General features: G+C 40.9%; 11 protein-coding genes across 14 annotated transcripts; 6 read left to right on the top strand and 5 right to left on the bottom strand.

Annotated features, from left to right (window-relative positions):
- The first annotated feature begins 89,235 nt into the window (after positions 1-89,235).
- cxcl14 (chemokine (C-X-C motif) ligand 14) lies at positions 89,236-98,493 on the top strand. Its single transcript, XM_079167171.1, has 4 exons — positions 89,236-89,679; positions 91,243-91,348; positions 95,240-95,353; positions 96,389-98,493. The coding sequence occupies exons 1-4, from the start codon at positions 89,616-89,618 to the stop codon at positions 96,402-96,404; spliced, it is 300 nt and encodes a 99-aa protein (XP_079023297.1). The 5' UTR covers positions 89,236-89,615; the 3' UTR covers positions 96,405-98,493.
- A 2,138-nt stretch (positions 98,494-100,631) lies between these two features.
- Positions 100,632-164,104, top strand: fam13b (family with sequence similarity 13 member B). Its single transcript, XM_079167342.1, is given in 25 exon segments — positions 100,632-100,824; positions 115,770-115,917; positions 118,109-118,321; positions 123,015-123,227; positions 124,318-124,495; positions 124,731-124,875; positions 132,640-132,767; positions 145,488-145,532; positions 149,213-149,299; positions 149,797-149,944; positions 151,558-151,655; positions 152,395-152,452; positions 152,646-152,775; positions 153,393-153,464; positions 154,671-154,944; positions 155,059-155,200; positions 155,535-155,616; positions 156,469-156,559; positions 156,561-156,655; positions 157,380-157,594; positions 157,730-157,813; positions 157,955-158,050; positions 158,310-158,719; positions 159,038-159,139; positions 159,707-164,104. Coding segments are annotated over 23 exon segments (3,183 nt in total). The 5' UTR covers positions 100,632-100,824; positions 115,770-115,917; positions 118,109-118,155; the 3' UTR covers positions 159,831-164,104.
- Positions 164,105-172,972: 8,868 nt separating this feature from the next.
- LOC306702099 (E3 ubiquitin-protein ligase TRIM21-like) lies at positions 172,973-175,554 on the bottom strand. Its single transcript, XM_079167607.1, has 2 exons — positions 175,462-175,554; positions 172,973-174,958 (listed from the first exon to the last, which is right to left on the bottom strand). Exon 2 carries the CDS (start codon positions 174,945-174,947, stop codon positions 173,304-173,306), a length of 1,644 nt encoding a protein of 547 aa, XP_079023733.1. The 5' UTR covers positions 174,948-174,958; positions 175,462-175,554; the 3' UTR covers positions 172,973-173,303.
- Positions 175,555-176,406: 852 nt separating this feature from the next.
- Positions 176,407-187,748, bottom strand: klhl3 (kelch-like family member 3). The gene is made up of 15 exons (XM_079168050.1): positions 187,707-187,748; positions 185,863-185,997; positions 185,494-185,600; positions 185,297-185,418; positions 183,042-183,204; positions 182,688-182,797; positions 181,137-181,253; positions 180,860-181,009; positions 180,611-180,728; positions 180,167-180,364; positions 179,921-180,022; positions 179,686-179,814; positions 179,220-179,360; positions 178,769-178,912; positions 176,407-178,674 (listed from the first exon to the last, which is right to left on the bottom strand). The coding sequence occupies exons 1-15, from the start codon at positions 187,724-187,726 to the stop codon at positions 178,646-178,648; spliced, it is 1,785 nt and encodes a 594-aa protein (XP_079024176.1). The 5' UTR covers positions 187,727-187,748; the 3' UTR covers positions 176,407-178,645.
- Positions 187,749-190,364: 2,616 nt separating this feature from the next.
- On the bottom strand, positions 190,365-196,311 carry LOC306702370 (heterogeneous nuclear ribonucleoprotein A0-like). Its single transcript, XM_079167962.1, has 2 exons — positions 196,211-196,311; positions 190,365-192,543 (listed from the first exon to the last, which is right to left on the bottom strand). Exon 2 carries the CDS (start codon positions 192,325-192,327, stop codon positions 191,389-191,391), a length of 939 nt encoding a protein of 312 aa, XP_079024088.1. The 5' UTR covers positions 192,328-192,543; positions 196,211-196,311; the 3' UTR covers positions 190,365-191,388.
- LOC306702371 (heterogeneous nuclear ribonucleoprotein A0-like) lies at positions 194,521-198,804 on the bottom strand. 3 transcript variants are annotated; one of them, XR_013767265.1, is made up of 3 exons: positions 197,710-198,804; positions 196,211-196,325; positions 194,521-194,629 (listed from the first exon to the last, which is right to left on the bottom strand). XR_013767265.1 is itself a non-coding variant. In XM_079167963.1 (1 exon), exon 1 carries the CDS (start codon positions 198,768-198,770, stop codon positions 197,835-197,837), a length of 936 nt encoding a protein of 311 aa, XP_079024089.1. In that variant the 5' UTR covers positions 198,771-198,804; the 3' UTR covers positions 197,081-197,834. The 3 variants fall into 3 exon arrangements, 1 of the variants encoding a protein (XP_079024089.1); XR_013767266.1 differs by having other exon boundaries at positions 194,524-195,235; XM_079167963.1 differs by lacking the exons at positions 194,521-194,629; positions 196,211-196,325 and having other exon boundaries at positions 197,081-198,804.
- Positions 198,805-200,240: 1,436 nt separating this feature from the next.
- On the bottom strand, positions 200,241-209,805 carry maea (macrophage erythroblast attacher, E3 ubiquitin ligase). Its single transcript, XM_079167931.1, has 9 exons — positions 209,704-209,805; positions 206,013-206,195; positions 204,861-205,064; positions 204,478-204,600; positions 203,994-204,070; positions 203,776-203,884; positions 202,668-202,801; positions 202,201-202,396; positions 200,241-202,097 (listed from the first exon to the last, which is right to left on the bottom strand). The coding sequence occupies exons 1-9, from the start codon at positions 209,770-209,772 to the stop codon at positions 202,002-202,004; spliced, it is 1,191 nt and encodes a 396-aa protein (XP_079024057.1). The 5' UTR covers positions 209,773-209,805; the 3' UTR covers positions 200,241-202,001.
- Positions 209,806-216,702: 6,897 nt separating this feature from the next.
- On the top strand, positions 216,703-237,254 carry ctbp1 (C-terminal binding protein 1). Of its 2 annotated transcripts, none has more exons than XM_079167433.1 (11): positions 216,703-216,926; positions 225,914-226,068; positions 227,735-227,879; positions 229,361-229,464; positions 229,876-229,978; positions 230,842-230,966; positions 231,636-231,725; positions 232,223-232,353; positions 233,021-233,148; positions 233,473-233,587; positions 234,350-237,254. In XM_079167433.1, exons 1-11 carry the CDS (start codon positions 216,887-216,889, stop codon positions 234,543-234,545), a joined length of 1,332 nt encoding a protein of 443 aa, XP_079023559.1. In that variant the 5' UTR covers positions 216,703-216,886; the 3' UTR covers positions 234,546-237,254. The 2 variants fall into 2 exon arrangements, with proteins under 2 accessions (XP_079023559.1, XP_079023560.1); XM_079167434.1 differs by having other exon boundaries at positions 233,473-233,620; positions 234,350-234,486.
- Positions 237,255-258,203: 20,949 nt separating this feature from the next.
- On the top strand, positions 258,204-265,413 carry spon2b (spondin 2b, extracellular matrix protein). Its single transcript, XM_079167261.1, has 6 exons — positions 258,204-258,303; positions 259,482-259,751; positions 260,032-260,255; positions 261,573-261,764; positions 261,890-262,076; positions 264,593-265,413. Exons 2-6 carry the CDS (start codon positions 259,517-259,519, stop codon positions 264,769-264,771), a joined length of 1,017 nt encoding a protein of 338 aa, XP_079023387.1. The 5' UTR covers positions 258,204-258,303; positions 259,482-259,516; the 3' UTR covers positions 264,772-265,413.
- A 1,615-nt stretch (positions 265,414-267,028) lies between these two features.
- Positions 267,029-270,728, top strand: LOC306701845 (transmembrane emp24 domain-containing protein 11). The gene is made up of 5 exons (XM_079167265.1): positions 267,029-267,312; positions 268,630-268,721; positions 269,457-269,582; positions 269,725-269,871; positions 270,141-270,728. The coding sequence occupies exons 1-5, from the start codon at positions 267,183-267,185 to the stop codon at positions 270,288-270,290; spliced, it is 645 nt and encodes a 214-aa protein (XP_079023391.1). The 5' UTR covers positions 267,029-267,182; the 3' UTR covers positions 270,291-270,728.
- A 693-nt stretch (positions 270,729-271,421) lies between these two features.
- rnf212 (ring finger protein 212) lies at positions 271,422-276,930 on the top strand (the record flags this gene model as incomplete). The annotated part of the gene is made up of 12 exons (XM_079167842.1): positions 271,422-271,530; positions 272,128-272,189; positions 272,311-272,385; positions 272,537-272,593; positions 272,735-272,793; positions 272,884-272,943; positions 273,636-273,700; positions 274,289-274,349; positions 275,367-275,409; positions 275,565-275,619; positions 276,567-276,636; positions 276,786-276,930. The coding sequence occupies 12 exons, from the start codon at positions 271,422-271,424 to the stop codon at positions 276,928-276,930; spliced, it is 861 nt and encodes a 286-aa protein (XP_079023968.1).
- Between the last annotated feature and the right edge of the window lie 11,428 nt (positions 276,931-288,358).

The raw sequence follows: 288,358 nt of genomic DNA, 5'->3' as shown, positions 1-288,358 counted from the left end.
GAGATATTCTCTAACATACAACAATGTGGGGGCTTCATTTCCACGCAGTTCATCAGCAGCATTATGACTCCAGAGCAGATATTAGACTAAAAACATTCTCCCTACCTCTCCCTTAATGAATGGCGTGCATCATCCATGTCAGGGAATGTTATTAATCATGGGGTTATATTATCTACATCTACAAGGCTGGTTATTAAAAAAAAGGTTCTGATGAAAGCAGTTTTGTTCGAGATGATCACCAGTTTATATTCAAATTCTTACATATCATCCCACGGCAGGTGAGACAACAGAAAAACAATGTCCAGATTCGAATGACTGGAGACTGTGTCATCGCAGCACTGTGTTCAATTACTGTGCTCATATTGCGTGGCTAATTGCTGTGCTGGCAAAAAGAAAGAACGAAAGTGTTTCAACAGGAACTGAAAGATAAAAACAAGACCTGCTGGAAATCTGGTTTTGATAATACTCATACAGACTTCTGTTGTGGTTGGTGGTGTATTTTGTGGATTAAAGAGGTTGCTGTTATTGGTCTTTTTTTCCCCCCTGTATTTTTCTTTTATTGTGAAAGGTTGCCTCGTGTGTGCTTTTGCTTTTTAGGCCTCTTTAACGCCTCTTAGAAGGGGATGAAGAAAGGGAACTATCAGAAGCATATACCAACACGGATTTTCACTGACACTTGTGTACCCTTTCTGCTATCTAAGCTTTCCCTTTCAGTTTCAATTGGACATAAATCCTACACGTGAGCATAAGAAATGGGTTAAGTCCTGTATCTATGGTCAAACCCTATTCAGAGGGGATTTTGGTTGCAGGCAAAGCACTGACTTACACATGTGTAAGGGAGAGAAACTGAGCGAGAGAGCGATAGACAGACTGCATGATTGAGAAAAAAGAGAGGGAGAGGGAAACTTTTTTTTTTTTTTTCACTTTGGTCCTCAATTGGTTCTGCTGCTTGTTGCCTAGTAACCGCAATCCCCTTTGAACGGCACTCTTCCTTGCTCAAAATATCACCAAAGATATATTCACATTCTGTCTACCAGACACTCTTATCGACAATGGGACAATAACGTCCGTTTTGGAGAGACAATGCATGCAAGACCTTCTGTTTTTTTTTTTGTATTACTTTTTTTTTCTTTCCTGGAAGATGGCCGTGTTGTTCCCAGCTAAGCTCGCTGAGCAGCCTTTGTGCAGGATGGAAGATAATGACTGCTGGTAGTTTGCTGGTACATGTTGCATGTAATCACTATAGCGTTTGGTGACACATTGTTGGCAGGACCTGGTTGTGTTTAAAAACTCACTTCAAGCAGTAAGATATAGTAAATATCGGACGCTAATCAGCTGGTTACGGACAAATCGGTTATTCCACTCACTCTGCCGTTCATTATAAAATAGGAACTAATTTACCCTCAAGCCATTTGAGAGAATAGGGTAGCAAGAGAAGTAAATGAACTCTGGAGAATGGTATATGAAATTACATACATATATTTTATTTCTAGTTTAACTATATGAACACTGCCTAACAACAAGCTCTCATACATTGTCGGAGAGGTTATCGTGTTTTGTCGGTATGTTCTTAAAAAGGAAGTTCTCAGTTTGTCTCTTCAATTGAAATACAAGGAGAGTATGCTGTATGTCAAATCATGATGTAAGAGAATAATTTCCACTGCTTTTGGATTATACCAGTGAGGGAACTTTAACAACTTAACCTCTCATTAAATGTTCGAGAGGATACCAGCTTGTAATGCATACAGTTTTTCACATAGTCCTGTTCACGCGTTCTAGTGTAAACACAGAAAATGTGTAGTCAGATCCCCGACTGGTAATTAGGCATGTAACAGCAAATGTGCAGCCTGAAAAAGCTGCAGTAAGGCTACAGCCACCCTGACCATTTGGATCAACGGATGAAAAAAAATGTACTAACAGTGCTGACTCACATCCACCACCTGTAGTTTTGTGAAACTTCCTCACATGCCATCACATTTGTGCCCTGAAAAATAAAAACAAAAATGCTGTAATGGGTATTGATTGTAATTGGGTCAGAGACTCAACACGCATATACAGCCTACATTACACTATTGATTTGGCTGAATGCGCAAAGCACAATGGCCCATTGGTTTATAGTCAGAGAAAGAAAGGCAAAAATATAACACTGCATAGATCAATACAAGTTTAAATTCTGTCCGTTATTGCATTTCTGGCCGTTAATGAGGTTTTCGATACATAATTATTGCATTAAAACAGGTGGGTAAGTTATATTTCACTGTTATGTTGCTGAACACGTTAATTTACTATTTGTCTTTAAAAAGCCATTACATTATACTGACAGCAGGTCATCATATATTGCAATTTTAATAATGATACATAGGCTGCTACAAAAAAATAATTTAAGAAAATAACATCCTCAGTAGTTGTGCAAATAAGCATCATTCAAGTTTATATAAAATAAATAAATAATGTTCAATAATAATAGAGCAAGTTTTAATCAAATAAACGATAAGTAAAACAACAAATGAATGAAGTAGTAAGGATTGTCCGGAGCACTCACGCAACATTTATTTTTGCGGTTAGCGTTTACGAATCGATGTAAAAGTTCAATTCTATCACAAAGCCATTTATGGGAGTGTTTTAGTTTTTACAAATATAGTTGTAATGTCTTTCTCCACCCATTTCCAATGAACATCCAGATTATTAAAAAAGAAATTCCTGTTTATCTGTATACTGAAATACCTAGTTTGGCCTGAGATTACATGAGTAATTAATATTAATATATACTCTGTAACGCTATACATTAGTTATGCATTGTATTACAGTCATCTTTTTTTATTTTTCTATTCGTGTGTGCGCGTGTCCATCCTGCAGTCATGTCGAATCTACCGTAACGGGAAGGAACTCGTGAAGTTGATTAAAGCTAAACATCTCAAGTAGCTGATGTCTTGTACAAGTCCTTTGTCACTACAAGAATACCCATAACTGTTGGCATGAACGAGAGTGATTCGCAGTTTGGCCTCATGCTAAGCAAATACTAGAGTAGTTAAAGAATAGTTAAAAATTAGCAACGTCTTTCCTGTTGAACAACAACAACAACCCGACTGCTAACGTTTCCAGTGTTGCGAAGGAGAACTGCGACTGCTCGTTTTCTTGGAATAAGGATCGTCTGCGCCACGAAGGAAAGGATAAAGACCTTCAAATAGTGTGAGTTAAAACCACTGTCTCTGTGTGTATCTTACTGTAATGGCTTTATTTAATGCCTGAGTCCCCTGCAGTGTGTCTCTGTGCTTTTTTTTATGGAGTTCATAAGTATAACGTTGCTAAAGTGCCTGGTTTGCCCTTTGCATTGAAGTTGTTTTTACTGCAGTATACTGAGGTGCACAGGCTGCTGAGTTTTTGGCATTTGACAGTTACGTCACAGTCAGCTGTGAGATTCCAGTTGGTGATTAAAAGTTGTGTAATTAAGCTGTGCGGTATGATGCATAATTAGCTTTAATGAGGAAGTTAAGTGCAGATATAGAAGGTATTTTTCTGTGTGCCAAACATAAAGTCTAAAGTAGGTAAGGATATGCAAGTCATGTATTTGGTGCGTTTTGGTGTGTGAACATTGACTTCCATTAATACATGAATTCATGTTGGGTAGTCTTTTGATCAATATTGTTTTGTTTTTCACTTTTGTATGCATGGGATAGTTCTGATAGTCTCTGATGTGAATGCAATCACGTTGTTTATAAAATGACACAACACCTTATTTACTTTATTAAATGTACTAACCATGTCTGGTGTGTGTATTCTTTATGCCGGGTTCACACTGGACACGGAAGCACCGAGATTAAAAAAAAAAGCAGTTCAAGTTGCTAATTATTGAATTCTCTCAAAATAGACACGATCATGCAAAACGTTTACTCGCTGCCCACATAGTTGGGTCCTTCCTGCACAGTGCACTCAGTTAAATTATTCTGCACACAGTTCAATAATTCTGTACCAAAACTCGAACAAAGATCATGTCAAATGGGGTGCTTTGAAACAAACGCTAATGAAATCGTTTTTTTGTTTTTGTTTTTCAAATGAGTTTTCTCGCTGTGAAAACGTTTGGCGAATCCTCATTTAGGCACTGAGCAATACTGCTGGTGAAGAAGTAAAACTACACTGCGCTGCTGAATATGTGACAGTTTGCCACCCAAAAGCTTGCAACAAAAGTTGGGCTTTTGATGGAGAGTCTGCTTTTTGCTGGCAGTAACCAGTTGGATACTGTTTTGCAGATTCAATCCACTAACCTGTCAGGGGTATAAATTGCCGGTGGAAATGTTGTGAGTGTCGACAGGGGCCTGGAGTGTGAGCAGATCAGACATAAATGTGATTGGGAACTTGATCAAAAGCAGCAGAGATCCAGTCTGGAAAGGAAGCACTCCTCATTGGCATTACTTGGTGCTGAATAGCAGAAAAGGTGATTTCCTTCATAGTTTACCCATGGGTTTGAAGGATTCACAGCCTGATAGAAACCTGTGTTAGGAGGCCTCCTGTTTATTCAATGTCTCCGATAAAGATGATTGTGAGACAGAGAGAACTAAACCGAGTCAAGACCATTTATTTCTCCGTTAATAAATCTATACACACCATGGAAAGCAAAAATAGTTATTTTTGTTCAGCAACTCATTAAAACATGCTTGAGGCTGTGTGATTGTATCACATGTTTTTGAGGGGAGGAGTATGAGTGTTTCATGCTCAGAAATAGGCCATCCAAGTAAAGTTATTCAATCGGATGATGACTTCATTGTAAAATACAAACACTTCCCACACTTCTGAGAGAAGAAATGGTTTCATTTTCACACAATTAAGATTTGAAATTGTACATCTGATACCCTCTTAGTGGCAGTCATTTTACAGTTACTGCCCGACCAAAGAGAAGAAGAACGCAGCTCTTTCGACAAAACTCCCTGCTCTGCTATTTTTAAGAGGATAGTTTATAAAAGACTGTCACTAATTGTATTACTGTCGTGATTTTCAACACTATCTATGGAAATCAAAAGTACACCTTTTACATTTTGAGCATTCAGATAATGTGATGATGCAAGGTCTTTATTGTTTTTTAAGTGAACCAAATGCACAAAGCATTGCAGGCATTTTTTTTAAGAGACACAAACATTCTATTCTACAACTTCATATATATTCAAATTTGTTTTAATATGCTGTAAAAGAGAGAGAAAAAGAATGCCGTGTTTATCTATTGGCGGTGAAAACCTTCTATTAGCTCCTTTGTCATTTCTGATGGGACATCACAGCTATGAGAGAAAGGTTGCAGTTTCCGTAGATGTCCCAATCCATTCAAATGTATTGACCGACCCACGCAAGTGTAGTTAATAAATATGCATAAAACACTCTGTCTGTCTGACTGTAAGCATCAGGAACTCTGCATGTAATTAAAGCTAACATTCACAACGCATTTTAGTTTTTACTTTGTCAGTTAAGTTACTGAAATGGTCTAAAATGGAATCTCACTCATGAGTAACACTCACACTAAAGTGTTTCTACAGAGACAATAATGTGTTTTTCCAGGACCCTTTTGTCATTTCTTTTTTTTATAACGGTAAATATAGGGTTTAGGTTACAACAAAAGAAAAGCACTCTGCTTGGATTTCAGTGTATTACCTCAAAGTCGGCATCAGTACATTAAGCACGGCATAAAAACTGTCCATATTGACTGACACGTGTCATAACCATTAAAACGGTTTAGTTTCATTAAAAACGACGAAACTAAAAGCTTCAAGATGAATTTCAGTTTTTCAGGACATCAAAACATAAGGGTGAGTAAATGTAACATAAAACTGTAGTTTATTTTCCATTGAATTATCCCCATATTTCCTTGCTGTAGAGCTATTGGTTGTGAAGACCAAGGCGGGCTATTTATTGATAGTTTTATGTTTGTAATACTTAGGCCAATGAAGGTGGAAAATTGCATTTTTACAAAATGTCAAGCTGTCTGGAGCAGGTGAAAGTATTACATCACAGTGTTTAGCAATCCCTTGCATACATGCCAATGCTGGATTATTTTCCAATGACTCAGTCAACATTTCCCTAACCTACCTGATGGGGTGGACAATTCACTGAGTGAGTGGGCACTTGATGGAGCAGATAGGATTGGATGCTGGCAACATGTGTGTCTGAAGGAGGAGTTGCCCTTGTGCCCCAAGTGGGATAATAATCAGTATCGCTACTCTGTTGTAGGATATTATTAACTGAGCATACACTTCAAGTCAAGCAGGTTACTCTGCCACTGTAATTTGTGGAGTCAAGAGTCCAGCGACCTTTGTAACTTTAGTTAACTGAGAGCGACCAGAGCAGAGAAGATGCATGAGTCGCGTCTCGGAAAAGATTTAACTGAGCCGTCAAAAGGTTGCTGAGTTTTGCTTCGTGGAGGCGGGGGGGGGGGGGGGGGTCTCAGTGGGTGTTGTGCATGTTATGACAGTCCAAGGTTTGTCATATCTTGAAAAATTTAGTTGTTTACATCAGACACGGCATACAGAGGACATGGCACCATCAAGACAGATGGCCTTCATTTTTCCACACGTTCCCTCTCATCTCCCTAATAGAACAGGCGCAGGCTGTCAGGAGCGATGTCGAGGAGGCTTTCATTTACATCCTGGATAAGGATCAATAACGTCTCTATTTAAAAATCAATCACTTCTTGTCAGCGAGGCTGAGTTGTGTGATTGAGGTGTGTTACAATTTATTGTGTTTTTCAGTTAAATGCAAATATGTAATGTATGTCAAATGGAGCGACATAGGGAAGGTTTTGTCTTGAGATTTTAACATTACGTTGGTGATTGTGTGGTGAACTAAATATATTTTGGGCAAAATACAAATAGTTTGGCTAAAATGAACCAACTAGAAGCTCCGTACGGATCAAATTTGAGGTAATGAACAGTTATTAACCTTTAGCATACTGGGAGCTTTTTGGCTGTGGATTTGAAATGGTCACCAGAGTCTATCAGACAGAGTCCCATCCCCGTATCTGTCAGGGGCGCACAGTCACGCGGTGCATCCTGGGAATAATAAGCCGACATCTCTTCATAACATTGAGGCCCGGGCTGCCTGTCGAAGCAACAGAAATCTGTCCGCCTCACAGCAGCAAGAGGAGGGAGGTGGACGTGGTTAGTGCTTGCTGGGCAAGAAGAGTAGGTGGACGCTCGATAAACTGAGCTGAGGTCACCATCAATCTCTCACCCAAAGGGAGATGATGCTTAGGAGTCCTCTGGATGAGGATGATGAATGGTAGCTACTGGAGGAGAGGAAGCTGCTATAATATTTGGCATTGTCTGGGGCGCTGTGTAGCTCCATGTTGGAGACAAGTTTCAGTATGTTCCCAAGCCAGCAGGCAGAAAATCCTCAATTTCCACTCTGCTGTTTATGCAGATTGTTTTTATGTTTTAACTGTGTATCACGGCACGAAAAGAAAAGAAATGTAGGTAATGTTTTTTAGTGCAAATAATATTACGTAATCTGCCCTTGAACATATTCAGGGTTAAACTCTCCTTTTCATATCATGATATCGTGGTTTTGATGTTCATTAAATAGAATAAATCTATACAAAAATACAGTACAAAAGCTGGATTGACTGTCACTCAAAGATGAGCCATCTATTACGAGCGGGTGGGAGGGAAGCGAGGAAGCCATCCCTCTGCATTTTGTAGGGAGACGTCTTGAGAGGAGTCACAGTGAGATTGAGAAAAATGACCCTTCATTTTTGATGGCAATGAGAGACAGGGAGAGCTGACAGTTATCCAAACAGCTTTCTGTGCAGATCCGTGGCTCAGAATCAGTCACGCAGTGAGGAAGGTCTACTTGCAGTACAGTGACCCCTGCGAACAGGGCCCCCAGAAAAGAGGCTGTCAAAGAAAGAGACACTACACTTTCATGATGTCTGACTGCCTCCGAGTGTCAAGTGCTCTCTGCATGCAAGCATGCAATTTCATCTTTCTCCAATAACTGAAAATACGTCCCTGCATTGATTTTGGTATCACTGTGGTAGCAGCTGCTGGTTCCTTTGATTTGAATACATTCACATGATGAGACACTGATTCTTGGGGGAAGGACATTTACATTTGGTCCCACTAGTGCCACAAAATCCAATATCAGTACAACATTGGCATGCATGACGTCTCAAGTGCACCAATACAAAGAAACATTTAAGTCTGTGTTGTCAGAAAAAATTAATTTAGCATCTCCCTTGTACATGTATTGTGTGACGGACCGTATTGCAAAGCAATGAAAAACACTGCAACACCTTTGTAACACTGATATTAAATGCTATTGAATCTATTGAATACTATTGAGGAAACAACTTCACAACTGTCACTAACCTCGAATTGAGTCAGATTCTGCAGCCTCTAATATGACGTGTTATCTACAGTAACAATTTCCCATCACTTAGAGAGCATAAAGTTATGCTTCTTTTTGTAAATATACTTGCTTTTGTATCATACCCTTCGTGTTGTTGACTTTATGACTCTTTATGTGCTATATATGCTACTGTTATGCTGAATTTAAGATGATCCCCTCGTAAATTGAAGCTATTCAGTAAAAGGTACATAATCTCGCTTTCAGCTCATCGATGTGATTGGGTGATGACTTGACAAAGTTTCATTCTTTGGAAAAAAGCAGGTCTACCAAGCCTGCCTGATAAACCAGATGAGCTTTTTTGCCCCAAATCACGAATTTGTATCAGAGGGCATCATAATCTGTTCAGCATGTGACTCCTTTATCCTGGCAAGGCCAGGCCACTTTGTTTCACATTTCATGACAAGTAAAGCAATGTTCTTCATGTGAAATTGCATCAAGACACAAGTAAGAATATAATTATTAGCATATATAAAAATCTCAGAATAACAAAAACAATGTTTTTGCCTCATCCTTGTAACAACACAGACATTCCTACTGATCATGTGCTTTTTATAAATAGATTTCAGTTTTTGACCTATGAAATAACCTTTCTTGAAAATGTTATTTATTCATTTTAACGTACATGCAATTATCAACTAATGGTGATGTGGCTTTTTCAATGCTCCAAAAGATTAATATCCAAACATTTTCATAATCCTAATACTTTTTCAAGACCGTCACTTGTTTCCTTGTCTTAAAAGCAAAGAGACAGCTCTCTTATTCTAGGTCTCCACCTGTCCCGTACGTGGAAAAACGTACGGGAAAAAAAAACGTGGATAGATTATCTAAAACCTCTTCAAGTGCTCTTGTACACCAGCACAAGATGAGTTAACCCCACAAAATAGGAGTGCAGCCCATGAAATGTACAAAACTCGACCAATCACAGCTTTATTCTCACTTCTGAATGCTGTTAAGAGGATTCAATGCAGAAAGTGCCCATAAAGGTCAAGCCTATAATTACACTCCTTTTACCTAAGTGGAGAGCATGTCACAAATCCAATCATCGCCTGAATGTGGGACACCCAATCTCCCAGTGAAAATGAGTTGGTTTCAGATAGGCTTTTGCATTATTGCACTTACATCATCCACAGTGACGGACGCACGAAACCCCTCCACTAACCAGTGTCTCAGTCTAAACATTATTGATGGGTCTTTCTTTAGGTTGCTTATCTGCAGAGTTCAAATAAGTGGGTCGAATAATGATGTGTGCCTTGGTAAATGTATTCCACCTTACATCATGTGACACTTTACTGTGTAGTATAATCGAGACAAACTTGTTTTCATCTCCCAGCTCAAATTTTAAACTGGAATGATCTTGTCTAGCTGGATTTTCAGTGTATTTCCAACTGCAAACTTCATCCTCTGTATTGTCACCTCTGGGAAAATGGGTAGACTAAATGCTTTTTTAAATAATGTGACTGGAATTTCTCCCCTGATAGGAAAGAAATCTGGTGGCAAATATTTGTGTTGTTGCCATTGATTTTCAGTGGGATGCCGTGGTGGTCAAATGATTGGCTGGCATGTGGGATTGGCAGCAAAGTGTTTTCTCAACATTCAGTCCTAGGGGGAATGCCTTTCTCAGTCAACAAGTCAAACATCTTCCAACCTCTCCAAACAATAATCATCCCGTGGGACACCCAGCAGCATCCTGTAAAAAGGAAATGTGTTCGTGTGTCTTCCTTTATGGCAAAATATTGCTCAAAAATACATTTTCCACACAGCACAACATCGTTTCAGATACACACCCACACAATGGTGGCACACAGATGTCAATGGACTGTAGTTTCGATGAAACAACATAATCCCAGCGTGCACTTTTGAGGCAGTAGCGGACAGCATAACAGCATTTCATATTGATTCAGAATGGAAAGTTTAGCTGTCAGGTAAATGAAATGGGTCAGACAAATTGGAGGCAAAGCTGGAATAGCACAAATGTCAGCATAGTTTGAGGGTCAGTTTTTTCTCTCTGTTATTACCTCAGTGCACATTCACTTGATGAGAACATAAGGATTGTTTTCCTCTTGAAAATGTACGTTTTACAAAATTTAAACGATAAGCAGAAGTGGAGACCAAAGCAAAATGTGGTGGTGCCAAACTGGAAGCGTCTCTCTAATATAACTACTAATGATTATACTTACTTTGTGGCACGTAATGTTGAGAATGCAGAGATTATTGCAGAAGAAATAGGAAAGATAGAAAAAAGGCTGAACTCAAAGTCAAATGGAGGTTGACTGCAAAGGGGGGGAGGGGGGGTGAGGATTTGGAATGTCTTTCTTCTTATATAAGTCACAAATACATACATCTGCTGTACCGTATGTCTGCACGTTGTCTTTGTATGAGGTTGTGATGTTGAAATACCGCTGAGAGTGTGCCATGGCTCCATTCTGGTGACAATTGCAGAGAAACACCTTTCTCGTGAAAATCTGCCTGCTTGCTGTGCCAGAAGGGCAGCATGTGTGAGGTTGTGAACTTCAGGGACCGCTGTAAAGACCCCCTGAATTGTTGTAAAAAAAAGTCTCCCCTTGTTAATTGAGTGTTGTGAAGAACCAAAGCAATAATGAAGGATTACTGAGTGCTTACACTTGGGTGTTGGAAGCCATGTTAAAAATGCAATGCCGACTAGTTGGCTGTTTGATGCCAAAAACAAAATCACAGTCTGTTCTTATTCTTAGGTCGTGATTAATTTGTGGTGGTGCGGGTTTTGTGCTGCGTGTTAATTAATGCAAAATAAGCAGGACTATTGAATTTATGAATAATATCATCACAAAGGGAGAGATGGTCGTGCAATTATTCAGCTTTAATTCTTACTTAGCTTGTATAAGTTTGTTAAATATGAATATTTTTGAATGCAAGTCCAAACCTGAATGTTTTCTGAATCTCCTGCAGATTGGTTTCATCCCAACAAAATCAAATCTACACACTAATGCGGTGCAATAAATTCATTACTCCGCTCTAAAACATTTTGCTGTTCCTGAAGTTATTTTTGTCGGCTTAATGTCTCCTAAAGCTAGTGTGTCATGTTGATAGCTTGAGGGAAGAATGTGGACAAATCTCAAATGACTCACTTCATTTCAGGCCTAAAGTTGTCCCTTTCAATTTGAATCATGGCTGCTTTTTGTGAGGTGAGGCCATTCTGAATGGCAAGAGAACTAAAAGCCAGTTTGTTTATGTTTTGTGGTCAGGGGAGGGGGGGTTGCTGAGCAGCAAAACTAACCTTTCCCGCGAGTACATTTTGTGGCATCCCAGAGGCTAGTCTCTCAGATTAGCACAATGGGGATTATCCTGCCCAGCCTGTGTTTATCCTTCCACTGGCTGACGGAGGCAATGCAGCTGCACCCAGTACAAGGAGGTGTGGGTGGAAGCAGGAAACTTAGCTGAGCAGATTCACCGTGGCCTTACACCAAGGACCAAAAACCTGCTGACAAATAATGATTTAATGACGGTGCCAAACAACTAGGATTTATTGCAGTTTGCAAAATATAAAAACCTGTAAATACTGTTAATTTAAAAAATAGATAACCCCCTAAAATCTGTAAAAACAACTTTGTGGGGCGTTTGGACAGAGAATGGTTTCAACATTGATCAAACAATCCAACTCAAAAGTAAACATCCACTACTAGTACTACCATCATCCTGTGCAACCTGCTGACCTGCATCCTCCCGGGCTCGTGGGCAGCGGTGTTTACAGTGTTTTAGCCATGAGACGTGCACCATGACTGTAACAACACCACACTCTAACCTACTTTACATTCACAAGTAGTGCGCAGGTCTGTGTAGGACACCACCAGCATGTTGCTAAAAGTTCCAAGTGAATTCGACATCCAGGGTCCATCCCTGTACTTTTTTCCATTCCAGCAGTGGAGTGACAGGCTTTTACATTATACATGCAGCCCGGCTGTACAAGGAGAATAAAGAAGCAACTGCGTGAAATGATAGCTTTCAATTTGTTTGCTGACAAGTGGTCTTGCTGTATGTTTTCGAGAGCGGTATGTATCGCTCGTGTTTTCATAGCATATGTTTCACAGCCTTTGCTCCAGAGTCAATGTTTGATCTTTGTGCCCTTGCATTAGTGCGATGTGAGTCAGTGTGTGTACTCGGTGTACTGTGTTACTCAATATGTGTCAGTATTCAAACGCCAGATGACAGTATGTCACAAATATCACCGAGACATTTCATGTGCATGGCAATTACAGTGAGTCTGATTCTGGGGAATGATATGTTGAGTGAATGGAGGGTTAAATCTTGCGGTAATTGTAGCCTCAATTGAAATGGGAATGTATTGTTCTTGTCTGCAAAGATGACTGCTGTACCTCCTGGAGTATATTTAAGAGGTGTCAAACAGTCCCTTCTGCTTCCAGGACACTTTGTTGACACGGAAAATAATAGCTTTGGACGGCTTAATTAAAATGCCAAAGGCTTTTATTTGTAATGTGCTGCAGTCAAAAGTCCATGACAACATGCCCTTCTCTGTCATTTAATGTTTGTAAGTAGTGCAGGTGATGCAAGTTGTTTCACTGCCACTTTGTCTGCTTTCCTATTACTAGTATATCCACGTAGATTTTTTTTTAATATGTAGTATTATGTAGTACTACTGCACGTATAGTATAACGATTATGTTTTTACAGCTACTACTTTAGTAATACTACTTTTACAGCGACTCTTTCTATTTTCGGAAATCATATGAATTTTCTTTTAAGCTCGGTCTCAGCACAGGCCTGCGCGTTTTGTTTTTGTGAACATGCGTTTGAAAATGTGTAAAATAAAAGTAGGCACTTCGCATAACACCAACAGTTATTTTTATTTTTTTATAATGTATACTAGATAGGCCAATAAATACCCACTACAAATCCTCAAGACCAAAGTCAAGAAAAAAAACAACACCATTTACCGGATAACATAAACCTTGCTATATGCTACCGTTGGGTTAATCTTTTCTTATCACTGGTATGCAGGTAGGGAATTGTTTAATTACATTTGTATGCTAATGAAAATACACAGTTGAGCTTTTCAAAGGTTGCTTTCGGTCTACACTGTAGGGCATAGGGGTTGTTGACATGCAATTAATGCTTTAATAACATGAGACAACTGAAAGTGCCTGTTATTTAGTTAATAAGAATAAATTAGTATTGTAGCTTCTAACCGTACTGCCTAAACATTTGATTTGGCATGTATACATTATGTGCATTGACTAGATGTTTGACTCTCATAGTCAGTTTAAGCTCATTGCAGCACAAACATTGAAATAACTCAAAGCAAAAAAAAACATTACACCCGCCTATCTGCAGCAATATAGATGTACATCTTAGTTTATAGTGTTGTTGTCATTGGTATCACTTGTATTGCAAGTAGTGATTAATCGTGCCAGTAGTAGCAGTAGTATTTTCATGAAATTCCAATCCCAAAACTACAACTTTCAGCCACTGCTACTGCTTATGGATTCGTATTCTGACAAAATAAAGATGAGCAGTGGCAGTCAGTTGAGTATGCATAATGTTGAGCTGTGAGTCACTCACACCAAGGCTGAATCCCATTGTGTGGACTCTGGACTACAGGGTTGAACGCTTACGAACTCGGATGACACATTTTTTGAGATCTGAAGGCTGCAAGTCCACAAGAGGCTAAGTGTCTGGGTTAGGAGAGAATGTGCCAGTCGTTGTGAATCATAAAGAGAAGCAAATGTGATCTCAGCCACCCACAAGTAAATAGTACATGCTCTGTCTGTCGGACGGTAAAAAGACTATTATTCTAGATAAACATTCAGTTGAAAAATGTTCAGGTATATTATTGTGGACATAAAGTGAGCATGTCCTATAACAAGTGTTTTGTTCAGTTAGGCACACACAGTATAACACCTCCAGGACGCTTATCGTGAATCATCGCTTCCCAGAACCACCCCCATCTACTGCATGCCTGCTCTTGTTCCTGGAATTATATACATAAAACCATTCAGGTTGGATGATAAACACTGAATAGTGTTACTGCATAGTATAGTACAACTCTGGTAATGTCAGGGCTGAGTAGGCATTCAAAGGTGTTGTATTAGCTGCTATGGAAAGGGCCATTTTGCTATTTAATATACGAGGAACAGCAGCAATCTCTCATTTATCTTCCACAACTCCGAAAGATGGAAGTGATCAGTGAGTCATCTTACTGAGTTTAGCCCAGAAACTCAATTCTGCATTGGATTTGTATTAATTTACCAATCATACTCTCGACACATGAAGCTGAATAAAACCATGCTACGTATGATCCTTTAACACAATAGATCCCACAGCAGTGGGAACAGCAGTTCAGTGTGCCAATTAATAAGCTTGCCCTTCAACAGAAGGACCCAGCTGAAAACACTGCTAGAAGCCATATTGAAGGTCTCCACCTCTTGGGAAACGATGGCAGAGCAGCTCTTACAATGTAGCCTGCAGTTAAACTGAATGAATACAGTCGACTATGGTTGATGCCTGTGCTATTTTTACTGGGTCATTTCACTTCTGATGATTTAGTTTTACATTAGTGAACTAACTATTCAGATAAAAGATGATTCTAGTCTGTCATGCTGCTTTGGTGCGGATATGAAGCTAAAGGACCTCAAACTGAAGCTATTGCCAGGAGCTGTATTCGAACGTGTGTGCCTACATCACATCTGTCTTAGTTTGAGCCCTGCGTCCTGGGTTTTCTTGCCTGGCTGTTACTTGTTAAAACCTTTATTTGTCCTCAGCTTGAGAACCTTCGTGACGATGCCATCTGTGGTTGCTAGGGAGATTTAGGACGCAGCTGCAGAGTCTCAGCTCATGACTTGCAGTGATGCCAGTGTAATTTTGATGCTGCCATCTTAGCTTCGACTCCAACTCCAACACCTAATTTACTCGTAAAAAAAATGCCATTTCCGCCGACAGTGCAGCGCAAGCAGACGGCTCTCTTTCTTTTAAAAAGTAAAGTCCTTTGAAAATGTAATCCTTGTTTTTATGCTACCATTGGCAGAAATATTTCATGATATAATTATAGACACATATTGTATTGATTGATAATACCGCTTACAAATAAGAATAACCGTTTGGTCTATTGAAAATGCCAATTTCCCTGAGCCCAAGTTTCCCTCTTTAAATGTCATTGTGTCTGATTAAGAGTGCAAAACCCAAATACATTCATCATCAGAGAACAGCTAGGATGTCCTCATATTTGAGAAATTGGAACCTGCAAATGTTTGGCATGTTTGCTTCAAGAAGTAGAAAAATAGTTGCTGTTTGAGTTTCTTTGGATGGACTTATTGAATAATCCGCAAATTGTTTTAGCTCTACTCCACAACACTTGACTGTATAGATAAGATAGCCCCACAATAATTAATTGCTGCTACTGTGTCAGCGGGCAAACAATTACATTTGCCCTCCTCCATCCTCACACAATAAACACAAGTGATGGCACAGCATTCAGTCTGACAGGCCTTTCAATTGGCCTTCAGTTAAGTTATTTGACTAATAAAAGTATGATCTCTTGTCTTACATTTAGGTTGACATCACAACGTGGATTTAGTCGATCAATCTATGCAACGAGTCTCTCACAAGTGAGTGAGTGTGTTTGTCTAGCGTCAACTTCCATTAAATACTGATTGTGTAGTGTTTGTATGGTACATTGCACATCTTGCTGTCCTGTTTATGATAATAGTCTATTGACAGGAACATCATGGTTGTTATTCTTCAGGCCTTCCCCCTCTGTGAAAGGAGACGTTAGCCGTTATCTCTGTGGGAATGGTCAGGATAAAGGTCACAAGGTCACAATTTGACCGTTGATCACAGCTGATCAGCTGTCAGTCGGCTTTAACAGCTGGATTAATTATTTGCGTCTGTACGTTTTGAAATTCTAATAAATTAAGAAAGTTGTTTATGGTCCTTTTTGTTGTTCAGTCTACAATAAACATATATTTAAACCAGATCAGAAAACTAACCAAATATGAACTAGAGTTTAATCATGTGATCTGTCTTCACTCTGGTATGAAACTCCAGTGATATTTAGAAAAATCAGATCAGTCCGATCTGCTGCAGCGTCCAATCACATAACTGATGAACAATAAGGAGGCGTGTCGGCCGTTAAAACACTCCCTGGAAGGCTGTTTTCGTGCGCCCTCGCTCATGGCTACTCGGAGATCTCTCCTCGCTCCTCCTCGCTAAATAAGAGCTTTTGGACGGCCGTCAATATGGCGGAGCAGAACAACTTCCGGTTCAAGCGAGGAGCGAGGAAATGACAAATAAGAGACTTGGGATGCACCCATTGATGCTTGGGATGATTAGGATTGTTCAACACGTAATGATTGCACTTAATAACACACGAACATGATGGATGGTAAACTCTAAATGAGTTCAGTCCTTCACTCCTCGCTTCTCTCTCACTCTTTCTCACTGTCACTCACATCACAGTCATCACCTTGCCAGTCACCTCCCTCAGAGACATTCAAGTTTGATGGTTTAAATCAGACAAAAAGGAAATTACTATCATGGGACTTTCTGATTGATGGCACTAGCTATCTGTCAGTACACCGCAGGGCGTGGAGCAAAGGGTTCAGCTTGTTATTTGCAACACAAATTTAGCACTAAACATAGTTGGCAGTTTGGCGCAGTGTCATCTACATACGTCTTACGCCGCTTAATTCTGTATGAGCACGTCAAGTGATTTTGTATGAGTGTCACGCTTGTCTTCGTCCTTTGTGCTCTGTAATACATCACCACATGGCTATCATCTGAGCACACAGAGGAGCGCTGGTCAGCCGATCTGAAGGAATGGAGACGTAGTATTTATGTCCTGAATGACGGGAAAATACATTGAACTAGTTGAATACTGGAAGAACCGTATCGTAGTTGTAACATGATATGATATACAGACATTTTGAAGAGCCTTTGTTAGGGACTGCAACCAAAATACCCACTTCTAATTTGTCACTACAGGTAGGAAATTATTTTTGCGTGTGGGTTCAAATGTTAGCATAATTACGTGAAAAGTAGTGAAGATATGTTCAATTAATTGTTGCTACTGATTATTTGTCCATAAGTAAGTAAGCAATTATAAAAGGGCAGGCAATCTAAATGTCACCAATAAAAAATTGACTCTACCTTTTGTATTCTCTATGGAGCTGTTGGAGGAGAAAAGACTATTTGGTTTTTATAATGATTGCAGAATCATTTGACCATAGCAAACAAACAAAAAAGAGTTCTTGTACTTGAACATTTTTGGGAATGGTCGACCGATATGGGTTGTTTAATGGCTGATGCAGATATTTAGTAGGACTGTCAACAAATATTTAAAATTTTAATACATATTCAAATAGTGGAAAAAAGCAGCACTACTGAGGCTGAATGCTCAATGCAAAGCACGGTTAGATTCACACATAGTACATTTCATCAATTCAAAACGTAGTGTAACGTCAGGTCAAATAATTCAACAACAACCGTAATGATGGCCGAGAACTCGGCTGCATACTGAATGACACCGAGTCTTAACAGCAAGCGATACGTAAACAAAAAACCATGCTCCTATCAGCTGTGCGCGTCAGTTTGGAGACGTAACTACTTAAAAGATGGGTTAGTAGTATGACTGTGTCAAGAAAAACAACATGGCTATGGTCGAAAACCAAAATAACAAAGGGCATCTAAACGGGAGTCCACAAACCAATGGCTGACGTCACGATGATGAGGTCTACATACACAGTCTAGGGTTATAGCTGTGAACGTAGCAGTGCAGAGTGTGCACAGTTTATTCGTGAATACATGTTACAACTCCTCAAGACCCAAGCAAAGTTCCCGTGTCTTGCTTGCCACCTGCTGGTTTAAGTGAAGCGTGTTAGCCCCGAAGGTAGCCACAACTTTGGCCCAGGCTCACAGAAGGTGGGCTGACGTTTTAAGGTGGATATTATTATTACAGCTGATCCACCTTAAAAGTCAGCCCACCTTGATAGCCCATTGTCTAGTTGTGAGTCAACCTTTTCTGTTTCTCTCTGCTACCACCGCAGAAGCCTCGGGAACAGAAAATGATCAGCACCTGTTTCATATCTTTGCACCATAGTTTTAATACTACTGTTAAACCTGTACTATTCTATTTCATCTTATTTTAATCTTCTATTTTTACCTAATAATAATCATTTTAAATGCAGTTCATGTGTTTCTATTCATATTGCCTGTTTTTTCTTTTTTTATATCTTGTCTTAATGCCTTTATGTCTCGCATAAAGCACTTTGAATTGGCTTGTTGTTGAAAGGTGCTCCACAAATAATGTCTCGCCTTGCCTTGGCTTGTCTGTGGGGGATTTTAGCGAAGGGAGAGAGAGGTGCACCTCCAGCTCAAAGTCTTGGCTTGGCGACAACTGATTCGGTATTTGTCTGCAAACTGAGTCGGCAGGAACTTGCCATGCATTTGCTTCAGGAGACATCACAGTGCATCACAGCACCCAGCTCCTGAATTTAAGTCAGCATCTCCTTCTCTCTCTCCTCCACTCTCTCTCTCTCTCTCTCTCTCTCTCTCCTTGTGTCTGTGCTTCTGGTGTGAGGCGGCATGCTGACTTGCACCCGAAAAGGTCTTTGGCAAGTGTGTGAACAGAAAATTGTGCCCAAACCTTTGACCAAAGTCTCCCTAAACAGTGGGGTTCTGCCTGCAACCATGAATAACACAGGATATATATTTGCGGCACTCCTGAACCTCATCACCTTGCTGTCCTGCATTGGAATACAGCTTGGAAATGCAACAGTGCCCCCACTTGGTTGACAGAGGGACCACACCCACAACAGACTAGTCATTCTTGTGGGCACGAGTTAAAAGGGGCTTGATATTTGGCAGGGGTTGAATTCAGGAGCGAAGTGGCAGGAGATGCTTGAGGTGATTTGTGGGGATTTCAGACGGCTGGGAAGAGGTTGACAGTGTTGCAGGGTCTGCAGAACGGTGAGCGTTGTGGCTAACAAGGCGTAGAGGGGGCCTCCTTTGGAAAGAGAGCTATCCCGGAGGTAAGAGGGGACTGCTGACACTGTGGAAATTAATTCCAGCTTGAAATACCTGTGGACCTGTGTGTGTGGTGGACACGTGAACAAGAATCTGACACACTTACATTGCTTTAGATCTCTTTTAACAGGCTGTCCTGTTGGTCTTTTCAGGTCAAGTGATATACTGTAGATCTTGGGTGGCCAAGCTGTGGCCCAAAGGCCAACAGTGGACTACTGTTTTTTTTTTTTTTTTAAATGGGCATGCGGTGAATTTCTGTAAATAAAATACAATATGGCAGGAGCATATTTCTAATAAATTGCACTGAATGTCAATTGCATATCCACTAAACATTAGATTTAGGGAAATATTATTTGTCTTCTTGGCGAAGAAAGTATTATTTTACCATCTCTGCCTGCTGTGTTTGTTACATCTCAGTATAAAACGTACAGATTTACACATTACAATTACATTTGCGTTGTAATCCTTTAAGACGGCCCTTAAAGGCAATGAGAAGTGTCGGCACCAGAGATTTATTTTGCTGGTGCTATGGGGGTTGCTGGGGTTGCTGGAGTTTTTAGTGAGGGTGCTCTGAATCTTAAATTTTCCCATTAATGTGCCAGTCGCCACAGTTTACAGCATTCACGACACACATGCACACAAATGCAGTACTTGCTCACAAGCAGCAAAGCAACAGGCACAACATTTAAGCCTCAGATTCTGAGATCACAAACTGGTGCTGTTGTTTTCTTACACCTCGACTAATGAATGAACAGTGTTCCGTTCCATAGAGCTAAAGTTTTATGAATGAGCATCACAGCCGTGACGTTCAACGTGAGAGTGTGAGGGAGAGACTAACGGCTCTATCTACGCGCCACCCTCCCAAAGTACCCCGTCAGAAGCTCAAGTGCCTGCAAACAACTCTCACAAACTCACTCAATGAAGGCATTAAAAATTCAGAATAGAAACCACAGAAATGTCTTGGGAGTGCGATGGTTATCCAAGGCGTAGCTATGGCAACCCCAGGTCCCTACCTGGTGCAGGGCGACTGAAACGAACATAGGTAAGACTTAAAAGTGATTCATAGATATACCATCATATTATGGACTGTGTTAGAGTTTAAAAGTATTGAATCGATGTAAATTGAAGGGCAGCAGATACAGCAATAAACTCCAATGAACGCCTGTAGTGTCAAACAATAAGCTGTTTAGTAGTATTGCGTCGTTATTTTTTAGAGCTGAACAATTAATAAAAATTTGATTGAAATTGCAGTATGGCCTCCTGCCATTTTGAAATCGCAGAAGGCGCAATAAAAAGAAGACTTCTGATTGGTGCAGATCCCCGCAAAAATCACACCGTCATCATTTTTTCAATGAAAATGAGAATAAGGATGTAAAAAAATATCACTCCCTCTAATAATGCAAATCATATAACATTATTTTCAAAACTGTTTATTTTGAATGAATCTTCTTTGGCACATGGGGCTTTCAGGTCTTCTCGCAGTGTAACTGCTTGAAAACTACACATCCACTATTGTTCGGCCCGTGATTCCTTTTGTATTTCTCTGTATATGGCCCACGGTGAAAACAGCTTGGCCACCCTTGCTGTAGGTGCTGCACTAAATTGGAAGCAAACTCCACAAACCTCTACAAGCTAGTCAGATATAGCTGTGAACGCATGCACAAACAAATCTGAAAACGTGACATCTGACATCATCTCCTCTGCATGTCAGTACAGATACAAATGTCTTTGAGATGCTTTGGTGGTGGTCATGGTAATTTATTTATTTCTGCAGTGTTAATTATCATAGTTTCATGCAACGGCAATGATAATGAACAAGACTTGTTTCCTCTGTGTGTGTGTGTGTGTGCGTGTGTGTGTGTGTGTGACATTTGAAGGATGACTAAGCTACAGGGCAGCTCATTCGGTGAATAGGAGACGTCTTTCTCCTCTAACCATTTGACTCATTTCCTTCTACATTTAGATTTGGGCAGTAGGCAACATGAATAGCATTAATTTTGAATGAGCGTTGATGGTAAATTCTGATGTCCCAACAGTGACTGCAAGCAAAACGAGCTGCGGTGAAAGTTCAAAATTATTCCAGCTGTCTCTCGTGCTTCATCACGGACTCTCACATGGAAAGCAGATGTGTCACAGTTAACAGTGCATCTTGTGTTTTTTTCTACCACAGCAGAGTTTATTTTATTCTCAAAATATATATATATATTTTTTTATTTCCCAAGGTGAGTTCGAAATATCCTTTGAAAAGAATCCATGATTGTAAAACACTGTATTACTAACAGGGTAAACAGCCAGACATGTTTGGCAGACTAGATGTAACTGATACCAGCAAATGTCTTTAGATTTTGATGCAGGGGGCGGGCGGCCCACTTACCTTTACTGTTTGGTTTATTTATTTATTTCACATCAGTAGTTGAAGAGAAGAGAGCGAGGCACAGGCGATAAAAAGCTCTGACAAAAGCTTTGATCCGGAGGTTAAGCCGTACTCTGACGAGATACAAGTTTCTAATCCATTTTTAAACGTAAACGTAAATACCACAAGCACAGCTTCTTCTAATTCATATGTGTCAACCATATCTAGGACTTCCATTGGTGAGGAATTATTCATGTTGATTACCACACTGCAACAATACTCCAATACACATATAAGTATTATTTGAGCAACGTACAAAGTATCAAAAGTAGAAGAAATTGATTTTTTTTAGTAACTATAGCTGTCAATGAAATATAGGCAAGTAAAAAGGACAATATTGGCCTCTGAATCAAAGTGCAGTCAGTACTGTATAACGAGGCATGAAACACTAAATCACCGCAAGTTTGCACTTAAACATGTATTTAGTTACATTCCACCACCGAGGGCCAAAACTCATAATCACTTTCACTGGAGATACATTTTTAGATTTGTTCTTTTTTAATAAATAGTTGATTGGCCTGAAGCCACAAGGATGTCTTCAAATTGCTTTTTTTAACCAAATGCTAAAACCCAAAGATGTAAAACAAAGAAAAGCAGCACATTGAAAAAAGTTGGAATCAGCAAATGTTTGGAATTTTTGCCTCATAAATAGATGATTGAAAAATAGTATTTCTCTAAAAATGTTGCCAACTGTCATAATTTGTCTGGCAGCTTATCGCTCACAGACATTTGTTTGAATGCTGCATATTGATTTGAGTTGTCAGTCATGTGATCAAAGTTTGTTGTTAATCAACTGCTGGACAGGAAGTGTTGCTCATTCTTTGTACGTGATGAATAAAGTTAACCTGATTCTCATGCAGAGAGGGTGTAAGATAATAAAATGCTCTGAACCGGAAGACAAATCTGTATGCTGGACACGTCTGTTAGGACCCTCCAAAAAAATAACTGTAGGAAGGAGCGTATAATGCACATCCAGAGTCATTGAGATCCTGGACCACATGTATAGTTAAGTAGATGGACAGTTTGTTTGCTGCCAATCAAATCTGTGCTTTAATACGTTTCGTGAATGTCTGTTTATTTCTTGTTGCCTCTATAACCGAGGGAAGAAGCAGAAAATGGAATAAATAATAGAACAATACCGGACATAAACAAAGTCCTATTAATAATATACTACTTAGCATAAAATCTTTGGCACAGTAAACAACGATGTCCCCTGAAGATTGTGCGACCTCCAAAGTTCAACATCACCAATGAGGTGTCAGTCTAAATATGTTTTGAATGTTTCCTGTATACGATTTGACAGATAGGAAACAAACAACAGCCCCCGGGAGAAACTACCCATGTGAGCGCCTTGCTGTGCAGCTACACATGCAAAAGACACTCACTCATTCTCTCTCTCCCTCCCACTCTCACACACACACACACACACACACTTGCCTAATCACACAGACACGCAATTCCCATGTGATTGTCAACAGAGATGGTTTCATTCTCAATCATTTCAGACGAACATCTCTTTATCTGTTTCTCTCAGTGTCTGTCTTCCTTCCTGTCTTTCTCCCACTCATCCTGCCACCCGAATGACCCCCACACACCCCACCCCCCTACTTCTTGCTGGTGTTTGGTGTTCCTCTGCTAAGCCTTTAGACACTCAGCCCTCTTCTCCCTTTGATAATCTTACACCGTGTCTTCCTCGCCTCCTATTCCCCCTCCGGCGCTGGGTTGCTGCCTGGTCCAGCTGGCTCCTGACAGACCGAATGACTGACTGATGGGTTCGTTTATGAGCATACTGCGGCAATCTCCCTCCCTAATTTGACAGGAAATGATCTTTGCTGATGTTAAATGAATGATGACGTTTGATACAAAGCCAAAAATGATGACTAAACCCATGAAATAGTGACTAAACAAACAATCATACAAAGTTTTATTCAAAATGTTTTCTGGTTTAAAAAAAAAATAAGGGGATTTAAAGTCATATTTCAAGAGAAAGATGAAGCCTTAATCAAACAAATGCTGCTTATGTGGAGAGCAATGCCTGGAGCTTCACCATAGAGGATACAGCAGCAGATTCCCAGAAACGGCCTCCAGCCCTGGAGAGTTACTGCAGCGTTAGCAGCATGTAGCACTCGCTGGTTCGTACTCTTGTTTGTGAGACAGAAGTTGAACTGCAGCCCAGAACGGCGCCAGATAAAGCAACTCTGCTGCTGAGGCAAGACCCGCTGCAGAGTTGAATGTTCGAGGCGAACGACTGACTGCTGCACTGATGAGAGGAACTGGGTTGTACATTTTTAATAAGATGCCGGTAGCTCCATGTTTTGGTTCACAAAGGCAGCTGGAGGGACCATCTCTTAAGGTGTAGCACACAAGGAGCCCCATGCTGAAGTTGTTCAAACAGCTACAATATCTAAGAGACCTTAGAGTTGGGTTGAAACGTATGAAGAGGAAAGCTGCACACACTCGGGAAGCAATCAACTCTCTAAACTCTAACTGCAGGTTTTTGAGTTCAAATCACAGTCCTGTTTAAATTGTCCAGCGTGAGTAAACTTTTGACCTTTCCGTATTTAAATTGCAAAAATTCTGGAGGAATTCCTCGCCGCGTTCAGCTTTTTAATTGAAATCCCCACATCTGCCCACCAACCAGCGCCTGAAGTCCAGCTGTACAGCTGATCTGAGCTATGAGGCAGATGGGGTACAAGCCTGATTTCAAAGCTTTTTGGCAAGCAGGGAAGAAAAGGCTGGGTTCAGCAACAAATTGCAGCAATTAGGCCTGCGAGAGAAGCAATCAACAGTTATATAGACAAGGGAAAAAATGCTAACTTCACTACCTGGTGAAAACAAAAGGTGTGGATAATCCAGTGCTTTTAATTTCTTTTGGGACGTAAGTGATTCTCAGTGAAATAAAACGTCAGAAAGAGGCAGCTGGATGGCTTCTGCAAACAGTAGCTGTGAAGTAACTGTTTCATCATTCCAATACATGGCTTCATTGATTTACTCTTTTCTTTTGCAGTATCTGTTTATCACGGAGCCGTAATCCTTCCGCACTCCCTGTGGGGATATATTCATGAGATAGCCTTTTTTTTTGTCTTCACACAAAACTTTTAGCTATGCAAGCTATGAGCTCTGACACTTAGTGCATTTCAAAAATATATTTTTCTGAAAACAAAGTATTATTTTCTTCAGAGAGTGATCAAAGCATGTTTAGTCTGTCGGAATGAATCGCAACGGAATGATGAAACTGGCTGCAAATAAACACAAGGCACATTTGAGATCACATTTTGCTTATAGTGCACATTATGCTTGTGAATTCAAATCCTGCGTAGCTGAGGGAGCTTGTGGTTAAATTAAGTCGCCAAAGGCCCCCCAATTATCAGGCTTGTGTTGCATCTGCAATGCACCACATCCATAAATGCAGCAGTCACCCTCTTCACTTTAACAACCCTGCTGTCAGTTCAAAGTCTATGGAAAAACATCAATGTATGAAAAATTTAAAGGACAATCAATAATCTAGTTGCCGTACCTTTCTGAGACACAACAGCACAGGAGGCTAAATTGGTCGACCGGGGATGTATGATGAACCATTTTCAAACTCAATTGGACTTTAGTGGCCATCAGAAAAAGCTCTTAGTCCGCACCAGGTAACAGTTAGCCGCCCTCCCCAGCAATATTAGATGTCATTCAGTGGGCTGCCGTGGGGACAGCAATTACCCTTGTGCTAATGTCCATCCCCACTGCCCACTGGCTCCATGATTTCTGCAACTGGCTCCGGCTGGCCACTCTGTTTACAGTGGAGACCTCATCAGACACAGATCCTCCAGATTAGATCAGAACTCTGACCTGCACGTCTGAACAGGCTCAGCCTCCGGCTAATGGCCACAGCTGGCTGGAGATGGGGTGTACACAAACACATACGTAGAAGCACCTACGTGTGCAGATGCACACCTACAGGACCTGCATGCAAATCGTCAACGGCAATTACATCTGATTTTGAAGGCACACACAGACGTGGATCTGTGTGATTGTTCCGTCCTTAAAATATCAGGAAATAGTATCGATAGCAAGTAAACAAAGCAAATAGTTACTGATATTAAATGTATGTACTATCATAGAAGCTGAGGAGCGATCCAGCAAATATTCATACCCATTAAAAATATAAAATCCAATATAGCTCCATCACGGAGTTTGTCTATGAGCGCTGATGAGTTTATTTTTCAGCTGTCTGCTCAGTACAAATCCTGGTTTGTTCTTTATTCTTTAATGACCAAATTGAAAGGACCCACATCGACTGATAAATCTCTCTAATATCAGCACCGGCATTAAAAGTCCCTCATAAGTCGGACTCTCATGTATATTTGCATAGCTAAGAATTGATGCGTTGTTTGCAGAGGAACTAAAAGATCCTCATGTGCAACTAATTGATGTTCATTTTGTTACATACAAACAAACATGCCGTGTGGGTGCACTCTGCATCACATATGCAGGGGACGCTGGGGAAATCAGCTTCTATAGCTTGTTGTGATGAGACGGAGGCTTATAGGCTAAACACTTCTTTGCCAGCCAGCGCTCATAGAGTGTATAGCTTAATGCATCCCGAGCACAAGGAAGCGGCAGATGGGAGAGACACAGAGGATAATTGCACTGTTTCTTCAGAGACAATAGAATCCATTTTTATTCACGCTATCAGTGCGTGAAGTTCACATATCCGCGTGTGACTAAGGATATTACCCTGCTTCCTTGACTTGTTGCTTCCCTGTTCCTGAGCTTCACACATGTAGCTGCCATTCAAGCTTTTTAAATCTGAGCCCCAGTCACAGGGGTCCCTGCCTGAGTCAAGAATGAGACCCCAATTTCACCTGCAGCGAGTGGCTGACTTAGAGCTGTCTCCTTTGTTCAGAACTGACAGTACATTCGTCTGCTTTCAACGCTCTATAGGAGGCTGTGTGTGGCTCTCTTGTGCCCACATGAAAGGATAAAAGAAAGTGTGCCTCAGTTTGCTTTGTATATGAATCTTCGTCAGAAAAGGATTGGGATTACTTCACAGCAGGGGGCCGGACCTCATTCATCTCCCCCAGGCGCTTCTAAAGCTACAAATATCGAGATGCTGCGGTAGAATTGCTTCATTATAAGAAAAGAAAGTAGCAGGTGTTTGAAACTTTTTAAATTGACCCAGTAAAGTGTTATGGTGAAATTGCTAAAACGGAGAGATCTACTGTTAACGTGAACGTTGTCTGCACAGGCATGAAATATACATTCAGCTACATAAAGATGTGCAATGCAGATTTTAATTTGCATTCCGTGTTTAAAGATTAATCGGCATGTTGTCGGAGAAGAATGTAAATGCAATGGCTGCACCTGAAGAGCATGATGACGACAGTGAGCAGCGGTGTACAATGGGCCAGTTATGCATGAGTAGGTGACAGGAAATGGAGGTATTTAAAGAATGTGATTCAGAGTGAAGCTGGCACGAAATGCTGTGTCAGTTTTTCTCTCCGCTGCCTTGGGATTGAATAAAGCAGGGCACATATATTTCTGCAACAGTTTTACCTTTGAGGTCGGTTTATGTAGTGTAGAAGCCTCAGCAGTGGCACCGGGTTACATAACATGGAGAAGTAGAAGACTAAATGTAGTCGTTAGTGGCTGGCTGAGGGGGGGGATTATGGTTGTTGAGGAATGAACAGTGGCTCAGTTCTATTTACTTTCTTATCATAACAGTGTGAACTGCACAAATTAACACGGAATACCATCTTTTCCATTGTGATTTGGACCACTTTGACTCTCAAATCGTCTTGATGGTCTTTGATGAACTGGGGAAGCGATGGTGTTCTCCCAGCTCTTAACAGTTATTGCTGGCGTGGCCTCAAGGAAGGTAATAAACCTCCATTTGCTCGACCGGATCGGCTGAGTGACCATCAGAATTAGGACTAAGGGAGCGACAACTATGTGACTGAGCTGAGCGGCTCCTGAAGTCTGGGAACTGTATGTGTAATAAAGTAGGAAAGTGTTTTGGCCGTCCAGAGGTTAGGGAGTAAGAGTCCTGTTCGTTTTCTGAAGAGATGGGCCTCCTGCTAGGTAGGGCTGGGTGATGACAATTGATCATCTTTCAATGGAATTGTATTGTGTTGACATTGTTTTGTTACTTTGTTATGTTGTCCATTCTGTACACATGACATCTATCACATTTCTGTCTGAAGGGCTCTCTCTCCTGGGAGAGAGAGCCCTCCTCCTGGTGCTCTTCCTAAGGTTCCTTCCTTTTTTTCCTCCCTGTTAAATGAGTTTTTTGGGGGGAGTTTTTCCTGTACCGATGTGAGGGGCCCGGGAAAGAGGATGTTGTATTTGTACACACTATACAGAGTACATTAAATTGAATTGCATATATCAAGATATAATGATTCACAATTACGTTGTCTAAAATGATAATAACAAACATACTAACTCAAATTTGTCAGAAAATCTGTATTGATCAAACTGTTTTCTTAATTTGATTGTTATTGTGTGTATGCATGTTAACATAGTCTGTATATAGTTGGAAATATTCATTCATTTATTTTCTCTTTGATTTCACCTGAAACTGTAATGCTCATTTCACCATAAAGTTCTAAATTAAATGATAAAATACTTCATGATAGTATTTAATTCACACAGAAGTATACAAAGATAGTCTAAGAATGTTGGTATGAAACACGGCTTTTGATAGGCTCCTCTCCATAGTAACGTATAATAGCATAATAGGTATTGTTTTGAAACACAATTGAAAAAATAATAAATGGGAATTCACAATGGTGGAAATACTTCCCAAAACCAACAGCCCAACATACCTTTTTTATGTGAATGTAAAACTTTAGTTGAGTAAACCTAGTAAACCATATGTTCCCCATGCTGATGAAATTCCTCAAGTTGTTGTTATGAAAGTTATTTACAGAGGTGAGGATTGATGCTATACTGTGCTGTACTGTTCTCCGACTTCCATTTATATTTCAGAGGCAATTAAGCTAATGATCTTGTGCATATACGCAGAGAAAAGGATGAGACTACCCTCCATATACCTGCACATACAGTCTGTTTGTGATTCCATCCCCATTTATTAGTCATCAGCCACTACTGCATTACAGAGAGTGTTTCTCCGCTTCTCCATACACCTGTGCGTCGGCTAAATGATCGCTCTATTCGCTTCATTTCCCCTGTTGCGTATATCTTTGAGCTGGAAACCACAGGTGCCCTTTCAAGCAATCCATTTCCCAGTCCCGTTTTTGCATTCATGCATAATGCATGACAAAATGGCATCTCTAGGAGAGGGTCCGACGAGAGAGAGAGCACTATTTTTAGTATGCACCTGGCATCGGTGCCGCCCATCCTGATGCCTCAGGTTCAATTACAAAAGGTTTGGTGAAGGGCTGAGGATGGATGTGTAAAACTCTTCCCAGACTGTTCTCTGCGCTTTCTGTTCCCCAGAGTTGACAGAGTTTCCTCGCAATGCAATCAGGCAAATGGAAATATGAACACGCTTTTGAACAAAACATCAGTCAGTCAAGGCAGCAGTGTGAGAAGATGCTGGAAAAAACATTGCTACTGCGCCACACAACAAAGGAAGAAGAGACACAAAAAAATACAGATGAGAGGAAATTGAACTATTTTTCATTTTGATATATCTTCTGTCTGTTTGTCTGTCTGTCTGTCTGTCTGTCTGTCTCTCTGTGCGTGTTCTCCCTGACACACTGTTCAGATCATGTTAAAATCAATTACATTCGTCTCACTGGGCTTTGCAGGCATGACAAGATCATATTGACAAATTGAACTATAAAAATAAACGTGGAAATGTTAATGCTGATTTCCACACATTCAGGTTGCAGTTTATAGATTGTATGACAAATGTAATATAGAAACTCTATAAGTCAACCTTACCAAACAGTGAATTTCATCTCTCCGCGTTACTATCTCTGTATCCATCCATTTTTGTTGCACTCTGTATTATTCCAATAAGCACACGACATTTCCTTGAGACGTAGCGGGAGGCAAATTTATCCCACTTTCAGTTTTGGGGACACGAGTTGTGTCTGAAAGAAGTGGGACACCTTCCCCTTGAATGACGTTATCTGGAGCAGAGTCCATTCTGCCTACCTGGTCTGCAGGGCACAGATTTCTCTCCCATTTCGTGGCAGACAGATACAACTTACTGATAAAGTTTAATGTTACCTGTAATTAAATCGAGATTGAACGCATATTACAGGATTTTGTTTCGTCATACCGTATTCCCAAGCGGTCCCGGAATTACTTGGTGCATAAATGTAGATGCCGCCGCCTGTGTGTGTGTGTGATGACGGTAAGTCTATTGCAGTATGAGGGGGACAGACTGAGATTGCTATCTCCATGATGAATTGCCAAGTGCAGCTGTTTTAAAATACTATTAGGACATAGTCCCCAGCTTGCTACAGGGTACTCGCTAATGTATTGCTTCTCTTGGGACTGAGTTTGTGTCTGCTCTAGTTTAAAAGTTTGCTACGATTGCACCTACAAAACAAGAGAGCAGGGTTTCTTTGTGTGTGTGTGTGTGTGTGTGTGTGTGTGTGTGTGTGTGTGTGTGTGTGTGTGTAGTTGTGTAGGAGGAAGAGGCACAGCAGGAAAGCTTGCGTTCACTGCTACAAAATACAAGCGGTCACACTCACTGTGCCGCGTCTTCGGCTTCCCTTGTTTTGGAAGAACAGTTTGGTTATGCAATTAAAGCATATCAATTGATAGAACAACAAAACAACAGTCCCAGTTTAATTCCTGCCTAATGACATTTCTGCTAAGCCGACCCCTGCCTCTAGAGGTGTAGTACAGGGAAAAAAAACTCATTAACTTTTTTTTTGTGTGTCCCTCATTATTTTTTTACCCACCCTTATCTGCTGAATGATTTTTTTCTTTTTTTTTTTTAAAGTAATCATACCAACAGGAGCAATGTAACCCACACAAAACCCAGCAGGGATGTCCACCCCGAGAGATGCAACGGTCCAGTTTTTCTACTCATAAGTGCCGAAAGAATTACAGGAGACGGGGCTATGAACGGTAATCGCATTTCATGTTGGAGTGAGGACGACCCTTAATACACTCACAAGTCTCTATGGACCCTGTTGTTTATGTATGTGTTTACTTTGTTGTGTTTCCTCCATCTTGAGGCCAATAACTCAGCCATGACATACATGATTTATGCTTGGCATTTTCTGAAAATGTTGGTTTCAGCATGGTCCAAGTATTGATTACTAGGTATTGACTGAAGACCAAGGTGTCAGATTCAGTTGGGGAAACATGAGCACGCTTTTATAATGCAATTTTGTTTTTGGCTCATTAAACTGATCTTCAGTCCTCTCTGCTTCTGATTCTATTATCATCTGACAGGAACATACAAGTATTTTAATCTTATGTACAATTTATCTATGAAGTTCATTTTCAGAGTCTGGATAAAGTCCTGTTCTGTAACTGAAAAGCATTAAACGTATGGCTTAGATCTTAAGCGGTTCGCTTTGTCTGAGAAGAAAAGTGCCATTTTTCATGTGATTTAACAGCCCGCCTCAAAGTCTTGTCATTCAGTTTCCTGCTCTTAATTGTTGTTTATGCATTTAGCTTCTGTAATGCAATTTGACCTCCCTTCTTTCACCTGTATAAATTTGTGTTTTAGCCGCCTTTCATCCTGGGGTTTTACCATTTATATGTGTGAACAGATAAACTTCTAAACCAAGCAATGGTATTTCTGTCTGAGGCTTACAAGCTTAATCCACATTTTGGGGAGAAAAAGGCTGTAAGCCAAATATTATTACAATACCTAAATGCCACGGTACAGCCGGCTTCTGAAATAAGTACTTTTCAGAACAAGCTGGCAAATGCTAAAAATCCACAGTCCACGGGGACCATGGCAAAAATCCACATGGTGTAATTGAATGAATATTGTTCTTATCCAAACAATGCTGCATACACAGACGTCACCTCTAGCCTCAGGGCTCCCTGCTCGACTGCTGACAGACGCAACTGCTGTTGAGAGAAATGCAATTTTATTTATCATAATTGTATTTGGACGTAGACTTTCAATAGCTGCCAAAATTCCATCAAGTACATTTTATATTGAGCAGCAGGTACACCTTTTTCATTTTGGATAGTTGCCATGGGTTTATTAAAACTCTAAATAGATAATGAACTCTATCTGGTTATCATGTTTTTCAGTATTCTAGATACGTTATTTATCTGTTTGTGTGCTTGGCTGCGTCCGTGTGTGTGTGTGTGTGTGTGTGCGATACTTTTAAGTATCCTGATTCAGTTTTTTATTGACTGGGGTGTTCTCAGGAGACGTGCTTGCCGGAGCCCTCAGTGCATTCGTGTTAATCCCTGGGAAAGATGACATCAAATGGAAGCAGAGCACAGGATTATGGGGGATGATGTGGAGCATCATCATCTGCCACTGACGACCGGATGGACAGAACGGGATCCTCCAAAGGTGAGCGCAAACAAACCCCCCAAAAATACAATGGAGTGGAATGAAGGGGAAGAAAAAAATGGCAACCGGCGTATGAATGAATCATTACAAGACACTGAAAAGCTTCGCCACTGCCAAACCAAACCGACTGGTGCATTCATTCCAATCAGAGCAACATGAGCAACTAAAGGGGGGGGGGGGAGTTTTCCCACAGCAGCCAGTCGCTACAGTCTAATTCAAACAGTTCTAACTCCACCACCTCTGTTTAATCCTGGAGCCCGCCAGGTATCATCTTCTTTAATGGTTTAATAATGGTAATATGATACCTTGTTACTTTGTCTTTCATTGCTCTTGTTTAGCTAATTCCAGTATGATGTTATTTATTCTTATTCTTATTTTTACTTCTCTATTTATCTCTGTCTTTTTGTGGCTGCACTTGAAATTCCCCTCCTGGGATCAATAAAGGCTTACCTATTCTTATACGATCGCTGATAAAGGTATCTCAAACCCTACTCAAGTTTGATTTCTAGGTTCCATAAATAAAGAGATTTTGGAACGGTTAATGGATGTACCATATTTTTGGGTCGTTATTCCCTCTGGCATTGCCGTCCAGACTGAAAAAGATGGAGGAAAGATGTCTTTGATCAAGACAGCAAACCTCTTACCAGCTCCAGGTAGACTATCCTCTTACAGGAGTAAATAACACCCAATGCTCACATTGTTTCATTTGTTTATCCTTTTACACACTTACAGGAGCTTAATCGGTACACTGGATCACAACAACCCACAGAGCATTATCACCCGACTCTGCAGTTTCCTCCAGTCTGACAGTGTCTTTCTGCTCATTGTTTGGATTTTACAGCCAAAACATCTTTCCATCAAGAAAAGCCTTCAGTTCTTTAATCTTCTTTCGATGAAGAAATATTATCCAGTTCTGATATAAATGATGCTATTGCAGCATCTACGCTAACCTCTTCAGGAGCCGCCGTCGTTCTTTTGGTCCGTGCTCTGGCTCACCAAACACAAACGCATCACTTGAAGGCTAACATGAAGGATTTTTGTGCGATACGTGATCCCGCGATTCTCCCATTTCCACATGAAATGTACGAGAATCCAGCTGCCGTGCAAGGAAACCCCGTCAGTACCCAGGAGGCAAACTGGCACCTCTCACGCTACCAGTCCGCACTCCGTACTCGGCCCATTTGGGGACATTTATCAGCCTGGATGGTGTTATGGGCTTTTAATGGACAGTGTGACATGAAAAGGTTTGAAGCGATGATGTCTCCTTCATAGGACCCTGAACTGTCTGTCTGAGGAGAGGAACTGACACTCCCCTATATGAGTTCAATCTGACATTTTTTTGTTGTTGTTGAAAAATAGCAGGGATGTTGACAGACAGTCAGAAAGTAATAGTACAAATATATAACCTTTGTATCGAGCAGGCCTCCACAGTGTAAACAATACATATATAAATAATCTGTGTCCTGAGCTCATCACAGCAACTATAACCTGGAAGCCATTAATAAAACCCCATTAAAGTCGATCTAACGAGCAGAAGTACTTGTGTTGTTAAATATTTGTCTTGTTCTTTTCTCTAATTACACATTAATGGGCCCATGCTGACTTCATTTGTCGCAGCGTGAGCGAGCAGTAAATAATGGCTCTTTAGAGGTAGTTCTCAGCAGAATCGCCTAATGTAGAAAGGGCCGATTGATCTCACCGTGAGTTATTCAGCTCACAGTGAGAAAAACCTGCGCGTGTCAGCTCGCCGTTGGACTTGCAGATGGAGGTCTTTATTTCAGTGTTTCGTAGTAATCGGTCATAACTGCCACGTCAAAACGCTTGCTAAACCAATAATATCATAAATATCTTTTGCACTTCTCCAACACTGCTGTGCGTTCCCCCTCTCTCTAATTAATCGGGCCACATATTTTGTCCGTTCATTCTTCATAGGACAAGGATGTGTTTCTGAGCTAACGTCACTTAGTTGTAAGACGGGTTGGCTTGAACATTACCGCTTCCTCTTTGTTACATGTAGCCACTTTAATAGAATTCATACATGTAATCATTTATTTATATGTTAATGCTGTTTGGATGATTTCAACTGTTTATACTTCTGATTTATGCAATCACGGACAAAATGAAAACAGAAATATTGTTAAGTTTATTGGAAATGATTGTGATTTTCACTCAGGACAAGTGACTTTTGTAACTGGACAAGTGAATGGTAAATGTACATGTCCAAAGGACACTTGCCTTAAAAAGTTAATGTCGAGAATGTGAGTGCACATCCCTGTCTCTCGCTCGCCGAACAATCTTAACGGCAGATATAAGTGTAACCATCCTTGAGTGCCCTGGATTCGTATTACTGTTAGGAACACTTGAAATCTAATGTCCCTTATTAATCATATCTCACCTCACTGTCAGTGTGACCTGGTAATTAAGGAGATGTTCCTCCAGGAGAATTGGGTTCAGGCCACTGTGACAGCAACCCGCTGAAGAGTCCTTTTTTGCAAATGATGTCAGGTTCTATGCTGACATCACAGTCTGAACCCTAAATGAGAAGGCTGTGTCTGCTTTGAGGATTAATAAAATATCAGTGTAGCATATCAAAAACACACAATTCATTCACAAGGGTGATGATTTCAAAATATAATCACACTGAGCATAATTTGGGTAATCAATTAATCGTCATTAATCTTCATGTAACAAGCAAAACAGCTAAAAGTTATTTTAGTTCAGCCTTTGAAATGTGAATTGATGTGCTTTTCACTGTTTTATATCACTATAAATTGAAATTGATGCCCATTAAGTAACAAGAAATATAGCACACCATTGGCAAAGACATTTTTGGAGTAATTTAAAAACTGTGTCAGCATTACATACTTACATCTTGGCCACAAATTAATTAAGGCAGACTTGACTGGGCTTTTTTGGGGGAAAGAAGGGGGGGCTTAAAGACACAGGCGCAAAAATGGACCGTTACAGACAAAGAGTGAATATAAGTGTATTCAGGCAGACATAATGGGAAAAAAATCATGTTTTGTTTTTTTTAAACATGTAAGCTTGTAAACTTGTTCCAGTAAAAACTTGAAAAAAGGCATAGTTTCCCTCCTTTAAATAGGTTAAGTTACTTTGTCAACGAAAACAAAGTGAGATCTTGGTAGAGGGTTTTTTTTAAACTCCATTTTAAGGCTCATATTTTTTCATCAACAATATCACGTGTTGACATCGTCACGGTTGGTGTTTAATGACATTTTGCCCCCTTGTCATCATCTCTTCTTAGTTGTAAAAAAAAAAGGTCATTGACAAAAATATTTAGGAAAGATGCAAGTTTCAGTCCTGGTTGTCTTCTAATTGAACCGCCATTTGTAATGGCTTTAGACACCTACCAGGTAAGTGGCTGCCTAAAGATATGCTGTACTCTACCAGTAAATCAGTTCTTTTGATTTTTGGTTAACTGAAGCAGCATTTTTCCCTATATTTCTTACACCATTTGACAGAAGTAACTTGTTTCCAAGGGCTACTACCTACTTACTACCAATGGACAAATGTCATGCTGGTTGTTTTAATCTAAAACAATACAATTTGTGGATAAGCAGTTAGCCACCATGAGCAGTAAAGTGGAGCCGTTTGTTAAAAAGGAGACCGATGAAGGTTGCTGAGGTCAATGACAACACTTGGCTGCGTCCCGCTAATTATTTTCCAGAATGTTCATTAGCTTGGGAAGAGACTTGTGGGTACGGCTGTCCTCTCAACCTACTTTACAGTCCCTCACAGGAGCCACGCTCATCCAAAAACTGTGTAGCTCTGGCCTCTACCCAAGAATGCAACACAGTTGGAGAGCAGAGAGAGAGAGAGAGGGAGGGAGGGAGGCTGTGGCGGCATCTCTCCCGTGCATGTGAGTTAGAGATGAGTGCAGTTGTGTCGCGGTTAATCACCAGCTCCTCTTTCAGTGTTTGAAGGGAGGGAGGCCAGCCGGAGCACTCCTCTAGGCCCCATAACGGAGCTGCGCCACAGGGTCCGTCAGGTGTCCATGGAGACGAATCCGGAATCAAATTGATTTCAGAAGCCAGGGGACCGATGTGTTTACCTCATCAAGCACGCAACCGAGTGGAGAGCGTAAACAAAATGAAAGGAATAAAAGAGCGGGTCGGGTTATCATGTGTGCAGTGACCCTCCAGTAATGACACTCCCTACATTCCCACCTGCAACGTGACAGTTTTCATAAACCACCCTATCGGCAAAAGAGGAAAATGGTTTGCTGATAAAATTCCTAGTGTTCCTGTAGCTGGGTTTTCTCGAGGCACAATTATCTTCCCAAAGCAGTCATTCCACCCTCTGCAGGGCGGATGTGAATTGCTTCAATAACAGGACTGCCTTCCTTTTTCCCCCTCCCTCCACTGGTAGTTGGTTCTCCCTTACGGCCTGAGAGCGGGTCTGTCAGAAAATCAGCTCCAGGCTTAACTTGCATTATCAGCCTGGTTGATGTAATCTGTTTCTTCCAGATTGCCCCAAAATGGCTGGTGGAGGACTTCTGCTACCTGTCAATGACTCTAGATTTTGAGATTTGACTGTGAATTACAAAGACGGAATGTGGGGGAAAAAACTCAACCCTTTAACGGTTGATTTTGAAGTGTGAAGAGTGTCTGAAAAAGATGTCCACCAAATACGGTGAATGATTGTAAAAGTATGCCACAGAAAGATAACAAATTGATAATAGATGTTCTGATATATAGTCTCTTTTGGAAATTCTAAATGTCTATATTTGACGGGATAAAGCTTTTGAGGCCACGTTTGATTTAAAAAGTAATTCGTGAATTCCATGCAAGTCATTGCCATATTGGATTTTCTAGATCAAGGTTTCCCTCTGGATCGAATTTTAAAATGTGGCAGTTCCAATATGAGAAGTGCATACAAAACAACAAACATGTCATTATGTAAAGTGAAGCCTGTAAAATGTAGTTATAAGGCCTCTCTGATGTCCACGCAAATGTGCAAAAGCCACAAAGGAGGGGAGAGAAAAACCTCTTTAAAATCAAAGGGTGTTAGAAGTTTGGACTAAGATGTTAATCTGACTTTAAGTAGCCATTTACAGAGTACAAAGACAAAGCCTGCTGTCAGTGTTCGGTGGTAAATTCTCCATCTGCATACAAAAGAAGAAATAATGATGCCATTATGTGGTGTAACCAAACAGTGGAACAGCTTGATATGTTGTAATATCCTGGCCGAGACCTCAATTAAATCCCATTTCCATAAAAGAAGTGGGGAACTATAGTTAATAAAGGCAGAACAAGATTCCTCTCCTCAGAAAGAGACCAGGGAGGTGTCTGTGCACACAATCGTCTACACGGCCCCTGTGTGGTATCTGTTTCCATGCTGGGGCTTGTTTCCATTCGCCAGCAGAACGAAGGTATTACCACCCTTCGTTCAGCAGGCTCCTGCGCATGACAGTTCATTTTCTGCATGATCTCCCAAAAGTCGATACGATCTTGTAAAGACAAATACCAGATAGCAGTGGCTAACTGATGCAGTTTGAGGGGAGCACCATTAATCATGCTCTCCTGAGGGGGCGGGTGGTGAGGTGCGGGTCTACCCAGCAAGTCTTCATGCATTAATAAATTCACCAGAAGATCTATGAATGAATTCGCAGCTGGCGGTGCCTTCATTACCCGTGATTCTGCAGGGTCCGGGAGCGCAGGTATCAAGGAAGTAACTGGAGGAATCCCTCTTGTTGCTCAATTAAGTAGCCGGAGACAGATGTGTCGTTCCAGGTCGACCACGTTGGAGACATGGCATTTGATTGAATAAGGATGCAGTGCCAGTGATGCAAAGCATTCGAAACCAGTACTGCAGTGTGAACACTAATTACTGTGCGCCTGTTAATTTGTCAAGCAAAAAGACCCACAATCACCTCAGTGTATTTTTATGCTAACCTTAATGTTAGCTGTTTTGCAAGTTAAGACAATTACCAGAAAAGTCTCATTGCAGAAAAGCAGCAGTATACATATAATTAGCATACTGTAGTTCAGCGGATGAATGGCAAAACAAATGAACCATGCTATCCCAACAGTAAACATAACATAGAGGCCGCTTGAAAAACAGAAACACTTGTTTGAGTACCTCATCAGTTTTACAATGTTGCGGTAATTAAGGATTTACACTCAAATCTGTCTTTCTTTTGTATTCCTGTTCTTTTACATTCCCAATCATCTCTGACAAGAATCGCAAAACAGAGATCAGAACATGCGTGTGGTCACAACGTTAAGAAGACAGACATTTTGTATTCACACCTTTCTGACTCCTACATTAAATAGATATTTGAAGAAACAAGCCAGGCGAGTTGTGTTGGCGTGGGAGGGTTCCAGACTGTCTGACTCACGAGTCAAGTGATTTAAAGTTAAAAAATTACCTCCAGAGAATACTTACTATCAAGCCCTGAACTGGAGAGATAGAAATCTCAATTTCTCATGAAGACTTACAGAACTGTTGAAGTGTAACTGGAGCATTCAACTGATGTTATCTCAAAAAGCCGGCTCTTGTATACAGCGCACACTCATTGGAGGTTTTCCAGTATGATCACAATTTTCTGTCAGATGGCCATTGAAACAAAAGGCTCTTTTTAATGCATTCAAATATTTACTGAATGCTATGGTCCTTGTTTGAAGAAGTAATATTCCAAATGTCATTAGTCAGATTACTGGGTAGTGAAGAAATTTTGCCTTAAGGTAAATAAAACATGGCATCTGAAGAGAACCTTTACGATGGGGTCACTTGTCCTGATGGATTATTTCTTCATGCATTTCGAGAGAGGTGCTAATGACGTATTAAATGGCTCCCAGTAGTTGTGATGGTGACTCAAAGGGTTCAGTCCACTGACGAAGCCTGATGCACAGTGCACTCCAAATGCTCGCTTGAGACGGTGACTAATATTGGTTGGTATCAGTACAGGTGTATAATTGACATATTTCCTTTCTTTTATGGCTTTTCATTAATTCTATACATAGATGCAATTAACTGATACCTGCTGAGGGAATTGAGTCATGTCCTCTTGCTAAGTGTGATCTGTGCTGTAATTTAGAGGGTTTAAACATTCTGCAGACATCCCGTCGTTTTTTTTAGTTTAAAGTGTTGTTAAACCTAAATGGTTTGCCCAAAATTGCAACTGATACATGGATGATGTTCTGTACTTTAATTGCCACGAGTGGATATTATTAGGAAGACAAACAAATACAACTTCAGGATAAACATTTTGCAGATTTGAATAAAAAAACATTTGCCTTTTATATGTTGATCAAACCTGAGTGGCCTCTTTGAAAACATATTTACGGTGGCAAATGAGTAGTTCTGTATATAATCATAATTGTTTGCAATGAAGATATTGAGGTAACTTGCATTTAGGTCTCATCTAGCCTCATTACAGCGAGTGTGAATTCCAGACACTCTTAAGTTGTCCCACTGCTGATACTTCCATTCTCTTTTTTTGATGCACTGCAGTAATAACGAGGCTGCAGGCACGATTTTGTCATCGTGAAGACCGCTGAATAAAGCTTTAAAAAAAAAGCCTTGTTCCCACAGATTGTAACGATGCACCAGGCATCAATTACTGTATGTGCTGCTTGGTTGTTGCTAGAGGTGGAAAAGAAGCTATAGATTACTTAAATCATTGAACACTGTATGTGGACCACTGCAAATATGTGAGATCCTGTTGTGGTTGAAGCTGTGTCAGCACAGGAGCCAGAGCAGCTATACGGAGTCTGTGCTGCTGCTGAAATGTGGCTTGTGAGGTACAAGATGGACTCTTGTTGTTGTCGCATTAGTAGAACTGTTTCATGTATTCTAGTGCATGCGGCCGTGATACAAATGAGCACAATCCAAGGCCGTCTCTTCTTTTTCCATCAGAGAAATCGTTACTTGGCAATTTTTGACTTCCTGACGGTGTCTGAGCTGAACAGCCTCCATTGTATCTCCGCTTATCGCGGAGTGTGAATTGAACATGGTAAATCAGTCTGCAATGGAACTGAATGAATCTGTTTCTTTTTCGCACTGGAAGATAAGCGTTATAGCATTAAATGGGAATGAAAGTTTCCATTCGGGAAAGAAATCTCCCCAATTGTTGCTGATTCATGGCAGTTATGATATGATATGATATATAATGAAGAGCTGATAAGACTTAAGCTCTCCCAGAAAAACTACCAGCCCACACTGATATAGGACAGACACGGGGAGAGGGAAGCCCGAGAAACGCTGCACATTCAGAAGAGAGTCACTGAATGTAATGGAGTCAAAAAAGACAATATCAATGCTTGAAATAATGAATGATGTATACAAATGAAATGTATAATTTAACATCTGCATTTCATATTTTCTTGTGACTCTCCATTTGCATTTGCTCAAAGAGAACTTGTCATTTGAATTTATTTGCAACATACGTATCCAGTATAAACTCATCTTTGCATGATGCAGAGCAGCACGAGCTTTGATAAATAATTCAGCACTTATTTCCAAAAACAGTAGCTTGTATGGTGCGCTGTTCTCCGCTGCAGTTCTGTCTCATTAATGATTTCATTTATAAATCATCGCCCCTTCACTTGACTTTGAGTAAAATAGAAAATGTTCACAGCTGATTCTCGGTTCATTTGATCTAATCCAGTGATTTGGGAGCAGCTTGTCTATTGGGAGCAACAACTCATCGGAGTACTCTGCAAACAAGATGCAGAACCATCAACACAGTTGATAACAATGTCATTAGCGTTGTTGGATCCCAGAATACAACAACGCAGTTGTTGACACAGAGCAGTGAGTCACTTTCCACAGACAAGAGCCTCAGAAGTACGATGAACTTTATTTATCCTCCAGGGGAAGTAGATAATTGCAGCTGCAAAGAACACAAATGGACACAAATATTGAGTAAAGGCAAACACCTCCATCATAACAGTGACTTTCCAGTGGTAGAACAGAGCTCTTGGTGTGTGTGTGTGTGTATTCGCAGAGGACGATGACAAATGCTACGACAAAGGAGCAGGAGTAGTACTTGTTTGGAAGCATGATATACTGTGTGTAAGTGTTATTAATAACACAACAGACACGGTAGATGTCAGCACGGCTCTTTTTACCGCCGAAGCGCAAATGAAAGTTGCAACATCTGTTCAGATTGCGCAGATGCATGCAGAGGTGGAACGTAACGTTTTACGTACATGTACTCATGTACTCGTGTACTTAACTTGACTAAGTTTGCTACTTAATAGTTCTACCAAACTACGTTTCAGATAAAGTTATTGTAATTAGTCCTCTACTCCATGTATTTGACAACCAAAATTTTGATGATTTTACATACAAAACATGTGACCATTTAATAAAAATATGTTGCTTTGATAGAGAACAACCAACCTACAACAACAGTATCATTTGTTATACTGTTGTTGGTAGCTTCTTCTTCGCTGCCTTTGCTCGCGCATTGCTGCGTATTACCGCCACCTGTAGATCAACAGAACAACGAGAAACCATCGGTAGGAATCTTTCTTGCACAACTATTAGGTTATAACTAGCTATAACAAACTAGCTTATACCATATGGGCCATCATGTGTAACTCAGAGCAGCTTTCAGTTTAAGTTTGATCATCTTAAAGGATCCTTAGACAAGCACTGGAAGAAAAGATTTAATTTAATGAGAAAAATCTCATTCTGAAACCTGCTTGCTTCACGAACAAACAGGATCTGTCACCGGTGCTAACACAAGCCAGACGGGCTGGTTTTCTCCAACATAACTTTGATCTTCTCAGGTAAATCCCAGAGAGTGTTGCAGGAAGCATATTTACTTTTGACTGCTGTAGATTCTCTCTCTCTGTAAGGATCACAGAGATTTAAGAGTAAAAATGAGAGGGCAATTAATGTGTTAAATAGAAAACAGCTACAATAAGATGAAACTGTGCTCGGTTAAAGATAATATGAAAGGTTACATGATAAAAGGATAACACTGTGATCTTCTTGGGTGTTCTTCGCCCACACGTTTAGCTTCCTCCAGATGAAAATCCCCATGTATAATGAAGACCACATAGGCCGCTTGTCTGCTGCCAAGATATCTCTCTAACATGAATTAAGCTTAGAATTATTTAGAAATGCCAAGAAGCTGCATCGATGGAGAAAAACAAAAATGCCCAGAGGAAGACGGAGACCTCGGTATCACCTACAGAAGAATAAACGTAGATTTAGCAAAAAATAATAATCTTACTACGCTTTTGCATAAACTCAGCCTGAGGCTAGCGTGTGCATCAGAAGGCAGCGGCCCAGGCCCCTTTCGCTGTAATAACTCTGTACTACTTAAAGCTTGAACACTTTGAACGTGTGTCCTTTAAGGCATAAGGGTTCACACGGAGCAGCTGCCCTTTTTCTATTCTGTCGGCAACACTATTAAATATTTGCCTTATCATTTCTGTAAGGCTCATATCATTTGAAGTGCGGCTCGTCGTGGAGAGGAATCCTGTTTTAGCTGTAAAATTTTACAACTCACTTAACCACACACACACACACACATTCTCTTCCTCTCCCTCTCCCCCCCACGTTTTGTTCTTTCCCACTCCCCCCATCCTCTCTCTTCTCTCACTCTCTCTCTCTCTCTCTCTCCAGCTTCCTGTGCTCTCGGAAGAGGGTGATAAGTATAATCATAAGTGACTGGTTGAGCTGCCTGAGCTACAGAGACTAATGTATTCTCATGATATTCAGGCACAGCTGTAAATGCCAGCGCAACAATCCACACGAGAATGCACTCGCAAAAACACACGCAGAAAATATGCACACGCCCACACACTGCAGGTACTTGATTTTGCATGCCAGTTGTTGTTAAAATGCCGTAAACATGAGCGTATTTACAACAGAAGGCAGTTAGAGATCATTTCCGCAGCACTACAGAGAGGCTGCCTCTGTCTCCGGGGAGAGGAGCTCTGCCTAACTGTCGGCATATAGTCTTACTGCAGTAGTTAACATCTTCATTTGCACACAATGAACATGCCCTCTGTGCATGTGTCTCAAAGTGTGTGCATGCTCGGATCTGCGTGCGAAAACCTTAGGTGTGTTTTATGTAAATGGCTCGTTTGCATATTCAAAATAATTGGCGCTCACGCGGTTGCCGTGTCTGGCTGCAAGCCTCCCGCTATGGCAGCACACATAGTGGGCCATCTACAGCATGGGTCACAGAGGAGGAAACATGACTTGTTTACAGAATGAAATGGCTGCTTTGTCTACAGTAGATAGAAATTGACTGCAGAGCTGGAAGACCATTACCACGTTATTAAAGTGCTTTTTCTCGCCGATCTTCACTGAACGACGCAAGGAGATGTTTAATTGACTGTATGGGCTATGATCACCCAATAGGAATCATTTTTCAATGAAATTGAATTTAAATTGAATCCTCGAGGAGGTGTCGGACGAGACGAGATATCGATCTCAAAGGAGACACCTCCCTGTGCGCCGGCAATGGTCCAATGTTGTGCACTTGGTCAACGTAGCTCTTCGCCATGGAGCTCCCAAGACGGAGAGCTCTTTCCCTCTACATGGCACCCGCACTTAGTATCTGTCAGCGGCCGGGCCGCATATCCTCAGGCTCAATTAATCAGAAGCCCACCTTTTGGAGAATTGTACCCTGGCCCGCCTTTAAAGGTACCTGTGTCTGTCTGTGCCAGTAGCAACCCTGGCAAGGGACAAGGAGAACAGGTTGGCCTAACTTGGCAGGGGGGGGCAAGGTGGTGTTAATACAGACTCACGGAGATGATTTCCTTTGAGGGAGATCCAATCCAGTGTCGCAGCACGGCGCTCAGGAAGTGATCGAGCCACCGACTGATGGAGTTTCTAATTCAATCTGTTCCAGATCAGCGGGGGGGGGGGGGGGGGGGGTTCACTGTTTGTGCCAGATAGTAACCTTCCATTCTGTTCTGTGGTCGCTGAGGAAATGTTAGGCCTATTGATTAGAGAAGCCAATAGGCGATCGATAAAGTGCGCTGAGAGCGACTGCAGCGGTTCATTTCTCAGTTTCTCGGTTTTAATATTTTTAGCAATACATATCCTGTAGGACTCAGCTGTTTACCATCCATTAAAATATGTACTGCTCGGCTCCGGCCGATACAAAATAGAACTTCAGTCTCATTAGAGTGAACAGGTCAGAGTGATCTACTTAGATATCCTGTTGTACTACTCTGATGCATTGCTGCCATCTAGTGTTTCTAATCTAGTGCACCGGTATGAACAAGGTTTTTTTTGTGGTTGAGAAATAATTTCAGTATTGTTTATGACTGTAATGTGTGCGTGTGTTAAGCAGGCTGTAAGACTTCAATCATAAACTGGGGTATGTCCAATCTTAATTCCCAATATCTGTGAACTCATTGAATCTTACTTCTTTTTATAGCTGAAATAAAGTTTGCTTCTACTCTTCAGACAGAGAGCCGCTCCTCTGACCTCGTGGACACTTTGACAGCAGTCAGCATGTCAAGTCGGCTGTTATTTTATTTCATTCTTTTCCCACACTTTGTACCATGAAGTGAAGTTTATTGGCTTCATACATCTGCTTTTGTTTGTCGTATTTGTTTCCCACACAGAGGCCCACACATGTTCATGTTTATTCCAAGACAGCAAAGAACGGGACAGAAATGCTCCTCTTCCTCAGAAAACGTTCTCATATGTTGCTCTGCTTTGGCCATGTGTGAAGCTTCCCTCCTTAGAATTTAACCTAAGAAAGAAATTAACGTTGCAGTAAAGTATACGAGTGGACTTCTTATTAATCATTCACTTCACTAAATATGCTGTGGTTGACTAAGAATCTGCTGTATAACAACACATTCAAATCTAAACAGAACAAACTCTGCTATTGTTGTCATTCAAAGAAGATGTAAAATAATATTTCAGTTTCAAAATCAAGTGAAACTATATTTAAGAATCTCACCATAATCTGGTTATTATATCTACTATTATTATTGTTACTTCTACTATTCAGCGTGTCTTTACCAAGTAATCATCTGCACTTATATATCCTGATTTAAACACAAGCTTTCCTCAAACTCGCAGTCATTATTTACTTGTATTGTGCTTTGCTGTTATTGTCTAATGAGAGACGACAACAAAACTTCATGGTATTTCCTTTTTTATTGCAATGGAAACAGCTACAAATGTGCAACAATTACATCAAATAGATTACAGCGATGGCCCATAAAAACACATTTGCTTTTTTATAGGCCTATAAATGGAAGATTCAATAAATAGACTGCAGCCTACGCCAAAATATATTCCAAAAAAATATATGTCTGTCTGTTTCAGCACTCTGGACAGCGCCACATCCGCACACACACACACAACAAACAGTGCTATCCGTCTGAGAATAACTAATAATATTTAATGTTGATGCATAATGAATGATGTGGGATTAATATTCTTTACACTTCGGATTGGGGTGTCGTTTATCATGGGAACGCTCGAAGCTTGGAAGCGTGAGGATCAGCATTTATTGCTACCACTCCTTTTTCCAACACCCTCTCCCTCCGTTTCATCCAAACGTGTTGAAGTAGTCAGAAAGAAGTATGTTGACACACTTTATATAAATGCCTCTGTCTGGGGGACTGAAGAATCATCAAAAGGAATACATGTTTGAAGGTTTCTTTCCTCAATTTATATTCTAAAAGCTGCTGGTGAAATGGTGAATGGACATCTCTGTAACATAGGGGAACTTGTTGAGAGTCACACAAAGTCCTGTGTCTCGGGGGAGGAGTTGTTAGTGTGAACATCATGGACCGAGACATTTCTTCACTTGTAATTACAGTCACATTAATATATTATTGACCCGTTCCTCTTTGATATGCAGCCTTCATCCACCTCTGCTTGTTGTTTCCGTTTCTCGTCAGCAGTTTCAGTTCAACCTCCTCCAGCGCTGAAAAACAGATCTCCCCTAACTTTTCTTCTGTCGCTCTCCTCCACCTGTCTTTCACCGTTTTTTTTGTTTTTTTTGCATTCGTCTTTGAGACCATGATGTGGGGAATTGCCTTCATCAGGGTTTCTGTCTTCTTCATCTCTGGCCTCTCCTTCACAGATCTTTCCTTTCCTTTCCCGTCTATGTCTCTCTCTCTCTCTCTCTCTCTCTCTCTCTCTCTCGTCTCTCCAACCATCTCCCCCATTTGCTCAGACGCCTTCTTTAGCTCCCGTTTCAGCTCTGTTTTATTATTCTTTTCATCCCCCTCTTCTTTCATCTGCCTCTCTTGTTCACTTGTTCGCTCGCGTAGATTTTTGAAGTCTTGAGGTCATCAAGAAACTTCTTCAGCTGCTCACTTCTTTCCTCCAACCATTCCCCTCTCTCTCTTTCTTACTTACTTCATTCAACATGTTCCCTTAATAGTTCCCCATTCCTCTCTCTTGAGTTTTTTCCCACATTTGAGCTTTCACATACTCATTTTTGACTTTTTCTTTGAGATCTTTTTCTCTTATTTGTTCCATTTCCCTTCTTGCTGTTGGTGCCTCACTTACACTTCTACACTTTCATAATACATTTTTTTGTATCTCTTAATTCTCTTAAACACATATAACATAGATTATATCATATAGCAAAAATATAATAATACACTGAGTATATCATTTGCATTTCTGTGTGAACAGAAGGAGCTCATGTAAAAAAGTGTTTTCATGAGGAAAATCATTTGTAAAAGTGAATACGATTTAATCTGATTTGAGCTATTTCTCAGTATCCCAGCATAAGCCACACTATCTCATATAAAGCCTCACCAAGTCAGAAATTCGCTTTTCCCTCGAATCTGTCAGAGTTCTCTTCTCTGCTTTGTCTGTTTAGTCGACCGTTACTGGTCTTGTTCAGCTCTATTTTATTTGTATTTCCACTCAATAACCCCTCACACTAAAAATACCCCAAAAATCAACCATGTGCTCTTATTTTCGTTCAAGCAAACCAACCAGAAAGAATCCCGAAAGCAGAGATCCCATTTAGATTGGACATGTTAAAGACAATACTGTCACAAAAGAGGGCTTGTTTCACTCCATATCCAATAACATCATTTTCAAGTGATTTTCATTTGCAAGCTTTGATAACCAAATCCCAATTACAGATAATGTTCTGTGCTACGGCGGATTACTGTGAGATACGATCAAAAACGTGCCGCAAAGATCTGCAGCCGCCGTGTGATGATCCGTAATCTGCTGCCCTCGTTTTGTGCCAGTTTGAAAGTTCATCCAAGGATAAGAAAAACAACTCACAGCTGTCCTCGGGCCGGAACTCTGCATCAAGTATCGCAAATCAGTTAACACATGAAAATATGACTAATGCATTAATTACTCGGACCAGTGTGCGTGATGCGATGACACGACTGAAGTCTCAATGTCTAATGGAGCAAATGGCACAAAGGCTCTCGTATGTTCATTGATTATGTATCGGAATGCATCAAACGAGGACAAATCAAGAAAAGGTCACGGTGTTGGTCATTAGTTGTGTTGATTCGCACTAGATGATATGGAACAGAGAGACTCTGTAATACTGCAGCCCGAGTGTATTGTTCAGTGTGTCAACAGGGCCGTGCTCCCTGCAGAATGAGAATGCACGGCACGACTCCGTTGTACACGTCAAGGTTAATAAACGTATTCTGTCACCGCTGAGCACTTAGCTACGAGCGCAAAATCTCACAGCAGCTTTGCTCGTCTGTTGTACACAGACGAGCTGACAGATGCAAAGTCCTCCGTGTGGCTTCTGCTCAGGCGATGTGATTCCCCCCCACCCCCCCTGTACTGGCACCTTGACGTTCCCACGCAGGTAAATACGATCGGCATTCACTCTGATTGCCACGGTCGCTAGACAGAAGTGACAGGCGAAGACAGGCGGCGGAGCGAAGACGATTATGCACAAAGCCTCCTGTGACGAGTTCAAAGCCATCCGGGGTGAGGCCTTTTATGCCAAAACGTACAGAAATTAATAATTTCGACGCACGGCGCTGACAAATCCCCCCCACTACCCACTACCCACTACCTTTTAGCATAAAGAGAGATATGTGCAGAATCCTCAGTGATGACTTCAAGTGAGGAAGCTCGGTGTTCTTTTGCTCTTTCAATACAAAGCAGAGCTGTGTGATTTCAGGTGTAAAATATGCAGAGGATGAGTAAACTATTCATTTCCAACTCACAATATTTTCAAAGGAAGTTTTGTGAATGTAAAGATCACTGACATGAAATGGAAGTATGAAGGAAAATAAGATTCTAAAGATGTAATGCAAGATTTATTGTCTTTTTTTTATTCTACAAACAGTAAATAAGTCATTTGGAAATATTAGAAGTTTAAACGAAGTAAAAGAAGTAAACATTACAAACCTGAAAGCAACGCAGTACAACCTCGGTTGGATATGCTGGCCACTGAACAGAATCCACTGGAGCTGTTGGGGTTAAGGGCCGTGCTCAAGGGCACGTCAGTGGTAATGAGGTAATGTGGAAGATTTATTCTACCGTACCGGGGATTGAACCGACGACCTCCCGCTCCCTTTTCTAGCTATTAGGCCACCACTACCCCTCTAGCTCTGGTACATTTAGATGTGCGCCATAAACACAATTATATAATAATAACTACATTACAAATTGTCTCAAACAATGACCAGATATCAACTATAAAATATTGAAGTTGGATATATTTGATATCAGTGTTAAACACATCACATCACAGTGACAAATAATCCATAAGTTACAAAAACAACCCTTTACGACAACAATTTGATATTACTTTAAAATATTCTACTGTATGAAGACTGAAGGGTGTTTAAAGCAGAAATGCACAAATTCTTCCATTGTAATTATTGTTTCCACGATAAGTGCTTTTTTAATTACATGAATGTTTTTGTGTTTTTTATTCCCTTTTAATCCAGTTATAACTATTTAGACCACGATGTTCATTGACTGTATCATAACTGTAGCTGCAAATCACTCGATTCAGATTGATCACAAACTGTGAATGAGCCACTCATGTGAATCACACACTAATTCAATCAGTCCTTTTGCTTTTATTCTTTAATTTGCATACAGAGGTTTATCATATTTGTCAGTTTTATGATTTCACTTCGCTCCTCATCTCCGTTTCTGCAGCAGCTTCAAGTGAAGAGTGTCTCTTCTGCGTCTATAAACACGACATGAGCTGCCGCAATATTTAACACCATATACGTGCCAACTTAAATTAAGCCTCTAGTTATGTGGATTTTTAAAAAAAAGCACAGCCACCACATTATATTTAATAGCTGCAGTCACATGTATTTAGGAGAAGGCTTAATATGCTGGGAGATCTGAGAGTCTCCGTAGCACAGCGGCACAACAGAAGGTAAGAGGCCTCTTCTAGTCTGATGTGGAGGCTTTTCTTCCAGCTCGGCTTGGGACAGAAACAGAGCTCAGCAGAAACACAGCGATGTTATAAAACAGCTCTACTGCCTCCAGTGTTTTCATCTTCCACTATGAACTTCATTTTCTTTGATCTTAGATCATTTGATTCATCCCTTGAGCTTAATACAGAGGAGTGTTTGGAACTGGAGGCTCGATGGTTCAGCTCAGACTGGTGAAATCTGGAAGGAGAAAGCAAATTTAAGAAAAAAGGTTTTCTTTTACTTTTACAACCTCTTTTGGTGTTATAAAGACCAACAAACCAGCCAGATAATAAGATCTATATTAATGAATGAGAATGATTTGATTCATATAATTAAGACAGCAGCATGTCCTTTCATAATCTTAATATCTAAAAGGATTTTAGGAATGCTGTGCTTAGGACTTATTCTGAGAATCAGCGGTGGAAAATAACTTTCAGTTTAGTACTTTTACTTTTAGGTGCAATGTTGAGATACTTGTATCTTATGGGAGTATTGCTAGTTCCTCTGATGTTGTACTTCCTCCCCACCAAATGTCCGGACTCTTGTGTCTTCAGCGTTTTGTTGGCTTGGGTTTGGAAACTAAAACTTTACAACAGAAAGCCTTTTTCTTTTTTACGAACTGGGCCTCGGAGTTTGAAATACGTGGGCATTAACCAGGCAGGGAGGGTCAAACGAAATGATGCTACTGGTTGAATTATGGGTAATGATGTTTTCAGTGGTTTCAGAGACTAACTTTATGGAAATGCAACACTAAATCACTGGAATGCTCCTTTAAGATTTTAGTAAATCATAAAAATGAGAGGCTTTGTAATAGATTAAACCCAACAGTACATAGAGGAGTTTAAATTAGCTTCACCTCATTTCAACATGAAAATGCCACGTACATGTTGATGTGTCACTTATTATAATCCAATCACCTAATCTAACACTCAGACAAGGGCCATTCTGCATATTGTGTATTCCAATACTTTTTGATTACATTTTTAATAGTATTAATTGAGTATCTTTAAGTCAGACTTGTTTGGCCACTCGGGCAGAAACAGCTGTACACTACGCTGACTTATATAACCCTATAAATTGATTTGGTGAACTCAACAGGAAACCGTTTCTTTACAAATCCAGCAGACACACAGCAGCAGCATTAGCCTTCATTTGGAGTCGTGTCGCTGTCCGCCTGATGAATCCACTGCAAGTCCAATATTCACTCTCATTTTAGCTCTGCTTTTCTCCACCAACACCTGAGGGAAATATCTGTCCCTCCAGCTGCTAAATGATCCACTCTGTTTACCAGCTAGTCGCTGACTCTGTCTGTTCGTCGTAAGTAGTGTGCAGAGGGTTCATCACACCTTTTTTAATGCAGCTGCCTGCTGCTGCAAACGGGGTCGCTGAGAGCGCTGAAAAACACAGTCACGAATACAATGAGCTGAAAGACTCCATAAAGCTCTGTAGAGCCGGGGGGCGGGGGGCGGGGGGGGGGGGGGGGGGGGGGATCATTATCCGTGGGATTCGTCCCTGTGAGCGACAAATGCAGTCATTGATGAAATAAAAATATTGATCGGCACAGCTTTAAAGGAATTCTGTACTGTGAGATATTGTGAAAACGGACCCGTGTCAACTGCATGAACAAGTGTTGCTACATCTGCAGTGAATTCATTCCATATTTAGATCATTCTTGAACTGTGTGTTGCTTTTCAGAGAAGATTCTTTAGATGTTTTGACCTGAGTGTCTGTTTCCTTTCACATCCAACGTAAAATATATATACAGTATATATATATATACATACTGTATTACCAAATGGGATTAATTATGACCCGACTGTTCACACAGAACTGCTTCATCTCAGCAGGAGTGAAATCCTTGTTTCAGAAACCCGACACATTCCAGCGTGTTTCTGTTTGGACTTTAACAAGGCCACTACAAAACTTTTAAGTTCTTCTTCTTTGGTCACGCTCAAGTTGGTTGTGTGTCGTTTACAGCTCAACTGTCGCTGTAGAACGACGGCTTCATATTCCCCCGTGAGAGAATCAGTGTTTTTCTCTTCAGAGGATTCATGCAGTAATTACAAGTCATCAGAGGTTTCATCAAATCATTACTTAGCTGTAACTCTTCTGCCATTTTCTTGAACTTTTCTCTTTTTCCACTTGAACTATATTTTCCTGAGAATATTCTGGTGCTTTTTTAAATGTACATTTCATACAGTGTGCAGCAGGTTTTGCTTGGATGTTGTTCCGAGGCCTTTTCCTACTTGGTTGACTTTCATTGGCTTCTAGAAAGACTTTGGGAACATTAAGATATGAGGTTGATGTTCTGGGTGTTTTGACTCCCAGAGCTTGGAGTAACCTTAATTCAGTCTCAGTGTATGTTATCAATTCCATTTTAAACAAAGCGGGCTAATTATTAGACTAAGGACGCCTAAAGTTCCATCTGATTCTGTGTCACATAAACGTTTAAAAAACAACATTTTTGAACATCACGCTGGTTTGTGTATCTGCCTTCGTTTTGTGGTTGTATGCAATGCATGTGCAAACTGCAGCCTACAGAGGTCACCATTGACGTAAAAAAGATTGATAAGTGATTTGAAAAGCCATAAGGCGGCGAATGAAGCCATTCTTTACTTGACAAAGAAGAAGAGCCTAATTACGTGTTGTTTTTAAGAAGTGGAATAGATGCCACCTCCATCTAATTGATTCTCCTGTCAAAGGAATGTGGAGACATGGAGACACTGACAGAAAGAGACAGATGTGTGACAAACACACATACATTATCACTGCTGTTAATACGAGGAAGTAAAATAAGATGAATGTGTGTATTTTACATAAGTAAATGTCTCTTAGGTGAAGTGTTACTCCCTCTGGTGGTCATAGTTGAGCTCAGCAGTGGCTTCACACTCAGTTTAGATCATGTCAACAGCATTTGAATGGAGGCGGTTTATTCTTGATGGTAATGCTTTACTTTGCAAGTCTCTTATTGCCTCATCATTTCTTAACATAGCAGATACTATTGAAGGAAATGGCTCCGACTGGGTTCCTAAAGGGGAGACTTCACGAATAAACATATTAGAGGTATTAAATAGATATTATGAACGTCTTTCCTAATGTGTGTCTTTATAAAGCTGCATTCTAGACACGTTTTATATCTCACTGTTTCTCTAATGTGATTTTGAAATGCTTAATTGCTCAATAATCGAGCACACCTGTCTCTTACACCTTATTAAATGCCTGTGGAGCTGTTTTCCCTCATAAAGACTGTCATCTCCAAACATTTGGTAAATCATTTACATTATTTCAGCATCGACACGACTAGCAGGGGGCTATATTCCTTTACACTTGTATTTGCAATGCAGTCAGCAGCTCTTCAACACTGGTGTGTGTTCCTCCTCTCTCTCAAAGCAGATGCACTCATAATGGTATTATTGTAAAGTGTGTAGGTCCAGTGGTGAAGCAGACACGTGAGGATTCTTTAGGGTGCTGTCTCACATAGTCCTCTAAGAAAATAAGTATTTTTAATATCACAATTATTGTGTATTTTACATTGATGGATATCAAGACTATAAGTCCATATTCTTGAGTTTTTTCTTACATAATTTGTAAAAAGGTTATGGATGCTCGCACTTGTCATACCGCATAGATTTAACATTGTGTTAAAATGATGTGAATATGGGTTGAACCAGAAAGAAACGCCCTTTGTAAAAAAATTATAATAATAAATTCTGTACCCGGCCCCGTGTCCTCACATCAACCTTTGTTCAAACACTCTGAACTAGATTAATTCTTCTCCAGCCGCAGAACGGACTGAGACTTAACGGAGAATAAAGGTGAAAACAAAACTGTTCACATGGTCACATTAACTTACACACATCAATCTCAGGTCTCTCCTCAGTGCTGCTCGTGGGGACTACAAAGCACACAACCTTCGAAGTTCCTGCAGAGGTGAATTACAAAGTGGTCTGAATGATCAACTGGGAAAACACACTAATGAGCCCTGCAGTGATACGAGAGTCATGGGAGGAGGTGTGTGTGCGTGTGTGGGTGTGGGAGTGTGTAGATGGGAGAGCATGACAGGCAGTGTGTGAAGTGAACATAACACACCAAACAGCTGGTGATGGTTGTCATGAGAACCAACAGGGGCAGATGGTGCCTGTGCCGACACACACACACACACACACACACACACACACACACACATGTTAACTCTGAATCAGGATGTGATTCATATCACGTTAATGGTTTTTTCTGTGGTTTTTGCGTGTTGTACTCTATGAATTGAGGCGTATTGATATACTGTAATCTCACAGGTGATGAGTTCAAACATGAGTAAGCAAGAGTTTAAATTCCAAAGAAAACAATCTGCTGCTTGCTTCAGTTAAGGGCGAGGTTCCCCGGGGCAACAGGCACACACACAAACACACAAACACACACACACACACACACACACACACACACACACACACAGACAATCGTAGACCTGATGAGAGTTCCCACAATTTAATGTTTCAGTTGTTTACAGCAGCTACTAATAAGGTTTTTCTTGAAGAAAAAATTTGTGAAATCTCAACATTTATTACTGAAAGATAATCAAGAAGCTTCAAATTATTTATTGTCGTATGCACAAGAATTACAGAGGAGCAGTTCAAATACAAATATGTGTAAAAGGGATGATGCAATGTTCAATATAATGGAATAAATTGTGTTTGCCAGGTTGCAAAATGAATAAACTGTTATGATAAACTGCAATGTAAACAGGAATGTAGCAGATGTATACACACAATGAGAAGTCATAAATATACTGTATTATACAGAAATGTAATCAAGTAGCACGGTTTCTGCCTATGTTCACGTTCTCTTAATCTTTAAATAAAAGACCATTGTATTAACTTTTATGTATCCATGGAAGGGTTATAAGCACCATTCTGCTTCATGCGACCACCATGAACAGGGCTGTAGAGAAGAGAAAACATGTCATGCTCCTCTTGTGGTTTCCCCTCACAGATTTTCCTCATCAGTCTGGTAAGGCGTTCTCAGTCTATCTTCTTACCCTGGAATCTGTCAAAACACTTACGGTTTGTGCATCTTTCTTTATCTTTCTGCAGTACATATCACAGGCTTTATTTTGAAATGATATGCATATTGGTAACTAAGCCGCGACATATAAGACCATTGCATAATTCCGTGTGCTTTTGATGTTTCGAGAGAGTCGAGAGCCACAGTTGAGCCTCGGGGCTTTGGCTCCAGAAGTGTGACAATTGATTTGGCCAAATGTACTAGGTCAGACTGTGGAATAGCAGACTCACTGAGGGAAAGACAAACAGCGAGAAAGAGAGACAAAACCCAGAGAGGCACGTAAGGAGAGGACATAAAAGGTGTTTTTATGGGGTCACATATGAAAAGAGGATGACTAACAGTAGAATAGTAAGAATGCAGTCACATGTACAGCCTTTATTCTTCTTTTCTTCTTTTTCCTTGCTGGAGGGAAGTTACCGCGGGATTTTCACCCTCTCGCTTTGCGCCATGAATCGAAAAATGAAACTTTTTTTTTTTTTTTTTTCCTTTTCCCTGTTAGTCCCTCTCTTCTCAAGAAAATATTTAAAAAACTGCAACTAGAGGACCCGCTTCCTTTCCCTCCCTACCACCTCCAAGCTGATAATATTAAGGCAGACAGGAAACAAGCGGAGTGAGAGAAGGTTGTGACTATAGAAATATATATATAATATATAATATAAGTATTGGTTATGAGATACAGCAAAGGTCCACCGTGGTCGTATGTTTCTAAACACGGCAACCAGATGTTTATGCACAGTCTTTTGATTAATGTACAGTGTGGTCCATGTTTGCTGCAGCGCTGTGATACTGCTGATTTAGGCAAAGCTCTAATTTGATCTACTCGGTGTAAATGTGCAGTTTTATTATTTTATCATCAAAGGACTTTTCGTGACCCAGGTCAAGCCACATTTAGCTGTGTTCCCATGACACCTGTGTGTGTGTGTGTGTGTGTGTGTGTGTGTGTGTGTGTGTGTGTGTGTGTGTGTGTGTGTGTGTGTGTGTGTGTGTGTGTGTGTGTGTGTGTGTGTGTGTGTGTGTGTGTGTGTGTGTGTGTGTGATGAAGCAAAGAGGACAAGGACCGATGGAGAGGCAGAGTTTGTAATTTCAGGCTTTGATGAGTGTGACGCTCGTCCCACCGCGGGTTGTGTTATTGTGTGTGTGTGTGAGAAGTTGAGTGATGTGTGCGAGTGTTTACATGCCTTCTTTTAATCACAAACATGTACATGTACACACACACATACATACATGGAGTACATGTGTATAGCATGACCACTTCTACACATATTCACAATCACACACTTGCAAAGAAAGACTTTCCATGTGACACACACACACACACACACACACACACACACACACCCCCTCACAGTGGGTTGCCATCTGTTCTCAGCAGTCAAGCTGTCTTGGCGGCCCCTCAGGCCTGGGATGAAATCAATGACTCTCCGTCTTTTTCTCTCATACACTCTCGCACACCAACAGCCAACAGACTGAGAGGTCGTAATCACTGGCACTAAACTAATAAAGTCACCGCTCCAGAAAAGTGGAAAACATCCCATGTGCATATTTCGACAATGTGTGCGTAATCAGGGCTTCTAAAATCGTGAATATTGTTTTACTTCTACTTATTTTGACCAAGTGCACTAGCCAAGTTAAAATGAAGTGGTGTTTTGAAACAACCTGCCCTCCAAAGTTTTGTGTTTTTGTAGGTTTTGTGCAATATGTGTGCACGATAAATTAACTGTATAGACCGCCATCACAGAGTTATAAGGAGCGTCTTTTTTCTATGATTTCTAAGCAAAAGATGGATGGATTTAACCTCATGAAAGTCATAAAATGAACATAATAGTTGTGCCCTCTTATGTGACGTCTCTTTCCAGGAAGTTATATTTCCCCTTTTGTTTAGTTTTTTGCAGATATACATGTTTGATCTGATTTTCCCACAAGGCTCTTCAGTCCTATCTAAAAGCTTTTACTATGTTTGCTCTGGAAGAAGTTCTGTGCCTGTTCACTCCCTTCGTCATCAACATTAGACAACCTCCTTGTGAGATTTACAAGGTGGAATTGTGTTCCCACAATTGACTTGTCATTCATTATTAACATTAGATCTATTAACTGTTTACACTACCCTATTTTTAGCCCTGGTTTTCCACTCGCCGACAGTTTTTGGAGATCGTCTGCAAAAGCCGCAGCTCAGAGGCAAACCGGCACTCGCTGCCGTGAGCGACGATCTCTTTATGTGAATTTTCAAAGAGATGTCTAGCAGGGGAAGATATCTGGACCTGTCAGGGAGTCCAAATCCTGACACCAATGAGAGCACAAGATACGGGGCGAAGGAAATACCGGAGGGAAACATCAGCAACTCTGTCTCTGCAGAACAGACAATCCTGCTGCTTGCTGCTCCTTTGTCTTTCACTTTCCAGTGTGTTTTGACTCGTTTGGAGAACAGACAGACCTAGTGAAATGTCAAGAGTAGTGATAGAGCACGCTCTTCTGATCTTTCACCACGGTGTCTTGCGATTGCCATGAACAATTACATCTCATTTTGATAATAGGGATGAGTAAGTCAGCTAATTATGAGCAGAGATCCAACAAAAACGCTGTAGTGTCGAGGTAATTTATTACGAAGTGAGTTGTCGATGTTCCATTTTGTTGTTTTCTTCGTTACATGAACATAATGCAGACACAATAAAAAAAAGACCGGGCGTCATTCATCATTTACCAAACAAATCCCTGTCAAAGATTAAAGCACATGAAAGCTTTGACTGCCACACATGCAGAGTCAACTCTGATGAAGAAAGAACAAGCTGAAAGAGACGAAAGAGAGAAGTGTGTGTGTGTGTGAGATATCAAAGAGTTAGCCTCAGTGGTTTTGATGTTATTGTCATATAGAAGAAAGTCCCACGCTCTGTATGACACTCTGCATGAACCCAGGGCTTAACACACACACACACACACACACTCATACAGGCAATGTAATGCACACACAAGCTCAAACACACTCACACTCACAAGCTTCAATGGCTAACAGAGTGTTTTGAAGTGTGTGTTTTTTTGTATTCATGGTAACTCCTGTTGTAAACGACAAAAGGCTGCGGAGCTGTGACACACGTGATTGATTAGCTGGGCGGATTCCCACAGATCAAAAACCACCGCTGTGAAAAGGGGATTTGATGTAGTGACTCCTAAATGTCTTGATTTTATCTTTATAATTATGTTTGCTCCCTCATAACAGCGTTGTTATCCCCCCATAAAAGATTAAGAGGCAGAGGAGAGGGAGGTGAAACGTCTGACTAGAATAATGTTGGTTCTGTGTAAAGACACAGGACTCTCTGTGCAAATGCCAGATCCAAAATGTTATACCCCGACAAACAAGCTGTCACCTGTGCACAAGCTGCAGGTGGACTTTGGGCAGTCAGCGGGAACATGTTGCTATTTAGTGAACCACTATGGCAAAATGCAATTTTTTCAAATGTTTTATCTTGTGTCATTTTTCCAATTCGTCTCTTCCAATGGGAAATTGCTATTGCTTGTTTGCAGTTACAACATCGACATTTTATTAGCGGTTAGTAACACCAGAAGAAAACATTGATTGTTTTTTAATAAGCTGAATCAACGGAATTCTAATTATCATCTTTTAGATGTAATTACAGAGGGTTGTGATGGCCTGTCACAGTCCAGGTTATTAATGGAAAACACAGGCTTGTAATTACAGTCTGACATGCAGCGTCAACTCTCAGACAACAGATGAAAAACCACCTGCTAGCTAAATAACGAAAACCAAAGTATAGCTAGTTAGCTGAGGAACTCGTGAAAAGGATCTAGCAAGTAGTCATGACACTAGAATTCCTAACTTCAATACAATATCTTGAAGAATATCGGTATTCAATACAATTATAGATACCAATATACATACATATAATAATACATATAACATACTCGTTTCGCCGTGTTTGTGCGGCTGATGTGCGGACGGCGCAGCAGAGAAACTTGATGCTCTCGCTTCCAATATTAGCTGCTCATGTTCAACAATGTTTAGGGTTAAACTAAATGTAATACAGGCTGAAAGTCAACCCTGATGTTCTGTTGGGAGATGCAGTGAACCTTAAACCTTAAGAGTAAAAGAGCTATTAAGAAGACAAAGTCTGCTAGCTGCTGGGCTAATTTACACAGTGTAGCACCAGAGGCTAATGAAAAGGGGGGAAACACAAAGGCATAAAGAACCACAGACAAAAACAAGAGACAAGATTAACTTTGTACCAAAGCGAGGAATACAGAGGTCAATACCCAATAAAGAGGAAATAATGATTCCTGTTTAATTGCTGGTTTAATGTGTCTCATGATATCTACAGAGGTGAATTAGGTGCTATAGTGTCCCATCAAACTAACTGTCAGCGGGTGATTTATTTTACATGGTGGATCATGTGAACAGTGACAACAGGAGACAAAATGGAGTAAAGTGAAAAAGGAGAAAGATGGTGAGATGATAATCTTGTGTTATCCCGGTGGGTGAACATATCGGCAGCAACATCTACACTCAAACACTCAAATAACTCTCACCCGTAACCCCACGTAGCAATCCTCATGTCAGCCATTTACTGTCCTCAGCACAGTGCAATGGAGGTGCTGAGCGCAGAGTGAGCGCCACCCATTGAGCCATAATGGCCACATTTACTGTAACCACTCCAGGTTGAAATAAATCAGAATTTTATTTTAAGATGCCCCCTCTTGTCTCATCGTGTCTCATGAGGTGCTTCTGAGTGCATGCATTTGTTTGCATTCATCATGTCGGAAACAGCTTGCGGAGGTTTATAGCTTCGCTTTAGTGCTAATATATCATTTCAAAATGTCTCTCTAGTTTAGCTGGACAATATAATCTCAGATCTGTATCACACTAAACTGCCACGTGTATGTATATTGATAACAATTAACACATTTAAGTTGGTTTTCCTCTTACTAGATTACTTTTACATGACATAAATACAGAATGACCAGTGAGATTCTGGACAGATGTTTTTGGTTGACTATCTGGTTAGATATCGTTGGTCAATGGACCTATTGATAAGTTGATAGTCGTTTAATTCAGACTATTTATTCAGTGAAGATTGTAATGAGAATAAATGGAGGTAGGGCAGAGATCCATCAGTAAATGCGATTCTTTTTCCAGCCCTACTCTGTAGCCTCTCGTTCACTCACAGAAGTCAGCCATAAAAAGCTGTTGAAAGAAAGCGGACTCATTACAGGCAAACTCAAAATGTGTTCATTCAAATTCATACCCGGGTTTCAAGGACATAAACACAAAATGAAATGTCGGCAGTGGGTAACTTGCCTGTAATTCCCCCTAAAGATTATGCGTCACATGTTGGAATGAAACCCTGCATGTGTTCCACTTATGACTGTGACAAAATCCTTCACGCCGTGTTTAAAACTATTCTCTCATCATGGATCCTTTAATACAGTCTCCCTTTTTCTCACACCCTCCCTCCATCGCCTTTGTAATTCACATAATAACGATTCCCATCATCTAAATCCTCTCTGCCCTTTATGTCATTCTCCCGCTCACTCCGTCTCTCTGGTGCATGTGTGATGCCCCCCCTCATCTTTCCCTTTGTCCTTTTCCCGTCACATATCTCATCCCCTCTCTATTTCTGTACCACCATCGCCCTGCTCATTCTCTTTCCTTTCAGTTTCTCTCCATCTTCTCTTTCTGTCTCTCTTTCCTCCGTGCTCTTTGTGTTTTCTATAATCCTCTTTCTGTGCTGGTTTTTTTTAATCTCCACTTTTAAAAGGCAAGTGGCCGGAGGCCTTTTCGATGACCCTCAGATAACGCTTTCTTCATGTGTGTGAAGAGACTGTGAGCTTGTCTCCTTAAAGAGAGGCTCGCTTTTTATTACTCCTTTGCCAACATGTCACAGTTTTGCTTCCCATAAGTACAATATTAGTACAACATGATTCAAGTCCACAAAACAGCACATTTTCTAATGTATTGCCTAATCTCATAGACATTGCTTTGTGGACTGCTGTGACTTTGGCCGTTGCTTTCTTGATTTTACATTTTTTTGTTCAACCAGAAGTGACACAAGAGGGTGTAGCGCTCCCAGACCAGACAACACTGTGGTAGTGACCTGTCAATCACAAGGTAGCCCCGCCCTAAAGAGTGCCCTGCTTTATGGTCTATTGTACTCTAAATTGGTACATAATTTACCAAATGCACACCATGCTGTATTGAAGAAGACTCAAAACTAGCGATTGAGACCATAAACTCATGTTTACAATGTTTACTGAGGTAATAAATCAAGTGAAAAGTAGAGTCATTTTCTCATAGACTTATATACAACCAGATTTATTGCCCCCCTGATGGATGTTAGAAAGAATCCAAGTTTAAGGTTCTTCTAATTTTGATTCACTTTACAGACCCGGACTAATCTGCAAATTATAGCCCCCACAATAATTTATTTTCTGAACACTTTTATCTCCATTTTATGAATTAATGTGTTGTGTATTATCTTGTCTGTCAGAGCAACTTCAATGATGTGAACTGAAATGATCGTATCGCCCTCTCATTTTAACTGGAACGAAAAGTCTGTGAAACTGTGTGTTAAATTGTGTTGGTGGTCATTCGAGACAGACATCTTCAGCAGAGTCTGCTTTGTGAGATCTAGGTTCTGGTTGATCAACTGTTTCACGATTTCAATGTGTTTCGATCTATACATTGTTGTTTTTTCATAGAAGTTGTTCGTTGACAGTGTTTGTGTTTGTTTTGTAAGCATCTGCTCTTGACATGGCCGAACCTCTGTCCTTCTTTTCTGGACCTCATTACTCTGTCTACACACACACACACACACACACACACACACACACACACACCAATAAAAAAACACACACATCAGAGTCCAGGCTGGGTTTCTGGACTTCATTAGTTTTCCAATTAGCTGCTGTCATCTGTCGACCTTGGTTACTTGGGGCAACCATGACACCGCAGCCAATTCTCTGTCCTGATTTGTCTCACTGGGAACAGATGGATTTCCTGTTGTTTTGGGTTTTTTTCGAGGGGAAAGTCAAAGATGATTCCTCACTCTGAAAGTTTAAATCTTCTTTTAATTCTCCTAAAGTTAGACAACATGACATTATATATATTTGTATAAGTATAAGATATATGTTGCGATATTTCTTAAGTTCAGGCAACTTAAACTGCTGGGTGAAAGGAAAATGAAGTCATGGTCAGTCTTAGGAATAGATTGCCTTCATGGTTTACAGAAGCTGGAGCTGACTTTTGGTATGCAGTGGGATACAAAGTCCACATTTTACTTCAGGCCCATCAACAACTCACCTGTCAACATAGATCATTTAATTAAAGTCATATGATCAAATGACCAAGGCTGACAGTTTTCAGGTAAGGACATGCTAATTTCTACCATATTCTGTCGAGTTATAAGCATTTTTATTTATTATAGCAGAACCACAGGTTTAATCCACAGTATACTTGTTTAGTGGCCGTATCTCTACCTATTTCAGTTTGTTTTTTTTAATTGGCAGGATGGTTTATGACCTAGTGGTTAACTGAATTGCCCCTCAAACGCAGACTGGCCGATCATACTGTAGTAGTTCATGGCTGAATCCCTTCTGTCTGCTTCTCTCTGAAATCTCTTTTCTGTTTTTCCCAAAATGATATCAAATGTATTCAGTGAGTGCGGTTAGTGACAGCGTGGGCTCGTAGCTCTGATGAGTTGACTGAAGTCTTTCTGTGGGAGCATTTTGCCTCCTAACTATTTAATGGCCAATGATGACGTGAAGTAGAAACTTAAAATGCAAAGTGCTAAAAATGTAAACACTAAAATACAAAATCAATATGGAATACAGGACATGACACGTTTAGATGTTATTCAACTGTAAGTTGAGCAGTGGAAACTGAAATTTGGGAACCACAATTAATTTGAGCTCAGTGAGATAATTGAGACCTTGATGTTAGCCTGAGCTGCAGCTTCCAGCACTTTGAATCACCCCACGGCAGTTTAGAAGGTGGTTCATAAGCAACATACAGAAAACAACATGGTTGTCAAGGGTGTGTGTGTGTGAGTGTTTTTGATATTGATGTTCTTATTAACACACCTGAGTGATTATGTGAACGTAAAAAGTCTTGTGGTTTAAACCCATCAGGTTTAAACCTGGAGTTTGAGGTGCGGCAAACTGTCACAAACACGCACAAACACACGTGTACACACATCAGCCATCAAACTGCTATAAACACATTGTAAATAATCTATACAGACAAGTCGTTTATGAGCATTGAAATGTAACTGTGTTGCGATATCAGTGTTATATAATTTGTTGTATACCTGTTTTTTCTGTGTTCTGTGAATAATACAATAGAAAATAACTTTATGTGATTGTTTTGTTTATTGCACAGATGTGGTTCTTAGTCGTTCACATTGGTGAGGAGGGTTTTTGTCTTATCACCAGTAAACTTTGGAAAATCACAGATCTGATCTGTCAGAGTCAGATTTGGTCAGACTTATCTTGTTTATTTGGTAGTTAAAAAATGTTTCAGTATGTACGTCTGAAACAAGAAGTACTCCAGTCACTGAAACTTTATATGTGATGGAAATTGTACTGTAATTTTTGTACTGTAATTTTTCAGTATTACTTTGATTTCATTTTATAAATATTTTACATAGTTTCCAGGAACTTTATTACTTAATTACAAACTGTCAAATACCGTTCGGCTTAATTAAGAGCATAACAGTTAGCAAAGAGAGCTTCAGTGTGTTTCACACACACACGCATGCATGCACAAAAAGTGTGAATCCACTTGCACACACCAGTATACCAACACATCCGTATATAGTGTGCAGTGTCTGTGGACAGTTTTACATGGTATGAATACTAAATACCAAAATGTTAATGTTTTCTACCAATTCATGAGGCTCCTTCTGTGTCAGGAACATTTCATCAGGAGTTTAACTTTTTCAACAGACAACTGTTGAAGTGAATGTGAATATGCTACTTTCTTTAAAAAAATGAATAATAATAATCCTATAAGTGAGGAAAAACTCTGCATGTTGAGTTAAAAAGCATCATGCCATATTTACTGTTTTTCTTTCTTTTGCACCAAACCAAACATAAACAAGACTAAAACATCTTTCACACGGCTCTGACGGAAGATTGCTTCCCAAAAAGAGCAACGTGTTTTTAAAAGCAGCTGCTCCCGCAAAGGTCCAGGCCTGCGTTGGCAGGCAGGTGAACGTCAACGTCTTTCTGAGTGAAATGCAAAGTATTTTGGCACCGAGTAAATCATTCCCCCAAGAAATTAGGCTACTGGATATCATTAGAAGTTACTATTACCGCGTTGTACAACTCCAGGTACTCAGAAACCAACATTATCAGCTCCTCCATTGCTCCTCTTTTCCCTTTTCTTCTTCTGCCTCCTTCTATTGCTGCCATGCCCGCCGGCGTCTATTTGATTGGCCAAAGCCAGGAGAGTTCCCGAGTGACATGATTTATTCCCATTAATATGTTTTCATGATTGCTTTCTGTATTGATTTGATTTATCCTGTTCATTTGGACCACAAGCCAAGCTTCCGGTCATTTGACGTTGAACAAAAGGCAACGGCAGAGCTTATAATAAGATCAGATGTCACGCATATGGGTAATGCAATTCTCTCTTGCATTGAAACCCGAGTATGCAGAGCCATCTTTTCCCTATATTTAAAAAGTTTTAAAATGTTCTTTTTGCTCATTTGCGTTGTATCAGTTCCAAAATAATTGTAGGGAATGAAGAGAGGATCTGAGGAGCGATAACAGAAGTTAACAGCATGAAGTAAAATGACAACTCTCTCTCTCTCTCTCTCTCTCTCTCTCTCTCTCTTTCCTCCCTCCACCCCAGGGCACTGCCATCTGGCCCTGCCACCCCTCTGCCAGTCACACACACAGATTACATATGCATGCCCATTCTTTTATGTATGTGTCCTTACGTATTATATTTTATATAAATGAATCCATCATCTCTAAGATCTTAAAGGTGCCGTTAAATTCATGTTGTCTCGGGTTAGAGTCATTACCAGGAAGCAGTATATGTTTTCCTTTTATACCTATACCCAAATAGTTTCAAATGTGTTTTTTTTCCATCAGATCCGGCATTGAGTGCTGATTTTATTTCTTTCCTGTTCTCTCACAGTTTTGCCTGTCTTCTTGTCATCCCTCCTCTCCTTTTGCCGTTGGCTCTGTCTTTAATCACAGAAGCATGTCTGTGTATCACGTTACTGTTTCTCTATCAGCACAAAACAGACCCAATTATGGTGCTGCAGCCCAGACTAGAGCCATTGTATTGTGTGTGTATGTGTGTGTGTGTGTTTGAGCATGAAACTGAATTGCGAAACCAGAGTACATTATTTTTAATGTGTGCCAGTGGCCCCCAAAGCACTGAACCACTGCTCTGTTCCCGTCAGTGATTAAGGGGCCATGGTGTGTGTGTGTGTGTGTGTGTGTGTGTGTGTGTGTGTGTGTTTGTGTGTGTGTGTGTGTGTGTTGGTTACTGTCTGGTTGGCTTTACCTCAGTTGGATAGAAGTTATGACCTTCTCGCCACATGTTGTGATACCAAAAACGCTAACCAGGTCATAATTCCCTCTCTAATATATGTTTTATACTGCTCTGTAAGTTAACTGTTAAAACATAAAAGGTTCAAATTGTAATGGAGTAAATGCAGCGACTAGACAGTAAGTGACGTCCGGACCTCTGCTCTCTATTGCAGTATGAATTATGCACCTCTTTGCTGCTATGCACACATAACCCATTATAGAAAGTCTGAGGATTTGAAGAGCAAAAACAGTAACAGGAAAACTCAGATTTTCTTGTATATTAGTCTTGTATTTCCTCAGCAGGAGAGAGGATTGATTATGGGACATCAAACAACCCCCTTTGAGGTATCAGATGATGAATTACATAACTATTGCTCCGGCTCGTATAAGTATTTTTATTCCATTAACAGTCAGGCTGTTGTCACTATTTGGAGGAGGATTTGTAGCCAACTGATGACACAAATCCCTAAGTGTATCTGCACTGCTTTTTACATAGTATAACTACATGTTTATGGGGGGGGGGAAGTCATCTTTTGTCCTGCGTGTGTTTTTGCATCTAATCAAGAGTGACGGCGAATCCAGCAGGGATTTCTAGATGCAAATGAGGAAGATGCAAAAGTGTTACTGAGCTCCTGTTTTGGCCTCTCGTCTGCCTGCTGCAGGTTGGGTTCATTCGCTTTGGGAAAAGGTCAGGCTTGCATTTCTTAGAGGAAAGGAAAGAGGAGAAGGTGTTTTATAATTACAGGACTACCTTTGAAGTCAGCTGATGAATAACAGAGCTGCTGTCAAGGCTCCACTGAGAGCTCTCCATTCATAACACACTCGTGAGCTGACGAATCCTCCTCTGCAACCTTTGTTTTTCTGCATTAGTTTGCATGTGGAGTCTATTTACATGCGTTCCTTCTGGACGTTCTGTCGGATGGACACGTTGACCACACAATAAGAAAAAGGGAAAACTAAAGGCTGAAATTCAAAATGTCAGAGTATCAAACACACAGATAGTTTACATGAACATTCCACCGCCTTGAATAAAGAATGATGAAGAATTTCAGAACTTCTCTCTGACCCCAAACTTCTTCTCCCTCTTCCTCGAGCTTATCAGAGCTGCTTTCATTCATTTAAACAGTTTGGGCTTATTTTCCAGACCTGTAACAGCTTGTTATTAACTCTTATTTACAAGGAGGAATATCTCGTGATGCCTGATTACTGCTGTGATGGTTGAGAAGACTTCAAGCAAACATCCTCCTAGAGTATAAAAAATAACTTTTGATCTAACTGGAATGTGATCCTCTTATCTGAAAAAACGCAGATGGTTTCAGCTTGTTTGTCAAGTTTCAACTGTAGCTTCCTTTCATCATGTGCGTTTCACTCCGTCTAGCTGTCACTATTTGGCACTTTTTCAATGCTAATTACCCGAAAATCTCCTAAGATCTCTGATGAAAATCTTGGGACAAGGTTGAAAGCCGAAAAAATGCTGTGTATGTCTGAAAGTGCAGTTTGAGTTTAGATTTCATGGAGCACATACCAATCCCAAAATGTAAGAAGAACTTGTAAATGCTTAAAAACTTGCTTTACAAATTACTCACACATGTATATTTAAAATGATACTAGCACAATGTTAAAACATCCATTGGATCTATGTGCAGAATGTTCTCTGTAAAGGAAGAAAAATATATCCATTGAAGTTGAAGCTGTGTGTTTTTTTTAGCTGAAACGTTACTTTATTCTTCAGGTAATCACTCCAAAACTCAGATCTATGAAGGCAGAGTTTAAACCGAAGAGACTACACCTACAGTAAATAGGCAACAAAGATTTGAAAAAAAGAAACTGTTGGGTCATACTCGGCTCTGGCCTCAATGGAATTTGTACTCTGTCTTGTTTATGTGTGTTTATGTGTGTTACCTGTGTTTATGGCAAACCTGTTTTTTTAAATAATTCTAACTTGACATGATTCTCTGATGGTCTACTTGCACGATGAGTTGCATAATTACAGTTTCTCCATCTCTCGCCTGTCTTTGTTTTCGCTCTCACTCATTTCGCCTGCATCTGTTTGTCTCAATGTGTTTTTCTCTCTGGCTGTTGATTTGACCGTGTCTGTGTTTTATTCAGTCCGTTAAGCGTAGCTAAAGCAGGATACGTCACTTTTTGTTTTGCATAAAAACCACTCTGAAATGACAAATTACTTTATTTGTCAACTCAAAGACAGGAATATACAAGTGTATAGTGAGTCAGCATTGATTACAGTCACTGTCTACCTCTAATAGCTGCATACTGTACAGCACTTACAAATACAGATGTCTTAAATGATACAAATGCAAAATATGTATTTTTTTGTAAAGAGCGCAAGCTTGAACAGCAGGCCTATTATTTTGCTCTCAGACCATCAGGCATTTAAAGCTACAGCTGGCAGAAAATCACATTTTCCACCATTTGCTTTCATTAAAAACAACAACGAGCATGCAAGACCTCCAACGATCATCTGCACCCATTAACACACCACATGTTTCCCACAGCTTACAACCAGCCTAATAGTTTTAAAACTGGAACAACCTGTTTAAACATCGTTGGCAGGCTCTTAAAACTCACCTTTATAGACTTGTTTTTATGTAATTACTTCTTAATTGCCGTTGGCCTCCATTTCATGTTTCTTTGATTCTTTAATTGTCATTGCTCTTTTACTGCTATGAATCATTCTGTTAAATGAACAGAGGAAGTGATTCAGTCACGGTTTTGGGTATTGCAGGTAACTCACGATGCTAATAGCAATATTTTGTCCATATTAATAATACATCACAGCACTTGACTTGCTGAGGAAAGACTCTTCCTTTAAAGTGAGATATGAGCCGGTAAGCTAATGAGAACCTGGGCCCAGTGTGGCCTTAATAGATCTATAACATCAATAGTAATTAATGTCCAAAAGCTTTGAGGCTGGACAGTCAGATGTTAGTTTGTTCAAAAACTTTCTGTTACTTGAAATACCAGGAAACGACTGTTGAATACTGCCGTCGGTTCAGATATCACCTCCGTCTAATCTAAAAGGACTGAAGGCAACCAGCGTCAATGCTTCCATTATTCACCCAAAGTGGACGTGACGGGCTAAGACGGCATTGTAATCGATTCTCTGTTTTGTCTTTGGATTCGTTCACTCTCTAAACATATTGATGTCTACAAATAATCACCACAATAAAGGTAGATTTGTCCACATGGCAGACATCAAACGCCTCTTGGCTTTTGTCTTTGGGTAAAGCAAACTCTTGTTTGTGTGTTTTTGGATGCTACCACTTCAACTTCCAAAAGTGTAAAAGTTTCAAGTCCTACACGTCTACTCGTGTTTTTACACACACTACATCCATCTCCCTATTTCAGCTTTTAATTTGTGGTGGTGTCATTATTCCTCCTGCAATGTAAGGTTCATCTCTCCCAAGTTTTCTGGGCATAAACTCATCTCAAAATGTCTGCATTTTTTACACCTAAAACACTAATAATTTGACTGGTGCTTACACAGCCCTGAAGGCAAAACAAACCACACAAACAAATAAAGACAGGAAATGCTGTCCAAGAAGATTCTAAATCCCAGATGATGAAAAGCATGCCACAATATCACGAGCCAGGCTTCAGTGAACTTTATCCACTGTGCATCGTTGTCGAGATGTCTTTCCATTGGATTGTAATATAGGAGAGACATTAGTGATAAAGGAAAGTGAGGAATGTCTGGATTAGGAGAAGACAGAAAAACAGCAGAAGAAAATGACAGCAGTAAGAAGCCGGAGAGGAATATATTATGGTGATGCCACGTTTCCCTGAGGCAGATGGAGGGGGATACGGGGTACAGGCTCAGCACGGTGCACGTGAGACTGCGTGGGGTGCGCTTAGAGATGATGAACACGCTTGCAGGCAATAATCTATAAACTGCGTGTGCAGGCAGGGAAGTGGAGCGCATGAGCATGTGAGCATAATGGTCACGCATGCTAAGCCGAGTTCTCCTGAGACGAAGGAGAAGCTGATGATGAATGTGGATGGCACGTGAGGTGGACTTTCTGTGTCAATGTGTGTGTGAAAGAGAAAAATCTAGAAGAGGGGGGAAAGGAGGAATTAAGACTCCTGCTACACTTCCTATGTTCGCTATGTTACAAAGATTTATGTGTAATGTACTGTATGCATATTGATAATATGTGTCGGAAAATAATCAGAGTGCCTCTTTCCTTTCTTTTGATTTAAAATGGATGAAATATATTTTGTTGGCCATCAATCTACACACATTAACCCATAATGACACAGCAAAAACACACTTTTAAAAATGTTTGCACATCTATTTAAGTCCCTGAAAAACCATGATACACACCTACACAAATGATTTGACTTATTTTGAATGACTGGAGCTCTTCTGTTAGTGTGAGAGTGTCACAATGTGTTTGATTAACATCAACATCCTTTGTTAACTACCTTTGTTGCACTTGACAAGATGGGACAAATGACACCTTTATCATTCGTATTGGTGCGTGGGCTCCTGTGACATCCCATAATGCCCACCATAGCTCTTTGTGAAAAGAGGCCAGAACCCGCTGGGTTTCACAAAGCATGCCCACTTGGTGAAATGGAAATGCTAAATGGAAATTAAAGGACTCTGAGAACACGAGGAAAAACAAGTAGCTGTGGGTGGGTCAAAACACGCACAGGACTTTCACCCAGGAGGCCTATATTCGTGGCCCGTGTGAAACCCAACGTAAACATTGACTTTCTGCTTGTGACGTAACGTTGTTACCCTCGTAACATTACATAAGAAAGTCAGGTTGGTGCGGTGGTTGCTTATCTACGGTAGTTATGTTGTTACGTTTTTATGTTATATTTTAACAGACACCATGATGTATTTTCTAACCATAACCAAAAAAAAACGGATTGCTTCGTAACGTGATACAAGGCTGATATGAAACACATTTGTTGTTCAGAAACAACATTCAAAGTAAAGTGGTTTTCAGAAATGTACTATTCCAACATTTATTCTGGCAAGTGGGTTGCACATTTTAATTTATTAGTTTGTTAAAATTAAGGTTTTTGGTACATGGAGATGCTCTTCTTGATGCTGTTTTTTCAGATGTAACCTGAAAAAATGTGATAAAAACCTTGACATCTTAACAACAACAAAAACATTGGCAACAACCTCATGGAATATATTTAGTGTTGTAACTAAGTGTAAAGCAAGACCAAGTATAAGCTCCAGGCAGTAATCGTTGTGTGTGCGTCAGAGACAAGTCCTCTTGTGTCAGACTGCTTGGTCTTTTCAGGAAAACTCCCTCAGGAAATAGCAAGGTAGATAATTATGTCCTGAACAAAATGTTTTTTGTTGGGAAATCTTTACAAATAACCCTCAGCATACAAACACGTGCATGCATGTCAAGTTGCCGGAGTAACTCTGTGTACATCTATATAAATATGTAAACACACATAGACATTTAATAGGTTCTTTGCAAATGATGTCACGCATCTGCGTGCTTTTTAGATGTAGATAACTGGAGGCAGGTTCAATACTGCAGCAGTAATGGCTATGGTTTGCACTGGAAAAAAACTACTTTAGAGTCCTGAAAATAGTTGTACGCAAAGGAGTTTGAAAAACTCACAGAGAAACAGCGACAGATATAAATCAAAAACCTTTGTCTACAGTCTGGAGGGGCGCAGTAATTTTGCTAACTACATAGCTAGCTAAAACCAACAAAAACCACAGACCATGGTGGTGATATCGCCAGTAACACGGCTGTTTCCGCCAACATCACCACCATGGTCTGTGTTTTTGGTCAGTGTTTTCGTCATTGTTTTTATGCGGGAGGTAGCTAGTTAGCTAGCTAGCGGGAGATTTGTTTTTAGCGATACTAGCTACCCGGGCAAAAACAAGACTGCAGTTGTTCAATGCTACCTTGGTTCTGCACACAAAATAGTTACTTCTAGACTCTTGTACGCCTTCATCTGGCAAGCCGTGTAGTAGGAGGTCTGGAGGATGAGGTCATTTGTAATGTCGATTACCCTGCACACTGGGCAAATCAGTCAAGTTGTGGGAAAAATCGCTCTTCTTCATTTTGTAGCTATCACATCCAATATGTGTTTCTATTTTCTGGCGACAACTGCTGCGTGTCAAGTTCATCCAACCCTTTTATGTCTCCACTTTCCTACATTGCCAATTTGCGCAGTTTCTAGGTTCTTCACTTCCTGCCCTCCATCTAAATTTTGCGCGTCATAATAGTCTCGTGATTGCAAACAAGCTATAGCGTGTTGCACTCAGACTATTGTATATTTGACTCCATGTTTAGTCTTATAAGGGATACATTGTCCCGTCCATATGAGTTTCCACTCTTCCTCTCAAATGTTCTTACATGTCCAGGAATTTCTACCAACAAGAGACAAACAGAACTCATGTTAATAACTATCATCATCTCTATAATGTCACATTTGCTCACACACACCCTGACTGCTGGGTGGATATTTTCCATTGAAAAACAAATATTTGTGTTGCTCTTCATTCCATGCAAACAGTGTCCTTACTTTTTGCAGTTCTCTTTGTGAGGCCCTTCCTGCATTCAGTCTGACCCTCTTGAGTTTCCATGTTTTTGAATATACAATGCCCTAAAGGTCTCAGACCTCAGCCATATTTTCCTACATTTCCCATTGTAGTTTTACATTTCGGTGATACTGATTCATTTTGAGAGCCAGTAAGATGCATGTTTCTACAGTGAGGCAATTGTCGAGATCATCTGGTTCAGTCAATCTGCTTTTGGCACTTTCAGAAAAATCATCCTGCCCTCACTATGTGTGTGTGTGGATGCAGAAAGCTAAAAACACTTGGGGGTTGAGGCAAGCAGTTGGCACATTGTAACTAAAACTGTGAAAGCCGTGTTGGACAAGATCAGGGTATAGTTTATTTGTGCCCATGGGGAAATTTGCACAGCAGTTTGACAAAATTAGTAAACAGCACAGAGTAAAAACACAGACCACGCATGATATCGCACATCGCAAAACCACCTTTCATAAAAAAGAAACGATAAAAGCGTAAAACCAGCAACATAAAAACATAAAACGAGAAGCGTCAAAACAGGGAAATAAAAACAACAGTCTTACTCAACGCTCATGCGCTGTAATTCAATATTGATGATGAATCAGAAAAAGATACCATCGACCAAAGGTCCTGTAAAAATTCAACACTGAAAAGTATCAAATACTTCAGACACTGAGCTCAGGCTGTGAGGTACACAGTGTGTGTGATGTTGAACTCCAGTATGTTTATTCCCTCTCAGATCTCATCACTAAAAGGATTACTTAGAGTAGAAAACTCTGATATCTGTGAATCTCTGATGGGGAATGTAGAGTATGCTCATTAATCTCTCCGTCTTTCAACCCCTCGGGGCACAATAGTACTTTCAGCATGTGAAATTCCTCCAATATCTTCTTTTGTAAATGCTGAAAGGAAAAACACATGGATTGAACGAGACAGTTCAAAGCGTGTAAACACTGCATACAGTATGAACCTTATTCCTCTTCAAATCCTCTGTGCATAGCTGCAGACAGCAAACTGTGAGCGAGCACAAGAAGCTACAAGTTGCTTTGTTTAAAACCATATATTAGCATAGTCTGGATTTGAGCTGCCACTAACAATTATTTTATTCACTTAATCTGCCAGTTGTTTCCTCAATTATTCAGCTAATGCTTGGTCTGAACGTTTCATGAAAACAGTGAAAAATAGCCATCACAAAATCCTAAAGCTCAATGAGACGTCATCAAATTTATAATTTTGTCTCGACCAAGACTTTAAAACCTAAAGATATTCGGTTTACCATCAAATAAGACAGAGGAAAGCAGCATATTCCCACAATTCAGAAACTGGAATTAATTATTATTTTTCATTGTAAGAACTATAATATTAGTTTTTCTTCCTGGCAATCATCTAATCGATTAATAATTCAGCTGTAGTGTTTGTATTACAGATCCACAGTTTGTGGTCTACAATCACAAAATAGATAAACTGGATGTGAAGTGAACAGCAAAGTAGTCCCCTCCTCATCAAAGAGTCCGTCCATGCTGCAGCTCCCTGAGGCGGCTCAGAGAAGCACATCAGGTCCCGTCTGGCTCCAGCTGTCCCGTGGTGCCCTCTTTCCACGGGACAGCAGCCCAGGATGGATTTTACATCCCTCCCTGCTATAAAACTGTCACATGTGAGAATTCTCTGCAGGTTTGTTTCAGGTTTAGTCAAAACCACATGCTCATGTGGGTTGACTTCCTTCCTTTCCTTCAGTTAATTCCCTGACTGCCTCTATGCAAATATATTGACGAAGATGATGACAAAGATAAGCTGGTGAATGGCAGCACCGCCACGAAACCCACTCAGTCCCGGCGAGCGGCTAAAAGTGTGTAACATAAAACTATGCATGCCGAGTAGGCGTCAACTGATTCTGAAGTACGTCAATCGTTTCACAGTCGTCGCAGCGGGAAAGAAAAGGACGCTTTGTTCAACGTTGGATTGTTTCCCATCCAGCCAGAAGCCATATGAAAGCATCAGAATGACTCAGATTTAATAGAGATACACATTCAGTCATCATAGCGAGAAACAACGGAGCACTGACTCAACACAGAGGCAGAATATTTTGTAACTCCTTCTCGTTGTTCAGACCTTTTTGTGTTCATTCTTTGCCCTCTCATGACTCACGAACAAACGTGATTGTGAACGTCAGCGGTGACCGAAAGTATGGCACTGTCGAATGCTGCATTTCACCCTTGGTTTTGCTACCTCCACAGCCGCCTACGTTCCTCTGTGTTCTGTGTGGCTCATACGTACAAACCGTGGACCCTACAGAGCTCAGCAAAGAAGCGCTAACGCCAGACAACGCGTCATCTTATCAGAGTTATTTAATGAATGGAGCGTGGGGGAGTGAAAGTGCTGTGTGGAGTTGATTAATCCCAGCAGGAATTACGCTCAGAACGTGATTTAAACATGAAGAATTGGTTTAATTAGGATTATCATCATCGTGAAAGTAAAACTGATTGAAGGAACATATTTTAATTGCATTTTTATGACTTTACTTTCAACCTTTAACAAATTCTACAGGATTCTGGTGGGTTTTAAAGTAAGGTGCCACCGCAGTAACGACGGCTTTTCTACTTCCGCCACCAATTAGGATTTGTTGTCTGTTAGCAAACATGGACTGTGAATAGACTCCAGCGGTCATATCCATACAAATAACTTAATGGTCATAAGTTGCTTAATGTTAAGTCTGAACACACAAAATGAATCACCAGACGACATGGTAGTTATCGTAAATAGTTTTGTTAAGACTAAATTTGTGTTGCACATTTAAGTCAGTTCAGTTAAACTGTGTTGTGATATATCTGGAGTAAATGTATCAATACTTCGGTATTTTTAGCTTTGTAGTAGTAGTATGTTTCTACGGCCATGTTGGTGGTCCAGACTGAAAAATCTCAACAAATATAAGTTGTTCCTTTACTGACTTTTCATGTAGATTGACATTTATGGTTTAGAGTCCAATGTGTGTTCCAGTGGACTGTTGGATGGATTATGATGCAATGTGATGCAGAAATTCCTGTTCTTTGCTCTTCCCTGACTTTCCATCATTGGGCCAAAATGAGAATTTGTCCAACACTTTGGTTTATCTGTTTGACAGTTTATATTTACAATGAGCATTACTGTCTCACAAAGCCGCTTGTGTGAACATCTTCTCTACGTGTCTCCCAAAGTCAATCAAACAGCCACATGTTGGATGTTGTGGTGGATGTCATCGCTGCTGCTGACTCCCAGTTCCTCTTTGTCCTGTTTCTGGAAGTGTACGATGCATCATTTCTTGTCAACAAGAGAATGCATGTACATTCCTGGAAAAGCCAAATGCTCAGTTTACAGAGTGTGTGCGTCTTTCCACACATCCGTAGATGTGTTGGTGCATTGTGTGTGTTTGTGTCATCAGCACTATTAGGCCAGTGGACATCTGCTTGGCCCGTGTTTGCAATCCCAAGTAGCCTGAGCCTAACAGCTACATAATGAGGGTACAAAGCAGCTGGTGTTGTTGTGTGAGTCCGTCCTTGCCTTAAAATGTGGACACTAAGCAGTCATTAGGTGTGTGTGTGTGTGTGTGTGTGTGTGTGTGTGTGTGTGTGTGTGTGTGTGTGTGTGTGTGTGTGTGTGTGTGTGTGTGTGTGTGTGTGTGTGTGTGTGTTTAGCAGATAGTCAGGACACAAAGCAGCCTTTATAGACAGAATGATATTGTACCATTCCCCACCAAGAGGGCTGTCTCAGGACAAGGGTGTGTGTGTGTGTGTGTGTGTGTGTGTGTGTGTGTGTGTGTGTGTGTGTGTATGCGCCCTTAAAACATAATGTCTGCGCAAACCAGCCATTTGAATGCAGTGTGTGTTTCAGCCATGTGTGTATGCGTACAGGTGTCACTGGTCAGTGTGGGTGTTTATGTGCATGCTTGTGTGTGTTCCTTTATAAGTGTATATATCTGTGTGTGTCTCTGTGTGTGTGTGTGTGTGTGTGTGTGTGTGTGTGTGTGTGTGTGTGTGTGTGTGTGTGTGTGTGTGTGTGTGTGTGTGTGTGTGTGTGTGTGTGTCTCTCAGGACTCGGTGTCTCATTCACAAATAGTTTCCAACATTGGTCAATAGCAGTTGCTTGGATGCCGGTCGAGTTTGTGTGCCAATAAACTCTCTTTCTCTCTCTCTTTCTCATTCTCTCTCACACACACACACACACACATACAAACACTAACACACCAGCAGCTGAGGCTGGAGGTGACTGTGTTTTCATGCCAAAGTAGAGGTTTCAGCACAGCAAGTGGTACTGGATTCGTTGCAAAAGCAAAGTTCTCAATAACTGTGTGTTGCATGTGTGTGCATGCTTGTCTCTCTGTATATTTGTACAACTGTGTCATTTGTGTCTGATTCAAATTCAGCTCCTCCGTGAGAGGCGAGTGTGTGTGAGTTTTGTCTCTTTTGTAACATCCTTCAGCTCCTGCAGTTCAGCTCCCGAAAAACCGACTTTCTGTTGCATTGTTTAATTAGCAATGGATTTAGCGATATCTTATAGTTGAGGGACATTGCCGTTTTACCAATTGTCACCCAAAAATAACTTTTTAAATGTTTTATTGTACACAATACAGTCAGCATGAAGTAATACAAATTCAAAGACCACTGGAAGCCACAATGTTGCCACTTAAGATGTATTTTCATAACACCATCTTCACTATTAAAGATTAAAGAAATGAAGTTCTACATTTTTTTTCAACAAGTAAAGGATATTAAATATTATTAAAATTCAGCTTAATGAATCACATTCCTGAGGGACTTCCTCCTCCCTTGTGTGACCCTCTTTCCTGGCCTGTGTGAGCCAGTTCATTCATGTCGGCCACATATTTGTGCGAATGGAAAGAGGTGTTCGGAGTTCGAGCCGGATGACAGAGTTCATCACTTGTTGCCGTGAGAGTTGAGAACTTATTTTTGACCTATCACAATAACGGGAGGTCTCAGGTGTCAGAGAGTGCATTCGCCTCCTTTCATGAGCGAGTCTGCTTACCTGTGTATTCACGCTTTGTCTTGTGGACATCAGTCTGAAACGTGACTCATATACCTTAAGGTCAATGTGGTCCGATTTAACGAGGAGATGCTAAATAATGAATCAGCCTCATCGATACCTAATAAATGCAATGCAAAGCTGCCGCATGTCTCTCAGCACAGAGCTCAAACATCTAGAATACACAATCAAATCAATGGAGGGAAATCTGAAAAGTGTCATTTTCTCACTTAAAATGAAGAAATCATATTTTCATTTCATATTGATATGTTCCCTATGATGCCACTTCAAATGTATTACGTTTTCTCCTTTAAGAAATGTAGATTAACATCTGTGGTTTGTTCCAATTTAAACTCAAACCAAAATCACTGAAATACATCTTAACACATGGTGCACTTCATATTTATTTCCATGACTTTCAACCGTCAAATGTTACATTCTTTCACAGCATCACAGTAATATAAAGACAAATGGTTGTATATCAGAATGATTACGTAATGTCATCGAAATCTCTGTAAAAAATAAAAAAATAAACTTGTGAGATTGGAACAATTAGTTTAAAAGAATGAACTTACACTCTACTGAATTATTTTCTTAACTTTATCCAAGTTTGTTTTAAGTTTTCTAAATCTCACCTATAGTTCAAGTCGTACGATTTGTCCATTAACCACCAGTTAACCTTTTCACATGACTGATGCGTTTTGTCCCTTTAACACCACTATGGTGGTCCTGTATGTCAGGCATCAAATATGTACTCTAGCAGTAGATGACTCCGTGTGTGGAGCTGCACTGCAGTCAGCTAGAGACCTCTCTCTCCATTCTATGTCCTCATCTTCGCCAACACCTCAACGTATATCCTCGAGCGGCATTTCTGCACGTGAGCTCTCCGAGCTCTCCCTTTACACGACATGTGAATTATTCACATGGTCACGTTTTCATGGGCGTGCGCATGTTCTCGTGCCAGCATTAGCTTGGTGACCTATATCGTGTTCTCGGCCTTTATGTTTATGGGGAACATAAATCTGTCACTGTTGTTCACCCACCACCCACATATGCCCCCAATATGTTGGATCGGATGAGCTATTTTGTCCCTTCTCCTCATGTTGTGTCGTGTTCGTAACTCCTACGTGTTTGTGGCCTCTCATGGTGATAGTGGTTTCCAGTGGGGATGACTGGCATCAACTACAGACAGTCAGCTGGAAACATCCATTTTATTTCTTGAAAGTTAGGAAAGTAACAAATGTTTGGAGATTTCCGAGATGACACCTGTCTTCCCGGCTTAACCCTGAGCTCTCGTGAGTCGTGAGAAGGTAAAAGCAGTCAGGAATGTTGAGGATTTAAGGTTAATGGAGCCGGTGGATGACGCACCAACAAGCTCTGTAATTACTGTTCAGAGCAGACTGTTGTCCTTTGACTGCTGGGTTTAGTTCAGCTTTAGAGGAAGCTGGTTTTCCTTTAAGAAGTCTAACTTAAAGAAAACCAAAATCTACCAAGTTGAGTGAGGTTGTTAACAATACATTTTTTTGCTATTTTCTTCTGACAGTAACTTGAAATACACCTTAATCCTCATCCTACCAACTGGGGTTCCCGCAGACTCCAGAGGTATATTGCTTTATTCTATCATTACAATTTTTCTGTCAATCAATTTTGTTCCAAATTACTTGATATTATTGTTGTTCGTCAATATGCGGTTTTAATAGATAAAATGGAATAGATAGATAAAATAAAGGTATCACACACTATTAGGGGATAAGGGCACGCTTTAGACCTTCTCACCATTCTAACAAACGGTGTTCTTCTCCATTTAGCTACAAACATGAAAAGTGTCGCACTCTCAGGTCATTGTAAACATGCAAACTACTTGAGACTCCCTTCACGTCTGATGACGCAGATTTGTACCTTTCATGCAAATATCACGCTGAACTAAACAGCTTTGAAGCTGAACAAACACTGAAACCATTTTTCCCAATTTAACAAAACTAAACTGTATTATTAAGAAAAAGAACGAGGTACCCCCCCCCAATGACATGATGAAATAACATGCTTTATGATTGAAACCCTCAGATAGATATTTTCAAACTAAATATTTGTTTAACTCTGTTTGTTGAGAAAAGTAAAAATACAATTAGCAATGTATTGTATGTACAATGTGAAATAATACAGTATATTCAAGAGTTGAAAGAGACTGACCAGAGGTTTTATTCTTATACATATGTGGACACAAACGTGCTAAAGAAAGATCTGTGACCTTTTTTAAATGACCAGTCGTGAGGGAAGCTGACACAGCTGCTGTTTTGACATTTCATTGGCACTTCCTGGTTATTACTCACTGACTCACAGAGAAAACATGATTTAGTTTGATTTCATATGATTGAAAATTACGTCAGCAGAATTATTACTTTCTAATCAGCAATAATCGCTATATGTTTTGGTGACTCATGGAATCATCCCGCTTGAGCCAAAGACAGACACATGTGGTAGTTATTGGAAAAGAAAAATATGACCATTATTGATTGGAAACGTGAGGAAGTCATTTTGGACTGCAGTGATGAGGGCAATTGAAAATGTCTCGGTTCCAGTCTGTTCAGTTTAAACCACTTTATCTTCCCTGTGAGAAGATATACTTAAAAAAGATTACCATGATGCAACGTTGCTGCTTTATTATCAATAATGCATGTACTGTATGTTGAAGAGGAGAATGCAAATGGTTTATAAAACAGGTTTATTCAGAGATACGAACAAATAAACTTAATTTTAAGCAGATGAAATAATGAAACTCTTCGTGCTAATGGTACTCAAGGACATTTTGTATATTATGCTGCTTAAACTATAGTAGAGGCATGTTCTGTTAAATGCTGTTGTAATACCTGCTGGGCACCAGTAGAGGTTAATAAAGCCATCGATCACTTAATCCCCTTTTATATCTCTGTGAATGGGTTTGTTTATCCTGTAACACATGCCATCTGGATCACTGCTGCTTCCACTCTGATTACAGCCATTTACATTTCAGGGTCACTTAGTCTGTCCTCTTTATTTCTACCTGCCTGTATTGCTTATCTGTGTCTATCATTTATGTTCATCGCTCCTTTACTCCGTCTAACTATGTAGGTATTTTCCTCAGTTAGTAAGTAAGGAACAGAAATCTGTTAATGGTCCAGCAGTTTGGGAAACATGCTAGTGTGCCTTCTTATCCCCAATCAAAGATTTGTTATCTGCATCAAGTGGAAACCTACCAAAGACTCAGAGAAACACAGCCACGTAAAAGATGCCTTCCAACAGCACTCTTTACAGCAGCAAAGCTCCCAACACATACAGGCCATTTCAAATATATCTTCTCTTGTGTGCTCCAACACATATCTTCACAAGGAACTCTTCATACAATGCACATTTTAACACAAAAAGTGTAAAAATGTGTCTTGTTAAGTAACGTGGTTCATGTCAAGACAGCACAGATTTCTAGTGTGTTTTTGTTGTACAGGCAACACATGGATAACATCTCTCCTGCATCTGTTCACTGAAATCTTCCATCTGCCTTGGCAACAACGGAGAGGATCTGGAGGAGGAGAGTCGGGGAGAAGGAGGTAGAAAAAATAAAAAATAGTTTAGAAAAACAGTGTGTGTGAGTGCTGCAAAGACAAATACACATCTGATCTCAAAATGCAATTGCATGTACTTTGAGGCTTAATATTGGTCATATTGATAAATTATTATAACAAACTATGAAAGAAAACCCCCAAAAGCCTCTTATTGTTTATTAATTTGTTTGGCTGTTTTGAACTCTTCAAACACGTTGAGTGCCGCAGCGTCATGAGGCATCATCTGAAGAAATTTTCTTTGAAATGTAATAAATTATGCAACGTTTTTCGACTTAGTTTGATTTTATCAGCTGAGCCACCAAGACTGCAGAGGCATTGTTGTTTTAGATCATTTTGCCTCTTGATCATTGTCACTCAAGCAGACAGTGAGGCGTCATTGTCAGCACAGGTACAAGGGTCAAGCAACATAATACTGTAAACGTGTGCATTCTCTATTCATCAGAGGCAGAAAAGAAATCATCTTTTCATATTTTACAACTCTTGAGTAACAGGAAACATAAACAAGTTACTTTAGCTGCAGCTGTGCTTGCAGCTGAGAGTAATTCAAACCTCAGGGCGAGTCTTGACAGCTCTAATGCTGAACATTCTCACAATCACAGATTATATTTCCAGCTTTGGCTGCGATCCGATGACATTCATATATCACATCTTATCAGTGCTGTGTGTGTGTACGCTGTGCATGAACTTCTTTTACCTTCTACAGATAAGACTTTCAGATTGATATCATAGTATGATAACTTGGCTTAAAGACTTATAGGGGAGTATACATTCATATGCACATACCAATCACTTTTCATGTGAAAGCAGCTGCAAAATATGTGGCTCTGGAGGAGCTTTGTCAGATCAGAGAAAATAAACTCTGATGACAGCGGTTCAATCTCATTTTGGGGTTCAAAGACTTTAAGTTTCTGATGTAAAGCCTGCCTTTTGAAAGATGTGGTCATTTACCAGGCAGGGGAGGTTTAACAAGACGCACTATCGAGTTGCATTATGGGAAATGTATGATCCAGAATCTTTGGAGACCCATACTAGGCACTAAAAGTCAGTATATCACAGCCTCTGTTGCATCTGTTTCATCCTTCAGAAACCATATGCTTCGTAGAATAACATATGTCATGTGACAAAAAAGCAGAACACCTAAATTGATTGCATGTCACATTGTGTTTGAGCAGTGTAATGAAGTAAGCATCAGCGGCAATCTGTGTCAGACTGTGAGATATACATCATGAGGCCTGTCAGATGGTGCGATTAACTTCTAGTAAATCGTGTAATTAGAAAATAAAAACAACAAACAAGCAGATGTTTTCACCAACTTTTCAGCAAAGCAATTGAGAGGCTTTGGCCACCGCCGCATTGACTCTTAAATACACTAAGAAAAATCTCAAACGGTTTTGGCTGGCGAAAAGAAGATGCTGATTTTGAGGTAAATATGTTTTTGTTTTTATATGTTTGTGCAACTGTCTGACTCACATTCGGATGGTCTAATCCTATAGACCAGTCTCACATACTGGACTGGAAACCAGATCCCATGATCAGGTCACATTAGGGCTAAAGATTCAGCTCAGTTCAGCACTCAACAGTAAAGCTCTGCTAAGTTGAAGAAATGTCACTCTTCATCCCCAGCTCAGGTCAGGATTAATCATTTTTCTGTTTTGATTGTATCAAGGGTAAAAGACGTGTTTCTTTGATTTATTCATGTTTTTTTTGGAAGTCCTTCTGGAAGTTTTACAAGTCCTGACAGAAACTTGGAAGCCCATCAAGGCCGAGCAAATTCAGCTGCAAGCCAAGAGATGAAATATGGCATGTTTGATAATGACATGGATAGAACCACCACATGACTCTGACTGTGTGTGTGTGTGTGTGTGTGTGTGTGTGTGTGTGTGTGTGTGTGTGTGTGTGTGTGTGTGTGTGTGTGTGTGTGTGTGTGCGTGTGCGTGTGTGTGCACGCACGCATAGAAGCTGTCCTTGGATGAAAATGCTACTTCACACCTGCTTACTGAGTTATGAAATTTGACCAACACACACAAACGTATTGACTTGAAGAGTTGTCCCTGAGACTGAAGGTCACAACAAGGTATGTAGATCATCTTGAGTAACTGGGTCATTATCTCTGGAAAGACATATTGCTGTTGAGTTTTTAAAATGTGTTATCTAAAAAACTCATCTAGAGAAGGCAGACATCTCTCGTCAATTTCTACAAAACTAGTTGTAGAAATTGTTCCTACTGACCGGTTAGGGTAAAAACAAAATTACAATAAATAAATACTGTAGTGTCTTGATGCCACTGGGGAGCACTTTGAGTATTGTAATACAAGTTTGGATTAAAGATTATGAAATAGCAAACCATTTAAATAACCATGTCCTTTAGTCCTGTTCCCACTGTACTCTTTTTTTTCATTCTCCATCAGCTGTGTCTCGCGTAGCCTAGATGTGAACTGAGTAGTTTTTAGAGTATGGCCTTAATACGGTGCAAAAAGATTGCATAACTTCAACATAAGCCAAGATCAATGTCATAGAATACCTCAAAATAGGACACGTCCTGGGACTAAAACATATGCTGCTCTCACTGTGAATTAGATGATGGTTTGATTGTTTTTTCCTGTTGACCTAACATCCCTGTCATCAGGGACCTTTATAGGCATTGACACACTTGCATGCGTGCAGTAGTGGAGTGTGTAAAGGTGTCTTTGACGTTTGAATGGCTGCATAACTGGATTTGCCATCATCTATACAGGCAGTTAAATCTTTAAAGGAATACTTGGACACATCTCTTGGGGGTTCCTGGCACCGGAACAGACAATCCGAAGTAATGTCTCAAAACACGTATTTACATACATGTTAGATGGCGTTCTTTGTACAGATTTAACAAACAAAATATAAAGTGTTTTTTACTGAGATTTAGAGGTGCTTTTGTACAGAGCCAGGCTAGCTGTTTCCCCCTGTTTTCAGTCTTTATGCTAAGCTAAGCTAACCGGCTCCTGGTTGTACCCTCATGTTTATGTGACAGACATGAGAGTGGTATCGATCTTCTCATCTAACTCTCTGCAAATAAATGAATAAGCATATTTTCCCAAAATGGCAAACCATTTCTATAATTGATATTGATTACTTATTCAGTCAAGTCTTTTCTTTAGATTTCTGCACATTTTTTTTAAAAGAATCCAGTTTTTCACCTTATTTTCCATCCACTCTGTTATTCTATAATATCTCACCATGGTGAACTTTCATGTACCTCCAACTCTGTGGACGGTATGTGGACTCACATACTTTTCTACAGAGATACACAGCATGTCAAAACAGATCGACAGTGAGAGTCTCTGCTGAGCACTAATGGCATGTCTGTTTATGTGCTAACTGATGTTGATATGAGGGATTTCAAGTAGGAATCGTACACGCACACAAACATCTCTCTCTCTCTTTCTGTAAAACTATTTACTGTCTAGAGACTCTGTTTAATTTATTGAGAAATGTCTCCATGCAAATCTAAACAAGCTACAACTGATGGTATGTTTGTCTTGTCTGTTCTTTTCATGTCCCAGCAGGTCGTTTTATGCCACTGCACAAGTGTAGCCATGGTATAATATTCACTCAGGCTCAGGGCTGTATAAGGAAGGATTCTCTCTTTCAGTTTGAGCATTATTTCAACAAAATGATTATATTTTGAAAGTATCTATGGTGTTTGTTACATATATAAACCAAGGCTTTATTCTCTGGCCTCACAGATAGTTATTGTAGTTTTTTGCCTGTATAAAAGCAATAAAACATTTTCTCAAAAGACTTCACGAGTAATGGCAATGAGTCAACCCCGTCCTGACACTTCTATTTAGCTTGATGGCTGCAAAATTATGAAAACAACACGTGTGAACATGACATCTTAAACAGCAATTACATCTCTGCCCGGGGCAGTAAGCCACTCCCTCCATCCCACCTCAGTCACCTGAGAGGAATTATCGTCTCTCTGCCTATGCATACCTTTTTGCATACCTGTCTGTCCGCTGGCTGCTCAGCTACTCACACAGATGTAAACAAACATGTTATCAACCACAGAATCATATCATATATTCTGGTTTCAATGGTTGATTTATTCCTTCTGGAATAAACTGCTGCAGGAAAACGGTAAAACATAGCCGCTGCTTAGCATCCCATCTTTAGCAATTAGCAGTTACCTCCCAGCATCTGCACACCTGGCTGTGTCTGTATGAATTGTCCCTACATGCCTGCATTACCTTAATGCGTAGAGAGCATAATATACTGCAACTACCTTCAGCATCTGCCTACCTGTCTGTCTGCCAGCTGACCTGTCTGCATGCAAAACTCAAAGTTGTCTTTCTCTCACTGTCTTGATGTCTGTGGACTGCTGGAGGGAACAGAGGCAGCTAAAGGAAACATGCAAATAAACAGAATGCAAAGTAGAACTCTACGATAGATAGTGGGCGTGGACCTGAAGCTAATTTGTCAAAATATATGTAACGAAACAATGAAAGTCTTATTCATTTCCATGGTGTAATACACATGTGTTAGGCTTCATTTCTGCCTATTCAAAGTCAGTCAAACAATGGTTTTATTCATCTGTACTAACACATACACACAGGTTTATAAAATGTTACGTGTGATGAGTCTTTGTTTGCTACAATCACTTCCTGACACCCAGTCCTCTAATCTTAACCCCCAAACTTCCCTCAGAAGTGAGGATTAGCTACAATTTCCTGACTCCAAAAGACAGTCCGTCACACGGTGGACAGACTGTAATAACAGGACTCGACCTCAGACAGAGTAAATCTATCTTTAATGAGAACAGGCAGGAATTCATGTTTAGAGATTTTGAATTGGAATGTCCGCTCTACTTCTGTTATATTCCTACGGTAGACATCATTGGTAATCTCTCCTTTCAAAGTAAGGATGTCGGTTCTCCATCTTCCCTCAAACCAACCACGGATTTGTTTCAATCAAGATTGAAATTTTACATTTTACATCAAGAGGTATCACAATGTTCAAAAGATGGATGTCTCATTTCAGAACACTGTGTGCCACTAAGATTTATAATAAATCTGAAGAAATCTGTTAGATTGTTTTGTGTCCCAAAAAAGGAAGCATGCGCTTGGGGTCATGAAGGTCATGAAGGTCAATGTTTTAACAGCATCTCTAACATCATGTACAAGCTGCCGTCATGTGCAATAGGCTAATATGTTCACAGTAATTATTCAAACTGATCACATTTCATTTGGAGGCAACATTGAGCTGCTTTGAGGCAGTTGCATACAAAGATAGTTTATGCGCTGATGATGTTATAATCACCCTGCAGAGATTTTGTGTTTTATTTACAGACTGCGGCCTGTATTTATATATCTAGTAGACACAACAAGCCATTCCAAAGTAAACAGCCCCAACACACTTCGTGCACCCTCTGCCATGTTTGATTTTGGGGTAAACTGTACTATTTCCCTGTGAATTAGGCACTTGTGCCAGAGCCAAGTCCACTAAAAGCCATTACACTCGGTGCAAGTTAGACCGCCGAGACAAATGGAGCCCAGGTTTGTGTAACTAGACGCAGACCTTCTCTATGTGATGAATTCAGTCACGTTGAAAGCATAGGAGAGGTGGCCAGAGGGGCTGGCAAGCGTAGCCGAAGTATTCTGACAGCCACTACCACAAGACAGCTCTCCCACTTGATCAAGTAAAGGAAAAATCTTTTTATACTGCAAAGTGTCAGAATATGAGGTGTTTATTGCCTCTTCTGAAATTCACAGTGATGCCTCAGGCTGGAGAAAGGATTTGATATTAGGTTTTCTATTATTTTGTTTTACCACTAAAGTAAAAACAGTCCTGAATATTTGCTGTCTTATAGGAAACAACAACTTGATACAGTGGGTCTTTGGGATTATTGAAACAATCCGTTATGGATTCTATTGGCAATGAGTTTAGACAAATTTGATACATTAACTGTCACAACAATCGGTAAACTAACAGCATGTCTCATTTTCCCACCGATTCAAGTTATTTTTAACACCTTGTATATTGCTGTGTCAAAATAAATTAAACAATGAAAAGTAATGGACGAATGGTTGAAAAATGTTGTAACTCTGGCACCAATGCAAACTTGTTCAAACCTGCCAAAACAAGACTTAAGAGTCGACAGCCGTGTGAGCAGCTGTGTGAGCTTTGAGCTAAATGCTAACGTCAGCATGGTAACAGCTACACAACAGCAATGCTAACATGCTGGTGTTCAGCAGGTGTAATGCTCACGATTAGCATGCTAACATTTGGTAATCAGCAATAATGGCAATGTCATTAGTTTTGCAGCAATTTAAACCGAAGTATCGGACACATTATGATTGTGTTTAAGAGAAGTAGAAGTCAGAATATCAACAAATGTATCACAATTTTCCTGACACGGCCATGAAGCTTTAACATTGAGGTCTAGGATAGTATATCTTGGGAGAAAAAAAAGGCATATTGTAATAATATTCACTTTTATATTATTTATAGTGTTTTATAACATCTACTTCAAATGAAGACATTTGGAACATAATGGACTGGTCTGGATGAAGGAGTATTTGTCTTTATCTGATGGAGCTGTGAAGGAACATCGGAAATGAAAAAAACTGTTTCAGGACTTTCCAAATTTCATTACCAATTATTTGTTAGGGAAATTGTCTCCAGCCTCCTTGTAACATCTGCTTAACATATTGATACAAATATCCTATTATGTTGATAGAAATAAACGTAGAACTAAAAGCAACTGTTCCGATATTTTCAATGTTCGCAATGATGTTTCAGTTAGGGATCAAAAAATAGAACTTTCTCTCTTGGCTGATCAAAAATGACAGATGATGTGATTTTCATCGACATTTTAAGATTCTTTTTGGCCAAAATCATCTGCAGCCTATTTATCTAACTTCAATTTCTTTCTTCCCTTTGGTCTTCGGTGAAGCTGAAGTGATCTAATGGGTCGAGACAACACATGTCCGACTGATTATCCGTCACTTCAGCTGAAGACCGGAACAGACAGCTCACCGATGTCTTTTATCCTGAGATCAAAATGACTTGGGATGGATTCTCACAGCATCGGTGTCCTGCAGGGGCCGCGTATACATCTTAATCCGTCACAGTTTGCTCTAAATGATAGCTGCCGTCATGTCTGTTGTTTACTGTATAACCAGAGGACCCAAGGAAGGATTGGCAAAGGTTTCTTGTTGCTGTTTAAAGCAAGATGCTGAATTCAAGATGGATTCTCAGTTGATTTGCTCTCTTCTCAGGCTGCACATGTAGTCTGCAAATTAGGCAGCGGTTTACAGATGTACATGCTTGTGTACTTATGTATATACACACTCACAAATATATGTAGGCATGGACAAACTGTACACACACACACACACACAACGGTCCATGGTGCAGACACACATTTCATGGCCGCTGGTTTGAGTGATGACAGCAGCTGATTGCATCAGTGTTGAGGGCAGGGAGGTGAACACAAACACACACACACACACACACATAGAGAGAAGGCACACAAACACACACACAAATCCTTCATGGTGCAGGACGGTGATGAATCCGGTTTAATCCTGTGGTCAGAGCGTCCCAGGTGGGTGGGGTCAGACCTTCTTCTCAGGGCTATCTCTTACAGGCCAATGGTTCAGCCTGATGGCATCCCCAGATACAATGGCGTCATTTATTCATGTTCACAATGTCAAATATATTACCAAAGACTGGGTCGGGACCCAAATGTGCGTCACAGCAGATTTTATTAGGGTTGCCAAATAAATTTGCAGAATTTCTTCCATGACCTGTTATTTTTGATTTGTATCTGCAGTACACCTTTGAGCCACACGAGGAAGCCTGAATGTCTGTATTGATCTGATATTTGTAGCCTAAATGTAACATTAAATCTAATATGAAGGGCTAACTTAGATTCTGTTTGTTTTACCGAGAAGAGAAAATTAAAATAATCTGTTCACTACACCTAAATGTATGATTTGACCCGTGTATATGTTTTCAATAACCCATGCATTAAACAAAGTTGTGATTCATCAAATATATATCTCTTTGAAACGACTGGTTACTTGGTTCTTATGTATTATGAGGTGATGTAGAAATGGTATTAAAAATCACCAGGAATGTTCATCCCTCTACTTCCCTCCACTTTAAAACGTTGGTTCCCATAAAAAATGGTTTGGGAAACATTGGTATGGAATGACACTGAATAATCTATACATCTCAAATAGGCTAACAAGGACATTTGTTGATTTTCTTGGAAATAAATTCCATGATGGCTTAATCTTTCTTCTTTTTGAAGTTTGAGCGAATTCCAATGGACCATTCACACTTTAAGGAGTAATAGGCCTGTAGAAAATAACTCAGCAGAGGAAACTACACTCTGCTACGCAATGTGGTGTTCTTTGCTTCTTCTTTGTTATTAGTTTTAATATTTTAGGACACTGCAGAGGGTATTATCTCACCAGAGGCAACACAAAAAAGAACTTCACGTTCAAACGGTCTGCGCTCGTTGCCAACCGCCTCAGTGTGACGTTAATAGCTGCTTCTGTCAGTTATGATCAGGACAGAAGCTGAACGGTTACAGAGGGAGTTCAACCAACACCGTCCATCAAATCAGACCTCCCTCCACCCTCGTTTTTGGTAAACAAAATGTGTATTATTTAGTTCTTTTCGCTCCCTCCCTCACTCCCCTTCCATGTTCTCCACTTCTCCCTCTCAGGCCACAAGTGTTTGATTCGCTGTGTGGCCGCGCATATAAATGAGAAGAGGACAGCGGGCTGCTTTTAAAAGAGCTGCTGCCTGCCTCTCCACAGAGAAAGAAGGAGAGGGGGAGAGAGAGAGAGACAGAGAGAGAGAGAGAGAGAGAGAGAGAGAGAGAGAGAGAGAGAGAGAGAGAGAGAGAGAGAGAGAGAGAGAGAGAGAGAGACCTACACGAGTTTGGAGATCGGAGGTTCACCCAAGCGCCTCGGACGCACAGACGGAGTTGCACAATCAGCGCTCCAAAAGGAAAAAAAAACAGAAGCAGAAACCCCTCCGCAGCTCCTTCAGCTCTGACATCCAAACAGTCACTGCAAGTGGATTTTATCTTCATTTTGAAAGACTTGATTTTTTTCCCCGTGAGTTGCCGAGAGTTCTGATTTTTCTGGCGCTTGTTTTTTTTAAACAACACATATATATATATATATATATACATATATATATATATATATATTTTTTTTTTGTTTTGTTTTACTTGTGAAAACATGCATCGGTGCACAGCGGTCCTACTTTTGTTAGTAGTGGCCTTGTACGTCCTGAGCACAGAAGGTAAACTAAACTTTTTTTTATTCTTTCATTTTTGTTGAAGTTTGTAATCTGTACTGTGTTGCGTTGAAGTAATGTTGATGTGACTGAAAAACGAACAACAGCTGGAGACGTATATGACGCCTGCTTTGCTTTGTTTCACGTGTGCATGAATGGAATTAAGCTTAAAATCAGTTTTCCCGTCCAGAGTTTGTGCGTAAAGTTGATGCCAACTCGAATCTCCAGCGCAGGTTGTGAAAACAACAGCTTAGTGAAAGTGCCTCAGTGGTGCGTTTGCTTGCATAAATGGTCACAAAATAACTATGTTGATATCACCAATATGCCAACTCAGCACTTTGTTCTTTGCTTTCTTTTATCTATAAGCACTGAGAACATTGAGAAGAGCGTAATGTTACCCCACCATGTTACAACATAGATTTCATACTATGGTGTGAAGAATCAGATGAGCCGTGTGCTGGCATTCACAAGCCTTTTTTACACCCTGAACGCCACTCTGGGACTCTGCCTTTCTGGCAAGACAAGTGAAGCTCACCATATGTAACTAGAAGAATTAAACGCCAATGTTCATGGAGGGGGGCGAGGGGTGGTTGAGGAATGCCATTGTTATGAAAAACAGATTTCATTGAAAACGTTTTGATAAAAAAACAACCTTCAAAACTTCAATAGAATCCATTTACAACTTATATATCTGCAAATGGAAAGACCATGTATTGTTAGTCAGCTCTTTGGAAAGCACATATTGTGTGAATGTCCTCGTATGTTGCATCATTTGGTGCAAAAAGAGGAGAAACCAAGAACTTGCAAACAATCAACTCACACTTTCAAAGTCACTTACATTTCTATGACAGGATATACATGAGTAATCGGGTGCATGTCTTTAGGAAGTAGACCCTCTCTCTAGACTGAAGCCATTTACGCCCATTAAAAACCCCGTTACACAGCGGATACATCGAGCTCAGTGTTGGGAGCTGTTGTTGTCCAGTGTGTCATGTGCTGGCTCCAGTGTGGAGCTCGAGACAGATTTAATGGCCGGCGGTGAGGACAGAAAGCAGGTGATGGATGAAGGAAACCTTGGAACATCCAGGTCATCACCTCCTATTGCAAATATACAACCCAGCAGAACTCTTTTCCTCTGTCATTATTCCGCAGCATAACGTCACAACAACTAGAAAACTGGACCTCCAGAAGATGTTGGACTGAAACAAATATTTAGTGGCTGCACGTTTAGCCTCCGTTAAAGCTCTTAATGTGTCGAATAGAAAAGCAGCAGCAAAACTGGGGTTTCTGTTGAAGCCAGAGGTTCTTTCTGCCTAACTTGAATCCATTCAGTGTGAATTCATAAATCCTCTGAGCTGCATTGAATAATAGCAAATCAGTTCATATGCTGACTTCCACCGAAAAGTAATTTCTGCAGTAACACACAATTTATGCCATTAATCACTTCAATGTCACTGTGACTAACTTTAATAATCTGCCACACAATCAGTCTCCATTAAATCCCGCAGCATTACAAGTTCATTGAGTTACATGTTGTCTGACACACCTGTGTTTTTGGTTTCTCGACAGCCTACAAGTGCAGGTGCACCAGAAAAGGACCAAAGATCAGATACAAGGATGTGCAGAAACTGGAGATCAAACCCAAACATCCGTTCTGCCAAGAGAAGATGATATTGTGAGTGAGACTTTTATTCTCTTTCTTTCTGCTCGGTCTCTTTATTGTTTGTCTTGCCCTTTCCTTGCTGACCTTCTACCTCTTCTTCCTCTCCTGCATTGTATTTTCTGTCTTTTCCCCCTCTTTCCTCTTTATCCTTCTCATCCGTCTTTTCCTTTATCCCTTGACCTTTTCCCACCAATCTCTTTTCATGTACCTGTTTCTCTTTATTTTATACCTGTGCTGGTATGCACCACACGTCATGATATAACCGTATTTGTACCTGCCTGACACGCGGTTAAACTCCACAGCCATGACCATAAAAATATTTGGCAGTCGTAGAGGGATAATCAAAACATCCTGTCGTCTTTTGCTTAAAGCACTTTGGAGGATTTACAGTGTGATGATTAAATGATGGCACCCCGAAAGTCAGGAGCGAGGAATTATTTATTGGTTGGAAAGGTGGGGAGAAAAGAAACACAACTTTCCAGAAGTTTCTACATGACTATCTAAGGAAGGCTCAAGCTTAATTTCCAGACAATTATCACACAGTTAAGATCCTGTCACTGATTGTCTCAAAAGTTCTACTTTTCTGGTTATTATTGCATCTCAAACCGCTGGGTCACACACAGTTTGCTGGAATGGAGCATGATAACTAGGCCTCTTCTTCCAGAGGGGTCCGAACACACTCAGAGTGTCCTGTGGCGCTCAGATAGAGAACTTTGAATAAATAAACTTTAACATTGCATATAGCCTACAGTATGTAGGATATCTTTTTTTTCCTCTATGATCTTAGGTCAACTCCTGGGGATGAAGTGTCTTACGTTTTCAGAAACATGAGCCGTGATTTCCGTGTGGAATTCATTTGAAGTTTCATGTCAAATCGACATGAAGGGACAACAGATGGGGATGTTATGTCAGCCTCCCCAGAGTCGGTTTTGGGCTCAAGGCACAAACTGTGCTGCCACCTGCTGGCAAATTACAATTTTACACTGAGAACACTGTGAAAAACGGATCATGTGGATGTGACATAATGGCATGAATGTGTTTCCTTTAGGGACAAAAATACAAGTCAGTACGATGTAGGTCATTATGTTTTATAGTTAAGGCATTGTTCGAGGTTAAGGTTAGGTACATGGTGGATTATGAGGTTTAAATAAGTCTCCAGGTAATGAATGTTAGTCAATGTAATGTCTCTATAAGAGATCAAAATGTTTTGACTGAACACTGGTTACATTTAAAACCTTTAATTTAAGAATATTTGTTGTGCAATTAACAAAACACCAATGTTTTTACTCAGATTATACATGAAAATCTGATTGAAGCATTGGATTCAGATATCCCCTGTACCTCTTTACACCACATACATTGCTCTTTTTAATAATGGAGTGTACAGATTATAGCAGTCAACTTTTCCTAATGGACATTAGATTAATCTTATTACATGGATGCCATAGATTTCAGTATTGTCAATCCTGCAGCGATTAGTCTATTACTCTTTTATTTAATGGATTTTAACAATTTTAGTGATGTGTGATGATTAAAGACGTTGATTAAAAAGGTTGAATTTTGTCAGAGTAAGTCAGGAGTCAAGTCACAAGTCTGAATAATGCACAGAAACACGAATAAAGTTATCGTGTTTTGCTGTGTGTACAGTATGTATATGTGACTGAAATGATTTTAAAGGAAAATAAATATGCTTGTGTTTTCAAAGACTATGCAGCCCCAAAAAAACAACAAAACACACTAGAAGTGCTCGAACTGGTCGACTTCTGCTCCCAGGTCTGTTTCTGTGTGGGTGTGAGTTACCCGCCGCACAGCTGTTATTTAAGGCTGATATATTAGCATGAGATGGGGGCCACCAGCAGCTGGTGCCCAGTGAAAAATGAGCCTCAGCGGGCTCCGGAAAGCCCCAGAAACGAGGAGGGTAAGAGAGAAATGAGCAGAGTCCCCCTCTGGCCTTTGTTGTGGCCGTTTGGCTCACGGCGCTCAGTTTGGCATTCTGGGCTACGACTCCTCAACCACTCACACAAGCTCTGAGCCACACAGTGACCCTGTTTTCTCCTCTTTTCTTTTCTTTCTCTCCCTTTTCTCTTTCCTTCTCTTTTCCATTCAGGGTTTTTTTCCCTACTTGATACTCTCGTTTATATTCCTTTTCACCCTCTTTTCATTCCGATCACTCTTCATGTATCTCATTGGTGACCCTCTTCATCAGTTCCTCTCGCTGCCTTGATACCACATATATAAACTAGATAAACACTCCGTTACAAGTAAAAGTCATGCATTCAAAAATGTCACCGAAGTAAAAGTACAGCAGCACTATCAGCGAAATGTATTAAAGGTATGCAGAATTTAAGAGAGTCACATTATATTATGGGATTAGTTTTACTGATTCTAATGATTCATTAACGTGTTAAAAATTGCATTGTTAATCATAAGGAACTTGTAGCTGTCAAATGAATTCAATAAAATAAAAAAGCACAATATTTCCCCTTTTAAAGTAGTGAAGAAGAAGAATAAAGTAGCAGAATTCACTTCGGTTCACTTCACGAACATAACTTCCTTTCTTTTTCCTTACATTCTTCTTCTAACTCGCTCAGAGCCTTTCCTTCCTCCCCCTGAGCTTATGAAGCATTTTGCTAACCACATTAGAGCCGGCCGCTGCACTTCAGCTGCCCAGGTGAATGATAATGAGGAGGAACTAAAGCTCAAACTTCACCTCCGCTGAGCAGCCACGGATAAACATTCAGAGTGTGTTTATCATTATGGGCTCGAAGATATGAGTCCTTTGGCATTCACACATACAAAAGCACTTTAATCTGGTCTCTGTCAAACATACACTCAAAGCTCAGTGCGTCCATAACAAAGTGTGTACAGCTGCCTCTCAATGGCCAAACAAAGTGGCAACTGAATGAGCAGGAAAGCAGATGCAAAACTCTTTGACCTAAATCTTTATAACTACTGAATGCAGCGTTTTTATTGAGAGTCAAGTCTTTTCTCTCCCAGTCAACTTATTTAGCATTCATGGTTTGGCGAAGCCTTTGAGTGTGTCACTGGATGGAGAGGCCCCATGGCATGCTGGGTGTTTTTTTCCCACACCTCCCTTGTTTGGCCTGAATGTGCCACATGCAGGCAGACTGTCTCTGCCGTCGCCTTAAGCGGAGGGTTACAGACGGACCGATTGATTCAATGAGCCTCGATGTCACATTTTTTAGTGGCAGCTCCATAATATTACTCCATTGCCAAGTAACCGGCCTCCCTGTGAAGGCTGATCTTTTTGAACTGCGCTAATGTTATTGAATGCAGGTTCAAATTTGGGGCAAAAACATGTCAATTGTGCTACAAAGTGACCAATTTCTATTCGAAGTACTCACACTGCCTTTCAGGTCGTTTTAAATGCCCCCCAATCAGTATTTTCTCTCCATTCAGCTCCATTGTTATTCGTACAAAAATGCATTCACTTTAACTTGGCTCCTGTAGATCTCAACCTTCTCTCAAACCATTGAAGACAACACAGTAGTCCATTTCTCCAAACATATTGTGCAGCCTAAATGAACTATTTTGGTGTCAAATTATTGGTGTTGAAATATATAATATTTATTGCGACAAAAAAAAATCACTCTACAGTAGAAAGTAAGTTGTGGTGCCATAGTATTATTAGTGAATATATTAAAAGTTCAGCCTGCTGTCTTTTATTTTGGAGAGCATTTGTGTTATTTTTAGAGCTGAAAAACGTGTTTATGACTAACATGAAATAACAGCAACTGTTACTGTCGTGCAATTGAACTGCCGTGGGAGTGCATAAGATTATGAATGTTTGTATTCTTATTTGATAATAACTGGAGATTCTTTTACTTTCTATCATCTTTGTTTGTTTGTTTCTCGTCTCTTCTTCTTTGCTCGTCCTCCCAGTGTGACGATGGAGAACATGGCTCGGTTCAAAGGGCAGGAGTATTGTCTTCATCCCAAACTTCAGAGCACCAAGAATCTGGTCAAATGGTTCCGCATCTGGAAGGACAAGCACAGGTAATAATCAGATAATAATCCTTTGTTTTACTAGGTATTCCTGGTGTAATTCCTTATCTTACACCCTATAATTTTGTTATGTTGACCGTCTTTGTGGCTGAGGGGTTAAGATGCATCGTCTTAAAGGCTAAGCCCATGATGACGAGAGAAAACATTTAAAACTTCAGAAGCTGAAGACAAAAGAGTCAATGAGTGTCATTGTTGGACAAATATTGTCATACATATTGTTGTGGTTGTTCTAGTTAGCCTATATAATAACCTAATCGTGCAAAAAATGACGGTGACATCAATAGTTATCATTCAATGCAGATATAGTCAATATTTCCAATGGATCAAATGGCTGTGTGTTATGTCCGACTGTGCAGTTCCTAGAGACTAGCTGGTGAATATAGTGGAGCATTTATCATCTAAAGAGTCAGATATTTCTCTCAGGGGTCGGTAGAGACCACAAACAGAGCTGAAGGGAGAGTAAATAATGGATTTACATTCATCAGATGACAAGAAACACAACTCAAAATCAATGCTATTCTTGCTCCAAGACAACTGGATGCATAAAAAGGCAAATGTATCAACTTAAAGACATACCGATGTTCACAGCTTGTTTCTGCTGCCCCCATGTGGAGTTTATACGATAGGACACATTTAGTACGACACAACGCTAAAAGGCTCATAATCGATGTTAGCATCTGATTCCCTCCTATTAGATTTCTATAACGCTTTCTGAGTCGTAGGCCTCGCCATGTGGTGACTCTGTGAAGCTTTATTGATTTGTTTTGTTGAAATGTCTCCTCTCATTTGCCCTCCACCACGGAGAGGTGAGAGGTCAGGGTCAGCCACAGAGGGACTCCGTGGGTTTGCAGGGTGATTAAACGATGTCCTTCCACTTTTATCCACGAGGCTAACAAATGAAATGCAAGAAACTAAAGGAAAACACCCGGTGAAGGAGGCTAATGATGCTGGCAGAAGACAACCTAAAGGAGTCAATCTTACGATTAAATCACAAATAAACTAACTCTTCTTTTGTTTCTTCCTCAGGGTGTATGAAGCCTAAAACCTCGGCACAAAAAAGAACAAAGACGAAAATACCACCTGGACTGTACAAGATGTGATCTGAAATCAAACTGTACTTCTTCCCTCTTCTGCCTGAGATCTGTCGAGCATCTTTAGTTCGTATATATATATATAAGCTGGTGGGCTCGTTCTAGTTACAGTCACTCACCACTCCTGTCTTTACAACTGTAGTTATACTTGTCAAATAGTGGACGAGCGACCACCATCTGTGTTCACGCAGCTCTAGGTTTGTTCAGCTGTTACTTAAAGGGACTTCTCTTTTGCTTTTAGGCTTCTTTCAAAGTCAAGGTGTCATTCTGAAGAAACGGGCAAACATTCCTTTCAACAACAAAAAAAAAGAAAATACAGTGTGGGTGTTTCAGTTGTTGAGATTTTCACTACTCTGTATTCACTATGACAGAGAAGATATTTGTACAATGCCAACATTTAGGAGCCGGTCACCCGCGTTCAAGAGGTTGTAGTCAAAATGTAGCCGTGAAGCTCCTCAATGAATCTGATTCTCTGTATTTGTAGAGGGGCGGTCAGTGAGCGGTTACATATAATACAGAAGTTGCTATTGTTCAGTCAGATAAAGGAGCTCTACCACTGTGTGTGTGTGCGTGTGTGTGTGTGTGTGTGTGTGTGTGTGTGTGTGTGTGTGTGTGTGTGTGTGTGTGTGTGTGTGTGTGTGTGTGTGTGTGTGTGTGTGTGTGTGTGTGTGTGTGTGTGTTTACCATATCCATGCTAGTCAAGCGTGTCAAACAAAAACTACTCTGCAGCGCCAATTTTGTAAACTATTGTTTCATTAACTGGCAGAGTGTAGTTTCAATAGATATTAAAGAATACAAATAGTTAATTTGTGCCATCCCTGCATACAGTGGATTTTGACCATTGGAGTTCATCACATACATTAAGAAAGCAAGACTGTCTGCAGTTTACATCAACGAAGGACTATCTTTTATATACTTTCACTGGTTGAAATGTTTTGTAGTTCCAATAAATGTGTAATGAAGCAATATCTCTTACAAACTGCCTACATCACCGCTGTATTGAGCTACGTATGATAGCATCCTGAAAGGATAAGGCTCGTATTCTAGTTTTTTGTTAATGTAAATATATATCCCATGAAAATATTCAAAATCACTCAGTGCCAAGTCCATTCATTCCTATTGGAGACGTACATTAATAAAAACAAGTCAGGAATAAATGCAAAGATTTTTTAAAAAAAGGCTAGATAATTTCTAAAACATCTGGGCAGTTTTAAGCAAACGTCACTCAAACAGAAGTAAATGGTGTATTTGTTGGGGACTATTTTCAGCTGCGTATGAATACACATTGGGGGCTCTGCTGAGTGGCAACAGATGGTGACTCTAAATAAACTACAATGACCATGTTTATGATAAGAAAGAAAAGTATCACCAGGTGCAACAGTGAGGCTCATTGATGTGTTTTTTGGAGATCTACGCTACAGAGAAATAAGTTAATCAGGCCTTGGATACAGAAAATACTCATTGTTGGTTTTCTTTTTTCTTTTTCATGGGATTTATTGTCAATAACAGAAATACATTATCATTTCAAATGGGCTATGAACTGTGTCATTATTTTATGGTGATGATACTCTTTTACGATCATATCTCTCCTCCTGTAGATCTCTTGAACAATAACGGTCCTATTATTCTGTATGCTGTGGACACACTTAGTAATAATGACTGTTGAGTGTTATTTTGTTGCCACCAAACAGAATTCACACACAACTATATCTGCATATATACAAAAACACCACGTTTTCTTTACCTTTTGAAGAATGTGCATTGCTCTTGTTTTATATCTTATATATCAATATATATTAAAAAATCATTTTGTAAATGGACCAGTATAGCCTATATGTTAGTGAGAATGAATTCACCTTAAGACTTTATAGCATCGTGTATATTGTATTACTGCATTATAGTTGTTTTTTTTGCTATTTAAATCTTGGTATGGTAACAGATATTTGGAGGGTGAGTGTTTGGACCAGCCCACCAAACACACAGTTAAACATTCCACTGAGTGTAAAACAATAAGCACAGCAATAAAGTGTCTATAGAGCAGCTCGTGTTTGCGTTTGGTTCATTGGATTGTCGATTTTAATAGAAAACTGACACAAAGCCGTTGCAGATGTGTGAAGAGGAAGGAAGACGGAGCGCTTCCAAGTTGAAGTGCTGTGAGACGAGCCGTCCACCAGGTGGCGGTACATACCAACTGATTTATAGCAAGCGAAGAGCAGCAGACAGTAATTGTAATGGCTGTTAAGAGTAAACAACACAGACACAGTTTAGCTGTCACCTAAATATTTCAGTTATTGGGGTTTGTACACATATTGTGCATACTTGTATATACAGAAAGAGATTAATTTACACGTACATATTGAGGTAAAATAGGCATCCCAGGGAGCTATTTATAAAATAAATGTCAGTAAAACTCAATTTCAAGAATCCTAGATGATAATTATATTTTATAACAATATCTTTATTTAAAAGACAGCACATTTATCACATTTTTTGTCAATGACAGGTACACACATGACCGTGGTTTCACAAATAATATTAAATGTTATTTATGAATGGAGAAAAATAAAGGTTTATGCCGGAATTTGAAACTTCAGACTAGCTTAATCTAGTATATTTGACATAATGTGTAAAACTGTAACAAATTAAACAAAGTTTTTGCGTAGTGTAAAGACTGCTGAGTACTTTAATAAATCATAAACAATGTCTCAGGATAGTTATTCTGAAGAATACCTGACAGATAGATATAGTTACAATATACAGTATAGTACAATATAATGTACAATATTTTCCTCTGTCAGTGATGAAGGCCACATGGAGTATTATTATTTACTACAGAACCAGTGTTTACATTTGGAAGCTCTTTTATGACAACGTTGATCAGCGTTGTTCAGCGTTGTTTAAATCAGAGCTAAAAACAGATACCAGTACTGTATACTTTACAGCCAATTGTGTTTATGGTGTAGAGCTTTTACTCAGATAGGCAGACACTCTTTAATTTTATTGTTTATTGATTTTTTTTTCTTAACTGAGTGTGAGGTTGAGGAGGACGGGTGGATAAAAGGGAGGGGGGAGGTGTAGGGGGAGGAACAGGATGACTGTCTGAACAACCAGCAGCCTCACTCGCTGTTACGCTTCATCGTCTTGTGCATCCAGCTCCATAATAAACCTACTTCTTCTTCTTCTCTCGACTGCCCTCTTGAAAATCTGTTCCTCCACCTCGGGCCAACGGGCCTATTGGGGGCCCAGATGGCCCCTAAGCCAGAGCTTGTGGTTCTCAAAGGTCTCAGTCGTTCCTGTTAATAAAAGGAACCATCATGATACATTGTAAGTGAGTGTTCACCCCCCTCTGTTTACCTATAGGACTTCAAGAGTGGTGCACTTTGTAATCAGTCAAAACTACATTTAAACAAAACGATGCACACAAACCGAGGTGGTACGAACATTGGTAGGAGTACACAGATCTTTTACTGAAGAAAAAGTAGCAATACCACAGTGTAGAAATACTGTTACAAGTAAATGTCATACCTTACTTTAGCCAAAGTACCAGTACAAAAGATAAAAGTAGTATTAGTAAAAGCAGAATGATGTATCTTATCGAATTATAAGTGTTGCTGCATTAATGTAAACATCACTTTAATATTGCAGCTATAGTTATTTAGTTTTAGTGGTGAATTTCACCAAGTGGTCTTATCTTAACCATAATAATACATCATCATGTATGTGTTGATTATATTTTAAGTCACTAAATTAATGCTTAAAGCAAAAAGTAAAATATCTGCCTCTGAAGTATAATGGAGTAGAAGTAAAAAAGTAGCAGAAAATATAAATACTCATGAAAAGCACTTCAAAATACAGTACTTGAGTAGCCCACATGTACTTAGTTACTCTCTACGTAATGTGTGACGTAGACTCTGAGTTGGTTAAACTTCAATGGAGACAAAAATAAATCCCACATACATTAAAGAAACATTTGTTCTCTGTCGGTATGCGTTAAGTTAGCTGTCCGCTAGGCGAGGTCAGTATTTGGCAGCTGTCTCCCGCTGTGTTCAGTGTAAGAGAGGCGGGGCCAGTATTTGGCAGGTTCGTCCCTTGAGGGTGTGTGTATGTGTGTGTGAGAGTGTGTGTGCGTGAGAGAGAGAGAGAGAGAGAGAGAGAGACTCGCTAAGCAACGACCTGCAAAAACGGGCATCCGAGCAAAAGAAAAAACAGGAACCACATTAATGTCGAGTGTCTTTGCAATGATCCCGACGATATTTCTGCTCCGTCTGCTTTGATCGCATCGAAGTTACCATCTCTCTCCGGCCCGTCGACTACAGCAACATATCCAGAAATTGATGCATCTCGCTCCGCTGTCCTGTTTGTGTTGACCTGGTAAGGTTAGCTCCATTAGCTCGCTGTGCTAACGTCGCTTCTTCTGGTTCACTCAGCATCTCAGTTGCTAAAATGCTAAGCTAACTGTGTCTGACGCTTTTGTATTGTCTTGCTTTATTAAGAAGGGACTGCACGTGGTTTATTAATGCATCTGCCACAGCCGTGTCTTCGTTTAGAGGCCAATGTTGACGTGCACGGCGGCTGTTAAACCGTTTGTTGCTTCATTTGTGTTCATCGGGAGCTAACGGCTAACGGCTAGCATCGGAGAGGCAGTTCAGTTCCATCACATCTGTGGCTCCAACTCGGAGACGGAAAAAAAAATAGAAACTTGCGTAAATTATTAAATCATTGAGGGTTTACAGACGCCACAAACACAACCGAATGAATGCCTCTTGTTTTAATATTTAATACTATACATATGTTATATTATACACGTTTACTTTATTTGTGTGCTTTCTGCATCAGGAATGTGAGATGTCACCTGGTTGTGAACACGGTTATTTGTACACAATCGTGTTCAGAAAACGCAACGTTTACAATCCTCTTGTTTTTTGGGTCGCTGAAGTTTTTTGGGGGGGAAACTGTAGCCGGTAGTTTCGTTTTCTCTTCTAGACAGTTTTCTGCAAAGCTTCATCATTTTACACAGCTCGGTCATAAGAAACACTCCTGTGCAGGAATGTTCTGGTGTTTGGTGGCACAGCGCGTGCCAATACTCTATTTCGTCTGGTGAATAGATTTGTTGGTGTAATAACGTCATTTGTGGGTTCGATTTCTGGGCTCTCTGAAAAACCTTTTGCATAATCGTATCCCCGGCCATTGCCCTGCATTAGGACGGATTTGGTCTCTCCTATGGTGGACTGTAGACATGAGCATGTATTTAGGGTACTGGGTGCACACATACATTATTGTGCATGCACACAATCGTATCCACACATACTGTATATTCGGGTAATCTAGATTAAACATAAATAAGTGCTGGGAAGTATTATATGAAGTTGATTTTGCAACATTGTAGAGGGTTTATTAATCTGCAAACTCTTCTTATTGTCGATTTATTGTTTAAATACCAGTCCCAGGTTCCAGCTTTTTATATTTCTGAGGCTTTGCTGATGTTGATTCTCTTGTGTGATAGTAAATTGATATTTTTTGGCAACAAAACAAGCTCTAAAAAAGACATTGACTTGGGCTTAATGAAATGAATACATTCATTTTCACCTATTTATGAACATGTTGTCGACTAAACGATTCATCATTTTAATCTGGACAAACCTAATGATGATGATGATTGCAGTTTTCCTCAGAACCCTATCTGTATTTATATGGCATGTGGTAAACTGATTGAAACGCAGAATGATTTTAAGTTGTATGACTGGGGTAGGAAAAAATAAGAAAAACAAAGCCGCCATTGTAAACAAGAGTTTCAGTAAAGGCAAGCGTGGGAATAACTGCAATTAAGACTGACGTTGAGGAAGTTATTAATGTTCTATAAATAGCTGCCCTGGTAAGATTTTAGTGCTGCAGCAGCTTGTGATGCACTTTGCTTATTAGACAATGCATCTATGTGACGCTACGCTTTAACACTCTGCTTATGTAGTGTATGTATACTCGGGGGGTGGAACACTTCATAGACTTATTAACAGCCCAAACAACTTGAATTTAACCTGCAGCTCTGTACAGGAATACACTCGATCAATGGTCTTATCTGAGGCCTGTATCTCAGTAAAGTTTAACCTGTTAGAAAAACACCAGCTTATTGTGTAAGAGACAGCAGATATGTCTAAAGACTGGAGTAAAGGTCAACTTTTGCAGTGATGCTGATGTTGGAAAATATGTGAGCAGAACTGTTGTTGAGTCGGCTGCTGTAATAAACGCTGGATTGATGGTGTAATACTCTCGAAAACTACCTTCATGGAGGTTATAATGTTCCGTTGTTGTTGGTGAAGAGGTGTTGATTCTACTTTATGGTCATTTTTTTGAGGTTATGGTTTGTGGTGCAGTTGAATTGTGCGCCTCTGAGATGTATTTTTTTAATGTTTTGTCCTCAGTTAGATATTTAAATCCTGTACATCTCAACAGCACCACTAACATAAAGTTCATAAAGGTAGAGTTTACTGCAGGGCTGTGGTATTACACTGCATTAGTTTGGGCTTGTGTAGGGCTGCAAATATATATTTGTTTTATTATTGACTAATGTGACAGTAATTGGGGGCGCCTTGACAGCTGAATGGCTTTGGCACAAACCACACAACGCCCCAGGTCCTTTCAAAATTTCTGAACAATTCAATAAGAACTTCATATTCAAGTTGTTTGTTTTGTGTGAAACTGAACATCAACCTCTAATGATGTTCAGTTTACTGTCATATAACAAAGAAAAGCACAAAGTCCTCACATTTGAGAAGTAACTGCTTTGCATTTTTGCTGGAAGAATGAATGAAAAGGCGAACTGATTGTGAATTTAGATGAACTTATTGACTGACTAATCATTTAAGCTTTAGCTAGGTGTTTTAAACTGGCAGCTCTCTCTCTCTGTATGTGTGTGTGTGTGTGTGTGTGTGTGTGTGTGTGTGTGTGTGTGTGTGTGTGTGTGTGTGTGTGTGTGTGTGTGTGTGTGTGTGTGTGTGTGTGTGTGTGTGTGTAGGAATTGCTATGATTAGCATTGATTCTCATTCAGTGAACCTGTAGCCTTTTATGTGACGGACCTCACGTATTCACATACCAGCGGTGTCAAAACGCTCCAACCTCCTGCGGTGTGAGATAAGACTGTGTACGTAAGACGACCCATAGTTTTTATATGGAAACACACACACACACACACACAGAGCTGCCTGCAGTGTGGGATTTTGGTTGCCAGGTCAGTGAGTGGTTGTTACAGACTCTGTGGACGGGGGCCAAGCTAAACCAAATGTGATCCAAATCCCTCTTTAAAGCTTTACCCGCACTGCCAGAAATTCACCAGATTTAATCTGTCTGCATGTGTTCACACCTGCATGCAAATAGGTTTCATAATGTTACTTTCTGTCTATTGTTTAGAATATAATTTAGCTTTCATGATTCAGCATTTATCTCTTGCTCTTTGGCAGAATAAGACACGATGAACACGATAATAGGATGACAAGTGATTTAAGGAGGAATCTAAGCTGTGACAGATAGAAATACAATGAGAAAGGAGATATCTCATTACCGAGCAAGAAGCCGTGGAGCGTTGGTGTACGTTAAGGCAAAAATGTTCCCCGCGGTGTGGCACTGACCCGGCCCAAAGATTGTGTAAATGGAGTGAGTCCATTAGGCAGCTGGAACAACACAGGCTTCTACAGTAAGACACATCTTTTATTCAGGTGTTGTTATGTTTTTACCCACGAATATCAGCCCCACAAGAGCATTTCACTGTCGGATCCCAGACTGTGACTAAGATGCATGTTTCCTTTTTTAAAAGAGTTTGATGAACGGTCACAGTGGCGCTGGACCATAAACGTCTGGAATCCTTCCTTGGTTTAACAAATAGAGAAAAAACAATCTGCACCCATAATGTTATCTATTCAGGATTTGTCATGATGACATGTTTTGTACTATTTTCTGAAATTGTGCGAAGCCCAACAATTAATCAGTTAACATAATTGGCACATTCATCAATAATGAAAAGTTGAGTAATATTTCCTGTTGTGAAGTCAGATGAGGGTGTGAGATATTTAGAGATTTGTCAGCTGGTAAAGATGTAACTATTATTCCTTTATTGTATCTGCTTGTATCAGGTCTTTGCAGTCAATCACTGAGCGGTACTGCTTTTGGGAAATATTGGCTTTACAGGATTTGGCATCAAATTAAGGAGATTCCTCAATTTGTCAGGTATTAAATTAATTTGATTATCCACAACAGACATCACCATCTGCTTATTTTATCCATAGATTGTTTTTTAACTAATCCAATCTCCTCTCTGCCAGAAGGACATCGAAAGGTAATGACGGGGGATTTGGTGAGACGAGCTCTAAACGTTGCTGTAACGCATAATCTTTATCATTCTTGTAATTTGTCTTATAATTGTCGTTTTTTGTGTGTGCGATATACCGTAACAAACAAAGACTTGAGAAGCAGAAGGCCTCAGCTCGAGGCAGATGGAGAGAGCTGAGCGGCTGGTTGGGTTGAAGTAATCTGGTTTAAGGGCAGCGCTCGAACTGTACAGCATCTGCTGAATGTGTCGAGCAAAAAGAGAGATCGGGTCGTGATGAAAGTCACGTGACTGGAAATACAGAAGGACAAACCGTCATATCTGTAAAGCCGCCATTTCCTACCCTGGTTGTCGGACTTTTGCATTAGATTAAGTCTGTGGTTTTCCCGTTGAAGATATTTTAAAACTAAAGTGTGATTGAAAGTTTCCAACACCGAAATATCTCACATTGGTCTTTATGTATTACACGACAAATACCCAGTGATACCTTTAGATTGTTTCTGGCAGACCAACCAATCATTTTCTTTATCATTTGATGTTTTTATGTTTAACTACTCAACTTTTTATTGTAAACATATCTTTAAATATTTGTTTATAAACTGATCAAAAGTGTTATTACCAAATTGTCCCACGCTTTGGATATTGTGTCTCTCTGGAGTGAGTAATGTTGCTTGATGATTAAGATGTTAAAAAGGCTTTTTTAGTTGAAACTTAGGAATCTAAATAATACTCTTTGTGGCTGAGCATGATGAGAATTGCGTACCTCGTGTCTGTTGCGCCCAGTTTTATTATCCTGTCGTGAGAATGAAATGTAACTAGGGCATCCTCAACAGAAACCCGGACTCTGATATCTTCCAGAGCTTTCATAGTTTAAGGTGCAAAAGTGGAAAATAAGCGTTTGACAGCGATGGAGCAGCAGATCAGCTTATTGATCTCCTGCTCATTGTCCTTGTTTTGAATGAACACAGCACCACCTCCCTTCATTGGCCTAAAGGCTTATAATCGTAGTCGTACAAATCAGGTACATTTTTATTAAACAAACATAAAACATATAACCCGTTCCTTCCTGTATTGCTGTGTGAGACAATCTGCTTGGTCACCGTTTGTCAGCTCTTCTGTCTGCTTGTTTGTCAGCGTACGCTCACAGCTGGTGTTTTGATCCATTGTTTACACAGAGGCACAGATGGACATGACAAGACTCGTACTATCCTGTGTGAGCTATTTGTTCTGTTTTAATTGAGTCTCATTCAGTCCTTTTAGTATAATAACAGCAAATCTTTATTCAACGATATCTAACAAGCGGCTCCGGGTTTCCTCATTGTTCCGCCGTAGTCTCACTTCCTCATTGCGCCGGCACTGCTTTCATAGAGCTGTCAGGCGTGTAGTACGGCGTGTAAAGACAACAGATGGAGAAGGATCGTTGTTTTTCAATGCAGAAAAGGCTGAAGCGTACTGGTATTTCAGTGAGCAGTGGTCTGGAAATTTCCATCCCTGCGAGACAGAGCAGGAGAGAGAGAGAGCGAGAGAGAGAGGTGATAAAGATCAATGTTAAATCAATAAAACTCAATGTCATTTTCTCCGTGACTGTGGCTCAGCTCTGCGAAGGCTGTGAAGGTTCTGTGTTGTGAATCACACAGTGAAGGAGAAATAAAGACAGGTTAACCATCATAGTCAAACCTCAATGTATCAGGACCCCTGTTTTGTGAATCTAATCAAATCCTCAGCTGGCAGTTATGTTACATCCATACATAAGAATAAACAGATTGTATTGACTATTGGTGATTACCAAATGTATCTGTTCTGACAGAAACATCACAGAGCCGGAGCAAGAAATATAAATAATCTGTGCAGAACAATGCACTGGTATCTTTATCTATAATAATAATAATAATAATAATAATAATAATAATAATACTCTTATGCAAGGATTGGGGGATTTGATGATATGAGATTTTGCAATACTGTTAATACTGCGGCAGCTCTTCCTTTTAACATCTCGGCAATGTTGTGGGCAATGTTGCAAATGTAATTATTACTTTATGGTCAAATTCGATTTTTATAGGATTTTTGCATCAATGTGATGACGTGCATTCATTGTGCATTCATTGACGTGCATAAATACATGATTTGTATTTAATTAGAACATTATACATTTAGTGTGATCCCAGAGTGTTAAAGATGTCGATAGCAGTTCTGTTGCAACACAAGGGTGGAACAAAACTTTCCTGAATGTAGCTGCTATGAATAGTATTTAATGCCTCGTGCTCAATCTGTTTAAATATGTCTTTAACTTAAAAAAGATTCAAGAGAGACACTCGTGATGGCAGAGCTTCCCTGAACGTATATAATGCTTACTTAATGCTTATACCTTCGATGTTTTATTGTGCTGGTAATAAAATGGCCATCACACAAAGACAACTTCATGCCACTGTCCTGAACAAATTGCTCCACTCCCACAGTTTCCAACACAGAGCTGCACTTGTTCCCACTGTAGGCGTTGAAGTTTGCAGTGTCACGGCCCCTCCGGCCAGCGAAGAATGGATCTTATTCTACTGCTTCCCCTTCAGAGCACTTGTAGGGCACGTCAGGATTTCTCTGAAACGTAGTGACACACAACTGTGATAACCCGGAGAGTAGTGTAAAGCGGCCCTGAGACTAGTAGATCACCGGATCAGAGATCAGAGAAACCTCCTCCTTCAGCAAATGCTCTTAAGCAGGTCATCTAACAACAGTGGAGGTGCTCAGTGGCAATTAACCGCCCGCTGCAGAAGGCTGTTTTTACACTGAGGTGAAACTACACAGTGTGCAGAGGAAGTGGGGTGTTGCTGATAAGAGCGTAGGCCTTTTTTTTTTTAAGTCCAAAAATATATACGGACTCGTATGCAAACAAATTGGGCATAAGTAATGATTATTTTGATTATCAACGAGTCTGCAGATTGTTTCCTTGATAACTTGGTTTATGTTTGGTCTATAAGATGTCAGAAAACACTGAAAAATGTTTTACAACCAGTACATTTGAGCTTCTGTTGTTTGAGCACCTGTAACATATTACATTTACTGTCACAGAAAACAAAGAGCCTTCAATAATTATTGATTTATCATTTTTTTAAATGATGATTTTTGTATTAATCAACAGAAAACATAAATCAGCTCTACATCCCACACGGTAGCCTGGATTGTACGTTGAACACGCTTTAGCTTTCTTCGTCTCCTCTGGCGTATTCATCAGAGCCTCAGGCTTCAAGGCAAGTCCAGTTGAAGAAAATTCAAACGCGCTGTCCATTTACCGTTAAATATGGTATATCAATAAGTCTCTATAAGAGATCATTATTTCTGTTATAGGACGTTCCTTCAAAAATATCTTCAAGATACGCTCCGGGAAGATTCTGCTAATTTGGTCAGAGTGAGCGATAAGGAGGCCTGAAGACATGTGCTTAATTCATCCCTGACAGGGTTTGGCTGGGAGCAGCAGCTGAACTATAGGCTCTGGCAGTGAAGCTGCTGCTACCGATTCAAGGGCAAACACTGGCTTTACTGCCTCTATTTGATTCCTCTGCTCCGGCTCGCTCTACCTCACTTACTTACTCCTTTCTCCTCGCTGCTTTCTATCCTCTAATCTTCCTCTGTCGTTCTCTTTCCGATGCTCTTTTATTCACCATAACACTGCCGCTCTCCCCCCCCCCGGCCTGGTTTGACCTGCTGGTATCCGCCTGTAAGACACAGAACCACGATTTGAACTCTATGCAAATGCCGACCCACTATATCCTGCGACAGCCTGGAGGGTATCCAAAGTGCAACTTTAATTTGTGCACTCAAATGAATAATTAGTAGCTTGATTCCTTGTACTAACTCCACCAAATGGCAGAATTAATACCACTCATGCCTGCATATTACTGAAATGATCAACTAATAAGTAGCGACTGTGTAAAAGAATCAGCAAGAAAGCACATTTGCGTTTCACTATATGTAGCTTGCTGTTTCGTTGAGACGGGTGTTTTTGCATGAGGAAGACGTTTAAGGTCGAAACGTTGCATCAGTACAAACTTCCGGGAGTCTAAAAATGTCTGCATGTGCACAACCACTCCTTTGTCTAAGCAAACTGACAGGTAGACGGGTAGCCGCGGTAGATTATCTCAGGTTAGGAGCTGTGACCAGTTAAATTATGTACCGGCATGCTTTTGAAATTAATTAGAAGAGATTCTTGAATTCAGACTCAAGCCACGCCAGTTGTCTCCTGAACCAGGATTATTCAGAATTTAATAACGCATAGATAATTTGGGCTGGAAGCTGCCTTTTTGTTTTCAATTAAATAACCTTTTTTTTTAGATTGTTAAGCACATTACATAGATAACACCCACATTTATATTTGCAGAAAGAGATAAAGGAATGCAGGAAATTACGTTCTGAGTAGTAAAGTAAATAATAATGCTACATGTTGAGGTGACACACTGTTGTTATTATTGGCCATTATGTTAAAAGAGCAACTTAAACGTACTTTCCTCATGTGTTTTTACTACGTATTTACTCGTACTACCACAAGTAAGACAGGAGGGCTCAGTGCTAGTGTCTGAAAATGTGCTCAAGCAGGTTTGAGGTGAACGTTAGGGCTTGTTGTGTGTGTGTGTGTGGGTGTGTGTCCTATGTATTGATATGCTTTAAACCACATTCCTTTCATTTTATTCTTGGATCCCTTTCTACGCGTGTTTTGTGTACAGTACACGGACACAGCTGAGTCCCGTTGGTGCTGCTTTCAACCCTTTTGCCAATCAGCTCGACATAAAACACAGACTTCATATTAAGGTTATAATTAGACTTCCTGTTACTCAGCTTCTTGCCGTTAAGCATCCTGGATCATTACCATGACGTGACACTTTATGAGTAGTACCGATGAGTGGATGAGAAAGTTTCATGTTAAATGAAAACTATTTAGCAAATAAATCGGTCTCACTCAGAATGTCATTGAAAGTGTTTCATATCTAAATATCAGCCCGAACATAAGACGACCTTCCTTTTCCAACACTTGTTTTGGGAAAAAGACCTCTTGAAGACACAACACGCATGTTTCCCTGAGATACTATTCATTCAAGCAGAATAACCTTCTCATTCTTCTAGCTTTTTTTTAAATTCTTCACATTTGTGTCTCTCAGTCACATTCTCACTCTCTCCTGTCTCGTCTCTTGTGAGCAGTCACAATGTTATTTTCTTCAGCAGTTAGCATTCTTCATATATATATATATATATATATATATATATATATATATATTTTATATTCATCAGGTTCTTGCTTGGGACACAGTGTTACATGTTTTCATTCCATCTGCAAAAAGCAGATGATAATCTCAGTCACGTGTTCAGTGATTGGCTGAGAGGTTTCATATCCCTTTGTCTCTGAAATCCCTCACACCCCCACACGCTGTGTTTGTGTTTTTAAGGTGTGGACTGGTTTTTGTGTGGCAGGTCATACCAGAGAGTACAAGGAAGTACTGCGTTGTGTCAGGGTCACGGGATGTATGTGTGAATAATAACCCAATCACCCAACGCAGTAGACAAATACAGAAATACCTGACTCAGTCGCTCCCTGACTGTCGAGTGGAGAATCGGCTCGTTTTAAAATGAAAGTAAACAGACTTGGACTTGCTAGACTAGAGCTGGCAGCAACCTCTGAGTCTGAAAATGAGGAAGTGCCTTCAACTTCCTGAGGCGGCAACTCTGGTTGCAAAAAGAAGTCAGATTGTATGGAAGTCTATCTATCTCTGCTTCTCACTTGATTTATTACCTCAGTATAATATGTAAGCATGAGTTTATGGTCTCAATCGCTAGTTTCAAGTCGTCTTCAATACATACGTGATGTTCATTTATGAAATGATGGTCCATTTAGAGTGAAATGGACCTTACAGCAGAGTATGCTTTAGGGCGGGGCTACCTTGTGATCGACAGGTCGCTGACATGGCGTTGTCCAGTCAGGGAGTGTTTTCTTCTTAAAAACAAGATGGCGACGGGCAAAATTCTGAACTTAAGGCTTCAAAACCGTAGTCCACCAACCGATGGGTGACGTCACAGTGACTACGTCCACCTCTTACATACAGGTTATGGTCTAGAGATCTGTTTTGTGTGCGGATTGGGCAACTTATGCATTTTAGAAACTCGTATTCTTTTGTTTTTCTGGGGATTGTAGTCTTTGATGTTGAATCTAATCAAACTTATCATCTGAAGAGGATTCCCGCTGCCCGTCCTTTCTCACCGTCTCTTTCCACTTCCCTGATTGAGGTTGACCGTGGCGACGGTGCGGCCAGGGATGATAAACTATGCAGAGTTGTAACTGCTTTGATCTTTTCTTTTTTTGGGGGGGGGGATTTCACAACATGATGCAAGTTGAAGGAAATTTGCTGATTTATTCATAACCTCTTGTGAATATTTAATCTTCGTTTTTTGGTGGTGCACTTTGTTGTGATGGCTCTGAGGCTATTTGGCAGATCACAGATGAATCATAACATTCCGTTTTTGTTCTCTTATGTGATGCTTATCAAATTGACATTATGAAATATGAATGTACTCCATTTGTTGTTGCGTAGGTTTTGCTTACTTCTGCAATGATTGATATTAAACTCATCAGGAAAGCCATCTCTCATCGTGTCTTCACTAAATACATGTTTAGTCCACTCGTTCTGTTGCTGTGTGTTTTGATATCAGGTCAATTTAACTCAAAATGATGCAATAGTGAGGTTAGATGTCTCCCTGAAGCACACTTCACAGAGTCCAACAGTAGTGCAGGTATTGAACCTGTGACCTTTCTTCTAAAGAACGTTGGCTTTAACTGCTGCCACCCTGCAGAGCGCTTCATCTCTGGATGGGTGCAGGTGCCGCTTCTAGAAAAGGTCTATTTTAAATACCAGACATGTTGTTCCCTTTCCTCCTTTAAAGGGAAGAGAAAGAAATCTTTAATTAACTCAACTTCAAGAGTTATTTGAGTTACTCACATTATTCGTTAAGTTCAGGGCTGAAAAATATTTACCAGAAAATATTACAAAAGTTGTTTTTCTTTCAGAGGACGAGGACCATAGAAGGAAAGCATGAGTGTGCACTTTAAGCCGATTACTTTGACGCACATGTGTATTTCAGTGGTCTGAATTAATAAAAGGGTGGTATTAATATATTACTGTTCAAGGTACCAGTGAGATAAAAAAAAAAAGGCTGCGAGTAGGAGATCCATGACTTTGATGGCTTGTCATATCTCAAAACACCGCATTGCAGTTTATAGTACGATGGGGATGGATTTCTGGAGCGTTACCGTGTGACTGCTCATTTAGTTTTTTGCTGATTGCTCTGCAAACAGTAGAATTAAACGTTTCTCCTTGTGTACTCTTCTCTGTGTTGTTGTCATGTGATCCATTGGCCGGTTTCCCTCCTGCTCCTTTTAGTTTTTATCTCTCTCACTTGCTTCTCCTTGCTCTCTCATAGTGCGCCGCCTCAGCTTTCTCTGTTTCCCTTCCTAACAATGTGCCTCATTGTTGAGCAAGAGGCTGTCAAGCATGATATCTGGGATTAAGACGCACGGTCAGACAGAAAGAAACACAGACAGAGCTTTTCTGGACTGTTCCATTACTCACCAAATCCTCGCTACAGAGGCCTTTTTAGGGCCAGTCTCCAGGGCAAACAAGGCGCTGGTTTGGGAACATTGAGTTCCCTAATCTCCGGGTGTCATTGTCCTCACCCGTCTGAGCCTGGGCAGCAGCAGGACCACCCTCGTTTAAAAGGTGTATGCACTGTGGTACCGCGCTATTTAGGCTCCCAAAGTGTTGGCCGTAATAATCATTGTACAATATTCAAAGAGTATGCAGTAGTTACAGTTTTTATATCTATTCAGTTACAGCATGATCTGGTTTGTTGTACCTTTTTTTTGGTTTCAACAGTTGGGGCCCTGACTCGATATAAGACTTTCACCTCCAGTAGTGGGATTTTCTGTAGCTCTTAAAGAGGCTTAGGACCCAGCGGTGCCAGTGCCGTTGGTTTTAGGGCTGAAGGATGCCTTTAGAGGACTCTGCAATCTTTATGGGCAAACATGTAAGACTCCTGAAACCCTCATTTAATAACCTTCAATACACTCCACAGGTATTCACTGAAAGGATTTACTGTATTAGTCCCTAAAAGGGCAACATGGCATAAGAGGAAGGATTCATTTCACCCGTATCAGTGGGGTGTGCAGTTTAACATTCTGCTCAGGTTAATCTTTAAAAGAGGCCACTTTTCTAACAGGTGGAAATGAAGAGTCAAGTTTACGCTAATGTTTTTGGTTCGACCGAAAAATTAGGAGACGGGTAGTTCAGGACCATTTAAGGCAGCTCCTGGTTGTTCAGTCACCTCAGTGCTGCCTGTGCTCTGTAGAAGTTAAAAGACCAATGTTTGGTCATTTCTATTATGTAGTTCTGTGTAGCTTCATAGCGTCTGCTGAGGTTTCAGAAATGCATGGGTTTATAAGTAACCTTGTAGTTCAATTATATGTAATGTATTACATGAAGGGCTTTAGATAAACAACACCTACAGTATATGGCATTCGTATTTTTAAAGAGCATTTGTCATTGAGTCACATCTGCCACTGAGCTGAATCCACTAAAAGCTGTGACTCTGAATGTTGTCTCACCAAAGGCAAAATTAAGTGTATTTAAAAGGTCATGACAAGGAGTTCGGTTGTTTATTAACCAAAACTGTTAAGAGCCAAAGTCAATTTTAGTATCAGAATTAAGTAAAGATGGCTGCTTCTAACGGGTAAGAGCGAATCCTTTATCCTCTGAAAGCTGTTAGATGGTTTTGTTGAGAGAGACAGACATCAACACAGAGAGGAAAAGACATCCAGCCTCATAACTCCCACAATCCCCATTCTCCTCTCTACGTCTCTACTGCGCTTCATGTAGCGGTGATGCCGACCGCCTCAGCAGGTTGGATGGCTTGTGTAACGTGCAGCATACCGATGAATGACGGGGAAGAAAAGGGAGTAGTAACAGGACAGAAAAGCAGAAATAAAAGAGTTGCTCCAGAAGGAAACGTGGCACAGAACCCACCAAGGCTCAACCAGGTGCATGTGTGCATATTAAAGACGTTGGTTCATTTTTAAATCTGTGTGTGGCAGAGATGGGCAACATGGCTAAGAAATGTGATTTTTTTTAAACAATCATTCAGACAAACTAAAGCTCATTGTGGACACTGTTTTTAGCTTTCAACCTTTTTAAGTTGTAAATGATTTTGCATCTCCAGTAAATGTATTTCTCCTTCTCCCTCACACTTTCCCTGCCGTCTCCATCTCTTGAATATTTCAGTGTCTTTCTGACTCCATCACACTCTCAGAAGCAGAACGGTGTTCTTCATATTTTACCACACGGCCATATTCCCATAAAGAGCAGCAAAAATGTATTCACCCGTTCATCCCATCTCACATATACTCTCGACAGCCTCATTAAGTACACACACACACACACAACCTACTTAGCACTGTTAGCTGCAAGCCGCTGACTCAGCAGTCGCCATATTGTGAGCCGTGTGGAGGAAATCCCTCAAACATAGATATGCTCTGAATTCAAAATTTAGCATCTTTAAGACGTGCATACACACACAAGCACACACACTTGCGTGCAGCACTTAACAGGTACACAGCTGACGTACCGAGATTCAAAGAGGCAGTTTGCTCACATTCACTTGGGCATGCACGGACATGCAGGACACACACACACACACACACACACACACACGGCTTTCCAGCCTAACCGGTGTCGGTTTGATTATTGTGTTCGGTCCGCACCTCCAGCAGACTCTTGGACAACATGGCATCTCAAGCCTCACGGTAGGAAGATGAGATTAATTAAAGAGGAAGGAGAGGAGAGAAATAGAAAAGGGGAGAGAAGAAGAGAAACGGGAATAGACCTTTGTGATTGGTTTGATTCTAAATATTCGGGGGAAGGCTGGCATGTATGAAAGTGATTGGTGTCCGAGTCATTTTTTTTTGTTGTCTTTAATGTCTTCGCTTTATTTTCTTTGTGCAATCCTTTGCACATTTTGTGTTGCATTGGTCATCTGCGTCCAATTTTGCATGTGGTTGAGTAAGCATGTGTTAATTATTCATTGTGATTAATAAGCAGTCAATGCTGTGTTGATTTTCTTTCTTTGTTTAAACAATGATGGAGTTAACTGCTGTGTTAAAGAGGTGCTGATAATCGCTTATGGCACGGAAGTAATTAACTGGTTCACACATTATTCTGCAGCGAGTTTCTTTGTTTCCAGCACCCGTTTTATAAATCTCATTTTGATTAATGTGATGTAGAAAGTTAAGTTTGTATTATTGCTCAGTGCAAAGATATTTATGACACATTACTGATTATGACAGTTGAAAATACAGATGTTTCTTTTTTTGCTTAATATGAGTTAATATGAAGAATCGTAGGAATCTGTACCAGAGTTTGATAAGAACCAGAATCATCAGAAGTGATACGATTTAAATGATGCCACGTTTTATCCAAAACAGCTGTTGTTGTTGCAAATGTAGTATGCATCTCTTCTTATAGCTATAGATATGTTACAGATTAAACAATGTTATATTATGTTACAATAGAAAGTAGCTTAACATATGTTTGTAAACATACCAGAGATTGTTGCCTAACAGATTCCATCTTTTTCTCTCCCCCATCTCTGTCTCCACCTTTTCTTTTCTGTCTTTCCATTCTGCCGTTATCTCCTTTTTCTTTTGCTCCTCTTCCTTCTCTCTCTCTCTCTCTCTTTCTTTCTTTCTTTCTTTCTTTCTTTCTTTCTTTCTTTCTTTCTTTCTTTCTTTCTTTCTTTCTTTCTTTCTTTCTTTCTTTCTTTCTTTCTTTCTTTCTTTCTTTCTTTCTTTCTTTCTTTCTTTCTTTCTCTCTCTCTCTCTCTCTCTCTCTCTCTCTCTCTCTCTCTCTCTCTCTCTCTCTCTCTCTCTCTCTCTCTCTCTCTCTCTCTCTCTCTCTCTCTCTCTCTCTCCGAGTAGATAGAAAAGAATCCTGCAAGAAGGATAAGCGGTCCGTCAATGAGGAACTACCGGCTCATCTTCTGCCACAACCTGAAGCAGCCATAGATGTTTTGGTGGTTCTCTGGCTAAGGGAGGCGAAGATAGGACACACTTTCACTGCTACACGGTGAGTTCACACACACACACACACACACACACACACACACACACACACACACACACATGCAGGTACATTTGTTGCTGGACCACTGATGAGACACACACAAGCACATTTGTTATACTATAGTCGTCACTTTTTAAGACTTGTTGTGTAGAGACTGAGGCTTTAATCACATGAGCTAACATTCATTTGCCTCACAGACTGAAAGGACAAGCCCCAAACCAGAGTTTCCACTTCCTCTTCCTCCGAGCTGTCATTTACCCTCGACAACGTCCGAGTTAGCTGCTCACTAAGTGACACAATGCAATAAGCGAGATTGTTTTCTTAGAGAAGGATTCACCCCTAAATCACAGTCCACTCTTCTTCTCATAACTCAAAACAATACACAGTGGTGCTTTTTTCTTAAGAAACCATCTGTGACCAGATGTCAGTGGGACAAACTGGCCTACAGAGAGCCTATTGAGGAGGAAAGAGCCTAGAGTTCATTGTGCCATTTGATCAACTCTCAGAATTAGGTTCAGTTTGAGCATTGCACTCGTTTGCATTGGGATTTTGATACAAAAATGATTAATCTTCCCGCTCTACATTAGATATATCTACGGCCTATTAGCTAAACTTGCCCACAAAATGCCATTTTATAATGCAACCAGTTTAACAGCTGAACATCGGCACATCTTCACACTGAATGTCATGTAATAATAAAACATGAGTAGACTGGACTCCATCTGTTTGCATTCAGATTACTCACCAACCGACCATCATCAGAGTCCAACTTTGAACAGAAATGATTGTTGCACATTCTTGCTTGCTTTGCATTGATTTCCATCCCATCGTCTGACTCAGGCATTCACAGCATCACCTTTGCATGGAAGGACTCTTTCATTAAGCCAAATACTGCAGGGACGAGAGTTTAATTTCAGTAATGACCTTAAAATGATGATTATGTAACAAACAAAGTGTAAAAACAACTGACTTTCACCCACGTGGAATCGTGTTTATGTAATTTAAAACTGTTGGAGTAAATAGTTGTCAGAAGTTGATACAATGCTACTTTATACGGGGTGAAGTCCTGGTTTGCCGCTATAGCCGCCCATTCATTAAGCATAGATCATTATACCTGTCTGACAGGTTTATTACTTTACCGTAATACATCCGTTTCATTCTCTTACTGCCACAGTTCCTCAAATGCAGGGATACAGTTCGCCTGTCGACCCACAGACTGGTCCTTTACCAACATGTCATTGAGGCTTGTTGTGAAATTAATTTGAGCCACTTTAGGTCTAAATTCATCGTTTTGGAAACACTGATTGGTCAGATTCAATGGTCATTAGACAGTCTTCTTGTCCCAGACACAGAATTAACTATAACACATACTCTTCACCTGTTCTACTACCCCTTAATGGATCAGAGGCCTCATTACAAAAACTCCACAAGTCTTATCTCCGGGATGACATTAAGGATTTTTGGTATTACAGAAACAAAATCCTATTTTATCTTAGGATAGGAATTTAGCTATTAAAGAACAGTCCTAACTTAGGGATTTCCAAAATTAAGATTCCTAATTTAGGATGGGACAGGCCCTGTCCTAAATTTAAATTGAATTGAATTTGATTGACGTGCTGCTTCGGGCTCTGGAGAGGCCTGCACTTGTTGTTTTTTAGGGTCCAGTAGCTATTTTGGCTTGTCCATCTCGAGTAGCCTACCGGTACATTTGAAACGTATTTACCGGCCTGACAGGAGGAGACTGAAGAATCTTATTTACAGTAATAGTTAGGATAATTAGGAGGTCTGAGATGTAAGATAGGACACAGCCATGAGTTTTGGAATTGCTTCTGTAATAGGACGATAGGATTGTTGTCTTTGAAACCTCAGTTACGATAGGAAAAGCAGTTACGTAGAATATTTTTCTGTAATGAGGCCGCAGATGTAAACGCCTCTGCTGACGAGTGGCCTATTGCTGCTGTCCGTTCTCCCCTCTCCCCTCCTCCTCTTCTTTGTTTTTTAGATATCGGGAGGGGAGGTTTGATCGCTCTAGAAGTGATTTTCTCCACTCTTTGGCAGTGTGTCTATGACTAAAGATGAAAAGTGATGTTTTAAGCAGTGCTGAATCCTTCACCAAGGCTTTTATCTTGTAAATCATTCTATCTGACTTTTTCTCTAATCTCCCTCCTTCTGCATTTCTCTCCCCCCCTTAAAGACGTGAGGTCTTGGCGGGGCTGTGGTGAGGAGGAGGAGGAGGCGGCCATGAGGAAGAGCGTGTCTCCGTTGCCAGGCAATGAGGGCGGGAGCTCAGCCAGCACCACGCGTGTTTTTGGCGTTCCTTTGGAGGAAGTGACACGCACGCACACAATCAGCGGCCATGAGGTTCCTGCACTGGTGAAAGACATCGTCGACTACATCGAGGAGCATGGTGAGTGATGGACAAACACACACACACACACACACAGATGAAGTGATGCTTTAACCCCAAATTCACGCAACGTTTTTGCTGGTTTCACACCATTTTATATCCAATATATGAGTCATATGGAAATCGTTTTCATCAAATTAATATTCACTAACCTAAAATATCAACCGATGCTGATGACACCAATGCAACAATTTCAGTACATTTAAATCAACGTGGCTACACTCTGAATAAAATAGTCTTTGCTTTTATATTATGGGAAAAAAAGCAGAATGGTTTTACAAAATTTGCTCAAAGCCTAAAAACTCAATCTTTCTGTGTTGTGATATAATTGTTCCTACAAAGAGAGGATGTTCTTCTGGCCTAACCTCAGAATACTCTTTGTATGAGCAGATCTTTAACATTTCAATGTTCTTGTATTAATATGCACCTACATCCCCTCCAGGTATTAAGAGCTTACATTGTCTTGTAATTGCCTTCAGTTTTAATTTACTGTATTATAGGAACACTGGATTCCTTTTTTTATTCATCTCGGCTTTCGTTCAGAGTGAACATGTTTCACTTTTGAATTTAGAAATGTGACATTTTGTCAAAATAGGAATTCTTTAATACCTTAAACTTTATTTAATTAGTCACTTACAGTTTGTAGACAGCTCAGCTATTGAAATACGGCCTCTGCATTTATCCCATTAACCAAATATTAGGAGCATTTTGATGTCCAGTGTCTCGCTCCGCGGCACTTTGACAGGTGGGCCGGAGGGGCTGGAACCGGCCATCATTGTGATTAAAGCACCACAGGCTCTACCCTCTGAGCCACAGCAGCTCATTTAACCTGTGTCCGGTAGAGTAAGACAGGTCTTTGTACCTTCATGGAATTGTATTAATCATCGTGACATTTCACTTGATTTAAGATTGAAATGGGAGAGCAGGATTAAGACGAATACCAGTTCCAGCCCATCTTGAATGCCACTATTTTTGTCTCATTTATCACTTCTAAGTACACACTTCTGAGTGCTCAGTTACATCTCATTGCCTTGTTTAATGTTTCAGTAATCCCAAGCACGCCCTGCTGCTGTTGACTGCCCTTGCATCACGATAAACCAAAATATGTCGTTAGTGGAGATCCAGTTTATGTGATAAGATGAACTCTGAGTGCACCGGCAGACAGATCCACGGTCCACTTCCTTCTTTATTATATAACAGAGCTCTCAACTGCAGCGCCGCATCTGAAAACAGATGAGCTTCACAGTGAAGAGAGGAACCTACCATTGTTCCTGGGGCTTTCCCACATCCCCCCTGGAACATTTCTCTTCAGGCCTCGCAGAGCAGGAACTTCAGTCTTATGTCACCGTCTTTATAAGAGCAGATTGCCAGTTCAGATACCGTGCGTTGAAGGATGAGACTCTAAAAGTGATAAAAAGTGGTAACTTTTGAAGCCAAATTTAAGTTTTTAAACTAACCAGCCACAGACCGAATTTATCTGCATTTAGCTGCTTTATACTGGCTCCGTAACATCATCAGTACCAGTTTTGTGTTACATAACTCATAAAGCCTTCAGCCAAATACCTAACCAAACAATCCTCTCTGTGCTAAGGATGCATTGTTGGTGTGAACCACGGAGAAACTGAGCCATTTAGATCTGTTTAACTTGTTTCCCTAAATCTCACCATCTCTGCTCCGTGCAAAATTGCAAATGCACACAGAGATTAATTTGTAGAATTGATTTACTGTGTGTCTCACAGCAATTTGATGGCTCTAAAAGAGGCCAACCATGAAATGAAGGAAATGCTAAAAAGGTCATTAAATGGTTCGCGTTTACTTAATAAATGGAAGTATCCTGAGAATCGATATGGAATTATAGTTGAGATTTAAAGATTACGCGACAGGCCAGCTGGATCCTGGACATACTGTATGTATCTACATATTGTATGTAAAGTAATAGAAAGGGTGTTGGAGAAGTGTGAATCTTATCAGTACTTCCATTGTGAAATAACAGAAAAGACATTTTCTTCTCATGTCGAGCCTGTGGGTACGTTGTTTTTTTTTAACTATTGGAATGAATCTTCACTTCAATTCCACTCAAGTGACCAGTGAAGCAGGCTGGTGGTTTGAGTGACCCGGGGCCCGCTCAGGTTATGTAATAAGTCTTTAATCCTCCCGGACCTCTGCCAGCACATTAATTAGAGCGCTGCTGCCAGTTCAGAAGTTATTCAGCCGGTGAGAAGGCCTTCATCTACCTTGTTTTATTTGTGTATGATGTCTGAGGTTTTAGAAATATGAAGTAAAAAAGTCATCTGATGTAAAACGGAGACAGGAAATGGAAAGCACTTGAAGGCGTGTCGGACCAAAGCTGCGGCATCTGTGAAAGATTACATCACTAATACAAGTTGTTTTACAGCGTTCAAGAGGGCTGATCAATGTTTCAATTGAGTCGTTAATCAACAATGTGGACGTTGTGATTTGAAAATGTATTGCATTGTGACTGTGGACCCATGCTGAATGCTGCGCTGCATGTGCACTACTGTGTGGAGTTGTAACATGGAAATATGTCCCTCAGGACATTTTGTTCCCTCTGGTTGTTAACAGATGGGAAACCAGGGAGTGAACAGAAATCAGGAGGAATCACCGAGAAGCCGTTTCCTAATCTGCGAGCCACAACATTGACACTTAAACACCATTTCCTATTGTGTTTAAACATAGGGCTTTAGATTTGTGATATCGTAATATGACTTTTCCTGGTTCTAAAGTCTGCATTACAGTAAAGTGATGTACATTTCTGAACTCATAAGCGTTTTCTATTATGTCCACATTACTGAAACATATCTATTAAAAATCTCGTTGTGTAAATATTTTTTAAAGCACCGATAGTCAACCCTACAATGTCATCGCAATATCGAGGTGTTTGGTGTGAAGTATCTTGATGTTTGTCCAGCCCTACTTCTTCTGTATTCATGATGACTAATAATTACTCTAAGACATTAATCACTGAAGGTCTTTATAGGGACAGTTCACCTAAAAATCAAAAAACTAAATTACCTGCTGTGCTATTTATCAACCTTGATTGTTTTGGTGCGAGTTGCCTAGTTTTGGGGATATCGACCGTAGAGATGTCTGTCTTCTCCTGAACACAATTGGACTATATGGCACTCCAATCACCAAAAACGTACATTTGGAAAAACTCAACAGCAATTTCTATTTCCATAAATCATGGTAAACCACAGACCTTGTTGTCAGCAGTTAATGTAGGAACTATGTTTGTAGGAGAGAAAGTATGCGGTCAAGCTCTCTTTTTTTCATATTGTGCAAAACCATGAATTCCTCCGAGGACAGAGTGTCCGAAAAGTGAGCTTCATTATCCCCATTTGTTACGATTCATCACATTTTTGTGCTCTTTTTGCAAAGCCCTCGAGTTTGGCTGTTTGGAACCGACATTAACACTTTTGCCTTTCGACATGTTCAGACAGCTCTACATACAAACTAGGTTGTTTGAAGCACACTGAGCTCCTTTTTAAGCTCCATTGGTCAACCGTCTTCTATCTGGAACCAACGGAGAAATTTACCCAAACAGGCTGATCAGCATTCTCACACTGCAGTAGATTTTCTCCATTGTTACATTTCGCTTTTGTCAGGACTAAAGCAAGCCAAGAATAGCAACGAGGTAATGGAACATCAACTTGATTTAAATTTGTGCAAGTCCGAGCAGTAGTTGTTATAGTAGCTACCGGCAGTGGTTGTTGTAAAATTAGAAAACACAAAAAAAAGCATTGCAAGGAGATTCATGTGACAACACAGTACATAATATGAACATGACATGAAACAAGATGAACAGATAGCTTATTATGTAAAGGACGGAAAACATGATTAAACTGGCTCAAGGCCTCACAGGACTTGCTGATGCAATTGGTTTGTCCTTTTAATTACTAACACTGATCTTATCACACAGAGTAATGGTAGCAGTCAGTGTGGTCATGCCGCTAGTTTCTTCATACTGATGGAGGAGAAGTTCACATACACAAAAGTACTTGTATGTACACACACACTGACACACACACACACATCCCTGTGCTTCTGTTAGCTGGGTATCAAATTCAAGTTTGCATTTCTAGACTAGAATAAGTTACCGGTTGATTCTTTGAAGCCTTCAGTTTTCCATTACATCAACACGTCAGCCAGTTGTTTATTTTAGTCCAGATGATTTTTCTTTAGGTCCAAAGCTCAGAAATATCCCATGACCACACTGTATTTACCAGGTCTTTCCATTCAGGTGGTTGTTGTTAGAGCTAGAAGTCACTGCAAGATACAAATGATTGTTCTTGTTGGCACGTTCATGGACATGATGTTTATCAGATGAACGCAATTTGTATAGATATATATTTACTATTATCCTGCTGGATTGTTTTCTTATAGTCATGCTTACATTGTACACTTATATTACATGCCCAGCTAGAACCAAGCCCTCTTTTTAGTGATTAAAGCATGAATGCAGGTGGCTTTTTAACGGAGTAGGTTTGTGATTACGCCATCTTCCCAGCAATGATGTTCATCTCAAGTCATTTGGCAAAGGAATGAAATAACTTTTTTTAAAAACAAATTCAATTTGATGATTTGAAGATTACAATTTTTTTTTTAAAAGTATGTAATGAGGATGTCTTTAACCAGAGTAATAATTGCTGTGTCATGTGTTATGTGTCACCAGGTCTTCTGGACCTGGAGGGGCTCTTCCTTGTTAATGGCAACGCAGAGCGTGTGGATTGGCTGCGGCAGCGTTATGACAGTGGTGAGGAGGTGGAGCTAGAGAAGGAGGCGGACCTGGCGTCGGCCGTCAGCCTACTCCGACTCTTCCTGCAGGAGCTTCCTGAGCCGGTCATCCCAACGGCCATACAGGGACACATTCTACAGCTTCACCAAGGTGTGTGACGAGGACTGCTCGGGCCATTTCTCCACCCACTCAGTCAGCCCCACCCTCTTGCTCTTTTTATCCACTTTGAACCCATCAACTGATCTTTTTTTGTGCTTTACTTTTAGCTTAGTTCATGTTCATTTAGGTTATTTTTGCTTGTTGCAAAAGCCCTTTTTTGCTAATGCAAGTACTTAAATGGTGTGTTTTGTCTATCGTAAAACGGTACTGATAATGCACATAGAAAATAATGTAATGACCAATAATGCGTTCAATGTACATATATGGGCATGTGATTATTGTATGAAGATAGAAAATGTGAACCTACCCTCTAAAGGCAAAGGTTGAGTTGGTATTCCCCTCTTATATTATATTTCATATTATTTGTTATTTTTAAGAATAACTTTAAGCTTCATGGCCTAATTAACATCCAGGTTTCCTCATTATCATACATCTTTTATGATATTTTACCAAAGTCAGACCAATCCAGGCACCAAATTCAGAGGTGGAGCAGCACATGGTTAAAGGACAATGTGTTGTCACTTCCACAAATCTTCCACTTCCACATTTGCTCTGTTTCTGTTTCTGTCCCCCCCTCTTTGCCCTGTTCTCTGTTTTTAATCACAGATAATCTATTCTAATCCTCTTGTCATGATGATGGTTGTTCCTGTGGCTGTCGTGCAGATTGCAGCAGTGGGGGAGTTTGCAGGGACTCTCCATGTCATGTCATTCATTTATCATTCTCATCATTACTACAGCACTACGTTTTCCTCCCTTATGCCGTCTCCTGTTTCAGCTCATTTCACCTCCCGCAGAGGATTCTACGTTTATCTTATGTGTGTCTGCATGTTTTCTTTAGTGAAAAATTGTTATGGTCAACCGTGCAGGAACACATAACCCATAATTCATTCCACAATATCTAATAGAAAATGAGCTTTGTAGCAACATTGAGAGCAGCATGTATCAAGCGTATTATTATAACGGTGTTGATGATTAGAGTAATTAGAGTAAGTAACATGTGTTGACTGCAATGAAGCGTATACAAATCGTATTACTCACATGTAATGATATCGTTTGTTTTCTTCTCTTTAACAACCTTCAGATTACAGCAATGAAGAGGATCTGTGTAGAAACTTGAAGTACCTGCTGCAGCAGCTTCCCCAACTCAACTACGGCCTGCTGCGTTTCCTGTGCCGCTTCCTGGGCAGCGTGGCCTCACTTCAGCAGGAGAGCTGGAACATCGGGACGCTGGCCGCTGTCTTCGGACCAGACATCTTCCAGTAAGATGCCTGTATAGGGCTTTTTAATAACTCTGCTTAAATAATCACAGTCATTGTGGAAATAATCTGAGCTGTCAGATACTGTGAGCTAAGACCCAAGTGCATGCTTTGCACATACAGATACCCACAGAGGCACTTACACATGCATGTATTCAGTTATTGTAGTTATTTAACGTCCCGTGGGAAGCAGTGTGCAACCAATACAACACACGCTTCTCTCGTCTGGTGTTTGCAGTCTGTCAACAGAAGGAGAGGACCTTCGAGACCAGGAGTCTGTCAGCAGAGTGCTGGCAGAGCTGCTGGACAACCAAGAGGGCCTGTTTGACTCCGAGGAAGATGACGTCTCCACCACCAACGACTACAGCTCCATCAATGAACAGGTACTGCCCATCGCCTTTGTTTCTGACTTCTTCATCTTCTCTAGCCATCACTCAGTTAATCTCTGAACGTGGAGGGATCAATATGTTTTTATATAGTTTTTTAGTTGGATGTGAATTCTCAGAAAAGTCGACATTGTTATGATTTGAAACGTGGGTTTATACTGCTTGATTTCTGATAGAACTTCTATTTTGTATATACAGTATTATTGTTTATGGACTTACAGTGGATTACTTACTGTCGTCCATCTGAATGATTCCAAGTAAAATGTGATTACAAATCAACAAATGTGTTGGCTGGTTGTTCTCATGCATGATATGATCAAGAATCTTGGATTGAGGTTTTATAGTTTAAAACCTCAAGGTAGTTAAAAGGTTTTGTAGTTAAAGAGATTGCAAGAATTGACTCCAGAGACACTAGTTTGTAAATCTTATGCGAGCAGGCCACATTAGGAAACACACTGGGATTAAATGACTTCATCTTCCAGTGAAACGAACCACAGTGAGAAGTATTGGTTAGCTGCAGTAGTTCAGGAAGTACATGTGTTGTTTAGGTATGTGAGTAATCACTTCCTCTAGCTGTTGTAGTACAGTGCATAGTATTACTGAACAGAAAGTTCTTCCGTCAGCAAAATACTTTTCAGAAGAATCGAGAAGAGCCCCACCAAACACACCCAAACACACCTACACACACACACACACACACACACACACACACACACACACACACACACACACACACACACACACCCAAACACACCCACACACACTATGCCGAGGTGTCTTAAGAATTCAGAGTCCGGATGTGGTTTAGTGAGTGAGTTGTTTGACTGAGCTGAACTATATATATACACCATTCTGTGTCTTAACATTGAACACGGAGAACGTCACCGGCAGACTAAACCCAGAGGCATTTCCGCTGTTTCCCAGCAACACTGCGTGACTGCTGGGCTGGCAGCTCAAAGAATAACATAGGTAACATTTCATTTGACAGTGTACTGATTGCATTGTGTTAATGTATGATAACATGCACACAAAGACAATAATTACCCTTAAACCTTATCTCATGTCGCGCCATTTAAGAGCACAAGCTCAACACAGCAGGGGCTCTGTAAAGATCATGTTTAAATGTTGAAGTTTAAGGCTACAAACAGTCACAGTATCTACAGTAAGTCACCTTTTTAGTTACACTCAACTGCCTGCTTTAGTTTTTTGTTTCTTTCCATCTTCCTTCACTGATTACCTCTTTCTTTTGTTTCTTTGTTGCAGTTTCTCTATTTTAATGTATTCTCAACTCACGACTCTGCACTGTCGCTGGAAACATATTTAAAATTTTGCTTCCTAGACTCCTTGGAGTCCTCATCTGTCACATCCTTCCCTTATTCAAGAAAACAAACTTACTGGCTTGCGAGAGAAAGATAATTATATTGAGATTATATCAACAGTAGAAAAAGAAGAAGAAATCTTTCATGCAGCTCTTTGAATTTTGTTTTTATTTTACGTATTCCGTTTCTTTGTTGTTGTTTTGATTGCATGGTGTGTCAGATGAATGAGAATATAGAGGATAACATTACCAATAGACAGAATAGTGAGAGAGCAGAAAAACGAGCAGCAGGGACAGTGAGAAATAAATCTGTAAAGACAAATCATCTGTGCGCTGATCCCTGTGTCTTATGTAACACAGAGGGCAAAATAGTGGGTGGTTAAGAGAGGTAGAGGGAGAAAAAACAGCCAGGACGATGGGGGAGAAACGGTGAGAGTGCAGAGAGAGAAAAGGACGAAAAAGAAACGGAGGGAGAGAGAGAGAGAGAGAGAGATGGCGAGGGAGGGGAAAGATAAGAAAAGAAGCTGGCAGTGATGTAACCATGCAGCTCACACCTCCAGCCCCTGCACTACACTGGGGATGGATCTCTGTGAACAAACCCTCATGAAGGGGATTATATATATACACACACACACCTGCTTTCACGCAAGAGACACACAAGCTTCCAGACTAGTAAACTCCAAACGCCTCACAGAGGTTAGTTAGAACAATTAGAATAAACTACAGAAATAAGGGACAATGCTACATTTAAGAAACTGAGAGACTTTGTAAAAGATAGAAGCATATGAAACGTGGAGGGAGTGAGAAAGACAAAGACAGTTTGTCGCGTCATGGCATGTTTGGGCATAACTTTGAAGCTCAATGAGGCTGGCATGGTTCTAACAATGAGAAGTGCCAAACTGGATTTTGGCTTGTTTGTTGGCAAAAATGGGCGTCCTTTGGATTATTGTTTAGGATAGAGCGAGGCTGTGCCGAGGCTTGTTGCAATGATGCTACCGGTGGGTGTGTTTGTTTTGATTCAGGGTTTAAAGAAGCTTTTTGTGTCCCGAGTATCCGGACAAAGTAGGGGGAAAAATAACTGTAATCACGACTCATTCACTTATTTTAAATGACAATATAAAATGTCATCATAGCTGTGCGTTCAGTACTGAGATAGCACGTGGCATTTTTTATTTTTAGCTTGGTGCTATGGCTGGACTGTTTTGATTCCTCAGCCCATGAGGCAGAAAACTAGTGATCATTGCATCCTCTCGCATTAGAAAGCAACACGCTCGGTTGTGACTCATACCTTTTTGGAGATTGATCAACAAAGCAGAACCAGTGTGTAGTGAAATATGAAAAGTAAGCAAGGTGCCCGATTTCAATAAGCTTTTCGGGGCTACTGTTGCTAGACAAAGATGCTCAGAGAGAAAATGAAATGCACGTTGATTTTTGGGGTAAAAAATCAAAGCAGCACACCTTATATTTTCAATTCTCACTCATGATCCTGTGAACATTCAGCAAATGCTTTAAATGCTACATGTGTGCAATTAAGAAGTAAAGTCACAACTTCTTGTGAGACATATAGTATGAGCACAAACACACACACCTACACACATTCACTGTTTGTTCACATGAAGTGTTACACAGCCGCATTATTGATTTATTTACTGTGACTGCATTTCGCGAGTGGTTTTCAGAGAATATGAATGTCTGAAAATCACTTTCTAACACATTTGGATTTAAAGATGAGGAAAAGATCCCACAGCCCACTCACTGCAGGAACGTTAGGCCAGAGGGCTCCTCTCCAGTGGTACTGCTGGAAGGAAACAGTACAGTCACACAAAAATGAGCACAAACACACTGTTAGATCTCCCTTCAAACCTAGAAAGGAGAAAAGTGACTATTCAGGTGTTTATTTCAGCTTGATTAGTTGTTCACACCGGCCATTTTTAGTGACATTCCTTCCTCACCTAGACACTCAAAGCTGTTAGGCCAGCAGCTTGTGGAAAAATACGGTGACGAACAATGAGTGTACAGGCAGAATATACTCAGGCTGGCAGATTTCATTACATTCGGGCCGAAAGAAATGATCGGATGGGCTTATTACAGTCCTACGATGAGCCCCTCATTATTTTGTGTCAGAGCATTCGATTAATTGATTGCAGTGGAGATGTAATGACAACAACAACTACAGTAGGTCAGCTTCTCTGCATCAGCCAGCACACGATCCAGATAGATAAACAGTATTCACAGTGACTAAATTGTAGAACTGGTGGTGACTGCATTGCTTCTTCTGTATACAGAACTTGGCTTTGTAACAGAAGTCAAGGCAGAGACCTTGTGTTTCTAATTTAAACAACAAAAGGAATAAAAAACCCAACCCTTCACGTACACAAACAAAACTCCTGAATATTACAGCAACACTCGGGTACTTCCCATGCAAAGTTTTCTTAAAAAAGGAAAATGAAACTAGCAGCTATTGCATTCAAAAGTTAAGGGGGGAAAAAAATCATAAATATTACATCTTCACATCAACGGTTAAAATGATCAACAACTGGACGAATCTTTTGTCTTCTATGATGTTGTTTTTAGAGTGTCAAACATGTGGAAACCTGTGAGACGCCAGTAACCTGGACTTCTTTTATACAATGCATCGACTGAATTGGTGTTTACCAATCTAACATCAGAATGTAGGGAGGATACAAAAGATCCTTTGAGACATTTTGAGACTTGAAATGTCAGTCCCAGTCAGTTGTCATTGTTCTGTGTTCTTGGCCCACTAATGATGTCAGTGGGGATTGTTGTTTTCTCCGTTTTCCGTCCTGAAACTCTGGACCGGACCACTAAACCAGGGCCAAGGCCAAGACCTTTTGTTCCAGAGCACATTCTGCCCAGTCTTTATACCCACTCGGGCACACACACGCACACGCACACACACCATACAGAGATGTACTCTTGTATCAAAAAGCCAAAACAACACAGCAACTTCTTTTATTTTTAAACTCAGATTCGTGAGTTAGCATGATTTTCCACAGTCTTTAATAAGAGGATTATATCTCCAGCTCTCTGAATGATCATTCCAGGTCATCAACTCAGGATTCAACAGCTCGTAGTTCTAATATTATAGTCACATCACCTCAAAGGCTCTCTGATAACTAACTGAGCAGAGCCTCAGTCACATTCACACCATTTGAATGAATACATTCAAGTTCCATTGTTCATTATGTCAACTCCTGGTTTTTAATGATTACACACAAAGGGACTTCTTTTATTGAGGTGATATCCAGACTCATTTTTGAGTGTCACAAGTCAGCGGCCGTGATGGAATATGCGATTGATGGCGTATAATCCAAGGTTGTATTCGCTGCATCGTCCGTTCATATTACTGGTGAATAGCGTTGAATACATTTTACATGATAATGTAGATCAGACTTTCAATCAACATCCTTAGGTCTCACAATCTGGGACATTTGTATTCTGCCCATGAAATCAGGAAGAATTTCTCCCAGAAAATCTCATCTGAATGATGATTGTTTGATGACAAAAAATATTTTTCGTTTCATTTAATGGAGAGATGCTATCTCTAACTGCTTGTCATAATAATAGATATTGAATTTATATTATTATAATTATCTGTCGTTCAGTTTAAATAATTGACTAAATTCATGATAACATTTTCTTTTGTATTATTTATTTTTTTAAGAATTGAACCGAGATGTTGCGGTTATATGATGCATTAATAAATATATATACGAAAGATATCTTCATTTAAATTATAAGTTCAAATTCAGAACTTAAAGTAGTTATTTATTATCATAATTTAAATTTAATTAATTTAAATGATGTCTTCATTAAATTAAGTAAAAATCTTTTATGAAGCAGATTTTAAATCATCTTAATTATCTTTTGGGATATGTCAAACTAAGATATTACCAGTCAGCATTAAATGATAATATATGAAACTGAGGTTCTTATTGCTCAAAACTAAATGTTGAAGTTTAGTTCAAGTCTGGAGTTAGAGGGCATGGTGTTACATCATTATCTCTGAGTTTTAGTGAACATTTAACTGACGTCTACCTACAAAGATGCTCATTTTCACTCACTAAGTTCAATTTGAGAAACTATTTAATGTTCTGACCACAAGGAAAATACAAACAATGAGAGTGAAGCTGATTCAGAGCAGCACTTCCTTATCTAATCACGCACACACACGCATACTTAGAGGAATTTCGTGTGTCATCCTCCATAATCTGCACAATGTGACGATAATTCCCTGACAGCCAATCAGAGCTCTTGGAACAGGGGTGTTGCCGTAGCAACGACACAGTGACAGCAGCAGATGGGCGCTTGCTGTTGAGAGGAAGAGTGAAGGAGAGACGAGACGAGGACAAACGGAGGAGAAGAAAGTCTCACGGTGACCAAGCTTCATCAGGACCCGTAACCCATGTTTCCTCCGGTTCATTTCTGAAATACATACGTTTCCGCTTACATATACTGTTATTTATCGATCTAAATTGTTTTGGTTGACGAGTGTTGGAGATATCGACCGTAGAGATGTCTGCCTTCTCTCAAATACAATGGGACTAAATGGCACTCGGCTTGTGGAGCTCAAAGGGCCAAAGAAATATATAAAATGGCAACGTCTCGCTAAAGAAATCATGAGCAAGATATTGTGCGTCTACTGGTGGATGAGCGGCTATAAACACGAGCCCCTCGTCCATGAGTGGATGCACGTTTCCTCCTATGGTGATAAGGTTGGTGGGTGTAGTTTCGGAGAAAGAAAATGGTTCCAACAGGAAACCGCTCACAACAACATCTGTGTATTATCTTGAGTAAGCGGGTCATCATTTCTGGAAAGAGACATTAATGTTGAGTTTTTCAAATGTATTAGCACAACAGGCAAGATAAACAAATATGCATGAAACCGCTCTTTTTATCAGGGGTATAGCTCGAATCAGTAGTGTTTGTGTCAGTTGACGATATTACAGAATAAATATGGAAAGGAACTATTTATCATCGGTGAAGTACTGCCCAAGGATCTCTTGTTTGTGTCTTGTTTTCATGCCATCAGCTGTCTGTATTATGACGAGTTATTTCTGTCTACATATTTACCACCCTCCCCTTCTCTCTCCATCATCCGTCTCCTCTCCTTCCCTCCTCCCCTCCTCCTCCCTCTGTCAGGTTCATTACCTTCTTCCCTCTATCACTCTAACTCTGCCTTTCTCCCGTCTTCTTCTCTCACTCTGTCTATTGCATTGACCTGATATACATATTACAAAGTTTTCATTTCATGTCGAGCTGTAAAATAGTTTTGATCGTGGGAGGACTACTTTGCCTCATTACGTTATTTATAATTTGACTCACATGCATGGGTACATTGCTAAGTCAACATGAAGTTGATCTGTCATTCAGTCCTACTTTAATCCCTCCACCCCTCCCTCCCTCTTCTCTATCTTGCTTTTATTTCCATATATAAATATAAACACAGATGTGTAGATATGCAAAGAGCTAAATAAAAAAGTGCTGTGCTTAATATTTTAAAGTGCTATGTGATAAAGTGCTTTTGAGTTATTGGTGTCATGTGCGTCATTATTAAAATGTCCAGTGTGTGCCAGGGGAGACTCTGACATCTATCTAAAGTTCTCCCCCGGAGGTCTGCCAGGATGCCTTTAACCACCATGTCGCTGTCTATCATGGCTAATTCATCGTCACGGTGCATCTGTATTTCCATTTATTTGTGCAAATTATACTGATTAATAGTTGGTAGAGTTCTTAGGATTTAAGAGGCTTCTTCTCGATCATACATGACTTAGTTTTGACCCAGGTGGAACCAAGACCAAGACCTTGTAAAGTGGTCCAGAACTCTTCATAACAACTCCATGTTATTGTAGCTCTGACGGTTAGCGTGCAGAAATAAGCCTCCTGCAATCTGTAATGCTGTCCTTACAAGAAAAGGATCTCTCTGCTTATCTGTATCTGTGGTGTCAGTGTGTTACTCATTAGCTTCATGTATATTCAAATGTTCTACGGAACAAACTGTAATTTCAACACCTTTCCTTGAATCTATCCATGAATCTTTTCTGCTGACGTCTGTTCTGGACCGTTCCTCTCCAGACACTGAAAGTCACAACTCGCCTAAATAAAATGAGAAGGATTTGTATTGGTGTATTGGTCGGAATCAATCTCCAATGTCCTTTTTTTTAATAAAAGTTCTTATATGTGATTTTTTTTTATTTTTAATATTTGCTCCATCATTTTTATGAAACATTATTTCTTCAGGTTTTACCCCGTAGGAAACCAAATCAACTTTCCAAAATAAGAATTTCAGATTAGTACCTGTGGTAATCTCAGGCCATAAATCTTTTTGTGCTATAAATAGCAATGTCTTCACATGCCTTTTCCAAAAACAAAATATATATGTATATTTTAGGTAATAACCTTTTGTGTCCTCTGTATTTCAGATCACAGAGCTGCTGGACGATGAGAAGTGCGAGGCCGAATGTGAAGAGCTGCCCCAGGATGGAGAGGAGGGTCCCGTCTCCTCTGACTCACCACAACACACACACACTGACGACAGCCCCTCAGCCAGGTGAGGCATCACAACTGATCTTATATTATTAGATAAGATGGGTTATTCTCTCACCTTGTATCTAGGATGCCATAGTGAGATCCCCACACTCTGCTCATTATTTAATGTTGTAGTTGTTGGAACAATGTAATGAGTATATACAAACATCCAACATGTGTTTTAGGTCGTTTTCACAGTCAGTAGTTTCCATGCGGTCACACTTACAGATGCAGCGCTTGAGTTCTGTAGTCGGTGACCAACCAGAAGACAAAGGGTCGGTCACTCACACACACATAGAGGTTCAATCCTCCTGCAGGAACATGAGGATCTTCTCAGGTTCTTCTGATTTGATGATCTCCTTTTTAAATTGATTACTGAACACTAAACCCAGACTCCTGTGTATAGACACGTACACATTTCACCGCCTGTCTATCTAAAGAGGGCAGTGTAGGTTAACTATTCATTTCATTGTGACAATAAATAATTTCAGTCGAAAATGTATGCAAGGTGTTCCTTTTATTATTTAAATGATCGTGGATATATGTGTCCAGATCCCATTACAACCATGCTGCTGCATTTAATGATGTTACATTTTATATATATTTTATATGTGTCCACTTACACGCTGAGTCCGAGTGACCTGCTGTGCTTTCAATGCTTTTTTATTTACAGAAAAATTCTTTTTTTTTTTTTAAATGTTGTTACTGTCCTGATGTGGAGACTTCGAATCATTTTGGATCCTGATTTATAGTTGTTTAAAACAGGAACTTTGTAGAAACCTGCCTTCGTTCAGCAGCGTGTGCACTGCACTGTCCTAACTAGGACCGAGTTGCTCACTGGCTACCAGTTAGATAAAGGCAACGTTGTAAAGCAATGTAGGGCAATAAATCAGTCCGCTGTGATGCTTTACAACACTCACTGGGCTCTGTGCGTGTGCGTGTGCGTGTGCGTGCGTGTGCGTGCGTGTGCGTGCGTGTGCGTGTGTGTGTACGTGTGCGTGCGTGTTGGTGTCAGGGTCTCGCTGCTGGTCCCACTGGCCTTTAAGATGATTACAGACAGTAATCCATAATCCACACTCACATGATTTAGACCATACAGCACATGCAATATACATCTCTCACTGTAGCTCCGAGACAAAGGCATAAACAAAAGTTGCATAGTTGACGTTACTGGCTCAAGACAACATTTACATTTTAAACATGTTGCCAAGTTGCCCATTGTGCCAGAGTTCAGCAATCTGTGTGATGATACATCAGGTCTCGGATAACGAGAGAGCTCACGCTGCTGCAGTATGTGTGTCATCTGTGTGTGGGTGTCTGCATTGTTTGATATCTAAGTGGTTTAGTAGTTAATACATTGTTTGTGGGGCAACACAAAAGGATCCCTCTGTGTGTGTGTGTGTGTGTGTGTGTGTGTGTGTGTGTGTGTGTGTGTGTGTGTGTGTGTGTGTGTGTGTGTGTGTGTACCGGTGGATGGTTTTAGGAGGCAGCTGTTGTCCATAGGTACTCAAAGATTTAATTATGCTGATGAAGATGTAGGGGAGGGGTTACATGCAGTTTGCGTGTTCTAGTTCGTGTTAATTCTCTGTTAGCTGTGGCTAGCCTGCAGCCATCATCCCTGTGACCTCTTCTAACCTCTTGTCTGGTCTGGAGGATTATTGCTGCACACAGACTGTACAGCCTATACCATAAACCCATTTAAATAATGTACAGCCAGATCTGTTTAAGCTGCTAAAAATATCAAGCACTCTGACTTCTAGCATTTACTCTATATTCTCATCTGACCTAAAAGTAAGGAATGGGTTTACTTCTGTGTATAACCCACTTATTGGAGTTCCAGCTCCACATGTAACAAATCTCAGACGTGGGCCGAAAGCTCAATAATTCCAGCACAACCTATGGGACAGAGATGATTTTTATAGAAATACAATTGTACTGATAATGGATTCCTCTTCTGATCCTGTTAATGTAAAAGAAAAGGGAACCAGAGTATTTTGATACATTTAAAAAAAAAAAAAAGACTTTAATTAAATGATTTATCACTTATTAGAATTATTTCTGTTTTCTGTCGATGGATTAATTGACTAATTGTTTCATGTAATCATGTAAACATTTTAGTTGAGGATAATTTGTTCTTTTTTTTTGTGAGGAACATTTTACATCTTATGAAACATTTTCCAAATCAGAAGTCTCATGAATTTAAGGAATGAGTGTTGTCCGTTTTAAAGACATATCTCTTTAAAGGAAAAATGAGTTGGTTGTTGTCTTGTGTCAGTTTGTTATCTTTCATATTGTGTCCATTTAGATTTAATTATAACCTTAAGCGCTGTCTCAAGGATTTTGATAAGTCCGTTTACATATATAGTCCTTGACTACCTTGTTCTGAGAATCGCTCGCTGTTTCATCAGTCGTTCTGAATCAGAACTTGTTTGTTCCGGCTCTAAAATAGAGAGAAAGTTCCCGTCTAGTGACTCAACAGTAACTGAGGCTGAGTTGTTTGTCTAGTACTTGACAGACAGGGAAGTCTGTCCTGTGTGGCTGTTGCAGTGCTCCTTTAATAGACTCTAACAGCCAACACACACACACACACACACACACACACACACACACACACACACACACACACACACACACACACACACCTTACATGCTGACAGCCCCTGCTCATTTCAAATCTATATATAATCCCTGGTATTTCTCTTCTGATCTCTCTGCCTCCCCTGTTACTACTTCCCTCCTCTACTCTTCTTCTATCGGAAAGTATTTTTCATGAGGCCACTGAAATATCCTGGCAGGCTGCAGCAGAGGACCCCCGGGATGCACTCCTGGCCCCCGATGAGGAGGAGGAGCGGGCGGGAGGGATGGATTAACGGGAGGAGAGGAAGAGTCACGGGGCAGAGGAGGGCCGTGAGGGGGAGCAAGGGAGAGGGTGGGAGAACTGGAAAGTGTCCCTACTTGCGAACGATTTGTAGATTTTCCGGTCTGAGTTCAAACGCAATATCAGACCTCTGGAGAAAACCGGTCAGAAGATATAATTCAAACACATTATAAAACAGATTTGACCTTAATTGTTCTGTGTAAAGGGGCCCTTTGTTTTTTACGGACAGAGAAGAGACACCCTGCCCTCAGTGTTGATGAAGTTTGTGACAGACAAAAAGCGAGAAAGAGCTTTGATGCATCCAAACCCTCCTCGATTGTTGCGTTCTTACTTTCCTTCTTTCCTTATTTTGTCTTAAAAGGAAACGCATATTTGACAGAAAAGTCTTTACGAGGTGCTTGATTGATGATCATGAGTCTCATAGTTGACCCGGTTCTGTTTTAGTTTTTTTCTTTAGCTTTGTGACTTGCTTGAAGCCATGCAGTGCCCTATCCCATATGGTGCATATGTGTCACACATGGTGAATCATAAACGTCTGCATGATTTATACATAGAAATAAACACGGTATATAGGTCAGTGCAGTATCAGTATTTTGACCTAGTTTACAGATCAACCCACTTTTTGCTTTATGACTGGCACAAGGAAATAAGACTGACACAGAAACAAATAGAAAAATATGAATAGAAAACAAAATATTGTGCAAAAGTAATTGGAAAATAAAATAAAACCAATTATATTGCCCGTACATTCACTTGATTTGCCTAATTTGAAGTGTACTCTACAGTGTAGGTAGTCCGATGTGATTCATCAAAATGTAGGTTTCAAAGCTAGAGCGTTTTTTCAACTCAAACTTTTTTTTTAGATGGATTTTGGTTGCTTCTTGTGTTATAAATGATGACCTGTTGACAGCAGATCTCATTTTGCAGTGTTCCTGCCCACAGGGAAGATGTTTAAAACAGTCCATGTGCATATTTACATACCGTAGTACATACTGCATAACATTGCATAGTAATGTATATATAGACAACATAACTATTCATTAGTTGACCGTTCTCAAGAGACGCCTCTATCATTGTGTGGTACATTTAAAACTCAAAGCATCCACTCGTATATATTACGATTACATGTATAAAGAAGTCCTCTCTCTCTCTCTCTCTCTCTCTCTTCTGCCGGTCATCACGTTACGCCCTCCTTTTGCTGCCTCCCTCACCCTTCACTTCCCGATTGTGTCGAGCCCCTGCACTGGGCCCCTGCACTGGGCCCCTGCACTGGGCACAATGTGTAACACGATATATACTAACTGACCTAGATAGCACCACTCACCGTGTGTGCTATCAGTTCTCACCCACAGTCCTGGTACAGACGTCCTATCTGGCTTTCTAAGGAGCACTTACGTCCCGAAATCTTCACGGGGAGGGAAAAAAATAATCATTTTGATTGCCAGCCCACACGCTGCTGCTGAAGCCGCTTTGTGTCAACACCGTGCCACTGTAGCTTCTTTGTGTTCGTCACAGACGATAACGTTACATGTTGAGATTACAGTTTGGCTTAAAGTACCAGGAACGGAAAATTGACACAAAAGGAGTTGATGATTAAAGACCGAAGTTGCATAACAGTTATTCTTTATTTCCTTGAGGAATTTGTGGAATGTTGTAGGTTTAGAAAGTGTGATGGTGTAGCAGGATTCCTCGTAGATTCATTCATAGGTTGAAACACTTTTATAAATCAGTGTACGTGGTACATTAAATAGCAGCAACTAATGCTGCAACTAACCATTATTGCCATATTCTGTTGTTCGATATTGACTCTTATACAACAGTTAATTATATTTGTAATGTGCGTTCACCATCTAAATATTCTTTGAACATGATGTAGGATTCCAGGACTTCAGGTTTAGACATTTGGACTGGTTGTTTAGTGGGCACTATTCCACTAAGGCTCGCAGGCAAAGACGCTTAAACTGCACTAAACGAATCTCGACCAGTCTCCTACAGTGAGGTGCCAGACATCTCTGAAAGCCATGCATGGCATCTTAGAACGATATTCTGTTTTTCTTTCTGGTAAAACAGACTTGACTTGTTCTGGTCCGAGCAAAATGTGCTTAATTTATCAAGTAATCTCATGTTTTTCTGTTCATACTCTGTCTTTATCGCCTCTTTTTGTGATATCTTTGTTGAAGTATTTTATCAAATCCTGTATTGTTAGAACTCCCTTTTTAGTGCTGGATAATCTCAAGCATGAATTGATTTGAAAAAAGTTAATCTGAAGTCTTATCCTAACTCACAGAAACATTGTGAGGACAAAAAGAACTTAACCTAGTTTCCTTGCGGGTGACGTGTGACTGCTTTGGTTCAGTCGTGAGTGTTGGAGTTCTTCATACGCTCCACATTATCACACATACAGTGTAGTTACAGATATACGGGGCCATGTACACCAAAGCGTTATACCCGAATTCCAATGTATTATTTCAATTATTTGACAAGGCGCAGAGTGTGCACAAAAGTTGAAAATGCTGTGTCACTTTTTTACCCAGCCACCCAATCGCAGTGCAGGAGGGGCGGGACACATGGCCCACTACAAAGACGTGATCCAACGTCTTTTATTACGAGTATGTTAGGCTATTGTTTTTACTGTGGACTTCATGGTGTCCTCATGTCTGGAGCACTCGACCAAACAAATGACCCCGTGTGGGATAATAAAGTTGATCTGAATTTGAACAAAACAATGGTACTCGCCGAGGTGTTTCCCTTCCCTACGTTGTTCATCCGGAGCGAGTCCTCTACCTTCTGCTGACATTTATACTTCCGCTGATATTCCGTATCAAAGCAACCAGACGCTGCCAAAGCGTCACGGCTGAAAAATTGCTCTTCCAGCCGGGGCGTTTTTAAGTAGAGAACCTGCTGTTTTCAGCTGGGAAAGAAACACTTTAGTGGACACGGCCCCGAACTGTGAAATGCACTTCTGAAACACATTAACTACACTTGATTACCCCTCTCCCTCCTTTCTCAGTGCTGTTTTCCTCCCCACTTTTGTTTGCATTCATATTTTTATCCTCTTGAGTTGCTTCATTCTCAGGTCAGCTCTTTAGGTATCACTGACACTCCTCTCCGTCTCTCTTTGTAATCAATAGTTTGTCAAGTGTATTGATGCCTGTGTTTGTCTGAGAAGCTGCCATTACAAAAGGCTCTCAGAGGGTAATATAAAAGACACAGGTGTGCTTCTCTGATCGTGTGTTTGTGTGTATACACCATTACATAGCCCACTGGTCTGGCTGTAATAACTGCTGAAGTTATATTCACCGCTGAGTGGACCAAAAAGAATCAAACCCCTCCCCTTTCTGACTCTTGATTGGCTCGCAGAAGTCTTTCCTGATTTACGATTGGCTCCCAACTTCAGCCCGTCCCATCTCATTGGTCCTACTGGGGGTTGTTGCCTGGTTACATCAGAAGCTCATATATTTGAGCAGAGCTCTGGATGTTTACTGCAGCACTTCTACAGGCAGTGCAGGCTGAGACAACCTCACACACACACACACACACTCATTCAAGAACACACACACACTGGTTCAGAGGACGCCACAGAATGCACCCAGGCGATAGCCAGACTCTGCTGATAACCGACCCGATACTGACAGAGGAGACATCTGCAGGAGAGGCTGACAGTTCAGAGACAGAACAAGCTTAACAGCTGGACACTGCTTCGACCGGAGATGTGTCAAGTGGTTAAACAGGCAAAAAGACCAAAGCGACAGAAATCGTGCTGAGTTTGATTAAAAGTCAAGCCGACTTCTCTGCGGGTGTTGGAAAATAGAAAACACACTGGACTTTTAATCACCTACAGTATACGTGTTAGCTTGAAGAAGAAGAAGAGAAAAACAGCCTGCCAGACAAACGAGACAACCTTCACCCTGAAAAACCTTCAGGTCTGAAACGAAACAAAAAGGACAGCTGGGAAGATAAGAATGGCCTGTGACATTCTGCTGCAGAGGTAAACATCAGGGTTATGTAACTTCTCTAGTCTGACTGGAATAACTGATTCTAACGAATGGGTGAATGGATCGATGGGTGAATTAATGGATGGAGGTGAAGGCAAATGTGGTTGGATGATAGATGAATGAATGAATGAGCATTGATGGGTTTAAGAGAGGAGGGTTGGATGAATGAAGTAGAATAATTATCAAAGAGATTAAAGGTGAAAGCTACATTAATGGATCAACTTGTGAATGAATGAGTGGAATGTTTTAAGTGATGAAATATATTTTTATAACGAACGGAAGAATGGAGGGAAATGAGATTGTATCGTGCCTTCTCGCTCATTGTTTTGTTACCAGGCAGAGATGAAAACGAATACAGAGGCAGGAAGACGTCTGTGTCTTTTCTTGTACAGGAATAGAAACAGGGCAAGGCATTACTTAACAGCTGATATTGTATTACGCAATTCAAGTAAAAAGAAGGCAGAGGGATCTGGCTGAGAACGTGTCCGCATTTTTGCGACAAAGTGGGTCTGAAAACGGGAGTTGTCCTCGTTTAATCAGTGTTTTCTCAATCAAACATGCTGTTTTTAATACATCTACGTCATCTAGGCATGTACGTCAGTGCACTCATGATTGGAGGAAGTTGTTGGCAGTTTCTGTACGTTCCTAACATTATTGAGTACCAAAGTACACTCTTAGCAATCAATTTATAAAAAATATTCGTACTAAGTATTTGCTCAATATGTGTAAATTAGAGAAGTGAACGATCTTGATTCTGGTTGAAACGATCGGTCAATTGATCGATTAGTTGGTTTACAGAAGAGTATTTGCCAACAATTTTAAGAAACAATTACTCCTCAAAAGTCAGTTATCAAGAAGAAATGGCAATTTCCTCAAGTGTAAGGATTTGTTTAGGGCTGCAACTAATGATATTTTTCATTATTGATTGCCGATTATTTTCTCAATATTCTTGATTTTCTTGATGAGTCTAATAAATGTCCACGGCAATGTTTTTATGTTTTGGAAATTGTGAAATTTTTCACAATTCTCACATTTCACAGACCAAATAAATAATAAAAAAATAACCCATAAATTAATTGATAATGGAAATAATTGTTGGTTCTCATCTGGAGAACATTTATGAAATTTTCCAAAAGAAAGGAACTTTATGTGGCGGCAGAAACCGTAATAACCGTTGACACAAACGTGGACGTGCACACATTGTTTGTTAATATAAAGTAAATTGACAAAAGAATTTCAAGTCCAAGCTATCTGCTATGTTGCATTAGCTCCTCGTGACTCTGCAAGACGAAGGACTAAATGAAGGATGACTGTGGCTCAGTGGAAGAACAGGGTCAGAGGATCGGCGGTTCGATCCCCGGCTCTGCTGCTCCATGTCAATGTGTCCATGGGCAAGACACTTAACCCCAAATTGTTCCAGCGGTGTGTGAATGGGTGAATGATTAGTTAAGAGTTCTGATGGGCAGTTAGCACCTTGCATGGTAGCCTCTTGCATTAGCGTCGGAATGGGTGACATTTAGTGTAAAAGCACTTTTGAGTGGTCAGAAGACTAGAAAAACGCTATACAAGTACAAGTCCAATTACCATTGAGGAGGTAGAGTGAGGGGCTGTTAGAGAATGTGTTGAGTCAACTAAACAAAGTAGATCATTCTTCTCGGATGGCCGTAAATCTGTGACGTGGTCAACGTTTGAGTTGTTGAATGCACACGTCAGTAGCGAGGCTCTGTGAGAGTTTCTTGGCCCTGACATGAAGATCTTTAAATGTTTACTTCAGAAGCAGTGAGACAAGCTGTTAATGAGATGCAAGATGATGCTTAGGGTGTGTGTGAAGGGACAGCTTTAAGAGACGTAGTGAAATATAATATTTGTATTTATGTATGTATGTGTGTGTGTGTGTGTGAATGGATGCGTAGACTGCAGCACTCTGTAAGACCTCCCAACCAGAACAGAGCAGAAGGCTTGCTGACAACAGCACCTCTGTGGAATCACCTCAAACTCACCTTACACACACACTCACACACACACACACACACACACTCTTTGTCTCCTTTATATCGAGCCACCAGAGTAATGCTGTAAATAATCCAAGATGCCCTTCATCAGCCCTTTTCCTCGCTGCCATTCGCACTGACAACACAAAGTTACTCTGTTTTATTTTGTTAATTTAACACAGCAGGAAAAACACCACAGTCATGCTGAGATGTTTTTGTTGTTGAGTCACTCAGTCAGCTGAGGTGAGGCCATCGATACCACAGCACAGCGTTTAAGCTCTGCAGTAAATCCTGGTCCTCCTGGCTCCTATATGTGATAGGTAGCGTATAGTACATACAGTACATTTAGGCCAGTTGTTTACACAAACAACAAAAAGTAACTTGGCCGAATACTGAAAGGCAGCAGAGACTGTGAAAGCTGGATTGAACGCTGCATCGTTAAAGTACTGAGTCATGAGAACCTAACCTTGGAGCAGAGCAGAAAAATAAGCAGGAAATAATTTCTATATTTTGCTGCAGCTTATCAACAGCAGGGCAAGGCCTAACCACAGTGTTATCTGCACATATATGAAGGTCACAAACCCTCTGGAGGTGTAAAATGCTCTAACATTATCGTATGCAGTCTAATATCATGTGCAGTACACAAAAAGTTCCATTTAGTTATGCACAAATCTCATGGTTTCATTAGCAGTAAAACATGCAGGGGCGGTAATGTGTTAAATTGGCAGTAAATGTGTAGATTACAGAGTTCACGTCGAACTATTGTCCCGTGTTAAAGTAAAGTGTGATTCAGTTCACTGCAACCCTTCAAGAACACGTTTATGTCCACCTTTTACAAGCTTTTTATGTTTTTATGTTTATGACAGTGTCATAGAAATCAAAGAAGACCATAACTATAATGTTAATGTGAAAAAACACAGGTTAGGCGGATAGATAGGTGCTGCTGTGTAATATTATGTTAACATTTACTTGCACACAGGTGCATTGCTCAGCCCTCAGGTGACGTACGGCTGCCTACTGAAGCAGTAATCTGACACCGGGGATCATGCTGAGGATCTGGTTAGCAGACCGCAGATTAACCCGATGGGATCTAAGTGAATCTGGCAGGAATTCATGTTTCTCCACCACTAAACCTAACCACCAATAGACGTTATCAAAGACAACGTGTTTGTCTGTCTACTTGGATCACTTTAAAAGGTTTCACGGTATCACTGCCAACAAACAGCTAGCTGAAGGTGGGACTCCTTAAGATCGTATCAAGCTCTTTTTTTCTGTCTTTGGCTACCGCTCCAGTCGTCTGTAGGGCAGCAACTGATCTAATCCGACCTGGTATTCGCCAACTAGTGCTTTATTCTTGGACTTGTTGTCAGGTTGAAGGCCAACAATATATATATTTATAGTAAATACTTAACCTTCATATCTCTTAGAGAAACCTTGTTGTTGATTTATTTGTTAAAATGTGGGTTTGCTGTAATATATGCAATCCAACATGGATCTTCATTGAAGTGCTAAATAATAATTAAAGGATTAAATAAACAATCATACAAAACATCTTAAAGAACCCTTATTGACCTTAGAGTCACTTAACAGCATTTCACTGGCCTCTGTGGTTAAAGTTAAAGGCAGTGCATTACAGCTTCACACCTTCCTTTCTTGCCTTTCACAATAAAAGCCCTAGACATTTTGCCTACTTTACCAGAGGGAACTTAAATTCACTCACAGTATTTAGCTAAAAGGCAACTCAAAAAAATAGCGTAGCATTGGTTTTAAATTTAAAAAAATATCGCCAAATAGGCACTTTTGCTTTGACACCCAATCCCCCACTGTAGTCAACTTATAGATATATATCCAGATAATTATTGGTGTGTGACATAGTGTGTGTGTGTGTGTGTGTGTGTGTGTGTGTGTGTGTGTGTGTGTGTGTGTGTGTGTGTAATGGACAAGTAGAGTCTGATGTGTTGTCCCCTGCAAGATACTTTGATCCCTTCTTGGGCTTAAAGCATATTTTGTTAGTATGACAGCTAGTGAAGGAAACCTTGAGACATAATCAAAACCACTTTCAACATCATCAGGGACCTAGAAAACTCAGTCCTATCTTCCCTTCATGGTGTTCTCTGAAGAAAAGCCCAAAAGGGCCCTGTAAAGATGCCATGTAAGGTCCTTTAGAGCTCAACTGACGCCGATAGAAATGTTTTCTCTGCTGCTGCTTCGGGAGCTCCAGGAGGAGGGCAGGAACACCCTAAAGGCCGCAATAACACATTTAGTTCAAGCCTTCAGGGGCGAAATGGTGTAAGATCAGATATTATCTCTGCTTCTTAATTCATGTAGATTATGTAACGTCCTTGAGGAGTCTATCAAGGATATATTGTTAGTGATGCAGCCACCCAGCTCGCTCCCTTAGGGTACAACTCAGCAGGAGAGCCTGAGCTGTCAGATGTTATCAGCGCTTCGAAGGAACAGTCGCTGCTGTAGAGAGCCTTCCTGTGTAAAGGGCAGTTCTCTATGCTGACTAACAGGAGGCGAAAGGGAGGAGAGTTTCAAATGACAAAGGATCTGAGTCAAGATCATTATGGACTCAAAAAGCCAGGAGCTAGTTTAATTTATTATGTTGACTTGGGAGGGCAAGAAAATACAAAATAATGTCTGTTTTCCCCTTTCATTACTTCATAACAACCACATTATTTGGGCTGTTTTAGCAGGCTTACTGTTTGATCTCCTCAACACTGTTTCTCTATCACACACACACACACACACACACACACATATGCACGATCAAGGTTACAGTGTCAGAAAGGGGAATGTGAGCACTAGACGTGATGTTTCTGTATGCAGCACGATGGGGTGGAATGAGAGAAAGTGAGGAAGAGAAAGAAAGAGGCAGGAATGATAGTGGGATGTAAAGAGAAAGACAAATTAAGATCAAGAGGGAAAGAGAGTTGGGGGGCAATGATAGAAAACAAGAAACGAGAAGAAGAAAAAGAAAGTATGGAGTAAGAAATAAAGATGGAGGGTATTATTGTTTCCTATCTTCCATTAATAATTCAGTCTATCGATCTACCTCAGGACTTCTTTCTGCATCAAGACTGTGTGTGTGTACGTGTGTGTGTGTGTGTGTGTGCGCGTCTTAAAGAGCCAACATACATCCACACAAAAAGGTTGCGTAACGTCAGCTGCTGTTTTTCGAATGAGTTGAGTTTGACCGTCTGAGTCACACACACACACACACACACACGCACTATATATGAGATGTACCCGTGCACTTGGGCATAATGTGAACGACCTTGTGTGTGTCTGTGTCTGTGTGTGTCTGTGTCTGTGTAGGAGTGTTATATAAATCTGGAGTCCTGGTGTGTGTGTGTGTGTGTGTGTGTGTGTGTGTGTTTTTGTGAGGCCAGCGGCAGGCTGCTGAATCAACACACACATCTTATCCCTGTTTCATGACACACACACACACACTTCCTTCTTTATGGAGGAACATCGAAGAACAAATATGATTTGACACACACACACACCCTTTTATCTGATCAGCAGGGTTTAGCAGAGCTCTGTAGCCTAAATAACAATCTGCCCACCCAGAGTGGCGCCAGTGACCGAAACTTTGTCTATGTGTGTGTGTGTGTGTGTATGTGTGCGTGTTCGGTGTATTTCTTGAGATTGTCATTTGGCACAGGGGATTTTAGATTAGGACACATCTGCAGTGAGAACATAACCTCATTACGCTGATTTTCGTTACTCAGCGCTTGATCTCCTGACACCGCCAAGGTAATTTCATGTCAGTAAGGGAGTCGAGGAGTAAGTGATGTTCTAACCGTGTTGTCCTTTTCCCCTCTCTCTCTCTCTCTCTCTCTCTCTCTCTCTCTCTCTCTTTCTCCGTACAGCTCCCACCTCTCCCCTATATCCATCCTGCCCGCTGACTCTGCTGAGTAAGTATACACACACACACACATACACTCACCAGCAATTTATCCACTCACGACACCATAAATAGGCACTTCTTTATGTACACACCCTGTAGTAACCTACAGACATACTCTAACAAAATTCCAGCGACACTAAGAAACTTTTATGTGCACCTGCTTCTAAAAACAAATACATCTTTAAGCGGTCAGCTGTCCTGCAACGGTAATGAAGAGGATGATGGAAAGGTGTAAACAGGGGGTAAGAGAGCCGGGTTGGTTGAAGTGTTAAGAGGAAGTAAAGGGCCATCTGCTCAAGAGGCAGATGAAATAACAAGAATCAACAGAAGAAGAAGTGCAAGCAGTTCTGTGAAGAAGAGTCGGGAGAAGAGGAAGAGTTTAAGAGGAAGTGATAGGGAGGAAAGAGGAAAGCCTTGTGTTGTGATTATGGAGCTAAACTAAAGCATTTTGTGTGGCTCTGTGCTTTTAGAGCCGCAAGGACATGAACTCAGTAATCACATGACTGTCAGGCCTCTTGCCTCGTCCCTGCGTGACACGGACTCAGAGTAAAACCGTTCACTGGGATGATGTACACTCATGTGAGAACCTGAAAGCTCGAGAGGAATAACACGTGAAAACTGAAAGTCAGTAATTCATCAATGGCAAAAGAGAACAAAATAGCAGCAAATTCATCCTGCAATAAATGACATCAACATGCTATCAATTCATCTGCTGATTTATTTTGCTAAATCGTCGCGTCTAGAGAATGACAAAAAATAGCTGATAGTTGCTTCACTGTTCCCTAAATACCGATGTGTTAAAGTCACAAGCCAAAGAAAAGAGACAAATCGTCAGCTGGAACTGGTGTTTGGCTTTATTGTTTTAAATAATTACTGAAATAATGAATCCGTTATCAAAGTAGTTTCTGATTTAATATTGACATCAACTAATTCATTATTGAACCAAGTGCTTCAGCTGTAACATATTGGCACAATAATTTCCATTTAGGATGTCTTCTTATTTTTCATATCGTCGTCTGTTTGGATTATTTTTGTATTCTTACAAAATACATTTTTATCAGTCAAACTTCATCTGGATAAACACAAACCTGCGCAAGATTAGATGTCAAGAAAGCGAGCAAACAATGAGATAAATAAGCAAATATAAATATCAAATGGATGGACGGACTGAAACAAATGATTGTGTTAAGTGTAATATGGTGGACGAGGGCCTCAGTGTGTTTGCTCTGTGCTTGTTGACCATAATATTTTAGGAATAAAGCTGCTAATAATGAAGAATACACAGACTCACATACGAGTAGACTTATCTTGGAAAAGGCGTCCAGTATTTTGACTATATCTGCTGGGTGTCACGCGAGAACAGAAACTACCGGCACATTTCCAGACATCCATTAGATAACTTCACGGGCTTTAGTTTCATAGACCGTCTTGTGTCTCTGAGTGTGATTTATGTCTTCACTTTCCTCTCGCTAGGATGCGTTCAAAAGGATTCTCCTCTGTTGGGAGGCATGAAAGGATTTAGACAGAATTTAGTCGCCAGCAAAAACACACAGGGCTTCTCTTGACCGCGTGCGTGCGTGCGTGCGTGCGTGCGTGCGTGCGTGCGTGCGTGCGTGCGTGCGTGTGTGTGTGAGTGAGTGAAAGGGAAAGACTGCAAGCACATCATCTTTTACTGCTCCTGTGTTCAGATGTGGAAGTAGCTGTTTTGTGTGTGATAGTTAATATTTAGAGTTTGAGTTGCTGCTGAAGGCGAAAGTGGGCTTGTAGTCCAGAGAAATGAATGCACCGTTTGTGAGCAGTTTCTGGCTGATATATCCTCAACTCCCACACACACACACACACACACACACACATTTATCTGACCTCAGCCCAACACCTTTTATGAGTTTTACCATAAATGGACATGGACTTAAAGCCCAAACACAGTTATGTTCCACCTCCAAGTCTTCCATTTAAAACTCTGTAACTGTGCTGGTATAGATATGTTGTATACACCACACACACAGTATGATATTACCTTGATTTGAACAAAGAGTACAGATGATAGATCATTTAGATGTAAAGAATAGAAAAGAACTTGGGGGAACATCAATACAACCAGATGTAGTGATGGCGGTTGATACATCAGGAGCAGCAGGGGGTGTGGACGAGTGTGAGGAGAGCTGGTTCTCCCAGTTAAGGTCTTCAACCTCTGCTGGCAGAGGAAACAAAGCTAACAGCGTGCAAGAAGCCATAAACAAGGGAGGAATACTTTATGATCACACACATGGTTGAGTTAAATAGAATCTCAGTAGAGCCTGTGGATCAACTGTCACATGTCAGTGTGGTGGGGGTCAGAGCGTGACTGCCGTTCTTACCTTTTATAGGCCGTAATGTCCTCTCTCCTCTCTGGTTTATAGTTTAAGCATTTTAATCCTTTCATAACTGCACCAGGTTTGTTTTTTTTACTTAATAAGGACATGTTAAATAGCCCAGAATGGAACAGAAACCATCTCAGGGATTATTAGGCTCAATGTTTGATTCATTATTCACCTTTAGAAAATGTATCTTACTGTAACTTCGCTGCCACATACACTCATTAAAACACAAGATTTGAACTGTGCATCATTACTGGTTACTGCTAAACCTTAATCTGAAGATATGGGTCTTAATTAAATGGGTAAACAATGCACCGACTCACTGGATTCAGTATAACTACAGAAAATAGCTCATAAATGAATCTCATGTAGAGACAATTCAATAATCTAACACATCATTGAACCATATTTATAGAACAAAAGATGGTAGCTAACAGTTTATTCAAAAGTTAACTGTGAAAACATTAAGATGATCAGTTTTTACTGTGATCGGTCAGAGGAAATTAGATTGTTTGATGGATTACATAATATTAAATATAATATAGTACATTTTTATTTTTTAGTTCATGTTAGTGACTGTTACAATGCAGATTACAGTTTTAAAAAACAACATACTCGCAGAAAAATTATATTTTACAAGACTAATTATTACAGAAGGTCTCATTTATTCATGGCAGATATTTTATCATTTTCTTGCACTGAATTCTCTGTTGAGAACTGAATTATATTTTAATTTTTTTATATATATCAGATCCAACACAGGTTGAAGACAACATGCTGCATTAGTGCTCTCCTTGTGGTCATAGCAGTTAGTAAATAAATACTAAACTGATGTGAATCAACCACCCTGATACACGCAGGCTTCCATATCGAGTCCAAAACAAAAGTCAACGCTGGAGACTTAATTTATGTGTATTTAAGAGGACATTTTTATTGGCTGCGTCTGCTGAATAAACAGAGAAAACGTGGTCACAGGATCTTATCCAAAGCAGTTGTGTAAACCTTTGGCTTTCATCTTGTGTAGATGTTATCGATGGGAAACTGTTACAGTTTACACTCATTACAGCTGAGCTCAACTCGCTCCAGTGGAGAAAACATGGGCTGCGTTGTTACTCAATATTTAACACGGTTTTAAACTCAGACTGCAATTAATTAGTAACTAACTGCTAACCTGACAGCCTGCCTGTTTGTTTGAACAGAGGCTACGACGCAGCACATCAGAATGTGAGGAAAATGTCATTTCTAAGTGGAACTCAATGCATCATCACGCACAGTTATAACGTGTGAATATCAATCCTGATGAATGTGGGGTTTTTTGGTGTTTTTCCAGGATAATCCAGCGAACCATCAGGGCCGCAGTGGAGCAGCACTTCTTTGATCTGAAAACCTCCATCGACACCAACTATGACAGCCAAGGGTGAGAGTCCAGACACGCATTAACATTCACACCTATACAGTACACGCACAAGCATAAATACACATGTATCCTGTTTAAGAACATTTTCACACTGAAGCTCTGTACAGCAAAACATGTTGTGCTCTACTTTTTGCCCTCCGAGCACCTGCTGGTAGGAACAAGCGTTACACAGATTCCTCTGTGGTCCTGAGCACATCGGATGACTTTAAAAAACCATATTTGAAATAGTGAACATTATGTTCGAAAGGCACGCCAGATAGATGGCTCAGGTTACCGGTAAACATGTTGACAGCTGTGATGTCAATTAGCAAACTCTACGTGTTTTGGGGGAGCAGCTGTTCAGTGGTCAGTCACCTCTAAGACAAAACAACATGGCGCAGCATTTCACACTGCATGCCGAAATAGGTTAGCATGCACCACCACCATGAAAGGCACAGCGGCAGTGTTCTCAGTTCATCTTATTTATGACCTTTTTAATTATTTTTTTTCTTCTCCAGAGTGAGTCCCAGTGAGCCCGCAGACCAGGGTTGCGATGGAGACGAGACGCAACAAACTGACCCCGAGGACGGCCCCTGCGACACAGAAGTGGAGACCCCGCTCACACAGACCGAGCAGCGCATACAACAAAGCCAGAAAGACACACAGGTTTGTCGGAGACACGGAAACACACACACGTAGCGTCAAATTCATACTGCACATAAACACCTGCACACGATCAAGCGCACACTGTCCATATTTTAGATTAGAGCTGAATAGTCATAAACAACACACACATTCGAGAAAGAGCACAGAATCATCATCACACACAGTGGAAATTTCCCTCAATAAACGTTCACAGACAACACACACAGAGCCCAACCAGTTGCTGTGTGGGCTGGCAGCATATTTCCCATAGCTAACTGCCTTCCTGTCTCCCGTCTGTCGGTCCGTCCCAAGGCTGAATGTTTGATTTTATCAGCACAGTCCATCTTTGTTCTGTTCTGATGCTTACAATAGCTGGAACAGACCTGTTTTTCAAATGCACGCACAGATTAATGAATGCGCTGAGTCACGGAGGCAGTGTTTTGTTAAAACTTAGTCACAGGGGGGAACATCACGAAGCCGAATCATACTTTAAAAGAGGAGCTGCTCAGTGTCATAGCGGTGAAAAGCTTCTTTTTACAACAAAATTGGGATGACGTTTTTAAATCCCAGAGGCACAACTTGTATTGAACACAAACAGGGAAATGTGTTTTACTTGTGCCACCTTACCTCCGTAATCCATCCAAGTGTTTCTAATATTTGCCACGAGGAAGAACTGTTTGGTACTTCCTTAATGTGTAGTCATATTTAGTTTTCCGTGCGAGTCACAAACATTTTTAGTAAGCCTGGTCACAGCTGAAATCAAATCCCCTCAATGCTATTATCCCCACCCCTCCTTGAAAACCCCCCCTTTAAAGCCTCAGTGGCCCAAGAGCCATTTCAGTGTCCAGACGGCAGGAGAGAGATGAGGAGCGGAGAATGGCAGAATGAGATGTGTCCCGGGACTAATGAGAAACCTGTCACCTCCTTCAACAATAATCTACGTCTTTAAATAGAAGAAACAAAGAATGACAGCAACACCTGTGGGCCAAACTGCAAAAAATACACACCCACCTTTTACTCTCTTTACATAACAGCTGTAACACTAATGTAACATGTGTCACATTTACTCATTGAGTCGTCCTCCTGCTCTTCACTACAACTCATTTATTCCAGAGTCATGTGAAAGCCACCGCAGCTTTGATTTTCTGACAGACTCAACACAAACGCTTTGGTGTTGTAAACGCATGTTTAGAGCCCTAAATCAAACTGTAGCATTAGTTATGATGACCACAATGAAACCCAACCGTTTCGGTTTGGGAGTTTCGCTTTGACTTTAAAGGGTTGGAGAGATAAGTCGGATAATCATTAACTCATATAAATGAATGTAAAGAATGACCTCATTGTTTCCTTGGTAGTTGCGGTGTAAGCTTTATGAGTGGTAATGTGCAGAGGGGCTCACTTCAATATTTAACTGTGCTGGATTTCTACCATTTAAGTAAAAGTACAAAAGCTCAGTCTCCTAACAGTCACAAGAAAGTGAAACATGATGATGTGTGTCGTTTCTAAACGCACTTGTTTGTGTCAGATTCCTATTCTTGCCTTTTCATGTCTCTTGCTCTGCTCTTAAGTTTCTAACTTCCATTCATGAAAACTGTCAAATTAATGGTGAATTCTTGCTGCTGCTTTGCTCCCAGGATTCATTTGAGTCTGGCGCCGCCCTGGAGGAGAGCTCGGGGATGGACCTGGATGCAGAGGCCGTCAGAGACGCTGAGAACAACATCAACACTGCCAGGTGAGCTGGGTTTGCTTTCAAAACGTTGAGTTGAGTTTCACCTTAACTCAAGAATATACGACCAAAGTTATCAGAGTGAGATCGAAGTATCATGGCCAGTATTTCAGGAGATCAAGGAACATGTGAGGCTTCATCTGGACAGGGTAGATAGACGTGTGAGTTACTGCACAGGTAGCTTGGTGCCTCGTGAGGAGAGGACTTCCTTCTTTCCCGGAGAGGAATGTATTTCTTTAACACGTGCAGTGATGTGGCATTGCTCTGATCACTTGAAACCTCACATTTACAAATCACTTGGACATGCTGTCTCAGCTGAAGCTCGTTTTTACACTGAAACAGACCTTTACTATCTCTGTCTCTCTCTCTCTCTCTCACACACAACACATAACTGTACTCTCTTGTAGTCTGACCCGCCTCCAGCTTCTGATTGTTAACAAGCACACTTAATGTACTGTGGTTGGTGTGTCACGCGGCGTTTAACTGTAAAAAATAGTCGAGGCAGCCAATGATTAAATGCTGTTTCACATCTATTCAGAGGGAAAAGGGTAAAAGTTACTCAGCAGGATAAAACATTCGATCGACACAGTGTTGATTTTAGTTGTAACAAATGTGAGATTCTCCAACAGTTGAAGCTTTGACTCCTCCTCAAATAGGGTTGAAGGATTATGACTAAAGTACTTTGGGATCTCCAGATTCATCATCATTAAATTGTTCTCATATTTCCTGTCTCCGATTATTCCAGGCAGGACAATCAACCCTGTGACAAGATGGAGCAGACTCAGACTGACACCATAAGCTGTGTAAGTAGCAATAAGTGGGAATATGTGTGTGCTGGCACTAAAATGATTTTTGTGTTACTGTATCTGTCCTTCCTTCGTTCACTTTTAATTCATTTTTCTCTACTTTTGTACCTTCATCTTGAATGTCTTTCTTTTTTCCTTCATTCCCTAATTTGTTTCTTTATTCTCTCGCTCTCTCTTTCTCCTGCTCCAGGATTCGGACTCATGCCGCTGTGATCAGAACGCCAACACCAGCAAGACCAACAGGAACCACCTGCCGCCATGCCAAGCTAACTCTGGCCACAACCCCCACCTCCAACTCTTCCCCGACAGCCAATGGGAAGGTAGGAGATACAGCGTCCAGTCAGTGGATTACAGAAGTAACAGTTGCACAGTAAAGCAGACCCATCCCATGGTTCTCTACTTTAATGTGATTCATTTATTTATGGATCTACCAAACACTGAAAGTGAGAAGTCCAATATGGTTCAAAACATTTCTCCATGTGGGCAAAATGCAGTTATTTTGCCATATTCGCTAATCATTTAAGAGTAAAAGTCAGTTATATACATTAATGTTATTGTCTTTTTAAAAAGCTCTTAAACTTATCTGAGAATATTTAGCAAAATGTACTCCAGGGCATCACAAAATTAAACATATTTTAAGATTCAAATTCATGTCTGTTTTGGTGAAGATTTGTTAACAAAAATATTAAACCAAATTCGCTCAATTTGCTAAAAGAAAACTTTGTGAATTGTTGTCTACAATTCTGTTAAATATGGAGTATTACTAAAGTTAAACTTCATTGACTGAATGAAAGTTGGAGAGTGAAGTTGTAATGAATGATTGACCTCACTGCTCCTCGTCTCTGCTGTCTCTCTGTCCCTTCTTCTCCTTCGTCTTCTTGGTCTTCTTCTTCTTCTTCTCTCCTTCCTCCCTCTTGTCCTCCTTCCATCCAAACAGTGTCACCCCCCTCCCATCTCCACCTCCCTCCCATAGACTTCTCATGTATGCATCTGCAAAAAGAAGGCCACGGTGAGTAGTTTAATGTCCACCAGCCCACCTGCTTTCCTTTCATCCGTTCGCATTGATTTTTCTAATACGGATGCTTCGATCAGGATTTTTTGGGGGCCGATCACAGGGTCTATTTGAAGCCTTCTTTTGATCGTTTAACATTATTTATTCATTTAACTATTCACATTGTAGTATTAACATTCAGATAGGACAAAGTCTCATGAGTATGTGCAACATATTCCACTCTCTCATTAGCTCCTTTTATACAAAGAATCCTGCAATACTGCAGTAAAGAAGACCCCTTATTACACCGGCTTTCCTTTTTTTTACACTGAACCAAACAAAGCCGGGACGTCTGCGTTGGCGTCTGGTGTGTGTGTGTGTGTGTGTGTGTGTGTGTAGCTCCACCATTCTGGCACTTCCTTTTTACACAGACGTCGATTCGGCTCTTTGCCACCTCCGCTGCTGAATTAGCGGCACGGATGCCGCCCCCCCATTCCATGTTCGGACCTTTTATGAAGAAGCGAGGCGGAATAACAGTCTGAGTACAGACTGTGTAAAATGGGCTTTAGAGACACAACTCAGGTGAAGCCATTTTAGCGGTTAGTCATCCGACGAGCTCCTCTGATCGGCCTTTATAAAGACTAATCAAACTACTCGGAACGAATATCGTCCGATAACGATCGGGGGGCAGATTGATCAGAGCAGCCTTCATTTGTTATGGTGGTTGCTCGCTGGTTTGGATTGGAAACTTTATTAATATATTATTACTCTATATAGTATATTTAGATTTGCTTTGTGTGATCGTAAGTAGATCCTCGCATGTGAAACACTCTTCTAACAAAGCTGCTGGACTCCTTTTCTTCCTCTCCTCTTTGCTCTTACCTCTTTGCGACAGGGTCACTTGCCGCATTGATCCGGACACCTTTCCTCTCTGAAAAACCCTTTTTCCCTGACTCACTTTCTCACCTCTGTCTCGTTATCTCCTTGACTCCTCCTTCCCCTCTTTTTTCCCCTCTGACTCAGCTCATTAGCATAGCGCTGACAGTCAAGACACCTTTAACCAGACAGAGAGTGACTCAGCAGGGCATCGAAGGAGAAAATGAATGTGTTGTTTCATTCTCCCATGCAGCTTTTGTGTGTTGTTAATATTACATTAATCCCTCCTTTTTCCCCCGACGTCTGCTGACGTGCTCTGACTCTTTGTTTCTGTCCTCCTCTCTCCAGACCCCGTCCCCGCTTTCAAACCCTGGCAGGACGACAGCGAGAGCGGCGAGGCTCAGCTCTCCCCGCTGGCCGGCCGCATGGTTACTCTCCCTCCTCTGCTGCTGGAGGAGGATGGCGAGGAGGGCGTGGGGGAGGGAGGGCAGGAAGCCTCCCCCTCCTCCTCCCGCTCCCACCCTCACCTCCTGGCGCGACGCTTTCTCGACTTCGGAGCGCACGGTGCCCAGCGATTCCTGCAGCAAGACCCGGACGCCACCTCACCCACCAAAGCACAGAGGTACGATGAGGCGCGGACATCCCGTTGCAGCTTACTCACTACGAGCTAGTTTCTGTTTGAAACCCAGGATTGTGTTTGATTTCATTCACCTTCATGTATCCTCTGTCACTCCAGGCCGCGGCGAGCATCGTTTGGCTCCAAAGAGGCGATGAGAGGAGGCGATTCAGTGACCCATCAACTCACCAAGAAACTTCAGCACCTGAAGAAGAAAATTAAGCAATTTGAAGAGCAATTTGAGAAGGAAAGGAACTATAAGGTACATAGATACAGATTTGTGTACTGTTGAGCAGGAATATGACTCAGCTATTTTTTTTTAAGTGCTAAAACGCAAACCGAAAAAGCTAATTTAAAAATCCTGCACACTTACTCTATTCACAACATTTCAGTCCTTAGACCGTCATCCTCCTGCTCCTCCTCCCTCCTTTCTCCCCCTCTCCTCCTCTCTTTATATATGCACTACAAGCTTAATTTTTAAGACTGTCAGTAAGACTCTTTTATATACAAACATCAGCTAAGTGCTTAAATTGTTTTATATTCTGCGTCAGTGTCCTGAACGTTCCAGTGAAGCACTAACTCTCTTCTCTCTGCAGCCCTCTCACGGAGACAAGGCAGCTAACCCCAAAGTCCTCAAATGGATGACCGACCTCACAAAGATCCGCAGGCAGATTAAAGGTAGAACAACTAGCTCTAATTCCTGTGAACGTGCATTTGTGTGCGTGTGTGTGTGCGTGTGTGTGTGTGTGTGCGCGTGTGTGTGTGTGTGTGTGCGTGTGTGTGTGTGCGCGCGTGTGTGTGTGTGTGTGTGTGTGTGTGTGTCGGGGTTAGAGTGTCTGTGTGCCATCCTGTTCCATGCTGGACAGCTTGACCCCCCCCCACTCCTAACCTCTGACCTTTGTAACAACATTGCATGCGTGCTGATCTAACATCAACACATGCAGACACGCACATGCCAGGGGGTTGACGTGGCTCTCACATGCGTGGCTCCCACCCTCCAGTGTGCTGATGCGTCCTTGTGAACCCACATTCATTACCTCTGCAGTGAATTCAGTGAGGTGAAACGATGGATAAGGCTTTTAAGTTGTGCATAAACAGATGCATAACATTTGCAAATATCTAGGAACCTTGATTTGATTAAACATCTACTTTTTGATCAGATTCTAGGCTGCACATTTTTGTGTTTTGATAAACTTGGTGTTCCTTGAAGCACAGTGTGTAAAACACGACATATCTGATGTTTCTAAATAGTTTTCCAAACTGTGACGAGTCTCTTGTGCATTGTTTCGCCAAACTGAACCAACCCCATGACACTCGCCCACCCTCTCTATGTGAGGTGACGGCTCTCCTTGTCGGAGAACGCATTGGCCGAAACATTTCTCTCTCTCTCTCTCTCTCTCTCTCTCTCTCTGTTTCAAATCAAAATTGAAAAACAACAATAACGCGAGCACCCGCTCTCCACTTTCCTCCCTCCTCCTCCTATCGCCCAACCGACCGATTGATTGATTGATTGACTGATCGGCCAACCAGGACGCCAGCACCACCTTTTACCCAGAAGCACGCTGAGGCACCAGGCTTTGCTCCATTCATACAGACGCCACCATGCTCCCTCCTCCCCTTCCCCCCCCCTCCTCCTCTATCTGCTCACCCCCCCATCACACACTCACCCCCCCGCTCCACCCGTACTCAGGCCTGAGCTCTAGACCGTATCACCTCAGTAAGTACCAACCCCTCAGTAAGTAGACATTACATACACGACTGACAGTCACAATGAGGCGGCATTGTGAGAGCGTCTTGCTTCTTTTGTTTTGGTGTATTTCCTGTTGAAACCGCATGTTGGGACGAAAAGTGGGAAGTAACTTGAGGAAGAGAACAGAGTTTTTTCTGCTTGACTATTTGCTGACTGACAGAAATCTGTGTTTGTTTAGTTCTACTATCACTGTATTCTTATGCTTTTGCACCGGACACGTTGACACAAGGTGACGCTTTATCTTGAGATAATATCCAGCAGTTAGCAGTACGACTGTCTATAACCGTCAGACCGACTCAGAGGCTTATGAAAGTCTTGTTTTTTCTCTACAGCCAGATGCTGTTAGACAAATGTTGAGGAAAATGTTTTAGCTTGTTGTGTTTGCGTTTTGACTGGGCTCGGTGTTTGTGTTGTTGTTGTTCCGGGTGTGTGTGTGTGTGTGCGTGTGTGTGTGTCATTCTCCTCATACTGTGACTGGCCGACTTTAACCACCCCAGCTGTCCGTCAGACTCCTGCATGTCTGATCATCCAGTGAAAAATGCTTTATGTGCCGTCTGATGATTTGTGTTTTTCTCCCCGTTCTTGTCCTGGTTCCTTCCTCCGTACTCTACCCTCTCTATCTCCTCCCCGTTTGTTTCCCTCCTCCTCCTCTTCCTCTTCCTCCCTCATCACTGTCTTCCTCCTTCCCCAGATGCCAAACACCGCGCAGAGAGCGAGCTCGGCCCCCTGACTCGTCCTCGGAGCAACACCTTACCCAAGAGCTTCGGCTCCACGCTGGACCAAGGCGCTCACGATGCAGCGGGAGAGATGAAGGGCCAGGGCCCCACCAGGGAGGAAACACTGGAGCTGATCCAGCACAGGGTCAAAGGGAAGAAGCAGGAGGACGGCTGGCCTGATGACATCAAGGTTCGCAGCAGATACTTATTATCAGGGACTGAATCGGGACACAATTATCATCATTATCATTATCACGTAGACATCACATAAAAACATGTAAGAGTGTTGATACATCGCTATAACCTGATGTGTCTGTCTCTGTAGAAGATGACCAAGGAGCAGTTGTCCTGTGAGAAGACGGTCCTTCAGAAGAACCTGCTGCACTATGAGGGCCTGCATGGTCGACCAGTAAGTTACCAAACACCCTACATCCTGTGAAGCTGAAACACACATTTAAACTTGTCGTAACCTGTTTATTTCTCTCTCTCTCTCTCTCTCTCTCTCTCTCTCTCTCTCTCTCTCTCTCTCTCTCTCTCTCTCTTCTCTCAGGTGACCAGAGAGGAGCGTCTGGTGGTGAAGCCTCTCTACGATCGCTACAGACTGGTCAAACAGATGCTCACCAGAATCAGCATCACACCTATCACAGTACGTGCACATAAACACATCATCTATTACACTATGTTAGCTACTATATCTTGTTATTTTATTGTAATATAATGTACAACTAGCACTTGTACTTGTACTGTAATAAATCTGCTTGAGTTTCAGCTAGGTGTACGAGTATATATTAAAATAATAACTCATTCTTGTTCATGTCATTCTTGCTTTACTGCATATTAAACCAGTGCGCACACACACACACACACACACACATACTTCCATTAATCTCCCCTCTCTCCCCCAGGTGTCCCCCTCCAGTAAGAGAAGAAGTCAGACCCTCCAACCAATCATCGAGGGCGAAACCGCTCATTTCTGGGAGGAGATCAAAGAGGAGGAAGAGGAGGAGCAGAAAGAAAGAGAAGGAGGAGGAGAAGGAGGAGGAGGAGGAGGAGGAGAAGAAGACAACAGGGAAGAGGAGCGGGAGGAGGAGGAAGAAGAGGAGGACGAGGAGGAGGAAGGAGAGAGCAGCGGTGGGGAGATGCAGAGCTCTGAGGTCATCATGGCCGTCGATCTTGTGACCTCGTCTGAAGGATCAGCGAGGAGCCAGAACCTTCCCGACAGGCAGAGCGACTGTCCAATGAGAGCCAAGATGGAGGAGGGGTCGGGGAAGCTGGCGCTTGACCTGCGGCTGTCCAGCTCCAACGCCTCATCCATGTAAGAGCACACACACACACAAACACACACAAACACACACACACAACCTCTAGCTCAGGTTTGTACATCCAGGACTCATACCTGGTCATGATCCTGACAACTGATCGCTCACACCCCCACAGCTCACTTCCTGCCCTACTTGTCTCTCTGGACTCTTAATTTATGGTTCAAGAGCCAAATGACTGCACATATTTAAGCACTTATGTGCCTCAGTCAGTGTAGAAACGAGACAGCGACTATTATTTAAAAGCATCTCAGAGGTTTTAATATCGTGACAGCATGTGTAACTACGTTCTCACGCATCCCGTCGTCCTCCAGGCCAGAGCTGCTGGAACAGCTGTGGAAGGCCAGAGCAGAGAAGAAGAAGCTGAGGAAGACCATCCGAGAGTTTGAAGAAGATTTTTATCAGCATAATGGAAGGTAGGTGGAAGACACGCTCACTCACATTCCCGCTTCAACATAATCCAGACTGTCTGCATAAGGATTTCAATGTAGCTGGCGTAAACATTTGGGCTTTATTTTCATTCATGTGTCACCATAGATTCCTACACAGATGACAGATTAAGTGAGTTGTGAGTTCAATTTCTGCTGTAATGTGGCAAGAAGCTTGTCACACTACATGTTGAACCACAACCAATTATAGCTAACAGCCTGTCACAACCTGTGCCAGAAATGTCGTCTACTGTGGTCCAAAGCATCTCGGAGGATAAAGCTGAAATAATTCTACTGCTGGGGCTTTGCAGGGCATCCTGGTTGCAGGGTCTTCCACTATGAGACACTATACAGGATAAATTACAAATGTCCCTTATCCGCTATTGTGTATTCTGACCCCGTCTGGAGAGAGCTGATAAATGTTCAGTGAGACGGCCTCGGAGCAGCCCAGCAGAGACCGTTTGAGGTTCACTCATCGGTAGCTGCCGGGGTCGCGAAAGTAAGCATGTGTCATTTAGAGAGCTCACTCTCCTCTGTCTCCCTCCTCGGCTGTAGAAATGTGCAGAAGGAGGACCGGGTGCCGATGCTGGAGGAGTACAGGGAGTACAAGAGGATCAAGGCCAAACTCCGTCTGCTGGAAGTCCTCATCAGCAAACAGGATTCCTCCAAATCCATCTAGACCCGCCCTCCTCAGACACCAGCTGTCACCGCACACATCAGCCTCTCGTCACTGCTGCGAGGACCCGCCCAGGATGTCCATCAGTCTTGTCAGACGTCACCACACCTGGGGGAGGGTGGAGCAGACACATCGCATGACTTGCCATGGAATCAGGAGACTCAGACTTCATGATCTCCACTTGGTTTGCTGCATTTATGTCATGGAGAAAATCAAGAGTGGCAGTACGATATGTAACTTGTATGTAAACATTGTTTGTATTTACAGGAGCATTTTTGATGGGGGTCTCCAGTCGTTGATGGTTATTTTAACTAAAGCAACCAGAGTTTTGGTTCTTGGGGTCCGAGTTTCTGGTAGTACTTCCCAATGCCATAGAAACGTATCTACTAGCACCGATAATCCTTAATTGAGTTAACAGCTGTTGGTAGTATTCGGATTCTTTCTGACCAGTAAAGAAATGCATCTAGTAGTAAGTAAATCTCAAATGGTTTTAAATACTTTATCGGTCTACTTTTACAAATCTTTACAAAGAAAAAGTAAAGACGAATGTGCTAAAAGGACTTTTAGCTGCTGTTTTTTTGTTTTAGCTCCTGACCGTTTGGTCCTGGGACTATTTCTCTGAAAAGCGTTGAAGCGTTGACGGATCTTTGAGCAGATTTTAAGCATTTTGATCACAAAATCATTACATTTGTTTGATAAATGTAATGATCATTTATATGCGACTACAGATATTTTCTTTGTTGGTATTTTCAGAATTCAGTAATGTAGGCGTCTTTGCTAAAAGTTGAACTAACCACTTTTAAAAGGTGACACGAGAAGCCTTTGTTTGCTCCTATTTTCCCGTGACATGAATGCAGCATCACCAGTTAACCTCAAATCACTCCCGTCAGCCACAGCTGATCCTCTGCTGCCTCGACTGCATTTCATCTAAAAAAACATGGCCGCAAAATATGGAGGAAAAGGAATCGTCGTCACTGTTCGTCTTCATCACCAACTCAAGACTTTTCACTCGTCTTCTGAGAGAAAGAAAAACCACATTTGGACTTTTTAATTTCAGGACTGTTTCTTTTTGTCTTTGTTCTTTGTGTGTGTTTTTTTAGTTTTTCCTTCATGCGGAGGAATCTTACTGGACAGCTCGAGGACTGGCATTTTAGACGCTCTTCACTCCCGACGCGTGTTCTTTCTGTGGGACGTCGTCCTGTCTCTCGCTTCAGTGAGTCGCAGCTTGTTGAAGCGGCCCCGATCGAGGCGATCGCTTGTTTTATTCTGTCAGTAAAACTTCATTCAACATCCTGGATGCTTCACGCCCTTCTGACTGATTTTAAAACTCATTCACAAGTTTCAAAACAAGTTTGTTTCGTGTTCTTTTGTTTCAAAAAAAAAAAAAAAAGTGTATACATACATGTTTGTGAGACACTGCTGTTCACATTTTTTTGCTCGGATGAAAAAGAATGTGTTGTATTCCAAGAAAAAAAAATGATGTATTCACGCTCGGTGTGATCTTAGAGCTGTTTGTGAACGTCTGAGTGTCCTTTTCATTTGTTTCTATCGTACAGCATTTATTTTGATCTATTTTGGCAATATTTGTCAAATAAGATGTACACACGGTTGGCAACTTTGAACTTTGTCTCCTATGAGCTTCTCGTGTGAAAGCACTGCTTTTAAGTCGTCTTAAGCTTTAGTTTTGAGGACGAATGCTCGTGATTTTGAGATTTCTGATGGCACTTAAAGGCACCAGTTGACTGAAGATGCTCATATGAAACGGTTGATTTTTTTTTTTAGGATGTAGGTGAATACAATTGTTGCAGAAATCCTCCAGACATTTCTGTACCGTGTCTTTCTCTTTTGTTTTTCACTTGTTCAGTTTGCTGCATGGGGGTATGGCATGTCCTGAGGGATTATGGGTAATAAATGCTGTGGAGAGGAGCCAGTATCTGGTCATCGTTGCTGCAGTTTCTTTGAAACCAAAGGCATGTTGGCTACAGGAAGCGGTAGCCTGACCATGTCTGGTATCAGCGCAGCCAGACGGAGAGTTTCCTGAATATCACTATGACTGTTACTGAGTAACTAATTTATCTCTGGTGGTCCTTGATGTTTGCTTGTATTGTATCGATGAGGTGCCAACACTGCCAGCACTGATTTTAAAATGCAGAGAACGACCTTTGTCTGTGGTTAACTGATCCTTTGTCTTAACTGGTTGAGTCAGAGCTGAGGGTTTGATTAGCACGTTAGCACGATGTCCACGAGGCCGAGGAGGGAGACCCGAGTTTCAAATCCTCGGCTGCGTTTCTCTTTGGTGGAAGTTTCAGTCGCAGTGTACTTTCATTTCCTGCTGGCAGGTGAAATGAGGGCAGGTGAGGAGGCCTGACTCCTCCTCGGCCCTGCTGTCTGGCACCAGACGGAGGTCATGATGTCGTAGCGTGATTTGAAATGCGGGACGGAGAAATTTCCAACCAACGCTAAGCTTTAGCTGTTGAGCTAGTCAAACGTTTCAGCAGGCGTTCTATTATCAGAACCTCTTTGGCTCGTTACCTGTGAGATGTTTAAGGCCAATAAGACAAAGTAGTGCTTTTCTTTCACGAATCGATGTACATTTCCCTGCCAGAATCAAAGTTTGATTGCAGTCTTTTTTGTCAGTCAGTGGACGGCGGATGTGATGGTTTGAAATCAAAGTTTTCGAACGAGCCGAGGGTTTTTGTGTCTGTGAGTGCGGGGGGAGGGAGCGGCGTGTTCGTCAGGACGGTAAAGTTTATGGGGTTGATGTAAAAAGATGTTATTTGCACAGCATTCACAGAATGCAGCCCGTCTGTGTTTCTTTTCATTTGTTATTTCTAAAAATTAAGCACTACTTCTATACAAATATAAATATATAGTGTACATACAAAAAAAAAAAAATACCACCCGAAGGAATGAATGTCAGGATTGTTTAAATTATTTCAAACATTATGTTTGGCCCCCTTTGGTTCATTATATTTGTGATGCCCTGAGAATGTGTTTTTTTTTTTTATCATTATAAATATTGCTATAACTATCATAACCATTATTTTGTGTGATAATGACAATAATAATCCTTTTGTATCTACTCACAAACTGTAAAACCAGCTGTAGACGTTAGTCTGGCACTGTGTGTGTGCTAATCAAACATGAACCTGCTCTGTTTCCTACATTTATTTTTGTCGCTCTGTGTAATATAAGCTAATATAGAAGCAGTACTGTAGTAAGCTTGCATGGCAAAAGAGAACATAATAGTATGAATAACATGATGTATTGTTTATATTATTTGTGCCATGAAGAAGCAGCAATAATAAAAGTTTTGCGTGGAGCTTTTACAGTATCGGGTCATGGGGTAATGTGCGGGATTGATTTTGTGTGTGTGAATAATTGAGGTACAATACTATTTTTTTTTTGTTTTTGTTTTCAGCCGAACACACACATTGTCACAAACTCTGCTCGAACAGTGTGTTTGTACCACTGTTGTCAGCATAATGTTCATGTTGGCGCTGCTGAAAAACCAAAATAAGAGTAACATTTTAAGGTGAATAGGGATTGAAAAGCCAGCCAGATGTGTCGTATCTGAAAACATTTCAGTATTTATCATCATTCAAAAAGTAGAAACAATCCATCACAAATCTCTGAAGGGCTTTTTCTTTTTTGTCAAACAAGGTGAGCAGTTGGTTTGTTTGGCGCCTCAGTTTCTTTAAAACAAACTTTGTTTTACATTGTGCCTGCAACAGAGTGGTCAAATTCACGTTGTAAACTGTAATGTATTTCGTCTCCGTGGGTGTACCGTCTGTTTCATGTCACCCCTACCCATCCGACATGCATGGTTGTTTCTCACATCTGGAATTCACAGCAGACGTTTCTGTCGAAGACGTCTCACAGGCCATAGCGCCGCTCAGAAAACAGACGCGGTGAGAAATATTTGACTGTAAAGTCTCTAATTTTCGACTCTTTAAATCTCTTTTAAGGACAAATAGTCACGTTACTTACAGATGCTATCGAGACGGTTAGAAATAAGATACTTTGCGACGTCTTTGATGTTGAATTTTGCTGTGAATTCCTTTGACCAGAGAGGTTTCTTCCTCCTGCAGGTCGTTCACAGGTAATTCTGTGTTTTATCACATCAATATATTGTATGCGTGTATGTATCTATAAATGTTTTCTTACTTTGTGAATGCTTTTTGTTCTGTTTTTTTTTTTTTCCTTCATTAACAAAAAGGCTGAGGAAATACAATCGGTAACAAACATTTACACGTGGAAAATAAAATTTACAAGCTTGCCACATCAGTTCTCTTGATTCTTAAGTCTTAAATGAATCTGTTGACAGTGTGGTGTAAAGAGACCTGGTTAAAACGTACCAAATGACGAACGAGAGCAATTTTTACAGAGATGTATTATTTGCATGATATAGTGGTATAACGTGTGATGATAAATATTATACTTGAGACCGAGGGGGTCTGAACGGTCTCAAAAAGTATAAAATGTTGATAATTAAGACCCTTAAAACAACTTAAACGCCATTTTGTAGCTTGTGGTCGAATCATAAAGACACACATAGTCTGCTCCTGATTCAGTTTTATATATCTCAGTCGTCGTGGAGTCGAGCCACGTTTCCATCCTGACGGGCAGCTATGAACGGATGCAGACGTTTAAAGTCGAAAAACAGTCAAAAAAGTCATTCAATCAGGAGAGACTTCATTAGAATTTCACAATAATTTATTACACATTGTACAAATGTGAATAGTGCAACGTCTTTGGCGATTGGACTCCATCCTGAAGGAAGACAATCGATGTTGATGAAGGGAGTTGCTGCGGAGTTATAAACAGCATAGTATAGGATGTCGAAAAAAGTCATGAAAAAGTCAGTGTACCATGTCGAAAAGTCATAACTTTACTTAAGTTACTTTATTTTTAAAGTTGCTTTTTTAGTTACTTTACTTTTAAAGTTACTTTTTTAGTTACTTTACATTTTTAGTTACTTTTTTAGTGACTTTACTTTTAAAGTTACTTTTTTAGTTACTTTACTTTTTTAGTTACTTTTAAAGTTACTTTACTTTTAAAGTTACTTTTTTAGTTACTTTACTTTTAAAGTTACTTTTTTAGTTACTTTACTTTTTTAGTTACTTTTTTAGTTACTTTACTTTTAAAGTTACTTTTTTAGTTACTTTACTTTTAAAGTTACTTTTTTAGTTACTTTACTTTTTTAGTTACTTTTAAAGTTACTTTACTTTTAAAGTTACTTTTTTAGTTACTTTACTTTTAAAGTTACTTTTTTAGTTACTTTACTTTTTTAGTTGCTTTTTTAGTTACTTTACTTTTAAAGTTACTTTTTTAGTTACTTTACTTTTTTAGTTACTTTTAAAGTTACTTTACTTTTAAAGTTACTTTTTTAGTTACTTTACTTTTAAAGTTACTTTTTTAGTTACTTTACTTTTTTAGTTACTTTTTTAGTTACTTTACTTTTTTAGTTACTTTTTTAGTTACTTTACTTTTTTAGTTACTTTTTTAGTTACTTTACTTTTAAAGTTACTTTTTTAGTTACTTTACTTTTTTAGTTACTTTTAAAGTTACTTTACTTTTAAAGTTACTTTTTTAGTTACTTTACTTTTAAAGTTACTTTTTTAGTTACTTTACTTTTTTAGTTACTTTTTTAGTTACTTTACTTTTAAAGTTACTTTTTTAGTTACTTTACTTTTTTAGTTACTTTTTTAGTTACTTTACTTTTAAAGTTACTTTTTTAGTTACTTTACTTTTTTAGTTACTTTTAAAGTTACTTTACTTTTTTAGTTACTTTACTTTTAAAGTTACTTTTTGTTACTTTACTTTTAAAGTTACTTTTTTAGTTACTTTATTTTTATTTGAAAAACTTTTATTCCGTATCCCTGTAGTTTTGATTCAGAGTAAGCACTGCATTAATTACAACACCTTGCACATTTGGAAAACCAAAACTACACATATCTTTAATTTCAACCAACATATAAACAGTACAGTGCACTACCTTACAGGTTTGGCGAATAGAAGTCTGTGTTCAGTGCATAATGTGCATGGCATGGGAGAAGATACATTCATCACCAGGTTGACCACAGCTGGCCGCTTCACTCCTCTGTGTCGGAGCTGTCTGCTGCATCGGTGTTGTGGGTCAGCATGTAGTTGTCGATGGAGGGGCAGTTGTGGATGGAGTAACGCAGACGCTCAGCGAGGATGACCTGGCTCGTGTAAGGGGGCAGGCGAAACAGGAAGAAGCAGGTCTGTGCAGTAGGGAGGCCGTTGACGGGCTGTAGGACATGATAGGGGGAAAAAGTTTAGTAGTTTGTACTATTGATATGTTTGCCCTCGTCAACAGGCTCGTTATTTCCGTTAGCGATGACGTCTGTATTAAAATACACTTTCATGTTCTTATATGCATAATATAAAAACAATAAAGGAAAATATTTAAATTGCAGTAATTACTATTTACAAAAGGCATTTTCTTTTAAAAGGAACTTTTACAACTTCAGTACCTATAAATAAATCAAACTATATGCAGGTCAGGTGCAGTAGTACAAAAAGGCTTTGATATCAGGAGAGTAAGGTGACAGTTTTACAGCAGGACAGAAAGGCGGGATAAGGCCTGATGAACATTAGGTAGCCTGGAGGAGTTCACCAATGAGGAGCGAGTGCTTTTCCTCCGTTTCGTCTCTGGCCGGTCCAGGTTGCCTTCCAATCCAGCTGATATCACGCAGAAGTTCCAAATCATCAAGGTTGATAGGGTGAGGTCATCGCTAACGGAAATAACGAGCCTGTTGACGAGGGCAAACATATCAATAGTACAAACTACTAAACTTTTTCCCCCTATCATGTCCTACAGCCCGTCAACGGCCTCCCTACTGCACAGACCTGCTTCTTCCTGTTTCGCCTGCCCCCTTACACGAGCCAGGTCATCCTCGCTGAGCGTCTGCGTTACTCCATCCACAACTGCCCCTCCATCGACAACTACATGCTGACCCACAACACCGACGCAGCAGACAGCTCCGACACAGAGGAGTGAAGCGGCCAGCTGTGGTCAACCTGGTGATGAATGTATCTTCTCCCATGCCATGCACATTATGCACTGAACACTACCCTCTATTCGCCAAACCTGTAAGGTAGTGTACTGTACTGTTTATATGTTGGTTGAAATTAAAGATATGTGTAGTTTTGGTTTTCCAAATGTGCAAGGTGTTGTAATTAATGCAGTGCTTACTCTGAATCAACACTACAGGGATACGGAATAAAAGTTTTTCAAATAAAAATAAAGTAACTAAAAAAGTAACTTTAAAAGTAAAGTAACTAAAAAAGTAACTTTAAAAGTAAAGTAACTAAAAAAGTAAAGTAACTTTAAAAGTAACTAAAAAAGTAAAGTAACTAAAAAAGTAACTTTAAAAGTAAAGTAACTAAAAAAGTAACTAAAAAAGTAAAGTAACTAAAAAAGTAACTTTAAAAGTAAAGTAACTAAAAAAGTAACTTTAAAAGTAAAGTAACTTTAAAAGTAACTAAAAAAGTAAAGTAACTAAAAAAGTAACTTTAAAAGTAAAGTAACTAAAAAAGTAACTAAAAAAGTAAAGTAACTAAAAAAGTAACTAAAAAAGTAAAGTAACTAAAAAAGTAACTTTAAAAGTAAAGTAACTAAAAAAGTAACTTTAAAAGTAAAGTAACTAAAAAAGTAACTTTAAAAGTAAAGTAACTTTAAAAGTAACTAAAAAAGAAAAGTAACTAAAAAAGTAACTTTAAAAGTAAAGTAACTAAAAAAGCAACTTTAAAAATAAAGTAACTTAAGTAAAGTTATGACTTTTCGACATGGTACACTGACTTTTTCATGACTTTTTTCGACATCCTATACTATGCTGTTTATAACTCCGCAGCAACTCCCTTCATCAACATCGATTGTCTTCCTTCAGGATGGAGTCCAATCGCCAAAGACGTTGCACTATTCACATTTGTACAATGTGTAATAAATTATTGTGAAATTCTAATGAAGTCTCTCCTGATTGAATGACTTTTTTGACTGTTTTTCGACTTTAACCCCAGTAGAACAAACTGAAAAAACACAATTGGGTTTCATCATTAAATTCTTTTCTTTACTGCATTTGCACATAATTCACTGAACACACGGAAGTCCAGAAGCATCCAATACATAAACTGACCGATGAAAACAAGGTAAAAACAATACGTCTGTAATAAAATACACTTTCATGTTCTTATATGCATAATATAAAAACAATAAGCGAGTGCTTTTCCTCCGTTTCGTCTCTGGCCGGTCCAGGTTGCCTTCCAATCCAGCTGATATCACGCAGAAGTTCCAAATCATCAAGGTTGATAGGGTGAGGTCATCGCTAACGGAAATAACGAGCCTGTTGACGAGGGCAAACATATCAATAGTACAAACTACTAAACTTTTTCCCCCTATCATGTCCTACAGCCCGTCAACGGCCTCCCTACTGCACAGACCTGCTTCTTCCTGTTTCGCCTGCCCCCTTACACGAGCCAGGTCATCCTCGCTGAGCGTCTACGTTACTCCATCCACAACTGCCCCTCCATCGACAACTACATGCTGACCCACAACACCGACGCAGCAGACAGCTCCGACACAGAGGAGTGAAGCGGCCAGCTGTGGTCAACCTGGTGATGAATGTATCTTCTCCCATGCCATGCACATTATGCACTGAACACAGACTTCTATTCGCCAAACCTGTAAGGTAGTGTACTGTACTGTTTATATGTTGGTTGAAATTAAAGATATGTGTAGTTTTGGTTTTCCAAATGTGCAAGGTGTTGTAATTAATGCAGTGCTTACTCTGAATCAACACTACAGGGATACGGAATAAAAGTTTTTCAAATAAAAATAAAGTAACTAAAAAAGTAACTTTAAAAGTAAAGTAACTAAAAAAGTAACTTTAAAAGTAAAGTAACTAAAAAAGTAAAGTAACTTTAAAAGTAACTAAAAAAGTAAAGTAACTAAAAAAGTAACTTTAAAAGTAAAGTAACTAAAAAAAGTAACTTTAAAAGTAAAGTAACTAAAAAAGTAACTTTAAAAGTAAAGTAACTAAAAAAGTAACTTTAAAAGTAAAGTAACTTTAAAAGTAACTAAAAAAGTAAAGTAACTAAAAAAGTAACTTTAAAAGTAAAGTAACTAAAAAAGTAACTAAAAAAGTAAAGTAACTAAAAAAGTAACTAAAAAAGTAAAGTAACTAAAAAAGTAACTTTAAAAGTAAAGTAACTAAAAAAGTAACTTTAAAAGTAAAGTAACTTTAAAAGTAACTAAAAAAGTAAAGTAACTAAAAAAGTAACTTTAAAAGTAAAGTAACTAAAAAAGCAACTTTAAAAATAAAGTAACTTAAGTAAAGTTATGACTTTTCGACATGGTACACTGACTTTTTCATGACTTTTTTCGACATCCTATACTATGCTGTTTATAACTCCGCAGCAACTCCCTTCATCAACATCGATTGTCTTCCTTCAGGATGGAGTCCAATCGCCAAAGACGTTGCACTATTCACATTTGTACAATGTGTAATAAATTATTGTGAAATTCTAATGAAGTCTCTCCTGATTGAATGACTTTTTTGACTGTTTTTCGACTTTAACCCCAGTAGAACAAACTGAAAAAACACAATTGGGTTTCATCATTAAATTCTTTTCTTTACTGCATTTGCACATAATTCACTGAACACACGGAAGTCCAGAAGCATCCAATACATAAACTGACCGATGAAAACAAGGTAAAAACAATACGTCTGTAATAAAATACACTTTCATGTTCTTATATGCATAATATAAAAACAATAAGCGAGTGCTTTTCCTCCGTTTCGTCTCTGGCCGGTCCAGGTTGCCTTCCAATCCAGCTGATATCACGCAGAAGTTCCAAATCATCAAGGTTGATAGGGTGAGGTCATCGCTAACGGAAATAACGAGCCTGTTGACGAGGGCAAACATATCAATAGTACAAACTACTAAACTTTTTCCCCCTATCATGTCCTACAGCCCGTCAACGGCCTCCCTACTGCACAGACCTGCTTCTTCCTGTTTCGCCTGCCCCCTTACACGAGCCAGGTCATCCTCGCTGAGCGTCTGCGTTACTCCATCCACAACTGCCCCTCCATCGACAACTACATGCTGACCCACAACACCGACGCAGCAGACAGCTCCGACACAGAGGAGTGAAGCGGCCAGCTGTGGTCAACCTGGTGATGAATGTATCTTCTCCCATGCCATGCACATTATGCACTGAACACAGACTTCTATTCGCCAAACCTGTAAGGTAGTGTACTGTACTGTTTATATGTTGGTTGAAATTAAAGATATGTGTAGTTTTGGTTTTCCAAATGTGCAAGGTGTTGTAATTAATGCAGTGCTTACTCTGAATCAACACTACAGGGATACGGAATAAAAGTTTTTCAAATAAAAATAAAGTAACTAAAAAAGTAACTTTAAAAGTAAAGTAACTAAAAAAGTAACTTTAAAAGTAAAGTAACTTTAAAAGTAACTAAAAAAGTAAAGTAACTAAAAAAGTAACTTTAAAAGTAAAGTAACTAAAAAAGTAACTAAAAAAGTAAAGTAACTAAAAAAGTAACTAAAAAAGTAAAGTAACTAAAAAAGTAACTTTAAAAGTAAAGTAACTAAAAAAGTAACTTTAAAAGTAAAGTAACTTTAAAAGTAACTAAAAAAGTAAAGTAACTAAAAAAGTAACTTTAAAAGTAAAGTAACTAAAAAAGCAACTTTAAAAATAAAGTAACTTAAGTAAAGTTATGACTTTTCGACATGGTACACTGACTTTTTCATGACTTTTTTCGACATCCTATACTATGCTGTTTATAACTCCGCAGCAACTCCCTTCATCAACATCGATTGTCTTCCTTCAGGATGGAGTCCAATCGCCAAAGACGTTGCACTATTCACATTTGTACAATGTGTAATAAATTATTGTGAAATTCTAATGAAGTCTCTCCTGATTGAATGACTTTTTTGACTGTTTTTCGACTTTAACCCCAGTAGAACAAACTGAAAAAACACAATTGGGTTTCATCATTAAATTCTTTTCTTTACTGCATTTGCACATAATTCACTGAACACACGGAAGTCCAGAAGCATCCAATACATAAACTGACCGATGAAAACAAGGTAAAAACAATACGTCTGTAATAAAATACACTTTCATGTTCTTATATGCATAATATAAAAACAATAAGCGAGTGCTTTTCCTCCGTTTCGTCTCTGGCCGGTCCAGGTTGCCTTCCAATCCAGCTGATATCACGCAGAAGTTCCAAATCATCAAGGTTGATAGGGTGAGGTCATCGCTAACGGAAATAACGAGCCTGTTGACGAGGGCAAACATATCAATAGTACAAACTACTAAACTTTTTCCCCCTATCATGTCCTACAGCCCGTCAACGGCCTCCCTACTGCACAGACCTGCTTCTTCCTGTTTCGCCTGCCCCCTTACACGAGCCAGGTCATCCTCGCTGAGCGTCTGCGTTACTCCATCCACAACTGCCCCTCCATCGACAACTACATGCTGACCCACAACACCGACGCAGCAGACAGCTCCGACACAGAGGAGTGAAGCGGCCAGCTGTGGTCAACCTGGTGATGAATGTATCTTCTCCCATGCCATGCACATTATGCACTGAACACAGACTTCTATTCGCCAAACCTGTAAGGTAGTGTACTGTACTGTTTATATGTTGGTTGAAATTAAAGATATGTGTAGTTTTGGTTTTCCAAATGTGCAAGGTGTTGTAATTAATGCAGTGCTTACTCTGAATCAACACTACAGGGATACGGAATAAAAGTTTTTCAAATAAAAATAAAGTAACTAAAAAAGTAACTTTAAAAGTAAAGTAACTAAAAAAGTAACTTTAAAAGTAAAGTAACTAAAAAAGTAAAGTAACTTTAAAAGTAACTAAAAAAGTAAAGTAACTAAAAAAGTAACTTTAAAAGTAAAGTAACTAAAAAAAGTAACTAAAAAAGTAAAGTAACTAAAAAAGTAACTTTAAAAGTAAAGTAACTAAAAAAGTAACTTTAAAAGTAAAGTAACTTTAAAAGTAACTAAAAAAGTAAAGTAACTAAAAAAGTAACTTTAAAAGTAAAGTAACTAAAAAAGTAACTAAAAAAGTAAAGTAACTAAAAAAGTAACTAAAAAAGTAAAGTAACTAAAAAAGTAACTTTAAAAGTAAAGTAACTAAAAAAGTAACTAAAAAAGTAAAGTAACTAAAAAAGTAACTTTAAAAGTAAAGTAACTAAAAAAGTAACTAAAAAAGTAAAGTTACTTTTTTAGTTACTTTACTTTTAAAGTTACTTTTTTAGTTACTTTACTTTTAAAGTTACTTTTTTAGTTACTTTACTTTTAAAGTTACTTTTTTAGTTACTTTAGTTACTTTACTTTTAAAGTTACTTTTTTAGTTACTTTACTTTTAAAGTTACTTTTTTAGTTACTTTACTTTTTTAGTTACTTTTAAAGTTACTTTACTTTTAAAGTTACTTTTTTAGTTACTTTACTTTTAAAGTTACTTTTTTAGTTACTTTACTTTTTTAGTTACTCTCAAAGTTACTTTACTTTTAAAGTTACTTTTTTAGTTACTTTACTTTTTTAGTTACTTCTTTAGTTACTTTACTTTTAAAGTTACTTTTTTAGTTACTTTACTTTTAAAGTTACTTTTTTAGTTACTTTACTTTTTTAGTTACTTTACTTTTTTAGTTACTTTACTTTTTTAGTTACTTTTTTAGTTACTTTACTTTTTTAGTTACTTTTTTAGTTACTTTTCTTTTAAAGTTACTTTTAAAGTTACTTTACTTTTTTAGTTACTTTTTTAGTTTTTTCATGGTACAGTTGTGACCCTGATTTGTCTTTTCTCCATCATTTCACTGGGTGGATGTAGGATGTACTGTATCAGGATCAAGTGTCACAGCCACCGCAGACTGCTGGACCCTCTCAAACTGCTTCTTCATCTGTTCACAATCGCCACAAGTACATTATTTACCTCTGAGATGTAGTACATTAGAAAGTAGCTTAAAGTGCAAATATACAAATAAAGTATCTAAAAATTGTACTTAAATACAGTACTTGACTAAATGTAAAATCCAAAAGACATCCACTTAAAAGTTTCTTTGTATTTATTCTGTTGAGGATTTGTTCACTTTATTCAGGCTATAAAACTGTCTGCAGAGACGAGGACAATACAAAACGTTTGCTTCCTGTTCCTGAGTACATTGTTTTTGATGACTCATCAGTCTTGAAGGCAGGTTATGCAGTTATTATAATTAATTAGATTACATTAGATAATATCAATCAGTGGCTTAATGTCTGTGTGTTGGAGTAGTAGAAAAACATTTACAGACAAATAGAAAGAGCCCATTGATCATAATGTGAAAAATCAGTAAAGTATACACTGTAAATCACCAATAATATAGATTTGTTACATTAAATGAAAGAGCCTCTCTGTAGAAAATCAAGTGTTCGTTCTACCCGGCATGATTGACAGGAGAGATGATCAGAGGAGCAGAGTTTTTATCACCATCATTATTACATGGACTAAAGTACGGGTAGAGTTTCTCAGCGAAGCAGCAGCCAGTGAAGGAGTAGATAAGAGCTGCAGCATCAACGTCATAAAAGGAGACCAGACCCTCCTCGTAATCCACAAACACCCCCACCTTCTCAGGCTGAGACTTCAGAGAGAGACTGACTGATGGGTCAGCGTGAGCCTTGTACTCATTCTCATTCCTCAACCATATCGTCCAGTAACCTTTCTGAGGCGTCAGTGTGATGTCTTCCTTCCTGTCGATCGACTCTCTGGCCACTCCTACCGTCCACTTAGGCTTCCCTTTAACCTCAACCTGGTAGTAAAATCTTCCTGAAGAGAAACTCTGCTTTGCTAATACATTAGCATAAGTATCAAATCTCTTTGGATTGTCTGGAAGATTCTTCTTCACGTCACCGCATTTAACTTGTTTTCCGTCATCGGACAGGATGAGATACGGATTTGCTGTATCGGGATCAAGTGTCACATCCACTGCAGACTGCTGGACCCTCTTCAGCTCGGCCTCAAACAGCTTCTTCATCTGTTCGCTGAGCGTCTCCTCCAGCTGATTCACAGCTCTCGCCAGAGTCCCCTCATATGAAGGCGGACTGACTCGGACTCCTGTCCAGTCCTTGGTGGGTGGAGCAGTGTTCAGGGTCCTGAAGCTCTGGAGGAGGTGGAGGTGGTCTTCAGAGCGTGAGAGCTGAACCACCTCGGTGCTTCTCTTCTTCAGCTCAGAGATTTCCTGTTCCAGCTCTTCGATGAAGCCTTCCGCCTGTTTCTCTGTCTTTCTCTGCTTCTCTTTGATCGTGTCGATGAGCTCGGCCTGGCTTCTCTCGACAGACTCCTTCAGAGCGGTGAAGACCTGAACGCCATCTGCTATCTCTCTGTCTGCATCTTCCTCACAGAGGACCACCGATTGTTTGATCTCCTGAATCTTCAGTCGTCTCTTCTGGAGCATCTGCTGAATTTCAGCCTCAGTTTCCTCCAGTTCGGCTTTCTTTCCTTCACATTCTTCTTCCAGAGGAACAAGATCGTGCGTCTTGTGGCCTGAATAAGTGCAGAGCACGCAGACACACATCTGGTCGGTCTTACAGAACAGCTCCAGCAGTTTATCGTGCTTCGTACACATCCTGCCTTCCAGGTTCTCCACAGGGTCGATCAGCTGATGTCTTTTCAGACCCGACATTGTCAGATGAGGCTCCAGGTGAGTCTCACAGTAGGAGGCCAGACACACCAGGCAGGAGTTCAGGGCCTTCAGTTTGGTTCCAGTGCAGACGTCACAGGGCACTTCTCCTGGTTTGGCAGCTTGTTGCTCTGAGCTGCTGCTGCTGGCTTTCTGTTGAGCCGACTGTCTGAACCGAGCAGCCATCTCAGAGATGAAAGTGTTGACCTGCAGCTCAGGTCTAGAGTTGAACACCTTTTTACAGTTGGGACACCGAGACCGGACATTAACGTTCCAGTGTTCAGTGATGCAGTTCTTACAGAAGTTGTGTCCACATGGTGTGCTGACTGGATCGGTGAACACATCCAGACAGATGGAGCACAGAAACTGATCTTCAGTCAGCAGACAGCTGGCAGCAGACATGTCTACACACTCTGGGGACACAAAGTGTGAAAAAACAAAACCGTTATTACATCTTTAGGAGCCGCAACAGCGTGTGTCAGGTACCGTTTTCACATTGTGGGTCTCTGTGTGTGTGTCATCATGGTAACATGTGGTCCTGGAGACACCTACTGCAGAGGGAACCATTACAGAAGAGGGTTTGAGTACTTTAGGATAGAATAATACTGCGACCCTGCTGCTTATATATTATTAGAGTGAATTTATATCAATTACAATTCCACTTTTACATTGAACACATTACTATTTACTGTGACATATTTGGACCTCAGTTTGAATTTGAGTTGAACTTCCTGTCCGAGTCGAGCTGAATATTATCAGCAGCTGTTCTCTGTGCTTGGACAGTCCAAAGGGAGTAGCAGCTAGGCTAGTTAGCTTCTAGCAGTGTATCTGCTGTTACTTTGTTCTTTGTTCTGGATCCTGGTTTGAACTCACTTTTGACCAAATATTGAGTGTGTTTGTAGAACAGTTTACTCACCAGGGTGTGTCAGAGACTCTGCAGGATTCACGTGAATGTTTCTTTAGAGAGAAACAGAAAGTCTTGTCTCGACTGTCGCTCAGACTAACTTTCACTTTCACTTCAGGAAAAGTGACTCTGCAGCTCTCCTCTTTCAGAGTTGCTCCGCCTCTTTGACAAATACCCTGAATATTCAAACATGAGTTTGACTTTTTCCTTCTTATTCCTTTATTGTGCGCGTGTTTTAAATGTTAAATCTGAAATACTGTATGTTTTTCTATTTACACATTTTAAAGGTGTGTGTGTATTTTTTTTTAAACATCCTGCTGCTGCTGTCTTGGCTATATTAAATATTGATGCGATTTACCTGGTTAAATAAAGGTATGAAAAAAATAATAAAATAAATAATTTCTTGCATTTAGGAACTATAGGAAATACATTCCTTTCATTTGTCTTCGAACGTAATATTCAGTGATTCCCATTTTAGTAGCTACTTTAGATGTAAAGGTTTTTACAAATAGCACAGGTGTTACTATTATCAATAATTATATCTACAATCCATTTTAGTGAACCCGTTTCTGATGATTATAAGTTATAAGTCACACCTAAGATTGTCATAAAATACTGCTGGCCAAACTAAAACAGTAAAGGAGACTGAGATTAAAGATGTAATAATACAACATAATTGAGATTATCTATATAATCTGAGGAAATTCTTAAAAAACATCTGCCAGTCATAATGAAATGACTAAATTGTATATAGAATATATAAAATGCCACCTCATGTAATTTTACAATTTCAGACGATGAAGTCTTGCAAAGTAAGCCTGTTTAATGTGCGTAGTTCATTTAAATGATTTCAAGTTTGACACAGGTGCAGCGCATAAACTTCAACTGAATGTATGAAAATTCAAACCACACAATCTCCCCAACAAACGACAATCAGTGAACTCACAATATCAACTGTTAAGTTTACAACATCCACAGTTTATATTAAAAATATAACATCTGCGCTTAGTAAGAACATTATACATCTGAAAACTTCCATACCATCACACACAAAAACTAAATCTCACGTCGAGGTCCATTTCTTAGCTCTCGACGAGTTTTAACTTATCTCAAGCGCCGAGTAATATGATCAGAAGCTCCAGAACAGCGACTAAATGGACCGTGAGGTGAAATTCTTGTCAACTTCTGTTTCCAAAGTCAAGACTGGACAATGAACCTCAACCATACTGGTGTTTGTTTGGATCTTTTAGCACGTTTAGTTATAACTTCCTGTTGATTATTGTCTGTGGTAGAACAGGGTTTTTAGACGAATGAATGAGTGGTTTCACACACACACACAGAGCATAAGTCTTGACATTTGACTTTAAAAAGAAGCTGCTAATGTCACTGTTTGTTTCTTAAATTGTGATTTTCTGACCCACCTGCAGACACATGAATGCACCACAGAGTCCATGCTATTTGCCTGCATTACTGCACAATAACTGTTAAAAATGTATATCGGTGCTTTGGGAATTTGGGGCAAACATTGAAGAGCTTTAAAGCAACTCATGTTTTGCCGTAAAGCCCGTCTTGGTCATGATGTATGTCGGAATGTTGCCAACTGTAAGCTCCAGGTCCATGCGGGGAGATTTGCAGTGTCTCGAGCAGGTTTGAACTATTATCATATAAACTGAAACTCACTTCCTGGAAGACCTGAAAAAGTAATTTGTCAGTCGAAATGTATGAGGTGGTTAAAACATACAAAAACAACAGTATGGTCTGTTTTGTCACAGGGTTTTGAAATGACTTCTGGAAGATTGCAGGCAGAAGTGAAAGGTTTGGCTGAGAACTCCTTTCATAAAGCAGCTTCTATAAATCTCTGTTTTCCTCAAAAGCTATGGCACCACTCAGTCAACTAGATATCTCAAATACACCCGTCATCGTCTGAGTTATGTGAATGGAGCACAAGGCTGAGAAATGAAACGAGGACCTCACGTTGACATTAATAAATGCTCTGTGATCAAATGCTTCAAAACAATAAATAGATCTTAAACCTGCATCTTTTACATTATAGTTGAACAGTTGAATGTCTACAGTATATTTTGACACACTCCCTCAGACATTAAACAAACAATTGTTATGAAGAGATAAAAACACAATGTGCCTCCAGCATTATTCTGATCAGCACAAACTGGCACATTTGTTTTTACAATTTCTGGTGAAAGTATTGGCCTTTAAGTGGTGACTTCAAATGCTCCCACGAGTACGATCGGTGACAGACGGACAGCCGAGCAGCCGTCTGTCTGGCAGCAGGTCAGTTAGAAAGACGGGCAGACATCCGGCCGGCCGATCGGCGCGTCAGACAGCCGGGCATGCCGGTCCGTATCAGTCAGTGCAAGTGATCAGTGCATCAGTAGTGTGTCGACATCAGGTCCACTGGTTCGGGTTTTGAGCCACAGCAAGTGGTTCTCAACCTCCTTTTAAAAAGAATCTCAAAAATATTAAATATCATAGCTGATTTGCATACAAGAGAATTTCTACATTCTTTAAATTGTCTCGCAGCTCTCCAGGTCCAGGCCTCTGGGTCGAGAACAAATACACTCAGGCAGCTGTGGCCTTCTGCTGACAGTCGGGGCAGAAATAAAGTTGCCATAAGCTGATGTATATCGGAGGATCGGTGGCAAGTTGTCCGTTTCGTGACCAGATTTCCAGGATCTTGGATATCGCTCCGGCAACAGTCAAACACAAGCCGGTGTCGCAATGCCCCGATGATTGCAGCAACACCGTCAGCGGTAAAGGCAGCCAGTCAGCCAGAAATCAGCAAGCTGGTGGTTAAAAGTAGTCAGTTTCTCAGGTGCGACTACTTTGCTCCGTTTGGTCCACATCGTCAGCTGATACAGCCACTTGTTATGTGCTTTTCATATGAAAACTCACTCACTTATAAGCACACCATCCTGTGGATATTGTTATTTATCCAGTGCAACAAGTGTCCTTTAAAAGTCAGGATGTCACTCATTAAAATGGACATAGCAACAAAATAAGGTTGTGGTTTAGCGCAGAAAAAAAAAAACTCAAGTTGCATCCTGTTGCAGAACGTCTCGACCATTTGGAAAGTGTTTATCTCAGGCGTCACATCTCTGACGTGTGAAGCTCAAGAGGCAGACAGTGTGAGTCTGATGCTGTGTGTGGGGGAGTAGGGGGGGGGGGGGGGCCCTGGTCATAACGGCTTGTCAATCACTGCGACTCCTGTAGGAGTGAGAGAATTAAAGAGTGAGAGAGACAAACAGCAGTATTTCTCTCTGTGATGTAGAAGTGTTTTGCCCGTGTTGAGCGTGCGTACCTGCATAGCTGCGTCCGTTGCTCATGTTTGTGGGAATGAGGCTCCACTTGTCTATGGCCGGGTTGTAATACTCCACAGAGGAGAGGTTACAGGAGCCGTCGTCTCCTCCGATCACATAGAGCAGCCCGTTAATGGCACAGACGCCTTGAGGAGAGAGAGAGAGAGTTGTAAACGTTTAACAACGCGGACAAAACCCATTTAACATTTTATCTATCAAGAAGCTTATGCCTGTCCTGATTTTGATAAATCTGCATAGTGGTAGATAATGTTCACAGTAAGTATTATGGTATGTGAAGGAAACTAAATAAAAACATGTACCCTTTAATCACTGAGTCTTGAAACCACAGGAACAAATACTCAATCAGTATTTTTTAACCTACTTGTAGCATTGACAGTTACTATGTGCAACAACTGGTTGGTGGGTGTTGTGTGTCTGTGGTTGTTATCTGACCTGCGTTACGTCGGCACATGTTCATGTCACAGACCAGTCTCCAGGTGTTGGTCTGTGGGTCGTACACCTCAACGCTCTTCCTCACCAGGGGGCCGTCGTGTCCTCCTGCTGCATACAGCTGACCACTCAACACTCCTACACCTGGACAAACACAATTTAATATGTATTTAGACACACGCAAGGGGGCCTTCATGTCAGTACACTGTAATGAACTGTAGTAGTTGTGATGTTTCTAGGATTTTTGCTCGTACAATTGCAGACCACCGGGTGGTGCTGTTGCTCCATACGGCAAACATTGTACCTGGTACAGACATCATTAAATGAAGAAACTGTATCTAATTTAAAATGATTCATCTCCAGTGTGTAAGCATGTGTGCATCTCTGTTGGAGAACCAAGAGTTTAAAGGTGTATAGTCTTGCTCCGCCTTGTGTGTGTGTGTGTGTGTGTGTGTGTGTGTGTGCGTACCTGCTCCACTGCGGCGTGTGCTCATGTCAGCTACGTAGCACCACTGGTCAGCAACAGGGTCGTACTCTTCCACTGTACTGAGGCACTGACGGGATGCTCCATCATAGCCTCCTACTGCATACAACTTACCTGCAGACACACACACACACGGTCATTACAATAGGTGACATCAGAATATTTTCCTTTAAAATGGCACGTGATGTAACCCCGGGCCCTCACACACTTCTCGTCTTACCGTTGATCACCCCCACTCCCACACTGCTGCGTCTGGTGTTCATAGAGGCGACATATATCCACTCGTTGGTTTTATGGTTGTGGACTTCTACTGTCGACAAACCTGAAGGAGAGCAAAGACAAACAGAAAGAAATAGCAGATCAGCAATCATCACTGATAGGTTAGAGTAAGACTGGATGTGTGTTGATCAGTCTTTAGGTGTCAACATTTTGCATCCATTTTCAGTGTGTGTGTGTGTGTGTGTACCTATACTGCCGTTGAAGCCCCCCACGGCGTACAGCAACTCCCCCAACACAGCAGCTCCCAGCGTACTGCGCCTCTCCTGCATGCTCGCCACCGCACTCCACTGGTCTCTCACTCCGTCGTACACGTCCACAGTTCTCTCCCGCAGTGAACTGTTGAACCCCCCGACTGCGTACACGCGGCTCGCCATCGTGACCACGCCTGCACACGGACACAATGAAATGTGTGAAAGGTTCGGGATAATGTTTCACCATCTAATGATGAGTCTGGTTAAGGAAGTAATCAATATCTTTGAACTGAAGCTGCTCACAGGTGGCTGTGTTTTGGTTTCTAAACATAGTGTCTGAGGTTGTTTCCGGTGGCAAGATAAGAGTTTAGCTTGTCAGGTGAAAAATACAGTCAAACTACAGTCAGAGTCACATAACGCCGCACTAAACACAAACTGACCTGCCCGGCAGCGTCTTGAAGGCATGTCCGCGACTTGGTACCATCGATCCTCCTGGAAGTCGTAACACTCCACACTGCGGATCGCCTTCGGAGCCTGTCCGCCCACCACGATCATCACCTGCACATGCACACGGTCAGTGTTTACAAACGAAAATACATTCAGCTGCTTTGTACAAGGTGAATACACATGTTTCTTGCATGTGTGATCTGTGTCGTTGAGCGCTGCTGTACGCGTGTGTTTTTGTGTACTTTTGGGATGCTGATGGGAGTTCGTGGGCGGGTCCTGTCTGTCTTGATGAGGTGCCGCTGGTCAGCTGGCAGCAGGTGATACTTCATCGCTTCTATGAGAAAATCTTTACAGGTGCTGTTGTTCTTTATCAAAGCCTCTTCCTCCACGATCTGGAAACAGGGACCACAAGTTTAACCGTTACTTACAAAACAAACGAACGGCCATCACTCACTACAGCATTTCTAGATATCCTAGGTTCTGCTAATGTGTAGTGTCACAAAACAGACGTTCTTTTACCTGCACCAGGTAGTCCCTGGTCAGCAGCGGGAGTCTGACATGCTCCATCAGTTTGGGCATGTTCTCCAGACGAGCCGGCTTATCGTACTTGATCCACGATATCATCGCCTCAAACACCTGCAAGAGAGAGATGGAGAGGAGACTCAAGCTTTGTTTGTACTCGCGTGTGGCACCGTGGCTCAAACATGGATTTTAAGACCTCTTGTTTGACCTCTGATTTAGATTTTGCTATATTTTTGCTTTTTTTTGTCTTACTTTGGCTTAGAGTAGTTCTAGACTGTTATCTCTGTACATCGCACACGTTCTATTTCTAACTTGATATTGAAACGGGAACTTCTGATCGTCCCATGGACAATATTTTAAGCACTTCTTAAGCTTTTCAGTTCTTTAAAACAGATATGTTAAGAGCGGGAGCACTGCTCCTAAATATTTAGGATGGGTTCATTTATAAACGCAGTGACTTACTCTCAAAATGCTTTTTTTGTGGTTTGCGTGTGAAAGATGTTGGTTTATTGAGGATGCAAGACCAAGACTGGTCAGAGAGGGTTTCAGACACTGTTCAACGATCTGACACGCCCGATAACTCAACTCACTCATTGAGTGAATCGCGTCGTTCTAGGTGTAGATAATCAATTCTTTCATAGTGAAATACAGTTAGTGAGTATTCGTAGTTGCTCCCAGCAGGAAGTCGGCATGAAAGAGGTGACAGACCTTTGTTCTGCATGTTTTCCTGTCCAAAATCTACGGCTTCAGACTGAACTCATTTACACACATTCACACTCGATCGTTTCCTTTGGAGCAGCTCCACTAAAGGCAGACGAGGGCCCGAGGGCCCCTCCCGCTGTACACAAAGAGACAACAACCAGGTAGTTAAGGGTAAAGTGGGCTGTTACTCGACTGCTCCGGACACTTTCTTCTCTTCCAGGGTTGAAACTCTACCGACATGCAGTATAAACTTCTTCCCCTTCAGATTTACACAGGCCTCAAACATAGACACACACGTCTAATGTAATACAACGCAGCATCGCAAAAAACTCATAATGTACTTAGAAAAAAAAAGGAACAAAACCTGAACCCACTGCTATTAAAATGAATGTAAAACATGTGGGGGTCTTAGACTTTTTGTATCGATCCACCCAGGAATGAATCACAGCAGATAATTCAGCGTTGACTGATAGCAGCAGCCAGTGTGACAGTGACGAGTGTGACAGTGTGACTCCCTCTGAGTCTCCGTCACTCTGACTGCTGCTGACAGCACGACGACACACAGATGCTCCCCGAGACGCGTCTGCTTTAGTGGAGAACAGCAGACGGACATAACGTCCTCTGGAACACTGCTGCTGATGAGGACGCATGTCTTTAGTACAGCCACAGATCCTCAGCTCCCACTATACCTAAAGTCTCCTAATCTCATCCCTTTCCTGATAGTCTTTATCTCTTGTTTTGTGTTCCTTAAGAAACATCTTTTCACCAACAAGGAAATTATCAGTAGAAGTGTGTGTGCGTGTGTGTGAGAGAGAGTGTGTGTGTGCATGCATCGGGCTCTCTGACCTTCTCCTCTGTGGAAACAGTCAGTTTGTCGCTGGAGATGAGGCTGCACACCTGCTGCAGAGAAAGGCCCAGGAACTCTTCTCCCTGCACCACGTCAGAGAAATGCTGCTCTGAGAGACAAAACACACACTAAATATTTTAGTTAATGAGCTCTGTGACAAACGAGTACGACGCCTAACTGCGGTAAATGCTCATGTTCTTTGCCTTGGTGTGATTTGCAACATCTGAAACTCAGTTACGTAAAAGCACCACACACACACACACACACACACTAACACACCCACACACACACACTAACACACACAGGGGCAAAGATGACTGGTGATTTGTATGTGTGAACATTCAGAAGCTTACCAGCGTATGCGTGGGACTGGTCCAGAAGCTGTGTGCATGTGTGCAGATCAGCGAAGGCTCTGATGCCCAGACAGTTGGTGGGGTGAAGCTGAGACTGCAGGAACTCACAACACACCTGACGAACATCCATCAGCTGCAGGAGGCTGGCCGCCGGCAGCAGAACCTGCAGAGAAGACAACTTTAAAATTATTGGTGAAGGAACCGACTTGGGCAGCCATGTTCTGTGTCATTTCACGGATTCAAACATGACAAATGTGTTTTAAATGAACAGGTAAAAAGCTCAATTATTCACCACCCACAGCAAAACATTTACGGACATCTGGGAGCTGGAAGTCAGTTAGCTAACGGATATCTAATCTCTCGACTCGGTGCTTCAACAGTGTTGCTGCTGGTCAGTTAGCTTATTCATTAATTAAACACTCAAGCAACCTGCAAAGCAGTTACCAATCAGTCCAGCAAGCCAACCATCAACCTCTGTACGTACCACTGTAGAAATATGTCTATTCAGCAAGCAGAACAGTACGGCGTTCATGTTACAACGTAATAGGCCTGGAATGGGAGCGTGTAAGTACAGTATTTGATGTCTGCTAGTGTGTCAGGCAGGCAGGGTGCTGTTGGAAGCATGATGCTACAGCACAAAGACTCCCTCTGCTACATCACCACACACATACACTTAAGTAGGTCAGTGAGACAGTCCCCGTCTGCCTCTCCACCTCTCTTGTCTGCACACTCACCCGTCCTCCTGAGTGTGCATTGTTACTGTCTCCTCTGCTGTCTGTGCACAGCTGCCCTGAAGCCTTGTGTCGTCTCAAAGGGAGCACCAGACCCACTGACACTGTGCTAACGGCAGCTGTGACAGCCGAGCCACACAAACACAGCACTGAGGGCAGCGCAAACGAGTTGTACTGTACAGTGAAAACACACCGTTCAAGAATCTTTGACTGAATATGAGCCAATAGTCAAAACACACCCGTCACACGTCGTAGAGCGAGCCAATCAGGCGAGCACGCCGCTAACAGTGGGAGGATTTCCTGCCTCTCTCCACGCACACTTCCTGTGCTAATAATCAGAGGAAGTTTCCTGCCTGCAGCTTGATCCTGCTGCATTTATTCAACCCGGCGCCACAGTTACCGAGAGTTAATGCCACAGAGACAAACAAGGCCTCAACCCACAGCTTTCAGAGCAAAGCACAGCTCACAAGCATTACCAGCTCTCCTCAGGCAGGACCAGTTCAGTCTGACATCTAACGGACAAACCAAAAGAGTTTGAGCGATCGGTTTCCTTTATGATAAGCAAAAACTCTTGTGTGTTTGAAATCATTAAAAAGTAAATAAAATGTTTTTATTAATCAACGTTCTGGTTGTTTCTCTCCACTTTATTGTGTGAAACATTTTATGTAATTAATGTGTTTTGAAAAGTGCTCTAAGAAACACTGAGAAAGTAAAGGATAGAAACGTTCAATCTTATTTCATTTGTTTTCTTTCATCTAAAAGTACGCTCACTGACAACCACTAGACATTAGACCAAAAGCCTAAAGTGAATGTGTTCAGTGAACAGTATAACAAAAAAAAAGGGGTTAAAAACTGCTATAACCACCGTCTCCACTGCACACAGAATGTTAAAATCTCTCAGTTAACAGCAGCTTGTTGCTCTGACTTTTGTTCAAAACAAAAGGACTGCCCACAGGAAAAGGTCAAGACAGCAGCGACAAGACACGTTTCCTTCTCCACAACAAGGAAGCTTAATAATTGTGATTAACGCTGTGCGCGCAAATCTTTTTGCCGGCAGCAGCGACTCTACTTAATTATCCAAACTGTCAAAAATGAGCTCCGCTTTTGTTTTGAAACAATCCCCCCCTTGCAGCTAAATGTTTAAAGTGAACCCTGTAACAGAGGAGAGGAAAAGCTGAGAGGTACACAACTCACAACAACGAGAAGACGTCGCTAATTCTCTACGCTGTGACATCAACAGTTTTAAAGCAAAACCAGAGCTGGAATTCAGGTAAAAGCCAACATCACAGATGTAAAAAGAAAAAAAAAACATCTGGTGAAAACAGGAAGACACTTTCACTCCCTTCCTCCTTCCTCCCCCTCTTCACGAACACTCTCTAACGCCGTGTTCCCCCCTCCATGGTACAGCTCTGTATGTGGTTTCTTTTGGACTGATGCACCACTTTCACTCAAAAGGAAACACAAAAATAACCATTCTAATGAACTGGACTGGACTTCACGGCAGCTTAACACACTCTCTCTCACCTGGACGTTGTCCTCTGTGACGTCTATCTCAGCCGTGTAGATGTAGTCGACCAGCTTCCTCAGCGTCTGTCCGTCCACCTCTCTGATCTCCACCTGATGGGCTTTGCTCTCACTCATATCCCCTACAAAACACACGCACAGTTAAGCACACACTCACAAGGAAACAGTAGCGAGTGTCTGTGTGTATGTGTGTGTACCTGTGAACATGGCACAGAAGTAGGGGCTACAGGACGCCAGGACCACCCTGTGAGCCGGCACTTCAACGCTCCCCGCCACCAGCTGGACGTCACACAGCATCTTTTTACTGAAGACCGAGGAGAAAGAGAGCGAGAGGAGAAAGAAGTGTTTATTATAACCGTGTATAGGAGGCAGGAAAAGCATCTTTAAAGCCAAGTATTGACAGGAGGGCTGCCTTCCAGAAAATGTGCCAATTAAGGTGTTCATTTCCAGGGTTGTACTTAAAGATGACTCTTGTAGTATTACATGTTTTTCCTGCCTCACAAAAGGTGACTACAGTCTCTTCATTCACAAAAGGCCTTCATTCTTTGACACCGTCGGCAACACACCTCCGCAGCTCGTTCATCAGCTGGAAAGCCTTCCTCATGTGCGTCTGGTTGAAGGTGTGCATCCCTCCATTCACCGTGTCCTCCTCCGAGTCCGTGTTGCAGGCTGGACGTGGCGAGGCCGGTGTGGCCACCACACTGGTGAGACATATAGACGTTTACCCTAACAGTTACACGGGCTACCTTCTGGTTCAACCTCTAGGGTTGGGAGGAGAAGACGACGGGACAGGGGGACACAACGCTGAATATTGTGTCCCTTTTTGTTGCAATAGTGTAGCAATGAACGCCTTAATCTGGCAGGTAAGAACACAGGAATAGACACAAAAAGAAAGGAAAGATGAAGTGTTATCTATTAACGGTGTCTCGGCTGAAATCCCAGAAAACATACTATATCACGACTACATTGTTATGAGAGCTGCACCATGTAAATATGCTGGATCTGTATTGGTACCAGCGGTTTTTATTGCCTCACAGCACTTTACATAAAAATGACTTGAATGAAATAACACAACATCTACCTGTTATATAAGACGTATAATGAGATTCTTTCCAGATGGCCCACCTCTAGATCCTAACGCATGACGGGTTCCTGACGTCCTCACTGCACTAAATAACCATTCAAGCACGCCTGTTGGACTGAGGATGACCCACATCCTTCAATCAAAAGACATCACGCAAAGAACAAAAGACAACAATGTGTCCGTCTGTCTGACCGCACTACCCTGTCTGTGTTTGTCAGACATTGATAATCTAATCCTAATATGGTTTCATTTTAGGCTACATCACTTCCTGATACAGCCGGTCACTATAGTGTTAGCTCAAAATGTTACACAGGAGTGATCCATGGATGAATGCACGCACATTTAATAAAGCGTGCGGGATTGAGAGAAAATAACTTTGTATGTGTCACAAAGATGACAGGAGGGACACTGATGTTTTTGGACAGCTGTGATTTTATGACTGGGGTAAATTTATTGATGGTTTGAGTCTTTTCATGGGATTTGTTGACCTTCTTCTTTAAGACTTCACGAAGGAATGAGGAAAAACATTTCCTGTTTCACACAGCTGCTGTTGTTATCAAGCCATGTGGGATCCTAACAAGAGAGAACTCTTTTTAAAGAAACATGTGGATGAGGTTTTAAACTCAGGTGTCCTGCACTTACCTGAGAGCAGGTGACCAGGTAGAAAACCCCTCAACCAGAGCTGATCTCACGCTACATCTACTTTGTTACATGTGTCACTTTGTCAGTGAGACAAGTGTTGTAACGTTACTGTGTGTTACCTTTGAAGTCTTTAGTCTGCACACAACACAATAACGATGAGCCACATGAGGATTAATATGTTAATTCACAACAGCAAAAGTCCTGAAACTAACCCGTGTAAAATCGTAATTCTGAATGTTAAAAACTGACTGAAAAAAAAGTTAGAAAGAAAATACAGTTTGTTTTGAATCTGTTGAGCTTCAAGTTGTCAGGCTGGCTAGCTCTTAGCATCATCTTAGCTTCTCATTTAACTTCACTGCTAACATAAGCTTCCGTTAACTGACACACCGACCACTTGAATCAAAGTGAAAACACATTTTAGGAGCCAGTCCACCACCAGTTCACTGTCTATAAAGCAACGTTTACATGTCTCTATGTTAACTTGGGAGTTTTGGGTTAGCAACGTAGCTAGCATCAGAAGCTAGCTAGTCAACAAGGCTAGCTGGAGGATTGCTCTTTGTGATGTCTGTGTGTTTGTATGTATGAGCCGACTGATCATGTGCTGTAAAATGTTATCCAACAGATGTAGAAGCAGCGTGATTCACAGATTTACACAATAATCCCTAAACCGCTGAGCCAACTCACCCCAACGACACACCGTCCATCCTCACGGACACAACAGCAGGCATGAGCGCTCTGCAGCTGCACGAAGATCGTGTGTTACTGAGACCAATCACTCCGCACAAAAACAAACAAATATACTGTATATACACATGCAGTGTGAAATATGAAATATGTACAGTACAAAATATATAAACATGAAGTGTGTACAGTGACAAATATATACACATGCAGTGTGTACAGTAAAAAATATATGAACATGAAGTGTGTACAGTAAAAAATATATGAAAATGAAGTGTGTACCGTGACAAATATATACACATGCAGTGTGTACAGTAAAAATATATATAAACATGAAGTGTGTACAGTAGTATTCTGGTATGACTGGCTCTGTGCACAAAAAAAACCTAATTTAAATATTTTTTTTTTGATAATTATCTTAAATGGTCTAAAACACAAAACATCTGTGCACTATACATACACTGTGCAATACAACAAATATTCTGTCTGTGTATATTTTAGTTATTGTGGATTTTTTACTTATTTAATATTCTTTACTGTTTTATTACTTATTTACTTATTTAGAATACTTGTTTTGATCTTGTCTTGTCTTTTTGCACTGTCCACTATGCTGCTGTAATCCTGTAAATTCCCCCGCTGCGGGACTAATAAAGGATTATCTAATTTTATCTTGTTTTATCTTATCTTATCTTATCTTATTGAATGTTCCAGGCTATAATTTGTTTCAGTGTTCAATTTAAAAACAAATCGAAGACTCATACAGGTAGAAATAACACATTGGTACATCTCTTTAACAAGATATAAAATGCATGCACATTAGACACACGTTTAGTCGTGTTTTAGTCAGTAATTGAATCCAAGTGACCAAAAAAAAAATAAAGTATATATATGGCATTCATATTTGACTAAAATTAGACTTATTTCTAGTTCTAAATTAAATAGGGCTGCTAACTAATGATTATTTTAATTTGCAATTAATTGTCTGATTATTTTACAGATTCATCTTTTGATAATTTTGTCTAAAAAATTTATGAAAATCCTGAAATATTACTTTCCTGAATTGCTAAAGCCCAAAATGTTGTCTTCATATGTCCTGAGTTGTTTTTCCCTACCAACATAAAATATTTACATTAATTTAATACAGTAAATCCTCACAACATATCCACCACTATAATATGTATTTCTTTGCATTATTAATAGAAACACTTGACTTGTATATAGACATTGTATTAGTGTTGCATATATATATATATATATATATATATATATGAATAATATTTTTTTCACATATACAACAATAGTCCTGTCTATACCTTTATTTGTCTAACTTTGTTCTTGTTCTTAGCTGTTTTGTCTTTCTATGTAAACACAAACAGTTATAACATTCCTTTATTTGCACACATTCCTGAATGTTTGGCCTTTTTGATGAATGACTTGATTGATAAATTATCAATATAATCGTCTTTTCATTTTCTGTCAATTGATTCATTGTGTCAACAAAAAACATGACCACCAGGGAAGTCCTCGCAGGTTCATTCTGGAACAGCAACCGTACACTGGTCTCAATCACATCAACAGGGTTTGATGCTGCAATGAAGAATGAAAGATTAAAATGCAAATGTTTTATGTATTTGATGGTTTGTTCTGGGCATTTTCTCCTTTGTTAGTTAGACAGTTCCAGAAGGTGGATCAGTTCTCAGATCTTCACTCCGGTTTCCTCTGAATTAATCAATTAATTGTTTATAAAATACTTAACAGTTAACAGCACTCTGTGTTTTCATGTCAACAGCTTCCCTGATAAGCCACATTCAGTTTTTATTCACCGCATATCTGGAACAAACTCAACGTGAGGTCTGTGTCGCCAACTCTTCTTCTTTTGTGATATATTTGTATTGACATTGATTCAATGCAGACACAGTTACTGATAGATTAACTGAAATTCCTCTATTCCACCTCATCTCAGCTCTTTTAAATCAAGGCTCCTGATATGTTTCATGTTAGCATATTTATCTTCCATTTGTTTCAAAAATCTTTTATATTTCTCTTTTAGAGCATGTTGTCATATTACCTTGTATTTATAGTGCACAGCACTTTTAATGTATTTATTGAAAGGTGCTAAAAGGAAATTAACTGGCTTTGCCTTGAAGAAATCAGACATACAATCTGGGAGAATGATCACATTCAGTCTTTGGTCTGATTTAAAAAGTTAAACAAAGTCTTGCTCCAAAGCCACGTTTTCGTACCCAGAAATAGTGGCAGAGTAAGACCTCCATTTCTCTCTCTACCACTTGTCGCTGCATTAATCTATATTTATACATTAAATCTAACCAATCATGGTCTGCAGTTAAGACATCCCAGCTATATCAAATCTATTAGATGAGATTTGGAAGATGCCCAGAAAGAATTGTGAACAAAATGAGGCTCAGTTTTGTGACCATCTGACTGCACGTGAGCTAGTTTCTGAAAGTAAACTCGCCCCGATTACCCGAAAAACTAGTCAAGGTGAAACTGAAAACTACAATGTGTTTACCCCTTAATTAAACCACTTCACAAAAGGCAACATAGCATTCAAGGATATATCATTAAATAAGAAAAATATTTTATTTTGAAAAACATACAAATCAGTATATGTATCACTGCACCCACGTGGGCAATGGTGAATATATTCCGATTACAATCCTCAATGGCGAGTATTTGCTTATTTTCTAAAAGGTTAACATTTGTTTTGTTCTAAAAGAAAACGGCTTTCAGAGGAACAACTCTGCTAAAAACTACCGCTTCTGGTACACACTGGTGAATCCTTGCCGGTATAAAATGGCCGATGAAACGAGGATTGCATGCATTGACATGCGTACATTCACAGGCAATACTCCCTCCTGGTGGTGGCTTTATGAACCATCTTCACAAGCTTAGAAAAAGGCTAAAGACTATCAAATGAGGATAAAAATGCATCGAACGCTTTGCTGATTTGCTAACACATCTACTGAAATGTAACCCCAACACGATTTGAATCAAGACTGCGAGATCTGATAGAGTTTCAAAACATTAAAAACTTTAATAAAAGCAGAATCAAACATAAGGGTGAACTGAACACATGGATTTCAAAAACAGTTTAATCTAAACAAAAAGCCTGTAATGGGACGGGTGGGGAAAAAATGTAAATTTACAGATAACAAAAAACAGTCCCGTGACATCTCCCCCCCCCACCCACCCCCCCAAAAAAACACGTTGTCACGATTTGTATTTTAGGATCCCAGAGTCCCATGCTTCCCACCAACATCACTTAAAACCCTGAGTTCATGATGCAAAAATAACAGACAACATCTGGCTGGTTTGCAAGACAAAAACAAACTCAATTTGAGAAGCAGTGACTGAAATTTGATTACTGTTTTACAAATGGTTTCAAAGAAAGTACCCCCCCTCCCCTTTTCCTCCTCCCATCCCAACATAACAAAAGTACAATTCAACAATTCCCAATTCTTAGTAGTAAAGTCCATAATGTGTGGAATAAGAGGACAGATGGGATCCAGGACAGTCTCATTCATTCCGTGTGGGTGATGGGCACTGCAACAAAGACCCCTCACCCGGGCATGTGTGTTATATGCATGTGTGTGGTGTGTGTGTGTGTGTGTAAATTCAAGTTCGCTGTAAATCAGAATTTACCCCCATGATCACTGCAATGGCTCTAATAGCCACCGCTGAATCCTCCTCCTCCTCCACCACCACCACCTCCCCGGCCACCGTAGCCTCCTCCACCACCGCCTCTGTTGTACGGAGCCCCGCTCCTGTAGGAATAGTTGCCCGTCTTCACTGCACCATAACTGGAGTTCTGCTGTCCGTAGCCATCCCCAAAGTCACCACCATTACTGTAGCCACCCCCCATCTGGTTGTCGTATCCTCCCTCCTCGTAGCCTCCGTATCCACCGTATCCTCCGCCGCCGCCACCGTTGTAACCCCCGCCATAGCCGTAGCCGCCACCATCTCCGTAGCCACTCCCGCCGTAGCCGCCACCGCCTCCGTAGCCACCACCTCTACCGCCGCCATAGCTCTGCATGCCCCGGCCCCGACCTCTCCCGCGGCCACCGGTGGACATCTCCTGCTTGGTGAGAGCCTTCTTCACCTCCACCTTGTTCCCGCTGATGGTGTGGTACTTGGTGAGCACCGCCTTGGTGGCGGAGTCGTTATCCTCGAAGAAGACAAAGCCGAAGCCTCGCTTCCTGCCGGTCTGCTTGTCGGAGATGATCTCGGCCTTCTCCACCACGCCGAACTGGGAGAAGTACTCGGTGAGGTGGTCCGCCTCAATGTGGTCCTTCACGCCGCCGACGAAAATCTTCTTAACGTTGGCGAGAATATCCGGATTATTAGCGTCTTCTCGCGCTATGGCCCTTTTCAACTCCACGTCGTGGCCTTCGACGACATGTGGGTTAGCCGCCATTGCTGCGTCGGCCTCCTGCGGAGTCGAGTAGGTGATAAAGCCGAAACAGCGGGACCGGCCGAGCTGCTGGTTCATGACCACCACGCAGTCGTTGAGCGTGCCGAACTGCTCGAAATACTTGCGTACGCCATCTTCCGTGGTCTCCACGTTCAGTCCGCCGACGAACAGCTTACAAAGTTTGGTAGACATGATTGAATCTCGTCAGTTGGATGGTATGCCGATGCCCGTCCGTCTTCTTCTTCAATGAGCAACGTCAGGGGCGGGCCGTTTGACAAATATTGCCGTTTCGTAAGACGTAGTCGTCGCTGATTGGTCATCTTGAAAAAATCACCGCTCTCATTGGCTCGCATGAGCTTCGTGCTGCTGCCGCCTTCAAGGGGTGTCGGAAATCTAAGATTTCATTGTCTGAGGAGAAAGGGAAGCGTGATTTTAAACCTTTGCGGTCGTTTGTTATACTAGTACAATACAAAGCACACAAATAAGCTATTTCCAGATGAATTACCTTATTCTTGTATCATTAGTACTGTACAAACACGAAACACAGTATTGATGATGCATACTTAACTAAAACAGCCATCCCGCTTCCATCATGGTTAACTCCCCTATGTTCTTTAAATACACCGTCATTTTACTATATAATAAAAATGATAATTTCTGACCCATTGTACCCATTAAAAATGCAAGTTGAAGGGTATTCAAACATAATTTATAATACATACAGGCTGGTGTGTCACCGACAGTGGCATAATCTAACATTTTATATTATATATATGATATTGTTTCATTTACATGCCGACAAAGGCTGAAAAAGGACATTTTCCAGTGCAAATGTTAACATAATGTTCTCGAGCTATTTATGTATTGCTTCAGAAAAGAGAAAAGTGGTCACACAAGGCTTTTGCACTTTCGCAATACTATATACTTTACAAAATCAAAATTCTTCTTACTATTTTTAATATTACATGTGCTGCTCAGTGGCTGTCCCTTTAAATAGTGAAATGCAGTTAAATTATTTTGATCATATCAGCTCTGAGATTACTTTGACACATCAACTCAATCCAAATTGTATAGTCAAATATCACAAATCACACTAACAGCATACAACATGCTCTATCCTTAGACCTTTGGTTGAGATTAGTCCAAACTCTTAAACCCCCTTTTAAGGAACAAATGGAAGATAAGTAAAGAGCACCGGAGGGCTTCAACGTTAATGTAACGTCCTCTTAATAATTCAGTAGTTTAGTCACACTGGTCTTCACATGAATAGAAAATGAAGCATCAACACACTGAGTGAACGGCATTTCAAATATATATAAATAGTGCTGACCCACTTCAGCCTCAAAGGGCTTAGTGTACGGTTTAGTTAAGCTGAAGTCAGTCTTTTTACAGGAAGTGAAATTTGTCTCAGACCCCTCCCCCCCATGCTGCTGGAAAAAACCATGCAGGGCTTCTCCAATGAAGATTAATGCATGTTGCAACACGCCCTTGTTGAGACAGTACTAGCTGCCACTAGTTGTTTCTGCAGCTTTTCTTTTTTTTTTTTACATACTTGTTTCCAGGGAAAGCTGCAGTATCACTTTTGGGAAAACTTATTAAACTCTTAACCAGATCGTTTGTTCTTGTCATTTGTTTTAAATTCAATGCTGCAAGGGCTCCTTATCGTTGTGTCCGACTCCCAAGTCAAATTCTACAAACTTAAAAAGGTTCTCTGGAGTTTCAGACAGGTTATCAAACACTGTTTCTTTTAAGTGGGGGTCAGTTTCGTTTGAGATACCGTCTCCTGCTAATGGTTTCAGACGATTCCACTGACCTACAGGTGAGCCAACAAAAGGTAAGCTGGTAAACATTGATATAAACAATGCAGGATTTTAAAAGCACGTTAACATTTGTTAGACCTCAATCATACACACAATGCCGATTGGTGACTTAACAATACAGGGAAACTGCACATGGCTCATTTTAAACTAAATACTTGTGCGCATATATATATATATATATATATATATATATATATATATATATATATGGGGAAAAGCCATGTAATTGAGGCTGTAAATGGGAGACACCCATCATAAAAGAGTTTTATAAATCCCTTACTTGTCTTACCACAGGCCAGCCAAAACTGTCACTTATAACCAAACACTTTAAGGATTGAATTGCACATATACGGTACTCCAAAGTCCTGAAACACTCCGACCAGAAGAACTTTGGTTGGATGAAACAAGTTGACCGCCAACTTGAGATCTTTGGCGTACCACCTCCACAAACCTCATCCGTATAATCGGTGTGACCATCAGCTCACAACCTCATCCTGATGGGAATCATCAGCGGAGACATGCAACCAAACTATCCTCAATGTAAAGAAGTAACATAACGAGTCTCTTGGTGTATAAAAATATATAATTTATTGTAGATTCATAAAAAGCACGGCCAACATAACAGCGGTTTCCTTTTCCTATGGGATGATCAGAAATCGTCAAGCACCATTATCCTAAAAAGAGGTAAGAGAACAAAAGTACAATTTACACTCCGGTCGCCAACGTCAAGAATCACGTACATCGTATTTCTGTTACATAAAATATCAACTTGTCTCTTGAATAGTCGCAGTACATCAGACAGGACCAATTTTACAAAACTGAGGGATTACTTCTGTGATTTACTTTGTATTACGGTTCTGTTATGAAATATCCTTCCAGCCAAGATGTAAAATACACTTTAAAAAGTCTCACTGCAGAGGTTCTGTTCTTACAGTCTTGGCACCACTGCTACATTGAGGAAGCAGCTGTATCATTTGTTCATCAAGAGTCTGTTGAGATCTCGTCTGGTTAGTTCAGCTCAATAAATAAAACACAAAAATGTTTCTTTATCTGCGTGGCCATGATTTAGACCATAAGTAGACTATTTATCCGCAGGGGGAAATTTGTAGGCCAGCAGGCAAAACCTCACAGTAAGCCAGATTAATGGTCTGCCATTGTCTTCTGAATTTTTAACTGGAAAAAAAAGGCACCTCTTCCTAAAAGGTGAGTAATCAGACAATAAAACAGTATTTTACCTTTTTTTTTTAAACGTGAGGCGTAAATCTTGTATTTCACAGGACCTGTTCAACGCAAATGCACATTAAAAGGATATAAATACTTTATATGATGTAAACGGTCATGTTACCTCAACTTCTGACCAACTTACAGGTTTTCTGCAACACCTCATGTAATGTAAGCTGGCTCCTTACGGCAAAACATCCATTAAGCCAACAGAACTTATGAAAATGTTAAGTTGGCTACTAGAAATTGTTTCACAATTGTTTTCATTGGTGGAGCTAATGCAGTCCAACCTGAGGTTTACATGCAGTATCTTGCACATCAGGGCCTTTACTTCCTGATTGAGTTACTGAACAGAAACACGTGGGGCCGTGTGAACACGTGACTTTATATCACTGTTCTAGTCTTGTAACGAGTCCTCAACGCAGGCACGTGTTCCTGGCTCCGGGCTCTTGTAATATTGGATTTGTGGGGCCACATGCTCAATGTCCTTCACATTTTATTAACCCGTACTACAGAAGGAGGAAAGAATACCTCTAAATATCTGTGACGTTGCCAAAAAAAACGTGTATTTATGCATTTTCAGCCATTTATATTTACCTCCGCTAATTCATTAGGCATTCCTAATATTGAAAAATACAACCATTTTATAAAAATACATTTTGAAACCCACAGTGCCCAGAAGTGCAAATTGTTCTTAAAACAAATCAAATAAAAGATCAAATAATGAAAACAGAAGACTTTTAATCATATAAAGTTATTAATGTTTAATACAGAATATCTTAAACCTAAAACCACGCATTTAAAATAATCCTTCATATCAATCACTCGAAGTGTCGTCACAGGTCCGTCATAATAGTCAGTGCTGGTCATCTATTGCACTGGGGCACTGTGTGATCAAAACTCAAGCTTTTCAGAATAAAACCCATCAAATAAAACCCTTTTCAGAATAAAAGCGTGAGAATCTTTCAAATGCATTTAAAAAAAAAAAAAAAAAAACACTGGGGACAATCCTTTGTGAAAACTTGGGACTTCACCTGAGGGGGAGAAGGCACAGCCGCTCTCCGGTACCCCCGGCGGCGTGGAGACACACCCCAGCGTTTTTTTTCCGGGGGTGGGGTGATGTCCTCGTGCCCAGGTTACCGTAGCAACCTGGAGAAGATGGGGGAGAGAAGCAAGAGTGAGAAACTGAACAGAGAAACGTTTTTATTGGAAGAGACACCAATTTACTCGTTCCATTGTTTCATTTACTGGTGGAACAACATTTTGGGTCCCCTTCCACCCACTTAAAAGTTCACATAAAAGTCCAAATCAAGTAACCCCTCCCCCCAGTTTGTTTTTTTATATTTTAAGATTAGCTATTTAAAGACGCATTGAGCTATGATTATAGTGTCAGTTACGTTTTAAAGATTAAACGGCACACCTGTGCACCAAGATATTCCATACATTGTTGACCAACACAGAGTGAAGACAGGTTGATTTACATACCTAGTTTGCTGGATGTGGATATCCTAAAGAGATATTTCAGACTCCTATCACAATCGACCCCAGGTAATCAACAGGGTCCTGATGTAGCCTACAAACAAACTGCTACGGCTATTATGGCTGGGAAAGCATACTGGAATACGAGTAAGAACACCTAATAGGAAGTAGGAATAATCAAAGATAAATATGTCCACATATAAATATGTATTCAAAGGAACAATATGTAAAGAAATATTAGCAAACCACATAAGTTTAAAAACAAATTCAAACCCTACAAAGCCTACATGCAATGGCTGTGGGTAGACTACAAGGATTATCACCCACCTGAGTGTAAGGGGATAAACTGTGGGATGCCTTGTAACTTATAAAACCTGTGGACGAACTTGAGGAAGCCTGGGTTAAATAAGTAAAGTAAACTAAGCTAAGTGGTATAACGTTTTATTTAAAATGAACATACATAAGCATACCAAAAAGTGTTTTGTTAACAGTAGGTTGTGTTCTCCAGACATGAAAGTATACAATATACATTAGATATTGCTACAGGTAAATGAGAAATGAACAATATACTGAAACTATTCACTATGAGTGAGGAAGAGGAGGAGAGGAAACAAGGAAACTGGATCCTGCAGTATCACGTTCCCGCCTTTGTGACCCCCAAGTAAGATACAAGTTGTTTATCAGTATAACAAAGCTATGAAATCCATTACCACAAAAAACATGCTTTCTCATCCTCATACATTGAAAATCACACTAAGTTTACTCCAGAAAACAAAACAAAAAACGAACCTTTAATTGCTTAAAATGCAAATATTAGGATAAATCAGCAACAATCCTACATCGAAATTTGCAAAAAGAAACAACGTGTGAACGCAAATAAAAAATATTCATAACTCTAAACGACAGCTAACACGCGTATGCGTGGGTATAACGTTACATAATAAAAAAAAGGGATCACTGTGTTTTTATTCTTCATTTTTTTAAATGTGTCCTAGTTGAACGGCAAACTTCTGCTCGTTATTATCAGGTTTTTTCTGGGAAGTGACCTTCCTACCTGTTTGGGTTTTTGAGGTCTGGTGATTAGGGGGTTGTCTCTGTGTCCGTAATCTCTGCCCGTTAGATTAGATTTTTGGCGTCCAAATCCTGGCTGGAGGGGCAAATTTGTGTTGATTTGACCTGTTAGTAGCCACCGCCGCCGCCGCCATAGCCACCGCCGCCGCCACGTGGGTAACCTCCGCCGCCACCCCCGCCACCTCTGTTGTAGGGAGCAGCGCTCCTCTGGCCGCCGAAGGGAGGCCCTTTCATGGGGCCATAACCAGAAGAATGCTGGCCATAGCCGCTGCCAAACTCATTGTAGCCGTTTCCACCTCCGTAGCCACTGCTCTGGTCTGCGTAACCACCGCCATATGGCGCTCCGTAGCCCCCGTATCCGCCACCGCCGCCTCCACCACCGTTGTAGCCTCCGCCATTTCCGTAGTTGTAGCCTCCGCTGTACTCCCTGCCGTAGCCATTTTGATTTCCCCTCATGCCCCTACCGCCCCGACTGCCTCTCGGCGACATGCCGGTTCTGCCGGCCGCCTGCATCTCCTGCTTGGTGAGGGCTTTCTTCACTTCGACCTTGTGTCCGTTGACCGTGTGGAACTTCACCACGACGGCTTTGTCTGCCGCGTCGTGGTCGGTGAAGTAAACAAAGCCGAAGCCTCGCTTCTTTCCGGTCTCCTTCTCCGAGATGACTTCGGCCTTCTCGATTTCGCCGTACTGTGAGAAGTACTCGCTCAGATGCTCCTCTTCGATGTCATCCTTCAGGCCGCCGACGAAGATCTTCTTCACCTTGGCGAGGGCCTCGGGCTTGTTTGCGTCTTCTCGCGCCACTGCCCGCTTCACCTCGACCGCGTTGCCGTCGACGGTGTGAGGCCTAGCCGCCATTGCTGCGTCAGCCTCCTCCGGCGAGGAGTAGGTCACGAAGCCGAAACAGCGGGACCGCTGCAGCTGCTTGTTCACGACGACGACGCAGTCGGTGAGGGAACCGTACTGCTCGAAGTGCTTCCGCAGGCCATCGTCGTCGGTGTCCACGTTTAGACCGCCGACGAAAAGTTTGCAAAGCTGGTCAGTCATTGTTGAAATAACTAGGATTAATTCAGAAGATGTGTTGAGCTCAAAATGGTGGAGGCGGATGAACGCAGATGTATTTATACCAACGCGTTGTGACGTCAGACACGAGCTTGATAAAATGCAACACCTCTTCCGGTCCGCTACTCGTTCTATTGTGGGACAAAAGACGACAGATGCTTCCATTAAAACGTATACAAACACTGAATTTAAGTTACTATAAATATAAATAACACTACGATATACTAAAGGCAAAATAACGTTGTAGTATTATGACGGCATATGTGTCACATGGTGTCAATATGCATCAAATTCTGTCGTGCTAATATTTATAAATGCTATTAAAAAGACAAACAAAAAGCTACATTTTGGAACTGTAAGACGCGAAGCTCCATAAGGCCCAATTAATAAAATGATCTCCTTGGGCAACTGAATATGTTCATATTGAGTTTATGGGTTTAAAACGAAACTACATTAACCAAACATGAAATGTGGAACCATGTGTGAGTGAAATTAGGTTATATCACAAAAATATACTCCATCATTATCAGCAATAGCAGCCTGGTTAGTGCAAGAGCTCCATAACCGCACTATAGTGAACTGGGCTAAAACATTTTTTATTTAAGTGGAAGTTCATAGCAGTGAGTGAAAAGGCAAAATTAAAAAAGCGTCTGCTAATTCAACATGAAACCTCTTACTTGTGTTTTAAATTAAAAATCTAGAGCTAAAACACTGCACTTCTGTAGTAATTAAGTAGTCAATCAATATGCAATTAATTGTCCATTTTTGTTCATCAACCAATAGTTACATTTGGTTATTTGTTTATGTCACTGTAATTTTAATATTCTGGGGTTTTGGGCTGTTGGGGTCAAATAAAACAGTTTTAAGATGTTACATTGGGCTCTATAAACTAGTTTGGGGCATTTTTATTCCTCAACATTTCTTGGATTGGATAATGAATCCTTGAATTCATAGAATGCTCAATAACAGAAATAATATTAAGTTTCTTGCAGCCCCCCAAAAAACAAAATTTTCATGCAAGAGCACACAAAACAACCTCACCGGAGGCTGATTTATCATCAAAATCAAGGTTTAGTTTTTATTTACAGATTGTGGATTTTAGAAAGAGCAGTGAAAGCCCACAAAATCACTTGTGCTTCCAAATCTTGTCACATTTGTCTAGTTGTTTTGTGCTCATGGTGATCAACACTACAGTAAACCTGTAAGCATTTTTATTTTACTGCTAGGCCAACAACCGCCCACACAGAACGCCGAACACCGAACGCCGACCCCCTCCGACCACAGAGCTGCAGTTTCAGGTGAAAGACAACACTCGGTCACATTTCCATGTCAACAGAGTTGCGGTGAGTCGTCAATCTCGTCACACCTACCTGGGCTTATGGCAACGCAAATGTTGGAGCCCACGGTGCAAAGTAGACGCGGCAAATAATGAAACACTGAAATCAAAAGTTCACTGAAATCTTTATGAGGCATTTTGCTCATGAAACAATCCCTTTATCTATTCTACCGACACAAATACACAGGACAGTCTGTGTCTTTACAGATACACTTCCAAATCATTTATGGACACAAATGAGGCAACTTTTGGTTTGTCAATAAACAACACATGGAAGAAATGAATGACCACAGATTGATCATGTCTAACATAAAACTGCTTTTTATGTGGGACTGCTTAGGGTTACATTTTCACAATTTAACGATCATTTGTTGTTACTGAAGTCCAGATTTGTTCTAATCACACCCCTCATCCATCTATCTTCTACAGTAGGTTTTCAAATGCAGGATTGTTCTACCAGCAGCCTCGTCAAGGTCTTGATCCGGCCTCTTATTGCCCTTTATTCAAATAAAGGCAGGTACTGTGTGTGCATTGAACTACGTAGTGTTAGCATTATGTGTACCTCTCTGTCGAGCACAAGACTGAACAAATATCAGCTCTCCCTTTATTGTCTTCTTCATTGTTGGAAAAAATGTTAAGGAATTAAAACTATTTGAGCAATGTTTGACTAAATAAAAAGCAGCCAAAGCCTCTTCTTTAAACAGAATAAATATCCTAAATTCATTGATATGTACTCTCATTTAGTTGAAGAAAAAAAAAAGAAGAGAAATTGGAAAACTGCAAATGGCAAACACTCAAACACAAAAAAGGAAGACAATTTGTTCAATAATAAAAAATAAAAAACACATTTGAGATGGTTGTCTTGTTTGAATATTGCGTAATTTTCATTATGGAAGTAAATACAGCACAATTAATATTACCAGCGTCCTCAAAGATGAGAGTTAACTTGAGGATACTGTCGGCTATATCAGGTTTACAACACCCAAGAAAAGACTTGTTCAGTTCACAGAGCATCTTGGTAAAAGGATAATCTTCGTTGTCGTCACTTGTCTCCAAAGCTCCTGAATTTAAACATGAGGATGATCGATTCCCATCTAATATTTACATTTGAAAAGGAGCCAACAGCTGCCCGAATCAGGCTCCGTTTTCACGACCAGGGGGGGGAAGAAATGCAAAAAAGGTAGGCAGTTTAATCAGGAGGCATTTAACATATACCCCCCCCCCCCTCCAAACAACCCACTAAAAACATGGCCAGAAGACAAAGGATGTCAACAGCATGCGTCACAGAATGAAATGCTACCACATGACCAGGAGGCCAGCCATGTTTGCCTTGAAAAAGGCCCAAATCTCATGTGTTAATCTGGTGAATGGAGTGAGTTAACACAGTCCTGCACATGTTTTTTTCTTTAGTAACAAAGGAACACCACTAGTGAAAAGTCAAAGTAACCTCAACAGGCTTTTATTTGTTGTAATAAAACCAAATAACTACCGAACAGTTTTTCCCACCCCATCAAGTCCTTCTCTGTCTCTAAACTTCAACTCGTGGACCTTTCAGATAACGAAACTGTTGATAGTCGCTGTGCTTGAATAGATCAGATCAACTTCTTGTTCTTCAGCCACATCTAAAACCAGAGTCTCAAAGGAGAGGATCCCAGTTTCTGTGTAGTAAAACGGGAGGGGGGGAAGGGAACTGGCGAACTTGCGCCAGATCGTGTTTTGGGAGAGGGGGGGGTTGTGGGGAAATGCCGGGTGTGTCTGTGAGAGGGGGGGGCACTGGATCACAGCTCCACGGGTGGCTCTCCGAGTAGGCCCCGGTCACAGGGGATGGATGACGGGGCCGTATTCGATCGTGGTAACACTCAGACGGGTCATCTGAGTGATCACATGATGTAGACCTTCTCAGCCTGAGAGAAGTTGAAGACTTCTTTGGTTCTGGGACACACCACTTTGTCATCTTGGCGGATGGACAGAAGGGACTGGAAGAGATAACGGGCACAAACAACAAACGTTTAGAGGACTTTTTCTTTCTTCTGTACTGCGTTTTAAAGTATATAGTACTAGTACTCTTGGATTACTCACATTATAGCCGTAGACGTATCCATTAGGCAGCATCATGGGAGGGTTGTTTTCATTCATGACCTCCCCAGAGATCTTACAGACTAGTCTGGAGTTGGCGCAGTGGGCCATGGGTAGCGGTTGGGCCAACTTGTTGAGGGATTTACTGCACACTGGGCAGTCTGGGTTCTTCGAGGTACCGTCCTCCTTGTAGCACTGACTGGAAGAGGCATGGAGGCTCAGGAAAATATGTGAAATTATTTCTCAATGTGTGATGTTATTGTGGGTCTCACAGCAGAAAGAATAATCCACTCAAAGGTTTTTTTTTATAGCTTATTAAGTTGTATTTTTACTTTCATTAGAAAGTAGGAGCAAAGAGCAGAGGGGTAAAAGTGATGTGTGATCAAGACCTCATTTGATAGACTTAAATCTTCTGACAATTTAGTTTTTCATAGGCAACTTATTGTGGCAAACAAACTATGGAAGGATACGGCGTCTTGATGGCAGACAGACCCGCCTGGAGGGTGATAGTGAACACAGAGTTGTTTCCCAGCTGGTGCAGTCTGTAGTTGTCATATCGGAACTGCTGGATCAGCATCTTCCAGCGGGCTGGATCCAAAAGATCCTGATGGAAAGAAGAGACGGAAGAGAGAGAGAGTTTTACACCGACAGCAACAGTTCAAGACTTCAGACCCAGAACTCAGTCACACAACTCAACACCAACATGCTATTTTGTTTCCTATACACACATTGTTTAACTACATTGCGTCCACTGGGAGTAATCAGTGTTCATTGTGCGTCTCACCGGTCCTCCGGAATCAACAACATCAGGCTAGTTTCTGATTTTAGACTTTAGATATAATGTCCCACAACATCACGATAAAGACAATGCAGACCAGAATGTTTTGCTTATAAGCATAGTATACTTGAGAGGAGTTGGGCATCCGGTTCTAACAACCTGAATAACTCCAGATTTTGATTGTTTGTTTTGAACAAACTGTGATTAACGGCTCTCTGCTTCCCAAAGTGTTCTCACTACAAAGACATCAGTTGTAATGTAAATGCTTTTATCTAGATTAAGTTACAGCTACATGCTGTTATTCGGCTGTAAGCAATGGTGGCAACATTTTCATTAAACCTGATTAGATTCACGAGTGACTTCACGTTTACATCCTCTCTGCTTGCAGAAAAAGGCTAAATGTTTTGTGAGCCTTGTTGTTGTGGTTCCTCATATACAAGTCTGCTTCTCAGAGGATTTTAAAAGTTGAAGTTTAAAAATAACAACGCTGCTATTGAGAGCAGCCATTAAGCTAAAAGTAGCTCAAGGGGGGAGTTGAGATGATTTTTTAGAAGGCAACAGGGGCCCTCTAGTGGCTGCTCTGCTCTCCATACAGTTCCACACTTGAAATCATTTCCTTGCTGTATTATTATTATCAAAATGAATAAAGTGAACAAGTATCTGTTATGTTTCTGATTCATCAGTTGTTGCTGTGAGTTAGCTCAAAACGAGTATACCCTAATATAGAAAATACAATGTGTGTGTGTGATCAAATACAATGTTATGTACATATGTATAGCAGGAAAGACTGAAGGTGTCACCTTGTATGGAGAGATGTGTGTGTCTGATGGGAAGGCCAGCATGCCCATCACCTGCCGAACCTCATCCAACTGTCCTCCCTCCGCTTGGCTGAAGTGCTTCCTTGCATGTCTGAGACACACAGAGACACACCAGAGGAAGATCAGTGGGGGATGTGATGTTTGTTTAAAAAAGGAAGGTAAGAGAGTTAAATACGAGTGTGTGTGTGTGTGTGTGTTACCTGACTGCATCCATGCGTTTGTTTTGTCTGATGAGCTCGATGAACTCTTGGATTCTCAGGCTGAACTCAAGACAACTCTGCCAAAGAAACAGACGACATCAGTGAGTCCAAACGACTGAAGTGCTGCCAAATCCTCATAGTTCTCACTTTGCCCTTAATGAACCTTCAGAGCAGAGCAGGCAGAAAGCTGATCTCTTTCATAAAACCCCTGCAGTGCTGGTAGAGTCTGAAGAGGCCTTTCAATCTTTTATCACCCAAAAGGGTTTTTGTAACAGCTGGAACTAAAACTTATCTTCATTTGGCAGTGAACTGGAGAACAAGAATGAACATCCAAAACATTTCCCCGAACATCTCAGCATCTCAAACTTGGACTAACCAAACAAAGTAACAGTTTCTGAGCACAAACAGTGCTACATTGTAGATTATTGTTACGGGCATGGCTTTCAGTATTAGTCTTTGATTCCTGAGGTAAATATCTGACTACCTTCATCTTGCGCAGGCGGGACTTATTGTCGTGGCACCAGGCTAGGCAAGTGGCCGTCTCCTGCCTCTCCAGAGACTCCTCCACCTCCTTAGCTGTGAGAAACATCTCAATGTTGACCAGGTCCTAAACATACAGGAGAGTGGATGTATGGGGAGGGAAGAGGCGCATCAGAAGAACACAAGAACGTGGTGGTTCACGGTAGCACAGATTCAGAAACAAGTGGTAAACAACAGATCAATTAACGCATCAAAAAGCACAAATGTTCAGGTATCAGGATGACACAAAACGCACAATAAATGTGTTAAACTGACTGAACTCAAAGAACTGGTGAGTCTTCTGAATGACCGTGAGATAACACGGATCATTGACACACAGACAATCACCTCTATACCGCTCTGTCTGGCCAGTTTAACAGCTGTGTTGTAATAGCCGCAGCGCAGCAGATGCTCCACCATCATTCGGTCCATGCGCTTCTTCTTCCACAGGTTGACTGAGGCCGGCTGGTCGCTGCTGTGCTCCTTCAAGTGCTCGATGCGACGCTTACACAGCTTGGCGCTCTCGTCCTCCGCTTGGATGGACTCTGCAGCCTGCAGGACAGACACACACACACACACAACAATGATCAAGATATCTACAAAAAGCTGAACATGCATCAGGACAAACACTTTTAAATTGACGGGCAAAAAGTATCCATTCTTGGCAGTGCTGCATTTCCTGAAGGAAGGATTTATTTTCAGATGTAATTAACCAAACAGTCTTATTACATTTTATGTAACAAAGCTCATCTTTGAACAGGAAGAAACACCGAAAATCACGAGAAAACTCAGAGCCTTTCTCAAGTGACAGACGTAAGTAAACAGAGATTACAATGTACAGTACGTGATTGCATTCCTATGTGCACTGTTCCATGAACACCACCATTTTAGATTAGGCTTCAAAATAAAATTGCTTTGCTTTGTCTTCTCTCATTAAATCTCCTTGAACTAAACTCCCCCTTTCACATTTCACTCTTGACTTTTGGACTACTTTTCTCTGCACAAGATGGACCAGATTTGGCCCAACATGTTTGGAGGGAAATGACAACCGGGCCCCCTAGCGTAGTATCTAGTTCCTATCAACACAACGTGTATACTATGCCACAAAGTACCTGCTGAACAACATGTTGGCACAAAGGAGAAAAACAGAACTGCAGAAGTGTGTTTGGATCACTTGCCGTCTGTCGTTTTAGAAAAGGCTCGACAGAAGTACCAGCCGGGCAACATTCCACCGCTGAAAACACAATCCACATAAAGAAGACCAAAGCCACAGTAATATGCTTTTGTCACCAGGGGCGAGTAATGTGGCGTTGAACAGTTTGCTCTCGCTGAGGGGAGACTGTGTTTGTAAACAGACATAATTGTTGTGATAAACCTTCCACATACATAGCTGCACTTGCTGCATTAAACCAACGTCTGATTTTCTCTGTAATCACTATTTTGTTTGCTTTTACTGTATGTGTGTGAAAGTGTGTGTTTGTGTGCATCTGTATCTCTGACCTTCCTCTTCAGGGCGCTGAGTTTCTCCACCACACCATCCAGCAGTGACACCACGGAGTCCACCACCGGGAAGCTGCTCAGCGTCTTCTCCAGCTCGGCGACGACCATCGTCACGTGACTCGTCTCCCGGTCGATGTTCTTCTGAGCCGCCCTGAAACGCTTGTTCAGAGTCTCGTACGGCACCTGCAACGACAAACACAGGGGGCTAGTTACCTCTGTGCACCAGGCATTTTAAACTGAGCGGTGGCAAAGAGCAAGCATGTCACTCAGTGCAGAAGATTACATCTAGCGGATTATGGTTTATATTTTGCTTCTTTGAATAGCTGAGCTATAATGGATCTTCTACAAAACAAAACCTGTATTCTGCCATCCTGTGGAGTGTTTGGGTTTCTCTGTAGTAATGGAATACGTTTGCATAGATATCCGGTCTTGTCAGACTAACTAGGAAATACCAGTCTACCCAAATAAACACTGATAAGCCTTTGCAAAGACTCCTATGAACTGTCTTCCAGCAGCCTAATTTCCTGACATTTATGCAGCAGGAGCTCCTCAACTGAAAACTAATTAAACAGGAAGCAGATAACTGTTCACTACTTTTCCAGACTGCAACAATCCCGTCTTCCTCGCTCCCGCTATGAACAGAATATTCGATCATTGCAGCTACATTTAATGTTAAATGGTATTTTTGTTAGTAACAATGTTTACCTCCAGTTCATCTTTAATTCTTTAATTTGTACTCTACCAACTTGAATCAACATGCTCCACTTAAAAGAAATGTTTTGCTTTAAGTTCTCTTAATACATTCTGTCTGTGACAATATTTTAATGAGAAGGTTATTTAATATTTCATTTCCTTTCTACTAAAACTATGTTTTTCACAGCAGTTTCCTACAATATATTATGAAGAAGCTTCTCTTATGTTTCACCATTATGAGCCAAACATTTTTTTCCCCCCACGTCAACTGTACTGAATTCAGCTTAAACAAGGTCTAATATTTGACGGAGAAAAAAGTCAGATATAATTAGATTGTGACATCTACGAAAAGAAAACACAGTGAGGGTAGAAAATGACCTGTATCCAACAAAATAGGACTGTTATCTATGATCAAAGCAAAGAGCGCTTTGCTCTGTTATCACAATACAAGCTGATACCTGTGAACCCGATTCATTTAACTGTTGTGGTTCCTTTGCTGAGATATTGTGTAAAAAGCACGAAAGGAACGCTTTGATCCATTACAAGGACTTTATTTCTTTCAAGTTAGAGCCAAGTTCATTTCACAGGTCACTAACAGAGAGCAAAACTATGCAAGCGTGCTCAATGATTCAGATAGTTACATGAACCAAAGAACAGTTTAGTATGCACTAGTACATATTCATTAGTGTCCGGATGAAAGAAACACAGGTTCTTATTCTGCTCAGGTATGTGTCAGGAATATGTACGAGAGGGAAGAGATGAACAAAGCACCGGCTTCACATCAGTCTATAGAAATGTCCCCCCCCCCCCCGAGGGCTCCATCCAGACCAGGGTCTACAGTCGATGCTGATGATTACAGCTAGATGTAGAGGAAGACAAATCAATTCACAAATCATGCAAACAATTCCCAGTGTATGCAAACAAACAAGGTTCAGCAGCAACGTCTTGGAACTAGACCACAGAGATGATTGTGTTACACTCTCTACTGAAGTAACTGTGTATTTGACAGTTATAGTATTATGTACGTAATAAGTAGAGATGCACTGATACCGACTCAAATAGCTGGACCTGGTATCAATGGGCTGATCTGATATTAGATACCATTATTTTACTAAATATCAATTCAGTACACTTAATAATGTATAATAACTGTGTATGAGGAAACAAATGCAGCAAATCCAAGCACATAATGTTATTTCCCAGGTATTAAATTCACTGGATAATCCTAAACGGGCATTCAAAGCTGGATATTTTATCTTCAAAGACGTTTCTCATGAATTTCCAGAATATGCACGACATCACAACATATACAACTTTACATTATGTGGGCCTCTTGCCCAAGTTAGTTAGATACTCCTTAACATCTCCTGTTAAAACTATTACCTTTTGACTAGATCTTATACATTGTATAAAGATTACTCTTTTCCATACAACCATGGTGTACTTGACAGACGTCATGTAAATCAGCCATGAGCATATTTCAGACAGCTTTTACATTACAGTGTTAGCGAGGCCGACACTGAGCGAGTGGTTGTCCGTCACGATTGACTGGGAGGCGGCTCCAGAGACAGCTACAAGCCCACTACAGGCAGAGCACAATACTCATTAACGACAATCAGAATAACTAAAATCATTAAATTAGGTGATTTGGACGTACCTCTAACACAGACACATTATTTGTAGCATCATCTCACTGTGCTGGGCCTGTACTTTAACAAACCACTGGTCACAAAGCCTTTCCACTGATGCACGTAACAGTTATATATATATATACATAATTTCCTTTAAGAATGCTTGAGGTATACCTTACTTTGGCACGACTGAAAAAGACCAAACATATAAAAATAAGTAAGCACATGATATCCAACATATGTGTTTGGTAATGCAGATGACTCAGTGTCTGTGTCAGGCACCGTTGTGATTTTATTATTCATAAATGTAATCAACACTGAAGACTCCCATTTGATACCAATTACAACCATCACTCCTGTCTTAAAATGGTGCCCATCATCCTTACTGCAGCATCCAAGCCAAAGACACACATCCCCCCCAAAAAACCACAGCCATGCTTTGGACTCAACACTGCCAACGACACGTTTACATGCATCATGGCAACGCCATGCAATTAGTTGCCACAAAAGCTGTCAATACATTGCTACTCACAAACGTGCTTTCTAAAAAAATAAAAATACGACGACACAGGAGCAGCCCGGACTTGTTTCAGCTCGTGGTGTCGCAGTAACGTTGTGTGGATGTGGAATGGAGGAGGAACGGTGGTGTGTGTGCGTGTGTGTGTGCGGCAGCAAGGCTGTGATTTCTCTCGCTGGCCATTTTGAAGTGCAGAGAGAGAAGCAGCAAGCAGAGATCTGATGACACTGCGCTCTCTACACCTCCAACAGATCCATCCTGCAGCTCAGCTAGAATTTGCATGCTCGACGTTACGTTTATCTGGTAGGCTTTATCATCTTTTTGGTGGCCTAATGCTGGTTTTCCACCCACATAGCAAAACTAGCTTAGCAGGCCACTCCACGCTAAAAAGCAAGCCGTTTATTGTACGTCGTGCTTTGGTTATAGATTGGGTGAGAAACCACGTGGTGACACGTTCTGTGTCAGTGGTGATGGCTATTTATTAACGGACCATTCTGTGACAAACAGGTTTAACGTTAAGCTAACAGCTCTGAGGGCCTATGACTGACTTCACGTCGAATAATAAGTACCAATGAGGGCAGCATATAGCCGGCTAACTAGACACCAGATATTTTGTATTCATCAAACTGCTTTATCTTTAATATGGCTCATCAAACACAGGTGGTTAGTGGACGCTGCTACCTGGCTAAGCTAGCCCGGCTAAGGTTAGCCTCCCTGTCAAGTCCGCTGGTCTCGCTATCAAATTAACTAATAATCCCCATTTTTCCAAATACCATCGAACGCATCGTGTGTTGTGGACACACTAGACTCGTTAGGGGATTAATATATGAGCGTTTCGGTTTTCTTTTACCTTCAGGGTGGGATATTCTTGGACTTTGAGAGCCATCGACAGTTGAGATGCTGTCTCTTGCACCGCCATCTTGGTTTTTCTGGTTTCTAGTGGTTGTTTGTGTTTTTTTTTCCTCTGTCAGCTCAGAATGGCCTCAGTGCTCACTACCGCCACCTGGTGACACGGTGTCGGTACTGACTCTTTCGTTTAGATTATCTGAAGTAGTAAATCCTTGTTTAAAAACGAGATTAAGCATGTTATTTATTCAATGCAAGAGTTGCAGACAATTGTGGATGTTTCACTTTTTTACTTATTTAATATTCTTTACTATTTTATTACTTATTTACTTATTTAAAATGCTTGTTTTTTACTATGTCTTTGCACGATCCACTATGCTGCTGTAATCCTGTAAATGTCCCCGCTGCGGGACTAATAAAGGATTATCTTATTTTTTTTAAATACCACCACGCGATGCGTTTATTAGCTGTAGTGGCTCTCTTTCACATCACGTGCTCTTCATGGGAACATTTCACAAGCAGTTTGTCCAGTTGTCAATTCCTAGGAATTGAATTTCCATTTTTCTGCTGACCACTTCATGTACGTCTTGTCCACACAGGCTCATGAATTGAGAGACAGCTACCAATCTTATCCACACACTCATTTCAATTCCTATTTTTGTTGTTATTAGTTTTTTTGTCTACCTCCATATGTGTAAAGTGTCATGAGTCCCCAGAAAAGGCTCAATAATGATCATTATCCTTAAATAATGCAGTCCAGACTGTTAAATGTTTCTGTAATTAAATCCAAGACTGCAGTAAATAATGAATGGATCAGCATCATGCAACATGTTTTCTTTTATTCTTTAGGGCTACATTTGCACCACAAGCAGAGGTGAGTTTGAGCTGTATCAATAATTACATTTATAAATGTTATTTTAAGACTAGATTCCTGTTGTCTAACACAGCACATCTGTCAGCTGCCAATAGCAGAAACAATGGATGACCAGACAATTAATCTTTGCTAACTCATAATCACATATTAATTGTTTGAAGTCATAGATAAGTAACACAAGAATTAAGATACAATAATTATTGAAGATATCACCTTAGAATCAGAGAAATTGTGATTATTTTTCATTGTTTGAATAGGGATATATTGAATAATCCAATCCTTTTTGACATCCTGTCCTTAATAGAAATTACAAACAAGATATTTTCGAGATGTCAGAAAACAAATATGTGAGTAGGAACATTTTTAAGGAATCCTGAATTGTTTGTCCATTTTCTGTCCAATCTGGGATATAGTTCAAGACGTGTAATAATGTGTAAAACGTAGAATAGGAATTATACTTTTCTAGTCAACAATCGAAGGTATCTTTTTCATGACATAGAAATAATGACATATATCGTAAACAGTATTCTTTTATTTAAAGTAACCAGTGAACCCCCCCCCCCCCCTTACATCCGTTCCATATCATGGCCACATGTCTTTTTCTGTGTGAGTGAGAGAATAACCCCCCCCCCCCCCCACCGCGGGGACCATATTGCCATTGGCTGCTGTCCAGTGCTGCACTTTGCTGATTGGCTGGCTCAAGCTCTAATGGCTCACAATTGGCCCATAATCTACTGCATGCCCCACCCCCACCCAGTTTAGGAACAAAGTGGAACAGTGGACACACAGAGAGGAAGGTGATGCAAGGTTTGTGATGTATTTCTGGCCCCCGTATCGAGTGCTTCCTGTGTGTAGCATGTGTGTAGTATGTGTGAGTGTGTGCCAGTGTCTATGTGTGTAAACGGGTGTGTGTTCATGTGATAGCAGCGGCTGCGCTCACAGCTGTGTGTTCTGGTTTCGAGGAGATAAAACTCTGCGCTGAGCCAAGTAATGGGGCATGTGTGTACTTACTGTAGGAAGGCTTTGCTTGTGTGCGACTGTATGAATGTGAGTGTTTATCTTCGTTTGTGTGACAGGAGGATTATTATTATTGATGAATAAATTGGTGGAGAAATGTGTATTTCTGCATCTTTTATGATGGGTTTCACACGGAGCGGATGTTGAATGTTGGTGAAATGTATTGAATCTAGAAAGAAGCTATTAGTCTCTATTATCTAAGGACTGAAAAAAAAACATACACTTGTTTAAAAATGTTTCTTAACATCTAATTACATATCTAATAAAGCCTTACCTTGATGTGGAAATATCACACATTTTGTAATTGTTTTTTATTAAAGTGTACTTCACTTTAATAAAAGACCCTAACAGAGCGCTAGATCCTCAATGTTTTCCTCATGCATGGTTGCTCTTTCCTCGTGTGAAGACTTTGTCAACTGTGCATTTAGAAATGAACACGTTTTTAGAGTAGATTGCTCTTTTATTCCTGTTGACGAGTGGCCTCTAAAAGTCCCTCATTAGATGAGGTGCGTACATCACGGGTGTGTAGGGTACATTTATTCTTCTTAAATTAAGCTCACGCAACTTTTTCAGAAACGATACTTGAGCTGAAACAATTGATTAGTTGATCGACAGAAAAATGTGGTGTAATCATTTGAAACATTACTTTGTAACCAGTTCTCTTTTTCTGCCTTTCTTGGTCTAATACAATAATAAATGGAATCTGTTTGGTTGGTCGGACAAATCGGATCTGAGGACACCGTGGGCCGTAGAAACTTGTGACGGGCGTTCTTCCTAATTTTCTGACATTTAATAAACCCAACAATTAGATGAGAATGTATTTAATGGTAAAGTATGTTCTTATGATGAAGTAAAAACACTTTGTATAAATGAGACACAGGGCTTACGGTAGATGTTGAAGTAGTATTAGACAGTATCTCTAACCTTAAGATCTTAAATTCTCGACATCAAACCTTCTGTAAGATCAATAATTCCTCTTTCTTTACTCGTCATTCTTTCCATTTTCTTTTCCTCTATTCCTTTACCATCTTCCATATATGCTCCTGCTTTTTTTACCGCCTCTCACCTCCCCTCTTCCTCCTTCCTCTCATCCTTTTCTGACAACCTGTTTCTCCAATCATCTCTTTTGTTTCTGTCCTGCTGCGCCTGCTGTATGTATTCCACCTCCTTTCAATCTTCTCTTCTAGACTTGGATCAGATTCTCCATGCCTCCGCTACCCGCCTCCTCCTATAGTAGATTAGATTGCTAGTTTCTCCAATATCTGCTCTCTCCTCTGTAGTGGCATCCACATTGCTCTGCAGCTCACTGTCAGTATCCATAAATCTAATTTACTGTATGTGTGTGTGTGTGTGTGTGTGTGTGCATCTGCACATTTACAGCTAGTACGATGGTCACTGTGTGTTTCTTTGAAGCAGAGTGTAATCGTGCCTCTGAAGCTCTGTGTGTGCTGACATCCTTGTTTCTTGTCATGCATGTGTGTGTGTGTGTGTGTGTACATGCTTGATTCATTTTCTTTTTCTGTACCGCAGTGTGTCAATGCATTTGTTTTGCATGCAACTGCTTACGCGAGTGTACATATATTTCCCTGTCTTGTATCTCCGTACATGTGTCTTTGTCACCATGCGTGTTGTTTGCGTGTGCCGGCCGATAGCTCTGGGTCCAGCTGGCTGTCGGTCCCGATAAGGCCAGCGGTTGGGGAGGCATCAGTCGGGGGGGGGGGGGGGGGGGGTGTTGCTGCTCGCCCGGCCTCCGCTTGGTGGTTCCGCTGAGAGGGAGCTGAGCCATTAGACACGCTGCAGTGACTACAGAGAGAGGGAGGGAGAAAAGGGGGGCGGGGCGGCGTGGGTGTGGAGATGTACGGTGAGCTCTGCGGGGATGGAAAAAGAGGGTGAAAGAGATGCGGGACTGAGGAGTGGGGGGAGGGAGGGGAGGAGAGCGAATGAGATCGAGGGAGAAATTGGGAGGGACTGCATAGAAAAGCAAGTTGGGCAGATGGAAGAGCAGGAGGTAAAGAGATGGAAAGGAGTGAGGGAGGGGAGCAAGAAGTAGAGTTGATGGAGGAGGAGAGAAACTAAAAGAAGAGGAAGAGGAAGACAGAACAACAACAACAACAACAGGTGCAGAGTGATAAGGAGAGGAAACGGTGTAACTGTTAATGTCCACCCTCGCACAATATATGTGTGAATATCTGCTCAGTTTGCACACATGAAAGACTGAGGCGCACAAAGAAACAATGTAAGGTAGTTAGAACCTCTAAATCTTTCTTCTCTTCACTTCTTCTCTCTTCTATTCTCCGCATTAAACACCCTGCCGATCATTACTTATTCATTCATTCATTCTCCCTTCTACCTCTCTATCCTCTTTGTCTCTTTAGCTAGAGGAGTCCAGATATCTCTTCTCTCTCTCCATCCTTATTCAGAAGCACTAAATATGTAACATGTTTCCTCTATCTCCAGGGGAACATTTGTCTCTCACGTGTACGAGATGGTTGGAGTTCATTTGCCATCGGCCCCCCGTCAACGCGATAAATGTGTCGGTAGCTTCTCACGTTGTCGACTCCGGGGTTGTCAGTTTGAATTTGGTGTGGAACCGAAGCTGGACCTGCATCACTTAACCGCTTCTTCGTGATACATGCAACTGGTATAATTTAATGACCTCATGGCAAAACCATCCATGTGTGGCGTCACGACAAGTATAGAGATCGTTGTCAATTAAGGAGCTAATCAGTTTCGCCATTCAATTTGCATAATTTGTTAGGTGTGTTGCATCTTGCTTATCATGGCGAGACATTGGGCTGCTCAAAGAGCTTCTTCTCGAGAAAGCAGGCTGATGCTCATAGAACTCCCCTCACAAAGCTCCCAATTCCCTCAGAAAACGAGCAAATTAACGGATCGGATTTTAACATTAGTTGCGCTTCAGTACGTGGGCTTTTTCTCGCCTGAAGTACAATCACAACCTGAATGATTCTGAATGTTCCAGAGTAGCTGCCACTACCAGCTGCAATTCAAAAAGGGGACTTTAAGTCAACTTTTGCATGACTAACATGAGGGTTTTTACCGCTTCCCTCGCTCCACTGCTGCCACAGACACAGCTTTTTCCACAGCTGCTGTGTCATGGGTCAGCACATACACAACTGAATTTGGTATATTCTTGCACACAACATTTGTGGGTTGGTGACCAAACGGAGGCAAAGCCTTTAGTTTTGATCTTAAGTGTGTTGAGTCTGTTTAACATTCGCTGTGTCACCTGCAGCTGGTCATGTGTTTGTTTTGTGGACCACATGTTTTGCTTCACCACCACGGTCATAGTAGTCTCAGTGTTGACTTCTTGTTGTGAGGAATGAATGAGTCATGTCCTCTCCAGCCGTGACTCGCCCATCTGGCGTGGACATCATTAAATGAACAGTCACAGTGGTGTTGGTGTTGGTATTGGCCTGCAGTCCCAAGTAAGCAGCAGCTACTAAACAGGCCAAATGCGACTTCACTTTGAACCTCTCACTACACGAACCCTTGCAGACTTTTGATTATGCATCATTTCAATCCGATGTATCCGCTATGGGACCCTGCGCCAATCGTGACCGAGGTAAGAGACGGTGACGACCCTAACAGCTGGAGATTACAGTGAGATTATTTTATCAAAGAAAACACCCGGGGCTCAGAGCTATCTACTCTTTAAAGGGAGCCAGAATTCCTACGTACAGCCCTCCTTCACTTTCTAAAAAAAGCAACAAGAAAAAAGGAGGAGCACACTGGTAGTTTTCCATTGAAGATAAAAAAAAGTATTTTTTAAAGCTAAATATGTTGCCTGCGTCTGACAGGAGAAGATGAACGGTCGAGGTGAAAACGTACGACAGTGTCGGAAACAACTGTTCCTCTGACTCTGACCCTCTGACGCTGTTTGGATTTGAACAACTCGCCCACTGGCTGTCTGTGACATTTACCAATAGTGAGGATGTGATGTAACCATCATTGCTGTTAAACTAGGTTAGGCCCTGGCAGTTAGGAGGGGGGGGGGGGTCTGAGGCTGCTTATATCACTGCGGTAATCAAGTGGCCACGTGTAGATGAGAGTAACTGTAACTTCAGCACTGCAGGAATAGAAAGAGCCGGAGGAAGTGGAATGGTGTTAATCAGATCAAAGCCCTTATATGGAGACTTTAAGAGATTAAAAGTGGTTTCATGGCACAAGAGTTAAACGTTTCTGATTAAAACACTACCTGCTATATTTACATTAATAACACAAGACAGAGCCGAGTTAGGCAATTCATTTGGGTCTCAGATAAAACAAACAAATTGCTTCCGTTTGCAAAGTACAAAAGTAATGAGATGGTGTGACAGCAACCCTCCAAAAATAAATTATGGAATCATAAAAAATGCAAGCGCAGCACATTTACTCCCATAATTCTGAATTCATGTAAATCTTTTAGTACAATGTAATATATAATATATAATAGTTTTAATGGTCATACGTATTTAAAATGATCTGTCCGAATGTCCTGAATGAACGCCGACACACATGGAAGTCAGATCTGAGTAAACTTATAAAGTAGAATTAGGTAAACGAAACCAGCAATTCAGTTTGGTTGGGGAAGCACACACTGATTAAAGTGACATAACATGTTCTCACTAATTACAGTTGAGTTTAATGAGCTTTATAATTGTCTTCCTGGTGTCAGATGGAACAAGTTTTGCCTCTCTTGCCTCAGACTTGTAATTGCATAACTCTACTTTCTTTTCTTCCCCCCCCCCCTGCCGTCTTTCAGGAAACAAAAGATGAATTTTGGCCAGCGTTAGCTCCTCCCCATTCCTGCTCTCTCTCACACACACACACACACACACACACACACACACACACACACACACACACACACACACACACACACACACACACACACACACACTCTCTTAAATGCAGCAGTGCTTGCATTCAGTGCGTGTGCATGTTTCTTTTTAACGACAGAGGGAGACGGAAAGACAGGGAGATTTCTGCTGTATTAAAAAGTGAGAAAGGGAGGTACCTAGAGACGACAGGGAGGGGAAGAAGGGAGGGAGGGGTAAGACAGAAAGAGAGAGAGCGGGCGGGCGAGTGAAGGGGACGGAAGGAAGGGGGGAGAGAGAGCGAGAGAGAGAAAGGAGGGGGAGCACATGTGTATGCTTGTCACTAAGGGGCTGGGAGAAGGACTACGGGAAGCGAGGTAGCTGGCCACAGCCGCCATATGCTGACTGGATTCCTGTTCATGTCTGCTGTGTGAAGACTGTAGGTTTCTGCTGTGTGCTGGCCGGCTGGGGAACACACCATGGGAAGCTCACATCTCCTCAACAAAGGCATGCCTCTAGGTAAACAACTAGCTCTCTGCTTTTATGTGGGAACTGTGTGTGTGTGTGTGTGTGTGTGCCAATATTAAGAACTCAGTCTACATTATTCCGCCTTCCTCTTCCCCTCCCCCTTCTCTCTCTCTCTCTCTCTCTTCCTCTCCCTTTTTCCGTCTCCTCTTCCTCCTTCCCTTCTTAATTCTGTCTCACTCTATTATCTCTTTTATCGGCCCCAGTCTCGCTGAAGGGCTAGCCTTTTCTCTAGCTCCCAGTGTGTGTGTGTGTTTGTGTTTGTGTGTGTGTGTGTGTGTGTGTGAAGAGGCAAATCTCTGCTATTGAAGGCTGCTTGAACACCTCCATTTGTGGCGACAGAAATAGATCTCTCTTTCTCTCTCTCTCTCGCTCTCTCTCTCCTTCGAGGGCTAGCAAGGACATGACACATATTTCCCTTTCATTGTGCTTCTTTTTACGGAGAGCGGTTGCCTTGACTGACACACACACACACACACACACACACACACACACACACACACACACACACACACACACACACACACACACACACACACACACACACACACACACACAGAGATAGGGAACTCATCTGACACACATATTCAAGTGTACGCATGCATGCACACAGCCGGATTCACGGGGCAGGTGACAGATGCTACTTGTGATAGGGGCTGGAAAAGACGTTTCTAGAAAATGGGATCAAGGTGCTGCTGAGGAATAAGAAGGGGGGGTTTGGGTGTGGAGGAGGAGGAGGAGGAGGAGGAGGAGGAGGAGGAGGAGGGTGTGAGGATAAATGATCATCCACCCTTTAGCTGAATCATTGTATCTTTGGTCACCTAAATCTGGATTCGGGAAGAAATTGTAACGATTGTAATCTGTGATGTCATCAACAGGCTGCGGGCTGTGTCTTTTGATGACATCAAAGATTAAAGTTGCATCTCTGATCTCTTCCCCCCCTCCCCCCCCCCTCCTAGTGATCTCCACATCCGCCCTAACTGTGCCCGAACAGCTCAAAGAATCCAAGGTCACCAGAATAGCGACTGTGAGTTATGGTTGATGGAGGACTTTAAGATGCTCGCGCACAAATCACTGCCAGCCAATAATCGTGAAACTCATCTGGTCACTGGCTCTGTTGCAGTGCACAGTGGAGGCCATTGAACCATTCAGTGCTGATTCAAAATCAGTTTGTCGTCTCCCGGGTGATTGATGGACGTGTCGATTCATGTTTTCGGAAAGGCAGGGGTCCTCTGATCCACGAGCGTTGAGTCGCGTCTAATCTGATTAGAAAGGCCTCGATCACTGACACAAACGCGCGCCAGTCACTCACTAAATCGCCTTTAAAGATCCGATGTTCTCGACAAAATGCGGAAGTGTAATCTTGTTGCTCAGTTGAAGACTTGTTGTGTTGTGTTTGAACTCAACAGAATGATCTTACAAGCTGATTACAGGTAACGCGTAACGGGATTGTGCTTGATAGCTCCAGGCAGTTTCCCACCAGGAGGTGGCAAACTGCTCATGTTGTGACGTGTTGCCGACCACAACCCCCCCCCACACACACACACACACACACTTGTAAGTACAGTTAGTTCACGAGGCGTGAAACACAGCTGCACGATGCTGAATACATATAGGCATTAACAGCAATGAACATTTCCATTTTATAAATGTTAAATAGAGGGTCCGGTTGGTTTTTATACTATTTGGACCAATTATGGTTCTGTGCACACTGGGCCATACGGAGTTTTTATAATGCACAGCCCACAATTACATTTTAACAATGCCTCCATTATGAATTAGGGTTTTTAGTTGAGCATTTGATTAGAACTGGGACTCATAAGCGTGGCTATCGTAAAAAATAAATAGTGTGTAAAAAGAAAATAGACACCTAAGCAGGTATAATTGACAGCACTTAGAAATCTATAAAGCACTGAGCGCTCAGCAAAGAGACTGTGCGCACCGACAACCACTGAAAGGCTTAATCTATTGTATCTAATGCACACAAGACAAAGCGTGAGCTTTGAGGGAAGCAGCAGTGATGAATCTACCAGCAGCAACTGAAAGGCTGGCCACTTAAAGGCATGACATCTGCAATGATGGCAAGCCAATATAAGTAGTTACATTTAACTATACTTGGAAACAACTTGTGCATTTCATTGAGAAATACCATTCAAAAAGCGGAAATGTAATCGAGAAGCATGACAGTCTAGACAGGTGGCAAATAGCAGGCCTACATCCCAAAACAGCAATTAGTACGTAGGCTGTCATTCCAATGCCAATGCATTGTTGTTATTCATTTATATGTCAATATAAATAGAGCAGGGACTCGACACAGCAGCCCTCAAGCTGGCAGTTTTGCATTGTCTGCAATAAAATGCTTTTACTGTCATATTTGATTCATTGTTATGTCATTTTAAACGGTGACAGTTTAAAATGACATGTGGTAGTAAATGTGAACAGTGTGTACATCTGCTCATGCTGTCTGACAGATTACATATAACTCAACTAGACACTCTTCATACGCAGTAACAGTAGTAATCAGTGTGTGAAGCACAAGTAAGTGAAATTTAAAAAAAATATAGTTTTGATGGGGAACCGACTTAAAGACCCCCTGTGGGTCCTCGGGTGTCAGTTTGGGAACCCTTAATCTGTAATACAATAACTGCCTCGTGGCCTTAATAATCCATTAATGGGCACATTTGTTCCAGAGTATCCGATCCAATTGAACCTTCAAAGTGATTGTGACTTTCTTCTGCATATTAAGAGTTAATCCAATGGAACAGGCCGACAGCCATCCAATAATCCAGTTAAAGCCTGTATTTAAATGTAGTAGTTTCTGACGTGTATTGTTTAAGACTCTGCTTCTTAACATCTTTCGTTCATGACAGCTTACATATCAGAAGTGCTATTTTCCTTTACTCAGTTTGCTATATATACCTCAGAGGCTTACAGGTTTAAAATGATATATTTTTCTCACAATTAAAACTGCTACAAAATATAATGAAGACACTTGTTTTTCAATATAAATTGTGTCTAATCACATGGAAAAGGATGCATGCTGGTCTCTGATTCAGTGCAGTAAAGTGTGGTGGGGCTGCTACCTCTATACTATAGCTTCATTGATCTAGTGACGTTTCTATAAAGCTGAAAATTGTGCTTTCAAACCGTAACTGGTCTCTTTTCACCTTCTATCTAACAAAGAAACACAAGTAGAACCGGTTTAAAATTGACAGATCAGTAAATTTAACAGTCCATCTGGAACTAACATTTGCACATTCAAACTTTGACTCCAAGTCAAACGAAGCTGCTGCCAAACATTGTTGGCGTTCCCTCAGTTGTTCTCTCATTGTCTGTTTTGCTGCTGGTGTCTTTAGTTCTGGGAATGAAAAGCTGACAAACCTGAACTGTCTTGCTGATTCAGTACTGTATCTGTGTGTGTGTCTGCGTAAACTTGTCTGTGTGTGTGAGAGGGAGAGGGAGAAAGAAAGGACCTGCATGGTGATCATTCCTATATGCAAGCACTTGTATGTGTTCCTGCGTGGGTTAATATGTTGAGCATGAACTTGTATTTCTGTGAATGTGGGTGGGGCTGAATGTGTGTAGGTGTGTAGGTAGGTGTGTGTGTGAGAGAGAGCATATGAAGGAGGGAGGACTGGTGTTGAGGGATGTCTGTCTGTGTAGAGAAGAGGAAGACTAAAATACTGAATACTGAATACTGAAATGAGAGTTTGAGATCTGAAAATGAGTCAACAAGAGATGGCGAGAGCAACGCTGAGGGGGGTGACGGACGAGGGTACGGGGGGCTTTTTAACCACGCCATGTTGCAGCATGCCAGGAGAGCCAGTGACATTAGAAATGAGCCGTGCTGAGGCTCAGCGGTTGGTTGCTACAGTTGCAGACGGCTGACTGATCACAGGTGCCGACAGCAACGCTCTACTCTCTGTGTCACGGTGAAAATCACTGTATCTGAAATGTGGATGCGTCATGCTGCCGAGGTTCACTCGCTTGTTTTAGTTCATTAAGGTTTGGTCATTATGTGTGTGAAAGGTCTACGTGTTACGGCTGTGACGTGTTTATGGGTGTACTAGTCAACACAAAATACATGATTAAGATTCATGTGGTGATGCAATTAACTATTATTATTAATTAATCAACTTATTGTTTTATCAATTAATCGTTCACTCTACACTGTAAAAAAACAACAGAGTTTGAGGGCGACGTCTTCAAATATATTGTTTTATTAGACCAACAGTCCAAAACCCAAAGATATTTGATTTTATATGATTTAAACACGTAGCAAATCCTCGTTTATTAGAAGCTGACTCTAACAAAGACATTTTTTTGCAAGACAACTGACCTAAACAAGCAATTGATCCATTTCTTTAGCTCTATTTTCATCATTGATTGATCATCGAAATGTCTTCTAAAATAATAAAATACGTCCCATCGCAAATTCCTAAAGCTTAAGTTGATTCAAGCACAACAGTTTATTTTCTTTTTAAACATTATATTCCTAAAAAACTAGCCCGACCGATCGATGCTCTTGAAATGAAACCTCTTGTAATAAGAGTGAGACACACGGTTGCTGTGGCTCTTTAGTGTCGGTCAACAGCTTGTTTAGGCAGATCACTCTCTATCGAGGATTTAAAAACACGTGAAAATCGCCTCCGTTGACTGACAGTCCGATAACTGTCTTGTTCCTCTGGGACATAAGAATCCAGCTGTTCTTGTGAGTTGGTCAATGACAGCTGGATACATGCAGGCTGCAGGGCTTTCCCACTGGCTCACTTGATTCAGTCCCAGCAGTCCTTGGCAGATGCTTTTTTTTTCCGTCTCTAAATGTCAGTCAAACAGCTTCAGCGTTATTTTGGTCCGATTGCAAAATTTCCCACGGATGCAATTTTCGTATCGCGGGTGTCTACAGAGTCCCAGGCCCTTAAGCGCATATTGTGAACACACAGATGGTTATTGATTTTTAGTGAACAATTATCACCATTTCCCTTTTGGATGTTGCCTTGGCTGCAGATCCCTTCGACGACGTTGCCTCAAAATGTTTTACTAAATGCGGTGGTGAATCTGAATCAAAGCTCGGCTGCAGAGAAACACTGGATGGATGGCAAGAGCAGAGCCAGAGCCGTGGCTCCGTTAGCTTTCAAGAGGGCTGTTTGCACTGTGAAAGCTCCCAGCAGTCACCCGCCCCTGAGGCAATAGGGGGTAGAGAGGGAAAGAGAGAGGATTGAATGTAACACAGAGAGAGAGAGAGGGAGAGAGAGGGGGGGGGGGGAGTGGAGATGGAAGAGGTTTTAGAGTCTAGGAACTCAGCATTCGCAGTTATTTAATAAAACAAGAGGAATTTAATGAGTGTTTAATATGGCTAGAAAGAGGGAAAATGCATTAAATAAAAGAGAAACTGCCATTTGAGTTTGTTTGATTTAGGAATGGAAGAGTGCATTAATACTTGCAGTGTTGTGCTGAGGTTTCTGTGCGTGTGTGTGTGTGTGTGTGTGTGAGGGCAAAGACAGAGAGAATGAATGGGTGTTTTATCATACAGTACTACTCGGCAGTCAACGGTGCTGGTCCTCCCAAGGTCATGCTTGGTGCTGGAATGAAAGCTATTTCCTCCCTCACTCTGAGTGTGAGCTGGGAAAAAAAGAAATGTCTGCTACTCTCCTAACACGCCACTTTGCCGCTCAACTGCTTAGACTCACCGGGTTTCCTTATTCTGTGCAAGTGGCCATCGCACCTATTTGATTCTTACACGGCATCTCTGACTCATGCTTTGTGTTTCTGCTCAAATGAAAGCTCAGAATAGTACGTCAGCCAAAACAGTGTAGATTGCAGCGCCTACAGGCGAGTGTGCTACTTGTGATTACATCTGAGCGGCAATGATGGTTGTGTTGATGGTCTGACGGTACTTTTTGCTGTTGCTGAATTCCAATTTCTCAGCTATGCACCATTGATTTTGTATTGATGTGTAAGTGCAATGGCCTCCAGGCGAATCCTATAATGGAAAGCTAATGTTTTACAAGCTCACACAAGGCATTGTGAGCAAGATTTGAGTTTCACTTTATTGTTCTGTGGATGCTGATTCATCAGATCCGGTTTCATGCTGCAACCTGACGATGAGGAGAAGACGACGATACAGACATTTATAGATGGATTGTGCTACATCTTGGGCTGTCCTTTTCTTCTCTGCACCTTCTGAGTGTTTCCTTTCATTTAGTTTTAAAAGTGAAAGTGCTTTTATCGTAAGGTCGTCAGGTTGTCAGTACTACAAAATGCTGTCAGGCAGAAACCAGGATTTTGAGACATTTATTTCACACTGTAACCCTTAAAAAAGATACAATACAGGTGCGTACCATGAGTATTTTCAGACTTATTTCTAAGTTGCTAATGTGAGAATACAGCAGTAACCGTATCAGCATTGAATTCATGATCCTAAAGTCACAATGCACTAATATTAACAGTGACACGTGGCTCTGTGTATACTCTCCCATGCTCCGCTCTACTGCTGCCTGATACATGCAGGAGGAAGTACGTGCTGGTTTAAAAATAGCTCATAAGTATGTTGTTTATAATTATATTGTTTTTATAAATGAGCAGTGAAGTATCGTAAAAGTATTGTGGCCAAAAAAAAAAGTACATCAAATCAAAAATATTGATGTTTCAAAATATCACACGCTTCCTTTCTGTTCTCTCTAAATACTGCCAACCCATGAGCCCTGCAGCACACTGGAGCATGAACCAGATATGCATGTAAGCACTGTATGCATTATTTCCCCACGCATGCACAATGGCTCACTCAACAGCCAGAGAAAACCACTGACACTGTTTTTTTAAAAATCAACACATTTGCAAGCCTGAGCAAAAAGTTTTTGGGATAAGAATGTACTTTCGATGAGAAAGATGTGGATCATCCATCTGCATTTGTTTTTTTTTCCCAGCACTTCCCTGCTTTGTATTCATATTATTCATGCAGCTGTTCTTATTCAGTCCTGGGAGGTGCCCAGTACAACACAGGCCTCACTTACTGGTCACTGAGCCGCACCATTGGAGCACATATACGGGAAAAATGCCCCAAAAAAAACACTGGCCAAATGTAGATGATGTGGCATCATGTTCATGCAACAACACAGATTTCTATCGCCTGTAAAAACATGTTGCTACTCCAAACACTGATGCTAAATGTCAGGCCTCCAAAATCAGAAAGCAGTGGCGTCTCGCTTAACTATTTCACACCAATGCTGAACAACACTCATACAAGAAGAAATCAATCGACTGCCAAAGAGATCTACAAATGTCTCTTTCGTTAGCTGTGCAAGTACGAGACATTTTGCATTTGCAAAAGACTTTTAGGGGTTTAATAAAAATAAAAATGCTAAAAGTTAACACCTCTTTTCTGAAGATTGTCAAAAGGCATTGTGGGAAACATGAACTCACTAACTAGAAAATATAAAACAGAAAACAGGTAAATTACAAATCTTCAGGACAAAAACACAACTGGAAAGCACTGACAATCAGAGATAAAGATAGATACTGGGAGTTTTGAGTATGAAGGGGTTTTTCCTTGAATTGATTTGGCTCATAGACCACTTAATGATAGCTGTTGAGGGAGGAGTGTTTCCAAGCCCAGGTTTTCCAAACCGATCCGTATGTTTGGAGCTGCCAAACTTCTTTCCACAAGTGTGATTCTCGGGTATACTTGGCATTCACAATCACGTGGAGGCCGTAGAATGCTGATTTTGAAATGACTGGTTTAATGAACACTGAATGCTCTCTCGTGATGTTCGCCCATGCAACTGGAAAACAGTGTCAAACTGAGAGGATGCCAGTTGTGTTTTCATCTCGGCAGAAAGGTTTGAGGGGGAATATTTTTGGCTGAAATGACGGAGGCGGTTGCTCATACGAGATGTCAGCCTGCACGTCTCAGACGGAGGAGTGAGGGATGAGTGATGGGTCCCGTCAGCATCAGCTAGAACCGGCATTACTCTGCACTCACTTCATCTACGGTGCTTTCCAGGTCTGTCAAAAGTTTGCTCGTCAAGGAGACCCAATTACATCTCCGTCTTTTCAGATGTCTCGGTTCTCAGTCAGTGATCTGGAATGATTAACTCTTCAGTTACCTGAAAGGAGAGTCGAACCGAGAGATCCGAGCAGATTGCGGTGGCAGGAAACGGTTAATGAAAACGAATACATGCAACCCCCATCGAGCAGACGACCACTGCTCTCGTTGAACCTGAACAAGCGGCCCTCTAGTGGGGTCGCCGGGCGTATCTGCCTTGTTAAATGCCACTTATCCTCCCGTACGGCCTGGCAGCACTCTAGGGGTAATGGTTGTGTCTAAAGAGACGATTTAATCAAACATCCACAATGGTTGAAGGGTTTCACTCTTATCCCAATACGGACAGATTTCAGTTCGACTCCAGGTTTGTCTCTCATGACACAGATCTTACTATCTCATGAACTTACCCATATGTCTTCATACACGTTTGTGAGTTAACACTCAATTTCGACCAAGATATGCTACGTAAGAGACAAATTGAGACATAATCTGGAGCTTCAGGCCGCTTGCTCTGTTGTTTTCTGGTCAACATCGACCCATTTTTTCCCAGTAAGTGGCTCCCAAGATTCGCTCTCAGTGGCCCAGAGGGGCGAGCACTTACATTCTCCGTGAATATATGAGTACGTAATTAAAACAATGTGAGCGGGATGAAATACAAAAGGCTGATTTTTAATTGGACGGGGAGATCCTGACGGTTTGAGGGCACTTTTCAAGGGCCAGTATTTTATAATACTCTGCACTATATTCTACCAGCCTCTACCCTCCTCATCCATCTTCCCAATTACTGCCTCTTTCAAAGAGTCAGCAAACTTCCAAGGCAGTAATAATTAAACAAAATCTTTAAAGGTAATAAGCTGTGAAACGCGACCAGTTGTTTTTTTCCTCCGTTGTTTTGCCCATCTGCCACTTCTTTATTTTCTTCTGTGTGTGTGTTTAGGCATCAGGCCACCCATTATGAACGGGCCCATGCACCCGCGCCCTCTGGTGGCGCTGCTGGACGGACGCGACTGCACGGTGGAGATGCCCATCCTGAAAGACGTAGCGACCGTAGCCTTCTGTGACGCTCAGTCCACACAGGAGATCCACGAGAAGGTAACACACTTAACTAGATCGTACACACACACACACACACACACACACACACACACACACTTTGAGTGGGATCATATCCTGCTCCGGGAATATTTCATCTTGATGTATACTTATAAATATAAACTCAGTAAGGGATTCAGCAGGCTGCTCTATAAAGCTTTTACATTTGCTGTAAAATTGTATACCATCTGACAGTAAAGAACAGATGGTTATTATTTATCATCTGGTGCTAAAAATCCCCTGGAACAGGAAGCGAGTCTATTTTATATTTTAGAGAGCCGCAATAAACCATAAATTAATAAACAATGGTAGAAGCCGTGGGTTTTTAAAGCATCACCTCGATGTATCATCGGCAGTCTCATTAAAAAACAGATTCAAGTAATTTCATTCAGATCGAGTTGGTAAAACTGTTCACGTCAGCGTGTAAGTGCAACTCTGAGTTGGACGTATCAGGAGTTTCTGAATGCAACAATATCCACATGCAAAACATGGTTTTGACATGGTTATTTGAATGATGAGACCACAAGGAGAGCAGTGGGGGGGGGGGGGGGGGGGGGGGTAGCCACCTTGCAATCTTGCGTGAATGCTTCTGTCTACTGACATAACGTCAAATCAGTATCAGCACCTCAGATATCGATCTAAAGTTGCCTAGTTGTGTATCAAGGATGTGCAAAGATGCAAATCCCATGAAAAAATATATATATATAACTTAAAATGTGGGTCAGGCTCGGATCTTGCCGCACTCACTATGGATCGTAAATGGGTTTGTATGTCCGGCAGGGTTACGTCTGGTTCTGGGTGTCTGCCAGGCACACTCCCTCTGTGAGCGCGCTCAGTAACCCTCAGCGAGGGAGAAACAGATGGCTCTCCCTCGCTCACTATCTCCTGCTCTCTACCTCTCGCTCTCTACCTCATTGTGTAATTAAAAGGGCTTCTTTATTGTAATTGAACCGCATGTCATTTTCATCCTCTCTAACACACACATGAGGAGGAGGGCTGGCAACAAAAAGATTGTAAGATTAACGGAGAACCAATTAAAAAGGTGACAACAACACACAGCCATGTACTCCCATTCCCAATTTATCTGCTGTTAAATCATGGTATTTCATTTTTCCATTAAAACAATGAGCCAGTCAGGATCCCTGCTGATATTAGGCACTTTTGTTCGGCGTAGAGACACCTTATCTTGACTCCTGTGGTTACGAAGGCTTAGTTTCCATGGTAATATTCAGGAAAAGCAGTCCTTCCACGCTGGCAGTGATATTAAAAAAACAGGATGCGAGAAAGACATCAACAGCATATCCTTGGAAAATAAAATAAAAACTCAACCGAGATACTGCGTTTATGGAAACACTGTGAGTCTGAACTCGGTGAACTCGGGCTGCTGACACTCACTCAAAGTTGTTTCCGCAAAAGCTCCGCTTGACTTGTGAACGCTCACACCTACACAAACACATGCTCATGACTTGGCCGTGACATTTTGTCCATTTGTTCTGTAATGTATGAACTCAAAGCACAATCATTTTATTCTGCAAACAGACACTCTGTTATGCTTTTGGTGTTTTTAGGCTCAGAGGTTAAGAAGCTGCACTGATGTAGATATTCAAATATGCACACTTATTGCTTTCTATAGTTGAAATAATTCACACTGTGTGTGTCTCTACAGGTGCTGAATGAAGCCGTAGGAGCTCTGATGTACCACACCATCACTCTGATGAGGGAGGACCTGGAAAAGTTTAAAGGTCTGCGCATCATCGTCCGCATCGGCAGCGGCTATGACAACATCGACATCAAATCTGCCGGGGAACTGGGTGAGAACACACACACACACACACACACACACACACACACACTCACACACACACACACACTCACACTCACACTCACACTCACACTCACACACACACACACACACACACACACACACACACACACAGGAAGTGTGTTTTGGTCATGTGCTGCCCTGTCATCAATGTCAACATCATTGACCGTCTTTGTGTGTTAAGAACATAAACATCCTTTAACACCACCATTCATCCATCCATTCAGCCCCATGCTACTACTTAAGTAATATGGGTCACCAGTATTAATACAACATACTGTAGCCATGTTTATGATTGAAGCATGAATTGTTATTTGTTGTCCTCAATACTCTTACCCATCACAGTAACCTTCTATGTTCAAGTAGCTCAAACCAAATGTTTGTTTAGTAACATATTTCACATAAATGGCAGGTTTGGCCACATGTGACTTTCAATTACTCGCCATTTCACTCCAGAGCTACTTTACACAGCAGGCTGCCGCTCTTTTATTTGTTCCAGAGCCAAGCTTAGCGCTGCACGCTGGGCTAGCTCACTGGCACCCCTAAATGGAAAAGAGCCATTGCTGATGTTATTAGTTACACCTTCAATTACAAGCGACTGTGTGTTCCAACTGTTGTGGCTGCATTGATGAGCATAAACAACGAGCCATAAGAAACAAATAGACAGTTTTGTCCACCGTGTTTACTCGATACTCAACAGCATTGGTGGAAATGGTACTCGGATCTTCTACTTGAGTAAAAGTAGCAATACCACGGTGCCAAAATACTGTTACAAGTAAAAGTCTGAGTAAAAAGTATTAGCATCAAATGGAACATATATATATATATATATATATATATATATATATATAATATATATATATATATATATATATATATATATATATATATATATATAATATATATATATATTTCTGTGTAAGCATCACTGATGCAGCTTGTAAAGGTGGAGCTGATTTTAATTAATTTGTAATGCCAGGAAGCTTAATTAAAAAATACTAGTTGATTTATATTTTGTATTAATAATCCGAATCTGTCACTAAAGCTGTCCGACAAAGAATAGAATAAAATAGAAAGGTAAAGTACAAGTAACTCAAAATTGTACTCACGTACAGGACTTGAGTTACATTCCACCGCTGCTCAACATCTGATTTGACCAATCTCCCCCAAACTCTTTTTTGTTCTGATGCCATGTTTGCTAGAAGCCTTCTATTTAAAAAATGAAGTGAGTAAAGCTCTTCATTAAAACTCATGTCTGTCCTGCAACAGCCGGAGCTTTACTAACGTCCCCGTATCTCCTTCCACCGAGACGCGCTGCCATTTGAAAGCAGCCAGCAGTGTTTGCAGAGAAAATTGCTGACGCGACTTCTCTGCACTTCTCTACCAATATAGCTTTTTTTACCAAACTTCATCAAATGTGGCCCCCAAAAAAAGCTTTTACTAATCCTTATCTGCTTTCTGGTCCAACAGGCATAGCGGTGTGTAACATGCCAGCAGCCTCGGTGGAGGAGACGGCCGACTCCACGCTGTGTCACATCCTCACCTTGTACCGACGCACCACCTGGCTGCACCAGGTTTGTGTCTCTGTGTGGCTGATAAAACGGACTGAAATCAACTGGATTTAAATGAAGTAACTCTAGATGTATTGGCTAAAGGTGTACGTCCATTTATCACAATATAAGCTTCGACAATTACTTACAATTGTCTACTGACAAATCAGCAAAATTGAAACGTTTTGTTTTCTTTAGAATGTTGCTGTATTTGAGAGACTTTGATATAAGATGTAGAAGGTACAGTAAAATGATTTGTTCCTCAAATCAGTTATAAGTAATCATCACTTAGATGTATATTTTATCACCATGATCACAATATCTAAAAGGATTTAGACTTTGGTCATTAAGTGCAGATATTTAGAAATGTACCTGTACTGTGTTGAACAGTCACGTTTTAGGATATCTGTAATAATTCATTGTTATTCATGCCAGGCGCTCCGGGAGGGCACGCGGGTTCAGAACGTGGAGCAGATCCGAGAGGTGGCGTCAGGAGCCGCGAGGATCAGAGGAGAGACACTGGGACTCATAGGACTCGGTGAGTCACAGCATCAATATGACTCCATGCCTCCGCGCTGAGACCTACTTATCGTACTGTTGCTAAAAAAACAAGACAAAGAGCCGCTTTAGCAGCTCTGTGGCTGAACGAATGGTAAGATGCTAATGCATTCACGACGAGAACACGCTGATGCTTAGCAGGTATATTGTTTACCATCTTGGTTTAGCCTGTAAGCATGCTCATATTTGCTAATTAGCACCAGTGGCGGAAAGAAATGGGAATGCACATTTACTCAAGTACAGTACTTCAACTACAAATATAAACTTTGACCTGCTGGTGGTGCTACACATCAAGTCAGGTCAAGCTATGAAATTCATCCTGAGAGACATGAATGTACAACATTTCAGGGTTGAGAGATTTCACTAAACAACAGAAATGTGAACCAGCTGGTGGCGCTGGAGTAAAAGTCAGGGGACAACCAGTCATTAGGATTCATCTTCTGGGGACCATGAACGTAACCGAGCGACACATGCAGCTGCTGGTACGGCTAAGAAGGTTTTTATTTTGTTAATATCGTCTGATAGAGGGTAGTCGCACTGAAGTTTCTAATCAAAGGATTTTTCGCTCTCTTCCATTTTCATTTTTGTCCTTAGCTCAGCTAAATTGGCTTCCTGAGGAGTTAATGCCAATAAAATATAAGCGGATTAAGCAGAAAGCAAATCTCTTCCCTGAACAGTCTGGAAGCTTTTTCAGTAATAACGAGCAGACGTGTGTAGCCAGAGACTGTCAAAAAAAGGGAACATATAGAATGTAAACTGTTTTTTTGTTATATTTGAATGTGTATTCACATACTCCTATGAGTGTAGTAATGTGTGTGCACCTCCATGTTTGTGTGTTTGTAGGTCGAGTGGGCCAGGCTGTAGCCCTGAGAGCCAAGGCCTTCGGCTTCAATGTGATCTTCTATGACCCGTATTTAGCTGACGGTGTAGAAAGATCTCTGGGACTACAAAGGGTCACCACACTACAGGTAGCACGCACACACACACACACACACACACACACACACACACACACACACACACACACACACACACAGACACACACACAGACAGACAGACAGACAGACAGACAGACACTACAGGTAGCACAGACAGACAGACAGACAGACAGACAGACAGACAGACAGACAGACAGACAGACAGACAGACAGACAGACAGACAGACAGACAGACAGACAGACCGACCGACCACTTTGTTTCAGAGAAATCAGCAACCTTCAAACCGTTTCCAGCACTTGTGTGTTATATTCATATAAACACAGATTATTAAAAATATAAAACATATATTATTTAATTCAGAAGCATCCATACCTGTCCGGCTTTAAGTCTGGCTTGTGGAGTGATTTCAGTGACTTAATGCCACAGCTAACAGTCACTAACAGGAATGGAGTGGTGGGGCCCAAAAAACAATTACTAAACCATAAAGCAGACCAAAGTGGACAACAGTGTGCTGGATGGAAGTCCACGTCCACCGTCTCATTACATTTTATCTTGTGGCCTGTTCTTAACTGACATTATCGTTATTGAGCCAAAACAAATGCTTACTGTGAAGCTGGTGCGGTGGTGAGCGGCCATTAAAAGTGTAAATAGAAGATTGTGGATTCATCTTCAGCAACTTTTCCTGTATTTCTCCTCAGGACCTGCTCTTCCACTCCGACTGTGTGTCTCTGCACAGCAGCCTCAATGAACACAACCACCACCTGATCAACGACTTCACCATCAAACAGGTGGAGGGACAGCAACACACACACACACACACACACACACACACACACACACACACACACACACACACACACACACACACACACACACACACACACACACACACACTCTGACTGAGCACACATACACACACTTGAATGATTTATTGATCCTATGCCAACTACTACATCCCATGGCCATAAATATTAGAGAAGCAGACACTCGGGGAAGCCCACTGCCGACATACAGATGACTGAGGTTCTCTACTGCGTGCGCTGCATGACTGATGAACTCAGGGAATATCTGTTCTCCAGGGCTCAGCCACAGGCTATACTTTCAAGTATTCCTCACCTTGCTGGAAGAGGGAGAGTAAAAAGAAAATATCTCTCCATGGATCAATAAACCACAACATATTAACATTACCTTTAAATGTCCTTCAGCCAATATATAATGATAATCAGGTGGAGCTCTATCCTATTAGATTAAAGATGGACTGAATGTGTGTTCATGTGTGTTAAAGATGCGCCAGGGGGCGTTCCTGGTGAACACGGCCAGGGGGGGTCTGGTGGATGAGAAGGCCCTGGCTCAGGCCCTGAAGGAGGGGAGGATACGTGGAGCTGCTCTGGATGTTCATGAGACAGAGCCTTTCAGGTAACACACTCACTGATTGTTTTGTATGTCGTTGCAGACACACCTGGTGGAGATCTGCACCCTATTGAGTGCTCATCATTTTTCAGATCCATATGTATCTTGTTATATTCTATTTGGGCTTTTACATCTTCTATAGTAGATCTGTGATACTCAAATATTCCCAATTAAACATTTTGAGTTATGGTTACCTATAGTGTTAATACTTCAAGTACTCTCCTGTGGTATTTGTAGCCTATAGTATTGCTCTACAGTATATTTTAGGACGCCGAAAGCCTGGAAACAACTCCAGCCAGACAGGCAGGTATGCACGCAGAGCTGAAGCGTGTGAGCTGTTCAGGATGCTCGTATTATGCAGCAGGATACAAAAACACATTCTGAATATCTGCAGAGAATAAAAGCTACAAGGAGATATTGGGTTTGGGGTCCCTCCCCCAACATATGTTGATGGGTTTTGACTTGAAACCATGTCATTTTAAAGCATTTAGGACCATTATTATTACTCTAGATAATGTCATACAAGCTTTAAAGACAAAACTTGCAAGAGTTAAATCACAGAGGTGCACTGACCCACTCACAAACACAAGGACACACTCACACACGCCACCAATCTCGTGATTTGTTGCAGATGTCGCTGATTTCACTGTGTGTGTGTGTGTACATTTGTCAGTTTCAGTCAGGGCCCGCTGAAGGACGCTCCCAACCTGATCTGCACCCCCCACGCTGCCTGGTACAGCGAACAGGCATCGCTGGAGATGAGAGAGGAGGCAGCCAGGGAGATCCGGAGGGCTATCACAGGTAGCGTACACACACACACAAACACACACACACAGCTGAAAATGTAAACACAAGTCTAAAAATAGATATTGTTGGGTGTTCTGTGGCAGTCGAGCATAAACCATTCTTCCTTTCCTGCTTCTTTCTATCCCTTTTTCTCCTCTTGTGGTTTCCCCAGTGGCTCAGTCTTTTTTATCACTGACCTGTTTAATCTTGTCTGACAATTTTTTATCCGTATAAAATGGGTTAGTGAGTGCAGTAACGCTAACAAGCCCCCCCCCCCCCCAGTGTGAATTAATTTGGTTTCTCTGTAAACACTTCTTTCGCTCCGCTTCTGTTGTCCAGGTCGTATCCCAGACAGTTTGAAGAACTGTGTGAATAAGGAGTTCCTCTCCCAGAATAACCACTGGGCCGGTGTTGACCCAGCTACCGTTCACCCCGAGCTCAACGGGGCTTATAGGTAATAATCATCAGGATAAAGAAACCAGTAGTGGTCAGTGCAGTTTGATTTTTCTCCCCCAAACCCCGGTGAAGTGATTGATAAGTTTCTGCCAAATGACTTGAAAATAGAGAATGTGACGGTTATAAATGTACTAATGAGAGAAGATAACTGATATACAGAGAATGATACGGCTGCTGTGCTAGAATAACAATGTGTTGCTGGGACTTTGTGATGGTCTTTTTTTCTTTCTAAGATTTAATAATCTAAACTTTTGATCGATTGAGTGAGAACATTTTCGGCAGATTAATCGTCAATGAAGTGACGCTGCACAAATCCAATCCCATCTTTCCTGCAAAAATAGAGTGTAAATATAACAGGGCAGTAAACAAAGTATTATTCAAAACTACCGAACTTTCTATATTGGATTGGACATTACAACTTTGTAATGGAAACCCTGTGATGCAAACAGGGAGCTTAAAATGTAAAGACATCGATATTACTAAGACTCTATTGAGCTGCATACTTTGGAATAAAAGTCAGAATTTATTATCGTCTTCTGCTCTGTTTTGATCATTTAAAAATAAAATGTCTGGAGGTGCAATACTTAATTTGTTAAGCTATACATGTTGTTATTCAATTTACATTTAATGGAGGCCTACTGCAGTGTGTTTGTGCAGGTCAAAACAAGGTCATATATTTTTAATTTTAGTTTCAGTTTTACTTTGATGACTCAGTTTCGCGTCTCGCTCTCCCCCCCCCCCCCCTCTCCCCCCTCTCTAGGTATCCCCCAGGAGTGGTGAGCTTGCCAGCTGGCGGCCTCCCGCCTCCTGTTGAAGGCATGGTGCCCAGCGCCGTGCCCATCACACACACCCTCCCGCCCGCTGCCTCACACCCTCCTCATGCCCCGTCCCCCGGACAGAATACAGTCAAGCCACCAGAGGGCGACAGAGAGCAGCATCCGAATGACCAACTGTAGCCACAAACACGGATCACAGCGATAAGCTCCCGAGTGACGAGTTGTTATCAGACGGACAGGTTGAGGTCCCAGTAACAATCGATTCAAAAACACTCTGGCAAATTGGTTCCCAGCAGCCGGTTCATACTCCAAAGAAGAAGAAGAAGAAGATGATGATGAAGAGGAGGGGACAGCTGTCAGACAGTTGTCCTCTGCTCCGAACAGACGTCCTGAGAAAGACTGTAAAGATCCACAGGATGATCTCCAGACTACAACAACTACAGTAGTCGAGTTACTGCCAGAGGCTAAAAAAAATAAATTAAAGATAACAATAACATATATCTGTTGATTTGGGAAGAAAGGATTCTGAATCAAATTCTGCTGTCTTAGACTGTAGTGTGTCCAAAGTTAGAGGGGCAGGTTTCATGTCTTTCTCTCTTTTTCTGTGTACTTTCTTTAGTTTGATGTACAAGCAAAAGTAGTCGGTTATGAACTGAATGTAACCTGTCTGTGTACAGTTTTTAGACTTACGGCAAGAAGATACTGATACTCGTATGCCAGTCTTAACAAAAACAAGGGTTGTGTGATCTCTCTATGTAGCCAAACTGGTTCGAGAATACAATATCTGGGTTTTCTTTTGTTTCATGTGTCCCCAAATAAACAAGCCCTAAAACCCTTACCCGCCCCCTCCAGAAAAAAAAAGAGGCAGCTTTTTGCACACCATCTCAGGAAATTAAGTTTCCGCAGTTGGTTTATTATTTTTTAAAATTTGTTTTGAATATACCTTTTTATGCCACTTAGTGCTTTTGTTTTTCTACCTGCTTGCCTTTTTTTGTGTCCTGCTACATTAGATACAAGAGCTAAAGTTGATCTGATGTTTGATTTTGTTTGATATGTTTAAGGGGCATGCGACTTTGCTCTTGGGACTTGTTTGTAAATGTTTGGCCCATAGCGAGGGGGGGGGGGTTGTGGGAGGAAAGGCTGTCGGGAGGTGGCGTGATGGTATGCTTGGCTGGGACGACTTCATCGCTAATCGCCGTTTGAATTCACAAAAATCGAGCGGTTGGGATAAAGCAGATTATATACAAGGCAACGCACTGATATTTTGTAGCAGGTCATTATTGTCGTCTTCATGTCTAAACATCCAGTACTTCCACCATTTCACACGTTAATTGTCCAAATCATGGAACTTGAAGAGCACACCAAGGTTTACAAATGAGGCGCGACATGTTGCTTCATTGCGAGGGATCCGTCAAATCAGCAAATCACAAAACTCTTATTAATCAGCTATTCAACTGCTTTGCTCTCTGCCAACACCAATGTTGGTTCCTGTTTGAAGTTAGACTCACTTGTACAGATGTCTCATCCAGTTAAGAACAGTTAATGGTCACCGACTGATGAGGAACAGCTGTGTTCTTGGAAGTTAACCCAAATGTTAATGTTTTAGATCCGCTACCGAATCGACCTGTTTAAAAAAAGAGTTATTAAAATACTCTACGGACAGTTTGATCACCTTTTCAACAAAGTAAAGACGTTTCCTGATGGAATGTCAGGACGTCCCGTTTTCTCTCGTCGAGTATTCCTGCAGCATTTCATGATGGGTCCTTCCTGAGTATACCGTTCAGCCACCGCTCTGTGGCCTCTGTGTCTATGTGTACATATGGTGTTCTGCCTGCCTGTGTCAATGTGACTTGGTTGTATCTGTGTCTGAAAAAGCAGCACTGGGAGAAGGGGTGGTGGCTAGCACTCTCCACAAGGCATCATTACAAAGACTGCCATCTAAATACACGACTAAACACACACACATGTTAAAAACACAACAAAATGCTGAGAGCTAGACTTCAGATCTAAGCCAGCTAACTGACCCAGTAATCTAAGCACTGGTTCCATTTCTCAACACGTAAACAAGGTGCTGTTAACGCCAACACGATCTGAAACTCCCTTTTTCTATCTAGATTAACTGACTCCGGTTCACGTGTTGTTGATGTTAGCAGGACAGCTAAGTGACGGTGCTTTTTGGATCCCCTTCTACCAGCAGCTGAGTAGTAAAAACAGTCCACTGTGGCCTACCTGGTCTTCTTCATGGTGAGGTAGTAAGAGTAGCAATCAGGGATGGAAATGTCACGACCCATCGGCGAGTATGTCTGAGTACAGAAGATTTAAATGTCACTGTCAGACAACAGCCACAAAAATGCTGGAATAGTTTGAATTTTACTATGAATCTTTCCTCACCAGATGCCTGTCGTTATGTGGGGGGGGGGGACTCTGCTAATACTTCCTGATATAAACCATAAGCATTCCTCATTCAAACTGATGGCTGCCACAAGTAAAAACAACAAACACGCTTTTAAAGGGACAGTTACCCCCAATCAAAAATACATGTCTTACCTGTGTCCTGTAGGGCTATTCATCAATCTAGATTGTTTTGGTGTATATTAATCTAGTTTGATAAATAGCACTACAGGTAAGAGGTAAAATATGTATTTTGGGGTGAACTGTCCCTTTAAAGTGTCGAGGTGCTTTTTGAAATTCCATCCCTGGTCGTAACACACAGTCCACTGTTGCCTACCTTGGTCCCCTTTATGGTAAAGTAGTAGGCGTAGCAATATACAGTATACATATTCTATATTCTACAGTAAATATCATTATTTTTGGTCAAAACTGACAACCTGACAAAGATATGTTTGTGACTGTATGCATTTGTATGAATTATTTTAAAAGGAAATAAACTGTGGAAAGGTGAAGATTGTGTCTTATTCATGTCTAAACTCAATTATTATCACTTAATTAATAATAAACATAATACTGTATACTATTTTGATGATTATACTTTCTCCAAAGATTTAGAACTTTATGGTTGTTACTGGAGCGCTCATACAAATAAACACAATTTGTTTAAAATCTGGATTAAAAATGTAGCAATGCAACAGCAAAAGGCAAAGGAAAGATTAAAGAGGAGATAAAATGCAGGTCTCAAAATATACAAAACCATTTAAACCAGTTAAAACAATGTACTGAGTGGGACATGGACATAAAATGAACTATTTAGATCATTTATATATTGTTGAAGCCTTTTTTCAAGCAAAAAATGTATGTTTCAAGCTTCTCAAATATGTGAATTTTCAGCTTTCCTTTATCCTTTGATGCAGTTAATTGATTACCATTGGGCTTTGGACTGTTGGTCGGACAAAACAAAACACATGAAGAGGTCACTTTTGGCAGTTTTCACTATTTTCTGATGTTTTATGGACCAAATGATTAATTGATTAATCTAGAAAATAATCATCTACTCCATAATGAAATGAGTACAGTGTCTGCATTGCAACAGTGTAAATCAACATCCTTTTGTATGCATACTGACATCGAGTATGCTTACATTTATACCCTTTGTCAACGCGGTATGAACTGGAGACACAGAATTATATTAAGTATAAAAAATGTTGCTTAAAACTCCAGCTACATTTCTAACGACTAAATCCAGGACATGTTTTTTAAATAAGTTCCTCTTTTATTCAAGTAAAAGCAATAAACTGTGGTATTTTCACTCAATTAGTTTGGAGTGTGCATCCATCAACTCTGAAGATAAAGTTACTAGTTGACTCCAACAGATGTCACCAGAACAGCTGAAACAGTCATACTGAGGAGAACGACACTCAAACCAGCGGCAGCAGCTGAATCTGCTGCTTGCGTCGGTTTTCCAGTTTATTCTATTTACACAATAAATCTATATTCATCTTTGGGTGTTCCTCAAAACATACACAGCGCACCTTTGTCACATTAGTGCAGTGGTTGTCAACACGTCTTGCAACAGTTCCCAGTTATTGGCTGCTCAGGCATGAAGCCGATAGTCATTGAATCAGAGATCATACAATACAAATATTAATAAATGCAGTGCTGAATGGAATAATAATATATGAAATATATTTGATCTGCTTTTGTTTGTGCTGTGGGTTGATTCTGTCAATCATTTAAAAGCCTCGAGATGAATCAAATGTTGGACTGAGCCAACAAGAACTCTTTTCTTCCAATCTACGTCGGTCGTTTTTTTCTGAGGAAATAAGATACAGTATAAATATTCAAGAATCTATTCAACAGTTAAAAGTTTCAGAGGCCAAGTCTATTCTTCTGCTGTCTTTGTCTATTGGAGAAACAGAGATGGTTGTTAGCTGCATGCTGCCAATCACCTGAGACCTCAAATTGAACCGAGTGTATCTGGGGGGACATAAAAAGACCTTCATCTCTTTGTCTTTATCTATCTCTCTTTTGCTCCCTGCTTCCCCCCCAAATCTCTCCATCACACTCTCCTTTTCTCTTTGTCACTTCCTCTCTCGCTCTCTGGTTCATCCATTCAAAGTTACAGCCACTGGAACAGGCTCTCCGGCAGCTGGAAACTCAAGATGGATTAATCTAAACCTCAGGAAGCAGGATGGGAACCAGATGCAATACAAAAAAGAAAAGAAAACAGGCATAGCAAGCAGCATGGGGACCTCCAAAGGGCACCGTGCAAAGGGGAAGAGAAATGTTCACAATGCCGCTGGGACATTTTGGGAGGAAATGTGTTTGTGCCGACCACTATCAGGCTAAAACTCACAGGTGAGAGTCACATGTTCCTTTGTGAATCTCCACGAAGCTTTAAGAGATCCTGGACTGTTAAGAAGCAGAGGAAATTTTGGGGAAAGAAAAGCTGAATGACTAACGCTCTCCACTCTTTCAGGAAATACCATGGAGCTGCCCTTGGGCAAGGCAATTCACCGTAATCCATGTTAAAGGACAATCCTGCTTTACAGGGTTCAAGTGGGACAGTGAGGCTTTTTTTCATTGTCAAAGATTTGGTTGTTGGACAAGACAGCAGGAGGCATTATGGGAACACAACCCTTTAAGTCAGATGGAAGGAGCAGTAAACCTTTTTCCCAAAAGTACACTTGTGAGAAACCGATGGATGCAAGAGAGGCTGATGGTAAAACGTGTGATTTTTGTCACTTAAAATCACACCTGCTTTGTTTCTACAGATTGTTCCAGTTTGTTTCATTGCTCTTGCTACTTACAAGATGAGTATTTGTATTTGACGTTTGGAAGACACAAAAGTTCAGAAACGTTTTTTTTTTATTGTTTGTGTCTAACTATCAAAAAGTCTCAATCATGATGGCTTGATTACCTGGCCCATATCACTGGTTCTTAGAAACACAGGAAGTGGATGCCTGCTTTACAAAGATGATCTAACATTCACCGTATTATTAGTAAGCCTTAACTACACAGCTAAGTTGGCAATTAGCACATTTATGGCCAATACAACGAGCCCCACCACCGTCTTTTACTGCGGATTAAAAGCTATTTTGGAGAGGAGACAAGAAAACAACATCTTATAGAGCCTCCCTGTTTACAGGCGAGGAACAAACGATAGACACAAGCTGGTATGAGCCAATTAAATTTGCTCCCAACCACAGACACACTGCTGACCCTTCGTAATTATGGTTTTGTCCTTTGCAGCAACAATAACAAACACCTCCATGAAAGGAGAAAGCTGGCATCATCAACGGTTAGTTTTTTTTGTCCATAAGGAATACACACAGTTTTGCCAGCCTTCTCAAATAGAGACTTCTCTTTTGTCATCCTATGCAGCGACCAGTTCAGCGAGTTTCATACACTAAAAAAAGTTGCTTTAACTTTTAGACCACACACTTGGATCACTTGTGACATGTTGAGTCCTTGTTATGTCAGCTTCCTGCACTCTCTGATGAATGTCCTGACAGTGAGAAAGACACAGGTGTGTGTTAGCATGAGGTGAGTCCAGGCTGTGACTGATGATTTGGTCGATGATGGGTGGATTTTCACACTTCCTCTTTGCGTCTCCCCTTCCTCTCCCTCTGCTCTTCTCACCTTTCTATGGTTTCTCCTCCTGACATTTTCTCCCTTCGGCTTTTTATTCTGCTCTGCTCTCCCCTCGACTGGGCACAGTCCAAATAAAGCCTGACAAGAGGAATATTATCCACAAAAATGTGGCCGCCCTGACATTCAGAAGGTGAGGCACCCTGCTGAGATGAGTCCCCCAGCAAATGCAGGATTTCCATCAGCATTTGTTTCAATGTCGGGTTTGAGTTTCCAATGGGTCCACATACTGTTTCATAGGGCCCTTCCGCCCTGCCAAGAAAAATGTCTGGTGGTTAATAAACACCAGACAACGTGCTTGTAAATGCTGGCTGCTGCCTAAAAAAGGTGCCAGCTCCATTGGCTGCTTTGGCAGGTCACCATTATTTTGTTGGTGGCAAGCAAAAATGGCGCACATCCAATTTGACAGCTTTATCGTCTCAATTTATCAATTCTTACGATTATTGGCCGCCACTGTGTCACACATGCAGAAAATGTGTTGTGATATTACAGCCAAGCTACATCATTAGAAAGGATTGTAAAATGTCAACAACGGATGGGAGTTAGCTTGAAATAACACGCTTTTTCTTTGAGCACTGACTACATTTTGCAGCAACTGTTACCAAGATGATGGTATGAGGATATAACAGAGAGCTGCTGCATAAGATATAAACCCTTTGACTGAGGCTGCCGGCCATACATGCAGCGTTGTGATGACTTTAGGCCTCTGAGTGCCTCATTGAATATTTGGGGTTTTAACAAGTCAAAAGGACTGGCTCTAACTCCTGAACTGGGTCTGTTAAAGGAGATAATGTTGTTATCTCTGGTCTAATGGGTTTTGTTAGACCCATAGAGTGGCTGAAAGACGCAGAGCAATAGTTTATATGAAAAATAAATAGACTGCTGGATAGAGTCTGCGCTGCTGGAGAAACCGCAAGGAATCGAATGAGAGGACAGAGATCATGAGAAAGACAGCTAAAGACACAAACAGAGAAAAGGGGAGAGGAGGAGGAAAAAGAGTGAAAATGAGAAAAAGATGGAGGATGATTACCAAAATAAAGTATTTTCTTTTTTAATGTTGCATAAAATCCTTCTGTTTACATTTTTCTGTCTTGGTCACGTGTTGACATTTCCCCTCAACGTGTTGTTTTGTGTGTCTGTGTGTGTTTCCCAAACAAGTCTGTGACGGTGGTGACCCAGTTTCTGCGGCCAGGTTTCTGGGGTTTTCTGTGGTTTAGTTTTCTGCCCACATGTGTGCGAGGTGGGAGGGACTGACACTTGACAGATGCTATGTGGTTCACGTAAAAAACAGACATGGAGAAAAACGCAGATAACTGTGGGACTACATGCATGCATATGCACACATACAGTATTGGTAGGTGGTTAAATCAGTTCCTGTGTTGGTTTTGGGATTTTGCCCGTTCAGAACGACAGATATTCCCTTCATACATCTCCATTCCATCCTGGCACAAATCAGTATGTAGCTGCCAACGGTAGAGCTATATCTTAATACACTTTGCATAGTTCACTGCAATTTACAAAACAAAGCGGCGTATATATCAATTTGTGCTGCAGCGAATGTGCCAGGCCAAATCCCCAGTTTAGATCCCTCACTGCCTGCCATTGTAGAGAGAGGAGAGACACAACATTCAACTGAGGAAAACAGTGTGCAGGCTTTAGGTTTCAGGCATTCAAACACACTCATTTGTAGGTAATTGCGTACAGGATGAAAAAAACGAGCGAGAAAGATTGAGATTCAAACCCCGTTTCTACTTTCTCAGCACACCCGGGCCGTCGCTGCATAAAGCGGCCTTGCTTGGAGGATTATTGGTTTTGAAAAGTTACCAAAAGTGTTCAGTAAGGCCCCCCCCCCCCCACAGCCTACATTGGAAAGCAGTGTGGCGGAGCAGGTTAAGATGCTGCCAACAAGTACTTTGTTTGAAACACACTGACCCCAAAAGAGACAGACTGCGCTAGTTTTCACCAGGATTGTCTCATTTCTCTTTAAACATGAACTGATTGTTTATAGATCTACACAGATGTAGTACTGAACTACTATGTGTACCATTCCTCTGTTGTCCTAGTTTAACTGAAGCAGGGGCGTTTATCTTCAGCTAAGAAACACAAATTGAGAACAAACTGATAATATTACCGTATGATTTATGCATAGACTTAAGGCAAAAACGTCTCAAGCTTAAGTGTTTTTTCTGCCGTGGGGCCTTCTCACGTCTACTATTATTATGATGGTTTTGTTAAGTTTTGTCTTAAAGTAACGCAATTCAGATTGTAGATCAAACTGAAACATAACTTGGAGATCCATGAACATCCTGCCAGTGACTGGGATGCATTAAAACTCTACATGAGGTTTGAAGACATTTTACAAACTTGCAACTTAACCCAGGCCTCCAACCAGTCCCTGTTTTTATAGATGCTCTTTGTCTATTCAAAGTACAACAACACAAGCCTTGTTCAACTTAACCCCAACCTGGATATTTCCAAGAAACATCTAACCATCTGCAGAAGTGTCCAGTATTGCGTTTGAGCAAATCAATAGAAGTCATCTTCTAGGAATTCTGATGGCATGGCAGCGGTTCATCATCCTCGTCATAGATTAAAAACAGCTTGTTCTCCGAACGTTGATCCAGGGAGCTTTTTGAGAGACGACTCCTTCACATGACTTACGGTCAACGCAGATGAGCTTCCATATGATGCATACAGGGATATACAAAACCGACCGGCATGCAGCCACAATAAATGGCAGCATGTCAGTAGTTGTAGAGGTCCAGGATTAGGCATTTATCCTGAAACTCTACAGCAGGGGTTGAATGTCATATTGATGCAATAAAAGAACTGCAGCGGATTTGTTTTTCACAGGGAACAAACCAACAATCCGTGAGTTATGATATCGTTTCCGGCTACTAGGCTGCTCTGCGGGCCAGATGTACGCTTCCTATTGTGTTAAAGTGATGACGTTATGTAAAAAGAATCTTTCGCCACGATTCTATCTGGGTTACTTCTCTGCTTTTAATGAGTGTCAAACGGATTTTTTTTTCTTCTGATTTTCTGATCGCTGTCGTGTGTTGTGCTGCAGTGTCTTGTCTAGAACGAGGCCGTCAGGTACAGGCACAGCAGTAGAGAGTCTTCCTCCAGTCGCCCCCCCCCCCCCCCTCAGCCGTCCGATTTCTGGTTCTCACATCCATCGTTATTATTTAATTATAAAAGAAACCTGAGAGACACACCGGCTGGCCATTTAACACGGATTATCGTGCAGTAACTGCTCGCACCTATGAAAACAGAAGTGTGGACCTTATTACGCCGTTAAGACGTCACAGGAAACCAGAGGATAGGAAGAAACGGATTATGGTGTTACCGTAATCTCATTAGAAAAGAATAACTCTTACCTCACTGTAGTCTTTCACATACAGTTCAGGAAAAGAGCTGATTCCAGGTATTTACAGGTAGCAGGAACGTGGACTTTTGTTTTAATGAAAGTTGTCTTAATTCTACTTATTTTTTAATGTCATGAATACAATATAAACTCACACTATGAACTCAAAATAATTGTTGATCACTTAACGCTGATGATTTGTCTCAAGACGTAGAGGAAGGCAGGAGTTGAAAACAACACCTGAAGCATATTGAAAGATACAAGCATTAAAGATATATGGCTTATAAAGATATAAGCAGTAAAATACAAATAAGAAACAATGTCCAGCTTACTTATGAAGAAGGCGCTTGGTATTAGTCTGAAAAACATCATCGGGAGGTCATACCCTGACTCATTAAGGTGAAACGCGTTGGCCATGTTCTTGTTCGTCGCTTAGAATGACGACAAATGTCAGAAGTGTGCTGGTTCAGTGTGTCTGTTAGTGCTGATAAAGGCTGAACTCACAGCTATTTAGCTCATTTTCCCTTGAACTTTCTTCAAATGTCAACATGAAACAAGGCTAATGCTTTTTTTGGCACAAAGAAATCTCAGTAATAGATCAAAAGGTTACAAAAGAAATTGTCCTGAACCAACTCTGGCGACACTAAAATGGGGGGAAACTTTCTACTAGAAATCTGCTCAAGTCTGATGGAACCTTTGACACCTAAACTCCGGCCTACTCTTCTATCGTATTGCAAGGTTGTCGATCTAGGAATGGAAATGGAAAAAAAAGCCCTCTTTTCCTAATGTTTTCATGTGCATTTAGGCTTATTTCACGACCATATTTTGGGCCTAGACTGCAGCGATATTAAAACATAAAGATCTGTTCTCAGGCACCATCGACAGGTAAAGTCGAGGTTTTCAAAATAATGCTTCAGAAGCTTCTAAGCGATGCCACAGACATGATAAAAACAGTCTATGAATCAGCCACAGGCATGCAATGCTGTTAGTTTAATGCTCGATTTTACACACTAAATTATAGTGACAAGTCATCTCCCGCCTGAAATACTGCAACTCACTACTTGCCGGAGCCCCGGCGTCGGCCATCAGACTTCTGGAGCTTGTCCAGAAAGCTGCAGCTCGTCTGGTGTTCAATCGCCTCAAGTTCTCCCACACAACTTCCCTTCTCCGTTCTCTACACTGGCTCCCTGTAAGAGCTCGCCTACCCCTGTAGCCTACAGGGTACCCTCCTTCCTATCTCCAGGTCATGGTCAAGCCCTAAACCCCCGCCCGACCACTTCGCTCTGCTGCCTCGGGGCGATTGGTTGGCCCGTTGCTCAGAGGTCCCTGCGGCCGATCGACCCGGTCACGGCTGTTTTCTGTCCTGGCCCCACAATGGTGGAACGAACTCCCCACTGACGTCAGGACAGCGGAGTCGCTCCCCATCTTTCGGCGCAGGTTGAAAACTCACCTCTTCAAGAAGTACTACCCTGAGCCTTTCTCTTAGCACTTATTTTACTCATACTAGTTTGTTGCACTTATTGTACTCATACTAGTTTGTTGCACTTATTGTATTCATACTAGTTTGTTGCACTTATTGTATTCGTATTAGTTTGTTTATGTACTTTTGCTCTGGTTTATGCTCTTATATGCTTGTTTAAAATAGGAGATGCACTTATGACTTCTGGTGACTAGTAGTTCTCTTGAATACCGATGTTGAATACGCTTATTGTAAGTCGCTTTGGATAAAAGCGTCTGCTAAATGACTGTAATGTAATGTAATGTAAGTATGATCTCTCCTCCTGAAGTACTACTGACATGTCACTAAAACAAATCCCCTTATATTTATTGCACCTGGTAGTTTTGGTGTCTGCGATATTGAATTGCACCTACGTTGGCACAGCCCATGCATGCGTAGGAATTGTTTAAATCCTTGATGGCAGGAGGTGATGAATTTGGTGAGGGAGGGTTTCACCTGGATTCACCTGGTCAGCTTCATGGAAACAGCAGGTGCTCCTGATAGTTTTTTTCTGCATTTGGTGCTGTGTTCTTAAGCAGCACAGGGTTTCTGGGCAGCGGAGCAGCATTACCGAATGGTTCCTCAGAGAGGGACGGTAAATCCCTGAACAGAGAGGGACACCAGAAAAAACAAGATGATCTTCCTGGCTGACTTGCTGAAAGCCAATAAGCTGCGCGAGTGTGTGCGAGAGCCTCTTTTGGTGTGTGCATGTATGCATTGTGTGTATTCAAGTCTCTTGTCCAGCAACAACGCCATAAAGAAACGTGTGCAGTTTTATGAGACTTTGGGATTGTGTGTGAACGTGTCCACACTTTTTCTGCAGCGCAACACTCCCTTCACTTGATAACCAAAACAGAAAGTCTATAATTTCTTATTTGTGCAGACAAATATCAAACCATATCTTCACTGAAGGTTACTCTTTGTGTTCTTGCATTTATTCATCCATTCTTTATTTTCAAGTGAATTCGTGTCACTGTGAGTGCATGATGTGTGTGATATCCACAGTTTTGCACGCAGAGCACTTTGCCCAATGTGTGTCCCAGTTACTTCAACAGCCCGTCAATCAGGCTTCGACTTGCAGTACCAACTGGCCAGACTTTCATACGTCACCAGCGGATTTAGGACAAAGGATGACTGTCCATGTGCCATTATGTAACTCCTTGATGTGGAAATTTAGCATTTTCAAATTTGCTTCATTTTCACCTTCACTTTAAAGCTGACATCCTCCAACATGCTGAGGGAGTGATATGACCTTTACGTCTGTGGAAACCATTCAAAGTCTATTGTAGAATTAAACAAAAAAAAAAAAGAAATCAGTTGGCGTCACCTTGAAAATGAAAAAGGTTTTGTCTTTCTCCTGCGCTGCAAAAACGATCCATCTTGACAGGTCATTCAGTGTAATGTTGAGTCTTAAAATCGTATAAGAGGGGTGAGGTCATCTTAACGAGAGCAAACTGGCTTGTTTAAGCAACTTTCAACTGATGTTATCGTGCTACCTCTGGAGCGATATTATCCCAATTCACAATGTCATCACTTTCTTTAAAGATAATCCCTAAAATCCCTTTTGCGGGGTGAAAAGTATACGTCTTCAGGGATTTAAGGTTTTCTTTTGACTGCCGTGATCATTTAATATCCTCCCCTGTCTCTTCATTTCCAAACTATTAGTAACTCCTCTGTATCGCAGCGTGGACGCTGGACAGACTTCTGTCCAACTCATTTCACTACCAACAATCACAACGCACAGACGACCTCTCACTGGTACGTTTTTCAGCTGAATCAAGTATCTCATTTCATTGTATAATGTGGGGAAAGATTAAGGAACAACTGTTGAAAAACAATATGATAATATAATTGAGATGCTAATTAAAAATCTTTTAATACATGTCATGAAATTTCTGTGTGGCGTTTCATTGGTTTTCTTGTTTAGCACCACAAACCTCTGCGTTACAGTTTTGTTTAGACCTTGATGGTAATAATTAACCTCAAGCCTCCAACCAGCATTTAACTATCATGTAGAGACAAACTCCAGTCAAGGACTCTGTGTACAGTACATACAAATCGTTTTACCACACCATGGTCAGAAGAAGCAGTGCCATTAGTTTACTCCTACCGCTGTCCTTCAATTACATAATCAGAATTGATAGTAAAAAAACACATGTATTACCCAGAATATGATGTAAATCTATTAAAATTGCAGGTTTGTAACTTGTTCTGGTCTTTGCACTGCCAACTGTAAGCCTGTTTACTTGCAAACTGACAGACTTTTACTTTCCTAGTTTTTGCCAGTAAATGCACCTCAACACTGTACCAAAAAATGTTATAATAAAAGATATATGAACAGGGCTTATTTATTGGTGAACTCCAGAAAGCAGGCCTACAGGAGCTTTCCTCTTAGTTGTGGTTACGTAAGTGTAGCAACCCGTATTTATGGGTGTTTGGGGTTTGTTTTGACGCTGAGGCACAGATGTACTGGGGTGTATCCAGCAGTGAAATTTATGGGCCGAGCCTGTCACTGTCCGACAGTGTTTTGGTTCAGAAGCATCTGGGGCACTGTTGTTTTCAACTGACAGGAGAGATAAGATGTCGACCAGGACTCAATGCGTTCCTGATTTTGTTTCAACAAAGTAACCTGTGACCTAAACTCAACTAGTACCCAACGGGTTGAGTGTTTGATCTCCAAACAAACGTGTCCTCACACGAGTCGTGCTCCTACCCTGCCAGAGGTGCAGCAGCAAGTGCAGCAACTTCGCTGCTGGATTAAAGTTAGATTTTGGGCGCCACATTGACATCAAAGGGGGTAAAATACAAAACGGAAATATGACAAATTTGGGACAGTCATGCACAAATTAGCTTAAACGGTGTTGTACCGTTAGCTGGAGACATCAGCATACAAGCGATTTTTCTGTTATGCTTGTGATAAAAAGAATTTCTACAATACATTATAACGACATGAAACTAAGATGATACAATGTTATCATAATTTCTTTTACTTTATTGACGAATAAAATACTTGGTTACTTTCATAAAGCTTGCTTTGGACATTACGTTAAAAATTAAAGTTAGGTTTAGGCAACAAAACCACAACATTAAAACCACAACGCGGTGTCGAACACCTGTGATTGAAAGTTTGTTGGACCCACTCACCTCCACTCCCGCCCGCCATAAGCTGTTTTTGAATATTAAGTCACTTGCTCAGACTATTTCTTAGTCGTGTGGATACACGGATGGATGCTAATTGACTTACCTTTGGCATTTTTTTCACCTACAGCCATATGAAAAAAAACTCACGTCCATGTAGAGAAAAGCAATGGATTGCATTTTGTGACTATTTCCTGACAGGCCAAGATACTGGGCCAGTCCATCACAAGAAGAATCGGAACACCCTGTCCCTACGCGTGAACAAGACAATCTGAAGGTTAGGGCTTGGTTTGGGCCGACAGTTACAACACAAACTCCGTGCATGCAGTGATGGGGGGTCAAGATGAGAGCGGGAGCTCAGTGCCTACACTTTAAACTCACAGCTTGATAATATATAAAATGTGGTCTTGCTGTTTTGTTTCCTTCGAACTGGCATCTAATGTTGGCATCAAATAAGATGGTGGAATTTGAAAATAACAATAACTGCCTTTACCAAAATGATAGAATAAAGATACTGTACGTAGAATTTCCATTAGCAAAGCCACGCTGAATGCAAATACTTCTATGGATGAGTGTAACAGTCACCACTGCAGCTTCTGCCCAAGCAGGACAGGTGTTCAGCTTTGATGAAGTGAATTTGATGTGGAACATTTGTAAAAAAAAAAAAAAAAAGACGAAAATAAGTACTGAATGAAGTGCCGCAACCGTTTTGTGGCAGGAGGCGAAATATCAGAACTTAATAAATTAATTTAGAGGTTACATTCTCACTCCATTCATTCACTTCATTAGCCAGATATATCAAAGTAAAATCTGAATAAGCTCTACATTTTCAGACCCAACCCCCTGGGAGCTTTCCAGTGTAAACACCGTCTTCTCAGACCTGCTCCATCAGACCAGTCTTAGTTGCTTAGCGAGTGGAAACTTTTGTTCATTCTTCTTCTAAACTCTGTCCAGGATGTAAATTAGTGACTTTCCATCTACAAGCCTGATGCTCTCACTTCAGGACTACTGGGTTTACAGCACTTTATAGAATCAGTGATAGGCTTAGTCAAACCCTTCGTATGATCAACTTGACTCTGCTGTGTCGGACATAGTCGATAGCAGAAGACTGTGTTCATGCAGGAAAGCTCCCGGGTGTAAATCTGAAGTATGAAGCAGGTTGTTTCTGAAATATGATGCTGACGTGCTTCCAACCTTTCTCAGGACAAAGGGAGGTGTCTGATGTCTGACGAAGATGTCAACATAAAAAAAAATTCATACAAATATTATATATTCAGAGCAGGATTAGTATTGCAACACATCATCAGTAGTGTAAAATGAACCTGTCTCACGACGGTCTAAACCCAGCTCACGTTCCCTATTAGTGGTTAAAAAAAGTACTATTTTAAACAAGTTGCAAACTCCTTTAAGGAATAGCTAAGCGTGTAGGTTGTGTGCGTAACGTTAGCGAGTGTGCAGTCGATACAGAAAGCGTGTGTGACGTATAAAGTTAGCAGTAACGTTATAGATGTGAATGTAGCAGTGCATTGTGTCTACAGGTTGTTTGTCGGTGAAAACTTGCTACAACTTCTCAAGACCACGACAAGTTCCCGTGCCGGTGAAGGAAGTTAACCCGAAGTTTGCAAAAAACTTCGTTTTAGGCTCACTTAAGGTGGACTGACCTTTAAGGTGGACCAGCTATTTCTCATTTTGTGACAAGCTGCTTTTATGGGTTTTACACATGGATGTGTAGGTTTAGAAAATGACAAAGTGTCAATACCTTGGGACTTAATGCTCAACTGTTCCTCCCACTTCCTCCCCTTATTTGGATTTCCCTGTCGAACAAACATGACTGAAACCGGCTTTATCAGTTTTCTCCTCCCGTGGAATTACATTTTGGCACTTTTGCAACCTCACAAAATTGGACCACACCATGCCGTAGCGCCATATTTCAAGTCAAGACTTTAAAGAGTGAAACCTGCACTGAAGAAAAATACTACTGTGCTGGAAAACTGATCTCTCATTTAAAGGTTTTTTTTCTTTCTTTTTTGTGAAGGGGCCCTGTAAATCATGTCCTTTATACCTCCGGCCGGGGGTTCACCGCCCCACCGCAGGGTGGGAGGAGAGCATGATGGGAAAAACATGAAGGGATCTCACTTTAGAGGGTCAGAGAGAAGAAAAAGGGCAAAAGAGAACGAGAGGCTGTGAAGGAGGTAGGAGGAGATGTCTACACTGGATGAGGAGAGAGAGACAAAGACAGCAGGGGGTACAATATTGAAATGCAGTCAGACGGAGAAAAAGAAATAAAAGACTCAAGAAGATGAAGACACAGAACCCGAAGGAACGGCAATAAAAAAAATCGGACTCCTATTTCAAAACATTTTAAGCAGGTGACAAGGATAAGACTAATGTACATACATACAGGGCATAAAAATAATACAATTATATAAATCCAGGATAGTAACGACAGGACTGTCCACTTATGTATTCTCTTTAAAGAAAAAGGTTACATGAAGATATTTTACAGATTATTTGAAGATAATTCAATGCACTTTCTTTAGCAAACATTTCTAATGAAAAACATACGAAACACAAACGTATGGTGTTCCTCCTGGAAGTGTAACTGGCTACCATTATAAACATTAAGCTGATGCTCTTTCTCACAGGTAATAATCAATGTGTGGGTAGACATACAGTCTATGAAATAAGATGAGCTCCTGTAGTAGGCATCATATCACTTGAGTACCCAGCCTTAAAGTAAATGTTTCCTCTTAACCTGTGACCATGCCTCATTAAAACCAATTGACCTATTTGGGGGCCCAATCACCTTTGACAGCTGCTCAAGACATGGATGGTATGTAAAAGTACACCAACGTCATACAATAACAGAGAACAATGTCCCATTCCACTGGAGCTTTTCAAACTGTGAGGTGCATCTCCCCTGGTGGGAACAAGAGAGTTGAATGGCGGTACTTCAGTTAAGGTACAGTACCTCTAAACAATCAGCACCTGATTGCTACAATCCTTCTCAGAGTCATACCTAAGTCACATTTGAACAGACAGACATGATACAAATAGTTTCAGATTAAGTTTGATTTACACTTCCTGACAAACTTGTTATTTCCGATGTCCATCATGACGGATAAATACGCTTAGAAAATGTAGAAAACAGACGCGCCTTATAACTCCAGATCTACGAATCATCGTGTTTTTAAGTCAATGTAAATAAATGACAGTTGTAAGGGCATAAAACCAATGCTGTTGATCTTTACAAATCAAGACTCGATGCAATAATGGCATACGCAGAAAAAACAATTGCTTAAACAGCAAATGAAATTGAAACGTGACCTTAAAATCGAAAGCCGAACGGTGGATTTGATGAATTGGGAAATCCCTTAAAAAAATCACAATGGTTCAATGGTTACAGGCCCCATTAGCAAAACTTCCTGACCCAGCTCAAGATCTCTAAGAAGGCAAAGAAAAACCTACCAAAAAGTCTTAAAACATAAGTAAAATGGGCTAACTATTAGCCTCTCTGCTCGAGTAGCTTATTTCCCAAAGTGAAATCTGGCAAAGGTTGTGACCACTCAAAACTAAATGACAGTGATGGCTCACTCACCACCATTAGGCCTCTCTCCTCCACATGACCCCTCTCTGCCATTAGAGTTCCCCATGTGCAAATGTGCTTTGTGCAGCTTTTTAAAAGGCTTTCTCCTACAACTGAACAATGCAATCCAGGTGCCAACTGCAAACAAATCCCAGTGAAAGACACGACGACGACTGAGAGGGAGCGAGAACAGCAGCGTCAGCAGCTGTTATTTCCCTAAAGTTCAATTTATATTTAATACTCTGTGGTCACCTAATACCCTGGACCAGAGCGCTTCATGCATAATTCTCAGATATAAACCGCTTTGGTCTCGATCATCTAATATTGGCCTGTCGGACTGCGGTGGTTTTTGATGATTGATGGCACAAACTTTCAACAAAGTCGGTTACAATACCAGCAGTCTGCTTCTGGGGAGTCAAACAGTAGGACTCATACATACTGTATCGTCACAGGGTTGAGGCAGGTCACAGAGTTTGTGTGATTGAAATCATGTGCAACCAACACTAAAAGAAGACAACATTAAGGCCTAAATGGGTGAAATAAACAGTAAAAGTATAAAATATTAATTCAACATTGAACAAAGAAGTCCAACAGCAACCACAGACAGGTTATACTAGTATACAAGGCTGTACCCGAATCTGAAGAATTCAAATAAGATTTGGCTTTTTGAAACAAAGATTCAATTTTACTAAAGATTAACTGCACACTGAAACGTGTTTCTTAAGCTATTAACTAAATTATATGACTGTACTATGACGAAACACATCAATGCTGGTGTTAATGTTGACATTTCTTACCAAAGGCATCTACAGTTTGAGGCCAATTTTGAGATAGAGTCCACTGTTTGGGAGTAATCTACGTCATGAAACAGAAGAACGCCCTGAAATCAGACCCCGGCTGATCAGATTTTTATGCTGTGTCATCACTATTCATATCTACAACCAATGTGTTTGTGAATTAATTGTTTAATAGAGCACAAAACTGTTTACAATAGCACAAAGTTCTTCATAGATATAGCCTCTAAAAGAAAGGCGACGGCTCTACTTGAATTTCTAGCTGACCGAGGTCAGCGACAGATGATTCAACTTTCACGAGGCAGCCCTACTAGCATAAATACGAGTAAAGCTCCAGCCAAAAACCAGACCGAGCCATGTGCTGCATGGATATCTACAATATCACTACTGGCCAGATTTCTGCTCTGAACTGCAGCTTCCATTAGAGGACGGACACACACACACACACACACACAATTTATCCAAAAATGTGCAAATGAATGCACATGCACACAGATTGCTCCCACACAGCGGAGGAAATTATTCCCGGAAAGCAGGGGTGATTATTGCTCTAACAAGACCTCAGGGAAACGCTGAGTGGAAGTTAGGGGAGCGTACAGTGTGAAAAGGGTTGAATAAGACCAGGTGTGTATGAGGGGAAAGTAAGAAAGACAAGGAGAAAGTGACTAATTCATCCGAAAACCCGGAAATTAGTGAGCAGTTTTGCACTTACGGTTCCTTTGTCTAAAAGTCATTGGGTTTTTTTAATGGGTTTTTTTGTTGGTTTTGTTCCACAACATAAAATACTTCTCTTAACGTCTCTTAAAAAAAGGCGTTTGCTAACAAGTGGCTAAATGAGACCATAAAACATCATCAGGTAGAACACTAGTCTGCTGTTAGCCGAGTGGATGTGTGTTTGTGTTTTAATGCACATGACTAAACCTCTTTTTGTGTCCACGTGTGTTTATCAGTGTTTCCAGATCCACGGTATTCATCATTCTGTCGCCATAGCCACGCCGGCAATTATCCCAACAGCAGCGAACGCTGTTGTTTTGTTTACAGGGTTTTTAGGTCCATTGGGTCGACATTCGGTTGACATATGGCAGCCTTTTAGCATCCTGACATTCACCCGGTCACTTAAATCAATGTGTTCAGCTTCACTTCCAGTTTCTGTTAAAAAGTTCAATGATGTTACTTGGCGACAAAGTAAATTCCAGCTTGTAAACCAGCGTTTGGGGATAATATTTCTTGGCAATGAAAGTTTGTGCCTGCATATAAAAAGGATTTGAATCCGTTTCACAACTTTTATTGATATGAAACACCAGTGAGGTTAGTCGGTGCAGCCAAGGAAAAGCATTGTTCAAGTTTTGAACAATGAGCAGCACTCTACAAAACCTTTCATTCTGCAAAAGGTCATCTCTCCAATTCTGACACTTCAGTGCTCAGTTCATATCGTCTCTAACCCTTTCACTGCCTTAACAGGATTAATGGCAGGAAGTACAGTCACTCAGGACACTTGCTTTAACATTTTCCACCCAATCAGTCAAATAACACGGATTAGATTATGATTTGAATTAAGGTGTGCCGGTTCTCAGAGACTCCAGTAAGAGGCTGCTACCTGCAGCTCTTCATCTCACAGCTCACTGTGACCGTTTCTTCTGATGATCACATCTTGTTTTGTAGACTCATCAGTAACCTTGTGACAAATAGCATCAAGAATGGAGTTCGACATTATATACAAAATGGTTATTTTTCATAATCAAGGGTCTAGATAAATACTGTACATTCAAATACATCAGTGATTTATTTGGCCTTGGGCTATAACATGATGGCATATAAGCTTAAACTATATTTATCTTTTAAATTAAATGTAAATCGACCAAAGCAACCATCAATATGTGTGAGGTATTGGTTACAGGTGTGCCAATGAGTTTTGTCAATTAGTAAACAAATTTCCAGTGTGATGACGGTAAATGTCTGATTTCTTAATGCTTCAATGAGATAAAACCTTTATGTATCATTAGAGAAGCATTCGGTCCCAGATGAACACAGCCACCATGAAGCCAGTTTGACAGCCAGATGTAGAGTTATTGTATATTGAAATCTACTCAATCCACACATCATCGTTATTACCACTGAAATATATATGAATATATTTATATATAGGATGCCGACAGTACTCCCAGATCCCCCACCACAATATGTAGCCACATCCTCAACTCCTACTGCAGTTGCAGCAGACACGTACCAGACTCGCCTCTTTGGCCCGAGGCCCGTGTGGCGTTTCCTCACGTATATTCTCTTAGACCCGCCTCCCAGGTTTTACAGCTTCCTTCCAAACAACGTACGACTGCTCATTTTCCTACACAAACACACCGTCATCTCAGACCGGTTCCAGCATGTTCCTAAATCAAGCCCCGCCTTTACGTTTACAGTCATATGCTGAAAAGAAAAAGCAAACGTTCACGTCACAGAAGCTGAGGCGATGGATAGTGTATGTGAGTGAGTCCGCAATGTACGTCTCTGGATCAACAACAATTCCCAAACAATAATGGGATAAGGCAGTAAAGTATAATTAAAGCGTGACTTCAGAGTATGGATTCAAACGTGACTCACATTCAGGATAGCAAAGTATCAAATATTTCTATATTTAGACTGAAGAATGACAAGAAAAGACACGGGCAGGGATAAAGTAACGTTGGTTAAGAATGAACTGTGAAGATCTACTTTAAAGTCAACATGGCAGGCGAGTCCTAAAAGTGTGCACAAATAAGACAAAAAAAAAAAAAGTAATTCTAAAAGCAACCGTCAAGGGTGAAAGGCATCTCTAACTGCACTGCCAAGAAGCTCCTGTGCTATTTACATGTATTCAAATTAGGTCAGATGCATTTATTGGGCATAAAATTAGCCCCTTTCTAGGCAAATGAGCCTTATTGTAAAAACAGTCCAATTCACAAAGATCAGCGCTCATAGCCACAAACAGTAGCAGTAAAATTATTAGCATCTTCAGAGAGTTGGTGGTAACTGAAGCACATTTGGGATATTACATCCCAAATAGAGTTTCTCTCTGCCATTGTTCTGCCTACTGTGTTTTTGGCACAAAGGCAACATTTATACTTTTCCACGTGAATAACTGCAATCAGACGCAAAAAAGGGGCAAATTGCACTCAGCTGCAAAACTTAGTTATTGATGTGTTTGTGCTGTAAAATCATTAGCGTAAGACGGGGCAGACAGCGGTTACAAGTGATTCATGGTGCTATCAGCAGCTGTAATCCGTTCTTTGCGAATCTGCACCTCAGTGTGAAACTGGATCTTGAGCGGGGATTGTTTTGTCTACTGGCAGGTCTACCCAGCTCAATGTTATTAAGATAGTTACTATGACTACCACCACTCATAAGAAGCTGATTGATCCCCGTGTGACAAGTCAAGGGTCAGAACAACAGAGCAACAGACCTGGACTTGGTTGGGACTGAGGGTCTTGATACAGGACACAGCAGCAGTATGGATGCCTGCAGAAAACTCGAAAATAAAGTAGTGAACGTGATGATACCAGAGAATCCACCTCATAAATAGAGCCATCAATACTTAAGAGTCCCAGGGACCAAAACTGAAAACCACCCATTTCAGCTCCATTGCTCGCGCTGCTGCGTTCCCTCAATTTTACGAGGGCGGTGAGAGTTAAGTGCGGTGAGACTTTAATGTCACTGACTGAGAGCAGACTGGACTCTAAAGAGTAAATCCTGGAAATTGAGAGAAGTTGACTTCGGGAAACTGGTCTGTGTGTGTTAGTTTGTGTTTGTAAGAAACGTGACCAGATGGAAATCATTAGATGTGGGCCGATGCAGCATGCTGGCACACATTGTGTTTGCACGTGACCGTGTGGAGTGTTGTCTGCCACCTCCAGGTTCAATGGGTCAAGCACCACACCTCCGACCTCCAAACACACACACACACACACACACACACACACACACACACACACACACACACACACACACACACACACACACACACACACACACACACACACACACACACACACACACACACACACACACACCCTCTAACCTGGCTGAGAGATTAAAGAAGCACAACACAGGATCTGTGAGAAAACAGCAGCTGTTATCGTGGCTGCCTGTAGGTGTGTTCATCACACGCTGTAAAACACTCCAGAGACACTGCGTCGTCTGTTCATGTCAGGCCTCAGAGTTATATAATGCAAATGTGACCACAAACACTTCATGTTTGTAGCGATGTTTGTTTTCATGAGTTTCTTTAAAGTACTTCTTGTGTTTATTTGTGGAAAATGTCGAAGGAACGCAAAACATTACAGCAAAAAAAGATTTAAATCAGTTGATTATGTGGTAAATAGAATACATAGTTGATTGCATTACTAAGAGCATCACTCTGAATATAAAAGTGAAGTTTGACACTTTGTTGTGGCTACAGCTGTACAAAGTTAGACCTGCCTCAACATCCTGAAGCTCACACTGCCTTTGTAATGCAACAACAGAGCGAAGACACGTTCATGCTTTCACAATATCAACAATGTCAATCATTTCACAATGCTCATTGCGTCACCACCAAAGAGATTTCAAAGAATTAGTTCCTGCAACTGCATTTAGATATAGAACGATTAGTCAATTGAATTCAATCAAGAGGGAATGTATCTGCAACTACTTGCAGATTCATTTTTGCTACTTTCCTCCATTTTATATCATTGTAAATTGAAAAGCGTTGGGTTTCAGACTGTTGGTCACATCAGGCTCTGGGAGACCGTAAAGGCATCTTTTCTTATGTTAGATAAATAAATGAATTGTTTAATCAAGGAAATGATCCGCAAATAAGTCAATAAGGAAAATAATAATTCATTAAAGCTAATTGTATTAAATGGTTAATGTATGCATGTACAGTTTTAACAAAATAACTGCTGCCTGTGTTGTAGAAAATATGATTGGATCTTGCAGTTCAGCTGCAATTCAAAAACCTGACCAAGAGAAGTTTAGATCATTCTAAAATAATACATTATGAGCCTCATCAGCCTCTAGATTTGCAGGTATAGAGACCTACAGTATCATACTGTGAAATGACACTCTACCCACGGAGCTGCACAGGACCACTGGCAGTGCATCTAGAACTGCTGAACACATTAACCAGTCAGTGGGCTACTTAGAAAGACTATAAGAGCGAGGAGGAAGAGGAGGAGGAGGAGGAGGAGGAAGAACCAAAGTCAAAGGGCAAGAAGGGGGCAGGGAAGTCACTGACAAGCAGATAGAACGTACCGACAGAAATGTAAAGAGGGGAGTGGAGCAAGAAGGGGAAGGAGGGGGAAGAAAATGGGAGAAAGGAGGGAGAGAGGGAGAGGAGAGAACCTCCTGGAAGACATAAAAAGGCGAAAGAGGACTTGGAAGTTCGCAGTCACTCCTCTCGACAGCCATATCCACCACTCTCCTCTCCCCTTCTCCTCACCTCCAGCCCTCCTCTCCACTCATCTGCTGCAACCCTCCATTCATCCGGAACCCTGAGCAAAGTCAGTGAGTAGCTTCATCCTGTCGCCACATGACAGCACAGAGATGCTTAGATCAAAGGAAATGTCAGCTGTGTTATAGAGGGATACCAAGTATGCATGTGTAATTACTGGAAATTATTTCTGTAACGGGGGAATTGTATGCAATCATACTTAAGCAAAAACTAATTCAGATGACTTAAGCAAAAATATGACAAGTCAGTGTGGATGCAAAAGATTTTATATGAATACTGAGTGTTTTAAATACATCCTGCTCTACGTTTGTGACAATATTTAAACTGCAATAGCACCCACTTTCATTCAAAATGATTAAATTAAGAGGGAATCTTTGTAAGATTAGCAAGTCTACACATTGTTTAAGCATTCATTACGCTAAATTTGAAATATGAAGTGGTCTACTTGATTAAGCAAACTGCATTTCACACTATGTGCATGCTGTTCATGTATATCCCGCTTAGAAGCAAATGATGTGCTTCATTGACACTGAATGTCCCACATTTAGCTCTTCATTAATCAGAGACTATTCATGAGTGACTTTTTAATCATACTGTTAAAAGAGAGGAACTTGAGAGAAGTCTAGTCAGAGTTCAGGCAGGTTGCAGGATGAGGAAGATATGATGAGGTATCCAAAGTTAGGAAAGTTTGCTGACACAGCTTCATTCTTTGATAGCTCACCAGACTGTAACTATGGGTACAACAAACACCAAACTTTCCCTACTTGTGTCCTAATTGATGCAAGATTGCCATCTGCCAATCCTAAACTGCTTAAGTGTGTTTACAAGTCTAAACAGTGGAAAAAACAGTCGAGGAGGTTTAATTGAGAAGTTTCCCCTCTGACTCACATGCCCCACTTTTTAAAACTCAAAACTGATGCTGCAGCCAGACGCTTCGCCCTTACACCAGTTCTCGTCATGTACCAGATCTCACAGTGAAAGGACAACTGTAAGTATAGAATGAATGGGGCAAACAGTAACGGAGTGCAACGCTTATAAATGCATTTAGTAAGGTAATTCCTTAGAATAAAGACATTTATGTTAACAGCTGGTAGACCCTGAATCAGACCAACAGAAGAGCAGAAAGCATGGAAAAGTGTGTAATACGTGGCAATTACACTAAATGACTCAGATAAATAGAAACATTACTGCCTTTACTAACTTTTCTCCCTTCCTTGCATCCTTCAGATTCTTCATCCTCCCCCAAATCAGACTTCATCATCATGGACACCACAAGGACCATCCTCTCCATCTACGAATCACTCTACCACCTGATCGTCGTGATGCTGACACTGGGCCAAAGCATTCATTCCATGCCTGTTCCTACTGACGGCCCCATGTGCACAGCCTCAGAAACAGCCCAGTACAAGCTGACGTTTTCTGGCAAGTGGACCCGTGCAGCTTTCCCTAAACAGTACCCGGTCTACCGTCCCCCTGCACAGTGGTCAAACATCATTGGTACGTGCACAGCCAGCTGGTTTTATACTGTATTCTCATTAGTCAGTGTTGGCTGCAGACGTGGAACAGTATACTGATCGGAAGATTAACAGGTAGCTAATGTAGAAAACTACATACAGAGAAATGTATAGTAAATACAGAAGAATGTCCTGATTGGTCAGAACACAGGAAGTCAATGGCAAAAGATTTCTCCTATTTGTTAAAAGGGTTAAAAAAAAAAAAGCATACTAATAAATGTTTCTTCCTATTAAATACATAATTTCCCTCTTTCCGCTTTTAGGTGTGACCCACAGCTCTGACTACCACATGTGGCAGCGTAATGGCTTTGCCAGCAACGGAGTGAGGGAGTTTGCGGAGAAAGGCGAGGCCTGGACGCTCATGAAGGAAGTCGAAGCGGCCGGGGAACGCATCCAGAGTGTTTATGGGGTCCTCTCCGCTCCCGCTGTTGTGGGAGGCACAGGCCAGACGAACACTGAGTTTGAGGTCTTCGCCAGGCACTCTTATGTAAGTCTGCTAACACCTGGTTTCCTTCAGTCTGGGTCAGGGCATCAAGTATATTAGAGGCCTTCCATGTAAGTCAGCATGTAATAACAAGGTGGTGAGTTGCTTTCCTCAGCCGAGGTGAGAGGGCCACACTACTGGCAAAAGTAAATCATAAAAAGCATTTGATTATGAGAAAGAGCCGTCTGTGCTTTTCTTAAAGTAGGTTGAAGCAGCAGAACGGTAAATGTTACAACAGCTCCAGACTGTTCTTTCCATGTGCTGCACCCTAAAGAGCTTCCGAAATGTAGCGAGCTTAATTTATGTCTCTACAAATTATGTAAGACTCTGCAGGATTTGGCGGTTAATCTTCCTACCGAAGAGCCTCTTGGTAGGTCATTAAATCGGGGACACGTCTGACCAAAACGTTAGGCTTGGAAAAGAGACGAGACCGAGTGAGTGGGCGAGAGTGTGTCGTCGAGGTGGGAGAAATGAAAAAAGGCCAGTTGGAAACAGAATTTGTACTCTGGTGCTTAAATAACAGCAGGTGCAGCGAGGTGGGTGAGTTATTGGCCTACGAATCCAAGTATGATGATATATGCTTGAACACGTTATAACACAGTGAAAGAAATTTGATATACATATCAAATATGGTTGATATGGTTCATGTGTGAAAAGCTGCATAAAGTATTTTGCCGCTATTCATCATTGCTTTTAGTAGGCCAGCAGCATACATTTACATTAGCTAGCATTGCAAACCCCAATCTTGGTCCACAATGCCGGCTGTTGAGTTGCATTGTGGGTAATGTCCATCGTGAGTCCAGCAGAGTTATAGGACAGCAAAACTAAATTGTTGGAGTTCTTAAATGTTACAGGAAGGATAGAAGGGTCTGATGATGTTTTGTGGCCAAAATCTGGATATTAAAGTCCTCATTTTACACTAGAATCTAAATAATCCAATTATTTCTAGCTGTTCCTTTGTTGTTGAAGATTTGAAATTAATGGATACATCAAGGGTAAACATTGATAAATATGAAGTATGTGTATTTTAGCTTTAATTTCTATTTGTAATTTCTTTTCAACTCAAAAAAACTATTCCCTTCTTTGTGGCTCTAACCCACTGTCCAACTGACAGAACATGAGGTTTAACAGTTACCCAGTGACAAACACTAAGACCAAATCATATAGGGTGACATATAATAACAACCTTTTCCCACCAATGTCTTTCCCATCTCTCACTCCGTCCCACCACCTCATTTCCCTCCCTTTCTCTTTTTTCTCCCCCCCCCCCCCACGCTCTACCTCCCTCCTCGCGGTCTACTTCCTCCTCTTTATCTGCAGCTGTCATTTATCGTGCGCCTCGTTCCAAGCCCGGACTGGTTTGTGGGCGTGGAGAGCGTTGACCTGTGTGACGGCGACCAATGGAAAGACAACGTGTCGCTGGAGCTTTTCCCATACGACGCAGGAACCGACAGCGGGTTCACCTTCTCTTCTCCCAACTTCGAGACCATCCCACAGGACAAAATCACACAGGTGGGTCAGTCTGTGCCGAGACGTGCAACACCCATCAATCCAAAGCCAAAAAATCACTAATCGTATGAACAGACACATGAACCTAACGTTGCTTGATACAACCTGGTCCGTTCCCCCCTCCATAGATCACTTCTTCCTTCCCCAGCCACCCTGCCAACTCATTTTACTACCCCCGCCTGAAGCACCTGCCGCCCATCGCAAAGGTAATGCTGACTAAGATAAAGAAGACCAATCAGATCATCAGCCTACCTGTGGAGCCCACCCAGTCCAACCTACTGCCAACAGGAAACGAGATTGAGGACACACTCATAAGTAAGTCTGAGGAATAAAGATACTCGCACTGGCTAAAATGTGGGATGTTGATGATTATAAGGCACTTGCATGATGAATTGAAAGGTGCTGTTATTATGCTTACTATACATATTGATGGAGGGGTGTAAGTAGCAGATGAATGTGTTTAAAAGGCGTAAGAGATACCGAAACAGTAGAACAGTGGTAATAGACAGGACTCTACAGCTCTGGGAAGTTATCACGACAGCAACAATGTTAGCTATTGTTAGGACAGTCTCAAGTTAAACAATAGAAATGCTGCATTTACATTACATAATTGGATGTGTGTGATTGGCCAATGCAACGTTTTGTCAGACGATGTCGCATGGCAGGAAAAGTTGTATAGGGGTAAACTTTTTTTGTAGGAAAACACTGTTGTTTGCCAGAGTCCACTACGTTGGCTCCCCCAATGGCTCCATTGAAATGAATGAGAGGGCTGCGCAGCCTTAGAACAAAACATGCAATATCTTTAAATGTACCAGTGTTCAAACTAGAGTATCTCTTGTATTTCATCCTGAGAATTGAAGATATCCTGTGGAGTCTTTGGCCGCTAGCAGCTCTATGGAACAATGTTTTTAAGAGTTGGTCCACATTTCTTATTATTTTGCATCACAAAGTGCAAACTTGCCAAAAAGGCAGGCGATGTTCTACAGATTCCTGCCGCCGGGATTCAAACTATTTCACCGATAAACAGTGGATGACAGTATTGTTCAGATCGTAACAATGCGCCAGAAAAGGCTACAAGCTAGCAAAAGTCCTCAGAGACACATACAATTAATTTAGGTAAGAAACATGGAATGTAAACATAACATTCTACTACAAAACACCACAAGGTAACAGGCCAAAATATCCAATAGTAAAACTCAACTATGAATATTTTGCAGGTAATATATCTGCCTCTCTTCATTCTACTTGCTCTGATCGTGTAATATACATATACAAAAATAAACATATTTAAACATAAGCTGAAAGTTACAGATGTAGGATTTCACACAATGCTAGGAGCTTGGGTCTTACGTCTTCTGTTGACTCAAAGCATTTGGGAACCATTAGAGGCCACACACAAACTCAATAACTTGCAAGCAGAAACCAGAGAAGCCAAGTGAGAGCAGGGCATCAGAAGGTGCCAGAGGCACATCTGGCATCCAGTGGAAAACTCTAATGACGCATTTAAAGAAGAATAATGACATATAAAATTCTGCACAGAAAGATTTTGGTCGTGACTCAAAATAGGATGCGGACACGTATGTTTTAACAAGATCTGGATCCATAAGGTGAAGCTGGGTTTAATGTTGGTTCCCACACTGTTAACATTTAAGACTCTCTGTTGTACAGATTAGTGGTAACAGTAAAAAAAAAAAGCCCAACTGCAGGTAAGAATTGAAAGAGGGCTTGGAAAGATTAAGATGGAGAGTGTGTCAAACTAGAGGGAAAGCCAACAATGCAGTAGAGTCAATGTCAGTGTGACTGATGTTCTCCAAGGAGCAGAGAAAATAACCTTTTATAAAAACATAGCTAACCACAGAAACTCTAAGCAGATGGCTTGACTGGGAAAAAAGGAAACCGATAGCGTGTTGACCCGCCAGCAGAGCAGACAGCACCTTTAAAGTCACCCTAACTTTAAAGGTTTGACTCAGCATCCCAGACTACAAGTCCGTTCCCCTGACTACACATCAACAAACAACAGAGAGAGGGGCCAGGACTCTGTTGGGGTTTCCTGCCTTGATCCCAATGCTCCATCCTAACTCCTCCGTCTGTTTATCCTTCCCTCCCTCCCTCCCTCCCTTTCATGCCTTCTCCCCGGGGCTTGAGCAACAACTTTCATTGCAGATTATAAAACACCTGCTCCAGACTCTATCTGTTAAATACAAATAAAAAGATGAATCCCTTTTGCTTGTTACGGCATAGTGTCACCTCCGTCCTCGGCGGACACACAGAGTGAAGTGAGATTTGACTTGATTGTTCCATCCCTCCGTCCGCCCGTCCATCAATGTCGCTTCCGCACCGCCGTCCGTCCTTCTGCTTTTCTACTCTTTAACGGTCAACTGAGTCTGTGATACATATCAGCTGTGTGGAAGCTCTCGACAAGGTAGCCCCGCAAGTTCACCATGTTGAAGGAAGAGGAAAAAAAATAAAGAGCATTATGTAACATAAGACTTCAATGATATAAGTAGCCAGAAGCAACAAACCACTGCCAAGAACCTGTGGGTTCATAGAGAGCTGCACACGCAGCAAGCCACCATTTACTGTAATTCATTTCATTCATTCATACACCTTTATAAGGACAAATGAGTGATTTTCCCTCTCATGACTAATTCCTCTCCTTTCCATTCAAACCCATAAATGGAAACTCACAAATGGCAACCACTTCCAAAAAATAAATACTGCATGATGAAAAATTAGGAAAGACACCCATTTGCAAGAGCTACAGAGCTGCACAAATGACGAACCAAGCCTAAATGTCAGTGTGATTATAACCCCCCCCCTTCTCCTAGCAGATACCCCTCTGGACTGCGAGGTGTCAGTGTGGTCTCCTTGGGGCTTGTGCAAAAGCAAGTGTGGAGACTCGGGCGTGCAGCACCGCACACGCTACGTCATCATGCACTCAGCCAACAGCGGAATAGCTTGCCCCCTGCTGGAGGAAGACAGGAAGTGCTCCCCGGACAACTGTTTATGACTAGGCCAGGAAAGGAGGGAGAAGAAAGAGAGGAAGGAGAGGAGAGAGAAGAAAGAGAGGAAATCCAGGAAGGGGAGGAAAGGACGAAGGTGGAGAAACAACAGAAAAAGGTCTGCGGCGTATGCACACAAGGCATAAGTATGATGATTGATTGTCTGACTGTTTTAACTGCAGAAAAGGTCTCATCCTCACGTCCCATTGATAGATCTGACAGCACTAGAGCAGTGTAGTTTGGCACAACAGCTATTAGACACCGATTTAGTTTTGGCAGTTTATCTGAACAGTCTGGGGAAAGAACAATGCTGTTTTAAACATAGCTATTAACCGAAAACTCATTTCACATTATAACTTGGTGTTGATTGGACCTTTCTGAAGATCACAGACATAGTGGATTACAAGTCCCAGCAGAAATTAATGTACGGCCCTCCCCGCATTCAAAACATAAAGTTCACAGAGACGCTGTGGTCGTTTTTCTAAAGACAAAGAATATATTTATTGACAGGATTTTAACCTGTAGTGTACAGTATATCAAATCTCAATGTTATAATTTGTAGGTCTTTATGTTATAATAGTAGTTTTTTGTAAAACAAAATGTATGTATTTTTTTCTGTATGATCAATAAAGTGTAAATATATCTTATGATATTGTGACCTCATTGGGTATTTCTGAAGAAATATAGGACATCGTGTACAGTTGGAGTCTTATTGCCTTCACATCACAATCGCAACTAAGAGTAAAACCACATGGACTGAAGTCCTTCTTTAGTGCCTCTGCTCAGTGCAATGTTGAACCTCTACATCTGAACCACACGTTCGGGCTACTACCACTGGGGCTGCAGGATCAAATTAAATGTAGAGAGCAATACTTTTAACTGGAGGACCCGGGGGTTCGAGCCCCGCTGTTGGCTAGGATTCCTCCTGACGAGGTGTTGGCCATAAAATGGATGATTGCGCTCACCAACTATTTAAAACAGTTCACCAAATGTTGATTTACCTCAGGAGGCCTGAAATGTCACAGAGTGTACTTCATGCTGTGACGTCCAGCGCAGCGCATCCCACTACGAGGTGGGAGTCCCATTTAATAGCCGGAACAGACACCAGTTACACGTAAAGTGACATCTTTTTTTCAGAAAAGGTTTCTTGGCGGGACAGCACCTCACCCCTTCCCACCGAGCAACATAGAACGCGTACTGCAGACGACCGATTCAACAGCAATAAGAAAATAAACATCTGGCGCATAAGAGAGCTCCTTCCGTTTTAAATGACGAGGTAGAGGAAAATTACTGAGACGGAGAATCAAGAGAAACGGGAGTCTTTCCTTAACAATAGTTTCATTAGCTTAAGTCTGAGGGAGGTGAAGTATACAGGACTATATGAGGAAGAATACATTATGGCGTGTATACAAAACAAATACCAAAAGGGTTTCTAGGAGCTTGTTTTGGTATGCTCAGGATACATGAAAAAAGTGAACTGTGTCCCCTCCACAATAATGTTTATTATATACAACACACAAGAAGATCAATACTCTTTCCACAGGAAGAAATCTGTTCAAATAGTTTTCAAAATGGGGAAGGGAAATACTGTAAGAATTAACTGATAGGTAGCACTATTGCAGAATATTAATGATGGTATAAGAGCAGTAGTATTACAAGAGAGACACCATATCAATCCATTGCAGTTTAGAACTTCAATGGCAGGTATATTAAACACGGTGAGTTAGTATTCACACTTTCTGCAAAACTACTGAAGTGTGGGAGGAGAAGGAAAACTGATTATTTGCTGACTTTGAGGAATAACTTTTGCAGATGCTAGAAAGGAGGATTTATTCTGTGTGCGACGGTTTACTCTGAAAGTGACCTCATCTAGGGTTTGCATATAGCAACTAGTGTATGTATTGGTTTGGATTAAAATGTCCAAAGACATCTGAACTCTCTCTCGTACTGTAGTAACAGACAATGTGACACTGGTAATCCGTACTGCTTAAAAAGGTTAACGCCAAAGTTTAAAAGGACAATATAATACTGTTTGAAGGGTCACAATGCCAGTTCTACTTCCATCTTGGTGTATCATGAGCACACTGTTGGATTATCTGTAGCAAGTATTCAGTCCCAATCAATCGCTATCTTTAGCAGCTTTGCTATTGGCTCCCGGTTTACCCAGTCACAAGTCGACCAGAATGTCTCGTCACACAAAGCAGCACCTGTGAGTTTCCCACACTCAAACTGTTCCCCTCATAGCTTCCACTTTATGCTATTGGAAATGTCAGTTCGGCTATAGTCGATGAAAAACACCTCAATCTTCAGTTAGAATTTGCAGATTTACAACAAAAAAAAAGAGTCAACTTGGACCAAAAGCCAAACATTGGGTCACCGTCACATGTATTGTAATTGAATAGCTCATTGTTAACTGAAAATGAGTTTGCGAGGCATTGGCTTTCTCCTCCAGTGTTACCTGATGCTGGCAGCCGCCATGTATTTTGATCTCGGAGAGCAGGAGGAAAAGTGCATCATCGAGGAGATTCCTGAAGACCTGCTGGTCACCGGTGAGTCCTGGAGAGGGAATATTCCTCCTGAGTGTCGTTTACAATCTCTACAGAGGGGATGAATGTTGACTGAGATTTGGAAAACTGTATTGGGAATTGCCACGTGATCGTTGAATCACACATTTATGTTAAATGTACCTCCGTGCTACTCTTACTTCAGCGAGTGCAAAAGAGTATTCCATTCATTGTACACACCACTGACTGCACTCAAGAGTACTTAACGTTTCCTACAATAAGTCCAACAATAAGAGAGAAATAAGAGTGTCTGTTCACTTGGGTGACATTTGTTCTAACAGTAACATGTCAAAGAATACATTAAATATTACATTGTGTGTACACAGTAAATATTTTGAATTTTAAAGTAAAGCCCAATATGAAAGTTAATTTTTCCCTCTACATGCTTAATCTACTCCTTCTTACTCATGTTTCTTTCATAACTGTTACGTGACCTGGCTGCAACATCAGGGAGACAAGACGAGTGATAAAAGTAATAGACATTTATTTAGTGAACAAATCTGCAAATCTGTAAATATGAGATCTGTGTGTCGGTATTCCTGGTGGGAACACCGTTTTTATGGAGGTGGGTGTGACGACCCCTCCCTTCCACTAGGGGTCTGTGTCCTGTTTCCTGTCAGTTTCTCTTTCAGGATGTTAATCGGCCACTGATGAGCGACACCTGAGCCTGATGTGGTGATGGCTAGATAAACCACATCTGAACCAGGAACAGGACCTCCTCTCCGACTGCTTCATTCATTTGATTGTTTGGTTTAGTTTGTTTATTTCTTCGTTAAATAAATGTCTATTTGTTACTTTTTCCACTCATCTTGTCTCCCTTATGTTACAGCCTTGGAGCCAGGTCGTAACATACTAGGCTACTACTGATCCTGAAACAGTCTCTGCTCACAACCAGCAGAGACAACTTCTCTACACAAATCTTGTGTTACCTGGTTAGGACGAGTCCCCATATGTTACGGCCTGGCTCCAAGGCTGCAACACCAGGGAGACAAGACGAGTGATAAAAGTAATAAATAGACATTTATTTAATGAACAAACAAACAAACAATCAATCAAATGAATGAAGCAGTCTGAGAGAGAGGAGGTCCTGTTCCTGGTTCAGATGTGGTTTATCTAGCCGTCACCACATCAGGCTCAGGTGTCGCTCATCAGTGGCCGATTAACATCCTGAAAGAGAAACTGACGGGGAACAGGACACAGACCCCTAGTGGAAGGGAGGGGTCGTCACATAATGACGTTGACTACTACTGTGTGAGACTGTGTATGTGAATGCACTCATGTGAGCCTGTGCTTCACCTTCAGGGTATTTCTTGTTGGAGCCTTGGGATCTGAAGGCGTTCTCTCAATCCCCTCACTTCGGCGTCACTGTGACAGTCAGAGACCCAAACACTGAGGTACTGCACTCACAGGAGTAGTTTATCATCAAGACCAAACAAACGTGTGTGTGTGTGTGTGTGTGTGTGTGTGTGTGTGTGTGTGTGTGTGTGTGTGTGTGTGTGTGTGTGTGTGTGTGTGTGTGTGTGTGTGTGTGTGTGTGTGTGTGTGTGTGTGTGTGTGTGTGTGTGATGGTACACTACAACACGGGCTGGCTGGTTTCTCCATTCAAACCAAACCCAATCGAGGATGAAATGCATTTCACAGTGTTACTAAAGATCAGTACTGCACGGTTTAAATGTTAAAAACTAAGATTCACAGCATGAGTGTCATGTTATTAGATAATTGGATCATTATTACTGATGCAAATTGCATGAACAGATATTGTAAACAGTAATTAAATGTTAAAGCTGGTTGAGGTGGAGTTAATTCAAAATACTTTTTATACTTTTGGCCGGTTAAATCTAAAACGCAGCATCATATTTATATGCTGATCACATGTTTTGTTAGTAAAATCTTGATCTGAAAAGTAACCTGCAACTTCAGTTATTAAATAAATGTTCTTTAAATGTAAATAAAAAAAGAATGCAGTAAAAAGTACAATATCATCGTCTGAAGTGATAAAGTAGCACAAATTAAAATACTCTAAATTGTACTTTAGTACAGTACTTGAGTCAATTTGACCAAACTTTGTCTCAATGTTGTTGCGCCATAGATGAAGAAACGTTGCCCTAACAGTCTTTCCTGCTCTCTAGGTTCTGATGTCCAAACGCTACGGTAAATTTGGTAAATTCACCTTCACAGCTCATGCCTCTGGTCAGCACTACCTTTGCTTCCAGACCAACTCCACAAGGTTTGCTGTCTTTGCTGCAGAGAGACTGGTGAGACCTACGGACACAAACAAATGTATTTAAAACAGAGGGAAACATGCAGCAACACATACAGTCAAGTCTGTGGATTACTGTGAAGACAAACTTGAGATTTGTTTAATAACTCCTTATTTTCCTCCATTGTGCTGCACAGAAGCTACATTTGGACGTTCAGATGGGAGAGCACTCGATTGACCCCAAACCTGACAAGACCAAAAACAACATGGAGATTCTGGAGAACAGCCTCAAACACCTCATAGATCAGATGATGTACATCACCAGGCAACAGGAGTACCAGAGGGTAAATCAGTATTTCACTGTCGCGTCTGCAAAATCCCATGATATCACAGTACGTGTGAGTACATTGCACAAGACGGAGCTCAGAGGAAAGGGTAGAAGCAGTGTGGTACCTGCTAATATTACATAAACAGCATCCGGAAATGATAGAAAGCTAGTTAACAGTGTTCGATTTATATATTTACCATGCCACTGCTAACGAGGATTATCTTTCAGCCTGCATTTAGGTAAATCATACGTCATACGTGTTGTATATTCTTTCCTTTCCTTCAGGAGAAAGAGGAGGTGTTTCGTCAGATCAGTGAGGACACCAACAGTAAAGTGCTGTGGTGGGCCGTGGTGCAGACCTCGGTTCTGCTGTCGGTTGGTTTCTGGCAGATGAAACGACTCAAAGACTTCTTCATAGCCAAGAAGCTCGTCTGATGATGACCTCTGACCTATGAGCTCTGAGCCTGAGGACCTTATAGCATGTCCAGACCTGTATCAGTGTATATACTGTAGACTGCATGCCTTTAAACACTTTAAAATCTAATAGCATGTAGGATTCAAAACTGAGTACACCAACACTGCTTTTCAAATGTTTTTGTGTGTGTGTATGATCTGTACAATATTGCCAAAAACTACAATATTTCTAAAGGGTTCTTATAAACTCTTTCTTCTATTCTTGAACTCTGTTGCTCTTAAAACCAGACTGCTGTAAGCTTGACTGACATCAACACAACTGTTTATACTTCTGTAAAAGATACATTTATAAATATAGCTTAGCTGTTTGAGCCCCCACAATAAGCAAATATGCACAATGTTTATCAATACAGAACACACACCAACACTGGATACTATGTGAAAATAATAAATGTAATTTGAAACAATGATTTGTGATTATTACCCTTTTAAAACAACACATTTAAAAACAGATCAGTAATACAAAAATGTAGTTAGTAAACTGATTTTATTGATTTGGCTCAGTTCCTTGTCAAAGTTTTAATAGATTAGTCAATACTTTGTCTACCACAGATAGCAGTTAATCTTGTAGTTTAGGGATATGTAAATTAGCTAGCTAGCCAGTTAGCTAGATGATAACGTTATTTTAGCTTAGCCAGCACTAACTGCCTAAAGTTCAGGTGAATATAGTTAAATATATTGGAGATATTTAATCCAGATAGACAGACAGTTACATCAGACAAACGCCTGTAGTTTAGTAACGGTTTATAGTTTTAACATTAATTAAAACCGATTAAAAGAGCGGCTAATAACGTTACTCTTCAGAACTCTCACAGATCCGTTATTTAGCTCCCTAGCTAACGTTAGATAGCGGTTAGCTTCACTAGCAGCGGGATACCCTATAAGGTAATAACAACATGTGCTTAACGTTACTGTAAAACGCGGTGAACCGAGTCATAAAGTTGTCTTGAACTTAACATGAATACAGAAACGAGGGTTAAAGGCTCAATGAAGGTGGCAGCTGTTAGCCAACATATGCTAACAACATACCCAACCCTGCTACAACGAGTTAGCTTAACTTGAAGCTAACCTCGTGTTCTTGCAGGTCTTCAGATGTCTTACTGGGTCTGCTGCAACTCCTGCTTCCTTTCTCCCAGTGCTGACAGAAAACTGGCCGTCACGACCTGTGGCCATGTCATCTGCAGTGTCTGTTATCAAAAAGGTACAACGATACAAAACAATCACTGTTGTGACTGTTTGTTTGGATGTGTTTTAATGGTTCAGCACCATGTCTGCAGGCAGGTTTAAAGTGTGATTAAACAGGGACATCTGTTGGAAGTCAAGGGATATTGCAGAGCTGATGACTCACTTTTACACCAGGTGTAATGTTACTAAACGGTATTTATGGTCACACTGGGTTTAATATTGTTCTTGTCCATTGCTGTATAACAGCAGAGGGAGTAAAATCTCAGATCCAGTCATATATTCAAATGCAATAAGAGTGAAATTACACTATTCATCAACATTGTTGATGTGGGGAATCTTGAAGTACACTCCTGGAAGTCCCTTTTTCCCACTCTGGGAGCCTCTAAACATATTCACAAGCCCGGGATGTGTCCCTGATGGGTCTAATGTCAGCCAAACTCTCAAGAGTTTAATTATATTTTAATTTGCTCTGGGCTGGCTTCCAGAGTTAAACCCAGGGGTTACACTTAATCCATTTTGGGTCTCATAAGCGCTTTTGTTCAGTTCCTGTATTGGATTTACAGTCTACATGTCGTCTTTTCATTTTGTCCATATATATTTGCTTTTTATTCAGGCAAACCAGGCAAGTGTTTGATATGCAGCGCCAAATGCCAAGTATCCCCTCTGTCTGACAAAGTAAGCATCCTTCTTCTCATTGAATGGCTGTGTGGGACAAAGCCACACTTTATCGCCGAATGTCTGATATCATTTTACAGACCGACTCTCATCACAGTCGTGTGACATGTCTTTGTTTCAGAGCAGTTCGGAGGTGAAGGCTCTGTTCTCCGACATCAACTCTGTGGCAACCAAACACATCACGGAAATCAGCAAAGTGTGGTCATTTTCAATCTCATCATAAAATATTGAAAACAGTCTGGGTTCTTATATCAGTTCAGTCTGTTGGTTCAAGATGATTTGAGTTGTATTTACAATATATATATATATATATTTATATATACTTGCTGTTTCCTCCTTTTTCTTAGGTTATAATGTTCCAGGCAAGACATCAAAAGAGACTGCTGACTTACTACCAGCAAAGGGTGAGAGACATCTGCATTGCTGCCATGTAGTTTGTATAAATATAAGTTTATATAAATATGAATAGATATGAACACTACTTACAGTATAATGTAGCCATACCTACCGTACAGCTGCATCAACAACCATTTTATCAATTGCAGAATGAGAATTTAGAAGAGGTATTAGTCAAGATGAAGCAAGAAATGCAGCAGATGGCAAAGTAAGATAAACCATACGTTTATAGTGCATTTTCATACTTAGTTCTAAGCTGCAGTTCATGAAAATGTTTTGATTTTGTCCCTTTTAAAAGGAAGCTGAATGAACAGAGTGCCTACATCTCTAAGCTGGAAAACTCTCTTCAGCATCAGAGGTACAGCATAGAGTCGATCCTTTTATATTGATTATATGCAGACATGCTGACGTTGTCATAATGGGATTTATTTGTTACAATGTTATGGAATTGCAAGATTTGAGACCTCTTAAAATATATAACAAAATATTTGTAGTCAATCTTTATTTGTATTACTTGTAAATGTGATCTATAGCTGTCAGGTTTTCCTACTTTAACAGCCACTGTTCTATAGCTTTAACTGTCCTATCCTGACACATTTTTACTTTCCAAAGTGTTTGCTAATAAGCATTTGGCTTATGTTTCCCATTCTGTAGACGCTCTTTCCAGCATCAAACTGGACTAAATGATCTCTGGAGCTACTAAAACCTGTAATGATTTGAAAGAAATGGCCTCTTTGCATTTGGCAGCACTTCAGCCTCTGATGTTTTTATAACCAGCTGGCTGTTATTCCTCTCTGCTCACTAGGTGTCACTTCTGGCACGTCTACGTCAGTACTGCAGCTAAGTCCTTTTTAAACATTCTGTAAAACACAAACCCAAAGGTGGAAATACTGGAAGAAAATCATTTGTCTTGGCTGAAATGCAGCTTAAAGGAAGAAGAGTCCTCACCTTCTCTCATTCCAGGATTCAAACCGACAACTACGTTATTAGCAGCTACGTCTGCTACGTCTACATCAGCTGATTAACCAAGTTTATTACTGTTTCCCTCAGTGCCAAAGTGTCTTTGATGCCGCAGATGAGCCACAGTTCCTACACTCCGCATGGACAAAAATCAGGTAAAAAACAATTTCATCATTTTGTGTCACTTTTGTATTGGTGATTGCAGACAGTGTTATGTTGTACTCTGCTCACAGTAGGGCTGGAGTCGAGTCCAAGTCTGAGCAGATCAGTGCGTCCAAAGACACAAATACCTTTTCAGTATTCTTCATGTTGTCTTACTGTTGTTCATAGTAAGAGTCAAATGTGTCATAACTTCAATCATTCAACACAGTCCTTCGGATTAAGAACATCTTGAAATGTGATAGGTAAAGAAAGTAATGTAAGTTTGCCAAAAATGTTGCATTATTTACTAAAACTGAGTATTACTCCAGCCAAAGATGACAAAAGAAAAGAAAAAGGCAAGTTGGAGATAATAAAAAAAGGTATTTTGAGACTAGACAAGTATTAGTAATATAAAAAGATTACATTTCCAAAACGGCACTGCAGACCAATCAAGACTACTACTTGTTCTACAAAACTCTTTTATGAATACCAGTAAGAAAAAAGATAAATTAGGCCACTTTTCATACATTCCCGGTATGACCACTAATCATCATTCATAGAGTTTGGAGGTTGTTAATGTTGTTTCTCTTGTTTGGTGTCAGTCCTACAGATCCAGTATAACTCCCCCATGTCTCTCTCAAGACACTCCTCAGCGACTAATATGTGAGTATCGGCGCCTGCCTCACTGTTCACACCGTATCTCTGAGCATCTCTTCCCCTCGTGTTTGTCTTTGCTCTGCACTTCCTTACTCCCTCACCATAAGAGAGAGAATGCAGGAGGTAGTTCACAGTGCAAACAAGCGATATCCTGAGCTCATTCCCGCCGTCTTATGTTAGCTTTAGCTGCTGTGTAGCTTTGCCCTGCCCTGCGGTTATCTACACACACACACACACACACACACACACCTGAGAAAGCTAAGCTTAGCTCGGGTTTAGTCAGGATTCCCTGTTAGGTTTCCGAGACACCGTTGACACAGGACTGATTGTCTGCTTGTGTTTAATAGTGCAAATGTTTTTTTATCCACTGAGACTTTAGATTCTTTTACTGAGTGAGTAGATGACGGACAGCGGATATTAACCCCATTTACAGCATTACAGCCATGCCTGCAGGGACAACTCTGTTTTCATTTAAAAAGTAAATTGATTATTTAAAAGGAATTTTAACAGGAATTCTTTTCAAAATATTTCGATTTTAGTTGCTGAATTGAATTAAAAATATATATTTTACAGTTGTTTAGAGTTGTTTCGGTGAAATGCATGATGTTTTCAACAAATAAACAAGCACGTTTGATATACAATGTTGGACAAACAATTATCTAATACTAGTCTCAAAATACATTCTTCCTCAAAACCAACAAATCTGTTTAGAAAACTCTTCAATGCAGAATTTTCCTGAATCATATACAACTGAAACGAATGATGATGCATTACAATGAATTTGTCAAATATAAATGTATGTGAAGGCTTAAGATTATCTCATTCTAGATTTGTTAATTATATAAAGTTTGTGGGGGAATTTGTTTGTGCGCTCTCCTAAAAAGTAAAAGGGAATATCTGCACTCTGGTTACACAGTCATTCGGTTCGTTCTAAAAAATAAAAAAAAAAGGTTCAGGCTCCACTGCAGTGCTCAGCCAAGTGACACTAACAGGACTAATGAAGCGTGCTCTCATGTCTTGCAGCACTGAAAACATGGACGCGGATGAAAGGAGTCTGTTCAGAAAAGTAAGTGTCATTATTTCACCTGCAGTCAGCCTCCACTTCTGCTTCACAGTTTGTGTAATGTAACGTATGAGAGCCGTCAGGATTATATAGCCTCCTCGCAGAAGATCAAGCAATTTTAAAATCATGATTCGTGCTTTTTTCTCTCTGTCTTTCAGCCTAACACCGTCCCCAGACTGTCCTTAATCAGTCCTCCACAAGATGGACGAATGGGTACGAGCTTTGCTCCGCCGGTCGTAAAACATTTGTTTTTGGTCCTCACTATAGGAAGACGTTTTTTTCCCGTGTCAAGTTTAGCTCATAACCTTTTGATCTGCGTCAGTGATTTATCCGTGCCATGACTCTGTATAACTCATTATACCAGTGAATTCACGCTCAGGTGTTTGACTCCAAGCACTGATCCCATATGTTGTGCTGCCTAGGATACAACACAATAAAGCCTGTCTGCCAGAGGTATGCATCCAAGGTTGCATATGTATAAACAAGATGTCACGTTGACACAGACATAATTGCACTTTAATCACCTGACAAAACCACCTTGTTCGGTGGTTATGGACTCCACGGTTGACCACCCACAGGGATTAAACCAATACAGATGTTGGCTGTTGTTGTGTTTAGGATTACACCTACTGAGCTCATTCTCTTTGATTATGTTATTTAGTTCCTAAAAGGATTTCACCTCCATTGTGGCAGATAAATTAGGCGACAGCCGTCAAATGTTAATCGGATTGTGCAGGTCCTCGCTAAATCTGTGTGCGCGTTTGCTTAGACAATTATTGTATTGAAGGAAATCATAATATTTAACCAGCAGTAGCAGATGTATTGGGCACAGACAATTAAATGTATTGTTATTGCTAGATAAGGAAGTCATGTGCCACTTTTGTTATAAAGCTCTCTGTAGCAGAGGATTGTGTGCATGTGGTGGGTGTTTTGCCCTGTTGGTTAGCAACATCTAAATGTGTGTGTGTGTGTGTGTGTGTGTGTGTGTGTGTGTGTTTGTGGGGGATGATTCACCCATTTATCTTTCAGAATGTGATGGTAGAAGAAGCACATGATCCTATAATGACCCAGAACTATCTCAGGCATTTTACAACCATTATAAGTTATTATATCGGTGTGAGCTGTGTTAAAGATTAACGTTGGATCATCTTTATGTTTAGGCACCATCCCTCACAGGTCGGCCAGCCACAACATGTTGGCCAACCATTCAGCTCGCTCGGCCACAGTCAGGTGACTCATTTCATCCATTAAAGACGATGAAACCAGAATAATGGAGAGGCTGCAAATGCATCTGGATACTTTTAATGAATTGTATATTAACTCTCTGTTCCTCTCCTCTTATGTCCCCTCCTCTCCTTTCCTCTCCTCTCCTCCCTCAGTCGTTTTCAAGGATCTCCGAGGACCCAAGATATTTCCTACGGCCAGAGCTCTGGATGGAAGTCTCCCTTCTTCAAACCTCTCTCCGCCTTCAGACACAACATGTCCTCCCTGGTCAGCACTCCTCCGAATCAAACGCACACATAAACTGTCATGAAGCCTTCAGAGGAGATACACCAGGCCACTGACGTGTGTGTGTATAGAGCTATCTACGTCTCTCGCAGCCATAAATGAGTCACCAAAGAGTTTGTGTGTTGCAACCCTGGAGTCACAGGTGAAATGAAATGTATTCGGCTTGTATTGTACTTTACATGGACTCTAGATTCTGTTTTGTTGAATTGGCTCACAATCAATTAAAGTGATGAAATAATGAGTCTGGTGTGCTGGTTGAATGAAACATGGTGCACAGGATCTGGCGTCATGTTGTCAACAGGTCACGTTATCCACTAGAGTTGGGAGTTGTTTAGCCGTGTTGTTTTTCAAAGTGAAGTACTTTCACTAATCCAGCAGAGAGACCAGCAGGCCTCAACCCACAGAGCCTTACAAGCTGCTTCGCCGAAGGCACAATTTGATGCCGTGCTCGCTCTGCTGCGCCAGCACCTGTTCAATTTACAAAGATAAACTGGGATTACGCTCGCGGAAAAATACGTCCCATTTATTGGATTCAACAAGGCCTTCAAGGTTGACAGACAAAAACGCTGCAGTGACATCAAGAAAACCCTTCAGGCAGCGACGGAGTCCACTTCCCCTCAACGATACAGTCTCCGCACTCCCGGGCCCGCTGCTCGTCACTGCAGTAACATGACCCGTGATTTCACCCTCCAATCTTGTTACAAAACATCTGCAAGTGAAGGCAAAAGCAAAGTGTAGCCATATAGAAACGCGATATCACCTGAAGTCATCTCAAGGAAAAGCTGATGCGGTGAAGCGGGTGGCGAGGACGGCCAGATGTGTTCAGACAGGTCGATCCTCTCTTTGTCGACCGGCGCTTTTGCCTCTATTGTCCCCGGTTGTCAGGGTGTTGAATGGTGTCTATTGAAAAGGGCTCAGGTGTGACTGTGTGTGTGGTTTGTTCTGGGTTTGTACACGCTATGTTCAGGCACTAACCAGCATGTGTGTGTGTGTGTGTGTGTGTGTGTGTGTGTGAAGTTAAAGGGTATTGTACAGAGTCAGTAGGCCTGATCCTCCTCTGTGCTCTAGTGGGATTTGAAGTCGTTTCCTGTTTTTTAAGGTCCACTTAGAGAGAAATGGCTCCCTGGGGCAAACTAAGCTGTCATGGTGTCACACTCTGACAGAGAGAAGACTAAATCAGATTCATCTCTCCCTTATGCCCACACACACACACACACACACACACACACACACACACACACACACACAGGGTCATCGCTTGCGCTGTATTTTTCACAAGTGTTGCACTTTTCTTTTGAAATAGTCACACCATTCTCAAGACATCTCCTTCTCCCTCTTTACCTCTCTTCCTCTCTTTCTTAGCCCTCTGCACACACACTCTCTCTCTCACACACACACGCACACACACACACACCTCTGCATGCCTCCAGGCTGTACAAATGAGCCCTGCCACTTCAGAGAGCTAAAGAAAACTATTCTGATGTCAGTAGTAATTATTCAGCAGCGTGTTCCCACAGCTTGTCCACCCCTCCCTCCCTCCATCTCCATCTTTCCGTGTGTGTGTGTGTGTGTGTGTGTGTGTGTGTGTGTGTGTGTATGTGTGTGTGTGTGTGAAAGAGAGGCTTCTCTCTTAATCTGATCCAGATTTCACACTTTGTCACTCAGTATTTCACTCTTGTACCTTTTGGTGCTGTAAGTGTAATCCCCTCTAGGCAAGACGCAACATGAACTAAATGATTTCACACTGGAGCTATTTGTCTGTCTGAGGTCCACAGAGAGCGTTCCTGTGCAGGCTTACTGTGTATAATCACTAATGAAGATTTAAAATGTGCCCAGAAAACGCACACATTTGGATTCATTTTAACATATTTGTATACTCTGAAACCAAATCTGTATTACAATGTGAGAGTTATATGTTTCTGTGCTTTTAGTTTCCTCTTTTGAACCAGTTTGAGGATCCACAATAAACCAAATATGTCTCATGTAGATTAATTATAGTTAATTATGTAAAGCAGTGCACGATACATCTGAGGGTTGATGACATGACCTACAAGGAATTATGTTTGCTTGCTTTTTGCTTTACTGGTGACATACTGAAGAGTTTTACCTCTCGTAGATTAAAAACCTATGAAAATTAAACAATCTATATGGTATAGTATTATATTATAATGAAAATTGTTTTGCTGTGTCACAATTTTACAAAACAACTGTCATTTAAATTAATTAATGTATACATTTTTAGAAATCTAAACAAAATGCAAATATTTTTGTATTCAATACGTAACAGTGGAACAGGGTTTCACCACTTTGTAGATGGTGTTGCGTACATTTCCTCTATCATAATATATTGTGCATTAATATCACAAAATATACTGTTATTTATATTAATTTTAGGCATTTCACCCAGCCCTAGATGAAATGTAATTTTCACGAGTACAAATCATTCCTTTTGCAGCTGGCAGAGTGAAATACTTTATAGAAAATATGGAAGTAAATTGGAGTTGCTGTGCGCTGCACTGACTTGACATTAAGTCGGTCGGCCTATAGGTGGCACTATAGTCTATCTCAGCCTAGTTTACATCATGATAGCTCCAGCATGCATTCCTCTGCTGTGTGTGAAGGCCTTTGGACCACAGCTGCCTCTGATAGGGATCGACAGGATGAGGAAGGGACACACAGACACACACACACACACACACACACACACACACACACACACACACGTCTGTTCACATCTGCTGCTTTTGAATAGGGTGAAAAGGATGACATCGAGGAATTGTTGGACGCACAAGGCAGGAAGTTTTGTTGCAATTTAGCAGGAAAGCGGAATCGAGGGTGGTTTACGAGTCAAAAAGGAACAGGTGAGGATGGGTGACCTGGACCACTCATATTCTCCTCAGTACGCACACACACACACGCACACACGCACACACGCACACACACACATGCACACACACAGGCATCCCACATGTGAAGGCAGGCAGGCTGTTGCCTTTGAAGGGGCCCGGCCTCCTCCAACTGTCCCATGCATGCTTGAGTGATGTCAGCACGGCTGTGGAAAGATTCCTTTCCTGTCACACACACACACACACACACACACACATGCACACCACACACTTCCTTATCACACACAATCTCTTTTTACACACCAACTTGTCTTGCCTTCTTTACTACTTTCTCAAACAAATGCAAACACACACACAGTTGCTTGCATAACACACACTCTGACTTTCTTCCTCTCCTTTTTTGTCTTACACACACACACACACACACACACACAGACAGAAAGAGAGACACACACTTGGCAGGATGTGCGGGGAGAAAAAGGGGCCGAAAGACAACACCGAGATTAGGAGGCTTTTGTCACGGCTCTGTGGCAGACTTTAAAGGCCTTGGCTCCCTTCCCCTCTGCCAGATTTCTTTCTTTTCTCACCCTGTCTGTCCACCATCCCTCTCTTTTCACGGGGGGGGGAAGGTAAACATTTGGTACACAGAGACAGAGAAAGGGAGGAAGGATGGAAGGGAGGGATGGGTGGAAGAAGGATGGAAGCCGCCTGTTGCCCCCTTTTAGCCTCGGTTTTTGTGTTTTTGTTTTCCTAGTTTTAATGGCGGCTTTGTGGCTGTGTGGAGGATGAGTGGAGAGAGGGAGAGGTATGCAAACAGAACAGAGCCTCAACAATGCCAGCCAGGTGTCTGTGTTGTTCCTATCTGTGTGTGTGTGTGTGTGTGTGTGTGCATCTAACTTCCATGTGCAGATGTTGCATATGCACTCTCAGTTGAGTGTGTGTGTGTGTAGGTTCCGATGAGTAGATGTGTGCATGTTTTTTCCCCCAGGTGCGTGTCTGTGTGTTTGAGCCCTTCATGGTCACTGACTCCATTCACCTGAGCCGTCCTTTCACAGTGAAAAGGCAGTTGCTGGTAAAAAAAAAAAAAAAAAGAAGCTCTTTGGACAGCTTCTCTTCATCACCAACCACAGCTGCTGTTGACTCAAGCGCCCAGGAATCTCCTTCATGGGTTCACACCCTTTTAACCAGCCAACCGCACACCAGGGCCCTCTGAGAGTGAGCAAAAGGTCCTGCAAGACCTCAAGGTCTGCAGGACTAAACATTTGCTCTGGCAATGGACAGGATTTGGTCAGAATGCAGCCATCTTATTGGTCGGAGGACGGCTGCAATAGAGAGGAGCAAACCTTCACCCATTATTGTGATGCCTTACTTACTTCAATAGTGCTCACTGACTCACTGCAACAACTGGACTTGCAAAACCTGCATTTTGGCAACTACATACACATCCCATTATTTCTGATGATTGAAGTCTCTCTGCACAAAACAGTGACTTTAACCCAACAAAGGGTCCGTCCTTCATCTCAACAGCTCAGGAATGTCCTCACAGCCTCCTGCTCAGCCAGCCACACAGTCGTACACACTGAACCCCAAAGGCCTTCAAAGCCACACACTCCAAAAGGTTCAAAGTTTCATTCACAAAAAGTTTCAGTGAAAATGTACGACACTGAGTTGAACAGATCTCTGCAAAACAACGAGAACATTTTTCTGACATGATATCTCCATTGACTGAATATATAATTTGTACTGAACCATCAACATCCCACTGGAACGCTAGTGTGAAACAGGCTTATCAGATTACAAAATATGAAGGTTAAACAACATGATGATATTTATCATGAATAAATAAATAAATGTCTGTATTTGAACCAAAACAGCCCCCAGAATGCATTTCAATTCTGTAGAGATAGATAATGACTTTTCACACATTCTGATGTGGATCTCAAGAGCTCAAGATTCACCTTCAAGACTGAACAGTTTGAGGATTTCTGTGATGGATTCACATCCATTTACATCGTCATAGAATCCGGAAAAGACGGCATATCTTTCTTGATTTATTGCTGTTTGTATTCATCTTTTATACTTAACAGAACCTCAAATATACTGTGTGGGGTCTTGTTGGTTCTTATCATTCAGGTTGTCTTAAAATTACCATCAAACCTCCATTACCTTTACATTATACATGAGAAATGTAAACTCAGGACTTTTGATGCCACAAGCCAAAGTCATAAAGTTTCCTGATTTACACGACCGATTTCATTAAACTCATTCAACCGTCCTTTAAAATCTCAGTGGACGAATTGAAACACTTTACTTAAAATGGGTTTCTATTGATATATAAAATAAAAACCACAGTTCTCAACATGTTTAGAGGTTCTCTTTAAACAGCGTGTCCTGTGAAGAGCAGAACACGCTTTATAATCAAATAACACACCTTGTGACATTACACTCAAGTAACCTTGTGGATTGGTCCACAATGTATTTTGTTGTTTTCTAACTCATTTGGATGGTCGCTTGAGACTTCATGCATGTTTTAAGAGGATAATCGCTGCTTGTTTGTGTAACAGGACACGGCCTGATATTTCACGTGTTTATTGACATTTCTACTGTGTGTTTACTTCTGGGCTTTGACCTCGAGGGAAAACTTCTGATCTCAATGAGACTCTCACCTGGTTAAACAAAGGTTAGACAGAGAAACACAGTGTGCTGCACTAAATTATTCGTTTTTTTAAATTGAAAGTTGCTCCATTGTTAGAATATTTAAAAGATTTTTATTTATTCCTTGAAAGATAAAAAGAAAGAAAAATCAATAATCAATGAATTTCATCCAAGGATCCAAATGACAAATGAAGAAGTTATCGGGCCTCTGCGACGTCTTCCCCTCCGTTCCTGTTTCTGCACATTTCTTTCCCGTTTCATTCGACACTTCCACACTCTGCACTGATCTCCTCTCCATTTTCTCAACACATCTGTCAGCGGCTCAGCTCTGTGTCATCCTCCTCCTCCCTGCTTCTCTTCATCTTTTCCTCCTCTGGCCCCCCCCCCCCCCCGACTCTTCAAGTCAATCAAATTCACAGGGGGAACAGAGGAAAGCAGGAGAAGCAGGCTATCATCTTTAAGATAAGGAAAGAATGAAAGTTAAATGTCATGCCTCGTACAGTTGCTTTTATCCGGCCAGTTTTAACTCACACAAACACAAATGTAGTACGTCTGTCACAGCTTTAAATCCTACGCACACAACCTCTGCTATTTGTTTATCACCAGTGAAGCTTACCAGATGTATGGAAATCCAGCGGATCCAGGATTTGTAAATCCCTGGGTTAGATCATGTAGTCATGAGTAACTGTTGACTTTGCAACAACATCAAAACCATAAATTCCTGTGAGGGATTTCGCTCCTCGGAATTTCTTCAGGGTTTCTTTTCTCAAACTTCTCCCCCCCCCCCCCCCCCCCCCCCCCCCCCCCAGGCTCATAAACCCGTTATTTCAATCTTCAACTTTACAATCCACAACGTTTTTAAACAGTGTTTCCATATTAATGATCCTATGCTGGTCAAAACATCCAACACATGAGGGGGGAAAGGGTCCGGTCCATTGTATGTGATGTCTGATTCAATTTGAATGAAATGTGGGGAAACAAGGCAAAGGAATCGAAAAGATTTTGGGGAAGTTTAATTTAGCTCCTAAATAACTCTTTTTAACAGACTTTTAATCTAACTGCCTTTCAGTGATGTTCAAATGAAGTTATACGGCATTGCCACATAAAATAATGCCTGCAGCTACCCAACATTTACTGAATCCAGCGTTTTAGCATCTTTCTGTGCATTGTTTCAAGTATATTTCCTGCAACTTTACTGTTTCCAGACGCTCCAGCCCCAAATGTTGGCTCAAAGGCCCTGAAACGTTCAGGTTTCTAAAATACCTTCAACTTTGTGTCATTTGCTCTCAGTCTCTCTGACTGGACCGTCAAGTCAGTGGAGCAAAAGATCTATTAGTAGGTAAATATAGCCATCTTTAGGTCCACTCTAACATTGTCATTGGGGTTGTTCAATGCTACTACTACTACTACGACTACTACTACTACTACGACTACTACTACTACTACTCTATTCCATAAAGAACTCTAATATATTTGAGTAAATGCTCCTCTGTTGGCCTAATGTTCAATTCAGAGTATTGGAGACCACGTTTCCTGATCATTGTTGATCATCAAATCCCTGATTTGCAGTTGGAGAAGCCCAGATCTTTATGGCATTCTGATTTAAAAATAGCAGATTTGAACAAAATGTGGTTTCAGAAAAATCAGACAATTAGTTTGGCCTGTTTTTAGGTGGCATGAGTGAAAATCATCCTCAACATTTGTTGTGTTATTGTTTCAGAATGATAAAGACAGTTGGAGAACAGTTACGTTACAAAATAGGATGTCGACTCAACAGGATGATGTTTTTCTTGGAAGCTATCATGTTTCATCTGAAATGATGTACAGTTGGTGAGTAGCTGGAACATTTAGCAGCTAAAGAGTCGGATATTGTCCTCACACTTTGGTGGAAACCGAGCACATTTGAGCACAAACTCAACTCCGAAATTTCTCCAGCTGCTGGAGGTGTAAATAGGCAACAGTTTTAGCCACATCTACTTTTTAATATAATTAATGTATTGCTCTTTTTGTGTTTACAGCTTGTTCTGCTGCCCCCAAGTGGCCACAAAAAGTAATTCAAACTGCTTTAACATGTTTGTTGGAGGTCAAAGAGCCAAGTCAGAAGTAAAGATGTCTTGGATGACGAATGCCTGCGCTGACAGACGCAAATGCTCAACAGACCGACTCTAGCACCACCTACAACTTCATGCACTCCGCAGACTCCGCAGAGTTCTGCTTTCAGCTGTTTATTATCATCTTATTCTGCTCCCTTGTCCTGCCCTGTGTCCGCCTCCACCCCGTTTGCAGTGCCCCGTCCTTTCAGCTGGCTTTTCTTTCACCGTCTTCTTCCCCTAAATGAGTCAGAGAGGCAGAGCGAGATGCTGAGCCTTCACACCCTCCGTCTGCACGCACCGCAGCCGTCATCCCTCCAGACGGACATGTTGACAGATGAAACGCCGGCTACAGTTCTCACAATCGAAGGGCTGCAACTATTTAGAGGACACTCACTTAAAAACATTCCCATGGCACTGAGAGGTATTGTACTGGACTGGAATCTCTTTCTGTGATGCGTCAGAAACAGGCAGAAAATTGTTCGATAGATACAAACACTGTTAAAATGCACCGTCCTGCTTTGATTAGATTCAATCTTTAAGAACAAAGACTGTAACATGTTGATTTGACTTTTTTAATGGCACCAATAAAATGATTACAATGGGAAAAACAACATTTTTAACCTAAATGACAATAGACTGTACAAGATTGTCGATACAAAGATTATCGATAAAATTTCGTATATTCCGTCCGTACGTATAAATACAGTATCTTACAATGACATGAACATGGTATTTGCTACATAGCTTATTACTTATATAACACAAAATCCACTCATGCAGTATAATGCCCAATTATATGAAAATAAAACATGTTTAAAAGAAAATAAATTAGAAACACAATCTCTTTTTTGAATCTTGAGACAATTTAGTATTGATGATGTTTAGAGGGCCAATGTGTTGCGAGAGCTACTGTTTGGACCAAAACAGTCTCACTAAATGATCTAACGCTTACTATATTTTCAACACTAATGTCGTTCCATGTACATGCTAGTGGTAATACACAGTCTACTGGCAGTCGATTAGCTTTGACACAATAAAACTACACTGGGTTTCACTTGTAAAACAGGTGAAAAAAAAAGGGAACTGAAAAGGTAACGACAGTTTTCACAGAAAAACACAGCGCTGGTTGAGGAAAGTGTAACAGATCGGAAACTTTTCCACAACTCCAACATTAGAAGCAAAAATTAAAAAGGAAAGGACACACTCCAGCTGTTCAGGGCGACTTCGACGACAGACGTTTCAAAACAGAAAAGATGGGAGGACAAGAAAAACATGCCAGAGGGAAAGCTAATAATGCCACATTTCAAGACCTATATTCATATTGTTTCTGGCGAGGAAATCATTTTTGATATATGTTATTCTTTGTGATCTGATTTTTTATTTTTATGTATGTATTTGAATTGTTGTACAGGAAAGAAGAGAGGAAACTGTGGGAAAGAACAAGGTCACAGGCTGTCTTGTTGGGGGTTTGAGATGCACATGTTAATTCCTTTAGTTGAATATGTCTGTGTGTGTGTGGCTCATTTGATCTGAAGGATGCATGTTTTATAGGCTTCACCTTATTAAAAGTCTCATTCAGAAAGTGAAATAATACAAAGAACTTGACAGGTTTGAAACAAAATCAAAATGATGCAAAATGTGCAATGACAGAAAGTTTGGAAAGGCTTGAATAGTAGTTGGGTCATAGAGGAAGTAGCCATATGTGTATTCTTGTGCATTTTCCTACTTGAGTTTAAACATTAATGTGCAACAACCCATGCTTAAGAACGACCACATGTGCAACTTAAGTTACCAGGTGATTTCAATATATCACTTCCTGTCACATGCTTGTTAAAACACACACTTGTAAAGTTCTCACTGTTGTATTTCGTCCTGTCGAAGGTCTGCAGAGAGAAACACTTATGCAATCGACGACATGACGAGCCAACAGTTTCTTTCATATTTCACATTTGCGATCTTTTTATGCTTTATACATCTCGGGAGGGAGTCACCCCTCTGTTTCAACCATTACGTTACGTCACATGGCGTGAGAGTGCTGTAATGTTAAACAGCTGATCTTTCGTTTCTATATAGTGGTTAGATTCATGCGCACAAAGGAACAACAAGAGGGACACCTGAGAGAAGGTCAGTTGTGACTGGCTTTCAACTGAAACAGTTTGTTGGGGCAGTTTTCCAATTAGGTTTGATTCGTCTACCAGGAGAAGTGAAAACGCAGTGATTCAACGACAGAACTACGAACAGATCATTCAAATACAAACCAGGTAACAAGAGAAGGTGGGAATCTATATGTCTCCAAAACCCAGCAAACTATGGTTCTGTAAAAAAACAATACTCTTATTTCACCAGTTTTGCAGATGATTTGATGCTTTAGTTGTTTCTTTAGTTGTTAGAAGTAATCTTTAGATTTTGGATTTTAGTGCGAGTGGAAACACATTTTATAGCCTAAAAACTTGATCATGATCTTTGGGGTTTTGGGGATCCGTCATACCTTTTGGTTGTGGGTCTTATAATCACCTCACAAAGCGGACCATAACTTCATCTCCACTCTCTCCAACTAGAGCGCATGTTGGCTTAGAAACCGGCTTTCTCCAGGATCATTTATACAGTCTACTAATTGCTTCACTCATAACAGCTGCAGGTGACCTCCCTGTTTACAAATCAAAGGCCCTGAACACCCACACAGGTGTTTTCACTTAATCTGGCTGATTAGACCTCTGCTCAGGATGAAGCCAGGAGGAGCGATGCTGGGAAGTCTACCAAACCCAATGATTTAATAAGATTTATGAAGGTTTCATTTGCCCCACTCGAAAAGATGCAACAAAACTACATGAGAGTAAAGGAAATATTAATCAAAAACACACGTGAGGGCTTTGAAATGGCATTAACACGAGACCAAACTGTAATCGCATAGAGAGAACGTGCAGCATCTTCCATTTTCCTGATCCGGCTGACAGAAAGCTCTGCAGGTGAGAAGGCAGCTCTTAATCCAAAACTTTACCTCTTTAGGTAAAAGCTCGAGACAACAGATGAGTCCCTCTGCTTCGTAACAAAGCGTGTGTGGAGAGCAGAGCCGTAGGTCGTATTGTGCAGCGCTTTCGGAAGAAGACTTGAGGACTTAAAGTCAAAGAGTTTAAGATGAAATTCCTCTCTTTTATGTCCTCTAAATCTCACAAGATTAACAAGAATCTGTGACATATCCAATGATCCGACAGTGATCCATGAAATCTGGAAACAATTCTTAGAAGGCACCACTTACACCGCGGCATTGTTGATGATCCCTTTGCGCTGTTTGCTTAAGAGGTTCAACGTATGACATGGAGGAGAACTGACATCCTCCGTCTCTCTCTTCTTCAGTCAACGAGCATCAAACAAAGTCGAAAAGGCGAGAACGTGAAACAGGAAACGACACCTTTTTCTCCAGGAAGTAAAAGAGGCACAAGCTGTACTTAGTCTGGAGGATCTCGCACTGTAGCTGCTTCTCAAATCTATCTACGGAGAGAGAATCATGCAGTCTGAACTCAGTAGCCCAGTATGACATCACACAGTACCCAGATAGCAGCTGGACATTTATCAGAACGGCTGGCGGCCCGGCAGAAGCAAAAAGCCAGCAGCCTTAATCCTTTGCAGAGGGTGTGGACACTGTTTGCCTTGATTCGTGTTTTTTATGGCTCAGTTGGTCTGACGCCTGAGATATACTCTGAAATTAGGCTATTACATTACATACATGCTATATTTCTCTTAATAGATCACCCAGGATGAAGTAGCGCGCTAAATGCCATATAATCGTATTCCACTATATACATGAGTAGCTATAGTTGGAGCCTTTGTCGCGAAGGCTATTTGTACTGT

This window comes from Pholis gunnellus (assembly GCF_910591455.1).
Source record: "Pholis gunnellus genome assembly, chromosome: 10".
Lineage (NCBI taxonomy): Eukaryota > Metazoa > Chordata > Actinopteri > Perciformes > Pholidae > Pholis > Pholis gunnellus.
This window is presented reverse-complemented; position numbering and strand designations above follow the sequence as displayed.

Excerpts from the sequence above, each read along its gene's own strand:
- spon2b (XM_079167261.1), top strand. The coding sequence starts at position 259,517 with ATGGACACCACAAGGACCATCCTCTCCATCTACGAATCACTCTACCAC. Across the intron at positions 259,752-260,031 it reads ACAGTGGTCAAACATCATTG|GTGTGACCCACAGCTCTGAC; the intron begins GTACGTGCACAG and ends TTCCGCTTTTAG. Across the intron at positions 260,256-261,572 it reads TCTTCGCCAGGCACTCTTAT|CTGTCATTTATCGTGCGCCT; the intron begins GTAAGTCTGCTA and ends CTTTATCTGCAG.
- maea (XM_079167931.1), bottom strand. The coding sequence starts at position 209,772 with ATGGCGGTGCAAGAGACAGCATCTCAACTGTCGATGGCTCTCAAAGTC. Across the intron at positions 206,196-209,703 it reads AAGAATATCCCACCCTGAAG|GTGCCGTACGAGACTCTGAA; the intron begins GTAAAAGAAAAC and ends TTGTCGTTGCAG. Across the intron at positions 202,802-203,775 it reads CACACATCTCTCCATACAAG|GATCTTTTGGATCCAGCCCG; the intron begins GTGACACCTTCA and ends TCTTTCCATCAG.
- LOC306702099 (XM_079167607.1), bottom strand. The coding sequence starts at position 174,947 with ATGTCTGCTGCCAGCTGTCTGCTGACTGAAGATCAGTTTCTGTGCTCC.
- ctbp1 (XM_079167433.1), top strand. The coding sequence starts at position 216,887 with ATGGGAAGCTCACATCTCCTCAACAAAGGCATGCCTCTAG. Across the intron at positions 229,979-230,841 it reads ACTGGGACTCATAGGACTCG|GTCGAGTGGGCCAGGCTGTA; the intron begins GTGAGTCACAGC and ends GTGTGTTTGTAG. Across the intron at positions 232,354-233,020 it reads CATGAGACAGAGCCTTTCAG|TTTCAGTCAGGGCCCGCTGA; the intron begins GTAACACACTCA and ends TACATTTGTCAG.
- LOC306702371 (XM_079167963.1), bottom strand. The coding sequence starts at position 198,770 with ATGACTGACCAGCTTTGCAAACTTTTCGTCGGCGGTCTAAACGTGGAC.
- cxcl14 (XM_079167171.1), top strand. The coding sequence starts at position 89,616 with ATGCATCGGTGCACAGCGGTCCTACTTTTGTTAGTAGTGGCCTTGTAC. Across the intron at positions 89,680-91,242 it reads GTACGTCCTGAGCACAGAAG|CCTACAAGTGCAGGTGCACC; the intron begins GTAAACTAAACT and ends GTTTCTCGACAG. Across the intron at positions 91,349-95,239 it reads TGCCAAGAGAAGATGATATT|TGTGACGATGGAGAACATGG; the intron begins GTGAGTGAGACT and ends TCGTCCTCCCAG.
- klhl3 (XM_079168050.1), bottom strand. The coding sequence starts at position 187,726 with ATGGACGGTGTGTCGTTGGG. Across the intron at positions 180,729-180,859 it reads CTCCCATCAGCATCCCAAAA|GTGATGATCGTGGTGGGCGG; the intron begins GTACACAAAAAC and ends GTGCATGTGCAG. Across the intron at positions 180,023-180,166 it reads GGGCTTCAACGGCAGTATAG|GTTTGTCGACAGTAGAAGTC; the intron begins GTACACACACAC and ends GCTCTCCTTCAG.
- LOC306701845 (XM_079167265.1), top strand. The coding sequence starts at position 267,183 with ATGAGTTTGCGAGGCATTGGCTTTCTCCTCCAGTGTTACCTGATGCTG. Across the intron at positions 269,583-269,724 it reads TCTTTGCTGCAGAGAGACTG|AAGCTACATTTGGACGTTCA; the intron begins GTGAGACCTACG and ends TGTGCTGCACAG. Across the intron at positions 269,872-270,140 it reads GGCAACAGGAGTACCAGAGG|GAGAAAGAGGAGGTGTTTCG; the intron begins GTAAATCAGTAT and ends CCTTTCCTTCAG.
- LOC306702370 (XM_079167962.1), bottom strand. The coding sequence starts at position 192,327 with ATGTCTACCAAACTTTGTAAGCTGTTCGTCGGCGGACTGAACGTGGAG.